This window comes from Spea bombifrons, chromosome 8 (genome assembly GCF_027358695.1).
Source record: "Spea bombifrons isolate aSpeBom1 chromosome 8, aSpeBom1.2.pri, whole genome shotgun sequence".
Classification (NCBI taxonomy): domain Eukaryota; kingdom Metazoa; phylum Chordata; class Amphibia; order Anura; family Pelobatidae; genus Spea; species Spea bombifrons.
In genome coordinates, this window is record NC_071094.1 from 3,391,110 (window position 1) to 3,640,291 (window position 249,182).

At 44.0% G+C, this 249,182-nt stretch overlaps 9 protein-coding genes across 14 annotated transcripts; 5 read left to right on the forward strand and 4 right to left on the reverse strand.

Annotated features, from left to right (window-relative positions):
* Positions 1-58,203: 58,203 nt before the first annotated feature.
* WDR5 (WD repeat domain 5) lies at positions 58,204-65,261 on the reverse strand. Of its 2 annotated transcripts, none has more exons than XM_053473535.1 (14): positions 65,124-65,261; positions 64,016-64,155; positions 63,650-63,758; positions 63,052-63,125; positions 62,685-62,774; positions 62,354-62,443; positions 61,509-61,592; positions 61,099-61,154; positions 60,650-60,696; positions 60,438-60,513; positions 59,798-59,831; positions 59,342-59,416; positions 58,884-58,971; positions 58,204-58,383 (listed from the first exon to the last, which is right to left on the reverse strand). In XM_053473535.1, the coding sequence occupies exons 2-14, from the start codon at positions 64,094-64,096 to the stop codon at positions 58,283-58,285; spliced, it is 1,005 nt and encodes a 334-aa protein (XP_053329510.1). In that variant the 5' UTR covers positions 64,097-64,155; positions 65,124-65,261; the 3' UTR covers positions 58,204-58,282. The 2 variants fall into 2 exon arrangements, with proteins under 2 accessions (XP_053329510.1, XP_053329509.1); XM_053473534.1 differs by having other exon boundaries at positions 64,016-64,158; positions 65,124-65,256.
* Positions 65,262-80,407: 15,146 nt separating this feature from the next.
* BRD3 (bromodomain containing 3) lies at positions 80,408-87,515 on the forward strand. Of its 2 annotated transcripts, none has more exons than XM_053473524.1 (12): positions 80,408-80,675; positions 81,103-81,240; positions 81,767-81,911; positions 82,339-82,455; positions 82,763-82,989; positions 83,106-83,480; positions 83,788-83,916; positions 84,106-84,297; positions 85,215-85,504; positions 85,704-86,002; positions 86,249-86,371; positions 86,726-87,515. In XM_053473524.1, the coding sequence occupies exons 1-12, from the start codon at positions 80,475-80,477 to the stop codon at positions 86,836-86,838; spliced, it is 2,349 nt and encodes a 782-aa protein (XP_053329499.1). In that variant the 5' UTR covers positions 80,408-80,474; the 3' UTR covers positions 86,839-87,515. The 2 variants fall into 2 exon arrangements, with proteins under 2 accessions (XP_053329499.1, XP_053329500.1); XM_053473525.1 differs by having other exon boundaries at positions 82,763-82,983.
* Positions 87,516-93,416: 5,901 nt separating this feature from the next.
* On the reverse strand, positions 93,417-93,887 carry LOC128503447 (putative uncharacterized protein BRD3OS). Its single transcript, XM_053473539.1, has one exon. It carries the CDS (start codon positions 93,794-93,796, stop codon positions 93,539-93,541), a length of 258 nt encoding a protein of 85 aa, XP_053329514.1. The 5' UTR covers positions 93,797-93,887; the 3' UTR covers positions 93,417-93,538.
* A 3,121-nt stretch (positions 93,888-97,008) lies between these two features.
* On the reverse strand, positions 97,009-97,355 carry LOC128503448 (putative uncharacterized protein BRD3OS). The gene has a single exon (XM_053473540.1). The coding sequence runs from the start codon at positions 97,264-97,266 to the stop codon at positions 97,009-97,011; it is 258 nt and encodes an 85-aa protein (XP_053329515.1). The 5' UTR covers positions 97,267-97,355.
* Positions 97,356-104,169: 6,814 nt separating this feature from the next.
* On the forward strand, positions 104,170-188,448 carry VAV2 (vav guanine nucleotide exchange factor 2). Of its 4 annotated transcripts, XM_053473520.1 has the most exons (29): positions 104,170-104,877; positions 120,350-120,466; positions 155,478-155,536; positions 159,781-159,849; positions 166,751-166,847; positions 169,441-169,455; positions 169,959-170,057; positions 171,382-171,450; positions 171,648-171,748; positions 177,616-177,715; positions 178,735-178,830; positions 179,769-179,837; positions 180,148-180,234; positions 180,651-180,736; positions 180,824-180,956; positions 182,194-182,303; positions 182,702-182,803; positions 183,359-183,447; positions 183,650-183,666; positions 183,864-183,885; positions 184,097-184,224; positions 184,315-184,389; positions 184,780-184,817; positions 185,441-185,557; positions 185,925-186,012; positions 186,150-186,273; positions 186,725-186,811; positions 187,608-187,762; positions 188,083-188,448. In XM_053473520.1, exons 1-29 carry the CDS (start codon positions 104,674-104,676, stop codon positions 188,128-188,130), a joined length of 2,601 nt encoding a protein of 866 aa, XP_053329495.1. In that variant the 5' UTR covers positions 104,170-104,673; the 3' UTR covers positions 188,131-188,448. The 4 variants fall into 4 exon arrangements, with proteins under 4 accessions (XP_053329495.1, XP_053329497.1, XP_053329496.1 ...); XM_053473522.1 differs by lacking the exon at positions 186,725-186,811; XM_053473521.1 differs by lacking the exon at positions 169,441-169,455.
* A 258-nt stretch (positions 188,449-188,706) lies between these two features.
* B3GALT9 (beta-1,3-galactosyltransferase 9) lies at positions 188,707-192,292 on the forward strand. The gene is made up of 3 exons (XM_053473267.1): positions 188,707-188,786; positions 189,388-189,556; positions 190,378-192,292. Exons 1-3 carry the CDS (start codon positions 188,707-188,709, stop codon positions 191,476-191,478), a joined length of 1,350 nt encoding a protein of 449 aa, XP_053329242.1. The 3' UTR covers positions 191,479-192,292.
* Positions 192,293-195,033: 2,741 nt separating this feature from the next.
* On the forward strand, positions 195,034-199,819 carry LOC128503227 (uncharacterized). The gene is made up of 8 exons (XM_053473268.1): positions 195,034-195,472; positions 195,995-196,199; positions 196,663-196,846; positions 197,241-197,617; positions 197,911-198,048; positions 198,300-198,469; positions 198,765-198,988; positions 199,207-199,819. Exons 1-8 carry the CDS (start codon positions 195,275-195,277, stop codon positions 199,775-199,777), a joined length of 2,067 nt encoding a protein of 688 aa, XP_053329243.1. The 5' UTR covers positions 195,034-195,274; the 3' UTR covers positions 199,778-199,819.
* Positions 199,820-200,191: 372 nt separating this feature from the next.
* Positions 200,192-205,540, reverse strand: LOC128503444 (26S proteasome non-ATPase regulatory subunit 5-like). Its single transcript, XM_053473536.1, has 9 exons — positions 205,399-205,540; positions 204,724-204,837; positions 204,276-204,404; positions 203,794-203,903; positions 203,302-203,444; positions 202,825-203,016; positions 202,522-202,631; positions 202,057-202,197; positions 200,192-200,659 (listed from the first exon to the last, which is right to left on the reverse strand). The coding sequence occupies exons 3-9, from the start codon at positions 204,312-204,314 to the stop codon at positions 200,402-200,404; spliced, it is 993 nt and encodes a 330-aa protein (XP_053329511.1). The 5' UTR covers positions 204,315-204,404; positions 204,724-204,837; positions 205,399-205,540; the 3' UTR covers positions 200,192-200,401.
* A 15,440-nt stretch (positions 205,541-220,980) lies between these two features.
* Positions 220,981-221,648, forward strand: LOC128503446 (vesicle-associated membrane protein 3-like). Its single transcript, XM_053473538.1, has one exon. It carries the CDS (start codon positions 221,018-221,020, stop codon positions 221,327-221,329), a length of 312 nt encoding a protein of 103 aa, XP_053329513.1. The 5' UTR covers positions 220,981-221,017; the 3' UTR covers positions 221,330-221,648.
* Positions 221,649-249,182: the final 27,534 nt, after the last annotated feature.

The following is a 249,182-nucleotide window of genomic DNA, read 5'->3' on the forward strand; positions in this document are numbered from 1 at the left end:
CTGGCAGGGGGATAAGATAAGTCAGCAGCACTCACTGCGAAGACACCGATCCGGATGGCCCTGAGCTGACACTAACACTCAGATCAGCAAAATCACTTGCACTCACTGGGATCACACTCAGATATATATAAATAAATACTGCCACCCACACTCACTGGGATCACACTCAGATATATATATATACTGCCACCCACACTCACTGGGATCACACTCATATATATATATATATATATATATACTGTCACCCACACTCACTGGGATCACACCCACTCAAGTATAGAAAACACATCCCACACTCTAGATACACAGGGAACACAACACTCACTGATAAATCAAAGGGACTCATAACTGGGTACCCCACTCAAGCACACACCACTCACAGGTATACAAGGAATATCTACCTATCACTCACATCTGAAGAGACCCACTTCTCGCCCCCACTCAATTAATAAAGAGCACCGAGCACTCACTCACATATAAAAACACACCACTCACCCTCTTAGATGATAAGAAACGCTCACTCAGATTAGGGAACCCTACAATTTACACTTGGGATCCTGCTCTCCTGTGGTGAAAGCTGATTGGTTCTCCCACCCACTGGACCAGCAACTGATCCTAATAGAAAACTGATCGTTTAGGTACAATTTGGCCCATCAAGCTAAAATGGGATGCAAGAACGCTTTTTATTTACTGAGAGGGTAGTAGATAAGTGGAACAGCCTCCCAGCAGAAGTGGCAGAGGGTAATACAGTGAGGGTATTAAACAGGCATGGGACAGACATACAGCTCCTGAATCTAACTGATTAAGGTTTGAGTCTTTACAGAAGGAGAAATGGGCGACTAAACGGGGGCCGGATGGGGGCCAATCTGCCGGCAGGTTCTATATTTCTATGTTAATAATTAATATCAAGCCAATATTTTCAATGGGAAAACAAGAAATGGAGTAATAGGTAATAGAGCGCATCTGGTTTAGCGAATCAGGCCCTGATTCCCGTGATAAACGGCGGCCCCCGGACCCCCCGCGGCACTAAATGAATGATGGAGAGAATTGAATATTTAAACGTGAAACAGATTTATTCTCTCCTAAACGATCGGAATACGGACGGACCGAAACAGAAAACCCACGGACCCCGTACGGCGCTTCACCTTCCGAATCAACGGGTTCTGGGGAGAAAAGAATGTGCATTGATTTTAACAGAAATCTGGGGTTTTTTAACAAAAAATAAAAATGTTTTAGGTTACAAACTTCATGCATGTTAGAAGCTGAAGGGGGAATTTGTCAGAAGGGGATGTTTTTCGCGGGCGCGTTATTAATCACCGCTAAAAAAAAACAGAAAAAAGGTGAACTTCATAAGTCTTTACATTTTTTATAAAGATTACTTATTTAATTTTGTGAAAAAGATGAATATTTGAGAGTTTGGTAAATGTGCCCCATGAAGTAACGCGAGGCTTCGTCGGCATCAAGACTGTACAAGGAAGAAAAATAATATAAAATGCGCTGGGGGTGGTTCAGGGTTTTTTTTTCTGGGTGGGGTTATAGTTTAGCCACACCCACATTCCTCACGCCGTTCTGGAAAAACATGGGTTAAAGTCCACCACTTTTTTATTCTTTATATCGGATTAAAAATACTTTTTCAAAAATCTCGCCCTGTGTTTTTTTTTACCCCAGTTGTAGTTTTTGCCCCAAAATATAAAGTTTTCAGGCAGCTGGATATCAGCCGTTTGTATGATTCTCGCTCTGTTATCTGATCCCCGATCTACTAAACCCCCCGACTCCTTATCATACTGCCTTAAGGGACAATAGAATGGCTCAGTCTTATTTACCTTGCAGGACTCTCTGACTAATGAAAGTCTATGGAGGAACGGACTTCATTAGCATCGCCATAAAGCATCAGCTCAGTGTGGTAGTCGGGATAATCTGTATAACTGTTTACAGCACAGCGGGCTATTACTTTATACAGCGCGGGGGGTTATATTACTGTATACAGTGCTGGGGGGTTATATTACTGTATACAGCGCTGGGGGTTATATTACTGTATACAGCGCTGGGGGTTATATTACTGTATACAGCGCTGGGGGTTATATTACTGTATACAGCGCTGGGGGGGTATATTACTGTATACAGCGCTGGGGGTTATATTACTGTATACAGCGCTGGGGGGTTATATTACTGTATACAGCACTGGGGGTTATATTACTGTATACAGCGCTGGGGGTTATATTACTGTATACAGCGCTGGGGGTTATTACTGTATACAGTGCTGGGGGGTTATATTACTGTATAAAGTGCTGGGGGTTATATTACTGTATACAGCGCTGGAGGGGGGGTTATTACTGTATACAGCGCTGGGGGTTATATTACTGTATACAGCGCTGGGGGTTATATTACTGTATACAGCGCTGGGGGTATATTACTGTATACAGTGCTGGGGGTTATATTACTGTATACAGCGCTGGGGGTTATATTACTGTATACAGCGCTGGGGGTTATATTACTGTATACAGCGCTGGGGGTTATATTACTGTATACAGCGCTGGGGGTTATATTACTGTATACAGCGCTGGGGGTTATATTACTGTATACAGTGCTGGGGGTTATATTACTGTATACAGCGCTGGGGGGTTATATTACTGTATACAGCACTGAGGGGTTATATTACTGTATACAGCGCTGGGGGGTTATATTACTGTATACAGCGCTGGGGGGTTATATTACTGTATACAGCGCTGGGGGGTTATATTACTGTATACAGTGCTGGGGTTATATTACTGTATACAGTGCTGGGGGTTATATTACTTTATACAGTGCTGGGGGGTTATATTACTGTATACAGCACGGGGGGGTTATATTACTGTATACAGCGCTGGGGGTTATATTACTGTATACAGCGCTTGGGGTATATTACTGTATACAGTGCTGGGGGTTATATTACTGTATACAGCGCTGGGGGTTATATTACTGTATACAGCGCTGGGGGGTATATTACTGTATACAGCGCTGGGGGGTTATATTACTGTATACAGCGCTGGGGGTTATATTACTGTATACAGCGCTGGGGGGTATATTACTGTATACAGCGCTGGGGGTTATATTACTGTATACAGCGCTGGGGGTTATATTACTGTATACAGCGCTGGGGGTTATATTACTGTATACAGCGCTGGGGGTTATATTACTGTATACAGCGCTGGGGGTGGTTACTGTATACAGTGCTGGGGGTTATTACTGTATACAGCGCTGGGGGTTATTACTGTATACAGTGCTGGGGGTTATATTACTGTATACAGCGCTGGGGGGTTATATTGCTGTATACAGTGCTGGGGGTTATATTACTGTATACAGCGCTGGGGGTTATATTACTGTATACAGCTCTGGGGGGTTATTACTGTATACAGCACTGGGGGTTATATTACTGTATACAGCGCTGGGGGGGATATTACTGTATACAGCGCTGGGGGTTATATTACTGTATACAGTGCTGGGGGTTACATTACTGTATACAGCACTGGGGGCTATTACTTTATACAGTGCTGAGGGTTACCCCTAACAGAGCAGAATATGGAGAAGACACCTCAAGGTGGTCTGGTTCTGAGAACCGGCCCAATTACCCCATGGTCGGGAGACTCAGGGGCCGACCCGGACAGTACCCAGGAATGGGCTCAACATCATTACCCGCACCCCCTACATTCGCAGATTAAAAGGAAGAGCCACCTAGTTTCGTCGTAGCCTCACGGAATGAATGTTTAATGGATCTTCTGCTCCAGTAGCCGTAGTTTCGAGGCCACCGCTCAGACGTGGCACCGCGAGGCGTGTTCTGTATAAATCCACGCGTTCTCCTGCGTATGTTTATGTATTTAGATGTATGTGTATGTGCTCGGGGACGTGTAGAAGACACAGAGGACCACGTATGGACCATTCCGGGGCAAACTGCTACGCATAGAGCCATCGGCGTGAAGATTCCACCGGTAGCCATGGAGACCGTTCTGGAATCCAGGTCTTTTGTGAATACGGCCCGTTATTCCGAACTCTTTTCTTAATTTCTGTAACGTTGTATATATATCTGCTCCAAAATGTTCCAAATGGCAACTTTGCAAGTCCACCAATCGACGGTGACCGTAATCAGAGCGGACGGCGTTATGTAAGAGTGAGAACGGCCAGACGGAGTCGCTCGGGGAGATTGTGAAACTCTTCTAATTCCTCCCGGTATGTAACGATGTCAGGCGGTCGAGTTCAGTGCGTGATTACTTCTGCATTTTAACATAATGGGGCTATTATTGTCCGTCTAAAGGAACGATCCGATTGGGAGAGAAGGAGATCTTTCCAACGCGGCTCGAGCTATTCAAGAAAATATTGCTTTTCATACTTAACTCTAATCAACATAATTGTGAAAAAGGCAGAAATGTTCCGAAAATAAAGCAAGTAGATTTGCTTACTCGTCATAATTATACTGGGGAACTGAATTTGGGCCTCAAGGAACCACCGATGACCACTAGATCTTCGGACCCTATGGTCTCCAGGTGGGGTGGAGTGTGGCTTGACCCATTAACCACCCTGTTCTGTCTAATTCCAGCACCCTTCCCCATCTCATGTTGGTCTAGACCCATTCATGTGGCCGATTTCCCCACCTTGGCTCATCTCCTTCCCAGCCCCCCCTCATCTTGGCTTCCATGACACACAATAGAACCTCATTTTAAGGGAAATATCCCCAAAACATTTACACTGACAATAAAAAAAAACCCAACAAGTTCTAGGTAGTTCCTAGAGTTCCGAAATAGTTTTTTTGGTCTAGAACCACCATCTCGTTGGCCTCGTGTGATACGGAAAGAACTTCGGTGGCCAGTGAGTGTATCTCGGAGCACCGAGGTATGAAGGATCTACAAGGCTTTCTCATTTTACGCATTCTGGTTTCAAGATTCCGCGGGTCCCGGAGAGAATATTAATGTCCCGGCTGGGCCCGACCGCGGACGGGTGGGGAAGCGGCGGGGTTAGGGCTTTCCGGCATCGAAAAGTACAAGCGTGGTGTGAAATACCGGAGTCTGCTGATCGTGACGTCGTGAAGCCGGATTCTTCAGAGAACTTTCAGAAATAAAGAGGTGAAAGACTACTAAAAGGGGGGGGGGGTTGGCTTATCGTGGAAAGATGTTTTCTATAAGGGTAATTGTTCCTGAAGGGGTAGTTTGGCCGTGAATGGAATGTGTCGCTTTATTAGCTGTTGGGAGAGGGGTGTAGGACGTAAGGAAACAGAAGCACGTAACGTTGGCAAGATCCCAAGCAGATGTGCCGATCGTTCAAAAAGGGGATCTTTAGAAGACACTGAAGACCAATATTCCACCTATAGAAACGTCTGGCTTTAGATAAAGGGTCTTCTGACCGGGGGGACAACCCCACCCGAGCGTCTTGCTTCCAGAGCTGGCCACCAGGGACACAGGTCTAGATGTGGGCAAGATGTTTTGGCCACGTTCTAAAAATGGTGCCATTCTCGTGGGGAAGCTTGAGAGACGGTGGAAAAGTCACGAGGTGTCCCCAGAAACTCTCGTTTGGCTCGGTACAGACCCACGTATGGAGGCCATTGTCGGAAACGGAGGAGGCATTTAAGTTGACTTGATTTAGCGCCAAGCCCTGCTGGTTGTAACCGTTCGGGGCATGTACGGTTGCCTCGCTGTGATCTAGACTGTTGGCAACTATGGAAGACTTTCAATGGGACGGAACTTCAGATAGCTGGAACGGCCACCTAGCAGAGGTGTCACTGATTAATAAATTACAAAAAGAGGCTTAAGTGGAGGGGTAATAATAAGTAGGCCAAGGTGTCGGATTATTCGTAGCTCAGGATCCTCGGCTCTCCCTGACGGAGGGGAGGATGGAGCGGCTTCTGCAGAAGCATTGTCCGTATCCAAGGCTGCGAGTCACTTCCAGCTCAATGCTTCGCCAAGACTTCTAGGTATAAACGTCTCCAGCCGCGACGGCAGCAGCGACGGGGCTCGGCGATCGGCAAAGAGGCCACGCCAGGGCCTGAAGCATCTCTGCGCGGCGTCTTAACCCACTACACGCCAGAGAGGCACAAAACCCACCCTGCTGCATGGTCTTCTGGAGCAGAGAGGGTCCCAAGGTGGGCGGTATCAGTAAAAATGTCCAAAAAATTAACGTTTCTAGATTCGGAGAGAGGGTCCACCTCCCCTTTTTTGCATATAATTAATATTTTAGTGGCAAACGAGTGAAAAATTGTGTAAGTGTTACATTAATCGTATCGACTCAGTAGCACGTGGGAACTTTGCCTCCGGCGCCCAACACATCAACGTAACGGAGAGATAAATTCAACTATTTTTTTTCTACACAAAACAAGAGAGACGAGTGTTTTCCCACTTTTAATCCCAGGAACCCCCCCAGGCACGAAGGCTACTGGCGCTTCCGCATCCTTAAAAAAATTATTTCATGTCAGCAGTCGCCGGTCGCCTAAACGCTGCATCCGCCGAGCATGTAGGCCCCGGAAAAACTACCTACGCACTGTAAGGAAATGCATAATTTGTTCCTTGTTTATGGCATCATCAAGCGGCACCGTATGCAAATATTCATAGTAATTTGCATACAGTAGACCGGAGCTGCTGGAAAAAGTTGGAGGGAAGTGAGGGTTGTCAATCATCAAAAGATGGTATCATGGATGGTGCACCATCTCACCAACATAGGGTAACCATTGACCCCTTTTATTCTCTCTTCACTTAAAAAGCTCACTTTAGAATGTATGAATCTGGTCATCTCTGGGTCTGTATTGAGTAGACCACATCTGTTAGGAAGCTACTAGAAGGATCTTCTTACCCAGATGTGATGTAAGTAAAGGAACCCTGAAGCTGATGGAGGTTCCTGTGCCGTTGTAAGGCCACAGAGGAACACCGGGTCCCCAATCATTGCCTTCTTCAGGGGCCACACTAACCTGATGGGACACATTTAGCCCCATCCTTTCCTCCTTGGTAAAACCCAGGGTGGACCGGATCTTCTCGGTTGCCATCAGAAGAGAGGAACCACTGAAGTCTTCAAGGGCATGTGGAAGCCAGAAGGTCAACCCACCAAAAACAATGGAGTCTTCAGGGACCAGATGGTCAAAAAAGTTTTTGGAGCATTCTATTTAAGAACAATGGCAGCTTCCAACTTATTTTTGCGTTGGTTTCCCCCAAAATATCTCTACGTTTATGACGACAACTTTACCAAATTTGCATAGATTTTTATTTCAATATTTGGTAAAAATGATACCTTAATTGACTAAGTTTTACGGTGTAATCGTTAATCCAATTTACGGCATCGATAATGGAGTCAAAGCAGTTATAGACAGCAGGAGAGGGGCGATCCCTGGCCCAAAGAGCTTACATTCTACCCCGATACATTTGGTTTTATTGTTGCCACACTTAACAGGCAGCAAACGGTATCAACGTTTTAACCTCAACAGTATTTGAAAACAACCTCCGGCGAGACGAGACGATCGCAGTTCGCGCCTTTCATCTATAGAGTGATCGGGCTGTGCCTGCCGGCCCCGCCATCGATTATTCACCGTGGGCAAGAATGGGGGGGGGCGTGTGATCCGCTCCAATTACACAGAACACGTCTTCTGCAAATTTGCTAATTCCCGCACGTTCCTGCGCTTCCCGTCCGAGGACGGATTTCGGATTTCAAAGTTCCGAAGGCAAAAAAAAAAAATAAAAAAAATAATAAAAAAAAATAAAAGCAGCCATCAAAAGGAATTTTTAAAATAACCCTCGAAGATTCTTATTTCTCGGTTGATGGGATAAAAAAAAAAAAAAAAAGACGCTAAAGGCCTGTGAATTCTGGGACTTATTGGAGGCGTCATTAACCTGTTCACTGCCAGAGCTTTGCGATGACTCGCAGCCCCAACAAAGTGAGTAGAATGCGACGTTTTTTAGACTTAACCCCAAAACCATAAACAGATTATGAAATTGTAGAAAAAGGCTATTTTCAAATGTATTATTTTTTAACATATACTCTATATTTCAAATTTTTTATTTTACCCCCCGGAACCCATTTCTTTTGAGTATGAAATCATGGAATTCATCGCACGTGGAGTGTAACGCTTTCAAAATGGTCAACCCACCTCGGCCCTTAAAGTGGGGACACGGTCTCTTCTTTGTCCTTCATGGGAGAAGAAGTCACAGGGACAAAAGGTCTTGGGTCAGAGACGGGTCAGCTAGGTGGTGTCATAGGGGACCAAAGGCAGGTCACCGTCCCATCTTTACACCAGACACTTGGCTTCACCCAGGGGGTCCAGCTAAGAGCACAGACCAGGCTGATATTTTAACAAAAAACCTTTTATCGATCAGTGTTCTCTTCTGACAGCGACAAATGAACCTCCCCGGCAGATAAAGCCTCCACGCAGGGGACTCATACAAAACAAGTCCTGTGCGTTTAAGCAAAGGCCAACGTATTGGGAAGGTCCAGTATTATCTTACGCTAAGTGACCATCCAAAGGGGTCACATGATACTCCCGGCGTAGACCCTAAACATACCGGCGGAATACATTGCTCAATGTAATCGCGTTTTGGTGGGGTTGACCAAAAAAAGTATTCTAAAAGAAATGACGTATTCTACTGTTTAGAGTTGATTGAACCCGACCATTGACCACAACCTGAACTCTTGAAGATAGGAGAACGTATGGATCCTCAACAAGAACTCTTGCAGACACCATAATCGACCGATCCACACTTTGGTTCTTGGACACCTAGGAATCACCTGACCTCGGCATGGAATCTTTTCAGTGGTCTACTCTTCTACACCTTAGAATCTTGTGTATCTGAACCATTGTATGGTACCTCGGGCTACGTTCTAAGATCTACCCAATCCCGCAGTCTCGTCTTAAGATACTACCAGACCACACGTTGGCCTCGGTCAGATCTCGGGGTTCACCGGTGGACACCAGTGGCAAAAAAGAACTGAAGATTAGACTTCACTGAAACATTTCCCAAGCTTGTAGAGTCTGAGATTCAACACCCAGAATTATTTCATTTTGCAGAATTTTGCCCGGATTCTGAAGCCATTGTTGTATATTTTTTATCAGATCGGCCCCCGTCTAGTCTGCCAGTTTCTCCTGCTGTAAAGACTCGAACCTTAATCAGTCGTCGGCCTCGTCTTAGATATGCATTCATTATCTTACGATATATTGATTTTTTATGTTTTTTTTTTTTATTTTACTTAAAAACCCTATTCCAGAAAGATGATGAAAAGTGCTTGAGATGTGAAGCCAAGGCTTAAATCCGTGCCGACCGTAAACACTTCAGACGAGAATGTTGAGAAGTCTCATTATTGGTTCTAACAGAAGCTCAAGAGATGATCACCAAGCCACGGAACCGCGGCGGGTTCTAGAACTCCCGATGTAACGTTCTCCTACGGACCCGTCCCTCTCGCCGTGTAACAATGATGCGTAGAAGATGCTAAACACCCAGAATGCTTCTTTTGTCGAAGAGTCATCTGTTCGCCGCGTATGAGAGAGCGCAGGGTGGCGGCTCTCAGCCTGGATATAAAAGGGGCAAGCGAGAGGGGGAAGTTTGAAAAATGATGCTGTCTCTTATTGTTCAGCTGCTCTTCCTGGGACAGACGCGTTGAATGGTGAATTCAGCCTCCTTCTCTGTGTTGCTATGCCGTAGAAAGCTGCTATCAAAAAGCAGGGGAGGAAAAAATGAACAGAACGGGCCACATGTGTTCCTTCCATGTCTCTTTCATGTTTTCCCTCCTCCTCCTCCTCTCTTAGACTAATTAGTTTGAGAGTCTATGGATTTGGTAAAACCGTCTCTCTCTTTCTTCTTCTCTCTCTCCTTTTTTATCCAGTTTGCTCGGATTTGGTAATTTGGGCAATTAGACATTTTTTGTCTTCTTTTTTTTTTTTATTATTTATTATATAAATCATTATATTTTGGAATCAACTCCCCATCGCTAAATAAAATCTAAATATTTCATATCTAATATTATTATTTTGTATTGTTTTTTTCTTTGATTATATGTTATTATCATTTTTTGGTTTATACAAATCCACCGTTATATTCGTTTAATATTTTATGCTATTTTCTGTGATTGTGTTCCATCTTTGAATGGTTTTACCCCAAAATCTGCATTCCTGGGAACTCTCGTTAGATGCGCTTTTAGGGGCTCAGGGTCCTCCGAATGGTTTATGGGTCCAATGGAAGGCGATGTTATTCCCTGCCTTCTCCCCATGCCCTGTTTCTTGGCCTCTAATGAAGTCCACGCCTCCATAGACTTTCATGACTCAGGGAGTCTGACTGGGTGATTAAGACTGAGCCATTCTATTTTTTTCCCACAGGCAGTATGATATGGAGTCGAGGTGTTTGTCCAGTAGATTGGGGCTCAGATAACAGAGCGAGAACTCGCACAAACGGCTGATATGCAGCTGCCTGAAGACATTATATTATGGGGCAAAAACTACAAATGGGGTAAAAAAGGAAAAAAGTGCAATATGTTTTTTGTGAACTCATTTTTAAAGGAATGCGAGGAATACAAAATTGTTTGGGGGTCCCCCAAAAGTCCTCTTTATTCAGACCCGGGGTAGTTACTTCTTTTATTATTATTATTATAACTATTGATAAAATTCTATATATAAATGTAAATGTTTAGGCGCAGCCTGAGCAGAGGCGGTATTTTTCAATAAAGTTCGTCATCTTATGTTTGCCGTCCTTATCTACCCCACCCTCCCCAATAAACCTCTCTCCGCTGTCAGTTACTGTTGTTGTAAAAGCAGAAACCGAGGCTTTATTTTATAAACCATTAAGAAAACTGCCCCGCTCCGGAATACAGCGACGCGAAGACGAGGGCAAAATATTTAAGAGAAACCTGGGAGAAGCCGAGGTCGGCGTCGCATCATAAAAGATCTGACCTTTTCATGAACACTTTCACTTTTCTAACCTTTTTTAAAATGCCTTTTTTTAATGTTCTTTACACTGTAATGTAAGGAAGTTTTACTTCACTGAGAGAGTGGAAGATAAGTGGAGCAGTCACCTAGCAGAAGTGGTAGAAGATAATACGATAATACAGTGATGGACACCTGTTAATGCATAGCTGGGAACTGTGTGGCTCCGGGTGGGCGGACCTGCGGAAATGAGTGGGCGGTCCCGCCGATGTCAGTGGGCGGTCCCCCTGACGTTGCAGGGAAAAAAAAGCCCTTGTTGTAGAGGAAGTGGGCGGGGAGTGGGGCGTGGTTCATCGCCACTCCCACGTACCAGACTTTCCCCCGCGGAGACCCGGAGGAACGATGCTTCACCGGAGCCTCCGGAAAGTTCCCTGATCCCTCCCTTAGGCCGCTGTTACTGGGGGGAATTGTTCCAGAAAAGCTTAAATAAAGATTTTGTTTTCTCCGCCGCTCGAGTTCCGATCGTCTTCGATTCGGGTTTCTGACGCTCGATTTTTTCTCTCGCTCGAGGTGGAGAATTTCTTGCCAGAAATATTCCCCGACAGCCAAGGAAAGCAGGACTCAGACGCCGCGCGTTTAATTGATACAAAGTAGGATTGTGCCGAGTGACTTTTTAAGTGTAACTCGATGACAGGAGTTGCATGCCTTCCGATGTCAGACAAAGTTCACCGAAAAAAACATGTGAAATGAGTTAAAATTTAACCCCGGCCATTGAAAGAGGCGGGGCCTGTGCCGGGTGCATTCTGGGTAATCTGTGTACGTGTTCCAACTTGGACACATTTTCTTCTAGGCGGCCCGCAGAGGCTTTAAAAGCCGGTCCTCGCTCGTGGCTGGCCTTGGGAGAGACAGCGATGGCCTCCGCTGGGGTGTAGTATTTGTGCTAAATTTGGCAGTGAAAGGGTGCGTCGCTTAGTAATTGCGTTCTATCCAAAAAAAATAATCTTTTTCGGTCTACTTTTTTTCCTTCTGTTACTTTATGGCGCAGACGGTATCCAGACTGCGGTAAAACGCTGTAGCCTGGGAATCCGCTTTACGGTTAAAACCACCCGATCGCTTTACAGAAACGATCAGCTTCCCAGCAGAGACACAGGAAAATGAAATCAGGATCACAGGATCACAGGATCGCAGGATCGCAGGATCACAGGATCGCATCCAGCTGAGCTCTACCTCTTGAAAAGCAGAACAGAAGTAGAGCTCGGCAGGATATAGTGGCAGAATCGGGACTGTGCCGTGCAAAACAGGACAGTTGGGGGGCATGCTTTCCTAATTGAATGCCAATATTGTGCTGACATGGCATATAAATAGCTTTCCAAATCTTTTTTGCCGGGAAACTTTAATTGTCATGCGACACAAAAGGCAAGCGCTGATAGGCTGTCGCCATAGAAATGGAAAGAAACTGTTTTCAACTAGAAATTGCAATTAAGGGGGGGGCATCGGAAATCTGATTGGTCGTGGATTCCGGTGATCGGAAATATTTAAGAATGGGATTTTATCCCGTTGGCTGCACAGAGTTCTAATTTAGAACCCTGACATTCATAGACAGCTGCGTCCAATCAGATTACATTTTAATAGATCGGGTCGCGCTATTATCATACGAGGGGGGGCGTCAGTGAAATGTAACAGTAACAATGGAACCGACAAGATACAATAACACAAACGTCTGCAGAAAGAGAAGACAGCTTGCAATCTATCAGATCCTTTCCAGGGAAAATAATACCAAGCTATCCAGAGAAGATAATTTTACGTTACGGAGAGGGGGGTAGATAAGCAGAACAGCCTCCCAGCAGAAGTGGTAGAGGGTAATACAGTGAGGGTATTAAACATGCATGGGATAGACATACGGCTCCTGAATCTAAGACGAGACCAACGACTGATTAAGGTTTGAGTCTTTACAGCAGGACAAGATGGGCCGGATAGGGCCGATCTGCTGTCGCGTTCTACGGTCCTATCTATAGGGATTGTTTGAGCTCCGCACAGACCGGGGGGTATTTCCAAGCTTTATGGGTACCTTGTGGGTCTCTAACATTACCAGGTGAGGCCAGCTGTGCTGGATCTCATTTCAGATGTCGCTGGCACTTAGAGATTAACCCTTTAGTGCGGAGTACGGAGAGCGTCTGCGGGCGCCCAGCAGAGGGATACGCGTCATCTTGCTGGCACGGTGCGGGTTAAGCGAAGTTTATTTTCACCATCAGGCTCGCACAAAAGCCTCATTCATGTGGATTTATGAGTCATCCTGGCTGGGTTTTCGGAATGTGCAGAAATGGGTGGAAATCAAGGTTTTTCAACAAGAAGAAAAAAAAAAATCAAAACACCGTAGGCTATAAGAGACACTCATCCAATAAATGACGGCGTTTTAATGGAGATGCAGACAGCACCGGGAGGGGGGTCCAGGAACAGAGACAGTTAACCCCTTCACTGCCAGGCGTGCCGATGTAGTCTACTGCAAGCTCAGAGACGGCCAGGTATAGACAAAGTAATCTTGTGGAATTCATAAGAGGTCTCTTGGTTGTTACCCCAATCAGGGTAACTGTCCGGATTCTAAGGGTTAAATAGTCAGAAGCTGTCTGCTTCATATTCTACTTTCATGATAAACGAGGACCCTGATCTGCGCTTTTCTCACCTCTTTATCATAATTGATATCCCTGCTTGAAGACAGGTGACTCAGTTGGTATCTTTACCTGCTGGCAAGTCAGGGAATCCATGACGTCATACCCCAACCGTAACAGTCCATTGCCAATGCCGCCTTATGGGGCGTTACTGGTCATGAGGCTTACCCTACCCAATCACCAGCCTCGGTTATACTTCTTAAAGGAAAAGGGAACTAATAATTATTTTACGGGACCAAAAAAAAACATTGTTGTCCAGCTGAAGACCCCACGTCTTCCATATACAGTTCGTAGCGTCTGTTCTTCCACCCCGTCCTCCCGAATGTTTGCCCGTCCAGACATTAACCATAGGATGGACACTTGTTATTATGTGAGATTTGCCCCACTGGCAAACAAAAGGTTAAATTATAATAGTCCTAGTGGATACTTGTGTATCAGCGTATGATGAGAGGGCTAGTAACTTTCCCCCAGTGACTAGTAACTCTATCTTCTGGTCAATATGTCCCCGGCCCTTATAGAAACACATATGTATGGAGATATAGTGGATTTTTTTTTTCTGCGATTTTATCTTTTTTTTTTGCTCAACCTCCTCAAATTTCACCCAATATTGTGAAATCCTCAGGCTGGTTTGTGTTTGAGAAGAAAGAAAAAAAAAAGGAGGGTTGAAAGTTCACCCTGTGACTTTCTAAAAAAAACACTTTTATGAGCTTTCTATCCCCAAAGTCTCCGCTTCACGTCTCCGGCAGTGTAATGTGATTTAAGGTTAGAATACCTTTTAGGAGAGCAGAAGCGTCCGGCATTCTCCGTGGATTAGGTTACAGAGAGCGGTGAAATGGAGAACGTTCCGTGGTGGAACCTCAACTCTGAATAACCTCGGTGATGGAACCCTCAACGGTATCCCAACGTACCTGGCTGACGGGCTCCTCGCTGACATTCGGATTAAGCTGGTGGGATGCTGAGCGATAAATCCGAGGTTAGATGGAGAGAAGAGGTGGGCAAGGGGTTGGTAGAGAACAAGATCTAGGACCAAGAAGGACTTGCAGGGTCTAGAACCCAACTATAAGTCTGGTCTTGGCTTCCGGCTCACACTGTCAAGCCTGACCAAGCCAAGCAATCAACTGGAGCCATCACCGCCCCATACCGATACCCCCACACACTAAATCCTGGGGTACAGAACTTTAGGAATCCTGTGGTTACCCTAAATTGGGGCAAAACGTATCAAGACCTATTAGGCCCCCGTCTAGCCACCCGTTTCTCCTGCTGTAAAGACTGAAACCTTAATCAGTCGTTGGTCTCGTCTTAGATTCAGGAGCCGTATGCCGATCCCATGCATGTTTAATACCCTCACTGTATTACCCTCTACCACTCCTGCTGGGAGCCCTTTCCACTTACCTACCGCCATCTTAAAGAAGTAAAACGTTCCGCCCGTGGCTATAGCTGTTTAGGCAAGAGTTAAAATAACAGAAAGAGAAACAAATTATGTAACTGGATCGTTTGTGAACATAATATTGTTTTCCCTCAAGGATTTACAGAAAAAAACCCAAATAAATAATAAGCACCAATTTGTTACTCAGGACTCTGAAGAGCAGCCATTTCTCGAGTCTCTCGGCTGCTGAAGTGGTTTGTTGATTGTTCATCATAAACAGTGTTTACCATGGAGATGCCGGCCGTCCCACCGATTGGCCTGGACTTAATTAGACTCTCATGCGTCTCATGTCTCGCTCTCTCCAGGAGAGCTAATGATGGGAGGCAGACGGGATTCGCTTCCAGATTTTTTTAACTCGATCCTGGTCTCTGCGGTCTGTAAAGTTCTGATTCCAATCGCCTCGCGCTTCGTGTCCACCTTTAGCAGAGAAGGATGTTGATGCGGCCAGAAAAGTTGTGTTGGCCATACCTGGCGAAACTCAGGAGACTCCGGGGGGAGAGCCACTTCTCTGGGTCTCCAGGTCGCCAATGGAGAACTTCAGGTTGCCAGAGCCGCTCCCCATTCCCCACGCATTTCCCAGTTAACCCGCTCTGGGTCTTGCGCACACCTCAGAACTTTAACGCTCCGGCTACCTAGAGCCTACCTTTGCGAGACATGGCCAGGACTACCGGCTGACGTCGCTGTCAGTTCTGGGCGTTCCCGCTAATGTCGCAGGAAACTCCCCATTGAAAGGGTTAAACCGGCGCTTCTCCCGGAGAGTTCCCCGGCATAGTCCCACACCGGAATCGCCCGCTGATGTCACCAGGACTTCCTGCCCGCGTTGCCGCAGAGGAGGCCTCCGGGAAGCCGAAGCCATAAAGTTCCCAGGAATGCATATGGCTCCAGAATCTAAAATCTGTATGGGGGTCTTTGGTCTGGTACGGTGCTAACTAAGAGTCATAGTCCCTGTAGCCCTGTTGGGTACATCAAGACACCTGCCCAAAGCCCATGTCTTGCAAAAAGCAAAGTTGCCAAAGGCCCAAATCTGCCCTAGTTGAACTTTTACTTTACTGTGAGGGTGGTAGATAAACGAAACAGCCTCCTAGCTGAAGTGGTAGAGGGTAATACAGCAAGGGGTATTAGACATGCATGGGATAGACATACGGCTCCTGAATCTAAGACGAGACCAACGACTGATTAAGGTTTGATTCTTTACAGCAGGAGAAACGGGCGAATGGGGGCCGATCTGCCGGTGGGTTCTGGTTTTTTGATGACTATTTGGGAAAAGAATAAATAGAAACAAGTGGTTTCAGCTCTCCAGTCTCTCCAAAAAGTTCTTCATTAAAGAGTCAGTGAGGTCCCCAAAACCAAACCTTGATGAATGGTATGATATATATATTATATATGATATTTATTATATTTATTATATAGAAGAGGTTTGTTGGGATGAGGGAAGGAAGCGATCTGCTGTCAGTCGGTGACATTTGGCGATGAGTGGAGATAAGGAGCGTCGGCACGATTCGACGAATTCCAACCTGTCTGCGCAAAGCGGCGAAAGAGGAATTACCGGCTTTTCGGGGAACATGGCGCCCTCTCTGAGCATCACCCCCAGCGCACGATATGTGTCCCTCGCAGGCAGAGACGCAGACGAGAACGTCTGGAATCAGATAAACAAAGTACTTCCATTACTGAGGAATCCGTAGGAGCAGCTCATTCACCGTCTGCCATATGCCTCGGTGATATCGGGGCTCCTGGTTCCTAAGCAACCTGCCTTAATGCATCATATTAAAAGATAGATCGTGAGAGAGAGACAGAGAGAGACCGAAAGAGACAGGGACAGAGAGAACAAGAGAGAGAGAGGGAGACAGAGAGAGACAGGGACAGAGAGAACAAGAGAGGGAGACAGAGAGAGAGCAAGAGACAGAGAGAAATAGAGAGACAGAGACACAGAAAGAGACAGGGGAAGAGAGAACACGAGAGAGGGAGACAGAGAGAGAGAGAGAGAGACAGACAGACAGAAAGAGACAGGGGCAGAGAGAACAAGAGAGAGAGAGAGACAGAGAGAGAACGAGAGCGAGAGGGAGACAGAGAGATATATATTTAGAGAAAGAGAGAGAGAGAAATAGAGAGAGAGAAAGAGAGAGGGTTTGTGGCCTGTTGGCAGCTATTTGTGTAACTGAGTGGGGCATGAAGCTTAAACTCCTCACAGCGGAACTTGGCCTGGGGCCTCCTCACTCCAAGAGTTAAAGGTCCGTACGAGTGACTCTACTGGTCGTTCGCACGGACCTTTAACTCCTGTATCAGGGTCTCCCCCAGCCGAGTTTTGGCACCAGGATTTTGAAAGTCTTTACGAGCGACTCTATTGGTCGCCAGCAGAGGGCTCGTCTGCGATCAACCAATGAAGTGCAGCGCAATATTTTTTGAAAATGTATCTTATACCAGTTATACGATACATTATAGCATTAAGGATTCTATGTAACAAAGTTTTCACCGATTCCAGGGCTGACGGAATTCATTTTACCTGAAAAACCAGCAAATGCGATAAAAAATTCTGGACCTGTACATCTTATTCACTATTATTTTAGCGACAAGATCTACATCCATGAAATAAAAGTCGCGATCCATGCTAATGAGCGTCTCAAGCTCGATATGTGCCCAGGAAGCGATTAAGCGATTCGGCGACAGATCTCCCTGTTTGCTTTGTTTTCCTTTTAAAACATTTTAAGAAGGGTTTAAAGAAAAAAATCGGGATTTAGCGATTACCTTGAAGGTACGTCCCCAAGGTGAGGTAGCGGTTACGTGTGCTAATTGGTATGTTGTTTTTTTTTTGTAGACGTGTTGACATACCGGCTCATGAGATTGATAACAACACGAAAAAAAAAAAAAAACACGCAGAAAGAAAACATGTTACGGTAAAAATACATTCTCTCCCCTCCCAACCTCCTTTAAGCAAACAGACGCCCGCCGCTCCCTTATATCTCACGGCGGGTACAGGAGAGATTACAGAAACGCGTGTGGCTCGGAGCGCATTCTGAGCCGAGATAACGATCGATTGTAACTCTTTAGGGTGTTTGTCGCACAGTAAAGGCCCTGCCCACGGAATTCATAGAATGCGGTATATCGACGACATCCCGAGCTGCTGAATTCGCCTTTTCTCCGAATTATCTGACTCTGCGGTCGAGCGGAGACCGGGGGGAGTTTATGACGCGGAGCAGCAGGAGAAGGAATGGCCACATATTGTGAGACGGGGTCACAATGGCTTCCTCTCCAGCCATCTTGCCCCTCTCTCCTTCATGCTTGTGGTCTTTGCATCACTGAGTCAAGCAGAGCACTGGGGTATGACATCATATCCTAGCGGTTTGTCTCTCTCAAGAGCACGAGGACAAAGGAGTCCCGCAAAAACCCCAGGCCCCACAGACCACAGTATAGGAAAACAGCCCAACAGGGGGGCAAACAGGAGTTGGAAGGTCCCATATATTTCAGCCCCCTATTTGCCATACATATGAATAGATGCACAGTGGTATGGTCCACATCCCAGGGGCTCATGTGGCTCTTGCCGAGGCGTCCTCCAGCCAGTGTAACAGAGTATGAGCCCTGGTGGCTATTTGTGGAATTACAAGTAAAATACTAAGCATTCCTCTAGTGGCCCTTCATTCCAATCCCGCAGCCAGGGGTCAATTACCTGCCGGACCCCCTTAAAACCTCTTCATGAGAATGACATTCCCCATCCTGTATCTTTTTTACCTGTGAAAGTACATGGGCAAAAATCCAGACAGCTGCCCCTATTGCCCCATGGGGGAGGGGGGAAAGAATATTTCATACCCCCTCAACATTTCAGGAGTCCAAATCAGGACATCTGTGTTAAGGTTTGTGGCAAGAGACGGGAGGGACGGGGCCGGCCCTGGACACCTGCCCACCTTGCAAGGCGGCCACATGGAAGTGGCAACAGAGGTCTGCACTGTAACGTCAACGACGTCCATTGATTTCACAGCTCCCTGGGACAGTGGGGCAGCTTCCCTAGGACTGTCCTGTGAAAACCGGGACTGTTGGGAGATATGGTGTTTAACAAGCTGAGCCCGGACAGGTAGCTCTATGTAGCATAAATGCCTCATAAATGTTACACAAGGATATTAACATCTTAGTTGCCCAAGAGAGTCAGCAGCAGGCGTTTCTTTCAGACTCAGGCTCTTCTAGGCCATTTAATCACAAGGTTGAGAGGCGTCCGTGACAAATAATCTAAACAAAAGCTGCCATTTTGCCCCGAGGGTAAGTAACCGATTGCCCTGAACGAGCCACTGACAGCCAAGGTGTCACAAAACGCGTAACAAAATATATCCCTTAACCCTACGAGCGTCGGAGCGTGCGACGTGCGTGTTATCATACACGCATGATAACACGCACACACTTACTAACACCTCACCCGGAAAACCAAGCGTTACGCGTCTGCTTCGTTTATTTCTAGTGGAACTAACGTGAGAGCGACTGCATGTTCCAAAACCGAGAAAACTGACACGGGAAACGCACCCGACAGGATTAACCCTCTCACTGCCAGCCTGTTCTGCGATGCGACACACCCACACACCCCCCCCCCCCGAGGTTCCTCAAACCGGCAAAAAAGACACAGTGATGAGGTCATCTTTAACATTAACAAAGTGCTGGCCAATCGCTGACGGCGGATTACCCCTAAGTGATTGCAAGCTCTTAGGAACAGAATGTGAGAAGTAGTAGATATAATAGATTGTTAGCTTTTTAGAACAGACCGGTGAGAGTTACGAAGGGTTACAAACTCTTTGGAGAGGGCTGTGGAACAGAGTGAATGATCTGAAACAGATTACAAGACCGTAGGTGAGGCTATGGGGTCTAAAAGAGATTGTAAGCTCTTTGGGCAGCTTGATTGGTTTGCAGACTCCTTATTCTAGGGTCACTAAGCCAAAGAGCTTGCAATCATTAGCCAGCAGGCAAAAGGACCAGTTTAGGACCTCCAAAACCGGTGAATAAAACCATGCTGGGGGGGCATGAGCCGCTAACCTCACCGGCAGAGGATTACATTTTACGTGGTCGAGTATCGATAGGGTAACTTCTTCTAAAGTAAAGATTTTTTTTTCTAAAAATCCCCTTTTTTGCCCCTTTCTCTGTTTATGTTTTGGATTCCGATCGATGCCTCCGATTCGTTTCTCCTCCGTCTGCTGCGATGCTTTGACTCAGGTCTTTTAAAGTTGCGTGACAAGAGCGCGCCGGGGGAATTGGGAAGAGGCTCAGCGCACAGACAGATGAGCAGCTTGCGATGACATCTGCGAGCGGAGGGAAGGGGGGAGCCGGACTCCGGGACTCCGGGAGAGCAGCGGGATGGAGAGCAGCGGCGTGAGTCATCTGCCCTCGTCTAATCTCTTCTGAAATTCTTACCAATTAACCCAGGGATCTTATTCTGTGCTAAAAAGCCTCACGTCGCTGTCAGCGCGGCTGCTCCTCACTCGTGTCGGGCCGCGAAGAGCATTCTAACCCGGAGGAGACGCCTGACCGCCAGGACGGGGTTACCGGTCCCATCCGCACGCATCAACGTATGCCGGGGGCATTTACCGCGAACATCGTATACGGGCGCCGTGTGTTTAATATACGATTACAAGACGTTACAAGAAGTGCTCCAAAATCACAAATGCAAAAATGGACATGCATCCTAAGTGCCCCAGTTGTCCCTTTTTGTGACCCCCCAATCCCTGATGCCCCTCTTTGCTCCCCTAATGCCCCTCTCTCTTCCTCTGATGCCCTCTTTTCTAGGAGGTCAGAATGTTTGCTGGGTATGAGGGTATCGCAGGGTTCTACAGCCCTAAAAGCCCCAAGCAGGGTAAATAAAACCCATTCTTCTTCTTCTAAATGCCCACTCAGTTACACCAATAGCTGCCAACAGGCCACAAAGCCCCACACCTAGTCATGCCTCTAAAAAAAACAAGAAAACGTTGCCCCTCTTGGGTCGTTTGAAAGGGTAGGACTTATCCACAGGGCTCGGGGATTTCACAGCACATCATTTAGTTGCCTCTCCCGTTTTTCTACAGTAACTCGGTGGGGATGTTTATGAATAGGTTATATTATTATTATTATTATTATTTTTATTATTATTATTATTATTATTATTATTTGTATTATTATTCTATTATTATTATTTGTATTATTATTATTATTATTATTATTATTTTTATTATTATTTTTATTATTATTATTAGTTTTATTTTTATTTTATTATTATTATTAGTTTTATTTTATTATTATTATTAGTTTTATTATTATATTATTATGATTATTTTTATTATTATTATTTTTATTTTATTATTATTATTAGTTTTATTATTATATTATTATTATTATTATTATTATTATTTTTATTACTATGGGGACCATTTGCTGAAGGCGCGACTTCTATCCACACATAAAGAAAGAGATCAAATCTTATTTCACGTTTCAAGATGTAAAGCCGCGTGGGATAGTAGGATAGCGGTCTTTTCCATTAAAATTATTCATCTTCCCTTTTAGAAAAAAGACATTTGCCATGAGACTCGGGACTCACTCGTGAAATTCAGGACTGTTGGAAGCTATTATAAATAACACACCCATGTCACGCTGTGGTTAAATTGCATCAGTGCTTCACAGTAAGTGTCAGTTCTGTGGTTGCCCGCTATATACCAACGCAATCATTCTCCTGCTAATTGTCACACGGGGATGACATCATCGGCTGATACGCATCACTTTGTTGCTCGCGTTCATGGATGTCTTCAGGAAGACACTGATGAAGTGTTTGATAATAAACACGCGCGGGAGGAAGGTTCTGGGCAGGCGCCTGCCGACTACTTGCTGACTGATTTCTACTTTACAGTTTGCCGGCAATTTTCCCAGGGAGCCTGAGGTCTAAATATCACAAGCCGGGGTGACGAGCCTCGCTCTGGAATTGTCCTTCCATGACGGTGAAGATCGATGCTCCGTTCATCAATGCGCTAAATGAGATCATAAGGCAATGGTGGTCATCTGATGCCCCATATGCCCCGGTTAGCCCACGTTGGCTTAATTTATGGTGCAAGCAGGTCCACAGTCACAGGTCCCTTTCTTCTTAGATGGTTAGGAGATCTTTCCGTAGGATGGCGGTCTACTTTATATCTCCTGTTCCACCAGCCTTGTCATGGACACCGGTGTCCTAGTAGAGACACTTTGCCTATTCCTGGGTGGGAGAGCCTGTTGTTACTCTTCAAGGGCCAAGTCTGACCCCAAGACCAACTGGGTGCTCATAAAACTGAAGGAAAGTCCAAAACCTGACGAGAGGACAACTAAGTCCTCACTTCTCCAGGTTCTGCTACAGTTACCAATACCCACCTCAACAGTAGGGGACTAAACTGAGCCAGAGCCAAGCTGGCCAAAGCGTCCAAGCGGCCCCACCACAGCCCAGCCGTACCTGCCACCAGCATCTCTCTCCATTGAACCACCCAAGCCATGGTGCAGAATATCTGCCGACAACTCCAGGAGAACACTTCAAAATAATAATTGCCGGGGCATAAAGGATCGCCGGTAGGGGCCCTACAAGCAAGCCTGGTCCCCCTAGGCACCTGCCACGTTTGATCCAGGTCAACGATAGCCCTGAGCTGCACAAAGTATATGGTGGGCTTCACATCAACAAGTTGAGCGCCCGTTCTTTAAAGCTACAATACAGGCTACGGGGGCGAAACAAGCATCTCCTTGGAACAAAAGGACACAAAAGGATGGAACGAGGTTTAAATTGGGAGTTTAGAGTCGATTTCGATTTGCCCTTCCTATAGCCCCGGTCTGACTCCATCACGATGATGATGGGTCTGGCTTCATACATCTACTCGTATCAGCCAATCGTTTGCGGATGAGCTAAGGACAGCTTCGCGTATGCACAATTACCATTCTTCTCAGCTCCACTTATCCAAACTGTTAAAAAGATTCAGGGCTCCTCGATGACAATTAGGCTTAAGGAGAGCCATAAATCTCAATAGATATCATCCACAGTCTTCCTCCCTGCTTGAGACATCAGATGTAATTTGATTGGCTGTAGAGCTTTATTCCCCCCCAGGGATTTACAGATAAAATGGTACTTTTTCCAAACACCAAGACTCCCGGCCGCCTCTCCTCGGAAAGGAGAAAGGAGGGGGGGGCGTCGGGGTAACCGGCGCATCTCTTTTAAGGCAAAACAATATCTCTTTGGTTGTTTTTAGTCTTTTAAATTAAGACGCATTAATATCATCCTTTAAGGGAGAAATTTAAGAAACAGAAGAATATTTGTTCGAGTTGAAATCTTTTTTAAATTTTTTTATTTTTTTTTGTTTTTTTTTACGCTGGTCATATGCCTTCTGACGTTTTTGGGTTTTTTTTCACTGATTTTAATTAAATTTCTTTTATTTAGTTCCTTGCATGTGATCTTCTTATGTCCCCAATAAGGAATGCTGAGAAAGTTGTGCGTCAAAATTTATAGTGAATTTAAAAAACATTAATTTATTAATTTTATATTTTTTTTTTATAAAAATAGAAATTTGCCGGCGGATCGGCCCCCATCCGGCCCCCGTTTCTCCAGCTGGAGAGACTCAAACCTTAATCAGTCGTTGGTCTCGTCTTAGATTCAGGAGCCGTATGTCTATCCCATGCATGTTTAAATCCCCTCATTGTATTACCCTCTACCACCTCTGCTGGGAGGCTGTTCCACTTATCTTTTAGCCACTTATATATTTTTATTTTTTATACTAATTTCACAATGTTTTTTTTTTACTTATACTTTTACAGTTTATGCCTTTGTGTGAAGTCGTATAAAAATATTTAGGGTGTTGGGATGGCTGTAAGTCAGTGATGCAAAGCATTATGGGAAAACATGTCATTCCTACTCTATGGATACATGGGGGGGATATGAATGAAAAAAAGGGATTCTCACTTTGAAAAAGTGGTCCTATCTCCATAGCAACCATAGAATGTTCTTGCTGATTGGACACTTCCATTGGTTGCTACGGTGATAGGAAGCGAATGATGATGTAGCACATCCAGGTCCCATTTCAGAGAGAATGGAACCTTGGAAACATTTAAAGTTCTTCTATGGAACTTTACTGGATCTTTGCTGCTGACGGGGAAACATCGAAAATTTGAATTTTTAATCGAAAATTTGAATTTTGTATAAAAAAATTTGAATTTTGTATAAAAAATTGGAATTTTGTATCAAAAATTTGAATTTTGAGGATTTTCTTGGACCGAAGCGTTTTTATATACAGTTAATCAGCGGCAATAACCCATTTTTTTAAGTTACATTTTTTTCCTTCATTCAGCTGCGTTTGTTACTTTTCTGGAAAGTTCCGCGGAAGGTTTTTGGGGGAGAAGCAGAAGCCGCGTTACAAACCGGCATTGCTTAGCAATATAGGCCAAGACATTTTTTTTCCCGTAGATTAAACGGCATGAGCTAATGAAGTAGGGTCCCCGACGTAACCGCGGGGCGCTGAAACGTACCGGGAAATAGGGCAACCGATAAAACTGCGAGGGCATTACCAGCGTGCGAATAGCCGGTGCCTTTACTTACACTCGCAGCGGGGCGGGAAGGAAGCCTCGGGGGCCGACAGGAACGGGGTTAATCCAATACGAGCTATCCTCAGACACGATGCTTGGAATAAAATTCAAATAAAGTTACTTTTGTACATTTTTTTTATAAAAGATTTGGATATACGACATTCTCAATAAATAGTATTTTATTTTTCGATACTTTGCAATGCAACTAAGTTACAAAGAAGAAAACAACAAAAGAGAGAGAGAGGAGAGAGAGAGAGAGAGGGGATCAGTGGCTGATATGTTATGGAAAGAAGTTTTACTTTACTGAGAGGGTGGTAGATAACTGGAACAGCCTCCCAGCAGAAGTGGTAGAGGGTAATACAGTGAGGGTATTAATCATGCATGGGATAGACATACGGCTCCTGAATCTAAGACGAGACCAACGACTGATTAAGGTTTGAGTCTTTACAGCAGGAGAAACGGGCAGACTAGACGGGGGCCGGATGGGGCCGATCATTGCCTGTGATTTGAGTTCTTGGAAGGGAAGATCCCAAACTCTTCTTACTAAAGGGTCTTCTCGTAGCTCATTGCATCCATGTGGCAGGGAAGCAGGACATGTTATGGTTTCCATGTCTGATGCCCCCGATCCCTGGTGCGGGGGGGGGATGTGGGGGCTCCAACGGGAGTGTATTGGCAGGGAATTGCATTAGAGACCCCAAGACTGACCCTCTTTAAGTGTCATTTCTATACTTTTGGGTATTTTCTAGCACTGACACCTAATACAGGGAGTTTCTTTTTCAGTCTTAGGTGTCAACCTATAAAACTTTCAGTAACCGAAGCCGTGCTGACCGCTGACCTTCTTGTGCGCTTGTTTTTCTTACCTTTCCAGGTGTGGTTTATTATTTTTTTTATCCCTTGAGTTTATTGGCCATAAATTTCGGGAGAAAAGTACAATCAGTTAAAGTTACTTTCCCTGACAGGCGCTTGCTTTGCTGATTTATTCTGCGGGTCGCCGGCACCGTCTTGTTCCGCACACTTTGGGATGAAAGGTCTGGTGGGACATTTAAGAGGGGAAATCAGGCAATCCGTCCAAACCATATTTTGAAGCCCGAGAGTGAAAACGAGTTCAAGGGGTGAGAAGTCAAAAGGTAAAGCCGGTGACCCCGCGGTGACTCCCAGCGGCCACAGAAAGGCAGCCGGTGCTTCCTTCCACCACGCGGTGCGCCCTCTCCACGCTTACACCACCTGGGGTGAAGCCCAAACTTTTTCATTGAAGTAAACATGATGCAAGCATACTTCCCAAGTGCCCTTGTTCAGATTGGCCAGTCCCTTTTTGTACCCCAAATCCCTGATGCCCCTCTTTCTTCCCGATTCCCTCTTTCCTCCCCTGATGCCCCTCTTTCCTCCCCTGATGCCCCTCTTTTCTGGGAGGTCAGAATGTTTGCTGGGTATGAGGGGATCGTAGGGTTCTACAGCCCTAAAAGCCCCGATAATGTGTATAGATTAATTATAAATGAAACGGGGTAACTAAAACCCATTACTCCTCCTAATGCCTCTATCAATAGGTCATAAAGTTGCATCAAAAAGTCCGGGTAAAGCCCTAGCCACGCCTCTAACCACACCCCAAAACCAAAAGTGCCCTAGAGAAGAGCAACATCAGGGGAGGAAAGAGGGGCAAATAGATTTGGTTCCAATAGAGGGACTTTCTCCGCTATGCAGCCACTGTTGGTGTGGATAAGCCAGCTCTCGTTTGATGGTATAGGGCTTTGCTCACCTGAGCGGCATTTAGAGGGTTAACTTTCCCAGCTGTTATTAGCGTGGGGCGTCCCGTCAGTATAAATCCTGACATTTATTTAAAAAAGTAATGTGTCTGCCTTTCTTTGCTCGCCGAGGCTTGCTGCCCGCGCGTCGTCACCCCAGCAGGAGCCTCTAATAAAACCGAGTAACCCGTGAGCGAATCTCAGCGCTGTCTGACCTCATTACCGCCCCCCCGCAGCCAGGAGAGGATCAATAAACGGATTATTACGGTCACTGCCTGTCATTGCCCGGCGCGTTTCAACAGTCACACAGCGCGGGAAGCAATAACGGACGAGACGGCGAGAAACTTCGAGACGTTGCCGCGGGAAGCTGCCACGCTTCAGCTTCCCTACCAGAAAAATGTAGCCCGCAGAAAAATTACATTAAGGAAAAAGATGGCCCTTACTTCTCTTTACTTCACCATATTCTCTTCACCCTATTCCCTCATCACTGCTCCTCCTCTACTCCGTAACCATTGGGAGCTTCTGCCTTCCTCCAGTTCTAGTCTACCTATTTCCGATGATGTCATCATCATTAACAGGAAGTCTGGCGAAAACTCTAGAGCACCCCAGGAGCCCATAGACCCTATCACCCCAAAAAACCTCCAAAACGCATCCATGACCTCACCGTTTCTCAAACGTTCTCCGCCTTTTCAATGTCTCTCAAGCAGAACCTCGTTGACCCTCGCCAATAAACGTTAAATCTGTAATCTGAAGGGAAAAAATATCAACTCGATATTTATTATTCTTGATTGTTTCCTTATGTACCGGGGCCCTTGATTACCCTAACGAGGACATTTATAAAACTATCACTTATTGTGTTGTTTGTGTTCTTACGTAAATTCCCGACCATGATAATAAGTGGAGAAAGAAGTGTGACCTCTCAGTCAGGACAGCTCGGTAACTACAGGAAACAATTAGTCCTCTAATCACCCCTAGAATGAGTCACTGTCTTCCATCAAAACCTGCCTGCAATTACGTCTGCCTTAAAGCGGGCGCAGCATAAACAATAATCTTTATATATATATATACATCTATACGCTACCATTCAAAGAGTTGGGGTCACCGAGCTGTTTTCATGGAAAACAAGGACATTTCTGTCTGTAACATAATTACAAAAGGCTTTCTAACCATCAATTATCCTTTTACACTTAAACTTGGATCAGCGAACACAACGTGCCATTGGAACACAGGAGTGATGGGAGTGATAAAGGGTCATTGGAACACAGGAGTGATGGGAGTGATAAAGGGCCGTTGGAACACAGGAGTGATGGGAGTGATAAAGGGCCATTGGAACACAGGAGTGATGGGAGTGATAAAGGGCCATTGGAACACAGGAGTGATGGGAGTGATAAAGGGCCATTGGGACACAGGAGTGATGGGAGTGATAAAGGGCCATTGGAACACAGGAGTGATGGGAGTGATAAAGGGCCATGGGAACACAGGAGTGATGGGAGTGATAAAGAGGGATGAGATTCCATTAAAAATCAGCCGTTTCCAGCTACAATAGTCATTTACAACATTAACCCCGTCTGCGTTGTCCATTATTAGACATTCTAAATGCCATCAGTAAAATGATTTTCAGCCGAAAGCAGGTTAGATTATATTAGCTAAATATATTCAGATCTTAGTAAACCACCCGAAATGGGTTTTATTTACCCCGTTTAATTTATAAAGCCGTTTCCTGCTGTTTCTATACACATTATCGGGGCTTTTAGGGCTGGAGAACCCTGCGATCCCCTCATACCCAGCAAACATTCTGACCTCCTAGAAAAGAGGGGCATCAGGGGAGGAAAGAGGGGGGATCAGGATTTGGGACCAAAGAGGGACTATCACAACGAAATTGGGTTTTCAATATTTTTTCAGTGTCAATGTTTTATTTTTGGTGAAAAGTCGATTGGGAAATGAGATTTCTGAGATATCCCTTACTGAATTGAATGGGGTATTTGTTATATAAGAGGCAGCACTCGTACGGTTAGGAAGGTTGCAGGAGATGATGTGTAATAGGAGGAGTGCTGCGTCGATATCATCAGGAAATCAATGGTTCTTTGATGATTAGCGCAAATCCCTCCGTGACACTCGCGTTCTTATCAGCGCTGATGAAGTGCTGAGTTGTGGCCGCGTCATTGGAGTGTCTGCTCAAAAACCTCGTTTTCTTCGGTTCCTGCATTTTGGAGACAGCCCCCCCTCATCTCCAGGGGGTATTTATGTTGTTTCTGTGCACTAATTAATTAATTACCCCGTTTTCTCTGCCAAGGAGGTCAGGATTCTGGATTGGAGCCACCCAGGGTGTAAATCAAAGAAGTCCATCTTTGTGACATCATAGACAAGTGCGATGTTGTAGATGATGTCATCACTCGTAGGTTCTGGGATAACTTCCAATAAAGGTTTCTCCGAGCGCGATGCGTAGCAGGAGAGGTCGTCTTTCCATCTGGAGGGCTTGGTGCGCATGCTGGAGAACGCGGACGATTCGAAATGACTTTCTGACGAGCTTCTCCATTACAAACCGCGGCGTAGAGTCACCGACGCTTTCAGTACTTTTTGAAGCTGTGACTCATTATTCCGAGAAGCTGATTCCGGATCAGATTGATGGATTAATGTGTTTGCTTGGAGCGGAAGGTGGGGTAACGAGATGGTCATACGGGAGAGGCTAATAATATAGCGTATATTACTCAAAGCTTGATGATGGCCATAAAACACTTCAAACAGCAGCGATAGGAACCCCGTAACAGGCGCAGAACTCCCTATAATAATTTGTGACGTCAGATCTCAGCCCGGAATAATCAATGAGCAGAGATAACGGGATTCTGTATGACGACAATCGATCCTTTCATTCCTCCGAACGCAGAAGTCCCACGTTTCCCTGTGTCCCCAAATCCCCGATGCCCCTCTTTCCTCCCCCGAAGCCCCTCTTTCCTCCCCCAATGCCCCTCTTTCCTCCCCCGATGCCCCTCTGTTACCCCTCATTTGTTATTAAATCCCGAGTACACGTTATTCATTTCCAGTGGTTCTGATGAAGCTGCTTGTGGCCACCTACTCCTTCTTGGAGACCCCCATACATGATTGACAGGAGAGACCCGTGAACCCAGGTTTCTCGCGACGTATGACTACGTTCCTGTACAGGGACAGGGGTCCCTTACACTTTCCTATACTTTGCCTCAATGGGCAACTGTAGCCCCCGTCCCAGCCCCCGACCTGCGCTGCCACCACGGCCTGCTCATTAGGGTCTCCAGCAGGAAATCGTGTGTTTGCCGATCCTAATTGCTGCTCATTACATCTTCTGACAAAAGGCAGACACAAACAACTAATCTCCGGCCCTGCCTGGAGCACCGTGTGAGCGGCCTGTGGCGTTTCCTCGACAAACCATTAACATAGAAGGCTTACCACACACACAATGCACCTTATCTCTGCTCCACACCCGCCGAAGACGTAGGGTAAACGCGGACGAGGCGCTGAAGTCCCAAATCAGAATGATGCGCTGACTCTTTCGTTTGTTGATACATTGTTTGTTGTTGAAGTAATTATTTTCCAGCACTCTCCCTGTTCCTTCTCTCCGATTGGCTGCGTATTTTCGTTATAACTGGTGTCGGAGAACTGTGTGGACCAGAGGGATGCCCAAAATGCCCTTTTGACATAATGAGTTCCATTACCAGGACTGGTGGAACTTATTGCCACGGAGAACCGTATGACGTGAAAGCCTTGATGTTCTTCTACTGGAGGCCACTCGTTCTATGATCATGTGCCTAGTTGTATAAAGGCTCCTCCATGCTTGCCCAGGGGCTTATTGCCCCTTTGCTGGTTTCCAGTGGGTTCCATGGACTCCTGGTCCATGCTTGCCATTGGCGTCATTGGCCTGTCGCTGAGTTCCAAGGGTTTCCGAGGGCTCCTAGATGTATAAAGGTTTATTCGTACTGACCACGGGGGTCATTGCCCTGCTGTTGAGTTTGGTTTGTTGGGTTTCGCGAAGGTTCTTGTCGCTGGGCTCATTGCCCTGTCGGTGGGTTCCAAGGGGTTCCGCGGACTATAAGGGCTCATGCATGCTTGGCACGGCGTCGTTGCCCTATTGCTGAGCTCTTAGGGGTTAAGTAGACACTTGGTGGCACATGTATCATTTTCATACTCTTCTCCATCAGGTCACTGCCTCTTGGTGTGAAGATATGACATCATACCCTGGTACATGGATCGCCCAACCTCAACACCGAACACGTTCTACAGCAGGAACCTCCTCTGTACCGTTACGCCTGCTGCCTGATGGAAATGACGCCATTACTGAACGCAAACTCCAAGACTACAGCCACTGGCCCCATAAAGGCCCAAATCACCCCTATTTACACCGGCTGCGGCACAGCAGAGGACACGCAGGGCTCACGATGACATCACCGCGCACCGAGGGGTCCCCGGAGTAATCCCTAATCTCTGTTTACACGTTAACTTGTTCTTCAGGGTGTGATCGCAATAAAAATGAGCATGAATCACTTTAATTCCACCCATAAACTCATCGCAGAAATCATGCGCTCCCACGCGTTTTGTTTTTTTTTTTACCGGTGTTTATGTTTTAAATATTTATTGGTATTTTTTTTTTCAAAACAAAATCCGATCACAAAGCACGATTCCGTGAAAATTTCACCAAGGAATTTAATTGGAATACAAAGTGTTCCAGCTTCTAATGAAATAGACGGGGGTGTGGTTAGAGGTGTGGCCAGGGGTGGAGCTAATTCATAATTATTAAATGATTATTATTAATATAGTAGTATTAAATAAATCATTGATTTACCCCATTTAGTTGAATGTTTGCTGGGGAGGAGCGGATCACCGTACACCATATAACTCTTCATAATACTACAGGAAAGCCTATTGTTCTGCTGCTACGGCAACAGAGCTTTTTATTCTATCAGCTCCTCTTATATTGTCATGTGACTAGAGCCTAGAATTAATGGTGCCGGATGAAAAGAAAAACGTCGCCATCCGACGCTGTCAAATGTGGTCTTTTTCCTATTTTTTCAGGGAATTCTTGATAAAAAGCAACTTAAAAGTTTTTTTAAAATTTTTTTAAAAAGTGTTTTCTTTTAATTTAATTAAAAGGTCTTTTAATGTGAGTAAAAGTTTTTATGTGATTAAAATGTCTTTTATTTAAATAAAATGGGATTTTTAGGTAAATAAAATGTTTTTTTTTTTTACGTGATTAAAATGTTTTTTTTTTATGTGAAGAGGAAAGAATAAGATGGCGGATTTGCTACTGTTTAGTTGCTAGAGGGTTAATGTTTTATTTGAGTGGAAACGTAACTCCAGGAGCCGGCCTTGTTTACTTCTTAGTGTCCGAAACACTTTGCTTCCCTTTCTTTTTTTCAGCCGGAAACATGGAATCTGGAAGGAAAGTAAACTTTCACGCTCAGACAGCTGACTCTCAGAGTCAACAACACACCCTCCTTAGAGATAAGCCCGGGGAGATACTCGGCGGAGCTCTATGTCGCCTGCTTTTACCCAATGCTAATAGATGGAGCGCCGCCGCGGTGTGCATTGAACGGGTTAATCCATCAGAAGTGGGCCCAGGCTTGAATGGGTTAAGGGCGACTTTTAAAGGGACGAGCATGAAAATGAATGGAGCGAGAGGGACGAGATGTTCCTGTCTGACGCTGTAAACAACTCGCTGTCAATATAAATTACGGACAAAGAAAGCGCTGGGACGGCGAGCGGCCGCGCTGCTGTCTCTTAGACCGTCCCCGGGTCTCTATTTCGGAGTCTAAATGCTTCGCTGCTCCTTTTATCCCTTTTTCTCCCATCTTTTGCTGCTTCCCCTCTCTCTCCGCAGCACTAAGCGTTCGAGCAGCGAGAGGCGAGGGCACGAAATATGTCCTTCTGCCTGTGACACCGCCGGCCGCCGGTATGCCGGGCTATTTTCGGCTTCGCTTTCCTGCTGGGAAAATAACATTTGGTTGCTGCGTGTTTTCATCTCTTAACTCCTTCCCTGCCGAAGCAAAGCGCCACTTCCCCCGTAATGACGCCAAGCAGTCCCTTTAACTCAACATCCTTTACTATCATCTCTGCGGTTCTTCTTACCCATGACGGGTAAATCCGAATGGTCCATCTGGTTCTCCATAGATCGGACCCATGTTTTTAGGTCTGAAATCTGGTTCCATACCTCCCAAGTGTCCCTGTCAAGGAGGCAAAGTCCCTTTTCACAGCCCAAACTCAGTCAGAGGCTTAGATGGAACGTAAGAATGTTTTACATTACTGTGAGGGTGGTAGATAAGTGGAACAGCCTCCCAGCAGAAGTGGTAGAGGCTTATACAGTGAGGTGATTTAAACATGCATGGGATAGGCATACGGCTCCTAAGACGAGACCCACGAACCTAAAGAACGTACCCCAGGGGGGAGCTAAACGGTAGCTATCCAGCTCTCAGCAACCCTCAGAAAGTACGTGAACAGCCAGATGCTGGCTTAGAGTCCTGGGAATTATAATTTGATCCCAGCTGGTGAGCTATCTACAGACTGTGGATACCTGATATGAATAATAATTGCCATTTAGAGCCCTATACTTACCTAGAGAATTAACCCCTTCAGGAACTAAAAAAAAATGTCTTCCTGGCTAGAGCAGCCCTGCCGTTTGGGAGTTACGGCCGCTGCATGAGGTTTAATCTATAAATAATCTATACATCTCTATACATATAAAAGCCTTGTCACCGTGGCAATTGTCAGTCAATTGTGCATGAGGGGTGAGGGCTGCTGGATTGTGTTGTGCGTGTTGGGTGAGGGCTGCTGGATTGTGTTGGGTGAGGGCTGCTGGATTGTGTTGTGCATTTGGGGTGAGGGCTGCTGGATTGTGTTGTGCGTGTTGGGTGAGGCCTGCTGGATAGTGTTGTGCGTGTTGGGTGAGGGCTGCTGGATTGTGTTGTGCGTGTTGGGTGAGGGCTGCTGGATTGTGTTGTGCGTGTTGGGTGAGGGCTGCTGGATTGTGTTGTGCGTGTTGGGTGAGGGCTGCTGGATTGTGTTGTGCGTGTTGGGTGAGGGCTGCTGGATTGTGTTGTGCGTGTTGGGTGAGGGCTGCTGGATTGTGTTGTGTGAAAGAATTAAAAAATAGAGGGAAGTGAGACAGAATGGAGAAAGAGAGAAGATAGAGAAGGTGAGAAAGAAAGGATGGAGAGAAAAAAAAGGGAGGAAGAAAAATATATGGACTGAGAAGAGAGGAAAGAAAGAAAAACAGCTGAACGCAACCTATAGATATTCTTATTCTGCTACAAATACTATAATGCGTATTTTCGGTGTCAGTCCTGCTGTACAGCGCTGCGTTATTACAATTATTTATTAATAAAGCGAGGAACAGATATCCCATTAAATAAATCGGGAGAAAATCATCCATCAACTCCCAACAAAACGGACAGCGACCCAGAGACGAGGTCTGCAAATACCTAATCGCCGTGACGTCAGGCGGCCATGGCGTGGGATTAACAGACGACCTCCAGCCGCCTTAACCGCATTATTTAGTTAGTGGAGCTGAAACGTTAACCGAGAGACATCAGGACATTCCTTACTCCGAAGAATAGTGTAGCGCCGTTTAGTAAGAATGGGCCAATATCCACCGTTTTATTGGAAATTGATCCGGACAATAAATTCATCAATAATTGTATATATTTAAGGGGGGGTGCATTTAAAGCCGGCGTATACGGTGCTGGGTGGCGGAGCATCTGTCTGCGGATGTGATCCCAACAGTAGGGGGGTGATCGGGGGTCTGGCGAATGAATGATTGGTACCCTGGGGAAGCTCCGGGGTAATCGGCATAACGTTACGGAGCAGCTAATAGAATGTGACACATTGCTACGGGAGACGCTGCCATAGCTCAATTAACTAATTATCTCTTAAGTCATTATCTCTCGGATGGGAAATAACAACAGAGTATGGATTCTTCTCTTTTTTTTTTTTTTTTTTTTCCTCCCCGTCTCTCTCTTTTTTTTTTCTAATTTATGGCCTTAATTTCGCTGCTGACATGTCTTGTGTCAGTTAAATTACACTGATTGTAATTTTTCCTTTTTTACGTGGTGGTCTGCTGTAAATCGGACAAAAAAATGCAACATTTGGGTGGGTTTTTTCATATTTTTTTCTCTCTGCGGTCTATATATATATATATATATATTAATAACAAATGCACTATTCACCATTGTGGCACTTAAGCAGTTAAAATTCCAAATTAAGGAGTAGAGCCGCTGGGCACGGAGCAAATGTGACATCTTTTAAGGGGAGGAAAGTGGGACACGGCGATTTGGGGTCCTAAGAGGGACTGGTCGGCCTAAACAGGGACACATGGGAGGTATGAACTGCATTTAGGAAAGGCTCTCGGACCAGCAGGTGTATTCACATCCAGGGAGCCTTCGATTTTCCGAATGTAGGCGGTGCTGGTGATGTCAGTGGGCGGTCCTGGTGATGTAAGTGGGCAGTCCTGGTGATGTAAGTGGGTGGTCCGGCTGACATTGGTGGGCGGTCCATTGAAAGTTGCGTGTTTACCCCGAGTCTCTGTGCGAAACCTGGACTTCCCGTGTATGGGGGTGGTCCCAGCCTGACCACGCCCACACCTCCATCTCCACCTCTTGCCACACCCCCAAACACAGATGCCCCAATTTGGACAGAAGAAATTCTGGGAATGTGTAAATAAACATATTTCACGTAGGTTGCATTACAATCCTAGCTGCTCCTCAAGGGGCCACTGGTGAAAGGATGACATCATTTATCAACTTTAATGGAAATTCCCAGACCTCCTGCCCAACATGTGGATATTTGGCTCCAGTGACTGACGTAAAATTGACAGGTTTGGGATTTCTAGTCCCATTCCTGAGATATTCAGCAATTGTATAAAAAATATATGTTTTCAGAGACAACTTGAAAAAAAAAGATATAAAGATTTTAAAAAAAATGAAAAAAAATATTCGGTTGAAGTCATCGGCGATTTGCCGAGAATTCACGGAATAATCAGAACAAACTTCCTTCTGTCTGCGAAATTTCCAGACGAAATAAGCATTAAACCCCTTTTAAAGCGACCGCCGCGCCTCCCCGCGCCTCGCCGGGTAACGGACGAGTCCCTGCCTCGCGCGTTATGAAAAAATGAAGGTTTAGAACCCCCCAGACTCTTCTAAAGCATAAAAACAGCGGGAGATCTGGGGAGGAATTTGCAGAAAGAGAGGAATAAAATCAGCGTTTTCTGCAACAGCAATAAATACTCACTTTTTATTATAATTGAGAAGAAGACGGGAAACTCGGAGAAATGATGAAATATAATAAAGTCGGGAGAAGTTCGAGACGCTCAGCTATGTTTATTTAATTAACCCGTGGTTCCATGTTTATGTTGACTTGGTGTGGCATACCTCCGAAGTGTCCCTGTTCAGTTTATCCAGTCCCTGTTTGGGCCACAAATCCCTGCTGTCCCTCTTTCCTCCCTTGATGCCCCTCTTTCCTCTCCTGCTGCCCCTCTTTCCTCCTCTGATCTCCCTCTTTCCTCCCTTGAGCTCAGAATGTTTGCTGGGTATGAGGGTATCGCAGGGTTCTACAGCAGGGTTCCCGAAAAATGAGTAAGAGCTCAGCAGGATAGAGTGGCAAAATCGAGACTGTCCCTCTTCAAAGCAGGACAGTCGGGAGGTATGTATAATGCATCATGCATTGCGTGTTCCTCCCAGGTGCGAGGGGGTTAACGTTCCCCCAGGATGACGGCCTGAATTTCATGCACAGCCTCCGTCCTGCTTGTAACTCACATGTTTACGGCCTCGGGAGGTCTGCATTAAAGGGAACCATTTCACCAATAAATGCCCCCCCCATCTGCCCCTCGGACCCCGCGAGGAGCCAGACTTTCGGGGTCAATAATATATAATAAATAATTTGTACACCTTATACCCGTTGGTAGCTTTATTCGGAGTAAATATGTCTTAATAAGGGGGGGGGGCTCTGCCCGCCGGAAAATGCACACAAAAAAAAATCCTCTCTAATGAATAGCACATGGTCAGGGGCCCCGACAGAACGAAAGCTTCATCCATCTGACGAGCCAATGAAAAAGTCAGAGAGCTGAACTAATGCTATCCTACATGAACACAGGGATTTATGGAGGCTCCCTCGCTACTTAACCCCTGACTGCCCGAGAGCAACATGGCTCTGCTGAGGAACATAGAACCTGCCGGCAGATCGGCCCCCGCCTGGTCTGCCCATCTCTCCTGCTGTAACGACTCAAACCTTAATCAGCCATTGGTCTCGTCTTAGATTCAGGAGCCGTATGTCTATCCCATGCGTGTTTAATACCCTCACTCTATTACCCTCTACCACTTCTGCTGGGAGGCTGTTCCAGCCCAGCTTCTGACCCTCTATTGTTTTGGTCTCTTGTTCTAACATTTTTCCTCCCTGTAAGTATTTGAAACCCCCCCCTTTAATTTAGCCCCCCCATCGCCTGCAGAGTGTTTCTATGGGTATATGAGCTTCTTCCGTAGGGTAATGCGCCACAAAATAAATCCCAAAAGTTTGGGTTTTTAAATAATTTTTCATTAATTCTGCTGAAAATTTTTTTATTCTTGTCTCATTAATCATTAAGAAACCCGACCGCTCGGTTTCTTGGAACCGCGTATCAGCGTTGAAAATAACCGGGCCGCTCGCGTCTCGCTATCGTGTAAACATACTCTGCCTAATTGGTGGAGCAGAGGAAAAAAAAAACACTATCTCTTCCCCAGTTCTGCGATTCCTCAACTTTTGTCTCGTCCGGAGGGCCGTACATCGTGGGATAAACATAAAAAAAAGGGATATTTTGGGAACGTTTGCAAAAAAATCCTGGTTGTTTATTTTTGTGTGGTGATAATGTAAGGGGTTAAAAATGTGAAAAGGATGCGTAAACCGCGGGGTTAATAACTTCTGTATTTAAAAGTAATAACCTGCGGCCTCCATGAGCGCTGAAAGTGTTAACGGGAAATGACTAGGGGGGCAATATATATATTTTATATATAGCTTCCCAAAAGCCCACACGCAACAGCGGCCGACACCTTAAAAACAAGGCCTTTTTTAAAAAAAATTTAAAAAAAAAAAATAAGACCTTTTTGTAAAAAATTAAAAAAAAATTTAATAATTTTTTCAAAAATTTCAAAATAAATTAGAAATTTTTTTTATGTTTTTTTTTTTTTTTTTTTTTTTTACATGAAAGGGTTTAAATAGAAAGCAGTGTTTGACACACAATGTCTTCCTGACCTCCGGGTGCCCTATCCATGAAATGCGGAGTTCACAGCCCCGGCCTTGAACCCTGTTTTGTGTTTCTAAGTGGCCTCTGGATTTCCTGGGGTCAGGCTGTCACGTCTCCATTAAAGAGGCATGCATAGGGATCATTTGCCAAAAATGACATCCTGGGAAAATCGTGATGAATTTATGAATTGGAGAGGTTTGGCGGCGGGGGTGGGGGGTTGGGGGGTTAGGGGGGCTTTATGGAAAATCTTGGGGCGGGGGGGGCGACTGCGTTGTGTGCGGGAAGAAAAACAACACACACACAAAAAAACTCCCCGCTGATTATGGGTCGGGTATGAAATCAAAGCGCTACTTAGCAACGGCGAAAGCATTCAGCCAATGAGACGCGGCGAAAAGAAAGGGACGTGATACCTTGTAACAAATAAGTGTTCTAATAAAGGAGGAGGAGGGGCTTATTTATTTATTTGTTATTTTATTCTACTTTTTAATTGTTTGACGGGAGCAGATCCTGAGAAGTTGCGCATCCATGACTTGGATAAGATTGTAAATCGGGACAGGATGCCTGTGAGGGTCAAAGTCGCCATCGAGCCCTTTCTCGCCAGGTTGGCAGCCTCGGTTCCTTATAGGTCCGCAGTAGATGGAAACCATTGGGGTTTCAGGGGTTATATGCCCAGTCTAGCAAGTATAGATCACCTCTGGCCGCGCATGTCACTGTCCGGCAGCCTAAGCTCCAGAGCCTAAGTTCTCGATCGTGCCAGGCAGGAATATAGCGAGGGTCCAATCAAAGTACCCTTTAAGAGCAGCATGCGGCATTAGAAGCATCATTTCCAGTACCATTGAATACCCAAACCTTTTTTCCAGAAATAATTCATTAATCAAGTAAAATGTTGCCGCATTCTTCATTATGCCGGGAACACTTAATTGTCATGTGACACAAAAAAACAGGCTGCCATCACGGAACCTAAAACAGTCTTCCTAAATGTCTCTGTGTTGTTTTTATGCGATTAAACCTTCAGAGGAAAGAATAAAATGACAGATTTGCTAGTTTTGTCTGAATGTGACAATTAAAAATACAAAAATAATAAAAATTACCCAATTTTTAATTTAACAAAAAAAAAATATTAAAATGAAGCCTCCGGAGCCTCCTTCAGAATCAAATGATTTGGTTTAACGCTAAATTATTAAATTTACTCAAGTCAGAAACAACAAACCATTATTATCAGATACTTGATGCTGCAACGCAACAGGAGTTAATTACCTTGGTAATCCATTAATATCCCATAATTTCTGTTTATCCGCAGCTGGTCTTGGCTTTCTACCAGCTCTTCGCTTGGCACCGGTTAATTAGCGCCGCGTTATTCTGTATCTTAAATAGCTTTAGTTTAATAAATTAAAAAAATGTAAAAAAAAAAAAAAAAAAACAAGAAAATTCTAGAGAATTCCCATCAGAGAAAAAAAACTGAAATAAAAATATTTTCTTTTAAAATTAAAAAGACGTATACAATTCTAAGTCCTACTTAGACCAGCTGCCAGGATCCTGATTACATGAATGGCATAAATATTTGTTTACCGTACAAACAAAAAAAAAACGTAAAAAAAAAAAAAAAATCTAGATAATTAAACCTTTTTTTTTTCTCTCCCACCGGAGAAAGAAAAAAAAAAAAAAGAAAAGAAAAAAAATCTCCCTTTTTTAAAAATAAAGATGTAGAAAATTAGGTCCTCCTTAGACCAGCTGCCAGGATCTCGATTACATGAATGGCATAAATATTTGTTTACCGTACAAAAAAATTAATATATAAAAAATATTAAAAAAAAAAATAAAAAAATAAAAGAATTCCAGAAAATTAAATCTTTTTTTTCTCTCTCTCCGGCCGGGTGGGATAAATATTTGTTTACCGTGCTAAAAAATAAAAAAAAAATAAAAAAAAAAATAAAAAAAAAAATTGAGACCTCCCAAACATCTCTCAAGGTTGCCAGGCAACCGCACGGAGAATATATCACTCGTAGGAATATACGCCACCGAGACATTAATATACATATTCATGCTACATCAGTCAGTATAAGAGGTTCGGATAAACTGCGCACGGTTAGAGATCGGAATGGATTCGCAGGGAAAAGCAGGGTCTGGCTCTCAATTTATTATTATTTTTTGGCATTGGAGATTAGGGAAAATTGCTCATAAACCATAAATATGTGTCTTTTTTAGAATCCGTTTCAATGTGCGGTTCCTAAGTACGTCGTAGAAAAATATTTATTCTGTAGCGAGGGCCGAGCGTAACCCGCGGCTCAATAGCTCGCGAGCGGACGTTAAATGCTTCCGTATAGGCGCCGTTTACGGGTTGAAATACCCATGTTTAGGCTTCTTGATGCATTAAAAAGCAATTTGTTCTCTGCTATGATATATAAATCGTCCGTTCATTGGCCACAAGGCTGATATATGGTTTTTTTTTACAAATTTGAAGCTTTTTGATAAAAAACACGGCTTTTGTATTTGATAAGCTTTTACCAGTGCTGACATTCTAAAACAGAATGTCGTATATTTGATACAGTTGCATGTACTTTCCACTTTTTTATCCTCATTCTGGGGTTGCCTTCTTTCTATCATTCTTTGAGCTTGTTTAACTCGTGTTTATTAATTTGTTATATTTTTTAAGTTGACTTATGGGGAGAAAAAACATTATTAATATATGACGGCCCCTGTCTACATTGACTGCTTGATCCCCGGGCTGGCGGGGCTCCATCCAACACCCAGGCTTTTACTCTGCTGGACCATCGAGGAGAACACGGGTGATCTGCTCCAGTTGAAGCACGTGTCTACAACCCGCTAGACCTTCAGGTACGGAGATCATGAGGAATGCAGATCAGGTCTGAGTGGACCTTTACCCCCGGCTACTCCAATAGTTACGACTGAGTAGAGGCCGTACAAACATCTTATGGGATCTGAATGCATGGCTTCTTCTTGGAGGTGTCCATGCTGGAAAGAATGTATATAAATGACTGTGTTGGACCATCAAGAAGAACATGAGTGATCATCTCCAATGGAAGCCCCCCACTAGAAATTCGGGTACAGAGATCATAGGGGGATAGAAGGGGTTTAAGGGCACCTTTACCCCCAGCTACTCTCATAGTTATGACTATGCAGAAGTCTCTTATAGGATATGAATTTATGGCTTCTACTTGGAGATGTTCCAACTGGAAAAGATATAGAAGTCACTCTCTTGGACCATCGAGGAGGAGACAAGTGATCAGCTCCAGAAGAAGCGCTTATCACGCCATGATCTACTAGACCTGCAGGTACAGAGATCAGAGGGGGTGTAAAGCAGGTTTAAGTTACTCAGTAGAGACGCCAGAAGTCTCTTATATGATATGAATTTATGGCTTCTACTTGGAGATGTTCCAACTGGAAAACAATATATAGAAGTCACGCTCTTGGACCATCAAGGTGGGGCACAAGTGACCAAGCTCTGGTAGAAGCGCTTATCACGCTCTGATCTACTAGGCCTGCGGGTACAGAGATCAGAGGGGGTGTAAAGCAGGTTTAAGTTACTCTGATCGCTATGACCGAGTGGAGACCATACAAGTCTCTTACGGCATACGAGTCATATGGCTTCTTCTTGGAGGTTTTCAAACTGGAAATAAATGTTGTATACATTTTATTATCACATAAACGGGTGTTTATGGAAGCGAATGAGGCAAAAGGAACATTTATGGTGGCGCCACTCAGCGGGAAGAGGCTGGAGCCAACGTCGTCGGATCCTCGCGAACATTTTCCACCGTGGGAGCTCATCCTGCTAGCTTCTCAAACGCTTTCATTTCACGCCGATCAATACGGATTGGCCCCGGAGGGACCGACACCTCGCCGGCTTCCGGAGGGTTCTCGCATTTAAATCACCCAACTTCAAAGAGGGTGGAATAATGCGAGATCCACTTGGTTTATTATGTACGGCGCAGGCAGCGCTTTGTTATCCGATTGTTTAAGTTTCAAAGAAAATAGGTCAGCGCATTCTGGAAGGGGTAGAAGAGGTTAACCCGCTCACTGCTGGTAAACAATTTAGGGATCCAGATTGCGTTATCGCCCGCAACGCCTTGTTATACGACCTGCTGTTGCTTCATAATATTAATGACTTCCTCCGTATGATAAATATATAAAGGATCTGTTGTTTATGTCAGAGGGATGGGGGTCTTCACATTGGGGCCCCTAAAAAATGGGGGGGGGGATAACAACTGGTGGGGAACGAGGGGGGCATCTGATGAACAGATTGTGGAAAATAAGAGATGAAAGAGATTAAAAGCGAAGCAAGAAGTCAGTAGGAGGGTCGAGGGTGCGCAGCAGGGATCTAACACAGGGAAGCGCATCTTTGGCGCTGATACTTTGTTATTTATATAGGAATTTTATTATTTATTATTTATTTTTATGTTTATGTTAGTAAAATAAATAGCTTTTAACATACAGGGAAATATGAGCTCAGTCTGAAGTATCAATTTGTCACATGGTGGCTTCGGTGAACCGGGTTTAAATGACTCTTAGCACACAGTAGCAGCGGAGTCGAGGAAGCGGAGGTCTGAGAATGGATGTTTGTGTGAATCAATCATGCGCGGAGATCCGTGGCCAGCGACGGTGGTGACCGTGGAGGTCTGCTTCACTGATAAATGGGTCTCCTCCTGTGGAGGCTGGTAAGCAGAGCACCGTCTCTACACACAGGGCCACTAAAACTAAACAGCGCGAGGGCGCTAGTCACCAGACCCAATGTTAAATCGGCATCAATAAACGCGTCGCACCTACCTAAAGACAACGTAGCTGCTTACTCAATCATGTCTTTGGCTGGATGGCATACCACCCAAGTGGCCCTGATTAGGTGGGAAAGTCCCTCTATTGGGACCCAGGTCGATCAAGCTTAAGAAATAGCATTAACGGTGTTTGTCAATAAAATTTTGGAAATAAATTGCATTTTTTCTTCTTGTAAATACCTCGCTCAGTCAGATAATAATCAACAGAAGAGGAAGATCGGGGATCCGGTTGACATTTTGGATCACCTGCCGCTGACTTCATACCAAGAGGGGAAGCGCAAGATACTTTCTCGGTTTCTAGATAATAAATAAATAATAATATAATAATAATAATAAAATACATTAATAAAACAATAATAGTAATATAATACATAAATAAGCAATAATAATAATAATATAATACGTAAATAAAACATAATAATAATTTTAAAAAATAATACATAAATAAACAACAATAATAATATAATACATAAATAAAACATAATAAAATTTAAAAAATAATACATAAATAAGCAATAATAATAATAATATAATACACAAATAAAACATAATAAAATGTAAAAAATAATACATAAATAAGCAATAATAATAATAATATAATACATAAATAAAACATAATAAAATGTAAAAAATAATACATAAATAAGCAATAATAATAATAATATAATACGTAAATAAAACATTATAATAATTTTAAAACATAATACATAAATAAACAACAATAATAATATAATACATAAATAAAACATAATAAAATTTAAAAAATAATACATAAATAATATAATACATAAAAAAACCATAGTAATAATAATAATTATAATAATAAAATAAATAGCTGTGAATAGATCACCTGCTGCCTGGAGTTGTCTCCCAGTATGATTTTGGAATATGGAATGGTTAATGGTTCAGTAATGTCAGAATAACATAAAATGTATACAAAAAACCCCATAATCCCGAAGCGCATTGCGTGAGAAGCGCTCGCTGCCTGACTCACGTGCGGAACACATGTAACGCTCTGCAGATAACAACGGTTTAGAACGCTCTGTACTTTCTAATGCGGGATGAAATGAATATCCCTGAGAGGTTCATAACCGCTGAAAGGGTTAATACATTATCCCAACCTGGAAAAGAACCAAAAGCATATGAAGCCTTTAACGGTAAACCGCGTCGTGCCCCGGAAAAACGCATCCCTCCCCGTATATATATATATATATATGCAGGCCTTGCTCTGGCTTCACACAGCTACAAAAGTAGATTGTAAGCTCTGTGGGTCAGAAGTGCATACAGCCTTTTTTAGAAGTGATTCGCATTGGGAAAGCTCTCTGTTGATGGGGATAAGATAAGGGCTGTTCCCGTTGGGCCGGCAGGAACGGCAGCCAGACCTGTTTATGTTTTTTTTGTCCCTTTTTTAACAGTAACCATCCACAAAACACGGCCCGGCTCCCCTGGAACCTCCCCAAGAGCGCTGCATTCCGTCTGCGCCGAGTAAAACTTTCCCTTTGGCAGAGCATGAATCGGACGCTGGGAAGGGGAGGGATAAAACAGTAGCCAAGTCAGCGAAAGCGGGGCCCTCAGGAGCTTCTCGTTCCAGCGACGGCCAAACTCTGATGTCTTCAAGAGATCGTTAACGGCATTAATGCGGGGATCACGGAAATTCTAGGGGCGTCCGCTCGGGCTGTTTTATTTTTAATGGGCTATAAGTCAGCATGTTCTCTCTAACCTTGGAACTGAGGCTTGAGAAGGGCCGGGGCGGTGATGACGAGGTGGCCCTGGCCCATTATGGCCAACGGTCGCCTGATGACATAACAGCAGCCGACGGCGTTATATGCCGGCTGCACTCTATGTTTCAGTGCTCACATAGAGCGTGGCCGGGTACAACAATCCGGGGGCCGCATACTGCGGCGCTCGGGTGAGTATGGGGTACTGTCAACCCGCGGCCCACCGAGCATTTGCCCGGGGGGGCCAGATGGCCAGCTAGGGTCTGTCCTTAAGTGTAGGAAAAAATTAAGGAAAAATACTTAAGGTGCTGCTGCCGAATTTAACCAATTCCGTCATTACCAGAAATGTTGAATGTCTGAACCCGCCCCACAAATAATTCTCTAATCGATTAAATTCTGGCTCATTTTATCATTTTTGGCTGGAAACACTTAATTGTCATGTGACACAAATGCAGGTGCTGATAGGATGCTGCCATAGTTTGTGGGGTTTTTGTGAAGTTTGTTTTGTTTTTATATTATTAAAACTCCAGCGGAAAGAATAAAAGCCATCAAATGAGGTTTATTTGCTAGAGAGTGAAATGAATGTTTGTCTGAGTGGAACAGCAGCTTTAGAATATGTGACTGCGATTAACCCCTTCCACAGCACAGCGTGTTATCTTACACAGCAAATGTTCTTATAGGTGAATGATATGATGTGATAATGCCTCTTGTTTTAACCCCTTAATGACAAAGCCCGTACATGTACGGGCTCAAAATGCATTGTTTTCAATGGGTTTAGGGACCGGCCATTGTCCTTAAGGGGTTAAAAATGCTGACTGCTTGGAATTTAGCTTTTGAACCCATTCCCTGCTGTTTCTATACACATTATCGGGGCTTTTAGGGCCGTAGAACCCTGCGATCCCCTCATACCCAGCAAACATTCTGACCTCCTAGAAAAGAGGGGCATCAGGGGAGGAAAGAGGGGAATCAGGGATTTGGGAACCAAAGAGGGACTGTATATATATATACAGGGATACTTGGAGGGAGTATTATCTACAATAAGGAGGCGTGTGTATTTAGAAACCATTGACCAACAAAGAGTTAAATAAAAAAATACTATCTAGAAACATGCACTCGCTCTATAGGAAATCAAGCATTAGAAGTATGAATGTATATATGTACCCTACCGCTTAAACGTTAAGGGCCATTCTGACACAGGAGTGATGGGAGTGATAAAGGGCCGTTGGAACACAGGAGTGATGGGAGTGATAAAGGGCCGTTGGAACACAGGAGTGATGGGAGTGATAAAGGGCCGTTGGAACACAGGAGTGATGGGAGTGATAAGGAGTGATGAGCACCTATGAAGAGATTCCATTAGAAATCAGCCGTTTCCAGCTACAATAGTCATTTACAACATTAACCCCGTCTGCGCTGGATTTCTGATCCATTTCATGTTATTTTAATGGGGAAAATGTGCTTTCATTTCTAAGTCACCCCAAACGTTTGAATGTTTGTGTGTGTGTGTGTGTAATGTGTGTAATGTGTGTAATGTGTGTATATATATATATACACCGGTATATATAAAATGATACTTTGTATTTACATTGTTTTTCCTGATTTCTCAAATTGTGACAATGTAACATTTGCCTTTTTATTTCACGTGTAAACTCACGGCCTCTGCATGCCAGGGACCTGAAAATCGCTAAAGCTGTTGATATAACCCTCCGATGTCTGGACCGGCACACAGCGCCACAACCTTGGAACCCAACTTATGGGCAAATAAAATCACACAAAAAAAATTGACTTGAAAGGTTGCTGAAAAACAGCCAGCCGTTTATACCCAGGAATGAAAGGCCGAATTGGGAGGGAAGACGTAGCTCCAGAATCCGGAGTGTTCTTTGCCATTATTCCTCCCCATCACCCCCTTCGCTTATTTTTCCTTAACCTTCACTTCTTAGGCGCCATTAATTTTTTTTCTTTGCAGAACAAAACAAAAAGGGTTCTGTATTTCCAGCGGCAGAACGGCTATAATAGTCAAACATGGATAAACACGAGGAGCCCGGACCTTCAGAATAGAGGAATAGAGCTTCATCTATCACCGAAAAGTGCTGTGGGGGATTACAAGTGTTATCCATTAATAGTCTGACAAGCTACCCCCGCATAATTGACCCCTCAGCATTGGAATCGCTCGACTCTTTGGAGTGAAAAGCGATTGACAGACAAATAATACTTATTGTTTTTTAATTGTTGCCTTAAGTCAGGATTTCTTTAACAGGAAAACGATGTTATTGTAGCCTAATCATACCTCCCAGGAGCCCACGTTTAAGAGCAACAGAATGTTTGCCGTGTATGAGGGGATCGCAGGGTTCCACAGCCCCAAAACCCCGGATAATGTGTATAAAACAGCAGGAAACGGCTTTATAAAACAATTTCTGGAACCATTTGCGGTCCGGAGTTCTGTAACTGCCCCCCTTCATCATTAGATTGCCATACGGGCCTACAAAGTGATTCAAATGTTGTAGGCAAAGTGGGGGAAGACTTTTTTGCTTGCACCGTATACTTCCTGCTCTTTGAGAAACAGCCTCACACTTAGGAAATGCCTCAGTGTAACGGCAAATATCTTCCCCCAGCTCCCCCAAACATGTTTTTCTTCAGATATCTAAAATCCTTTTAAACTCTGCAAGTCTTTTTATGAACTTTTGTGACTGTTACTACACGCTCTCGCTCAGAAGACAAACCTCTTTAACTCGATGATCATATTTTTTGGCAAGTCGTACCGTGTTTAAACTGAAGTGTTTAGACTGGGATTACAAGGCCTTTATGGATTGCATACCATTTCTGTTTTATCAGAATTTCCTCCGATGATGATGAGGTAATCACTTGCATATTATAGCTATGCTTTTTTATGTTATTTTTTTTTTTTGCGGTCTCATTAAATAAAGAATTGGCATCTCCCGATCGGTGGAATTATGGGAAATAAATTGGCATGAACTAAATTACTTTATATCTGTAACAGAGAACCTGTTTTAACCCTATTTTTTTGGTCTTTAAAACACGTTTCTATTTAAAATAAAAAATGGGGGATTTTAATTATTAAAAGGGTATTTTTTTATTTTATTTTATTAAAAAATAATGGGGGGGAAAAATATTTGTTCTCTAAATGTTTCCATTGTTGCGGTACAGAGCTCATTTCTGCCGCTGAGTTCTCTTCTAGAGAAGTTGGTCTCTCGTGACCGTCATGGGAACACTTTGTACCAAATATTGTGCCAGAAGAAAATCTCATAATTTAACTAAATTGTGGCTTTTTTGTATAAAGCACAAATAACGTTATGCTGGATCAAAAATATGTTCAGTTATAGACTGATTGAAAAGAGCTTTTTTTTTTTTGCAAAGCGGATTACAGAAGAAAAAAAAACTATACATTTTTTATTTTTTTTTTCCCCGTATTTAAAGGCTCCAACTTTATCGAATCGGTTTTAGCCCAGCAATGCTCTTAAAGCACGCGCTTTATATGTTTATTCTGGGAAAGTGAGAGGTAGGAATTCCCTCTCTGCATTCCGGCATAAATCAAATTCCTTGCATCACTCCAAAAAAAAAAAAAAAAACGTTTTTTTTGGTTTCTTCTTCAAGGTGCTAAGAGAATCCGGCAGGGGGGAAAATACTTAGGCCTGCCGTAGTAGACTGTTTGGAAAGTGCATTGGAGCCCAAACACGCAACCTCTTCGTGCCCTCAGGCTGAAGGAGCACTTTCAGGGCAAAGGTTAGAGAGTTCAAAGAGCTCTCGGGTCTGATTAGCAGCCAAAGGCCTCGTAAGTATTAGGAAAAATAAATGGACGTCGATGGCGGTTTAAGACGAAGCTACGCTGCCACCTAGTGGAAGGACATGGATACTACATGTAGAGCTGCACAGCATTACACACCCAACCAACACGCAGAAACATATTACATCACACATATTTATCTTTGGTGCGGCCCTAGGCCTAACCCAGGGCAGGGCCAGAACCATCAGCGCCATGGTCCTTAATGCTGCGTGCCGGGATATGACATCACGTGTCAGTGCTCCACCTCTTTAAAGATGTATGACGCAATGGAGGTTGTGGTGACTCAAGACGATCCAACGCAGTGTTAATGGGCCGGTTGAGGAGATCACTCAGTGATCTCCCTTTTAATTGGCCTATTAAACAGTGGCGTTACAGGGAGCCCGTTTGCCCAAAAGGGTGATTGGCACCCCCCCCCCAGATTTGCCACCCTAGATCTAGGGCAACTAAGCCACTGCATATTAACAATAATATTAACAGAAGTAATTCTATAATCAGGACAAACTGTGTCCCATATATATATATATATATATATATATATATATATATAAATATTTCAAGTCAGATTTGTCTCTTAAAGCACCTCTGATGTCTATATTTATTTATTTATTTATATGATTAAGTGTACAAATGATATAAATAAAATACTGATCATATTTAGTTTTTTTTTAAAAATATCCTTTTTTTGGATTGGGCTCCAAAATCTGGCCTGTTCCAGGGTAAAGTATTTGAAAGCTTCGATGACGATAAAGCTTCCATAACGAGATATAACCGAATGGAATGTCAGGTGTTATATTTAATAAAACGGGGGAAACATTTCCCATTTGCACACAGTGCTCTGAGCACAGAATTCTGAACAGGAAGTGGGGAGTGCAATGAAAAATATCTTCCCCCAGAGTGTAAAATTATACTGTATGCAAATAGGAAGAAATGAAGAAAAATGCTGTTTAGTTAGGACAACGAACACATACTTTTTCTTTAAGAAATGTTTATTTACTCTGTACGGATAAGCATTCCTCTGGACAATTGTACCCGCGGTTATTCTATGCGGGTCTTTATTTAACCGGCTTGCAGTGAACAAACAGGCTTCTCTTTCCAGCCATTGTGCATTTTGTGTGATTGTATGCGAAGCTTCTCAATAAACAGGTCCCCGGGATGTCCTGCTAGACAATAAGGCACTTGCTGTTTGCACGCAATCCGTCTGCTTGATGGAGCTGCGTCCCACCACACACACACACTCGGACCCCCCCCCACTCTCTGTCCTCGCAGTGAGTGAATTTAGTGAATGTTTGCCGAGCTCGTGATAAATGTGGTCTCTCCGTTTTCAATTTACAAACATTATGAGCAGATGGCTTCTGAGCACACGGGAAAGTTTCATTTACTAGCGGCTCGGAGATCTCCTCGTGCAAATATTTCCCAGTCAATGGATTAGAATGCCAGCTATTTTATAAAATCTCTCATTTAATCTTATTGCACACGATGTTCCTAAATCAGCTGCCCCTATTTCCTCTTCTGTTCCCCTCTTTCCTCCCCTGATGCCCCTCTTTCCTCCTCTGTTCCCTTCTTTCCTCCTCTGTTCCCCTCTTTCCTCCTCTGTTCCCCTCTTTCCTCCCCTGATGCCCCTCTTTCCTCCTCTGCTCCCCTCTTTCCTCCCCTGATGCCCCTCTTTCCTCCTCTGTTCCCTTCTTTCCTCTCCTGATGTCCCTCTTTCCTCCCCTGATGCCCCTCTTTCCTCCTCTTTGCCCCTCTTTCCTCTCCTGATGCCCCTCTTTCCTCCCCTGATGCCCAGGCATCAGGGATCTGGGGACCAAAGAGGGATTGTCCTTCCTACACGAGGGTCATTCGGGATACAATCGTATTATTAGTTGTATATTCTATAAGCACCCAGTGGCAGTCCCCGCTATTATGTTGTTTCCTCTGTTTTCTGCTTCCCTAACCAATGCAAATCATTTTATTTATCTGAAGGTTTCAAAGCGTTTATTCCAGTTTGGGCAAAATAAGGCAAAACTCCATTTGGTTTCGCGGTATTCCGATACATATATATATACGGCAGGGACACAGCGACGCTTCTTTGCAGTCAGGTGACCAAGTTCTTAAGTTATGCGTTGCTTTTTGGTAAAAGCATGAATAAAATTGCCTTTTATTGCTCATAATCATTAGAATGTTCCTTCTTGTATTGTAAGCGCTGCGTTAGAATTCCCGGTAAATCACACAAAATGGCTTTCCCTGGGGTCACTTCAACAAAAGGCGACCCGTTTCACGAGGCAATTACTTTAAAAGCGGTCATTTTGTTCGACCATCAAGTAAAAAGCCGCATATTATCCATACGGGGTCCGGCGGAGACATCGCAGCGAACGAGCAGCTCGGGGATTTCAGCTCCTGAGACACGAACTGCGCGGCTAAAACAGGAACGGGGAAAAAAAAACTTAAAAGAGGTTTTTCCACATCGGTAAAAACTGCACTTTCTAGTACGTGAGGTAAATAAACCTCAGCAGGTCTGTTACTTTATTCTTAATCACATAAAACAACACAGAAACTTTAAAGGGGGAGTCCCACTAAAAATAAATACAAACATTTCTCTCCTTGCGCAACCCTCTCAGCGCTGTATACAGTAATATAACCCCCAGCGCTGTATACAGTAATATAACCCCCCAGCGCTGTATACAGTAATATAACCCCCAGCGCTGTATACAGTAATATAACCCCCCAGCGCTGTATACAGTAATATGACCCCCCCAGCGCTGTATACAGTAATATAACCCCCAGCGCTGTATACAGTAATATAACCCCCCAGCGCTGTATACAGTAATATGACCCCCCCAGCGCTGTATACAGTAATATAACCCCCAGCGCTGTATACAGTAATATAACCCCAACGCTATATACAGTAATAACCCCCCCAGCGCTGTATACAGTAATATAACCCCCAGCGCTGTATACAGTAATATAACCCCCCAGCGCTGTATACAGTAATATAACCCCCCAGCGCTGTATACAGTAATATAACCCCCCAGCGCTGTATACAGTAATATAACCCCAACGCTGTATACAGTTATATAACCCCCAGCGCTGTATACAGTAATATAACCCCCAGCGCTGTATACAGTAATATAACCCCCCAGCACTGTATACAGTAATATAACCCTCAGCGCTGTATACAGTAATATAACCCCCCAGCGCTGTATACAGTAATATAACCCCCAGCGCTGTATACAGTAATATAACCCCCAGTGCTGTATACATTAATAACCCTCAGCGCTATATACAGTAATATAACCCCCCAGCGCTGTATACAGTAATATAACCCCCCAGCGCTGTATGCAGTAATATAACCCCCCAGCACTGTATACAGTAATATAACCCCCAGCGCTGTATACAGTAATATAACCCCCAGCACTGTATACAGTAATATAACCCCCAGCGCTGTATACAGTAATATAACCCCCCCAGCACTGTATACAGTAATATAACCCCCGCGCTGTATACAGTAATATAACCCCCCAGCGCTGTATACAGTAATATAACCCCCAGCGCTGTATACAGTAATATAACCCCCGCGCTGTATACAGTAATATAACCCCCGCGCTGTATACAGTAATGTCGGTCGGTGACAAAAACCTGGTTTAATCTCATTTTGTCCCAATAAACTCCCTTTATCTGCAGACCTGGAGTCGCCGTTGCTGTCAGTCATGTGATATTTTGGGTGATTTTCCCGGCTCAAACACCACACTGAGCCGATGCTTTATGGCAATGCTAATGAAATCTGTTCCCCCATAGACTTTCATTAGTCAGAGAGTCCAACTGGGTGAGTCATTCTGTTGTTCCCCACAGGCAGTATGATGAGGAGTCGGGGTGTTTAGTAGATCGGGGATCAGATAACAGAGCGAGAATCATACAAACGGCTGATATGCAGCTGCCTGAAAAAATTACATTACGGGGTAAAAACTACAACAAAGGTAAAAAAGAAAACAGAGCAATATTTTGGAAAACATATTTTTAATCTGATACGAGGAACAAAAAGTAACCAGTTTTCAGTTTCTATGGCAGCAGTCAGTGCCGACGCTACGGAATTTGATGGCGCTCTATGAAACAATAAATAACAATAATAATAATCTGACCGAATTGGGACATTTGTCATCTATGGAAGTCCTTAGGCTGTCACTCCTGCAAACCCTTATCTGTGAGGAACAGACCCAGCGTGACCCTGACGTCCTACTACGAATGGACGACGGTAAGTGCCACCATGTTCTAAACCAGATTAGTAAACAGGACACCATTACAAGAGACATCACAACGTGGCACGCAAAGTACCCCAACGGCACTCGGCTACATCAACGGAGAGATTCGCTGAGACCCTCGGGGGTGTGATGATGTAATCCGCCTCAAGGATCTTCTCTTCTGAGATGGGCCAAGTTGGCCTTTCCTACTGTTTTGATAACGTCGTTTCTTCAGCCAGTCCAACGCAATGATTGGAATTCCCCACAACGTATCATTCCATCGCTTATCACTGATCACGAATGATCGGAATTTATTAGGATTGTTACATTCGATTATCTTTTGCTTCCAGCCCGAATCGTCCTAAGCTGAGAAACAATGGAAGCTGCCGCATTCTCCTATGACATCAGCGGCAAACAAATGGAAATAACCCAACATTCCAGCGCCTCATACATGATTGAGGGACCCAATCCAAAGCATTAAATCTTATACGCCACAACAGAGAAATGAATGAAGATCAAATGAATGTTAAAAAACTGCCGAGAGGGGGGGTAATATTTAAAAAAAAAGCTATACAATAGAGAGTTTTCTGGAAAATTGCTTTGGAAAACCACATGTTTCAAAGAAGACAGGATGATTGGCTGAGAGTGACACGGAAAGCGGGGAATTAGTCATCCATGTTTCCGGTCGGATATCGACCCAGGGGGTTCAGACTTTTCACCCACAAAGTTCAACGTCTGCTTAACGGTGCAGAGTAGAGTTCCGAAGAGAGTTGGGTGGTTCTCAAAGGACGAACCCGTAGAAGATCCAGAAGAGGAAGACGCAGAGGTGAAGGAGTCCGTGGACGGTTTGCCGCGGGCTCTGGTTACACAGATCCCGGTCGCAGCAGTGTATCCTCACTCCCGGCAGCTCTTGTTGCTGGCAATGGCGAGACGTTGCGCAACCGCTGGTGAGGAGCACCCCCAGGACCACTGCAAGATTAGACATCACAATGACATGAAGGAACGGAGGAAGGCAGGTCAGATCATGGAGGTTCCTCAGAGCCCATACGATATACCGAAAAGCCAGAAACTATCATGGAAATCTATGCCGAGAGGCGAGGAACACCAAATACTCTATATGCACTCACCGCTTTCAGTTTTGATGCAGAATCTCTGTTTGAACCCGTTGTGCGTCTGGGAACAGGTGATGATCTCGGGGTTGGTGCAGCCCATATCGATATATTTTGATCCTGCAATTATGTTGCACCCGTAACACTGCAGACCCCAGGCTGAAAAAGAGAGGAGAAGAAGAAGAGGGACTGAAGAACCACATCCACAGAAAAAGCAAATTACCAGCTCTGGGGTCAAAAATAGTACATGCAATAAGGTCCCGTTATTTACCAACCAAAACCCATTTGACATAAAGATAGAACTGAAGATTCCAATTGTACGTTGGGTTAAAGAGGTCCTAAAATTCCACCAAGGCAAATCTCGACCATAGGGTTCAACCACCCATCGCCTTCCATGAAAATCAAGTTTTTGGTTGGTCATCGAAGAACGAATTCGATGAGTCCTCTTCTTCTACGTCTAAACTCCGACTCCAAGGGGGGTGGGGGGGATGGAATGAGAGGGACACATCCTAAAATCAAAATGTATTTACTTACCTACCCAGGAGAAGACGGCTACGGTCAGGGAAAGCAAGACCGTGAAGACAGGCAGAGGGGGTCCCATGGGCTTCGTTAACGGACGCCCTGTTGGTTTGTATCATAACATATTCCAGGTTCCGTCAACTAAAGACCGTCGTCCAGTGCTGAGCTTCTCATCATCTTCATTATTCAGCCAAATCTGGCTTTGCTTCAAGGTCACGTAAACCTTCTTAAAAAGACACGTGGATTATATCCATTGGACGCAAATAATCTTTAAAAAAAAATCTCGTTCCATCCTATTTTAGGTTAAATTTGCTTGCGCAGAAATATATTTCGGTTACGGAATATTAAACCCGTGAACAGAATGGGAGTTAAGCCTTTGCAGGAACATAAAGTTCTACCAAGATTCCGCCCGACGAATGTAATAATCCCGTCCAAACTGGGACACAACGAAGGAAAAAGGGAGACAAAAACACAAATACACAAATAAAAAGGAACGTCAAATAAAAACGTATCAGTGCGGAATCCAGCTGTGGCTACCGGCGCGCCCGGTAATAAGCCCTGCGCATGGCGCCGGATAGACCTCTAATGACGGTTTAAGGATCAGTCGTTTTATCTTCTGCTTTAGGGGATTAGAGAGGGTTTCATTTTAACTTGAAGTTTTTCATTAGTCGATGCTCATGGGTCTTGCTGTAAGGTTCTGTGCCCTGGAATAATCCCAACACAGTGTGCGTGCGCGTAGTATTTTTTTGTATCCCTCTTGCTATTTTGACCAGTCCCTCTCCCAAACCCCTCATGCCCCTCTTTCCTCCCTTGATTGCCCTCTTTCCTCCTGATGCCCCCTTTTCCTCCCCTGACGTCCCTCTTCTCTCCCCTGATGCCCCCTTTCATCCTTTGATTTCCCTCTTTCCTCCCCTGATGCCCCTCTTTCCTCCTGATGCCCCCTTTCCTCCCCTGACATCCCTCTTCTCTCCCCTGATGCCCCCTTTCATCCCTTGATTTCCCTCTTTCCTCCCCTGATGCCCCTCTTTCCTCCCCTGATGCCCCCTCTTTTCTAGGAGGTCAGAATGTTTGCTGGGTATGAGGGTATCGCAGGGTTCTACAGCCCTAAAAGCCCCGATAATGTGTATAGAAACAGCAGAAACGGCTTTATTAATTAAACCGGGTAAATAAACCCATTATTCTACTCATTAAATGCCCTGCTTAGTTACACCAATAGCTGCCAACAGGCTACAGTCACATAAAAAGTCTCAGTAAAGCCCCAGTTTTAACTGCACCTCCTAAAACAAAAGCGCCCCTCTTTGAAATGTTGAGACCAGCATTTCATAGATCAATACTTTTTTTTAAAGATTTTTATGCATTGGACAATACGGTATTTTTTTCCAGAACGCACCAGACCCTCTTTTTATTTTTTTTTATTGTCTTCCCTTATGACACGTCGCATAATTATTGCAAATATCGTGAGATGATCCATGTGGCAGGTCATTAAAAATATGTATAAAATTAGCTGAACTGCGTCAAAAATACGTGGTTTTTTTTAACGTTTTTTTTATTATTAGAAATAAATTTCCATAAATATAAAAATAGATTAAAATAATATGAAATAATCATATTTCTTTATAAACACCCCCACCTAATGAAACGCGTGGGGCATTATCTAATAATAAAAATAGCGGCAGTGATACTCATTACCCATCTAGATTCTCTCGCCGCTTCTATAACAAAATGCTGCTCAATAAGAAGATCTTCAGCTACAAATCCTCCTTAGGGTTCGGTGAACGCGGACTCTGTCTCTCTGTCTTCGGGGTTTAAGCCAATCTTTAATCCGCCGCGGTCTTCTTATCCCTGCAAAGATTTGCCGCTAATCCGTCTCGATCTGGATTCTCGCTGTGGGTAATCTCCGGCGGACGGGGCAGAAGACGGGCAGCGCCACCCTTGGTTTAACCCAATTCTCGGATGGTTCTCTGCCAGACCCCTTAAAGCATAGATGTGAATTGTCTGGGTTTTTACCCCAATCTCAGGGTGAATGGGCAGTTTATCTCGGTTTATACCCCAGTCGCAAAATCTGGGAACCAATGGGCAGATTATTAGGGATTGTACCCCAACCTCAGGGTTTTGGGATGAATGGGCAGATTCTCAGGGTCTTATTCCAGTCTTCGGGTGAACTGGCAGATTCTCTGGGGTCACGCGCCCTGGAGCTGACACCTTCAATTTCTCTAATTTGGTGCTTTCCCCCTGCTATATCACAGCTGGAATCCCTGCTTGAACACAGGTGACTTCATTCAGAATATCTTTACCTCCTGACAAGAAATGGGATACAGCTCATTAATATATATTGCACTAGACACTAGACCTACGCTGTATATATCGTTTGCGTGACTGTGTGGTACAACCAACTGACCACAAGAGGGCCCCCTACACACACGGCTGCCAACCACAAGATGGCCACTGGCTCACTTCCTTGCAGATGCCCTGGAGCCAGTCCCAAGATGGAGGATGCCATCCTTAGGTACTATCATTATTTGATTTATAAAGCACCATCATATTCCACGGCGCTGTACAATATCTGCAGGGGATGCGCTCGTGGCATTTATCTAGCGTTACGCTTGTTGATATCTCTGCGGCACCAAAGCTGCTGCAGCGCATCACTTTTAAATTAATTAATTGTATGTTTTGACCATAAATATTTAGTTCAGCAGGAGCCCCTATGCGCGCGGTTAGAAGTCACTTGTGTTGACTACACACAATGGGGGGGGGGGGGTTTAAACATATAGGAATGCAACAATGGGGGCAAATAAAACCTCATCCTTCCCGATTCCCAAAAATTAAATGTGAGACGGGGGGCACAAGCAGCGAAACGCATCAGGCGTCATTTCCTGGCGAGTCTCGCTGACGCTCTAATGCATTTTACAAACTCGCTATGCATTAAGTGCTGAGAAATCTCCAATTCAACCAATTTGGGAATATTTTTACTTAAAAGAGACTCATGTGGCTTTAGTTATAAGAGGTCCCAGAGCATCATAGGTTAAGGCCAAGCTGTCCCTTTAAATTATATTAATGTGCAGGGATGACAATTCCACTCGACCCTTAGTGCATTCAACCTATAGCTTTATTAATTCAAAACAGCATTTCCAATGAGTGCGACCTCCAGCAAAAGGCCAAATTAACGGGGAGGAATAATTTGTCTTAAACCAGCTCTAGGCAGCTGAACCTTGAAAAATCAGGATTATACATAGTTAAAAACAGATGGCTTTGAATCAGGATACACAAGATTAAGCCGTGGCTCATATCTGCATTTGTTGAAAGCTGATTGGAGAAACGGGGTCGGTGCTCTGGCTGGGGGTGATGTGATTTAATTTTTAACCGCCTTGTCCGTCCTACAGAGAAGCCAATTACCTGCAAATATACTGAACAGACTGGAATAGATGAGGGGGGCTACAGAAGGACTACAAAGAATGAGCTTTATCACCATGGCAACCACAAGATTGCTGCTCATTGGACCATCCCCCTAAATTTCAAATTTTGCACCAAAACGCGGGTTAAATCATAGCCGTTAGACCCAACGCATAAATCCCCGCACTTATTACATCTCGTTGTTCCGCAGAATGCCCAAAATAAGCTAAAAAAAAAAAAATATATACATATATATAAAAAATGAAGACTGACGCCATAAGCACAGAACACTTCGGATTTCAAATACAAAAATGATTTTTTTTTTGTTGGTTTTGTTTTTACAATGAAAACTTTACAATGGGCTGCAAACTTCACCATAAAACCCTCCAATGTACCCTCCCAAGAAAACAAAAGATCCAGAAATGTTAAGGCGGCACAAGGATAAAGCAAAGATACTTAAACCCGGGGTGTAGGAATCTCCCGCACTTCAGGGCCGAACCCCATAAGCAAGTCTCTGATGACCTTGGTAGGGTCAAAACAAAAATTAAAAAAAAAAAATTTGTGTTACTACGTTTAGCAAGAAAACATACACAACGCTACAACAGTACAACCTAAAAATGGATTGTGATTCCTCTCTGAATGCAGCAAAAAATATGGAGGGGGATAAAAAACAAAAAAAAAAAATAATCTTCGGCTGCATTCTTATTTGGTCACAACGTGCGTACAGAACGACCTCAAAGAAAGGAGAACTGCAAGGGACCTGAAGGATGTTGAGTGCTGCGGGTGTGAGGTTTGGGGCAATTATATAAAAATTTAAAAAAAAAGTGGGGAAAAAAAAATGTATACATATATAAAAAAAATTGCACTAATTAAAATTTAGATTAAATCATTACAAAACTGCGGAGCAAACCCAAAACATGAGGAACAGCCTAAAGAAAGACTGTCTTTGGAAGAAGAAAAAAAACTATTCCAAAAAAAAGACAAAAACAAAAGAAAACAAAAAAAAAAACAACTTTGGTTTGTTGTTGCAGTAAGAAACAGAATTTACCCGGGAAAAATATTGTAATATTCAAAAGGTAAAAAAACAACATGTTTCTGCTTTCTGAGCATCCTTATTTGTGCAGCCAAACTCGGTAGTGATTCGGTAAAAGTGGATTTAGATAAAAATTAACTCTCTCCTCCCCACAGTGCAAACAAAAAAAGGGGGCCCTTTAGGTTCTTGATGAATCTTTGCTTTTTTTGGGGATCTGCGTCTTGAACGGGGAATGTTCTCCTTGTGATACAGTCCGCAAACGCGGGTTACAACTTCTAGCAGTCGCTCTTCCACAGTTTAATGGTCTTGTCGTTTTCTAGTGCAGCCGAGGCGATGATGTTTTCCGTTGGGTGACAAGCAGTTGAAATGACGACATCTTGGAGGAAAAGTTTGAAAAATAAAAAAATAAAAAAAAAGACATAGGGTTAACAGTCAGACCTTTACATTAATACATGAAGCCATTGCATCTGATTTACATTGCATCTCACTTATTTTATGCAGAACATCCACCTTTTTTAATAATACATATATATTTATTACTAGTATTAGATTAAAAATACATTTTGCCCCATAATATGTTTTCAGCCATTTGTATGAGTTTTCGCTCTGTTATGTGATCCCCGATATAACTAGACAAACAACCCGACTCCTTATTATACTGCCTGTGGGAAACAATAGAATGACTGAGTCTTAATCACCCAGTCGGACCGACTAATAAGTCTACGGAGAAAGGGACTTGCCGTGAAGCATCAGATCGGTGTGGTGTTTCGGCAGGGAAAGTCTCCCAAAACACGACACGAGTGACAATGGCAGCCGGCAGATAAAGGGAGTTTATTGGGACGGAATCAGGTAAAGCCAGGTTGCGTCCCGTCTTACCTGTATGTCCCTGTAATTTTTGAACAACCTCTTTTGTTTGCAGATTCCAGATATAAACCAAGTTATCTTCCGACCCAGAAACAATCCACTAAAAAAACAAAAATAAATAAATTAAAAAAAACAAGAAATGTAATCAAATAGAACATGAATAGGCGACATCTTCTGGCTTTAAGAGGTAACCGCAGAACGGATTAATATAGCTGGAGGTCTTTACAAACTCCTTAGGTTTATAACTCTTGTTATCAGGGATAAGCATATACAAGGTTTTACTTCACTGGAGGACTGTAGATAAGTGGGACAGCCTTCCGGCAGAAGTGGTAGAGGGTAATACAGTGAGGGGATTTAAACATGCATGGGATAGACATACGGCTCCTGAATCTAAGGCGAGAAAAACAACTGATTGGGGCCGATCTTTTGGCAGACTCCGTGTTTTTCTCTTTCTTTCTAGTAATACCCACCTTGCCACCTGTTACAGAAAAGTTTGCGAATATGCAATATTTTTCATTCTTGTGACTCGTGTAGGTCTTCAGGCACTGGAAAACAGGGAAAAAAATATAAAAAATAAAGTCAGCGCAAGAAGCAACCGCATTACTGTCATCCAAGCAACACACCGCCCTTCTGCCGAAAACAATACAATCGGCGATCGCAATGATTATTATCTCAGGTTCTATTAAATTGGACTTTTATTCCGTGACAGATGCACTTTAACAGCTTGAAGCGACGCTCGGGACCGTTACCAAGCGCTTGCGTTACCCAGCAGATGCCGCTGCTTGAACCGTACGCGGTACAGCCGACAATTACCGTAACAGGCACTAATTACACAACGGTGACAGAGACAAAAACAGACATATGGAAAAGCAGGACGGCCCTATTCACAGAGACAATGTTTACAGGAAAACATAAGCCACACGTACCTTCCCTTTGCTGTAGTCCCATAATTTAAGTGTGCTACAGGGAAAAAGCAAACAAACTGTTAATTCTCAAGGTATACCGGACACCGGTTATAACAAAGTACATGCCGAGTATCTTGTTTAATTGTAGAAGGAATAGTCTTTACTACTTTACTTTACTACTTTACAGTCTGTAAATCGGACCTACGCCATGTCTCCGGCGGCATTTGTGCGCTTTTGGTAAAGTTTGGGGGGGGTTTTGTTCCCTTCTACAACATAAGTTTTTCAGGACTTTTTGAGAGGGGTCTCCTGATGCCCTTGCGCATGTTCAGCCACCCGTATACATTAGTCTTTAAAAAGAGGGGAAGTTGTATGTCTCAAATTCCTGATATTACTCTGGATTACGAGGGGTCTGTCCTATTTAGCTTCTCCTGCAAGAAGGGTCTTCTCCTGCACCTGGTCCTACTGGTTTCATTCAGCAGCCCACTTGGCTCAGAGGGTCTGCGCCCAAATACCTGGTTTCTGTAGTTTGGATGACTGTACGTGTCCAGAACAGAGCCCGCTCTCCCTATGGCCCTGACGGAGGCCCTGTGGACCAGTACAACTTCAAGCACCCAGAGGAGCAGCTCTAGCTCGCCATTAGCGCTGCTTCTCATGTACTTACTTGTCTAAAGTTGCCGCAAGGATGTATTTTCCATTTGGGGAGAACTTCACAAACGATACCGGCGGGTTATCATCATCTGCAAATAAATCAGGGAAGAGTCTGTTTGGACTTCAGCTCAACAAGGCTCAGCTTCATACAAACACGCAGGATCTCGCCAGGCGATGCCCAACGAGGAGACCATAACTGCCAGCGACCAAGAGATTACTACTTACCAATCAGTGTTTTCAGGCACTGACCCGACGCCGTGTCCCAGATTCGGCTAGAAAAAGAAAAAAAGATTATTTTTTTTTTTATTTAAATGCACAATTTTCAAACAAATGACCGCTTGTCTATTAATTGTGCTTCTCAAAGTGTAGCACAAATAAATAATCTGGTAAATGCTCTGAATTATAATGAGCACATATAATAATAAATGGCCAGTTTCTAATAGTAATCAGGCAGCAGAATTATGAAGCAATGCACTATGGGGGCTGTATTAGGAGGCTTTGTGTATTAGGGTGATGTATACCCCGTTACACATTCCACTGGATATTTTACGCTCATCTCTACACGTATGCGTGAACATTTCTTTATTATATATATATACATACACATACATACACAATCCATAACGCAAACCCCGTCTGAATAAAAGCGGATCCACGCAAAGCGCAGCACTCACCAGAGCCCGTCGTAACTACTGGACACAATAAGAGAACCGTCACGATTGAAATGCACCTGGAACGGGAGCAGCAGCGGAATAAACATAAAAGAATTGGCATACGCTGGTTACAAGCGATCGGCCCCCAGCGGAGGAAGGCGAGACCCGATAACCCGGCTCCGCGTTGCCGTCTGATACTGATCTACGATACTATAAAGCGCCGTCGTAAGTCAAAAACAAAGAGGTATGGATTTCATATCGAGAATACTACGTTTGAGTTCTAGCGTCGTATAACGGCTTAGATACCCAGATCTAACCGGCAGAGTATATCACCTTCTGATACATTTTATAATCTCCGCTAATCCCAGGACAATCTAAATATCAAGGAGGAAAAGAAAGAAAAGAAAAACAAAAAGAGCGCAGAAACGTACAGCTGAGACAGGGTCTGAATGGGCAGGCAGCGTCTTCAGGCATTTCCCGGTCTTCACATCCCATATCCGCACACTTTCATCAAACTGGAATAAAAAAAAAAAAAACAACCATTTCTACGAGCAGAACACAGACGCTTCGCAAAGAGAAAGAGCACACGGACGTTTATTTAGTAAACGTTAATTCAATCCACTGATTAATATAGATTTTTAAGGTTAATTTTCAACGTAGAATAAAAAGGAAATCATACAGAAAAGTAACTGATAACATAACTATACGTTTATCCGCTCCCCCTGAAGGGCTCTAGAACTCCTAAGGCTTCTGGGGCCAAAAGGTCCACATTAATTCACCCGAAAGCACCAGCCTGTAGCCAAGCGACCAGGAGAGTCCCTATATTCAAAAGGTCCAACAAAACTAAAGCCGACAGACTGAGATGACCCGATCCGCCAACTTCCTAGCATCTTAAAAGACATCGCGGCTGTTGCTAATACTATAGGGGGAAGAAAAAAATATCCGTTTATGGACTTGACCAGAAAAGAAAAAACAATGTTTCTGGTTAAAAAAATAAGTCCATCGCCCCCCGATTTACAGCATACGATAAAAGCCTCTTTCCCGTGCGCTCTGCTGTCTGCTAAATCCAAAGTCCCAAACACAACATTGCGCGTGGACTTTGTATTCACAGTGACAGCCGGAGCCAGTCAGCTGTTACATTAAAGGGAAAGCAACATTTTACAGAATAACCGACACCAGCTGCAGAGCCGCTACGCCGGGGGTCCCCAACCTGCTGGAGGAAAGACAAACAGATGTCCAACTAGCGGCTAAAAACGAAGCCGTAAACGGTACTTACCGATCCCGACACGATGAGATTGGACTGCGGGTTAAAGTTGCAGCAAAAGACGTAATTACTGTGTCCTTTCAGCGTCTTCAAACACTTTCCCTAGAAAGAGAGAACGGGTTACATGTGAAGCCCCCAAGAAACACCGTTTAACGGCCAATGTTTGTTAGAGACGTTATATTAAGGATGAAAAGTCTCAGAGAAGGTTATTTATGACCTCCTCAAACCCCAATGCTGGCTGGGGTCACAATCCCATCCCAAACCAACTCTCAACCACATTGAGCTCGTTTTCCTCCCGGTGCCAATGGCGTCCCCAGCTTAGTGAATAACGTATGAAACTTACAGAGCTGACGTCCCAGATTTTTAGAGTTTTGTCGTCAGACGCAGAAACGAGGAGGTTAGAATCAGAAGACCAGGCGACGTCCGATATACCCTAGGAAACAAACATCAGATTAGCGCAAACTCATCATCTTCACGTCGCATTCATATCGCTAGATTATTCTTATTAGTTTTGGGCACCGAGGTAGTTGGACCACTGCCTGCCTGCCACGTAGACGCCAGGGAGGAAGGTGGTAAGTGGGTCTTCGTAACATGAAGTAAAGCCTCCCTAGAGAAACTAGCACTTCACCACTAAAGGGTTACAGGGGATTAAGAAGCAGAGCCCAGCGGAGGTGTATACAGAGGCTGCACAATTAAACCCGTTTTCTTACCAGTTTGTGTCCAGATATCGTTTTCTCAAACTTGCCGTCGTACGCACCCCATATTTTGATTAACTTATCAGCAGCTAAAAAAAAGAAAAAAGGAAAAAAAAGAAAGCATTTAAAAACTTGGAAGGAAAGTCATCGAGCCGAAATGAGCAGTTTTGGGGCAAAGTTCAGAAAGTAGAGCTGTCGCCATGTATGCAGGAGGTGACATCTAAATACACTATTGTTTGGGGTCACCCAGCTGTTTTCATAGAAAACAATGACATTTCTGGCTGTAAACATAACTACAAAAAGTTTTTTAACCATTCATTAGCCTTTTAAACTTAAACTCGGATCAGTGAACACAACGTGCCATTGGAACCCAGGAGTGATGGGAGTGATGAGCGCCTATGAAGATATTCCATTAACAAAATCAGCCGTTTGCAGCTACAATAGTCATTTACATTAACCCCGCCTGCGCTGGATTTCTGATCCAGTTCATGTGATTTTAATGGACAAGATTTGCTTTTCTTTCATAAACAAGAACATTTCTAAGTGACCCCAAACTTTGGAGCGGCAGCGTGTAGGAGATCTATTTGTCAGAAGAAGAGAGGCTTATACTTACAAGAACTGGCGAGCCACTCTCCGTTTGGGCTGAATTTTACGGATGACACTGCCTTGGTGTGTCCCGCTAGTGTGAACTTTAGAGCATAGTTTGGTTTTACAGGTGCAGGCTGGAACAGAAAGGGTTAAAAACATGTCAGAGCTTCCAGCTGGCCAAAGAAATGTATACGTAGAGACGCGCTTACGCGGAGTTATATTTTGATATATGACATCCCCTCACATCCCAGCCCCCCACTCAAAACGATCACGCAGACTACGGAGCTCCATCGCGTCACCGGCCCGGCAGGGAGACCAGAGAACCGGCGCCATTGCGCTCCATTGCGCCCAACAGGGGAATCTACAATACAAAAGAGAGAGAGGAACAAACCTTGTTCTGATTTGTGGAGGATGACGGGGTGGACTGTGTTTTGGACGCTTCACCCTCTGGTTTCTTCTCCTCGGTTGCCATGGCAGGTTAACCGCGTGGAAGTCGAGTGATAACGCCGAAGTCCGCTCCTTTACTGCAGGCTGCTGCCGGGAAAGAAGCAGAAACCAACGTAAGGAACGCTGCAAGCCGTACAGAGGACATTTCTGAAGAAATGCACAAGAAGGCAATGGTGTCAGGGGCACTAGGTCCGCCCTCACATCACTGCCAGCCGCAGGGGCCGGAGGTCCCGCCGTCACATCACTGCCAGACGCAGGGGCCGGCGGTCCCGCCGTCACATCACTGCCAGACGCAGGGGCCGGCGGTCCCGCCGTCACATCACTGCCAGACGCAGGGGCCGACGGTCCCGCCCTCACATCACTGCCAGCCGCAGGGGCCGGCGGTCCCGCCATCACATCACTGCCAGCCGCAGGGGCCGGCGGCAGGTCCCGCCATCACATCACTGCCAGCCGCAGGGGCCGGCGGCAGGTCCCCGCCGCCACATCACTGCCAGCCGCAGGGGCCGGCGGTCGCGCCCTCACATCACTGCCAGCCGCAGGGCCGGCGGTCGCGCCCTCACATCACTGCCAGCCGCAGGGGCCGGCGGTCGCGCCCTCACATCACTGCCAGCCGCAGGGGCCGGCGGTCCCGCCGTCACATCACTGCCAGCCAACAGACTCACTGCCCTGTCACTAGATTGTAAGCTCTTGTGAGCAGGGGGCTCCTCACCTTTTGTCTCTGTAAGTCATCATTATGTTCATTATGTTATGAACTGCCTGCTATGTCCTGCTTACCCATCGTGCAGCGCTGTGGACTATAAAGGCGCTATGAAAATCAATAATAATAACAATAGCGGCCGACGGCCTCCTGTGTCATTAGCCCGCACACCCCTATACCAGCCGTGGCCACCAGGCCAATGTGAGCGGTACCCAGCAGCCTTCTCCCAGGCTACGTGTGAGTAGACAGAAGGCCTGTGAGACCGCGCGGCCATGGCCGGGATACCTCCCCGGCCTCTTGCTCCGTAACCTCCCGTCAAACCGGGCGGCTCTTTGCCTCAAGCGCCCGTGTTTACCTGTCCCGGTGTCGGTTTCTACGCCTCGTTGTCAGGTCACCCGCCGCCCGTTCATTGAATCCGCAGACACTAAGAAGGGAAGGAGGTGCGCGCCAGGCCGGGCACACAGCAGCCACTTCGCATGCGCAGCTACTCAACAGCGCGCCGAGGCCGGAACTCTGCGCATGCGTGAACATAGGACGCAGAACACACGTACTACGCATGCGTACGAAGAAAGCGTTAGAGAAGACGGGGGATAAAGAATGCGCATGCGTACTACCTGTTCATTGCCTTTCAAGTTGATTGACAAGGCTATTAGGGTTTTTTTTCTCCCAGGGGTCTCATATTTTGGCCATAATTACATTTTAGCTCTCCTTCAAGTAATAACACAGCGTCCTGTGTCTGACTGAACAGTCACGCCACAGGTTGAGTTTAAAGGGACACCAAGGACACAACATCAGCTGGCCCAGTTTAGAAGTAACTAGTTATAGGAAAGGTTATCGCATAAGAAGATGGCACCAATCATTATATTTTCATCTTAAAAGAGTTAAAATGCATGGGAAACCTCGAGATTATACATGATGATAGCTTCATTGCTTTAATAATCGATAATTAGGGGATCACACTGTGATCAGCAAGCAGGGCTGCATAGCCTTGCTTTGTAGATTGCAATAAGTACGATCAGCCAGCAGGAGAGAGCAATGGGTCCAGAAAGACCCTGTTGAGGCTCTCCTGTCCTCAGGTGAACTTCGGTGGATGTCAGCAGTGACACCTATGGCGTGATCAGGCATTATTTGAATGGTGGTGTAACGTTGCCAAAAAGCTTGATTTCTCGTGACACGGCAGGGAGATCACCCCGAGACTTAAGGGCAAACCCCGAAAGTAATGCCTTAGGTGTCAAAGAATACAAATTCTGGGCCACCAAAACTTTTAGCAGGATCCTGTGGCTATCCGGCCCCGTAGGATTAAGGTGCCCTTATTATATTCCCATATGTTTTATTTAATTCACCCTGCAACTCAATTCATTTTTTCGTCTTTTTTACTTCACCGTGAAGGGTCAACGTTGCCAGGTTCATGCAGCAAGAAGGGACAAGCTGGCCCTGTATAATGTGTAAATCAATGGTTGAAGAGTGTTGGACCTTCATGATGTATATTGAATCCAAGGGGGTTAAACCATTATACCGGTTTCCTGTATTCAGTAACGGGGGTTATGTGTAAAAAAAAAAAAAAAAGTGGTCTTAATACCATAACAACCAAAGGGATGTGATTGCTGATTGGGCTGTTCCGTTGGTTGCTATGGTGATAACTTCACTTTTCACACTGATGCATGATATACATAACCCTGTGGACCTCATATTACCCTGATATGATTACACTGGAGGCAATTGGGGCAAATACAAGAAAATGCTCCGGGGCTTTTCCTGAAGTTGTGGTATTATATAAAATGAACGTAAATATAAAACTGTTACACATATCGTAGAATTGTTGTGTAAACGCGCACAGAGAGACTCTTCCCACCGGCTACGCTCTCTGGCTTATAATCTAGAACGTTTTAGGTCTTAATTAGAACCTAATGCAGAACCGCTAGCTGAAACCGGGGCGTTCAGAACCGGCATGATTTATCCTTGGAGCGTTGCTCCAGATTTACTTCAACAAAAGAGGCAAAGTATAAGTGGAGTAGCCAGGAAGCGGAGGGGCGAAACGGACTCATGGGCCAAGTCGGACCACAGCGGGGCTCATGGGGCAATAAAGCGAGCTGAACCAGGTCCACGTAGGGTGATTGGGGCAATGGTGTGCAGATGGAAGCTCTCGTCCGCATTCGGGTGCTTTAGATGGCTGGTTTGTCCCTTTAAGGGATGACCTCGTGTCCTGCGTATCCCCACGTCTGTCGCTCGGTCCTCAGAGTCTGCACTGACCTCGAGTATGTAACGTTACCCGCTCTAACGCGGCTTACTCCAACGTTACCGACGCCATTCTTCAAACCGTTTCATTGGTAACATCACTGCGTACAATAAAGTTTGCAATTCAAAAATCTAGGTGGGGTTTCCTACTATTCGTTTATATACGGTACTATCCCATATATTTTACTATACTATATACCGTAATTGGTTCCTATTCTATAAACTGTATACGGTACTATACTATGTGTATATGTACCGTATATACTGTATATGGCACTATGCTATATACGGTAATATATATTGTATACGGCACTTTATTATATACTGTATATGGTACTATGCAATATACAGTACTATATATTGTATACAGCACTTTATTATATACTGTATATGGTACTATGCTATATACAGTACTATATATTGTATACAGCACTTTATTATATACTGTATATGGCACTATGCTATATACAGTACTATATATTGTATACAGCACTTTTTTATATACTGTATATGGTACTATGTTATATACAGTACTATATATTGTATACAGCACTTTATTATATACTGTCTATGGTACTATGCTATATACAGTATTATATAAGGCACGTTACTCAGGTAGAAAGGAGGGAAGCCATTTATGGAGGGAGGGGGTCCTGCGAGCCCCCCTCCACACTCCTTCCTCTGGGTGGTTTAAGCACCTCCACCCCAAGCCCTTGACGCAGACACGGCCACCCAGCCTGTCTGTGACCGGGTACGGAACACATCAGCCTAGCGGAAAGGTCACAATAAGCCACCGGCCGTATGATCGCCCCCCTCGGACTTGCTTCTCTCATTTTCCCGGCCACTCCATGAAAGAGAGGAGAGAGCGGGTGCTCCTGGGAACTGTAGTCCCTCCGGCTCAGAGCCTACCGTCTCCTCTAGCGTCAGCGCATCCTGATCTCGAACTACAGGTCCCAGCATTCCCCGCGACGGCGCGCATGCGCTACGGGCGTCTCGAACTCCTCTATTATGCTGCCTTGCTGAGGATAAAAAAGAACAGCAACTGGAGGGACCGTACGGCAAACGTTACGGGAGCCGCTGGGGGAAAAAGTAATATATTTACGGTTACTCTATCTATTCTCTTTTCGCTTTCCCTCTCACCGGGGTAATAAGGTGCAAGGGGGCCGTAGGGAAGGGTGAAAGCGGGTAAATGGGACCCCCCCTCTCCGCTCCCCGCATGGAAGTGGCCGCTCCAGTCTTTATGCGCCGCAACAATGTAACAAAGCCAGCTGGAGACTTAATACATTGGAGCCGTTTCCCCGCACACCGGCCGGGGCTGCGTGACTGGGGCGCCGGGGGCCTCTGTGGTGGTTGGCGGGGTAGGAGTCCTCTGTATCCCCCAGTAAGGCCTATGGCGGCCCTGAGGGGTGGGGAGTGAGTGCCTGTGCCCAGCACCTCTCCTGCCCCGGAGAGCAGCTCGGGGACAAGGGGGGGGGACGTTTTTTTTCCTGCCCGCCATCTTTTCAAGAGGGCGAAATAGTGGAGGGCGGATCGCTGGAGCCTCAGCCCGGGGCTGCAGCCTTTGAGGGGGATCAGGGGACACTGGAGCCCCCCATAGGCCTCCAACTCATTATCACCCACCCTGTCCCTTTAAATGCATTTATCTGCCCCACAGACAGTGCTGCTGGGGGGGTCTTCACACACAGGGGGGCTGTCACTGGGTGTGTTTTGTGTGTTTGAAGAAGTTGTGTTACTTGGAATGCACAAAGTTGCGCCTTTCATCAGACCAAAGGCTTTCTATTAAAATGCCATAATCCTATTCACTATACATCACCAAGGGCCGACCCCGGAGAGCTTGTGCTGCACGAGTCACTTCCCCGGCCCTCCATAAAGTGTAATTAAATCACAAGATCTCTTCCAAGTCTCCTTACCCATTGAAGCATACATTATACGGGGCCCACGGCTGCCATTGGTGTGGGGAGAATTGCTAGGGGTGGCCCTTCCTAATGCATAGTGACGAGATCGAGGTAAACCGCGGCTCTCCGTTTAGTGAATAGACCCCAGGGAGAAGGTGCTGGTTCCGCGTCAGCCCTGTCCCTGGGAAGCCCACGGTGTGTTTTGTGTGGATCTGCTTTCTCCGTCGCGTCTGTAAGGAGTTGTCGAGTTACTTGGAACGCACAAAGCTGGGGACTTAAGAGGTTTGGTATTAAAAAGGGGGATTTGTGACTCGGAGGTTGCGCATGTTTAACGGGGTAGGGAGTGTTTTATATCACGGAGATGAAAGGACCCTGGATTTATTGCTGCGCACTTTGTGATCACTTTAATTCGGTGTTTGCCGTGGGATCCATTATGTCCGTAATATTGCTAATTGTCAAAAAAAATGACTTTTTTCTCATTTTAATATTTAAATGATATATTTTTTAATTATTTTATTTATTTTGTGCGATGACACTTTGTATTACAATTTATTTATGTCGGCAGCGCAGGTGTTGTGTACGTCTCGGCGGGTTACTTTCTTCTTACGAGTTTCGATGTTTTTGTAACAAATATTTGCTTTATTTTGGCCGTTGGGTACGGAAGGCGATAATTGTGTAAACTGACTTTTTTTCTTTGCCTCGGGAATTGTGGTAAAACTGTAAGAAATAACATGTTTGTGTTTGTGTTACTCTGCGAGGTTACGTTTGATATCTTAGTGCAACATTGTAACATTTCTTGGGGTTCTAACTTGCATCGTTTTATATCTTTTTAGTAATGAAAAAATTGCAGTTTCCTTACTGTGACATCATATGTTATTCTATCTTCAGCGCAATACATTTATTTATATTATATATATATATATATTAATAATATATCCTTTAACTCCAATGCGCATGTTTTGGAATGATTATTTTATTCTTTATTAGACACCAACGTATACCGGAGCGCTGTACAATTTTCCAGGGGTGCATTAACTAAAATATTGATAAATAGAATCTGCCGGCAGATCGGCCCCCATCCGGCCCCCATCTAGTCGCCAGTTTCTCCTGCTGTAAAGACTCAAACCTTAATCAGTCGTTGGTCTCGTCTTAGATTTAGGAGCCGTATGCCCATCTCATGCATGTTTAATACCCTCGCTGTATTACCCTCTACCACTTCTGGCAGGCTGCTCCCCATATCTACCACCCTCTCAGTAAGGTAAAACTTCCTTTCATTCTATCTCAGCCTCTGGTGTTAGATTCGGGTCTCTTGTTATAAGTTTTTCCTCCTTTGAAATCTCTTTATGTATTGAAACATCTCTATCCCGTCTCTCTTCCCTCCAAGGCGGACATAATCAATATACCCGGTAACCTGTATAAAATCATTGGTTTGAGTCTTTGTAATATGTGTTAAATGTAAATAATAACGCATTGTTCTCTTTAAAGGTCTTATTGACTGCTTAGGGAGTCGATGCACAGATTGGGACAGGTTTTCTAAACTATGTTTAGATTCGCCTCGCTTCTTCTTCTACCCCCGGGATGGAATCTGTGCCTCCGTAGATTTAAACTGGCCGTGCGCGTTTTTCCTGCTTATTTCCGGGGGCCGGCTGTGGCGGGGCTTCTAAATACAGGGCGATATAAAAGCAGGTGTTCCCTCGGCAGCCGCTTTGTTCCCCTGTAGCGACCCTGCGGACCAGTGGCGATAATCCTCTGAAATTCACGTATATTAAATATATATTAATAATAATAATATTATGGCTCCATACAATGAATCAAGTGGCTCCTGTCATCTGTTAAACTACAACTCCTATTATCCCCAGACAGCTTTAGAATAATAGTTACTCCCCCCCCCGCTGTAGAATAGATTTAGTATATGTAAGATTAAAGGTTTTTTATTTTTATTTCTTTTTTTCAACGAGCTGTTGTTTTTAACCCTTCTGGGGCTCCCAGCCGCCGTATACGTAAAGATCTGTTATCCGGTACCCTGTGATTTTAATTCCCAGCCCGCCGCGTGTCTCCTGTATGAAATGGGCCATTATCCTCTTGTTTGCGCGTGTGAGACGCAGCGTACTCTGAATATACTTGTTGGGGGGGATACTCGTGCCCCCCCCTTGAGAGTGCGGGGGGGTTAGTATAATAGCCCCTTTGGGGGGCGCCGTGCTAGATTAGTTACATAATTTGCCTTCCGGGAGCGCGGTATTAATATGAAGACCTATCCCTCTAAGGGGGGATAAGATGGCGTGTTTTCCTCGCCGGTACCCAGGGGGTCTCTCCACACACCTTCTCCAGGAAACCTGACTCTCCTCCGTCTCCCCTGGTTAAGAAACGCTGAATTAAAACGGGTCCCTATTGCATCAAAGAGACGCAAACGCCATCTGCTATATATATATTATATTTATTTTTATATTTCTATATATATATATTTATTAGCATCGTAACTAGTGCATTCAAATTGGACTTTGATGCTCAGACTCACACTCATGCTGTATATATCTATATACCTTTATATATGAAACAATGGAATGTAAAGAGTGGTTCCGGTGTTATCACTATAGCAACCAACAGAGTTGGACCAATCAGCATGGCCGTTCTGTTGGTTTCAGTACCGATTTCTGGTTTTTTTAACACATAACCCCCCCACTTGTAGAACTTCTTTGCTCTGTTATGTGACGGGACCCGGTTGCTTTGTTAAAGGGGCGGCTGTACCCGTTACCCCTATTGCTTTTCTTGAGTTTGGGGAATTTTTACTTCTCAGCCGCTTTTTTTGAGAGAAAAAAACCCCAAAAGGTCACGGAAGCAGCGGGACTGTCCCAAGGTGTCTCGAGCGCGTCCCTCCAACTCCGCGGCGGAAAGACGGGGCTGGGTGCAAAACCTTTATTTACTGCATTCTTCCAATATGTGATACAAACAGAAGAAGTTTTATGTAATTGATTATTATTTATTAGGGGGAATGTTCATGAATTGTGGCTTTGTCTGCGATACTCGGAAATAAAGTGCTTACCCTAAAGGGTTATTTTGGGAAATGCCCCTCCACGCACAGACGTCTTGGCTGAGGGTGATGGGAGCAAGAGGGGGCTTGTGCTGCCACTTGTCGCGGTAAAATAGCATGACGCTGGAATGGATCTGGAAGCGATAACAGTTATTATTACGCATTAAGTAATACGGGTTAGTAGAACAATAATTAACGTTACCTTATTAACCTCCACGGTCTGTCCATCGCTGGTAATTGGCGGCAGATTGGACGCTTTAAACGGCCCGCTCGAGTCTTGTTCCTGCCGTGTAATCGCGTTGTTGGTGCGACTCGCCCCGGCTTTTACAGGCCTTATGTCCCCAGTGAGGACTGTCCCACTGATATTAGGACACTTGGCATGCATGTGTGTTGAGACGTGAGGGTCAGGTGGGTTTATTCACTCTGTGGCAGCAGCTGCAGGATAGTGGTAGTGAGAGTAGTCATCACACAGAGTATACGTGCCAACGTTTCTACCCAAATAGAATTTTTTGGGGCGATATCTCTACAATTGTAATAATTTATAATGATCCTTTAATGAGTTTCCTGTACTGGAGTTCTCTCCCCTACCCTTACAACCAGTCAGGGAGAGATAATGGGGAGGAATAATCATGCAGACCCTGAGAACGGGTCATTGAGGTGGCTGCTCCCATGGTATGAATGGGTTTCTAGTCTGCTCTAAATAGCGTTCCATCTCTGGCGTTTAGTGCTCTGTGTGCTGAGAATGCAAAATGTGCAATAGCTACAAACTCTCCCGCGACTTATGGTATAGACCGGTATATTGTCTGCAGAGACTAAAGAGGTTCTTTAGCAGCTTGGTATATATATATATATATTTGAGCCAACAAAAAAGCTGTCTAACTTTCCCTTTTTTAGGGTAAATGGCGACGGGGGGGGGGAGAAATATTTTGGGGCTCTGCGTAAAAAGGCCATCGCTCGCATCCTCTCTGTTTCCGTCGGACGGGCCCTTTAAATAAACTCGAAGTGAAAGCTGTCGGATGAATAAATAAATTGTGAAATGTGATGCCTGCGGCTCTTAACTGATTTAAAATGCAACATTCGCACCCAAACGACACGCGTGTTCAGCATAAGTGCCGGTTCCGGGGTTACCGTAGATGTGAAAAGTCTGGAGAGACTGTTATTCGCGTGGATCGCTCGGAGCAGAAGTCCTCCGTAAAAACACGAGAAGGTACCTGGGTCTGGGGGCCCTGCCTGGCTGCCCCTGGGTCTGGGGGCCCTGCCTGGCTGCCCCTGGGTCTGGTGACCCTGCCTGCCGTGTTTTAGATGCAGCCATGTGTGTCCGGAGCGGCCCTCTGCCATGGACCTGTTCGAATGTTTTAGCGCAGAGTAATGGGTGCTCCTGGATCGCAACAATGCTGGAAAGAGATACTTTGTGGCGAAACTCCTAAAGGATATTACAGCCCCGTATTATATGCTGCGATAATGGGGGGGATAAATGCTGGTTGTGACTGTTAGAGGGTTATCTTGTCTCCGATCCTGGGAGCCGCCGGTACCGCAGACAGAGACTCGGCGGCTCGGTGGGCTTCATACCCTCCCGTTTCCCTGTGTATGTTCCGGCCATTGTGGGAAATGCAGTCGTTATGGATACTGCCCGGTGATTCCAGGCGATGCCTGAAACAATAACCAGCAGTTTAATGAGTCGAGGGATACGATGACCCCGAACCCGTCTTCCGAGAAGTCTTTCCAGTAACGGACCAAAGGCTTTCCCCAGTGTAGGAGCCGTTACTGGTTGGGATCATCGGAAGCTGGAAGCTGGTCCTTTTCTTCTTCCTGCAGACTGAAGAATTGCCCTGGAGCCCCATGGGGCAAACGCGGGGCATCCCCAGGGGCTAATCAATACAACTGATGATGGACGTGCCTCTCAGTCTGTCTCGGGAATCTTGGTTTCAAAACCGTTACTTTTGGGTCCTTTGGGAATAACTTTTAGAAATACGAATTCTCGAGTGACGTGAATATGGTTCGAGGTATTGGTTGCCATCAAATCTCCAAAAACTAGTAGGCTTTTTGGTGGAAGATGTCTGACGGCAGTTAAATTTGGCAAAGTTTCCAAACCTGTTCCCGAAAATTGCTTTTATAAATATGTTAATACTTTGGTTAAAATCGGAAAATCTGGGGGGCGTGGCCGGCCGCGGGACAAGATGGTCGCATAGTTGTGTTGCTCTCCCTTCCTGTCCTACATTAGCTACGGTTTTGCACCTTAATCGGCTCTTTATTTTTCTCCTCGACTTGGGGAAAGTCCGCAGCATGCCTGGCGGAGCTCGGAGGTCCACAAAGAAAACGCCGATACCGGACATTTTCCACAGAAAACAGCCAACTGTTTCTAGCCCCGCTTCTTCTCCGCCTGCTCCATTGGGCCTACAAGTAGACATGGCGGCGGAATCGGCATGCTCCAAACAAGACATAGCTGATATCAAGAATCTGGTTCTCACAGTAAAGCAAGACCTCATGGATCAGATACGATCCGAGATGAAAGAATTGAAACGGGACATTTTAGACATCGGCCTACGCACCGACACCCTCGAGAGAGACCACGCCACGTTACACAAGACGCAGCAAGACATGCTGTCTGACATTGCGGCCTTACAACATGAATTGCACTCTCTACATGACGCGCAGGAAGATCTTGAGAATAGATCTCGCCGGGATAACATCCGAATTCGCGGTGTACCTGAATCTTTTCTGGACATTCCCGACGTACTGTCCCAGGTATTTCGCCAGCTGCTGCCAGACACTCCTCCGGAACAGATTTTGGTGGAGAGGGCACACAGGGCTTTACGGCCGAGACCTACCAACCGGGACAGACCGAGGGACATTATTGCAAAGCTCCGGGACTTTACTGTCAAGATGTCCCTGATGAAAGCGGCACGTTCCATCACTCCCAAACTGGACAACTCGGCTATACATCTATTTACAGACCTCTCGCCCAGGACCCTGCAGCGTCGCAGAGAGTTTAAGCCTCTCACTGATCATCTTAGGGCTCATGGAATTGCATATCGCTGGCGGTTTCCTTTTGCCCTACAAGCCTCCAGGGAGGATAGAAGCATCACCATCAAATCACTATCAGCTGCCGAAACCCTGCTGCAGGAACTTGACTTACCACCTTGCCCAGCTGGTCGCCAGAGACCCCAACGTTCGGCTTCTGCTGTGGATCCTGCGTCGTGGTCGGATGCCCCTACAAGACGGCGCTCCCGCTCGTCGTTCGCCATCACTGAGGAGACGGACTGATTTTTCTCGACACCTTGATACTCACCTGTTGTTTCCCGAGTTCATCTTTCCCTGAAGTCCCGTTTCTACGCATCCTCCGGCATTCCTGTACGCAGCAGGGACGAAGCCGATTCCTTTGGCTCGCGGCTTTCACGCATCGGGACAGCTAAGTCTTTCATGACATTCGTTATTGCTATTTTGCTTATGTTCCGAGTGTCCGTTTGTACCTTTTTTTTTTTTTTTTTTGTTTGTTTTATTATGACACATGTACGCCACTATTTGGGTCTTGTATAAGTGCATTTTGGGCGTGTTTTATGCTTTCGCCAAGCATGCTTACCTTATCTACGAGGAGCTCTCGTTGACAGACAGGGCTGGTTGGGTTGGCCGTTGATTTCCGTGGTCGGTGAGATCCCCCTGTTGACCGGTATGGTCATTCTATCACTTGACCGTCGCTTGGTTTTGCCTCTGCGCAGGACCTATAGACGTTCGGTGTCAAGTGGTAGCCTTCATATACATATGTATGTGTTTTGTTTTGCTCTTATGTTCTGTTCTTCTTCTTTTCCTTTCTCTTTTCTCTTTTCCTTTTTTCTCTTCCTCCTTTCCCCTCCCGTGTCCCCTTTCTCCTTGGAGATACCGGGTGCCGTTACTGCTACTATTGGGATTCCTGCTGATGGAGCACTTCGACTAGCGTTTCATACACCGCTGTGATGCCGTTACAAGTTAAGGTCATTTCACACAATGTACGAGGTCTCAACACTCCACACAAGAGGAGACTGGCGTTTCGTTATTATCAGCAACACCATTGCGACATAATTATGCTTCAGGAAACACATTTACGCAAATCCTTCATTCCTTCCTTCTGGCACAGATCCTTTAGGACACATTACCATTCTACGCACCCGAGACAGAAAAGGAACGGTGTTAGTATTTTTTTGAGATCTTCCCTGGGTTTTCAACTTCAGGAGACGTTGTCTGATAAGTGGGGAAGATACCTTCTGCTGTCAGGTACTCTCCAGAACCAACCCACGGTCCTTCTGAACGTCTACGCACCCTCCGTTGGTGATGAATCCTTCTACCATCGTCTGACAGATATTCTTATGCAGTATCGTACTCATCGTCTCATCGTCGGCGGGGATTTCAACGCGATCTGGGACATTTTCCTGGACAAGAAGGGATCTCAATCTACGTCGACCGCATCGCCCAATACGCGACATCTCAAAGATTTTGCCCGAACCACGGCGCTAGTGGATGTCTGGAGGCTACTGCACCCCAAAACACTTGATTATTCTTTTTTCTCTCATCCTCATGGCTCCTACTCCCGTATCGACTTCCTCCTCTTCAGCCAGAACCTCATCACAGCAGACATGTCTTCCGCGATTCATCCCATTACGTGGTCCGATCATGGGGCGGTGGAATGCTCCTTTCGGCTCCCGGACTCTACGTCTGCTGCCCGGAGTTGGAGACTGGATGAATTTCTGTTATCGGATCCATCTGTGCGGGGTGACATCCAGAGGGACCTGCAGGAGTACTTCCACTTCAATGAAACGCCTGGGGTTGACCCCCTATTAGTCTGGTCGGCTCACAAAGCCTTTATAAGGGGATCCTTCCTCAAACTGACTGCTCGCCGCAAGCGTCAGCGCCTCTTGGAGGAGAAGTCCCTCTCTGATAAGCTTTCTATCCTGGAAGCTCAGCACAAGCGTTCCCTGGATGACGGGACGCTACGAGACATCATACAGACGAGAGGAGAATTGAATTTATTACGTAGCAGAGCGGTTCTCCATTCGCTCAACCTTACGAAACAGCGATTTTTCGATAAGGCTAACAAGCCAAGCGCTATGCTGGCTCGACGTCTCCGCTCTCAGAGGAAATCGCAAAATATTGCCAAGATTGTTGACAGCCACCAGGTATCCTGGATAAACCCTGCTGATATAGCGGAGAGGTTCGCGGATTTCTACAAGTCGCTGTATGATGGGGCTAAGGCACCCCTTAACCATTCGGGAAATGACCACATTACCAACTTTTTGAGCTCGATACCTCTGCCCCATTTGGCTCCATCTCAAGTAGACTCTTTAAGTGCTCCCATCACTGATGACGAACTTAAACGGGCTATCTCTTCCATCAAACCGTCCAAGGCTCCGGGTCCGGATGGCTTACCTGGCACTTACTACAAAAAATTCTCATCGGTTCTGCACCCCAGACTTTTGACTCTCTATAACAAGTTTCTGGATGGCTCATCTATCCCCAAAGAGATGCTTGCGGCGAGGATCATAGTCATACACAAGGAGGGAAAGGATCCTGCGAACTGTGGGAGTTATCGTCCCATCTCCCTCATAAATGCTGACACGAAATTGTACGCCAAAATTTTAGCGTCTCGTTTAAGCTCAATCATCTCGACTATCATCCACCCGGATCAAGTCGGGTTCATTCCCCGCAGGGAAGCCCCTGACAACATCAGGAGAACTCTTGACCTCATTGAAGTGGCTACTACATCCTCTCAGCCGGCGATGCTTTTGGCGTTAGACGCCGAGAAGGCGTTCGACCGTGTTGATTGGACTTACATGTGGGAGGTGATGCGGTCTTTCGGCTTTGGGGGCAGATTTCTTAGAGGCGTCCAGGCGCTATATGACTCACCCTCGGCGACTATTGCACTTATGGGCCACGAATCGCCTCCTTTCAGTGTACTCAACGGCACCAGACAAGGTTGTCCGCTGTCGCCTCTCTTATTTGCCATCTGTCTCGAGCCGCTGGCGATAGCGGTCAGAACGGATCCAGATGTCTCGGGTGTGGTCGTGAATAGCCACCACTTCAAGCTCAGTCTGTTCGCGGATGATGTTTTGTTGACCATAACGAACCCTCTCATATCCATTCCCAAGCTATACTCCATCCTTCACACGTTTTCCGGCATCTCGGGATATAAAGTCAACAACTCTAAGTGTGAGGCTTTGAACATCAATCTGAGGAGTGAAGTGCAACAATCTATAGCGTCCAATTTTAACTTTACGTGGAAATCCTCATATCTCACATACCTGGGAGTACACATTACCAACTCTCTAGCGACACTGTATCAGGTGAACTACTTGCCGCTGTTGTCTACATTACGCAAGGAAATCATGCAGTGGTCTAAATTCTCCATTTCCTGGATGGGGAGACTATATGCGATCAAAATGAACATTCTCCCTAAACTTCTTTATTTGTTTCGAGCACTGCCCATTCCCATCCGCAAACCTGACCTGGACTCCTTTCAATCTTTTGTTTTTCGTTTTGTGTGGAACTTTAAACGGGCCAGAATTAACCGACACACAATGTTTATGCACAGATCCAAGGGAGGACTGAGTGCTCCGCATCTCTATTTGTATTATCTGGCTGCTCGCCTGTCGCAGTTGGAGGCCTGGTCCCTTCCGGACGGAACTCTGCCTTGGGTGGATATCGAGGGAGGCTTCACCGACTCAGGCCAGCTGCGTCACCTCCTGTGGATGGATACCTCGACATGGTCTTCAACCCGTCTTCTGACGTCGACGCGGGCCTCACTGGTCCTATGGCGTTCCTGTCGTCTTCGGTACTCCCTCGCGGGCGATCCTTCTTCTCTGACCCCCTTATTTTCTAATCCAGCGTTCCCAGCGGGTCTGGATGCTCGTGCTTTTCAGTGGTGGTCAGATAGGGGTCTGGTGAGGGCAGGCCTTTTGGTGCGCCAGCGGGGGATTGTGTCGTTTCAGCTGCTACGTGAGAGTCTGGACATACCTTCCTCGGAAATTTTTCACTACCTCCAAATTCGACACTTTCTGCTAGCCATGCTTGCGAACCGTACTCTAGCCGATTTGACATTGTTCGAGAAACGCTTCGTGTCACATCAACGTCTGAATTGTGCTATCTCTACGTACTATGGCCACCTGTTAACAATTCGTTATTCTGGACCACCGTCTTATAGACAGCGATGGCATTCTGATCTCAACCAACTTTTTCCAGTTGCCAGATGGGGAAAAGCGGCGTCCAACATCCATAAACTCACGGTCTGCACTGTGGTGAAGGAACGGCTATACAAAGTCGTGGCACATTGGTACCTTTCTCCCCTACGTCTCTCTCATATATTCCCGACCTCCATTGCGAATTGTTTCCGTGGATGTGGTGCCTCAGGATCTTATCTCCATGTATGGTGGACCTGCCCCCTCATCCAGCAGTTATGGCAAGACACGTTTCACAATCTTTCTCAAGCACTAGATGTACCCCTTCTAGGTTCTCCGGAGGTGGCCTTATTAGTTATGGACATGGAGGAGCCGAAATTGACGTCGGCCAACCACAAACTTATACACAGAATATGTGCTTCGACCAAGCTTGCTATTGCGAGAAGGTGGAAGGGCTCACCCCCCACTTCCAACGATATTCGATCGGCCATCTGGAATCTCATCATTATGGAACACATCACGGCAAAACTGCGTGACGAGTTGCACAAATTCTCGGCCATTTGGGATCCGTGGCTTCTCAAATTCCTTCCTGCTGTAGCTGGCTCCCCTTTGTTGTTCCTGTGATTACCGATTGTCCTTTGTTGCGGTGGTGTCTCCATTCCCCCTCTTCCTCATCTACCCTTTACTCCTCCCCTGCTCTCTCTTTTTCTCTTTCCTTACTCTTTTCTCTTTCTTCCCACAACAAAAATGGAAAAATTCATTTGTGTCACTTGGCATGTCATTTTTAATTTGTAGCTACTTTGTATGAGGAATGTTACAAGTCACGTTAACAGACGTTTGTACGCTTTTCCAGTGTTTCACGCTGTATTCTTAGCAGTTACATGACCTCTATGGAAGTGTTGTACTCTTGTATTCTTTCCACTTTACTGCGTGACTTACTGTCAATTTGTACTTTGCCTTTTTTATCCAGTGACAATAAAAACGTTTACAAAAAAAAAAAAAAAATCGGAAAATCTCTAATGAACCTCTTACAGGTATTATTTATTATAAATAATAATAAAAATATTATTGTGATAAATTATATATATATATATATATATATATGAGGATATGTTACCCAGCCGTATGAACCTGTTATAGGTATTATTTATTATTAATATATTATTAATCTTCAGTTATTAATGGATCGTTCTGTAGTTTGATAAAATGCAAACTGGATTTTGTCAAATATATCTCTGTTTTTACCAATTTTTTTTCCTGGAAGTTTTCTTTGTTTTTTTTTAAAAACTTATTTTTTGCAGGTTCTATGGTCGCTGCCTCTGAAATGGGATGTCGATCCCACCTGGGGGCCATAAAGACTGTGCTTCAGGACCGCCGCAAGCAGAAGTGATCTAGAGCCTGGCAAGATGTCTGCGGTGGCCCCGGCCGCGCAGGCTCCTCAGGGGCCTGTCAACCCACCACCTCCAGAAGTCTCCAACCCCAACAAACCCGGCAGGAAGACCAACCAGCTCCAGTACATGCAGAACGTGGTGGTGAAGACCCTCTGGAAACACCAGTTTGCATGGCCCTTCTACCAGCCCGTGGACTGCATTAAATTAAATCTACCTGTAAGTCCATAGAGTCCTCCGTAAACTTCCAAAAATACCATAAACACATTTGCTTAAATCAATTTATTTTATTTTAATAAATTTCAAATTTTATTTACACTTTTTCAAGATTTACTAAAATATATATTTATTTATTTATTTTTATATTTAATTTTTTAGTTCTTTTACACATTTTCACAATAAATAAGTCCCCAGAGCAAGACTATAATGGTCAATAATTAACCCTTTCCAACCAACTGAGCTTTTCTGAGCCGAGATTCCACCAGCCTCATGCAGCGAGGTTTCTTTAATTGCATTAAACGCGTCCGGTCCCCCAAACCGCGCGCACCGGTCACCGGTCGTCCAGCCCATTTCTAGTAAAACGTCTTTTATTATTATTATTATTATTTTAATATTTTGTTTTCTTCCTTTTGTGTGTTTCCGGCAGGACTACCACAAGATCATCAAGAATCCGATGGACATGGGGACGATAAAAAAGAGACTTGAGAATAACTACTATTGGAGCGCAAACGAGTGCATGCAGGATTTCAATACCATGTTTACAAACTGTTACATCTACAACAAGGTAAGAAATCCGCTTGCGGAGAGACGGCGGCCCCCACGCGAGGGGGACAGAGGTTCATTTTGACTTGAATGTTTATTGTTAGGAAGAAATAATCCCGATATGATCCTTATTTATTTGATATAGTGCCGTCATACTCCGCGGCGCCGTACAGCAGCGCCGTCTCGTCAGCCGTAGCCACGTAGTTTTAATTACAGCCGGCAGCCTCTTTATGTCCCGGCTGAACCCAGATGTTTTGAACATCTGGTCTCCGCGTTCTCACGGCCGGGCGCCACACCTGGCTCGTCTTTTAATAGACCGCAAAGTTCAGGACTTTGTAACGTGTCTGTAAAACGCCTTGTAAAATATCTGCTATAGTCTGCCCCGCCAGCGTCCCCGTTCACGGGATTAAGGGTCTCCCCATGATGCTGGGAACATACGTGTTTATACTCTTGGGGACGCCAGGTACGGCTCATCTTCCGGCTTATCCCAGGTTCTCGAGCGCTGGCCTCGGTTATGAGCTTCTGGCTAACCGGCTGCTCTTTATCAGTCCACAGATGACATCGTGTTAATGGCCCAAGCCTTGGAGAAGATCTTTCTGCAGAAAGTAGCCCAGATGCCTCAGGAAGAGGTTGAATTGTTACCCCCAGCTCCGAAAGGTAAAGGACGGAAGCCCACAACCCCGCAAAACCCAGGTAACTAGTCCTGACACAAAAAAGGCATGGGAGATGCCTATTAACTCGTAATACCCAATTACAAATACACAAGTGATGGATCCCAGAAAATAACTAAAAAAAACTTGGTTTGCTCAAACCTGCTTTGAAAACCATTTGCATTAATACTTTTCTGACCTCAAGGTGAATTCTTTAGCTAATTTTGTAAATTAAATACCAGATGTTTCCGTTTAGTTTGCTGTTTGAGCTTCTTGCCAGTAGGTGGCAGTATTTTATAAATATATTTATATATAAAATACTGCCACCTACTAAATATATATTTATTTATATAGGAACCTATTACAAAGCAGGCTTTCTCGTGCACAACTACCATGAGTCTGAAATCACTTGTTTATAAGAATAAAAACGCAGGCATTGAGCCTTCTCTTGTAACGCTTACTCTTTGTAGCTCCAGAACCAGAGGTCCAAATTGAAAAACCCCCCTCGCCGAAGCCCGCGGTGGTCGAGCGCATGGCGAGTAGACGAGCCGAACCAGCCGCTGAGCGTCGGCGGGAGCGTTTCAAAGGTTTGATGCTTTCAGCTGAATCTTCCGACCTCCGACCATAAGTCTTTCCCCTAAAATAAAACCTAATTTACCCCAAAGTAACTAAGTAACAGTTTCCTTTGTGCTTTATGCCTCCCGTAATTTTAGCAATATTTTATCTATTGTTTTTTTTTGTTTTTTTTTTAACCCATTACTTTTGTTTTTTTGTTGGGAACGGGAGCATTCCATTGGTCACAAAGTGCTGAGACTACCAAAAATTGTACAGGTGGTGTTTGTACAGAGTGCCCGGCGTTACTAATCATAATACTCAACCGACCTTCGTTTTCAGGTAGCACCCAGTCTTCAGCCGTCTCCACCATTAACCCCACGGTACAGCTCACCAACATCTCCCCCGTGGTATCCCAGACTCCCGTCATCGCTGCCACACCGGTGCCGACTATAACGTCAAACGCATCCCTGCCGCCTGCTGCCGCCGCCGCACCCCCAGCCCCTCCGAACGCTCCTGTTCCTGTTAATCAAGTTGTCCCTCCTGCCGCGCCAGTCGTCAAAGTAAGGGTAATGTTTTTAATTATAAAAAAAGTAGAAAAATTGAAAATTACATTTTTAAATCTTTTTCTTTTGTCGCAATGTTAAATTTATTTTTTTTTCGTTTTTTTTTACCCCTTCTTTAGCAACAAAAAGGAGTGAAGCGGAAAGCGGACACAACGACCCCCACGACTTCGGCCATCACTGCCAGCCGCAGCCAGTCACCCGTCACCCTTTCAGAGCCCAAGCAAGCCAAGGTGGCCAACAGAAGAGAGAGCGGTGGGCGACCGATCAAGCCGCCAAAGAAGGACTTGGAAGACGGCGAGGTGCCTCAGCACGCCGGGAAAAAGGGCAAACTGTCCGAGCACCTAAAGTACTGTGATACTATTCTGAAGGAGATGCTGTCGAAGAAACACGCCGCCTACGCCTGGCCCTTTTACAAACCTGTGGACGCCGAGGCTTTGGAGCTGCATGACTATCATGACATTATCAAGCATCCGATGGATCTCAGTACTGTTAAAGTATGTCCGCAGATCCTAATGGTCCTCTGCATGCTCCTCGTCCGATCGCTCCGTCTAGCAGAACAAAGCATGTATGGGTTTTGGGTTCTTTACAACAGGTGGTTTGGGGTTCGCCAACGCCAAGCAAGGAAGTATCGTTACTGAAGGTCTACTTTCGCATTGAAGTAACCTTAGACCTGTTTCTTTTTTTGTTTTTTTCATTGGAATTCAGTTATTAATGCCTTTTGTTCTAAATTCTTAACGGTTTTATTTCGACTATATAGCGTTTTTCTTTAAATTTATATATATTTTGTTTGATTCGTCACAGAAAAAAATGGACGTCCGAGAATACCAGGATGCGCAGGCTTTTGCAGCCGATATACGGTTAATGTTTTCAAACTGTTACAAGTACAATCCTCCCGACCACGAAGTTGTTGCAATGGCCAGAAAACTTCAGGTAATGAGTTGGTGTTTAAAGAAAAATTTAGTGTTCTAATTTTTTTTTTCAATGTTTAAAAGAAACTTATTAATGTGATTTATTTTTATATATATATATATATATATATATAATTTTTATTTTTTTATTTTATTTGAAGCATTTTTTTGGCTTTGATGGTTGTTAACCGTGTAGCATTCTGTCCAACAGGATGTCTTTGAAATGCGATTTGCTAAAATGCCGGACGAGCCCGTGGAGCCCCCCGCGCCTCCTCCCACCGCGGCCCCGGTGGTCAGTAAAAGCACAGAGAGCAGCCACACCAGCGAGGAAAGCTCCTCAGACTCGGACACGTCGGACTCCGAGGAAGAGCGAGCCACGCGGCTGGCCGAACTCCAGGAGCAGGTGAGAGAAGACACCGAGGTGATTTAAAGCAAAACTGCCCTTGTGAAATGTTATTTACCGTATAGAATTCTGTAACTGTAGAACTCTTATAATAATTCTCTTTTTCCGTTATATAAAACCATTTTTTTTTATCCTCTTAGGAGACGATAGATTTTTCTTGTTACTTGACACGTGGTTATGTTTGTTCCTAAAGGTGTTTTTTGGCAAGAAAAAAAAACCTGCGCAGACCTGAATGCCGTCGCACTATAATTGAGTAAATACCCCAGGAATTGCCTTTTAAATGCGCGGCAGACCCTGAGCTTTATGGGTTATGATGTCGGCCAACATGGTGTTATCTCTGATCCTGGTCAAAAAAAACAGCTCTTTTTTGTTTTGTGCTTATTGGCAACCCTTACGGTTGCCATCTCTTTGGGCAAATATACGGACAACGATGATTGCCCCTAAGCCGGAAGCAGCCTTTTGCTGTTGTTCTGCCCCTGTGTCGCTGTTTTATTGCCACTCGGTAAATATTTTATTGTCTTTTACTGCTGGGGACAATCGACGAAGAGCACCAAATATTATACTATGTTATTTGATTTTGATTTTGTTCTGCTAGCATATGATTTTTTTTGCAGGGGGTTATTTTGTGTTATAGTGCAAATCCCTTAAGATTATTTCCATAAGATTTGGTAAAAAAAAAAAAGTATTTTTTATTTTTTTTTAGTGGCCGCAGTATTGAGACAAAATATTTTTTCCAATGTAGCCAGGCGTGTTAAGATATGTCTTTGTGGTGTCCTTATCAACAGCAATTTTCACCACCAGTTTCGTTTTATTTGGTTATTTTGTGACGTTGCTTTCTCGGTGTCGGGGGGGGGGGTTGGATGGGGGTCGGTTGTACACACCGTGTCACTGAATGTCTTGGTCCCATTTTCCGACAGCTGAAAGCGGTACACGAGCAGCTGGCTGCCCTGTCCCAGGCTCCAGTGAACAAACCAAAGAAGAAGAAAGAGAAAAAGGAGAAAGAGAAAGAGAAAAAGAAAAAAGAGAAGGAAAAGGACAAAGAGAAAGAAAAGGAAAAGCACAAAACGAAACCCGAGGACGACAAAAAGACGAAGCCTGCTCAGGCGGCCAAACCCGTCCCACCCAAAAAAGCTCCTGCGAAGAAGGCAAACAGTACGACCGCATCCACCACGTCTACCACCGCCGCCGCCACGGCAGCTCCCAACAGGTGTGTGCTTGGGTCCAGATCATGCGTGTTGTAAGAGTCCTGTTGGCCATGGGCTTGGGTACAGTTGGTGTGGTTAGAGGAATATGGAGACCGTTAAACCCGTCCAAGGCCTTCAGTATGTTAAGTTTTGGTCCTAAGCCAAGATAGACAATCCTATTCGTGGATGAAAACAACGTTTTCTTGTTTTTCTTTCTTCCAGCAAGCCCCCTAAAAAGGGAGGAAAGCAGCCCCCAACAGCCCCCTACGATTCCGAAGAGGAAGAAGAGGGCTTGCCCATGACTTACGACGAAAAGAGGCAACTCAGCCTGGATATCAACCGGCTCCCGGGAGAGAAACTGGGTCGGGTGGTGCACATCATACAATCCCGGGAGCCTTCCCTAAGAGACTCCAATCCCGACGAGATTGAAATTGATTTTGAGACTTTAAAGCCCACCACGTTGCGAGAACTGGAACGATACGTCAAGTCGTGTTTACAAAAAAAGCAAAGAAAACCTTTTTGTAAGTTTTTGAAAACTTTGATGCTTTGGGGGTAAACCCCCCCCCCCCAATTATTTCGTACCAGTATGGAATCGTTCATATAACGTATTGTAAACTTCATTCATTTTTTTATAGTGTGTAAACTCCTTTTTCCTGATACAAAGTATCAAATGATTACTGCGAGGTGCCTGTGGTTTCCGTCAGGGTAGATATAGTTATAGTGAGATAGTTGTTAAGTTGCTGATCGCCGATCTTCCCTCCCCACAGCGTCGGGAAAGAAACAAGCTGTAAAGTCCAAGGAAGAGCTGGCTCAGGAAAAGAAAAAGGAGCTGGAAAAACGACTCCAGGACGTGAGCGGCCAGTTAAATAACAAGAAACCAACAAAAAAAGGTACCGTCCGCAAACTTGGGGCATTTAATAAAAAGTCATCTCCTTTACTATCGCTTCTGGCTGCACCTAGAACGTCTACCATTTGGTTTTCTCCCTGCAGTAGGCTTTTGAACGTATTTACGATGTAACATAACACCGTTTTGGGCTTAAGATTGTTCTTGGATTGTAAACTTATATAAATGTGTGTGTGTGTGTGTATATATATAATATATAATATATATATATATATATTATACACACATATATACACACACTTTCTCTATTATAAGACAACCAACCAAAATGAAATGATCTTAATGAAAGAAGAGGCCGGAATATATGACAGCTCTACAGCTCTCCCTGTTTCTGTTTCAGAAAAATCGAGCACGGCAGGCGGTCCGTCGCGGCTCAGCAGCAGCAGCAGCTCGTCGGAATCGGGCAGCAGCAGTTCCAGCGGCTCCAGTTCAGACAGCAGCGATTCGGAGTGAATTTTTACTTTTCTTTAAAAACGGACGGACGTTGTGCACACAAAACCAGTGATCCGGTCTGAGGCTTATTTAACACTTCGTCGGTGTGCCGTTTTAAATAACTTAAAAACAAAACAAAAAAAATACAAATTTTATCTCCACCATTTTTTTTATTTTTTTTTTTTATTTAGAAGAAGAAACAAAAAAAAAAAGATAATGGCTGAATTTTTCTGAATGGCAAACAGACGTCGGCAATAACCAGCAACGCTAAAGACGCTGTTGCCGTGATTGGATTTTATAAAGGTTTACATTGCATACACAGGAAAAAAAAAATATTTTACAATTTGTATTTATTTTAAACATTTTTTTCCCACTGTTTTTTTGGCCTGAAAGAAGTTTTAACTGAAGACATCGCTGGGTAACCCTCCAGCTGAAGTCTCCCTCGATTTTTAATTTTATCCCCGAATTACTAAAATGATCTTACGTGTACTTTCTCAGACGGACGATTTGCCTTGTAACTCTCATCCTTGCGGAACTGATTAGCGCTGTTACACGTTTACAGTTGTGTGCTTACTTTGTTGTTTTTTGGGGGGGTTTTCCCCTACGTTTCAGTGAAATATGGACAAACTGTGCACAGGACACTTGTAGGTAACAGCTACAACATAAAAATACTAATATAAGTTGCTGTTTGGGTGGAATTGTTCTCTTCCATGTTTTACTCATTTTCCCCCTAATTACCTCAAAACAAACCCTTAATTTTATAAATTTTTTTTTTTTTTTTTTTTTTTTTTTTTTCTTCCTCCCCTATTTTTATTTTATATATTTTTTTTTTTGACGGTCCAAATTAATTCCCCTGTTCCACATTCCTTCATTTTAGGGGCGCGAAACCATTTTGTTCTAGAATGGTATTTCTTTTTCAAAAGACGTGCAACGACAAAAAAAAAAAAAAAAAGCAAAACGTTTGAAAATACTGTAAATTGAGGAGATAGTGGAGTTTTTTTTATTTTTAATTAAAAAAAAAAAACAAATGTTGAAAATGTTACATAGTAACAGCGATGCGTTTTCTACAAAAATGGCCCTCTTAAGCTTTTAGTTATTAATGAAATTTGTTAATTTAAGTCCTCTTTAAACATAAACAGACCCAACCGGATTTTAGACATTTCCATAATTTTAGCTCATTTAAAGCGGGGGGGGGGATGGGTACTCTTTTTACGTTATGTTTCCAACATTCGATTATAACGATTTCTGATTTATTTGGAAAATATTACTTATATTCACTAAAAATATATATATATATATTGTTTTTCTTTCCTGTTACAGGCATCAGATGGTACATTTAACATCATACTGATTTCGGTGCTAATATTTGTGATAAACATAAAGCTTCTTTTGCTCATTCTAGCAAAATCTGGAAAATTCTCCAAAACGGCTTATGCTTGCTTTTTAGCTTTTTTTTTTTTTTTTTTTTGCTTTGTGTATTTAGATTTTTTTTATCTTTTTTTTTTTGCTGCCGGTCCTCATTTGGTTCTGTACAGTTTATAAGATTCTACCCCTCAAAAAAAAACTGCAGCAAACTTTATAAATATATAAATATTCATTTTATTCCTATTTTTTTTTTTGTATTTTGTCACAAATGTGTTGGTGGAACTCAAACTAGTTTACTAACAGGGATTTCCCGGTGTAACGTTTAATGTATCGAGGCAAAATGTATAGATTTTGTTGCATTTTATTGTATAATATGCAGAGGTTTTCTTTCTTGGTTGTTAAAACTTTTTTTTTTTTTCTTTCGTGTCTTTAGTATAAAAAGTACAACAGGCTTTGCCAGATTTAAAGGGATTTTGGGGAACATTTTTCTGACCATTATATATCATTTTAAATGTTTTTATCTCTTTTTTAGTACAATACTGTTGCTCTGTAGTGTTTGTCTTTGTAAGCCAGAGTTTTTAGTACAGCTTCGTTCAAAATTGGTTACAACATACAAATGAAAAAAATATATATTTTGTGGGTTTTTTTTTTGTTTTTTTTTAATCTGTCTCCTTTTAATTGCCAAGGTGTTAGAATCTGTTTTTATTATGCCTTTAATTGTGGCTAGGGACAAAAATAATAATGGTCATATTAAAATACAGTAAAAACACAGCTTTTCCGTATTATAAGTTCTATGTAAGCTTTGCCATGCTACGTACTAACTAAGCTATGAGAGCTGATACATCCCGGAGATACCTAAAACAAATCTTTTAACCCCTTAAGGACAATGGGCGGTTTCTAAACCCATTGAAAACAATGCTTTTTGAGTCCGTACATGTACGGGCTTTGTCATTAAGGGGTTAAGGAAGAAGAAGAGTTGTGTAAGCAATTCTTAATTTTTTTTCCCTAGGTTTTAAAGGAAATGTTTGAGCCGCTGCTTAGTGGTTCGTGTTAATAGCCCTTGATATAAACCCTAATTACAACTTCTAATGGTTAAAAACTGTTAAAATTGTTCCATGCAGGCTAAGGCCGCTGTAGTTTTGTATAGATGCTAGCTCGCGGGGTTGGATGATTCGGCCGTTTTCCCTATTAAGCCATTTTGCCTCGTCTTGTAAAGTGACAAATTGGGAGATTGTCGGTTTATTTAACTCTTGGCAAAGTATAATGGCAGCTCTTTGTGTTTCTGTGTGTTTATATATATATATATATATATATATATATATATATATATATATATATATTAATAATTATATATATTCAAAAGTTGGGGTCACTTAGAAATTTCCATTTTTTTTTATTAAAACCATATTTTGTCCATTAAAACATGAACATGAAATGGATCAGAAATCCAGCGCAGACGGGGTTAATGTAAATGACTATTGTAGCTGGAAACGGCTGTTTTTTAATGGAATCTCTTCATAGGCACTCATCACTCTTTATCACTCCCATCACTCCTGTGTTCCAATGGCACGTTGTGTTCGCTGATCCAAGTTTACTTTTAAAAGGCAATTGTTACAGCTAGAAATGTCCATTTTTACCATGAAAACAGCTGAGTGACCCCAAACTTTTGAGTAGTGTGTAAAATATGTGTGTGTATATATAATATAATATATATATATATATATATATATATATATATATATAATATTTAGTAATTTCACACACACCTTAGGTCTGTATAATTCATGGTCAAATCTTTTCTTAAGGCTGCAAGATGCATTTTTTGTGAACTCGTACCGCTTTGCCGAATATACAACAGAATTATGTAGCGTTTTTATAAATCCACACAAAGGGTCCTAGAGTGAATTCTGACGCCGGGACCCTTACTGATAAACCTTAGATCGTTACATAATTACAAACCACGGAAGAAAACACAAACGGAACAGGAAATCTACCCTGCAGAAAACTCAAAATATATAAATACAATTTCAAACAAAAAATCAAATAAAGTAACAGAATCAACCCCGTTACGGAAATATTTTCATACTACTTAAGGCTTTTAAGTTCGCTTCAATGCCTAAAGTGCTCATAGTCCATAACCAACTCTTTTACCAAAATCTTACAGATTTCAGTGGAAATGTCTATAATTTATATTCCTATATTAAAAAAAACACTTGCAGAAACCCAAACTAGTAATTTACATATATTTTTTTTAAAAAAGTTTTATAGATCGGCTTCCTTTGACTGTTAAGAAAACTTTCAGTTCTGCAGGGACTCCATAAAAATTTTTTTTCCATTTTTTTTTTTTTTTTTTTTTTTTTTTTACAAACAGTTCTGTAATTATTATTTTTTTGTACGCAGTTCTGTAATTATTATATTTTTTTTTTTTTTTTTTACTATACTGGTTTATCTTTTTATTTAAGAAATCGTGTATATGGCAGACAAATGGTGCAGTGGGCTTATTTTAGTATAAAATAGAATGGTTTGATATAAAAAATATATACAGTTGTAACCTGAAAGCTAGAACCGGCTGTAAATCTCTGTAGAATTGACATAGAGCAGTTTTATGCTGTGTATTTTGTGCACAATTCACTTCCACTATATTTTATTTTTTTATACATATATATCTAATTTTTGTTCTGTTGAAATTAAACCACAAAATTAGGTGGCTAAGAACTAAGAATTTTTTTTTAATTTTTTTTTTTTTTTTTTACTGCCAGTTAGGATTGTGGTTCAATCTGGGGGGAAAAAAATGGAATTATTGAAAATTTATCTTCTAGCCCCTATGTATTTTGTCATTTTTTAGATCTGCTCTAAATGCTTAACTTTATTTTTCAAAAAAAAACTTTTTTTTTTTGATGTGCATGCAAGTTTACTGTAACTTTTCCGAAGATTTTTAGTGCTGTTTATAGTATATTACTGTAAATGTCAGTTATTGAGAACAAGTCAATGTAAGTAGTTTTTAGCTTGTTTATTGCAATGCTGGCCTCAACACAACAATAAGAAATTGAAAAGAAAAAAAAAAAAAGTAGAACGTACTCCTTTGATGTTCTGGTAATTATCAGCCTTCCCGGGCATTTTGTTTTTTCATAATAAACTAAAAAAAAAAAAGAAGAAAAAAAGGCCGTCTTATGTTTTTCATTCACTTCCATTTTCTGGAGGCTAAAAATATGGTTACATCCCAAAAATAATTTAATCCCATGCACGTTTTTAGATGAATTTACACACAGAGAATATATTTAAAAATATATAAATATATATTAATAATTATTTGTACTATAATTGAGGAAATTTAGGATATAAATAAGTTGTGCAGCTTCTAAAATTGGCCAAAGTTGCATAAAATGCACCTTTTTATAGCGATAAAAATACATTTTTGAACAAATTGGGGTTAGGTTGGTTGAAAGGCAAAGAACAGTTGTGGAAAGCGGACCCGGGGTTCTCGAGATGCTAAACATACTAAGAAATCACAGACGTCTCTTTAAACAGCCGTTGAGATGTCTTATTGGTGAAAGTCCGAGATAGAACCCACTTAACCCATTAAAACTATTTCAGCCGTGAATGTTTTGCCTAAACTTCAAATGCTGCTTGTCCCATCCAAAAGATGCCCCCCCCCATGACTCCATTATGGTTTTGGGAGGAAAGAGTAATGGAAAGTTGCCACCAGCCATTCTAATCCACCTGGGCCACGGACACGTTGGTCCCGTTGGCGATCATCTTCGTAGATCTTAAATCCTTTTTTTTTTTTCTTTCTGGATAAAGTCAGGATCCGGATGCACTTGGTATTAGATGCACGTCCTTGTATAGAAGATACTTATAGGTTTGCACATCTTGTCTGAAGCGATGACGACTTGTGCAGAAAACCAACTCTTTCATCGTTGGCAAAGGTTTAACAGGCCATGGAGTGACAACCCAAACGTCTTCATAGTCATGCACCGTATTAACCCCTTATACATTAAAATATGCGATACCCCTTAGAATGGGGTCTCGACCATTTTGGTTGAATTTGAGCATCTATTTGTTAAAGTGAACTCGACCATCAAGGCGACTCAAATTCTCAACTGCCATCGAGCGCGGCAACCGTGAGTGTTTACTGGAATTCTACAAGCCGAGTGGATACTCGATACAGTAAATGGCTGGAAGAGACGCGTCGCCCCCGGACTCCCATTAACATCGATAGGGCTGCCGACCAAATGATATGGAAGTGAATCTCGACTGGAGACTTATGATGAACACCTTGAAAGAATTTTGACAGCTCCTTGGCGTCTCGCGAATGGGTGAGTTGTTGGAAGGTTTGGCGAAGCGTAGTTGCGTTACCTCCGTTATACCGGAATGAGCTCTTGTAGGATAATCGCAGGATATTTGACGTTCAGATCCGCTAGAAGTTCAGACTGAGTTACCTGGCAGTGATTTCAGTGATGGATGAACATTTTTTTTAACCTCTCCCTCCGTATCAAAAACACACATTTTTCCACTACTGTCCCTTTATTGAAACGGCAAGGAATACAGCAGCTTTATTACGGTCCCTTAGCAAACATACACGGTCATTAAACGGCTTAAAGTTTAACACTTTGTATACTGGGTGCTACACATTTCATATCAAAGTCTTGGCAGCTACCCTGAAACTTCAAGAACGTAGCCTTTAATGTACATTCGGCTCTGATCCTTAAATCATAAATTACTAAACAGCCAAGATCTCCCACGACGACTCAAAAACTGGGGTTCATCCCCGTACTGATCCAAAAAATACTGTTGTGGCAGACTTAGACTTAAACGCTGTTAATTACGTTTCTTTTTAAAAGAATTTAATTTTCCCATCACTGCGATGCCTGGATAATAAAAGGACTGCGGTGTGGGTCTGAGACACAAGAAGCTGAAATGTCCATGAAGGGTTTTGGCTGATCTCCTACAGATGCTCCTTTAGCCTTTAAAATATACTAAAATCCTAAATGTTGACCGCTAATTAACGGAACTTGGACCTGGTACGCCCCCCCCCTCTTTACTGATGGGATTGGGAGATAAATCAAGGCTGTGAATATATACTGTAAATAAAAGAATAAGAATAATAATACCACCACGGTGAAGTCTGGCTGGGTTTGTTTCTGTTTTGGTAAAGCAACCTGAAATCTACAATTTTGGCATTTGCAAGGGGAGGGGGGACCTCAGACAACACAAGACAATGACAATGCTTCTACCGTGCGGAAAAAACATAAGAGTAATGTAGCGTGTAATACTGTGACAATACATGTACCATAACATAAGTGCAACACAAACTTGGCGTGACCAAAAGTGCTTAAATATCTTCTAACACGGCAGATCACATTACAGAGCAGAATTTTGATTGTCCGGTGTCTCGTGAAACGCTCAGAGTGTTCTTGTCCCGGACTAATATGGCCTGGTTCCCGTACTGCGAATACCACGTGCTCTGGCTGCGGTTCAGATATGTACCCGGAGGAGCCGTCTCCAGCTTCTGCTGCTGTTGCTGCCATATAAGCAGAGAGGTGTCCCGGTACCTCAGTCTGGCGTACCCTTCGGACAAGGCTTTCTCCGCCAGCGGCACTCGCCCTCCGTTCATACCTTTTTTTTGTTTTGGGGGGCGATCTTCTAAACACTAATTGGTAATGTCTGCCTTCAAGGGCACGCTATGGCTTCACCACAGACAGGGGGTAAAGGTGGCATTATAAGAAAGTCTGGCAAGGGAACAGACAGATGTGACAGATGCGTCTTCTAACGTTCTCCCCGTAGAAACGATGTCACTGCGTTGACAGACCTCTGTTTTCTTATTTCTTCTGTTTGTTTCACGCCGACGGTTTTTGCATCTGAAAAAAGGCGAAATATATAAGTTTATTATTCTATGTTTTTAAAAAAAATGCTTTTCGTGAGCAAATCTGTCAGACTCCGCATGAGACGCTATTAATAGAATATAATAGAGGTGACCGTAGCCGGAGATCTGATCGTTTTCTGCTGCAGTATGAATGCGGCTGGGGTAGATCTACGCGTTATTTGCCCATCTGGTGCCCACATAGGATTATCTGGTGTCCCGTTTGGAACTGGGCGAGCTGGTATTAGAGCTCCAAGTCACCAAGAAAAAGCTCCTAGAAAAGGACAAATGGGGAGGAAAAGGGGACACAGTGATTCTGGACGCTTGGGAGGTATGCATTAAGAAGATGAGTGCCATAGAGATCGCTGGCCCTCAGTGCACCCAGGATGTGACTTACAGCCATGATCCCATTACAGAGCATTAGAGGGTAAATGGCTTGCTGGGAAAATGCAGCCAGGCGTGTACACTGCAGTGAATGGCCGCCCTCCTCTCCCGGCCTCGATACGGGGCTGTTTCAGCCTGAGGGCCCCTTTACTGGCCGCATATACTCACCTTCCTCTCACGCAGGGGCCACTCGCTGCACCCGAGCAGCCAGCGCCTCATCCGTGCATCGGCAGCGCTACTGCAGCCATGGTAACCCTTCCCTTCTGCAGGGAGTCCGCAGTCAGTCTTCCCCCCAGACACACGGCGGCGGAACCAAAGTTCCGCTCTGTCTGCTGCAGCGCTGAATGCCATCCCGGAATCAGTAATCCCAAAATAATATAAATCTATATTATTATCCTAAAATATTCTATTATATTTTATATTGCAAAATGATTAGCATTATAATGCTATTTTGTATTGTAAATTTATTATGATATATATATTAGAATGAATATTAAAATAGAAATCAATTACAGCAGGAAAGGGCTTTATAAATTAAACGGTGCAACCATTTAAGATGTTGATTTGTTTGGGGTTATATATGTGTTAAAAAAATCTATATATTTCTGAGGTGAATTTGTCGTTTTTACCATATAATCCTCAAAATAATGTTTCATTCGTCGCACCGAGTGCATTACGGGCATCTCTGCCCCAACAAGCAGCTAACGCTTTTCATTACTATGACCCGCAGGCATTGTTTCCATGGCGCAGTGAACGTCCCAAATTACATTTTTCTTGCGCCCACATTTTTAACGCTGTAGTTTGCTGAAACCCCAGAATAATTGTCGCCTATAAATGCAGCTTTGGGCTTCAGAAATAAACATAATAATCTTTTTTCCTCCGTCGCTTACATTAATGTGTGGTTACCATGGCTACCAAGTCTTCCAGACTAATTATTTCCTAAGGTGTTGCAGTCAGGCAAAAATGCTGGCTTTCTGCATTATTATTATTAGCTGTACAGCGAGACCACCATCTGAGGACGGGCAGCGCTTTATACAGTAACAACCCCCCCCCGTGCTGTATACAGTAATAACCACTCAGCACTGTCTACAGTAATATAACCCCCAGCGCTGTCTACAGTAATATAACCCCCCAGTGCTGTATACAGTAATATAACCCCCAGCGCTGTCTACAGTAATATAACCCCCCCAGCGCTGTCTACAGTAATAACCCCTTATACATTAAAATATGCGATACCCCTTAGAATGGGGTCTCGACCATTTTGGTTGAATTTGAGCATCTATTTGTTAAAGTGAACTCGACCATCAAGGCGACTCAAATTCTCAACTGCCATCGAGCGCGGCAACCGTGAGTGTTTACTGGAATTCTACAAGCCGAGTGGATACTCGATACAGTAAATGGCTGGAAGAGACGCGTCGCCCCCGGACTCCCATTAACATCGATAGGGCTGCCGACCAAATGATATGGAAGTGAATCTCGACTGGAGACTTATGATGAACACCTTGAAAGAATTTTGACAGCTCTTTGGCGTCTCGCGAATGGGTGAGTTGTTGGAAGGTTTGGCGAAGCGTAGTTGCGTTACCTCCGTTATACCGGAATGAGCTCTTGTAGGATAATCGCAGGATATTTGACGTTCAGATCCGCTAGAAGTTCAGACTGAGTTACCTGGCAGTGATTTCAGTGATGGATGAACATTTTTTTTAACCTCTCCCTCCGTATCAAAAACACACATTTTTCCACTACTGTCCCTTTATTGAAACGGCAAGGAATACAGCAGCTTTATTACGGTCCCTTAGCAAACATACACGGTCATTGAACGGCTTAAAGTTTAACACTTTGTATACTGGGTGCTACACATTTCATATCAAGGTGTTGGCAGCTACCCTGCAACTTCAAGAACGTAGCCTTTAATGTACATTCGGCTCTGATCCTTAAATCATAAATTACTAAACAGCCAAGATCTCCCACGACGACTCAAAAACTGGGGTTCATCCCCGTACTGATCCAAAAAATACTGTTGTGGCAGACTTAGACTTAAACGCTGTTAATTACGTTTCTTTTTAAAAGAATTTAATTTTCCCATCACTGCGATGCCTGGATAATAAAAGGACTGCGGTGTGGGTCTGAGACACAAGAAGCTGAAATGTCCATGAAGGGTTTTGGCTGATCTCCTACAGATGCTCCTTTAGCTTTTAAAATATACTAAAATCCTAAATGTTGACCGCTAATTAACGGAACTTGGACCTGGTACGCTCCCCCCCTCTTTACTGATGGGATTGGGAGATAAATCAAGGCTGTGAATATATACTGTAAATAAAAGAATAAGAATAATAATACCACCACGGTGAAGTCTGGCTGGGTTTGTTTCTGTTTTGGTAAAGCAACCTGAAATCTACAATTTTGGCATTTGCAAGGGGAGGGGGGACCTCAGACAACACAAGACAATGACAATGCTTCTACCGTGCGGAAAAAACATAAGAGTAATGTAGCGTGTAATACTGTGACAATACATGTACCATAACATAAGTGCAACACAAACTTGGGGTGACCAAAAGTGCTTAAATATCTTCTAACACGGCAGATCACATTACAGAGCAGCATTTTGATCGTCCGGTGTCTTGCGAAACGCTCAGAGTGTTCTTGTCCCGGATTAATATGGGCTGGTTCCCGTACTGCGAATACCACGTGCTCTGGCTGCGGTTCAGATATGTACCCGGAGGAGCCGTCTCCAGCTCCTTCTGCTGTTCCTGCCATATAAGCAGAGAGGTGTCCCGGTACCTCACTCTGGCGTACTCTTCGGACAAGGCTTTCTCCGCCAGCGGCACTCGCCCTCCGCTCATACCTTTTTTGTTTTGGGGGGCGATCTTCTAAACACTAATTAGTAATGTCTGCCTTCAAGGGCACACTTTGGCTTCACCACAGACAGGGGGTAAAGGTGGCATTATAAGAAAGTCTGGCAAGGGAACAGACAGATGTGACAGATGCGTCTTCTAACGTTCTCCCCGTGGAAACGATGTCACTGCGTTGAAATCTTAAGGTCGTTGCTGTTCATCTCCATGAAGGGGTCAGACCTCTGTTTTCTTATTTCTTCTGTTTGTTTCACGCCGACGGTTTTTGCATCTGAAAAAAAAGCGAAATATATAAGTTTATTATTCTATGTTTTAAAAAAAAATGCTTTTCGTGAGCAAAACTGTCAGACTCCGCATGAGACGCTATTAATAGAATATAATAGAGGTGACCGTAGCCGGAGATCTGATCGTTTTCTGCTGAAGTATGAATGCAGCTGGGGTAGATCTATGAATTATTTGCCCATCTGGTGCCCACATCGGATTATCTGGTGTCCTGTTTGGAACTGGGTGAGCTGGTATTAGAGCTCCAAGTCACCAAGAAAAAGCTCCTAGAAAAGGACAAATGGGGAGGAAAAGGGGACACAGTGATTCTGGACACTTGGGAGGTATGCATTAACCCCTTCGCGACCTTTGCCGGTTCAGGACCGTCATGACAAGAAGGTCACTAAATGACCTTTGACGGTCCTGAACCGTCAAAAAGTTAAATAAGCTTAGAAAGTGATCAATGATCACTTTCTTCGCTTAAACGGCCTTGCTGCAATGCCTCGATGTCGAGGCATTCAGCAAGGCCGAGATCGGCATCGGGGGCCATGTCTGGCCCCTCCCCGGGGCGTCAACAGCCGCCATACATTGTATGGCGGCGGACGCCCGTTTTAAAAGCGTTTAGGAGGCGATCAACGATCAACTTAAATGGTGTCGCTGGAATGCCTCGATCAGGAGGCATCCAGCGACACCAAACACTTACCTTTAGGTGGGCTGTGACCGCTCCGGAGAGCGGTCACAGCCGCAGCTGCCGGTGATCTTCGCCATCAAGTAAGATGGCGGCGGACCGGGAAATAAAACAATAGAGACGAAAAAGTTCGCTAGAGGGTCTCCAGACCCTCTAGAGAACTGGCTCCACTTGCTGGTTGAATACAGGTACTGCATTCAACCATGCAAGTCAATGGAGCCCAGCTTTCTAATCACTATGTGATTAGTAAAATATTCAAAAAAAAAAAAATGTGCTAACATTTAAAAATAATTATGCAGTGATGCCACTAGATGAACCATCCAGTACCAGCAAAATGTGTAAAAAAAAATATAAAAAAAGTATTAAAAAACTTGAGCAAGTGCTAAAATTTCTCAAAAATCTCAAAGAGTTAAAATAAAAGCACTTCAAATACCCAAGGGGTGTCGAATATATAAAAAAAATGGCTGATGGGGTAAATTGGAGTGGCCAAGCTCACAGATAGGGCATTGGTACAGACTGACCAAAATGGAGAAAAAAAAGCGCACTTCCCAAATGTGGCATTTTAAATCTGAAACAACCCGACAAACCCATGCATGTCGGGTATCACTGCACTCAGGAGATGTTCCTGAACACATATTGGGGGGTTGTTTGACAGTGACATATACCAGCACCTGTATATCTATAACTAAAGTACAATTTGTGTGAAAAAAATTACTATTACAAAGTTTGACAAAGTGTAGTTCTATAATTGGTGCATGGAAAGGGTTAAAATAACAGCATTCGGAATACCCTGGGGTGTCTAGTTTTCCAAAATATATGGTTTGAATGGGTTAAATTGAGTTAACCGGCTTCAAAGATGTTCCAAAGAGGAGATGGAGGCAGAATGACCAAATGACCACCTGAATTACGCATGCCCCAAAAGTAGCCTTTTAGCAGCCAAACAATCTGACAAACCCATGCATGTGGGGTATCGCTGTACTCAGGAGATGTTCCTGAACACACATTGGGGTGTTGTTTGATAGTGACATATACCAGAACCTGTATATCTATAACTAAAGTACAATTTGTGTGGAAAAAAAAAATAAAAAAAATTACTATTACAAAGTTTGACAAAGTGTAGTTGTATAATTGGTGCATGGAAAGGGTTAAAATAACAGCATTTGGAATACCCTGGGGTGTCTAGTTTTCAAAAATATATGGTTTGAATGGGTTAAATTGAGTTAACCGGCTTCAAAGATGTTCCAAAGAGGAGATGGAGGCAGAATGACCAGATTTGTTAAAAAAGATTTGGAAATCATAAAACGCTGCTTGTACTTATTGCCCTATAACGTACAAAAAACAGCAAAAAAACATAAAAACATTGGGTATCTCTAAACTCAGGACAAGTAGTAGAATCTATTTAGCTAGTTTTTTTACTTGCTTTTTTAGGAGAGTAAAAGATTTTTCAAATAAAAGTCATAAAATGTGTTTTTTTTCAATTTTTCACCATGTTTTTTTTATTTTTTTTATAGTAAATAAGATGATACGATCAAAATAATGGTATCTGAAGAAAGCCCATCTTGTCCTGAAAAAAACAATATATAACTTATGCGGGTACACTAAATGGGTGAGGAGAAAATTACACCTGAACACAAGCACCACAAAAGTGTCAAAACAGCCTCGGTCCCACAGGGTAGAAAACGAAAAATGAGCCCGGTCCTTAAGGGGTTAAGAAGATGACTGCCATAGAGATCGCTGGCCCTCAGTGCACCCAGGATGTGACTTACAGCCATGATCCCATTACAGAGCATTAGAGGGTAAATGGCTTGCTGGGAAAATGCAGCCAGGCGTGTACACTGCGGTGAATGGCCGCCCTGTTTCAGCCTGAGGGCCCCTTTACTGGCCGTATATACTCAACTTCCCCTCACCCAGGGGCCACCCGCCGCACCCGAGCAGCCAGCGCCTCATTCGTGCATCGGCACCGCTACTGCAACCATGGTAACGCTTCCCTTCTGCAGGGAGTCCGCAGTCAGTCTTCCCCCCGGACACACGGCGGCGGAACCAAAGTTCCGCTCTGTCTGCCGCAGCTGTGAATGCCAGCTTGGAATCAGTAATCCCAAAATAATATAAATCTATATTATTATCCTATAATATTCTATTATATTTTATATTGCAAAATTATTAGCATTGTAATGATATTTTGTATTGTAAATTTATTATGATATATATATATATTAGAATGAATATTAAAATAGAAATCAATTACAGCAGGAAAGGGCTTTATAAATTAAACGGTGCAACCATTTAAGATGTTGATTTGTTTGGGGTTATATATGTGTTAAAAAAATCTATATATTTCTGAATATTTCTGAGGTGAATTTGTCGTTTTTACCATATAATCCTCAAAATAATGTTTCATTCGTCGCACTGAGTAACGAGCATCTCTGTCCCAACAAGCAGCTGACGCTTTTCATTGCTATGACCCGCAGGCATTGTTTCCATGGCGCAGTGAACGTCCCAAATTTCATTTTTCTTGCACCCACATTTTTAACGCTGTAGTTTGCTGAAACCCCAGAATAATTGTCGACTATAAATGCAGCTTTGGGCTTCAGAAATAAACATACTAATCTTCTTTCCTCCGTCACTTACATTAATGTGTGGTTACCATGGCTACCAAGTCTTCCAGACTAATTATTTCCTGAGGTGTTGCAGTCAGGCAAAAATGCTGGCTTTCTGCATTATTATTATTATTAGCTGTACAGCGAGACCACCATCTGGGGACGGGCAGCGCTGTATACAGTAACAACCCCCCCCCCCTGTGCTGTATACAGTAATAACCCCCCAGCGCTGTATACAGTAACAACCCCCCCCGTGCTGTATACAGTAATATAACCCCCCAGTGCTGTATACAGTAATATAACCCCCAGCGCTGTATACAGTAATATAACCCCCCAGCGCTGTATACAGTAATATAACCCCCAGCGCTGTATACAGTAATATAACCCCCAGCGCTGTATACAGTAATATAACCCCCCAGCGCTGTATACAGTAATAACCCCCCGCGCTGTATACAGTAATATAACCCCCAGCGCTGTATACAGTAATATAACCCCCAGCGCTGTATACTGTAATATAACCCCCAGCGCTGTATACTGTAATATAACCCCCCAGCACCGTATACAGTAATATACCCCCCAGTGCTGTATACAGTAATAACCTCCAGTGCTGTATACAGTAATATAACCCCCAGCGCTGTATACAGTAATATAACCCCCAGCGCTGTATACAGTAATATAACCCCCCAGCGCTGTATACAGTAATAACCCCCCGCGCTGTATACAGTAATATAACCCCCAGCGCTGTATACAGTAATATAACCCCCAGCGCTGTATACAGTAATATAACCCCCAGCGCTGTATACAATTGTTGGCGCTATATAAATAAGATAATGTTAATAATAATATTTTCCAAAAATGCAACATTATTATGAAATTAAACGACTCTTCCAAAAAGTACTCCATCTCACCACTAGGTGGCATCAAATATGCAATAAAGCTGCCAGGCGTAACCAAAGCATCCCTAAGTACAATTGACAGTGTACCTGGCGCTGTACACGAGCCCACAATACATATCTTTCTTGCTGTAAGAAAGAACCCAACACGCAAACCGAACCAAAAAATGTTTAATATTCATTGAGTGTTATAGTATGATGCATGTATTTTATCTAATTTTGTGTTTCTTGGTGTAGGCAGAATAATTTTTTTATTAATTAATACAAAAAAGCCCCCCCCACCTTGCAAACCGTCGAAAACACACAGTTCATTCTCATGCATTTAAAAAGCTTGCGAGGTGTAATTATTATTATTATTATTATTATTATTATTATCTTTTTATTTATATGCTGCATCAATAATAGTATATTTTGATTAAATTACCTTTTTTTTATATGTGTTACATTGTAGTCTGTTTCTCAAGTGATATAGATATCCCATTGTACAGCACTACGGAATACGATGGCGCTATATAAATGAATGATAATGTATATATCGTATAGCTGATCCTTTCTTGGACCTTCATTAGGATGCGCTCCGTTCTTTCCCCCGCATTCCGCCGGCGTGTAACATTACATCGGACGCCGTGTTTTCATTAGAACGTCATTAGTTTGCAAATTAACCCGACCGGCGACTCGTTAAATGGAATCGCTCAGCGCTTCGCGTGATAATAATGTAACCGCCGATGATTCACCCGTCCGTGAAGTAAGGAGAGCGAGCGTGTTACACGCGTGTTACGGGGCTAGCGCTCAGGGCTGGGAGTCTCACTGATGGCTTCCGGCAGCGACCCTCGCCAGATTGCCCCAATTGGATGATCGTGACGCGCATGCGTGTGAAATGACCCCAAAATGTAGTTTCATTGAACCCCAAACCTGGATCCCCCGGAACAGAATGAATTCTCGCATTCATTCGCAGCAGACATTGCGACTAATTCCATGCATCCGTGTATTCTGCGGGTAATACATGCGATCGCTGCGCCGTCCCTTTAAATCTTCTGTGTCCTTTTGCAAACGGATGGGGGGGGTTCTGCAGAGTGCCCCCATATGCATTTGCTCTTTTGACTGCCCCCTACCTATTCTGCATGCAGGAGAAGTAGCCAATCAGCGATAGGGCGTGTTCAACCGCAGAGGAGGAGAGCAGCTGCAGCTGCAGCTGCAGCAACAGGGCTGCATCTTCTTTGTCTTCTATTCATTTTTGTTTTGAAGAATGCATATTACAGGGTTAGGGTTTCTCAATGAGTTCTTTAACGTGCATTCTTCTTATATAGCGGGGGTCTCAGGAACATTAAACTGCCCCTTTAACTGCCCCGTTGCCATGACACCCTTTGACATGCTAACTCGTTTCGCATGCAGTTTGTGGCGGGTTCCCGGCTCCCGCCGCCTTCCTCTTTTTCACGCTTTCGAAATAATTTTGATTTTGCCCAAAAGCTCCAGTTCTAAACTTGGCTTCCCCCCGTCTGCGGATCGTCTTTCCAAATTCTCTCCCACACATCCCCGAGATTTCAGCCTCTCCTCCCTTCCTGTCTTTCCACCCACCATCACTCCCAGACCCGAGCCGGATCCCTCCGTTGGGCCTCATCGTTCCGCAATTTACTATCCCAAAAATAAAAAGAATTATTTTTTTGTGTAATATTATAACGTATTGCTTTGTATAGCGCCATCCTATTCCGTAACGCTGTACAACGGGTAAACAGAATGTGACAAGTAGTGCATCACATCTGGACTCAAAGAAATAAAAGGTGAGGAGGGCCCTGGTCAAAAGAGCTTACAATCTAGATATGAACGTATTAATGGGGTTTATTTACCCCGTTTAATTGATAAAGCCGTTTCCTGCTGTTTCTATACACATTATCGGGGCTTTTAGGGCCGTAGAACCCTGCGATCCCCTCATACCCAGCAAACATTCGGACCTCCTACAAAAGAGGGGCATCAGGGGAGGAGAGAGGGGATTTGGGGACGAAGGAGGGACTGTCCTTCCAAAACAGGGACACTTGGGATGGATACATATATAATAATGTGTTTGTTGTGGTTATTTATGAATAAGGTCAGATTTATGAATAAGGTCAGTATTTGGGGTCAGCAAAGAGGTTGTGCAGCAGCTGGACACTGACTGACACGTGTGTGAGTCCAGGGGCCACATGTGGCATTGTGTCTGTGACTCTGCAGACAGCAGGATCCGAGACCACGCCTCATTTCCCACCGCCGCCCCGCCCCTCTCCAGGACCCAGCCCCTGGTGCGCGCCCACCCCTTGTCTATGGGAGCCGTGCACGCGCAGTGAATCAGAGCCCAGCTCAGGCTGTGGGATTCCGGCAGAGAGCGCAGGAAAGAAAGGGAAAGGGGAGGAAGAGGAGCCCGTGGGGAGGAAAAAGAGCAGCGAGGCACCCCCGGCTGTGACCCCTTCACCCTGCAGACCCCGGGTCTGAGCATGCACAGGACCCCTTTGTTGCATATTAACTCCGGACAATGCATGCTGAGGAGGAAAGCTGCCTGCTGAGCACATTGGGGTCTGTCTGCTAAAACCCGGGTAACGTTCTCAGGGATTGCGAGGACCCCCCCCTCAGCGAGGGATCAGCAGAGGACCCCCCCCCTCAGCGAGAGATCAGCAGAGGACCCCCCCCTCAGCGAGAGATCGGCAGAGGATCCCCCAGGGAGACCCTGTAAAGAGGGTAGATCCACACGTTTGCTTGCTCTGCACAGACACCCCGCAGGAGTGGGAGATCCATCCACATTGTCCACAGGAAGGGAAAAAAACACTCGTGGAGGGAAGTGAGATGGACTATCCTACAGAATAAATGGAAACAAAACAGCTGCTTCTGCTCTGATTCCATGCCTGGAGTGTGATCTGACTCCCAGCAGAGGTGGTCCTGCGTATTTCTCTTTTCTCTCTTCTTCTAGCTCCTTGCTCTTGGACTGCCAGGCATGGAGGAGTGGAGGCAGTGCGGAAGGTGGCTGATTGACTGCAGAGTTCTGCCACCAGACCACAGGGTGGTGTGGCCCTCAGCGGTGGTTTTTGACCTGGCGCAGGCTCTGAGAGATGGGGTGTTACTGTGCCAGCTCCTGCATAACCTGTCCCCTGGATCTATCGACCTCAAGGACATCAATTTCAGGCCACAGATGTCACAGGTAAAGCGACAATATATACATATATATGTGTGTGTGCGCGAGAATGAGTATGAGTGTGAGTGTGCGAGAATGAGTATGCGTGTGTGCATGTGAGTATGAGTGTGTGTGGGTTCATCGTTAGTAGGGTCCATCACCTGCAGGGTCCTTTATACAAATTACACGCATGTGTCATACATGATTCATTTATGTTGATGTATTGGAATTCTAATACCTACGCTTTAATTCCCCTAATTGCGCTCATCGCTCCACGGCCAGTCCCTCCACGGCTGTGTCTTTTCTTTTTTTTTTTTTTTTACGTTGCCACATGGCTAGTGCCAGCCATGCTCTCTCCTGACGAGGGCCGTCTGTACGAAGATCTCTCTCCCTGGTACTGATCTCTAAATCCGTGCCGCACTGCAGGGCTCTCAAACTTCTCCTGGCTCGTTATTCCGGGGCCAGGTGAGCTGCGTTTGGTCATTTCCGAGGTATCCTCATCACATGGGGTTAATTCCTTAGTCTACGCTGGAATGTATTTTATTGAGACCCAGAAAACAGGCACAGTGGATCCCCCGATGAGTGGGAGAGTTGGGGTCCCGGCCTCCCCTTTCGGGTCCCGGCCTCCCCTTCTTGAAGACTCCAGGGGTCCCTTTCTTCGGAGAGGGACAGAGGAGATCCGGCCGTCCTGCAGGCCTTTTGGCCAGGGAGATGAAGAGCGAGTCATATACCCCTTTGCGGGGTCACCCAACCTCTTTGCGGGGTCACATAGCCCTTTGTGAGGTCACATAATCTTTTGCGGGGTCACACTGCCCTTTTGCGGGGTCTCACTACCCTTTTGCGGGGTCACACAGCCCTATTTGGGGTCTGTGCCCCTGGAAGGCGAAGTCCGGTGCCCCATTGTGGCCCTCAACGCGGGGGCTTTGGCACCGACCCTTAGGCTGGGTGTTTAAAGAATCTATAAAATTGTTTTCGTTCCGTCATAATATTTTACCAATATTTACCAAAACACTTAGAGGTTTGTATTCGTTTCCCGTCACTATGTGATTGTTGCAACAATGTTACTCATACAGGGTGCAGGGCTCTTTTGATACAGTTTCCTTCCACCTTTTGCAGAATCTCCCACAATGCTCTGGGCAGCTAATTAGGAACTGGGGAAAAAAAAAAGATCCATTACTTAAGTGACCTATGACCCCGGGGGGACCTAAGCCCCTCAGCCTGGCCATATGGCCGGGTCGTTGCGTCCGTACATGTTTATGGCAGACGATGGACTCTGTTATAATTATTCAATTATTTTAAGAACTAGAATCATTTTGACATCATCAGTGAATATCCAAATGAAATGGTCCAAAATCTCAAGTTTTTGTCCAAATGTGACGCCCTCCCACCTTATTTAATCATAAATAATAATGTATTTTTAGCCTATATATTGCGATATCCCCCCCCCCGCTGTGCTATTGGTTGAAAGAGGTTTACGGATCCCAGCGTGAGTCGTCCAAAAAACTCTCAGATTCAAAGAAATCGTAATTTACGCCCCCCCCCACAAAAAATGTCATTTGTAGAATACATTTTTTTTTTTTATAATAAAGTAGTCTTTGTTTGAGATGAGCGCCGTAGATTATTCCAAGCCGTTGCTGGGGTTGGTTGGTTCGGTGGGGCGTTTGATGTGGAAGGGGTTAATTCTAGGGGCAGAATGTCAGCCCTCGCTGTCGGATTGCCCCGCGTGGCAGATGCCGCTGACTGCATTGTGCAGTATAACGCAGCCTCGTTGCCGGGTCTTCGGGGAATTATATGCTATAAGGGAAACATATGGAACGCCTAGCACTGGGACGGCAGTTACATTAACCCTTCCTGGGCTGGAGTAGCACGCAAAGCGTGCTGATGATCCAAATCTTCCTGGCGCGTAAAGAGTTAAGCGTGGAGCCTGTTATAATAGTAATTAGCATCATAATTTTCCGGTGATTTATGAGGTGAGCCGATTGGGTGTTTAGTGGTTCCTCGTGGGAGGGTTTGGCTGTGAGTGGCGCCAGGGGAAGGCGTCGGACGCAAATCCGTGTCTTGCGATTGGTCGGCAGCTTCCTGCCCCTTCGATCCTTTCCTTCGGTTATCAGATAGCCTCTTCCTAGATATGTTGGGTCCAGGACTTTAGGCTCCTCTAAGGTCTTCATTCCTTTAATTGTTTAATTAAAATATTCACGGAATAACGAAATGCGTGTAAAGTTCCAATTTTTAACCCAAAATCAAATGATCCCGTAGATTCTACATACGTGGCACATAACACGCGTGTACATACTAACCCCTCTATGATTGATGGAGACGTATAACCCGAATGGGAAAGGTGAGCCCGCTTGGGACTTCGCTGTCTGGTTATTGGACGACGGGCTGATCCTTAAACCCCATTGGCTGCGTCATTTGGACATTGGTATTCCAATCCAGACCCTTATTGTTGTAAACCTCGCTGAATAATAACCTCTCGTTTCCTAGAGGGGCAGATCACGTGATGTCAATACATTAGATGTAATGTAAGGAAGTTTTATTTTACTGAGAGGGTGGGAGATACATGGAGCAGCCTCCCAGCACAGGTGGTAGAGGTTAATACAGTGAGGGGATTAAACATGCATGGGATAGACATACGGCTCCTGAATCTAAGACGAGACCAACGACTGATTAAGGTTTGAGTCTTTACAGCAGGAGAAACGGACTGATTTAGATGGGGGGCCGGATGGGGCCGATCTGCTGGCAGACTCTAGGTTTTTAATATGTCAGATTATTTCTAGAGGAGAGGGAGGCGGAAGAACCCAAGTTCCTCTTGAAGGACGGCAACGAAAGCTGATGCCGGGGAATCTGTTTCTCTTCAAGTGGCACAGAAAAGGTTAAATCATGAATAATTGCGATTTATAGTAATGGTTATTATTAATAATCATTTATTTTAATAGCGCCAACAATTCCCGCAGCGCTTCTTACAGTCCCTACATTCAAAGGGTCTGACAGAACTGAGGGAGTAAGATGAGCCGATACATTAGCTACAGATGGCCCGGCACGTGAGCTGACAATCTATAGGTGTTTGTTATTTGCTCTTGGAATGCAGGGGATTTTGTTCTCTTTTGGGTGGATTGAAGTGTTTTTTGAAGGCACTGCAGCACCGCGTGGCATTATGATGTAATAATGCTGTTGTGTTTACATTGGGTATTGCACCAATATGCGTCTCATCCGTTACAGGATCACCGGGGGGCTATTACAGCAGCCAGACCCCCGGAACCCGCTGATTTACCCCTTTTCAGTGTGTTGGGGTATAAATATACTGATTTGGGGCTTTTTTATACCCAAAACCTATAGCTGGCGGATGCCCCCCCCCCTATTTTCTACCTTTGCTGTCCCTTCTCTTAGAGATAGTAAATGTTATTGATAAATACTTCTTTTTCTATGACATCACATCTGTTGGTGACATCATTTCAACTGAAGAAGAGACCACAGAGGTCCTGGAAGTCTATGCAACTTTATATCTTTTCTTTTGTTTGTGTTGGCCCAATAAAAAGACTCGTTGGTGACATCACTAACATTTGCGGGATAGCGGCGTGTTTTTTGCGTTGTACAGCGCTGCAGAATATGACGCCGCTATATAAATCAATAAAATATTTATCAGGACGGGGCTGTCCAACTTCCGATGTCGTCATCCTCCAAACAGTCTTGGATGATGCCCGATGAAGCTGGATGTTTTAGTCCTGCGACAGCTGGGGGTTGATGTTGGGCAGATCTAAAGAATGTAAACTCCATGTTTGTACTTTACAGAGAGGGTGGTAGTGAAGTGGAACAGCCTCCCAGCAGAGGTGGTAGAGGGTAATAAACATGCATGGGATAGACATACGGCTCCTGAATCTAAGACGAGACCAACGACTGATTAAGGTTTGAGTCTTTACAGCGGGAGAAACGGGGAGACTAGACGGGGGCCGGATGGGGCCGATCTGCCGCTGGGTTCTCTTTTTCTTTATAACTCAATAATGTGATCTTAATCCTCCCGTGTTTATTTTATGGGAAGTCCTTGATGATAAAAGGCAATAACCATGGAGACGGGGCAAGGTCACCGAGCACGACGATCCCCAACCCCCCCCCCGCAAACCACAGCAGTTCTAACTATTATTATTATTATTATTATTTATTGATTAAGCCCCAACATATTCCGTAGCGCTGTACAATGTAAAGCTTAATGTGGGTGCTTAACAAATACATAACCCAGGGCCCCGGTGCTGCCATCCGGCCTCATGGCACTTCCATGCAACGTTCCCGGCAGCAATGGCGGGCTCCTGGGGGCCGCTCGTGATACATTAATAAATGATATGGGCGGAGACCTGAAGGAGTAACGAGGGGCCGCAGAATATGAAAGCTACGAGTAGAATGAACAGAGCGGGCGGCATCTGCTGGGCTTTCGCTCGTGGACCAGGAAGGACGCTTTTCCCTTTTGCGTCCTTCTCTCCGATTCTGGGCAGAGGGGACCCTCGATTAGAGCGATGGGGGGGAAACGTTGTCCCCGTGGTGCGCAGAGATGGGGAACGGAAGAAGTTGCCGTGGAAGAGAATATTGATTAGGTTTGCCACATGCTGCCGCCTCGCGGGTTGGCCGGTTAGGGTCCGTCCGCGAGAGGACACGGTGTGCTCTGAGGAGCTTTGAGCTCTCGCCGGTGCCAGCCCTCTCCGTGTCTATTGAGACATTCTGTGAATGAAGCTGATTGTCCCTGCGTGTTCCCGGCGAGAGGTCCGCGCCGCGCTTCGCCTGCCGGTTTAATGAAGAACGCTATTGTCCGATATCAAAGCCGCTACTTGGGAAATCCCGCTGAGGTTTTTTCCTCTCCTCGTCGCACGAAAAAAAAAAAGCAAATCTTTCCAAGAGAGAAATCAAAGGGGTCCGCTTGGCGGGGATCTGGACGCAGGACCCCGCTGTCCGTCATTCAGAGATGTTCTGCAGAACAAGCGGCTCTTGTGTCCGGGCCGGTTGGCCGTTATCTCCACCGTCCGTAATATAAAAAAAACAAGGCGGCTGATACTGTGCCTTTCAGTGTAGGGTATTCTGGCCTAGGACCACTAGTCCTTGGGGGCCGTAGCCCCTCTGCCGCATAACACCCTATTGGTTGATCAGGCTCTGTGTAGGGTCACTAGTCAACCGGCCCGTTAACACTATGGAGGGCTCCTGCCGGTTCGGCACAGCTCTTTGTAGAGTCCTTAGAAGTTGGAGCACCCGGGTGTGACTTCATATCCCAACGTTACTCAGTAAGGATGGCGGTGGAGGTGGGGGGGTGGCGTGTGGCGGTGTCCTGGCTTGGGCTGAGGGGTGTCCCAAAAATCAATCCTCCGCAACCAACCGGGCCTTTGGGAGGCGGAAAAGGGAGAGAACTTCAGGACAGGAAGCTGATTGGATAATGCTGGCTCTGCCACGGGCTGCCACCGGTCTAATAGTCCCTTTAAACCAAATATCTCTAAAAGAACTATTAAAGAAAAGGAAACGTATGATAATGAGACGGATGGCTGAATCTAGAAAGGCGATCCTGATATAATTGCCCCTTGTTAGAGTTTGATACCCTTTCCGGCGGGGTAATTGGGAGTCTCCGTTGTGAGGGTGGCATCTGCCACCCGAAAGAGGCTTATGAGTAATGGTGGTATTAATGGGAACTGAGTTTTCATTTCCCCCGGTAGGGATTTACGTGCGGATTGGTGCGCGGCTACACCGAAGAAACCGTATGGAGTGAGTTTAACCCTCTAAACTCTGGAATCTTATTAAGCGGACTCCGCTCGGCGTGACTATAACCGTGTGATCCGCCAAAGGGTTAAAGGTTTCCGTAATCCCTCACCTGCGGGTTTTAATTTCTGCAGATTTTGTTCTGATCTCGGCTTTATATTAAATCCGATTGAGAAGAAACACGAGATCTCCAAATTACCCTCATGATGAAATAAATCCCCCGGGACGGGGCATTTTACGATCGGAATCGGAGATCGTCAAAAATACGCACTAAGACAGCGTGTGATTTATGTGGCAGAATACCTTATTTTGAGGGCGTTTAACCCTTTTATGGGCTCGTGATGCGCCTGCTAGGAACGATTTAAAAGTGTATCATGTTACCACTAAGCTTCTAACGGCTTCTGCGAGACGGCATTTAATCTTCGTGATACCCCATAAAGTTTGAACCGTGGCCAGATACCCAGGTTTTTTCCCAAAAACACATAATGCTTTTAAAATATTAAAGTTCTGTAGGATATTTCCATAAGTTTATTTAAATACATATATTCTTCTTTTATTACTATGTAAGTAATTTCATATTTCCAGCGTCCTTAAGTGTCAGATGACTTCTCGTTCCTCTGGGGCGGTCTTTTGATAATAAAGTAGGTTGTTTAGGCCCCTCCTACCCCCTGGTACTGCCCATCTAACCCGACTCCACCTCTTCCATAATAAATATGTGGGGCAGAGTTGCAATCAGAGCGGTACAATCAGTACACAGCTTGTAAAGAACAATAGCTATCATTGGCTGTTGTGAACATGGGGCAGGACAGCGTGAGGAGCATATGGTAGGATGAGCAAGGGGGCCCTGCCTTTAGGCTTGTATTGGGCCCCATGACTTCCGATGGCGGCCATGTTTGAAGGATTCCATCTGTGTCCATGGCTCCTGAAAAACTTACTATGGCTGTCGCTTATCTCCAACACTCCAACAGTTTCCCGTTTCAGTTCCACAATATTTGTGATAGATTTAGAGCAGAGGATGATGGGACTTGTAGTTGCATGAGCTGGAAATGTGCAAAGCCTTCCTACTCCTTGGGCATATAAGACTTGCCTACAGCGCATGAGACTGGTGCCGCCATTGACATTCCCGCCGGGCATTTAATACAATGAACTCCATGATTAATAGGGTCTCGGGAACATTGTCCCCGCAGGCAGCGTCTCTCTTTTTTCTGTACAGAAACCCAATTATTCCAGAATTATTGTCATTTTTCTGAGTGAAGGGAGCGGAGAGAATGATGGATCTCATGGAGTTTCCTTCACGCGTTTCGGCAAAGGTAGATCAAGTGATCAAAATGTTCAGGTTTGAATTTCTCTTACTGCGAAAATCTACGCGGAGGAAAGAGGGGCATCAGGGGAGGAAAGAAGGAAACGGGAAGAAAGAAGGACATCAGGGGATGAAAGAGGGGCATTGGAGGAGGAGAAAAAGTTATATTTAAATCTTGACCATACTTGGTATCATCCAGGCTTCACCGTTGATGTGGGTGGGCGGTCCCACTGATGTGGGTGGGCGGTGCAGCTGATGTTGCGGAAAAGTGGTGGGCGTGGAGTGGGCGTGTCTCAGTGCTGTTTCTCGGTGATGACCCGGAGAAGCCGGGAGTCGCAGCGCTGCTCCCGCGAGCCGGAGCGTTTCCAGATACGATCACGACGGATAATCTTGGCGATGGAGGGAATTCCGTTAAATTCAGGCCGTTACGTTTTATCGTTTTGTCCGCGTTTTCTCAATATTTCACATCCGGATTACCGCGGCATTCCCTCCCCTCTATCGCTAGTTTTTAATGGCTTTATGAAGTGGAATACAATACAAAGTGGTGATTAACCTTGTTAGCGGTGAGCCGTCTAACGTCTTCCTCTTCCTCACCCACACCTTCTTAATTTTCCTGTTTAAGGTGGAATTTCATTAAAATAAAAGCATAAAATAAATAAATAAAAAATAATAATAAATAATATTCCCAATGAGAATGATAGACAACCTGAATTTTACCGGAATTTTTATTGAATTCCTAGTGCTTCTGTGCAATTCCTGAACTTCATTTTGTTGTAGATAAATTTGTCCGCCCGACTACCGCAAAGGCAGCTGTTTTATTTTTTTTGTGGGTTTTTTTACATTTTTTTTTATTTTTTGCACGGATAGTTCAAATATGCCGTCGAAAAGACCAAAACCGAACATAGAACATTTTGTGTGAAGAGCGTTTCAGGCCAGGCTGGTAGCAGCTGTCACATCTGATCAGGACTTAGCCTGGAGGTTCGCACATAGACGTAGAAATAGTGGAAGGCAGGGGGTTTGCGCATGTTCCTGGCTTAAGGTGATGGCACCGCCGGTAATTTGTTACATCAGAACAGCTGCAATTTCAAATCACATCTATATTTATTTAAAAATAATCATATTAAAAAAAAAAAAAGAATAATCTGTGGAAAAACTTGTGCCAGAATCCTTTCACTTTTAGCTCTATTCCTTCACTATTTTTTTATTGAAAAAAAAAATATTTTTATTTAACACCCAATCAAAAAAAATAAATAAATGCATTGGCATTGGCGCTGGGGGGTTATATTACTGTATACAGCGCTGGGGGTTATATTACTGTATACAGCGCTGGGGGGGTTATATTACTGTATACAGCGCTGGGGGTTATATTACTGTATACAGCGCTGGGGGTTATATTACTGTATACAGCGCTGGGGGTTATATTACTGTATACAGTGCTGGGGGTTATATTACTGTATACAGCGCTGGGGGTTATATTACTGTATACAGAGCTGGGGTAGTTATTACTGTATACAGCGCTGGGGGTTATATTACTGTATACAGCGCTGGGGGGTTATATTACTGTATACATTGCTGGGGGGGTATATTACTGTATACAGCGCTGGGGGTTATATTACTGTATACAGCGCTGGGGGTTATATTACTGTATACAGCGCTGGGGGTTATATTACTGTATACAGCGCTGGGGGTTATTACTGTATACAGTGCTGGGGGTTATATTACTGTATACAGCGCTGGGGGTTATATTACTGTATACAGCGCTGGGGGTTATTACTGTATACAGTGCTGGGGGTTATATTACTGTATACAGCGCTGGGGGTTATATTACTGTATACAGCGCTGGGGGTTATTACTGTATACAGTGCTGGGGGTTATATTACTGTATACAGTGCTGGGGGTTATATTACTGTATACAGCACTGGGGGGTTATATTACTGTATACAGCACTGGGGGGTTATATTACTGTATACAGCGCTGGGGGGTATATTACTGTATACAGCGCTGGGGGTTATATTACTGTATACAGCACTGGGGGGTTATATTACTGTATACAGCGCTGGGGGGTTATATTACTGTATACAGCGCCGGGGGTTATTTCCTTCGTGTTATAGAGAAGTAACATACTCCGGAACGAGTCTGGCCCCGTGTAGCGCCGCGTTATGTAACGGATGAAGGCCGGTTCAGAAGCTTACGCTAATCTGGATTTTTAATCAACCATCATAAGCATCAAAGTGACTTTTCAGGTTGAGTACAGGACAGGCTTAACCGGTTATCGCTCTGGCAGCGCCGTTATTTGTTTTATTGTAATGATATTTTCTCTGCTCGGGTCTTTCTTGGTGTAATCGTCGTGTAAATTAACACAGAGTTAAAGTTGGCCAAAATTAAAACCAGAAGACAAGAGCGTGCTCGTTAAAAAGCCGTATTATATATAATATATCACATGCCGGGGTAAAGGGGGTATCATTTCATTGTTCCGGTTTCCACCTGCAGGGATTGGATCCTTTCGGGACGTCACCCCCCCGAGGACCTTTTGGATATTAGATTAGGATGATTTGATGAATTGCTTTTGTCCCCGACCCGAGCCTTTCATCTTTCATTGCCAAACCGATTATGTCTCGCCACGACCAATACTGCGCCGAGGAATCCTTTTTCTGTACTGCCCCTGACACCTCTGCTGGGAAGCTGTTCCTTACATAAGGGTTAAATTCCAATATTGGGCTCCTAAAGCAGGTTTCCCTTTAATCCTCATCCTCGGTAACGCCGGCTCAAACCGCGCGTTCGTCTTCCACGCCCCGTGTAAATGGAGAAAGTTAATGTGTACGCTCTGCCGAGGAAAATGAGTTTATCCCCGGATAACTCGTCTCCGCGGAGCAGATGCGATGATTGTCTGATAATCTCGTTTTGTGCGCTGCCTCTTTGGCGTTGCCACCAACCCCCGGCTTTTCACGAAACCGCTTTACTGAAATAACAGATCGTTGAAAAGCCATAAAGCTTGGATTGATTGGCAAGTGAAGAATAATGCTGCTTCCTCGCAGTAAATGGACGAAGGTCATGCTGTGAAGAAGTAGAGAAGAAGAAACATTGCTTTAGAATAGGGTGTCCTGTTTATGGGGCGAAGCATCGACGCAGAAAGAGATGAAGTGACTGTTTCAGGTCTCGGTATCTTATTAGGGTTTTAGGATATCAGAAACATTTAATCATCTCAAGACAATAACTTTTACTTATTTTTATTTTTAAAATTGATTTTGTGGCCCATCTGCTAAAAAAAGTTACTTTGAGAGACCACGGTTGAAGGACAACTGATGGTGGCCATGAGAATTTGGTTGTGAAGGACCATATAAGTATGGTTTGTACATCGGTTCATCGTAATCCAGGCTGCTACATGTTGGATGAGCGTGCACTAAGTGTATCATCAGTAGATCTTGTGGTTTTCCTTGATGCGGACCATCCATGTTCTTGGTGTCTTCAGGATGAGGATAGAGGAACATTAAGGTGGCTTCAGGACCTGTTGAGTTGACGTGAACCCCTTGGGATGACTCTGCGCATATCTTTAATAATACATGTTTTGTCCTGATATGATTAAAAATTCCATTTAAGAATATTGTGATGGAACCTACAATTTTCAGTAGGAGTTAGAGCTTTTAAAGCTACTAATAGGCAGCTGTTGGGTTTTGGGCTTTGGCAGAATGTCCATCGTGCTTTATTTCATGCTTGCTTTTAACCATCTACTTCGCCTACCCCTTCCGAAGACACTCGATTGATTTTTTTTTTTAGCGTAGGCGAGACCTCGGTCTGTTTTATATTTTGTTGGGTTTTTTTTATTGAATGGTTCCGGGAAAGTTGGAGACAGTTAACCGACATCTGCTTCTGGTTTCTGTTGGGAGTTCCACCTTGATGGTTCCTTCATTGAATCCAAGTATTAATTCAGGACATGGAATAGACTTTCGTCTCTGTTTACGCGCCAATTACGGTGTTCGTGTTTTGCTCGATGCCAAAAGAGTTTAGGAAGAATAATGTCCAAAGTATGTTATTTTGTCGTGTTATGTTGATGTCCTTCCTTTGTATAGGAAAACGGGCGATTTAAAATGCTTTATACCCCATCTGTCAAAAGCATGTTTCATGTCCTACCAACTACATCACGGTCTGTCCCGAGATCTACGGAAAATAAATTCATTGTCCTGTTAGAAACATTCTTTCCCTGAACAGACAGCCGGTTACGCTTTATGACGGCTGTTGATGTGGGGGAGGAGCACCAGGGTATGATGTCATATCCCGGCGCTTGGCACCAAGGAAGGTAGTGCAGGGGGGGGCTATGCTGGGTCAGGCCTGGGACATCACCGAAGATCATTGCGCCGCTGATAAGCATATAGATTCTCACTTGTTTATGCGTAGCATTGGACCGTTTCTCCCGGGCGTTACGTTTTCTTTATACGAGGTCAACAGCCCTTCTGTACCGTTGGGTTTCTCAGTGTTCTTTGTTGAGTTCCCGTGCTTGTAGAGTATCCTGGTAACCTGCTTCCGTGATGGAACCTCCAGGGAGAACTTCAAAGGCTTTCGGTGGGAAGGAGGGTGACGGGAAGAATGATTTGTAGTAGACGTGTAAGCCTTGGCACTTGGCCAACGTCCATGGATCACGGCCAGGTCTCGTGTGTGTGGGCTTTTCAGGAAAGGCCCTTCCACTGATAGAAAGAGGATGCTTTGGGACAAAACAAGCCAGGCTGCTTCTTTTTACTTTCCATTGTAAACATTCTGCAAAAGTCTCTGGAATTCGGTTGGTTTGTCTGCTCTTTTAACATTAAATTTATGTCCCGGTGTGAGTGCGAAAACCGGTCAAAGGGTGAAAGTAGAGCGAAGAGAGAATCTCTTATGAAGATGTTGGTGGTATTTTAATCATTAATGACATTGATAGTGAAGCTTCCATTCTTTTTGGCCACAGGTCAAAGGGCAGAAGCTTTCCTGAATCAGAGTATTGAATGTTTCTGCATTAGAATGACAGATCTATTCTTTTAGAATGTTGAGTGTTTTCCATTAGAACCTTGAATGTTTTCTTTCAGAATGTTGAGTTTTTTAGAGTGGAATGTAGAATAACGTCTCTTTTTAAAATGTGCATGTTTTAGATTTGAATGTAGACTTTGTCCTTTAAGAATGCTTCATATTAGAATTTAAAATGTGCTCTCGTAGTACGCTGCTTGTTTTTCGATTAGAATGTGGTGTGTGATTTGAGAATGTTGATCTTTGGATCTGAGACCTGTACACTTAATGCTTCTCGCTCAGCCCTTTAATAAACAGCTTAAACAGTTTTATTAAACAAACATATTATAAAGCAGTGTTTCTTCTTGTGTCGATGAAGCGCATATGATGTGAGGGGTTCAGATGGCTTGCTTCAGACGGGAGAATAAGGCGTCTCGCTGGAGCTGACTGTACTGGCTAACAGTCTGTGGGTCTAGCTGCTCAGAGTACCGGCTGACTGTGTGCTGGATGAATTGTTCACAGTACCGGTTGACTCCGAATTGGCTGAGTTACTCACAGCACCGACTGACTCTTTGTTGGTCGAGCTGCTCAAAGTACCGGTTGACTCTATATATTGGCCAAGCCGCTCAAAGTACCGGCTCACTCATTGTTGGCCGAGTTCCTCACAGCCCTGACTGACTCTTTGTTGGCCGAGCTGCTCACGGTACTGGCTGACTCTTTGTTGGCCGAGCTGCTCACAGTACCGGCTGACTCTTTGTTGACTGAGCTGCTTACAGTACCGGCTGACTCTTTGTTGGCCGAGCTGCTCACAGTACCGGCTGACTCTTTGTTGACCGAGCTGCTTACAGTACCGGCTGATTCTTTGTTGGCCTTGCTGCTCACAGTACCGGCTGACTCTTTGTTGACCGAGCTGCTTACAGTACCGTCTGACTTTGTTGACCGAGCTGCTTACAGTATCGGCTGACTCTTTGTTGGCCGAGCTGCTCACGGTACCGGCTGACTCTTTGTTGGCCTAGCTGCTCACGGTACTGGCTGACTCTTTGTTGGCCGAGCTGCTCACGGTACCGGCTGACTCTTTGTTGGCCTAGCTGCTCACGGTACTGGCTGACTCTTTGTTGGCCGAGCTGCTCACGGTACCGGCTGACTCTTTGTTGGCCGAGCTGCTCGCAGTACCGGCTGACTCTTTGTTGGCCGAGCTGCTTGCAGTACCGGCTGTTTCTTTGTTGGCCGAGCTGCTTGCAGTACCGGCTGACTCTTTGTTGGCCGATTATTTTCATTGTTTCCATCCACTCCTTTTGCAACGATCCCTAACCCGTAACGCCAAATGCTTGTAGTTTTTCTGTTTTTCAATCACAAGTAGGGTTTTTTTCTAAGAATTTTTACATATTTTTGGAACTTTGAATTTTAGCAGACTCTTCCTGCATGGCCGGTCCTGTTTCTTGAAGGTACTTTTTGAGAGGGGACGCTTCGCTCCGCAGGACACGCGGCAAACTTGTAAACATCTCTATGAATCCCGCTCACCCTGATTTCAGCCGATAACACGAATCAGGAGTGACAGGTGCCTTATAGCGAAATATTTTACCCGTCTAGTGAGATTTTTAAGAGTTTTTTCTTCGTTTTTAGAGTACATGAGGCATGAGTTTATAGAGTGAACATAACTGGTTTTGTTATCTAACTGGTTTTGTTGTTGTGCGCATGTATTTGGTTATATGCAGAGACACAGAGCTCTTAAAGAAACATGGTATCGGGTGGATAAAGTGATATATCCAGTGTCTCGTTAGGTTTGAGGTCATATATAGATTATATGTGTAATGTAAGATAGATTTGCTTTACTGAAAGGGTGGTAGATAAGCGGAACAGCCTCCCAGCGGAAGTGGTAAAGGGCAATACATTGAGATTTAAACATGCATGGGATAGGCATATGGCTCCTAAATCTTACACAAGACCAACCACTATGAGTCTTTAAAGGCTTTATGGCCTCTTTATGAAACAAAACACCAAAGACATCTCTAATGATTTTATCATACCCCCCTCCCCCGTACCGTATACGCTATAAGGAGCGCCTCTCTTATAATGGGTGGCGAAGCGCCCCCGCTGAGTCATCAAACGCGTCTTCCTGCCCCTCTCTTGCCGGGTATTAGTGCCGACAGCCACGGCCTGCTTGCTGCCTCCGCTTCCCAGGAGAAGATTTGAAGTTACCTGCTGGTCGCTCCAGACGTTGAATAATTCATTGCGCGGCTGAAATGTTCCCGAGCTCGCTGGGCAGGCGGCCCCTTCCTCGGTTGCCAAATGCGCTCCCCGCGTGGCCAGACGTTACAGCTCATTATATTATTTTGCCGATTCGAGTCATTTCAGTTACGTTTCCTCTGCGGAGAACAGCGTTTAATATGCGATTTCTGATGTTCTGCAAAGCTGTCCGGGTGGCGTTAAATCTTCTAAATTCCATTTTATCTTAAATTTGTTTTCATTTATTGTTGGAAGGTTTTGTAAATGGAGAGTATCAGAGCCAGAGGTTTAGGAGCAGAAGAAATGATTAGAACTATTGGTTCCAGAGAGAATGGATTCTGCGTCATCCTTGTTTTGGAGGACCAGTCCCTTGATGCCCCTCGTTCCTCCCTTGATGCCCCTCGTTCCTCCCTTGATGCCCCTTTTTTCTAGGAGCCCAGAATGTGTGCTGGGTATGAGGGTATCACAGGGTTCTACAGTGCCCCTCTTTGGTCCTTTGGAATGTTTATATCATGAAGCTGGGGTAGTTTGTCAAGGTCCCTGGTGAGACCAGCTCTAGATGGTTCAGCATCACAATATTGAGGGGCACAAGATCCTCTCTTGCAAAGACCTATTATCCAAGCACTGGGTGATGTGATCGATAGTCCAGTTACCCCTTAGGTTCTTGGAAAGACGAGGACACTGGATTTGGGAGGTTGGCTGGGCCCCCGGTCCACGGCCGGACTGGCGATCACATTGTGGCCCTGGCACTTTAGGTACCAGTTCGATATGCCCTTCCACACGCTATGTTCTTATCCTCATGTAGTGTGCGGCTGGGCATATCCGCACACAGATCAGGTAAATATGGGGTACTGATGGCCAACAGTCCTTGCCAACAGTCCATTGCCCCTTCCGCCCTTGTCGAGAAACTTAGACTTCTTTGGAGAAAGATGACCTCCATTGCAGTCGGTCTTGTCTAGTTTCTTGAACCATGAAATTTCCTTACTGGCCCCTAACATACAGTATGGGGGTTATATATGGAATGCGGTTATACCCCGGCCTTCTTCCTAACATACTATATGGGATCCTACATAAAGCTGGCTCTATAAACATCTTATGATGTAATGAGTAGTCGGTAATCTAATCGTTTGGGCTTATTTTTTATATTGTTCTCCACAAGCTCCGAAGAGATGTCCTCCTTTCCCACGAATACATTATTAACGTTCTAGAATTCCGTGAGATCCTGTAAATGCTGAACTTAGTAAATTAACTTCTTTCTCTTCTTTTTAATTCCAGTTTTTATGCCTGAAGAACATCAGAACGTTCTTAAAGGTTTGCCACGATAAGTTCGCGCTGAGGAACTGTGACCTCTTCGACCCCTTCGACCTGTTCGATGTCCGAGATTTTGGGAAGGTAAGAACTCGTATCTCAGGTTTCTTTTCATGGCTACCGTGCACTTAGTTTAACCACTTAAATTCTGGAGGCTTTTCACCTGCCTTAAAGTGAGGTTCTCTTCCACCTGTTTCCTCAATGCCTTGGGGTATTTAAATGAAGACATATGCTCCTTCAAAAAGGAGGAAATATCACAGGAACTTACTATTAGGAGCCCTGCTTAGAGTGAACTACATGGATCATTAACTTAGAGCAATGAAAATAACGATAATGTAAAACGCGTCGGGTGGAAAAAAAACAGCTTGAGGAAATGGTCTTCTGAAAGAGTCCTGTTTTCTGACCGAGGTCGGGGGAGGTTGGGTTTGAATAGATACAAGACTTTCGGGTTACCCCTCTCCTGTAAGGGCATAGGGAACCCCCCCGTAAGAATTTGGGCTTATTGGACTTATGAAGCCATCACCCCTAACGATATGAATGTAGGAAGTATATACTCCAGAACCTTGACCTCGGCATTATAAAAGCAGTAAGAGGAGTTTATCTCCTCTTAATCAGAAAAAGATAAAACACGGCATATTTATTTCATCTAGTTAATTTATTTTATTTATTTATGTTTCCATCTATATTTTGCGTTCAGCGGGACCACCAAACCATATCAGATTCAATCATATTAGTTAAAGCGGTGAACCCCGTCTCGAAGGGCTACGAACACAATTAAAAATTAATAAGGCTCAGAATTCTATACATAATAAATTGAGCTAAAACAAGGAAGATTTTTTTATCGAATTATCCCGAATTGTACCTTTTTGGTACATCCTCACAGTCGCATTATGATACGACATACGGACCGGGAGAAGAAAAAAACAACCAACCCAATAATATCTTGTACTTTCCTGCGTCGTGGCTCTTCAACCTGCGCAGACGGCACCTTCTCTGACAGCTGCTTTTGGTCCGATGAGCAGAGCGCGGATGAACAATAAAAAATACACTTTTCTACGCATTGCTAGCTTACTAACACTAAATGTATTTTTAACTCGATGCGATGTGCCGAAGCTTTTCCGTTGGCTTTGTTCTTTCGGGTTTGCATCATGGCCGTTCCTGGAAGGGTTTCTGCCCTAGGAAGATTCCGGAAGCTTCTCGGGTTCTAGAATTTCTCTGGAAGCGGCTCGTATTATAAAATTCTGCCCTTGTTTTGTAACTCTGGAGGTGTCGCTCCCCACTGTAGATAATACATTATAATTCCGGCGGTCCTACGTTGAAGGTGCTTGACGAGGTCCTAATGATGCCACCATTCCTGTGCCAGATGTCAATCATTTCACACCAGCCCCAGGGGGGAAAAAAATGTATGAAAAAAGGTTGGTTAGGGAAAAAAATCCATTATTTCGAGCATACACGAGGATTCGTTCTGTGCTGGCCCAATGGAATACAGTCTTAAGGTGGATCTCGAAGGTTGGTGGCAGAACGGCCCGTTGGCCAACGTGTTCTCCCATGAATGACTGCCATAGATTGTGACGCATGTTACCAATGACACCATAAACGTAATCTATGGTGTATGTAATACCGTAATAACAATTTAACATTTTAAGTGCCAGCAGCGCTTATGCTGAAAGCGCTTATACTCAGGTCCAACAATCATTCTTCTGTTACGAGTCAAACAAACCCAACAAGGAGGGTCCAAACAATGTTAGAATTGTGTCTTCAGAGTAGGAATTCTGTATATAAACGGAATGTTTACAAAGTAATATTTCTAAATAATATATATATTTATACCTATACCATGCGCTGCATATTTGGGGTCCGAGAGAAGATTAGGGGTTCAGATAAAGCGTTAGACATGCGCCGCTCCTCTGCTCTTCTAGGAGCAATAAAGCAACCCTCCAGTCTGCGTAAAATCCTCTTTAATTCTGTCTTTAAAGGTGCAAGAAGGGAATTATTAACTAAGTCGTTGTGTTTAAAGAGGTGTCTTGGGTAGGAGCGGTTTTACAATCTCTTAAGACGCAATGTGTGCCCCCCGTGCGTCGGACGCCCTGCCGCTGTGTGCATATCCGAGCGGGGAGGACATTAGCATGGATCTATCTGCGTTCCATGCATTATTCATCTCCACTCTTTGTAGGAAATAATAAACTCTTCTGAGAGTCGGCATCTGCCAGTTAATCGGGGGGTCCCGTGGACGGGCTGCGCCGCGGTAACTGGAATAGATTACGGGAATGATCATCATAAGGGCCGACTGTGTACTCGGCGCTGATCCTGCTGGGTCAATAAACCCAGCTGGTGATAAGTCAGGCTTCCGACAACAGCTTTCAAGAATATTTAAAGTACCGGCTGATGAACGGGAACGCGTGTTATCCGTTAATCGTGACGACTGTATGTAGTGATTCAACCCAAACGGCTCTAATACCGGCCCTCGTGGACACCTTGACTTGCCATTATTTAAAGATACGCATGATTGAGCCACCTGCATTCAAGCAGGGATATCAACCATAACATAGTGGGGGCAAAAGCACCAACTGGGAGTCTTATATATGATCACAACAAATAAATATTTACTCATACGGGTACAACAGGAGCGGAGGGCCGTGCCCATGAGCTTACGATCTAGCTTTACGACATACAAAACCCCTGGCTTAATGTGAGTCCAATAAATAATTAATAACATTTGATTATTTCGCACTGATATAGTATGGGATTTTAGACGCGTTACAGAGAAGATCAGAGTTCTGTGTAGTGATAATCTTTCAATTATCTGTTCATTTTTCTGGAGAGAGGGAAAAAAAGAGAAATGAAAAAAATAATAATCATGGAAAATGTGTTTTTTTGCGCATTTACACTAAAACCTTTTCTTCGTTGCGCTTGTTCTGTTTTCTCCCTGTAATCTTAATAAAATCCTGCTATCAGTTGCTATAGGAACGGTGTTTCTTACAGTAATATATTATAGTGTCGCTCGGCATCACCGCACCGCCTCTGTTCATGAATTTATATATTTAAAGGGACACTACGGCCCTTTATCACTCCCATCACTCCTGTGCTCCAATGGCCCTTTATCACTCCCATCACTCCTGTGCTCCAGTGGCCCTTTATCACTCCCATCACTCCTGTGTTCCAATGGCTCTTTATCACTCCCATCACTCCTGTGTTCCAATGGCTCTTTATCACTCCCATCACTCCTGTGCTCCAATGGCCCTTTATCACTCCCATCACTCCTGTGCTCCAATGGCCCTTTATCACTCCCATCACTCCTGTGTTCCAATGGCCCTTTATCACTCCCATCACTCCTGTGTTCCAGTGGCCCTTTATCACTCCCATCACTCCTGTGTTCCAGTGGCCCTTTATCACTCCCATCACTCCTGTGTTCCAGTGGCCCTTTATCACTCCCATCACTCCTGTGTTCCGATGGCCCTTTATCACTCCCATCACTCCTGTGTTCCAATGGCCCTTTATCACTCCCATCACTCCTGTGTTCCAATGGCTCTTTATCACTCCCATCACTCCTGTGTTCCAGTGGCCCTTTATCACTCCCATCACTCCTGTGTTCCGATGGCCCTTTATCACTCCCATCACTCCTGTGTTCCAATGGCCCTTTATCACTCCCATCACTCCTGTGTTCCAATGGCTCTTTATCACTCCCATCACTCCTGTGTTCCAGTGGCCCTTTATCACTCCCATCACTCCTGTGTTCCAGTGGCCCTTTATCACTCCCATCACTCCTGTGTTCCAATGGCCCTTTATCACTCCCATCACTCCTGTGTTCCAATGGCCCTTTATCACTCCCATCACTCCTGTGTTCCAATGGCCCTTTATCACTCCCATCACTCCTGTGTTCCAATGGCCCTTTACCACTCCCATCACTCCCGTGTTCCAATGGCACGTTGTGTTCGCTGATCCGAGTTTAAGTTTAAAAGGATAATTGATGGTTAGAAACCCTTTTGTAATTATGTTACAGCCAGAAATGTCCTTGTTTTCCATGAAAACAGCTGAGTGACCCCAAACTACTGAACAGTAATGTGTGTCTGTCACTGTCTGTGTGTGTGTCTGTGTGTGTGTTTGCGTGTTTGGAAGGTATGCCCTTTGTACACTAGTTTGCTGTTGTTATCGTAGTCGTACTTTGTATCGTGGAATGTTCGCTGCGAGCGTCCTTTACATTTCTGTCCCGCAAGGTGAATTTCTTGTAACATTTTTTTTTCCGCTAAACCCTTTGCCGGGCGTAGTTGGCGAATCGCAGTGTTGCTGACGCCAGAAGAACCATCTTGAGATAATTTTATTTTTTCTATTCTTCTTTCCTTGTTCTGGATTCCATCCCAAGTGAGAAATAAATCTGATGTGACGTTCATCTGAATTAATTCTGCAAATCAGTCTAAGGGGAAGTTGTTTAAATTATCTTAAAAAAAAAAAAAAAAAAAAAAAAGATGTCTTAATTAATCAAGTTTTACACTGTCCAATCCGGTCTTCTGGTTTTTTGGGGGGGGGGGAAGGTAAAATTAACAATAAAATTATATCTGATGCCGATTTACTGCGATTGGGAAGTTATTCGCCCGTTTTAATTAACTTGTGTTAGACGGTTGGCGGTCTGCTGCCTGATAGCTCACCAGATGTCTTATCCCAGCACGGGGTGCATCTGACCTCTGACCCCCGGCTCCTTGAGACGGGAACCCAGTTGCTTTGATCTTCCAGCACAAGTCGCCGGTTCTCTTGGACACCTGTTACAGATCATCAATTACCGGCCGAGATGTTTAATTACCTGAGCTTTAGTCGGGCAGTCAGGCATCGGGTAGTTTAATGGCGCATAGAAAGTCTACATTTCAGCCGCCGTCTCCTTTGATGCGTTAGATTCCCGCATGGCTGACCCGACGGTGATTTTTAAGATTAACGTATGATTAAGGATGTAGCTGCTGGAGATTAAAGGTCCCGTAAATCTTCCGTGGTTGGTTATGATATTCAAACCATAGAAGAAGCTGCTGGGAGATCTCAGGAACCTAACGAAGAACCTCTCAAGTGTCCCCTGATGCCCCTCGTTCCTCCTCTGATTCCCCTCTCTCCTTCCCTGATGCCCCTCTTTTCTAGGAGGTCAGAATGTTTGCTGGGTATGAGGGGATCGCAGGGTTCTACAGCCCTAAAAGCCCAGATAATGTGTATAGAAACAGCAGGGAAGGGCTTTATACACTAAACGGGGTAAATAAAACCCATTGTTCTTCTAAATGCCCCGCTCAGTTACATCAATAGCTGCCAACAGGCCAGAAAGTCACATCAAAAATAAACCCTGAAACAAGTGTTGGCTGGCGGCTTGAAATGTTGGCAGGTAGACATGGGCGTTTATCGTCGGAATATTGTCCTTATTCCTCCTCGTTAAGGAACAACATTGATGTCTCCGCTTCATCTCAAAGTCGACTTGACGGATCTGTGTCCCCCGGTGACTGTAATCAGCACGCAGCTAATTAGTCATGTCGATGCCCGCTATAATTTACAACAGACGGCAACCCCTGGTTAGGGAGCGGATAACGGCATCATAGATCATATCGTATGAAAATACAAGTGGGGGAGAGAACACGAAGCTAGAATTCGCGCTTAAAGGTTGTGATGGAATGGCTTCCGCGGTTAAAATGTTGCAGGTTGGGTCATTTGGAAATGCGTCCGTGACAAATATCGACCTCGCGCTCCGTCTCGTAGGCGAACTTTATCCTAATCCGTCATTTTTCCTGTTCCAGAAAACGAGATTTGATTAAAGGGTTTGGAGTGGGGTGGCGTTCGCCGCCGCCGCGAACCCCGCAGGCAAAGTGTTGCTGAGACGTATCCGTTCTCCACTCCAACACCTAAAGATCAGAGGGTAATAGTCTGGGAGTTCCAGCTCTCTGTCGTGATAACGTATGATGCCACCAGACAGCAGACTGCGAGAAATGAGGAGGAAGCTCGCAACATCTTGAGTCTGGAATAGGGGATTTCCCTGAAGAAGTTAGGAGCTGGAAACCAGATGACCTTCTACTGATCTTCTACCCCTGGCCAAAAGAAAGGAACATATGCTTGTATCTTGACGTTGGCTGGGGTGAGAAGGTCGTTTTAAGCTTTATGTTATTTTTCTTTCAACTGCTTGAGATTTAACTTTACCGTGAGGGTGGTAGATAAGTGGAACAGCCTCCCAGCAGAAGTCGTAGAGGCTAGAATCCTGTTGGATCTCCGTAGCTGGTCTAAACAAAGGACGCGGTATTATGGAGGTGATGCCGTGTCGGTGAAGCTCCATGTCTACTGCTTCTAGAACTCAAAAGCGTTCTGGACCACTTTCCATCATGTCCATCCTTGGACGCAGTGTTCTAGAACACTCCAGAATGAAGACGGCCGGCTCCGATATTAAGAGCAGTTTGTTTCTGGATGGGTCTGTCTCTTCCTTCTCTGTTTTTGTGTCTCCATCCATCTCCTGCCGTCTTCCTGTTTTTCCTAAGCATATTTTTTTCCATAGTCCGGTTACAGAAGGACGGTCACTCGGAGGTCTGTTTATTAACCGGCTGAAGGAGGGATTCCAGTGTTAAATCAGATGACTCTTCCCCTCTGATGTGCGTTCCAGGTCGGATCTGCTGTTCTGTCTAGATGACAAGCCTTCTAAATCTCTTAACACTCTTTGTTCCAACGTATTCGTGTTTTTTTCTGTTAGGAACTAAACTCATCTGTAGAAGGAACCGTTTCCAGATGACGTATCTTTGATGCAGCTGTTAGTGGTCATCAGATCTGCTCTAGAATCACTCAGACCACCTAATGGTGGACTTCTTTTTCTTGACCCACCAGTCTAGTCTAGCGTTGTTGTCCATGCGAAGGAAAAAAAAATCCCCGTGACGTTTTTGGTGTTTTCCTCATACCAAACAAACCTTTTAAGTTCTCTGAACTGGGTTCACCTTAGATGTCTCTGTAACACGAGGCCGAACACCAGGAAGGAGGAAATAAGAAAATGTTAAATCCAGAAGCGTTCTGCGTCGGACAAAAGGTCGCCTGGGAACCCTTATCTCAGGAGCCTTTCAGTGACGGGGGATCTCTGGAAAGTTTCCGTTTGTGTCTGATGTTTTGTATCTGGACTTTGCATAGGTATCTAGACGAGGAAGCTCTCCGGTTCCTTTGGGGAGACCCCTCTGCCCTCCGCCCTCCGCCCGGCCCTCGTGTTTGCTCAGTGAGAAAAATGGCTCTCCTGCCAAACACTCTTTCCTACCTCTCTCTCTCTCTGCCTTTATCTTAAAGAGATATCACAGCCATCATGTACATTTCAATGCGTGTTATAGCTGCGTGGCCCCTTTTCATGTTCTAAATACCTGGGGGGGCCATCTGCAGAACACCCCCCTTATGTATTTGCCCCCTATGCCCCCCCCAGCTGTTTTCCATGCGGGCGAGGGTCTGTTCAATGAAGGCATATTAAAATAAGTTCTAGGTTCCTTCATACGCATTCACTTAACCTGCCCCCCCCCCAAAAAAAGAAAGAAATGATGCCTTAAGGAAAAGCTGCAGCACTAGCAGCCAATCAGTGGCCGGAAACCCATCCCATTGAGATGTATGGGAGCGATCTCCACACATGCCCATTGGGGGGGGTCTCCATACCTGGGAACCTTCTAAACCAGCGGACCCTGAAATATTTGAAATATTAACCCTTTAATAGTCCATTGTGAAGATTCTGTGCAGTGATTAAATGTTACTTAAAAGTTAAAACGCTATGTAAAGACTCGTTAAATCGAGTCACCTGCGTTCAAGCAGCGATATCAATAACATAATAACATAATGGGAGCAAAAATCATGACAGCTCCCAGGTAGGGTTATCTCATTAGACCCCCCCGCAGTCTTTGTGGAGTCAGTGCTGGAGCCGACTGGCAAGCTGTATATTTGGGGACTGGTCTGTCCCTTTTAAAGAATCAGATCACATTAGGGATGAAGGCAGAGACTCCTGCCGGCTTTTTTAAATATGAATGAACTGCTTTAGGTAATTGAAGTGCAGGAGAACATGCGCGGCCGCTCTGACAGCTAACTTCTGCCGCTGCTACAGAAAATTAGCATTCTGGTCCTCCTGAAAGCAAGAACCCGATTCTCCGTCAGACGAGACACGACGGGGCCGCGTTTAACGCCAGACCCGATTATATGGCTTACTAAGTACCCCGTCCGCCAGCGGAATAACCCGATTTCTGCCCGGACCTTCCTGTCTCCTCCGCACCTGAAGCAAAGCACGTAATACTTTTATGATCTCAACAATCCCCCACCTCCGAGTGTCGGGTATTGTGTAATTTAAAATAAAATAATATTAATAATAATAATAAAAATATAATTATAATAATGCAAAATTAATATATATTTCTAAAAATTCTGAAGCCATTTAAGCTCATGCAGGAGAAATCGTGAGCCCGTCCCAGCTCCTTCATGCGTTAAATCCGGGGGTATAAAAGCTCCGTCATCCTCATCAATGATCGACCAAAACATTGTAGTCGGAATAAAATGAAAGATAAATAAAACGGCTTCAAACATCATTCAGAGTAATTATTCCTCCAATCTCGCTCCACACGCGGCCAATTACCCGCCAGCAGGTAGCGTCACCGCGCTAAGGAGGAAATCAAAGACATTAGCATGAGTTGTAGGTATGAAAAATCAGGTTGGGTGGCAGAAAAAAAAAAGATGAATTAAGTTTTGGGCTTTTTTTTTTTGTATTATCACGCTATTTGCAATTTCTTATTTTTCAACCCATTTTTCTCCGTTCGCTCTGCGTGAAGAATTGTGATGGATAAAAAACTTGATATTACATTCAGTATTAAAAAATAATCTTAGTAAATACTAAAGACTAGTGTTATGAGGTGACAAAGAATACCATAAAGAACTCAACGTTTTGATGGCACAGATAATAAAACTGACGATAGAATTCTGATCCGTTTAAAGAGGAGTCCCATATGCTGCATACATAATATCCCCCCCAGCGCTGTATACAGTAATATAACCCCCCCAGCGCTGTATACAGTAATATAACCCCCCCAGCCCTATATACAGTAATATAACCCCCAGCGCTGCATACATAATATAACCCCCCAGCACTGTTTACAGTAATATAACCCCCCAGCGCTGTATACAGTAATATAACCCCCAGCGCTGTATACAGTAATATAACCCCCAGCGCTGCATACATAATATAACCCCCCAGCACTGTATACAGTAATATAACCCCAGCGCTGTATACAGTAATATAACCCCCAGCGCTGTATACAGTAATATAACCCCCCAGCGCTGTATACAGTAATATAACCCCCCAGCGCTGTATACAGTAATATAACCCCCAGCGCTGTATACAGTAATATAACCCCCCCAGCGCTGTATACAGTAATATAACCCCCAGCGCTGTATACAGTAATAACCCCCCAGCGCTGTATACAGTAATATAACCCCCAGCGCTGTATACAGTAATATAACCCCCCAGCGCTGTATACAGTAATATAACCCCCCAGCGCTGTATACAGTAATATAACCCCCAGTGCTGTATACAGTAATATAACCCCCCAGCGCTGTATACAGTAATATAACCCCCAGCGCTGTATACAGTAATAACCCCCAGCGCTGTATACAGTAATATAACCCCCAGTGCTGTATACAGTAATATAACCCCCAGCGCTGTATACAGTAATATAACCCCCAGTGCTGTATACAGTAATATAACCCCCCAGCGCTGTATACAGTAATATAACCCCCAGCGCTGTATACAGTAATATAACCCCCAGTGCTGTATACAGTAATATACCCCCCCAGCGCTGTATACAGTAATATAACCTCCCAGCGCTGTATACAGTAATATAACCCCCAGCGCTGTATACAGTAATATAACCCCCAGCGCTGTATACAGTAATATAACCCCCAGCGCTGTATACAGTAATATAACCCTCCAGCGCTGTATACAGTAATATAACCCCCAGCGCTGTATACAGTAATATAACCCCCCAGCGCTGTATACAGTAATATAACCCCCAGCGCTGTATACAGTAATATAACCCCCAGCGCTGTATACAGTAATAACCCCCCAGCGCTGTATACAGTAATAACCCCCAGAGCTGTCAACTGTCAAGTCTATAGGTTTTTTTAATTTTTTTTACTAAAAACTCAGACTTGGAAGTTGATTATATATATATATATATGTTAGAAGTAGGCAAGGCGGGTATCCGAGCTTCATTATTCCAGTCTTATTTGATATTCCCGAGCGTCGGCGCACAGAAATTCTCATTACCATTACAATGCAGAACGTTAATTATATGGGAGACGGAGTCGCCCGCTCGCCGCCTACGGGCGATGAAATGTTTCTGTAATATACCGTTACGGTTACACCGCAATAAAACACGTTATTATCATCCCTTTTATCCAGGAGATAGGACGTCGCTCGAAATGATAGCTTTTCCGACTTGTTACAATGGCGCGTCTGAGTGACGGCTACATTATAGGTTTCTCGCACCCGAGATACCCCCCCCCGTTTAATAACACAGATAACATATATGTAATAATATATATTATTATAAGAAAATAATAAAGCCAGCCTTTCAGCCTCCGGGCTTTCAGAGGATTTATTAATTCCGGAGCTCTGAGCGCAGACTTGACTTCTGGACTTTTCAGTAGTATTACTCCCTGTAGTATTAATGCCCCCCCCCTTAGATATCCCTTTCCTTACTGGGAGGTGTAATTCCCAAATCGCCATTGAAGAAATTTATAGATTTCTGCTATTTAGCCTTTTTTGTTTTTACAATTTTATGATGCATTTAGAGAGTGTGTGCGTGTGTGCGCGTGTGTCTGCGTGTGTGCGTGCGCATGTGTTTGTGTTACCATAATACCCCATTATATAATTAAATTGCACGGTGAGACAAGGCGGCTGTCTCTGAGAGCGCCTAATCGTGTAATCTAATAGACACTCACATAATATCCTCTCCCTTTCGTTTCCGCCGTTATATATAGCGAGTAATAGAGGCTCATTGAAGCCCCCCCACCCCTTAACCCAGCGAGTGCTGGATCAGTAAGAAAATGAATTTGAAATGCAAGAGACAACCCCTTTGGGGTATTAATGGCTCTGCTTTATCGCTGATGCCGGTATTGGGAGGAGGGGTTAGTACCGTAGGCCATGAGAATTGTTTAAGTGAAGTTCTCTCCCTTCACCTAATGCCACCGTTAGCGAACCAATCAGTAACTCTCAGCAACACCAGTGGAGGGATCACTTAATGGGGAGGAATAATCATGCAGATCCCGGGAAGTGGCGGGCTTGTGAGGCGTGTGTGTTGATCTGTAAATGCCATTACTTAGGTTTATTCGGAGTATGACGTAGGGTTTGGAAGTGACGGATCCGTCTTAATGCGCGTTAAATATTTAACGTGTTGTAAATAGAGTCCTCTGTTCGACGCGCTCTCTGTATTGTGTTGTAAGACAGCCTGAGCCGCGGTCCCGCGGGACACGTTACGATCGAGGCACCATTCACACGCGTGTGCATCCAGCCCCTCATTCATACATGCGCTCTCCGCTTGGTTATCAGACACAGAGGAAAGCCATTAACGCGTCGATATTACCTCTGATCATGTGACACGCGTTAAGGGATTGGGGGCAGGTTTGGGAATGCTCGGAGGAAATCTGCGGCTTCATTTATAGGAAGAGGGTAATATCACGGGGGCTTGAGGGTGATTTACCCCTACTGGGATTTCAGTCCAAGACATCGTATTATTCCACTTGTGGGTCTACATACCTCCCCTGATGCCCCTCTTTCCTCTCCTGATGCCCCTCTTTCCTCTCCTGATGCCCCTCTTTCCTCTCCTGATGCCCCTCTTTCCTCCGCTGATGCCCCTCTTTCCTCCGCTGATGTCCCTCTTTCCTCCCCTGATGTCCTTCTTTCCTCCCCTGATGCCCCCTCTTTTCTAGGAGGTCAGAATGTTTGCTGGGTATGAGGGTATCGCAGGGTTCTACGGCCCTAAAAGCCCCGATAATGTGTATAGAATCAGCAGAGAGCGGCTTTATAAACTAAACGGGGTAAATAAACCCCATTATTCTTCTTCTAAATACCCCACTGCGTTACACCAATAGCTGCCAACAGGTGACAGTCACACAAAGTCTGGGTAAAGCCCCGCCTCCAGCCCCCCTCTAACCACACCCCCTAAAGCGAAAGTGCCCCTCTTTGGTCATTTAACGTTTTATTTATTGATAATTTAACTCCGTACTTCCCAAGTGCCCCGTTTTAGGTATCGTCCCACAAAGCTGCTCTGTTGGGCGCGGGGTAACGGCGACGGTCACATAAGGCTTTGTCTCGCGCGGAAGGAATGAATAATATTTAGTCGGCGGACGTCTCCGGCCTCTCGGCAGAAGCGCTCCGTCTGGGATTTATCGGTACCAGAAACGCTCCGAGATGCGCTTCACCCGCTCCTCGCTCTCCGAGAGACAGATGGCCTCTTCCTTGTGTAGAGAGCTGGGGGCGTTTAGACGAACTCCGCGTTGGCTTCACCATTTCGTCTCGCTCTTTATTTCCTTGACTCAGAGAATCTGCCGGCAGACCGGCCCCATTCGGCCCCCATCTAGTCGCCCTCCTTGAAACCCTAATCGGTTGTTGGTCTTGTCATGAATAGCTTCGCAGCAGACAGGGCTATGTGTTATCAAGAACTAGATTGTAAGCTCCTTTGAAGCACCACCGTTTGGGTGGGAGATTAATAGGGGTTAATATCGCCCCCCCCTCCCATTTTATTATATGCTCTTAATAATCCTATTAGCCGTTCTATCTGTATTAATTAATAGGCGGTTGTTTGTAATCACCCCCCCCCCAGTAGCTCCTACCCCCGCCCCCTGTGCTCCTGGCACCCGTATAGACCCCGCTGCACTGATAATATCTCTTTTCACTTTGCAAACAATCCAATGAATGGCGGCTTTGTTGGACGCTTTTACATTCATTCCAGAATTCCAAAGAATTTTAACCTTTTCATTATATAAAAAGAATATAAAAAATCCTTAAAATGTATATATTGTTTTAAATAAATATGGAATTATAACACCCCCCCCCCGTGTATTGTGTCGGGACCCCCTAAATCTCAAAACTATGTGTGCAATTGTTTACCCCTTTTTTCCGCCTCCGTGTCTGTCAGTGAAGGGGTTACTGCTAATTATCCCCCTCTAGCTGTCCCTCCTATATACCCCCTTTGGCCTAAGCCCATGCGCTCACACCCCAGCGAGCCAAGTGTGGGAGAGGATTGGTCTTTCGGGCCGGACTCGCTAGAGGCGATGTTAGAAAGCCCCCCGATACACTGTTGTCATTCATCGCGACCACCAGCTTCTCATCAATGCCCCTTCTGTTCATAGGAGCCCGTCTGACATTTGCCCCCTCGGCTACAAACCCCCCCCTTCTGCCTGTGTCTTCACCCATGCTGGGGCACTTAAGGCAGCTGCAACTCTTAGTGAAAAGCATCCTACCGCTCTAAATCAATGCGTGTGATCTGTGTCTTTATCGCGCATGATGAGCCGACCGCCAGGTGTGTGCGTTAATCTCCGGGACACGCGGGTAGCGCAGCGGTCCGGAATAGCTGTCTCTATTACATGCTCCGCGGTCTCCCCCTCTGCCTTCTTCCTCCCCAGTTTCTGCCCGCGTCCCGTGCATTATTCACTACATGGTTTTTCATCCATCCTCCCCAAGTAAGTCCTTCCCGCAGACTGTCGCGTTGACAGCCGGTGAATCCCGGTGACCTTGCCCAAGGTCGTTATTATTAGTAGGGCATCCTCCATCATAGAACTCGTCATAAAGAGTGACATCGTAAATGCCCCGTGGGGGGTATCTGCTCGTTCCAGTGGGCTCCCTGTCTCCTTGGTGTGACCCGTTGCGTGGATTTACGGTTGCGCCAACTGATGCTTTTTTGGGGGCCAAATTCCAGATCTTCCAGACATATTCTGCCCCCCCCCCCATGGCTGGCTCTCGGCTCTTAGGGGCCCCGTCTTTAACACAGGTAGTAAAAGAATCAATGACCATAAATTTGGAGTATTTGAGATATTTCCCTTTAAAGTATCTACACCACCTCTTCTATAATTCTCCTCCAATGAGGGGCACCTACAGCTACTTCCGGGAGGCAGCTCCCTTTATCTACCACCCTTATACTCTGTCTGATCTTAAATTGATTGTGAGATATTACAACAAAAATAATTAAAGACTTGAAAAAAAAAATTTTTTCGTATGATATTTTTGTCCCGTAAAGAAGCGAATCAATGCCCGTAGGTCGTAGCGATCGGTTTCTACGTTCAAATCCAGATCGATAGTATTGATCTCGGATACATGCGCTGCGTGGTGACCCCTGACATCAGCAATTTGTGAATCCAAATCAATAGCCCTTTCGGGTGATCAGTAAAGTGTATGTACCCTAATCAGACGGATGAGGTACGGAGAGAGGGAGAGGAGATGGGAAAAGAGAGAGGGAGAAGGGGAGATGGGAGACGAGAGAGGGAGAGGGAGAGGAGATGGGAGACGAGAGAGAGGGGATGGGAGAGAGACAAATGTTACAACAAGAGGCCATAATCACACACTAGAGGGTCAGAGCCTTAGATGTAATGAAAGGAAGTTTTACTTTACTGAGAGGGTGGTGGATAAGTGGAACAGCCTCCCAGCAGAAGTGGTAGAGGGTAATACAGTGAGGGTATTAAACATGCATGGGATAGACATACGGCTCCTGAATCTAAGACGACTGAGGTTTGAGTCTTTACAGCAGGAGAAACGGGCGACTAGACGGGGGCCGGATGGGGGCCGATCTGCCATCAGGTTTTGTTTCTATGTATATGTTGTTAGAGCTCTATGTGCACGGCGCAGAGCACCTCTCACTCTGCAGATAATGTCAGCGCTGCAGACCCGTAAGAAGCCCTCGGTGTAACACAAAGAGACAGATGTTACAAGCGATCCACTCTGCGCGAGTCTGGTTGGGAGACGCCGTGTGACAGATAACGCCCTCGGGTCATACTTGGCTTGAAAGCGAGAAACAGGGCGACAAACACCGACTTCATAGATGTTCGAAGTGGGGAAATCTCACCGTAAGGAATTCTGTAGACTTAAAAACCAAAATAATATGCAATGTTCCTTTCTGTGTTCCAAAGACTGCGGCCTCACCGAGCCCAGCAGCCGCAGAGCATCTACGCCAACAACGCACCTGCCGCTTTATTACAGGGCGGCGGATGCAGGAACCCGCGAGATTCCGCCGATGTAGACTCGATGGCGCTCCGGGCCTTGGTGCATTCTAACTGCAACATTCTAGAACGCAAAACATTGTGGACTGTTGAGCTACTCTAGACTCTGTGACCCTAAGAACCTGTCCATTTACCCCAAACGTCTGAGGTTGGCCTTCAAAGCTTCTCTTTCAAATCTTTTTATAGTCACCATTCTTGTTCCCCCCCCCCCTGACTTATTATTCAAGAACTTAATTAACTGTCTGAAGCAGAAGGTCCTCGTGTAGCAAAGGGCTCCCTCGGCATGTTAACCAACCTCTGCCTTAATGAACTCCTGGAGGGTGAGGACGTTCCTGCAGTTCATGGAGGCCGAGCCTGTCCCTTTTCCGCTTCTAACCCCATGTCGCTTCTAGAAAACAAAGCAGGTTTTGATCTAAAACGAGACGGGTTTAGTAATCCCCATGGAATACTGTACCCCCTCCTCCCCGGCATTGAAGGGCTTCATCTTTTGTCTCCACCCGCGCTTCTTTTGGGGCAAACGGCAGCAATAAATCAGCTTTTATGCCCGAGATAGACCGTGGAAGTCGGTTCATGTGTCATTGTTACTGCCCGAGCTCATTAAGCAAATAGAAAGAATATCTCATCTGGACGCAATATAAAGCAGACGGTTGGCAGAAAGGCCTGCATGAATAATTTGATTAGGTTCTATTAAAAATGATAAGGTTTGGGTTACGTGAGGCAGGGGATGCTCCAGCGAGCACGCTCGGCTTGCGCAATGGTCATCGCTTTCGGTGAATGGAGATCGCTCTTAACATATGTCCGCGGTCCAGCCCAGATGGTTGGGTTTATAGAAGAAGCAAAGGAAGTATGGAGGGTATTAACCAAGCAGCTCCTGATGCGTGTCGATTCAGTGGACAATCATATTGTCCTTTTTCTCTATTTGTCACGTTGAATGTTGAGACGCGTCTTATCCTCCTTCTACGCAAGAGGAAACTGTAGAAACATCTAGAAAAGCATTCTAGATCAGCTGAGCCGAGGACTTCTCAGAATATTAACCTCTCACTAAGGTTCTGTGTGTCCTTTGAGTCTTCCTGAGCTTACTCTAAGAGTTCATCAAAAAGCTCTTTGGAAGTGGTGTATACAAATCATGAAATAATAATAAAATCGGGGGTTCCACAAAATCACTGTGAGATACGGACTTTGTGTTTGGGTCAATCCCCGAGACTCTGGCCAAACGTGGATCAGGATTGAGACTTGGGGCTTTCTGTACACGTGGACCGGTGGGGTCTGGTTTAGCAGAAGAAGAGACATTTGTTCCTGGTAGGAACCTTCAGACTCCCTTACGCGACCACCAGTGGTAGGAACCTTCATAGTGCCTTACAGGACCACCATTGAACCATAATGTCTGAGATTCTTTTTGTTTTGCTTTGTTTCTTAAGATGAACGTCTCACTTCTGGTTTACGTCTTCCTATATATAATCCCATGAAGTGTTTTGACTACCTGATTGACATTCTGTAAATAAAATTGTATCAAACAATGGATGCTAATTGGCCTTCTCCAGATCCTGTAGGAGTTTTTGTAAGAAGAGAATAGAATATGGAACCTTTTGAAGATCCACAGCATTCCGTATCATCCTTAGTGACTTTGAAGGTCTAATTCCAGGTTAACCAACTGGGTAATTTTAGGGTTAGAGTTGAAGGACCTTAGTGTCTATCTCTCTATCCCAGCTAGAGATTCTTGTGTCCGTCTTATGGTATGGGTCGTCAGTGAGACCGCTCTTTGGCCGTTGCTGAATTCATTGGGCGTTTTCAGAAATCTGCCCAAGAAAAGGAAAGAAGGGCAGTTTAAGAGTTAATTGTTTAGGGAAGGGTTAATGGAAAGGCATGTTTTTGAGCTTTATCTCAAAAAAAAATGTTACGTCCATAAGAAATACCCCAAGCATGTCCCTACACCTAGTGCGTGGGGGAAGGGAGCACATCTCTTTTCAAGTAACCACACTGGTTCTATTGGTTTTCCGCAGACCGTCCATGCAGACATGCGCAACTTCAGGTTGAGACACCACGAAGGATGAGGATAAAGTCCTACTTGTTATGATTGATGCTTCCTCTTTTCCAGAGTTGGTCACGGAAATAGATGGACCTTTACGTTTATCTCTTTGCCCTCCCCGCTTCTGCTTTTTCTTTCGATGATCATATATTTTAGTTTTTTAGTAATTTGTCGCCTGACGCATAATCTCAGCTTCCCTCTGAGCGGAGGAACTTTTGGTTTCCATTTTTTAATGACTTCCTCTTAGTTGGCAGAGATTACTTAGCAGCTTCGACACAAACAATACGTTGTGGGTTATTCATTCTATTAGACAAGAACTTGTGTCATGACAAATCACCATACCTGGGAACTCTCCGGGTTTTTGCCCCCAAGTCTCAGGGTCTTTGACCCAATCACGCGCTGAAGGGGTAGAATCCTTCCTATTCTACCCCGCTGGGATCATATATAAGACACCCAGGGTCTGATTATGCCACGTGGCCGGGCTTTTCATGTTTAACCCCCAACATTTCAGAGGAACCAGGAAAGGGCTGCACCGCATCCCACCACAAAAGATTTTAAGGGACGTTAAGGCTTAAATATTTCCCAAAATTTAAAAAAAACGCACCAAAAATGTCTCCCTTCTCCAAAAACATAACTCAGAGGAGATCTTTCTAAAATAATACAGCTTCTTTCATGACTATTGTAGAAACAGAAGTAGGGTTAGATGTCTCCTAGGGTCTTCTAGTAGAATTAACATGGTGGTTGGTCACCATGGTGATGGATGTAGACAGGGCTATTGGAGATCTACTCCAACACGGCGTTGATAAGGTTAATTTAGTTATTCTGTCTGTTTGATCCCAAAATGACTTATTAGAAGTTGAAATATCCTACAGCATGTGCTGTGTAAAGCATGGCGTCCCAGCAAGAGGCGCATCAATAGCTAATGCGAAGCCCGCGGGAGCTCCCTGTCATCCACAGCCAGTCGTGCTAATTGATACGAAAGGGAGAAGCGGTGATTTAACTGTGGAGCGGCTGGCGGGGAAAAAAAACTGCGGATACCGGCATGCCCGAGGGCCAGAGAGGGACACTTTTACTTTAGGCATGAATTGGATGGGGCCTTAATGAGACCTTAGCCCGTTGTACAGCGCTACGGAATATGATGGCGCTATATAAAACAATCGATCTAGAAGAAGAATAATGGGGTTTTATTTCCCCCGTTTAATTTATAAAGCCGTTCCCTGCTGTTTCTATACACATTATCGGGGCTTTTAGGGCTGTAGAACCCTGCGATCCCCTCATACCCAGCAAACACTCTGACCTCCTAGAAAAGAGGGGAATCAGGGGAGGAAAGAGGGGCACCGGGGGGTTGAGGGGCATCAGGGCTTTGGGAACTGTTGCCATAGAAACTATTACAAATCCCGTCCTCTGCTGTTTGGGTGGCACGGTTTCTGTACAAATGAATTGCGTTGGTTTACAGTTGCGGTGGGTAATAATTAGCGCCGGTTCCGACAATCCTCCGGCAGTCTGTGTCCCGTTTCGTAAACAACTTGTTGCTCTCCAAATTCTAAGGAGAGCCATATATCTAATGAAGTGACAATCGGTTCTGGGATATAAATGGCTTCCGTCGCTAAGCGAAGACACTTAATGCATAGATGTAGGTTTAATAGGTAAGGTGCAAGATGTCCTTCTTCAGGCTTAATGGAAGATGTCCTTCTTCAGGTTTAATGGAAGATGTCCTTCTTCAGGTTTAATGGAAGATGTCCTTCTTCAGGTTTAATGGAAGATGTCCTTCTTCAGGCCCTGTTTAGGTTGGCGTTAAAAGCCACGTCGGGTTGGCTGCAGAAGAGAGACCGGACGCTGGACCGTTATTGAGCTCTCAACCAAACCAAAGTAGAATCGTGCACTGAAAGCTAATATTTTCATGGAAATAAAACCTGCTCGTTTCACGCCGTCTTTATAGGATATTTATATGCGTAAACATGACCGGAGGCAAGATCGTTAAAATGCACGGTCACGGTGTTCCTGTTTCAAAGACTCATGATACCCGGGGATAGGCAAAGTACAAGGACACCGGTGTCCCCGGCAGGGTTTGCGAAGGGCCATAGAACATCGGTAAATTGTCCACCACAGACCCCGGTAAATGTCCACCACAGACCCGGGTAAATTGTCCACCACAGACCCGGGTAAATTGTCCACCACAGACCCCGGTAAATGTCCACCATGAGCAATGTCGGTGTAACCGATATAATCAGAGGTCATTCTGGTCTTCTCCGTATGCTGTCTTGGTCTATGTCTGTATAGAGCGGTGGCTCTGGGGTCTTTTCGTAAAGACGAATCGGAGCTGATAAGACCAACCCAATCAAGCTGGCTGAAACGTTGTCGCTTTCGCTAAATTCACCTCAACTACAGGTCGAGTTTTTTGTGCGGGGATTTGTGTGGTCAAAACACAAACTCTGCACCAAAATAAATGATGATTAGTTATTTGTTTTGTTTTGAAGTCCATTTGTCTCCAAGAGTTCTATCACCAAGGTTCTTCGCTTTTAGGGCTGTAGAACCCTGCGATACCCTCATACCCAGCAACCATTCTGACCTCCTAGAAAAGAGGGGCATCAGGGGAGGAGAGAGGGAGATATCAGGGGTTTGGGGTTCCAAGAGGGACTGGCACTCCCATAACAGGGGACACTTAGGATGTATACATATTCTTTATGTTTATGTAGTAAGCTTACATTTTAGCACAGGGGTCACGCTAGGTGCCCTATTTTTTCGCCCCTCTTTCCCTCTCCAGCAGACCCCCTTCTCTGTATCCAGTTTGTTTCTCCGCTGCTGTGGATGCAAATTCACTGACTTCACGGCCGGGGGCTTTGGCTGATTCAGTGCCTCCTGGCTACGAGCGACTGCGGTCTCTGGTCCGCCACCTCATTACTCGGAAAAACACGGGGGCTTTGTCTGCGCGGAATAAATTAATGAGATTGCCAGCGCGGCCCATTCATTACCGCCTCGTATGCACATAGCGGACCCTGCTGGCGCTTCCGGGGGGGGGGGGGCTAAAAGGTCTCATTCAACTCCCCCCGATCTGTATTATAACTGCAGCACTGTACCCGATATACACAATCCCAGAGATAATTGTAAACGAGCTGTCTGAAATCATTCAGTGGAACTTCATCCTTAATGGAGTCGGCAGAACGGCCCCATCCGGCCCCTGTCTAGTCGCCCGTTTCTCCCGCTGTAAAGACTCAAACCTTAATCAGTCGTTGGTCTCGTCTTAGATTCAGGAGCCGTATGTCTATCCCATGCATGTTTAATCCCCTCGCTGTGTTACCCTCTACCACTTCTGCTGGGAGTCCCTTCCACTTATCCACCACCCTCTCTGTAAAGTAAATCTTCCTTACATTACATTTTCTTTATCATTGGTGAAGCTTCCGTGTTATTTTTTGTAAGTATGTGGTTATTGACTGTGTAATTGCTTTATATTTGTGTGTTTAGCGCCGCTATCTCTTAACACATGGCTCTTATCTTGTTGCGTTCTCCGTAACGTTGGGAAGGATCTGTTATATGCAGTCGAGTATTATTAATTCAGCGCTTGTGAGTGACGGGGCTTCGGATGTGTCCAGCAAACCCCAGCGGGATCCCAATCTTCCTTTGGGGAGAAAATCAGCAGGAGAGATTTTTTCCCGGTTGTGATACGGAGTCCCTTTTGTAGTCTCTGCTTCAGCCGCAGCTTCGTAGAATCGAGGTCTAACCTGGCGTGACTTCGTAAAATGACGCGTTCTGCGATCTTTGTTCCGCCGTATAAAGGACGCATTGCCTTTAAAACGAAAAGGACTCTCCAGAGTCCTCGGCGGCCTCCTGAACAATAAACGCGTATTAAAGCATTTCATGGTGACTTAGATATGCATTCATTAAAACTGCAAAAAATAATAATCTCTTAGCTTTAGGAGAAGCTGCAGCTCCAGAGCTGCAACAGAACACCTCCTCCATAGGCCGATATATTACTGTATACAGTGCTGGGGGGTTATATTACTGTATACAGCGCTGGGGAGGTTATATTAATGTATACAGCGCTGGGGGATATATTACTGTATACAGCGCTGGGGGTTATATTACTGTATACAGCGCTGGGGGTTATATTACTGTATACAGTGCTGGGGGTTATATTACTCTATACAGCGCTGGGGGATATATTACTGTATACAGCGCTGGGGGTTATATTACTGTATACAGCGCTGGGGGGTATATTACTGTATACAGTGCTGGGGGTTATATTACTGTATACAGTGCTGGGGGTTATATTACTGTATACAGCGCTGGGGGGTTATATTACTGTATACAGTGCTGGGGGTTATATTACTGTATACAGTGCTGGGGGGTTATATTACTTTATACAGCGCGTGGGGTTATATTACTGTATACAGTGCTGGGGGTTATATTACTGTATACAGCGCTGGGGTTATATTACTGTATACAGCGCTGGGGTTATATTACTGTATACAGCGCTGGGGGGGTTATATTACTGTATACAGCGCTGGGGAGGTATATTACTGTATACAGCGCTGGGGGTTATATTACTGTATACAGCGCTGGGGGTTATATTATTGTATACAGCGCTGGGGGTTATATTACTGTATACAGTGCTGGGGGGTTATATTACTGTATACAGCGCTGGGGAGGTTATATTAATGTATACAGCGCTGGGGGATATATTACTGTATACAGCGCTGGGGGTTATATTACTGTATACAGCACTGGGGGTTATATTACTGTATACAGCGCTGGGGGTTATATTACTGTATACAGCGCTGGGGGTTATATTACTGTATACAGTGCTGGGGGGGTTATATTACTGTATACAGTGCTGGGGGTTATATTACTGTATACAGCGCTGGGGGTTATAGTACTGTATACAGCGCTGGGGGTTATATTACTGTATACAGTGCTGGGGGGGTTATATTACTGTATACAGCGCTGGGGGTTATATTACTGTATACAGTGCTGGGGGTTATATTACTGTATACAGCGCTGGGGGGTTATATTACTGTATACAGTGCTGGGGGTTATATTACTGTATACAGTGCTGGGGGGTTATATTACTGTATACAGCGCGTGGGGTTATATTACTGTATACAGCGCGTGGGGTTATATTACTGTATACAGCGCTGGGGTTATATTACTGTATACAGCGCTGGGGGTTATATTACTGTATACAGCGCTGGGGGTTATATTACTGTATACAGTGCTGGGGGGGTTATATTACTGTATACAGTGCTGGGGGTTATATTACTGTATACAGCGTTGGGGGTTATATTACTGTATACAGTGCTGGGGGTTATATTACTGTATACAGCGCTGGGGGTTATATTACTGTATACAGCGCTGGGGGTTATATTACTGTATACAGCGCTGGGGGTTATATTACTGTATACAGTGCTGGGGGGTTATATTACTGTATACAGTGCTGGGGGTTATATTACTGTATACAGCGCTGGGGTTATATTACTGTATACAGCGCTGGGGTTATATTACTGTATACAGCGCTGGGGGGTTATATTACTGTATACAGCGCTGGGGAGGTATATTACTGTATACAGCGCTGGGGGTTATATTACTGTATACAGCGCTGGGGGTTATATTACTGTATACAGTGCTGGGGGGGGTTATATTACTGTATACAGTGCTGGGGGTTATATTACTGTATACAGCGTTGGGGGTTATATTACTGTATACAGCGCTGGGGGTTATATTACTGTATACAGCGCTGGGGGCTATATTACTGTATACAGCGCTGGGGGTTATATTACTGTATACAGCGCTGGGGTTATATTACTGTATACAGCGCCGGGGGTTATATTACTGTATACAGCGCTGGGGGGTTATATTACTGTATACAGCGCTGGGGGGTTATATTACTGTATACAGTGCTGGGGGTTATATTACTGTATACAGTGCTGGGGGTTATATTACTGTATACAGCGCTGGGGGTTATATTACTGTATACAGCGCTGGGGGTTATATTACTGTATACAGCGCTGGGGGTTATATTACTGTATACAGCGCTGGGGTTATATTACTGTATACAGCGCTGGGGGTTATATTACTGTATACAGCGCTGGGGAGGTATATTACTGTATACAGCGCTGGGGGTTATATTACTGTATACAGCGCTGGGGGTTATATTACTGTATACAGCGCGGGGGGTTATATTACTGTATACAGTGCTGGGGGTTATATTACTGTATACAGCGTTGGGGGTTATATTACTGTATACAGCGCTGGGGGGGTTATATTACTGTATACAGCGCTGGGGGTTATATTACTGTATACAGCGCTGGGGGTTATATTACTGTATACAGTGCTGGGGGTTATATTACATGGAATAAGGGGTAATATTAAATGTATACAGGTGTTGGTATTTGCCCCATGTGCCGCAGTAACACGTTTGTCTCGGAATGGTTCCTAAATACCCGCAGGCACCCTTTGTAGCGGAGCAGGAACTCAGAAATCCGGGGTAATTGCAGGTGGGTTTTGGGATAAAAGCGTTCCTTTACATTCTGCATGCGCAGCGCCGGACACACGACCCGCCGGCCAGGCTTGGGGAATAATAGCGTCTCTGTCTCCCGTTAAGCGTTGTCGGCACGCGTGTAAAGTTCCTGACCTCCGACCCCACCGCGTCTACCATAAAAATCTCACGCTGGTATTTGTTCCGTTTTTTTTCTGTACAGAAATGTTTTTTTTATTATTATTGTTGTTTGATACGTTGAACCTCAGCTCGCACTCAGTATCCCAGCTATAGGTCTGAGGTGAACTCAACTCACTGTCTGCAGCGGCCGTAAAGAACAGGTAATCGCGCGATTTTATAACTAGTGGAAAAATATTTATTATTTAAAATTAGCGCAACTATAAGAATATATTTTATTGAAGGAGGGCGTGTAAATTCTCCAATTGTTTTTTTGGTTTTTTTTTTGAGATTTGATTGACAGGCTAGCTCTGCCGAAGCGTTATCGCGCACCGCGAGCTGAGTACCCCGCGTGACTGTTTGTTTGTGCAGGGAAGATGCGTCTTCCTACGTTGATGGATTTGTCCTTGACCGACTGCTGTCCTTCCAGTAATGCCTAAGGCAACATTAAAAAAAAAACAAAAAACAACAATAAAACGACAAAATTGGAATTGTTGATAGAACCTTGGCTTATAGATAGGGGGGGGTGCGATAGAAATATTTAACAAAGGAGGAGAAATGTTATAGGACAAGAGACCAGAATCTGAACCTAGAGGGTCGGAGGCTGAGATGGAATGGAAGGAAGTTTGACTTTACTGAGAGGGTGGTAGATAAGTGGCGCAGCCTCCCAGCAGAGGTGGTAGCGGGTAATACAGTGAGGGTATTAAACATGCATGGGATAGACATACGGCTCCTGAATCTAAGACGAGACCAACGACTGATTAAGGTTTGAGTCTTTACAGCGGGAGAAACGTGCGACTAGACGGGGGGCCGAATGGGGCGAAACCCTGAGAGCTCCCAGTTAAGGTTATCTCAGCGGCTCGACAATACAGACGTCTCCAGCAACGATAAGACGGGCATTCGACCAAATGGACACTGGTTGAATTTCAGTTGGCTTTTAGCCCCAAAGTCACATGGTGAGAAAACCAGGTAGGTATTTTGTGACACCGGAGATCTCTTCTGGACCTTTGGGTCTCCTTCATGCCTCGGTCTTCGTAGCCAGTCTTGGTTACTCCTTCATCCTTGGGTCCGGAGCGTTCTGGTAAGTTCTGTGTTCAGCCAGTGGAATGGGAAGTGAAATCCAAGCTGATCGAGGTTATTTCTGGATATCCCTTTCCTGTATTTTAAGGTCCTGGCTGGGGCCGGTGGCTGCATTTTCTTCTCGCTCAGAGATCAAAATCAACATTATTTTTGGCGGTGGTCTTAGGCTCCCTTGTTTGTCCCTCTTCTGCTGTGTGAGCCGTTATTCTGTGTTGGGGACTTGCAGATGAGATAATTAGGTAATTTCTTCGCCCGTTTTCTTTTAACCTCTTTGGCGTGTGGAACCTTCACGTTTGTGGATGGTCTCTCTACAGCTACGTTGTCTCCGAGTAACAATTTACTAGCCTGTGATTACTTAATGACGGGGCTACCGACCACGAACCAATCGTAGAGGTTGACGTCCCTCAGCTTCTGGAATTTGGAACGTTTATTCATTTTATTCTGGAGACAACTGGGTTTGACTAAAGGAGAAACTGCCCCAACCCATGGCCACCAGTACCTCCAGCTCCATCCTCTAACCTATCCATCCTAACTCACCCGTGATGTCTAGAGTGAAGACATTGGAGATAGCAAGGTGAGGTCCAGCAATGGCGTCATCTGGAGCTTCTCAGATGGAGATAGTTTGAGCACCGGATGGAAAACGTATTCTTTTTATCTGTTGGTTCGGCGTTCCGAGCCCAGGAGACGGGCAGAGAAAAAGGGGGTGGAAAAAAATGGCTGAAAACGAGCCGGTACTTTAACATTTCTGATACGATCTAAACCCAAAGCTGAAGAAGATGTCTTGGCCGCGATAACGCAAGCTGAATCCCTTAATACTTGCGTCATCTGCTGAAACTGTTCTTACAGAGTGCTTCTGAGTCATAATCTCGGACTGACCTGATATTTTAATGCCACGGAGCTGGGCCGACGGTTCTGATGCCAACCCTTTCCATTCCGGAGCAAAACCCGGACAATTCTGTCGCATAATGATTTGGCAGAAAAGTCTCAAGTTCTCAAACTGATCCAAATGTGGTCCATGGCAACCAGTCAAATGGTCCAATCAGCAGAAACAAGCCATTGGTTCCCATGGCGACAAGGACATTTAATGACATGTGATACATAACTCACTTTGTATCTGGATTCTGTGACGGAATAAATATAGACTTAAAATTCTTAAATTAGAAGTTTCACAAATAGACATGAAAAAAAAATACATTCTTTCCTATAAACACGTTATTTTTATACATTTATTCTGGCAGTTTTTTTAAATGGACAGTTCAACCGGGATAAAAAAATGACATTAAACATAACCTAAATCACAGAAGTTTCGTGCTGACCTTTTTAAACAATTTTAGGATATTCTCAGAAAATAATAGCTTTTTTTTTTTAAACAATTCTAGGATATTTTAAGCCAACAAATGTCGGTCTGTCCCATGCTTTCAGAGTCATTATGCTCAAAACATTTTTATCTCGAGTCCTGCGCCAGTTACAGCTATTGGAAGAACCCAATGAGAACTTGCCGGGGGGGTGGGGGTGTTCATTGGTGTAATTAAAAAAATGACATATATATATGTATGGAGAAATGATTTAAAGGGGGCAGGTTTAATATGCGTTACATGGTATCCGGTGTTATTATGGGGGGCGCCGATACCCTCTTAGTGATTATAGGGTTAATAACGTTACATGACTCTAGCATGACCAACCCATGGCTGATGGTTGGCCGCAGTTGGGATATGAAATCGGGCAGCGTCTGGTAAAAACAGATGGCGGCGCGGACGCTGGCATTTTCCTAAATGTCGCGGGTGAGCCGGCGCGCTCTTATATCGGTGCGAGGGGCCGCGGACCCCCTCGGAACGCCCGTTCCGGAGAGCGAAGGGTCCCGGCAGCGGCATCGCGCCTCGTATTGATTTTCTTTCTGTAGGGAGATAGAGCAGCCGAGTTAATCTCGCGGCGGGGCTTTAATGCACTCATGAGATCATAAGAGGCTGCGTAAGCGGCAGCCGAGGCCCCGAGTGGGTTTAGGTCTATACAAATACAAATGGAAAGACTCGGCTATAATTATCTGCCGCTCAGTAGAGATGGTCTGCGAGGGGAAAGCGCCGGCCGTACGCTTTACAATAGAGACGCTTGAAACTATTATAGGGGGTCCGTTGCCATCGCAGTGTTAAGCGTTACTAAACTGATTAATCGAAACTACCTAGAGTTTTTTTTTAGCTTGCCAATCAGAATAATTGTTTTGGACATTTTTTACCTTAAAAATGACCTTTCTGGAAGCGGAGATCGGCGTTATCTAATCAGGTTATGGTCCTGAAGTTCTCACCCTTCTTCTGTCCTTCTAAAGGCAGCCTGAACCAATCAGCAACGATTAGCAACTTAAAAGTAAGGGAGAGATAAATTAACGGGGAGGAATAATCATGCAGACCCTAAGAACAGAAAGTTGAGGTGCTCATGGAATCGCTTTATGGGTTAAAGGTCCAATAATAAGCCCTGTAAAATAATTCAAAGGTGATAAAATAAAGCGTTCTTACAGCTTCCTTAACCACATAAACAATACAGTATATATGCAGCTTCTGGGTTGCTATAGAAACATAGAATTTGTCGTCAGATCGGCCCTATCTAGTCGCTCGTTTCTCCTTAATCAGTTGTTGGTCTCGTCTTAGATTCAGGAGCCGTATGACTATCCATGCATGTTTAATACCCTCTACCACCTCCGCTGGGAGGCTGTTCCACTTATCTGATGTGGCAGAGCAGCTAAAGGACATGGATACCCTTCTAACGTGGTCCAAATTGGTAGCTCCAGCCAGGAAAGCGTTAAATTCACTCCGTTCCCTCCCTAAATGGCAAGGCGTGCATGGTAACATCGCAGCGTGCCCCCCCCCAGACAATTAGGGGTTTGTTTCACGTAATGAAAATCCAGAATGTGCCAGCGGCCGGTTACAGGGAATCAGCGGATAATTACAGAGAGTATGGGGAGGAAAAAAAAATGCGAGCACGGAGGGGAATGGTTTGGGAATGATGTCATCCTGGGAATAGTGATTATTCCCGGTCTCGGATCTGGGGATTGTCGTCGTGTTTCAGGCTATTCTTTGTGGTAATGCTGAACACGTATATTATTTCATAATTATTGCCCTTTTGTGGGGGTATTCAATAATTTGGACCCCCCCCTCCTCCTCGAGGGGCCACAAACAGGCCAAAGTTTCAGGATATCCCAGCTTGACCAGGGGTATTGGGACTTTGTGGCCTGTTGGTAGCTATTGGTGTAACTGAGTGGGGCATTTAGAAGAATAATGGGGCTTTTATTTACCCCGTTTAATTTATAAAGCCGTTTCCTGCTGTTTCTATACACATTATCGGGGCTTCTGTCTATAATCCCCCCCCGTGTCCGGCTTCCCCATAACCAAGTATTCATTACCAACGCATTTCGCGTTACTTATGTTTTCTGTAAGGTCACTGGAAAAAAAGCTGCTTACCTATGCTGGTTGCTGGAATAAAACTCTCAGTACTCTCTGCCAATTGGCCTCGTATACTCATCAGCCCAGTAAATTACCCCTGGTGTATCTGCCCCCCTCGTTCCCCGTTTTCTCCTGACGTCATCCCAGTTAGACAGATGGGAATCGTCACCAAAAGGATATTTTCATCTGCTTCCCGTTACCCTAGCAGCTCCGGCATTACACATTCATGGCAGGCAATCTGTAATTACCTAGAAAATGGCTCTTTTTTCTTCTTTTTCCTTTAAACCAAAAAAAGAAGAAAAGAAAATCAATGACTTTTTAAGTAATTCTGCCTGGATTACTGTAGTTAAGAGTGAAAAAGTATCATTTTGCCCTCCGTGTCTTTAATTACACGGCCCCCGTATATATTGTCTTTCTTTTGGGGTTCTTTTGTATAAATTTGTGACATGTTAATTATTAAAAGCTAAACCTTATTATTTGTCAAAATCAGAATTTTTTTTTTTTTTTTTTGTTCCCGTCTGCTGGGGGAAGTATATTCCTTTTGCACACTTTACTTCCTGTTGTACAACTTCCTATTAAGATAGTGTTCGGGGATTGTAAGCGCGTACGGAAATGCCTTCCCCTATTTCCTGAGAAACAACAAAAGTATCTTTTTAATTCTAAATATATAATTTATATTTGGAATCTGTACAAAATATTATATTATTATTTTGCCTATTTTTTGAAAAATTCTAGAAACATAGAAAAATAGAATCTGCCGGCATATCGGCCCCATTCGGCCCCCGTCTAGTCGCCCGTTTCTCCTGCTGTAAAGACTCAAACCTTAATCAGTCGTTGGTCTCGTCTTAGATTCAGGAGCCGTATGTCTATCCCATGCATGTTTAATGCCCTCACTGTATTACCCTCTACCACTTCTGCTGGGTGGATGTTCTATTTATCTACCACCCTCCCAGTTCGGGAGAAGGGGGCGTTGCCAGCAATTCACAAAATGGCGGGCTCCTTATTAGTAGAAAAAGCAGCAATAATTGCTTAATTTGGAAATATCTTCTAAATTACATTATTTTATTCTTCTTAACTGCAAATTCTCCTTTAATATATAATTTAATCAGATTAATTGGAAATAGTCCAATCCATTAATAAATTGTAATATATTGGCTTTAGATCAGAAATACATTTATCGTATTTTTAATGTAAGAAGAACGAAATGTAACGACTGATCGCGACCTTGCTGGTCTATTAAGGAACTCCGTGTTCCCATTCCCCCGATTTTATATCCTTTAAGAGCCAAACCATTTATTCAACTGGCTTCCGATCAAAAAAAAATCCAGCCAAGCGCATTACACTCGGGTTTAGGGAAATGAGAAAAGTAACCGCGGTTTATATCATTTAAAATGATATAATTTTGCTCCTTTTGAGCCCATTTCTGAACTTGTGCTGTAGAATTTGCAATGTTTTCCTGATTTATGAAGATCTAAGGATGGATCCAAGAATAAATCAAACGGTTCTGTTCAGCAAAGCCACTTTGGGCTGGCCCAGCAACACCCGCTGACGAACTACAATTCCCATCATCCTCTGCCCTAATGACATCACTCAACCTCTGATCCCTCCACGCTGAATACTCGGCCTCCAGGGCCGACTATTAAATTTTTTTTGGTATTTATCTACCAAATGAAGCAATATTATTTATATTTATATTATAATATAAATATTTTTTAAAATATTTTTATTTTACACAAAAAAAACACCAGATAATATATATTAAGTTATAAAATGACATAATATAAAAAAAATGTTTTAAGTAGATTTAAATGATTTCATTTTCCCTTTTTTACCTGCAGTTCCGTATCTTACCACTAGTCCTCAACTTGGTTTCTCATAATTTGATCATAATTTTGATGACTTCCTCCGTATTAATGAATGATATGTCGTGGAAATTATAAAATAAAAATAAATATATATATATATTCACATCAGAAATGGAAAATTAAGAATAATATTAACCGAATCCATTGGGATTTCCCCTTTGAAATGTCCGTTTTCTTATCTAATTTTGGCGCTAAATACGAACGGACTTTCGACGTATTTTCCCGTATAAATTAATAATCGCCGTTTTATGAGATATGGCGGCATCGGCCAAATGCGAGAGATCTGAGGATCATACGGTACGTTTTTAGTTATTATTCCTGGCGCGCCGTCTGAGACATCTTTGTAGTTTATGAGAATAATGAAATAATTGGTATTTCGGATCATCAGAGGCTGTAGAAATGTTATTGTGGCCTCTGTTAATTGGGGTGCGGGTGCTTCTCGAATATGCAAGGGGGGGTCCCGCTTAATCACGATGCAAATTATCTGTATTCCATATTATTTCTATATTCCAAATTAATTTTATTTTTATTATTATTGTTAATATTTGTAAAATTTCAAACATTTATTTAGGTCGCGTTTCTGGAGTCTTGCCCATACCCTTATTAAAGCATTTGTGAATTTATGCTCTTTCCTATAAAACAGGTTTTACAAAAAATGGTCCAAAAATAATTTTTTTTGAGCAAAAAAAAAAAAATTGCCGATTTTCCGTCGTATTCCTCTCCTTTTAATAACATCGCTGCGACCTGCACTGACACGTCGTGTTCTCTGTTAGTAATGCCGGGCTTAGCTCCATCATGTCTTACAAGTTCGTGGCCTCAGCGAAAGGTCTTCTTGAGATGATCAAAATCGTTGGGTTTGGGGGTCCTGCTGTGCTGCGCTCGGCACGGTCGGGGGTCGCTGTCCTCATGCGCGGAAGGTTTTCAGGCTAATGAAGTATTGATGTCTGGTGGAATTCTCGGGGTTAAGCGTCTTTGTACGTATTAAAGGTTCCCGCATGCAGAAGGTCCCCGTCTAAAGGTCCCCCGCTTGCTTCTTCGAACCTGCAGAGACTTTCTGAAATCGATATACATATTGGACGCATCCTCTTCCCCCGCTGCCAAAAAACTCTAATCTGCTTTCACTCCATGTTGGCTTTAAACGTCTTCGCTGCCGGTGGAAACGCAGCTGGGGAGATGGCGGCCGAATTTTATATAATCCTATTTATGTCTAAGCGCAGCCGGAGAAGAGTCAGGGACGTGCTGATAGATTTTCTCGTTACGACATAAAGACTCAAACCTTAATCAGTCGTTGGTCTCGTCTTAGATTCAGGAGCCGTATGTCTATCCCATGCATGTTTAATCCCCTCACTGTATTACCCTCTACCACTTCTGCTGGGAGGCTGTTCCACTTATCTACCACCCTCGCAGTAATGTAAAAGCTGCTGCTCTGTTGAGACATCATTTTGCTGGTTAAAGTACAGCACTTTAAACCCTCCTGTCTCTGTATAACGGGTAAAGGGTATGTGACTGTCTGAGAATCTCGTTTAATTGTAGGGGGGGGGGGATATAATGAGTCTATAATTCGTCGCTTGGCCAGATGTCACATAGCAGCGCTCTCATCTGGAAATACATCAGGAGCGATCATAAAGGCTTTAACACCGTTACCAGGCGATAAATAATCACTCGCTTAGGGCTCCTCTGTAACAGAACCAGGTTTTAATACACATTACACACAAGTCGGGACGTGAACAAAATACTTCCAAATTCTGTCTTTATTCTTTAACCTTTTCAGTGTCGCTGCTGGTTACTCAGCTCTCTGATACAATGTAACACGTATATTTTTTGGGGGGGAAAAAATACATGGTTCCAGCTATTAAATATTTCCATATGTTGTATGAGCCCTTCCTAACTTAAGATTTCCCCCGATCACAGCTGAAACCGCGGGCTTTCATTATAGAATTGGGTTATCGCTGATAATAACCCCCCCTTTACACAGTTCCAGGCAGGTATCCTTTTCAGAAAGACTAAATGGGCCAATTGGTTCTTTCCTCCATCCAACCATCCATCCGCCCCCATCTATCCAACCATCCATCCGTCCATCTATTCGTCCATCCATCCATCCGCCCATCTATCCAACCATCCATCCATCCGCCCATCCATCCATACGTCCATCCATCCAACCATCCATCCGCCCATCAATCCAACCATCCATCCGCCCGCCCATCTATCCAACCATCCATCCATCCATCTGCCCATCTATCCACCCATCTGCCCATCTATCCACCAATCTGCCCATCTATCTGCCCATCTATCCAACCATCCATCCGCCCATCTATCCAACCATCCACCCATCCGCCCATCTATCCAACCATCCATATCATGCCTCCATTCTATGCATTCAGCTCCTCTATCCACCCATGCGCCCAGCCCTCCTATCGCTTCTGTCCAAACTTGCGATCGTTTCCCCGGCCGTCCATCCCAGCCACCCGTCATATCACCCACACTTGCATCCATCCACCCCATCCATCTATTTAAAAAGGCCGACATAAGGACCTCATTTGAAACTGTATCGCTGCTGGCAACGCTCTCCTCTTCTGTGTCTTCAAGAGAAAAATCCCACAGGGGGTTGACCCGAGTAATAACGTACTCATGTATAATGGATATCCGCTCTGCCCCAGAGGATGTTCACCCTTCTGGCCTTGAAAGTATCAGTCTTCCAAGACACCCAGCTAAGAACAAACTTTGATGTGATCTCCTTTCTTTGTAATAAACGTCCCGTCATCAAGGAATTTATTTCAGTTGCGGAAACGAGGGCTTTGAAATCCTTGAGTGGTGACTTAATCAGGCGCAGCAGATGGACGGGACGGGAGTCTCTGTTTATTTTCTAACTGTGTTACGTTCGTTTCTTAACACTGTTGTCCCAGCTAATGTTACAACTTGGCTCGCTTGCAAAACGACTGTAAAGAAAAACCCTTGCGTTATCTGTACGGGTCGTACATCAGAGCCGTTTGCCTCCATGCCAATTCCAAGCCAAGGGTGTAGCAGAGGTACCAAGAAATAATAATAATAATAAAAAAAGCTACCCACAGTTCTTGTGATTTTTGTACACACCTAGTTAAGGGCGAGACGGTGTAGTACCTCCTGAAACAACGAGAGCTGTAGACTACGGAGGTCCAAGAGTTTGGAACCAATACTGAACTGAAAAGGGGACCTGTCTGTAGCTTATAACTAAGAGGTCTTGGTCTTGATCCAGGTGGATAAAATGTTGCCCAACTTGAATTGGACTTGATAAAATCCCGACACATTTCAACCAATCAGAACTCTTTAAATGTAGTCCCATCTTGGAGCTCCAAGTGAAATTGATGTTCCTTCTGGGTTTTTATGTACTTAGCAGCTGGAAACACAATTTCAGCGATATCTCGGGGGTTTAGTAGACCAACACGCTTTATGAATATGGCTATCCTAACAAATCTTGGTCTTCTTTGCTTCCCATGTCCACTCATGACCTCCTTTGTTGGTCAACTGGACCTTTCCCACCTCTCTAGTAATATCGTAAAACCTTTAGTTCAATGACCAAGGTGTCCAATGTTTGATTGTAGATATTTAATCATTGTTGATCTGTTAGTAGGTTAGAGAAGAAGAAGGTCAGACCACTGTTGGGTCTTTAGTAGGAGCCTCTGTTTTACTTGCAGAATGATTTATTTTGAACGTCCGTCTAAGCCGTCTGGTATATGATTTTTTTTCTTGCCTTTGCGAATCTATCTGCTTTTTCTGCTGTTAATTAGACGCCGGGTTGCGGTGAGGGCTTTCACGTTTTGTAGGATATAATTATCAATTCCGTTCATCCGTGGCTTCGTAATCTGCCCCATGTGAAACAGGAAAAAAACAGCGGGGAGCCTGGCTTCGTCAATAAAACAGGGCATGCAGACTGTCGTTCAGGGCCTTGCGGGTCTCTGTAGAACAGAAATATACGCTGATATCAAGGTGAACGTACTCATTACCGCAAGTTTCAAGGATGTTCTGACTTCATTTTCTTTGGCTTGTTTTAAATGGTGTTCCTGGGTTTAAGTGATAATTGCTTTGTGAAAGTAAAGACGCGGGAAGTGTTGATGCACAGAGGCTCGTTACCAACGCGCTACCACGCAAGAAATACAGGGGAACCAAGGACACGTGTAATTAACGCTCCTTGATATTGGTGATGTATATAAGGCGGATTCTTAGGCTTTAATTAAGAGCTGTTAATGAACTAGAAATCCAGGCTTGGACCACCATCAGGTAAAGCGGCCAAATGCCCGGGGGTCCAGTGCTCAATGGCGCCCCTCCGTGTATCTGCATCGCCATTAGCGGGGCTGATACCATCCTTTAGTGTATGGCTGCCAGCTGGATCCATGTGTACGTTTTCTGCAACTGTTCTGCTGCCCCACTGCCCCTTTTGCCATCGTCGCGGTGGTTGTGGGCAGGTTGGGGAGATCCTCTCCCCAGGGAGCCGAAAAGTTGGAGGTCTGTGTCGTGACCCTCTAAAGCTGAGCGCCACATGGTAGCCACATACCCCAACACAGGTGCCCCAATTATGACACCTGAAATGTTGGAGGGTATGCAAAGGTGTAGGAGCGTATATGGCTGCGTATATCCATAGGGTTACTGAGGACCATTTAAGGTTAAAGGTCATCAGAAGAAGGAGCCCATTGGTGCCGGCTGCTATAGAGAGAAGTGAATCGGGCCAGAGGTAATATAAATACTGTCAGGGTGGACGCCTCGCAGTAGGAAGAATATTAACTTTAAGAGATTAGTGAAAGTATATGTGTTATCCGGCTTCTTATCTTCTGTCTCCTGCTGTGTCTTCCAGGTGATATCGGCACTTTCCAAGGTTTCCTACCACGTCATAGCACAAGCCAAAGGAATAAGGTAAGCGATCCGTTTAATTTTAGGATGTTTTATGGATGGGCACGGCAGCAGGGAATGGGTGTCGTTGGGGCAGATTTACACATTTTACCAGCATCCCCCTAAAACGTAATACAGAAGAAAATGCATTTTCCAGGAGAGTCACGATAATCAGGCCTATGTCTCAGCTGTCGCACTAACAACCAGAGCACAGCGCTCAAATCAAGCACCGCGCAGCCTGGAAATGGAGGAGATGGGCCATGGGGGGGGGCAGAACACCCCATGACATCACAAGATCTCCCTATATTCGGGGGGCTGGGTTGCGGGTGACACTAGGACGTCTCCTAAATGGGGGGTTGAAAGAAGCAAATGCAGAATCCCCCCCATGCGTTTGCAATAGGGACCACATGACAATTTTAAGGGGACCACAACGTGCGTATGACGCCTGCAGTGTCCCTTTAAATCCTAAACTAACGGTTTTATTTCATGTTTAGTTATCTTCAAGGACTAAATCCGTTTCTCTGTTACATTTCGCGTGGCGTCCCATCATCTAACAGACCACACCTCGTTGTTTATACATATTTCACAATCCGACCTTAATAATCGGCTCGGGACTTCACCCCCCCCCCTCGTTCCTGACTCCGTCTGTCTGCGTTCGGGGAGGAAGACTTCCCAGCTGTTATATTTATTATACACGGGGATTGCTTAATGTAATTTATTTCTGAACTACTGAAGTTATTTTATTGGAAGTGCGGCCGTCGTTTACATCGCTTACCCCGCCGAGAAGCATCTCAAAAGTATTAAAAAGCCAATGTCTCGTAAGAGCCGGTTAATCATCATTATTCTTGTAGATGCAATATATATATATTTTATACTTGGAACCCTTTTGCCACCAGTTGCCACATACGCACGCACTGGTATTTCGCTGTACGAAGGGTGTTGCTTTGCAGTAACTGTGGCCGTGAACGCCTCGGGGGAGAGAATATACGGAGGAAGCCGCCAGATTTCAAATTGTTCCGGTTCACTGAGAGTCCAGGAGTATTTCCAAAAGGACATCCAAAAAATTACAGACATTGCAAATATAAGGCGGCGCATGAGTACATAATGCAAACTAGAGTATAGTTCAACCACCAAAAATGACTGTTTATTCACTAAACCATACCCTGTCTTTGTTTAGTCTGTCCAGTCCCTCTCTCACACCCGATTCCCCTCTTTCCTTCCCTGATTCCCCTCTTTACTTCCCTTGATTCCCCTCTTTCCTCCCCTGATCCCCCTCTTTTCTCCCCTGATGCCCCTCTTTCCTCCCCTGATGCCCCTCTTTCCCTCCCCCTCTTTTCTAGGAGGTCAGAATGTTTTCTGGGTATGAGGGGATCGCAGGGTTCTACGGCCCTAAAAGCCCCGATAATGTGTATATAAACAGCAGCTTTATAAATTAAAACCCATTATTCTTCTTGTTAACGTCTTATCTAACGGATACGAGTCTAAAATGCAGGTTTTGGGAAATATGACAGATCCACTTAAAAATGAATGAGCCGTATTTTAAGAACGCATGTTTTTGGCATTCTGAGGAATGTAAAATGGTTGTTTTTGGATTCCTGATCCATGTCCCATACTTAGTGTTATGCAGAATGATATAATATTCAGTAACTTTGTTCCGCTTTGTTCCCTCTTCTCCATTGTATCTCTGTGTTTTTCGCACTTGTCTATCACTCTCGATTCCCACTCTTTACACGTTGTCCACTATCTTCAATTTTCCGCGCGCCCTCTCTTCGCCCTCCCCCTCTTCACCCCCCCTCTCTTAGCGCCTCTCCGCCGACTGTCACATTAGGGACGACACCTGCAATCGTCACATTTCATATCGTCGCCCCGGGTTCCCGCTGCTGACCTAATTAACTATTCTATACAAATCCCGGTCGGTACGTGCACCAGGCTAGGGGGCACCGGGGCAAATGAGCAGATTCTCAGGGTCTGGAGCCGCCTCCTTCATATTATCCTCTGAGCATCCTGATTGGTGCTTTTCTCCCTGCTATAAACTAAAATCCCTGCTTGAATACAGGTGACTCTCTTCAGAATACCTTTACTTCCTGATAAGCCGTGGTTTCCCTAAAGTCCATTATTAGAACCATTGGGCTATTGGGCTGCCACCATTAGCGATGGCCAATTAAAGGGTTAACATTCGTAAATCCTCAGGGATAGGATACCTCCTAAATTTTTTTTAGACCTGCATTGGTGGCTGCAGACCGAACGTAGGATTAGATTATACCATTTGGAAAAAGGTGACCTTTACTTCTCGTCAAATGGCGCCCCAGGGTTGGGTAGCATTGGTTGATGCGCTGTTTGGGAGGCCGCCCAACGATCTTGCGAGGTTCGGGAGCTAAGGCTGTCCAAAAAAATTATTATTAAAAGACGACATCGGAAGGAATCTACGATCCCGGCCATGTTTTGGTGCTTGTCAAGTTAATGCCTCCTTGTCCTGGACTGCGTGCCGTAAGGTGACATCTAAACCTGTGCTGCCTACCCAATGTCACGCACTCGCGCACCCTCGCCTACTGCCCAATGTAACCGCGGCGGACACGATTTTTATTCTTTATTTAATATATCAAAAGAATATTACCGGTCGCCGGGCATTCAGAATGCCACCAGAATCCAAATAACCCTTTAGATTGTGATTATTTGGGGAGTATAGTTGAAGCGATAAAGAATTTTCCCAAGGACGAGTAGAGGTCGTCAACCACCTCCATGGCAGGTTGGGGCAGAAAACTTTCATCCATCTCGAAACTTTGCGGAAAGTAGCATTTCGTGTTTCGGCCGATGAGTTTCCGCTCTTTGTCTCGTCTTTCGTTATCGCCAGCTTGGGTAAATGGGCAGATTCTCAGGGTTTTTACCCCAATCTCAAAGTCTTGAAGGTGAAGGGGCAGATTCTCAGGTCTGGAGCCGACTTCTTCACATTCTCCTCTGATTTAATGATTTCTGAGCATCATGATTGGTGCTTTTCTACCTGCTCTGTCACAACAGCTGGAGTCCCTGCTTGAATACAGGTGACTTCATTCAGAATATCTTTACCTCCTGGCAAGTCATGGCTGACGATCGAAGCCCCCCCCCAGTGTTGGATCTGTAAGAACGAAGGAATCCATAAATAAAAAGCCACGCCAAATAAAATCATTTGTGTTGAGGGCGAGGACTCCAACTCAGCTTTTGCATCCAAAATGTAATTTTTGCAGCCAGAGGTTTTGAATGATGAATACGAGCTCCCTCCTACGCAGGCACGTGGCTCCATGGCTAGCGGAGACCCATCCAGCTCATTTATTTCCAGGCATGTAGAAGCCCCTTAAAAACTACGCTCCAAAAAAGAAAAAATCAGGGTGGGAACGTCAGAAAACTCCATGAATTCTTTTGTCCTGAGAGCAAACAAACCCAACCCCGTGTGGCTTGGCTGGGATTTCCAAAGTCCGCTCCTGAATCAGCTTTTGGACGTTATCCACGGCCGGGGTTATTAGCATAACCTCCCGGACACCGCCATCTGCACCAGCAACACACCCCCCGCGTAGGGAGTTACGTGGACAGGTGCCACGTCGGAGCATCTCTTACATGGAGAGAAAAGAAAAGTCATGGAATCATTGATAATATTCAATATTCAAAATATATGGTCCATGCTACTAACGCACTGCAGATCTTATCCTTTATCACTCCCATCACTCCTGTGTTCCAATGGCCCTTTATCACTCCCATCACTCCTGTGTTCCAATGGCCCTTTATCACTCCCATCACTCCTGTGTTCCAATGGCCTTTTATCACTCCCATCACTCCTGTGTTCCAATGGCCCTTTATCACTCCCATCACTCCTGTGTCCCAATGGCCCTTTATCACTCCCATCACTCCTGTGTCCCAATGGCCCTTTATCACTCCCATCACTCCTGTGTTCCAATGGCCCTTTATCACTCCCATCACTCCTGTGTTCCAATGGCCCTTTATCACTCCCATCACTCCTGTGTTCCAATGGCCCTTTATCACTCCCATCACTCCTGTGTTCCAATGGCACGTTGTGTTCATTGATCCAAGTTGAAGTTTAAAAGGATAATTGATGGTTAGAAACCCTTTTTGTAATTATGTTACAGCCAGAAATGTCCTTGTTGTTCATGAAACCAGCTGAGTGACCCCAAACTTTTGACCGGTTGCGTGTGTTTAGTAAATATACCGTAACAATATCATATGGCAAATCCCTTTGTGTAATAAATGAATTAACCCCGTAGTCTCTTTTTATCCCGCAGACCCTTCCCATCGGAGGACACCGGGGAAAATGACGACGACATATACCGCAGCCTGGAAGAGCTCGCAGAGTGAGTTTTAAACACAGCTCCGAACGTCCCTTTAGTCCCCCGTTACGTTAAACTGTTTTTTTTATTTTATTTTATTTTAAATGAGGGTATTTTTTATCATTATTATTGATTTTGAGCAGTAGTCTGTGCTGGTGAGAGGTTCGAGAGGAGGCGGCTTTTCTGCAGACATTTTGACTCCAGTTACTATATTTTTAATCTTATATTGCGGAATTCTTTAGCTCTCGGTCCCTTTCAGATGGTAGATAATCGTCTTGAGGGTGTTCATCAGGGATAGACGGGTCTCTCCAAATTCAAGCAGAGAGTAATTCGATCCGCCGACCAGCCGAATGTCTGTACCCCGTGTTTGTTTCTTGGCCGTTTCGTGGGATGCGTGGACCAAAGGAGACGATGATCGTTGCCATTAATAAGCACCGGAAGGGAAGCAGTCACAGGGTGAACAGGACACCGTTACATACTTACAAAGTGTCCCTGTTTAGTCTGACCAGTCCCAAATCCCCGAGTCCATTATTCCTCCCCTGTTTTCTAGAACATCAGGCTTGAAGCTGTTTTTCAGCAATGCGTCTTTTTTCTGTTCCTGTTAAGCGTCTCGGAATCCCATCTTGGGAGAGAAACAAGAGAGCGATTAAGTCGGATTGTCATTAATAACTGTGTCTGGATATTATTACCCGGGAGAAATCCCACTGAGGTCCTTCTCGTCGCCCCCGGTGGGAGTTTGAGTGGGACTGACGCGGCGCGGAATCAACATTTATTCATCATGGGCTTTTTATCCTCCGCAGATGGATTTAGAGAAAGGAAAATAAATCTCGCTTAGAAAAGACGTATATTTTTTTCCTCCCCTTCCAGCCGCCCGGCCGCCGTGAGCGTGTAAAGACGCTTTATATGAGTGATGGGCTGGATTCGCGCGGGGGGGGGGCGGGTAAAACGCTCTATTTTATGCCCGACAGACACCTAAGTGCTGAATATAAATTAAGGGGATTTTTTATTTTTTTAGTATTATGTCTTCATCAAAGGTAGTATTTTAACCCCCGGCGAACCAGGAGAGCAGATTTCCAAAGGCTGGGTGGATATAGAAACATAGAACCTGCCGGCAGATCGGCCCCATTCGGCCCCCGTCTAGTCTGCTCGTTTCTCTCGCTGTAAAGACTCCAACCTTAATCAGTCGTTGGTCTTCTCTTGCCCTCCTAGCCTCTCAGGATCTGGTGCTAATAATAGAGAGGCCTTCAGCGGCTAGTTAGGCCTAAAGAGAGAGACGTCGGCGGCCAACCTGTAATAAACGGCTCCCTCCGTGTTCAATCGGCCCCATCAAGCACCTTATTGGATATGTTTTGTGGTCTTATTTCCATAGCAACCAACGAAAATGGTCAGTTGGACCATTCCAGTGGTAGCCATGGTGATAAGATCTCTTTTTGTCCCATGTTGTCCAGAAGACCACATACTTGAAATTTGACCGCGAGGCAATAGCGAGCCACGTGCTAGTAGCCTAATTGTGGATTATCAGGGCTTGTGTGCCAGGCGGCATTAATGGACGGCGGTTAGCAGTAAAAGGAAGGCTGCTGTTGGTGTAATTCCATTATTCAAATATTGATTCAGAGCCTAAGTATGTTTTACCCCGAGGGCAACAAGGTCCACAGCTTGTGACCCGCCTGAGGCTGAATGTAGCGTACGGCTGAGCGCTTTCACATGCGCGAGGCGGGGGGCCGCTGAGACCTGTGCGACGGGCCGCAGCGTGAACGGAAGAAAAATATCATATTGCAAGCCTTCGTGTTTAACTCTTTCCTTGCCTCGGGGGTCAGTTCAGCATCCCTACTCTGTGTTGGGGGGGCAAGGGGGTATCGGTTTCAGTGCCAGGGGCGTATGATGATAACATGAGGCTCAATGGACTTGGATAGCTAAACATAGAGAAAACACTTATTTTTTAACTTTATTTTCACTAATTGTGGACATTAACCTTATAAATAATTATAATGTAATTATGACATCATACGCCCTCCTCTATTAAGTTGCCGATTGGTTCAGGCAGCCTTTATAATGGTTGAGAGCGAAGAAAGTGGAAGAACCTTGTTAATTTTGGTTCTGCCACAGGCTGCCACCAATCGTAGCATCTCTGAGCTCTTAAGCTGGTGATTGATATATAACTAGACATGGTTCAAGGCTGTTTTGTGCCACGAGCATGCTTCCCAACTGTCCCGGGGCATTGCGCCCATGCACGGTAGCGCCACACTCTACCTCCCGAGCTCTACTGGCCTCCACAGTTTCTTCAGAAGCCCCAGCCGCCTGTCAGATTGCAGTAACGTTCCCACCACCTAATCCCATACTCTTGGCCATCTTTATCATGGCGCAACTTGAGTTATTCTTGGTCAAAGCTCCCAATATGGAGCGAATCAGCATGAACATTCCATGGTTGCCATAGAAACTGCTCCGCATTTAGACGCTTTCCCCCGGAAACATATTCCCTGCCAGATCTCCAGAACGAGCGAGGGTGGGGGGAAAAAAGGCTCTCTTTGGAAAGGTAGAAGAGTCTGACCCTTCCTACAACCAACCTCTAAGTAAAGATGGTCGCTCTTTTCCCAGAACCGATGACTGGAAAAAGTAGTCATGGCGGTCGCAGAGAAATGAGTTCACAGGACGTCGCATCCACCTGGAGGACCTCCGAGGTCCTTGGAAACGTCTCAGAAACGTGTTTGGACTTTATTAATAACCAAGAGACGGACTCGACCAATCGCTGCCTCATTAAAGAGCGCCTTTTAATGAATGTAAACTCTACTTTTGGCCCGGGTTTGCGATCTGCTGATAATACATGTAGCTTTATGCAGGGACAGGACTCTGACCGTCCGCAGAAGGCCCCCGGGACGGAGTTGATGGATGCTCTGTATCCACTTGCCTTGCATTAGCCGGCCAGATGGCTGCCTGGGAAGAGCCTCCTTCAATTAGAAACACAGGGAGGTTAACAGATGGAGGAGACCGGAGGAGGAATGAGACAGGTCTACAAACCCGCCATCATTCACTTTAATGTATTTGATCATCTGACAGGAGCTGAAGGGGGCCGCGAATCATACGCAGGACGCTTCTTATATTACGTTACGGAAAATGAGACCTCAACAGGGATATTACAATCTCCGACTCTCGAAAAACAGATCTTTTTTGGAATGAAATTGTGAATTTCAGCCTGAATATTCCCAAAAATCATTCATGATTATTACTGGAGCAAAACCCCCCAGCACTGTATACAGTAATATAACCCCCAGCACTGTATACAGTAATATAACCCCCAGCCCTGTATACAGTAAGTTAACCCCAGCGCTGTATACAGTAATATAACCCCCAGCGCTGCATAAAGTAATATAGCCCCCAGCGCTGCATAAAGTAATATAACCCCCAGCACTGTATACAGTAATATAACCCCCAGCACTGTATACAGTAATATAACCCCCAGTGCTGTATACAGTAATATAACCCCCCGTGCTGTATACAGTAATATAACCCTCCAGCGCTGTATACAGTAATATAACCCCCAGCGCTGTATACAGTAATATAACCCCCAGCGCTGTATACAGTAATATAACCCCCAGCGCTGTATACAGTAATATAACCCCCAGTGCTGTATACAGTAATATAACCCCCCGTGCTGTATACAGTAATATAACCCCCCGTGCTGTATACAGTAATATAACCCCCAGTGCTGTATACAGTAATATAACCCCCAGCGCTGTATACAGTAATATAACCCCCAGCGCTGTATACAGTAATATAACCCCCAGCGCTGCATAAAGTAATATAGCCCCCAGCGCTGTATACAGTAATATAACCCCCAGCACTGTATACAGTAATATAACCCCCAGAGCTGTATACAGTAATATAACCCCCAGCACTGTATACAGTAATATAACCCCCAGCGCTGCATAAAGTAATATAACCCCCCAGTGCTGTATACAGTAATATAACCCCCCAGTGCTGTATACAGTAATATAACCCCCCAGTGCTGTATACAGTAATATAACCCCCCAGCGCTGTATACAGTAATATAACCCCCAGCGCTGTATACAGTAATATAACCTCCAGTGCTGTATACAGTAATATAACCCCCAGTGCTGTATACAGTAATATAACCCCCCAGCACTGTATACAGTAATATAACCCCCCAGCGCTGTATACAGTAATATAACCCCCCCCAGCGCTGTATACAGTAATATAACCCCCAGCGCTGTATACAGTAATATAACCCCAGCGCTGTATACAGTAATATAACCCCCAGCGCTGTATACAGTAATATAACCCCCAGCGCTGTATACAGTAATATAACCCCCCAGCGCTGTATACAGTAATATAACCCCCCAGCGCTGTATACAGTAATACAACCCCCCAGCGCTGTATACAGTAATATAACCCCCAGCGCTGTATACAGTAATATAACCCCCAGCACTGTATACAGTAATATAACCCCCCAGCACTGTATACAGTAATATAACCCCCAGCGCTGTATACAGTAATATAACCCCCAGTGCTGTATACAGTAATATAACCCCCAGCGCTGTATACAGTAATATAACCCCCCCAGCGCTGTATACAGTAATATAACCCCCCCCAGCGCTGTATACAGTAATATAACCCCCAGCGCTGTATACAGTAATATAACCCCAGCACTGTATACAGTAATATAACCCCCAGCGCTGTATACAGTAATATAACCCCCCAGCACTGTATACAGTAATATAACCCCCCAGCACTGTATCCAGTAAAAAAAATGGTGGGACTTCCCCTTTCAATAAGTTGCGAACGCTGTGATTTTAGCAGATTTGAGTATCCGCGGTGGAGCCGGTGAAAGAGACATTTGAGGTTTGTGACCTTGCTATCTCTGCTTTTCGTCGCCTCTCCGGGAAGTCACTTTGTGAAGTCCCTGGGCAGAATGTCAGCTTTTTTTTTTTAGTACCAATTTAATGATCATTTTGCATCAGGGCCGAGCTAGAGAATGGGCCGGTGGCCAAAATAACACGTCGGGGAGCCTGTCACTTTTCATATTTCATTAAAAGGTGTTCTCGCTCCGGGCTGGTAAACGGATATCTTTTTTTTTTCTAGCTGCATTAACTTTTCCTCATCGGAAAATATTCTATAATGCACAACAAATTATATTAATTCCTGAGTATTTCACACATTTTGCCGGCAGGTCGGCCCCCATCCGGCCCCCGCTCGTGCTGTAAAGACTCAAACCTTAATCAGTCGTTGGTCTCGTCTTAGATTCAGGAGCCGTATGTCTATCCCATGCATGTTTAATCCCCTCGCTGTATTACCCTCTACCACTTCTGCTGGGAGGCTGTTCCACTTACCTAAAACTCCTTCCATTCCACATAGGCCTCTGACCCTCTGGTTTTAGATAATACATTTTCTCTGGCTGCCCCGGGTCTTGCCAATACGCACCTACACGCAGCCGTCACGAGATGTTGAGATTTCAAACAATGGTCACCGATCGTAAAATGGATCAAAATAAACCTCCCGCCCGCTATAAAATAAAGCGATAAAAGTGAAATTACCCGGTTTATATAATGTTACGGCCGGATTGCTGTCTCTTTTAACGGCGCTCACGTAGAGGGAAAAGATTGATGGCTTTTGTCCGAATGCCCCATCCCGTTCCTTTGCTCCGCGCGAATACCTTCTGGCCGTCAGATGTCCTCCTAGTCTTCCGATGCCAATCTTCTTCGGGGTTTTCGCGCTGCTGGCAGATGCCGCGGCAACGGGTCAGGATAACAGCAGATTGCGACTTGCCCCGGTTCATTGTCGGGGGGGTGGGGGGAACGTCTTCGTAGAGAGAGCGGGGATTCTTTTGACAGCCATGTCTGTGTTTTTCTGAACTCTGACTTCCTTCCGAGGCAGAAGGACGGATCGGCTCCGGGGCGGCATCTGCAAGCAGCTCCGGGCGTCCCAAAACCGCCTAATCCCCCCCCCCAAAAAAGAGAAGAAAATATTATCTGGCATGGAGGTTCTGCTTAAAATCACTCAAGACTGGCAGGGGATGGAGGAGGGGAGGATATCCCTCCTTTAAGATGTATCTCCTTTTCTTATTTATTTTTTCGGTGAGGTGGAAGGTAAAATGTTTAGGTTGAGTCTGGAGTGCAAGTAGAGACGGGCGAAGGTAAAGTATTCTGTAGGGCAGTTTGAGACGTCAGAGGTTTTAGGTGGGCCAGGGTTATCTGACACCCAGGCGGTGATCATTCTTGGTGTAATTATGGTCTAACTCAAGATGAAAGTTACTAAACTTGGAGATGCTCCTTAAGTTTATTTGAAGGCCTTTGGTTTGACCAAAGTTTTTGGACGTGGTGAGGACTGGGTGGCAGTTAAGTCCAAATCTCTGAGCTCTCCGGCACCCAGTGTTACCCCAGAAAGAGTTTTGAGGTACAAATTTGTTCAAGACATTCCAATTTTAGGCTAACTATATTGTTAGGCTGAAGACTCCATCTTCTCTTGGGCCATATATATCTATCACCATATCCGTTTTCTGCATTCGGATAGAATTTCTCAGGACTTCCCGGGTCTGCTTTGGTCTCTCGCCCAAAGTCTTTAAACAGTCACTGCTAGATTTACAAACTCCTAGTGGTACCTCAGTAGCTAATCATCGTCTATGAAATAGGCCGTCGTGCCCATTAACCTTGTAAATAGGTTTTGACAGCCGATAATAAAGCAATTTGCCCGTTTAGTCTGCCGGGAATTCTCTAAAGAGCAGAATCTTCGTTCGTGATATAATTTGATGTGTCTGTCCTGGACGTTCTGCAACTCTCCTTTCGTTTTACCCTCCACCACATCGGCTGGAAGTCCCTTCCGTCCATGACTTTGTCCGATATTGAATGACAATTTGGTGGAGAGGTTCTTTGTCTTTGATCGATCATAAATGATATTTATTTTTCTCTTTTAGCGAGCATGACTTGGGAGAGAACGATACCTACGACGTCCCTTGTGAAGAAGATGACATTTACGAAGACATCATCAAAGTGGAAAATCAACAGCCGATGGTAATTACTTACAGGGCACGGGAGAGCACAGAAAGCTCCGAATCAATCAGAAACAACAGAATTCCGAGCTCATGCTTTATATCCTATTTACAAGATGTTTCCTCCAGCTTTCCCCTGTGTAGACGTATCTCAGCGGGATCGCCCCGTGCAGGAACCGGTTAGAAAGCTCTACCAGAAATGGGCAAAGGAAGCACGCTTTTATGGATAGTTGAATAATAAAGATGGTGCCTCCAAATGTTACCAATGTATCTTGGTCATAAGTTGGTTGTATTGATTTGGCCTGGCTGTAGGCCAAAGTATAGATGTATTTTCTTAAACTGGCCAAGTGTTTGTTGGAACAGGCATTCCTGTGGTCTAGAAGACAATCGCAAGGCTTCTACGTCTAGGTCCACAAGCTACACCAGTGATGGCTAAACGTTGGTCCTCCAGATACTGATGTCTATGGTCCTTAAGACTTATAGCCAGCCATGGAGTATCTCGGGAACTGAAGTCCACACCAGCTGAAGAGCCAACTGTTTGTCATAACTGCCCAAAACCATATGATTTGTTTTCATTTGGTCAGCCATTTTGGGGTAATAGAGATCGCTCTTCAGGGTTGCCCCAAAACAGACATCTAACTGTCCCAGTGGGATTTCTCCTATACTTGATACAATGGAGCCATGTTTGCAATGAGCTGCAATCTTTAAATGAACCCTGGAAGCCAATGGACCATTCTTGAAGACTGGTCCAAATGTAAAACTTTGCCCCAAAAACCTTTCTGGTTAAATATAACGCATGAGTTCTTCAGATAAAAGGATACTTTGTCCCAAGTCAAACATCGATGCCCCGATCTCTTCCTCTTCCTATTAAATATTTATATCGGGTTTCAGAACCTCTGCCCTTATAACGAGTTCCGCGTCAACGCTACGGAAGTTCCACATTCCAAATATCTCAAAAATAATAAGATTGTTTTAAGAATCTTTAACGCAACGTATAGATTTTTTATGCAGCGTTAACCAGCGTTTAGGTGATATGTCCTTTAATTCAGCTTGCGATGCAGACACAGCCTTAAAGCGACGGTTCTGCTTGCGCCTGAATTGCCCCTTGTCCATATCCCCCTAGCATATCACATATAGAATGCGCGGTTTGTCCACATCACGCACGCTCTTTTTTTTTTATTCCGGACCCCTTTGGCAGACGCTTACGCCTGCAATCATCTGGAAGCAGAAGTGCTTGTTGCTTGGACGGGTTCCACATCGCTAGGAGCCCACGGAGAAACTGCAAAGGGCAAATGTTAAAAGAGGAAGATCGGAAAGCGGCTTTCCGCGCGGGGAAACGGGCTTTATTTTGTAGTTTTAATCATTTTGGTCAGATCTTTCTGCGCTCTTGTCATATTTTAGCCCCTGGCTGCTCAGACTTTGACTCCTTCATTATGCTTTTCTTTACTCTTTTCCACTTTAAGCTTTGCCGCTGACGGGCACCGAGGATAATGTGTAATGCTTCCAAATTCTGGACCGGTCCTTTTATATAAACCCCCCAACAACCTTAACCTTTTCTGTTTGGCGGAGGTGTCTCAATGGAATCCTATGCAATAATGGATGTATTGACCTTAAAGTTAATATTTAACTGATTATTTTGATATTTTAACATCCATGGCTGGACTGTCGAGGCGGCCCTGGCACTCTCGGCCACCAGCCCACAGGGCATTTGCCTGTTACCATCATTAACAGTATCTAATAAATATATATATTTATTTATATAAAGGATTTTTGTGTTTATATGTATAGACGCACACGCTACCGATCAAAAGCTTGGGGTCACTCATGGAAAATAAGGACATTTCTGGCTGTAACATAATTACAAAAGGGTTTCTAACCATCAATTATCCTTTTAAACTTGGATCAGCGAACACAACGTGCCATTGGGACACAGGAGTGATGGGAGTGATAAAGGGCCATTGGAACACAGGAGTGATGGGAGTGATAAAGGGCCATTGGAACACAGGAGTGATGGGAGTGATAAAGGGCCATTGGAACACAGGAGTGATGGGAGTGATAAAGGGCCATTGGAACACAGGAGTGATGGGAGTGATAAAGGGCCATTGGAACACAGGAGTGATGGGAGTGATAAAGGGCCTTGGAACACAGGAGTGATGGGAGTGATAAAGGGCCATTGGAACACAGGAGTGATGGGAGTGATAAAGGGCCATTGGAACACAGGAGTGATGGGAGTGATAAAGGGCCATTGGGACACAGGAGTGATGGGAGTGATAAAGGGCCATTGGAACACAGGAGTGATGGGAGTGATAAAGGGCCATTGGAAAACAGGAGTGATGGGAGTGATAAAGAGTGATGAGTGACTATGAAGAGATTCCATTAAAAATCAGCCTTTTCCACCTACAATAGTCATTTACAGCATTAACCCCGTCTGCGCTGGATTTCTGATCCATTTCATGTTACTTTAATGGAGAAAGTCGTTTTTTTCTTTCCCAAAACAAGAACCTTTTTGTAAGTGACCCCAAACTTTTGAACAGCAGTGTGTATATATATTTAAATGTTAATGTAAAAGTATTTTCATCCCAGTAATCTATTTGATTTATTTCCCAATGCCTCAGATAAGGTACATGCAGGTAAGGATGATTTTAACTGCAATGGATATGATGTCATTGTATCCCTGTCCCCTGATTGGAGGTTTTCCCACCAATAACCATCGTTCATAGGCATTACGCTATATGAAATTTGATGATACAATAGATGATGCATGTATCGCATGGTTCATCTTAACGGTGTTTTTATTATCCTTGTAATTCTGAATATTCCATCATAGATGGACCGTTTTGTCTTCGAAATGATTCAGGTGTAATATTTAATTCCAGGGATATATTCAGACCTGTAAGAAAATCGCTATGCGAGAATTGATTGAAATACTAGCTTTAAAATGATAACTGTAGCCATTATTACGAGAAGAAGGCAGGTTGGCCCGATGTGGGCTACAGAGGACGCAAGTCGGTGGCATGGTCCAAACCCACTCCATCGAGTGAACAGGGAGTGAAATCACTTTGACTTGGAACATTTGTTGGGAGGAATGACGTGTTTTCTGCGATGCTAAAGCAGCTGTTTTTCCTCCTCTTAGAAAATGGGCATGACTGAACACGACAAAAGGAATTGCTGCCTGCTGGAAATCTACGAGACGGAGGAACGTTACTACAGGACTCTAGAAGACATCAAGACGGTGAGTTCCGGACTCCATCAAAGCTCATTTCTCTTTATCTGGATGTTTCCTGCGTACGATTATTTATCCCGTATTGGAAATAACGTTTTTTCTGTCCATCGATTCTCGTGCAAGTGTCCGTGTTTAGTTCGGCCTTTGTACCCCAAATGCCTGCGCACCCTCTTTCCTCCCCCGATGCCCCTCTTTTCTAGGAGGTCAGAATGTTTGCTGGGTATGAGGGGATCGCAGGGTTCTACAGCCCTAAAAGCCCCGATAATGTGTATAGAAACAGCAGGTGCGTCAATGAATAAAATCAGCTCAAAAGAATCCTTCATTACATTAATAGCCAGCAATAGGGCAAAAAGTCACATTAAAAGGCCCACCCCCATATACATACGGCTCCTGAATCTAAGACGAGACCAACGACTGATTAAGGGTTAAGCAGGAGAAACGGGGCCGAATCGGTCTGATGTGCCCATAAATTCTACATTTCTTTGCAGTTTCGTATTAATGGTAACAATGTTGTCAGATCAGGAGCTTTTCTTACCGCGCACGTTATGTCGGCTTGTGAGTGGCAGTCCGGCCAAAGGACGCCGCAGTAGGACTTCGCTCCGTCGTCTCTCATATAGCTGGAGGCTGGGAATTAGGATATCGGTGCCAGCTCCATACGCCGAGGTCGCACGGGGACCCATGGAGGTCAATGGATGACACATTGATCTGTGTGTTTAACCGGGACGCCCCCTTCATCTCAGTGAATAGAGTCCCTGGGAGATAAACACGCCAGGCTGGGAGAGTCATCTCGGAAACATGGAGTGAACTAATTATATCCTGGCCCATTAGCTCAGAACAGAAGGCTCCCTCCACTTAAATATATCTGTTAAGTGGCGTTAATCATCTAAATTGTCCCCAACACGCGCCCCCCCCCCCAAGTAGTAGAGGACGATCGTCTGCCCGAATAAATAAAATGGAAAGTGTATATAAAATATATTTAAAAAAAAAAAAAATTGTTTTAAATATTTCCTCCTCCTCTACGTTCTTTAACGCTAATCATATGTCCGGTTCCATCTTCCTCCCTTATGGAAACATCATGTGATCCGCCTCGTGGCAGAGCTTCTACAAAGCTTTTCCATAGAGATCCAAATTCAAGAAGATAAATATAATTATAAAGTCTATCGAGGGGGATTTATTCATTAAAACGCAGTATTTCGGTAGGAGAAGATTAGTAGATGTTCTACACGGGCTTAAAGAGATCTGAACACGACCAATCTGTGGATTAATGGTAAAGGATTTCGATGCCGAGGTCCCCTTCATTCATCGGGTTTTGTCCTTTTTTCTTTTATTTCAGAACTACGTGATCCCTTTAAAGCCTTTGCTGAGTCCTCAGGAAATGGCCGTCGTCTTCATTAATTTGGAGGTGAGCATATCGAAGAGATGGAGACATTTACGACCCCCGTGAAACGCGTTATACGTACACGACCGTTCAAAAGTTTTCCTTGTTTTTGAAAGAAGAGCCCCTTTTCCCCCATTAAAATAACATGAAATGGGTCGGAAATCCAGCACAGACGGGGTTAATGCGTGAATTGTCTTCTGTTCTGTTTCAATGCTCTCTAGGAACTCATTAAAGTCCATTTCAATTTCTTGAGGACCATTGAGCTCTCAATCAAGACTGGTGGCAGCACCATCGGGCAGGTCTTCCTGGATTACAAGGAAAGGTGAGGGAAACCCCAAACATTTTTATGTTTCAGATGCTTTGCTGTTGTTTTAACGAACAGTCTGATAGTAGCTGTGGACCATTCTGTCCCATTTCTGACCCCATTAACCACCCAATCCCAAAGGAAAGGGTGCAGATCTGTCCTTCGCCTAATTTGATGAGGACGTTGAAAATGGTCTAATTTATTACGCATCGTGATGTTATAAATGGGAAGAGTTCCAAATAAATGCCTGGAAAATATGTTTAAATCTACTATAAAGAATGGGAACAAGGGTTACCTCTGGTTCCTCGGGATTTGGCTGCGGTTCCAATCATCCCTAGGCAGTCGCATACTTGCTGAGGGCTTATCAACAATTGACCTTTGTGGCCAGAAAGTCCTAGAACTCAAAGTAGTTGATCTGTGGATGATTTATACCAAAGAATTTAAGGTAGCGTTGAAGTGGTGAGGTTGGTCTGAGTCATTCCATAGTTATGTGGTTTTTAAGGTGAATAATCTATGTCTAGACAATGTTCTTTATGTCAGATACCCAAACGTAGACACAAAAGAAACAACAGAAAGAATGAATTTGGTTAAACAGCAGCAGATAATATATATATATTTTTTTATAATGTAGCGCGATGTAAAGTATTTGTTGGATAGTCGTTCCTGATAACTTTAGGGCCTGTCCTATGGCCAAAAATCAGAAGGGAATGGACGAGTAGGGCATCCAGAAGCATCAGACGTTGTGCATGGCCATTGATCTTGGGATAACAACATTGAGTTGACTTGTCAAAGACATTCAAGTTGTCATTAGGGTCAAGTACCATGAGCATCCTCTTCGTGGTCTCAAACACCCAAAAAATGGCCCGTCTTCAAACAGGAGGAAGGAGGGACTGGCGGTAGATGCATAAGACAAGGACAGGTGGCTTCTTCTGCCCTATCCTGCGTAAGCCCCTGTAACTACCAAAGAAAATCGCGAGAGCGTCATGAAACATAAAGGAAACGTAAGACCCTGGTCATCGGCCGCCATCAGGTCTTCCGGAATACAGATTTGGATTTTCAATAAGCTCAGAAGGTGTTGCGTGGGGACAGACAGAGCGGGGAAGGGGAGTCAAGAGGAAGAAAACGGGGTTAGGAGACCCTATACGAGGGTGTGGAGAACCACCTTTGAGAAGAAGTAGTAGTAGTTCGGGTCCCGTTTTGCCCAGTTTTAGGCATTTCTCCGACTGAGCTGTAGTTGGTACGATTCCTCCATAACCGATACCACCGCCAGCGTGTTAACAGATTCTCAAGCAAAGGTGCCAGCCGGAAGCATAATCAGATCAAGTTGTTTGCCGCGTTCATTAGACATTCCGGAAAACACAGACTTCATCCCCGCAATTCTTCCTCCCGATGTGGAAACCCACTCGTACGTCTGTCGGTGATTTAAATATTTTATTCCTCCGCCGTGGTTACAACCTTTTTTTTTTTGCCTTTTTTTCCTTTTATGCTTAAAAGATTTAAAATGCCACCGTCAAGTCGAATCTCGCGTGGCTCTTGGAGCTGCCGGCTTACCTGAGGTCTTTTTTTTGGAAATGTCACCTGCGATTTCTTTCCAGCAGCGATCCCGGCAGAAACCAAGCAGAAGTTTTTAAGCGCGCAGTCACGCTCCCTTACCGCACGCGGCGCCCGGCTGACATTACCCTCGGCCGTCACAATCGCTTCCCGACGCGCCGGTTACGGGGCGCGCCCCACGCTGCGTAGCTCTGGTAGATCATATAAAAAAACGCGCCTAAAATTAATCTCTGTATCAAATTAGCTCGTCATTTCCGACAAGAACACGGGGAGAATTTATGGATCCATGAAACCCAAATTAGCTTCATTATCTGCCCTGCTCCGGTGTGTGGAGCCTGACCCGTAATGCCCCGGGGGGGGATAATTGGGCTTCGTTAGCGCCATGTGTTTCTTGTTCAGGCAAACGAGGTATAATGAAGCCGGAATACGCAGCGGGTCACATTTATTAATCCCGCCGCGTACGACGAATGCTAATTTGCCGTGCTTTGTACCGGCATCGAACAAAAACTCAAATACGGCGGACAAGGCGACCTCGACGTGACCCCGTAGGATTGATTCGAGTGCCGTTAGCCGAGTATGATTCCCGCAAAGGGGAGGACAAAAAAAAAAAAAGAAACTGGTGTGTAAACAGACAGATATTCAGCAAAGAACCACAGAAAGTGACAGATATCCCGCAAGAATGTGTCGCGCCTGTCCCCGGAAGCCTTCTAGGTCTTTTTACGGTTAAACTTCATCGGCCTTCCCGAGAGGTCGCTGGGGATTTGCTGTCACAACATGTAGCCTGCGATCAGAAAGTGAAGTGCACTTAGCTGTAAACAATGAAAAAAATCCCTTTTCTACACCAAAATAAATATGAGAACGGTTGTTAAAAAATGTAATTTAATTTTTTTAATGTGTTATGAAGAAAATATCTGATAGGCTATGTGACGAATAAAATGCATACATTAGGAACAATAAACTTTAAATGGTTTCTGGAAAGGAAAAGTTAAATTTGCGGTCTTTATTTGTAAGAAGTTGCTTTCTGGCACCCTAAGGGTTACTGCCCCCCCCCCCGCAGGGACGTAGGACGTAGCTACAGACAGGCTTTGTTAAGATCGCCATCTAGTGGCCCCTGGTGATCCATGCGCTCAGCTTGGACAGTTGGCTTCATTAATGTTTCATATTTTTTCACTGTCAGTCTTGTTTAATTTATGATCGTGTTTAGGTCGTTGTTATTTTTGCTTCCTACATTACTCTAATGCCTCTGTATAGTGCACAGGCCACGCTAAACGGAATTAACGGGGCAATAGAACGGAAGAGGCTAACCATGCAAATCATACATTAATAATAATATAAGAATAATAATAAATATGTATTTTTAATATTATTATTTTAATAAAAATTGTAAATTTAGGAAAGAAAACATATCTGCTTTTGTTAAATAGAAATTATATATATTTTGTGTATTCTGCTTGTTAGCAACCTAAAGCTGTAGTTTCGTAATTTGGCCAAAAAAAAAACAAATGTAAAGAGAATAAGGAACCTTGATGTGTTTTTGCAGCATTTCAAAGCGTTTCCAGTAAAGGAAGGACAGCTCATGGCAGGCAAATGTAATTTACTGAGAGGGTGGTAGATAAGTAGAACTGCCTCCTAGTAGAAGTGGTAGAGGGTTATACAGCGAGGGTATTAAACATGCATGGGATAGACATACGGCTCCTGAATCTAAGACGAGACCAACGACTGATTAAGGTTTGAATCTTTACAGCAGGAGAAACGGGCAGACTAGACGGGGGCCGGATGGGGCCGATCTGCTGGCAGGTTCTATGAAAATGGGATGGGCCAAACCTGTAGCCACACCCCCAGCCACAGCCCCTAAAACAAGCCCCTCTATAGCCATTTAAATGGGGGGAGGTGTGACCTATGGTTTTGGCGCATGGCCCTCCTCCTGATTATCTGCGATGCGCTCCATGTGGCCGCGTTCTCGCGGATGTATACGGGATCGCTGTTAAAATATATTTACCATCAGAGGAAATCGAGCCGGAAGCGTTTTTGCGTCTATAAAACCAAACCGCCTTCGTTGCCAATTTATCTTTAATTATCTCCAATATCCTCCGACAGCTTTGTAATTGGCTGCTTTGTTTCTGCGCAGAAAATGTCTTTTTAGCACGCCAGTAATAACCCTATTCATTATAATTACATGAATATTTTATTAACGTGTTCTTGCGCGCGGACGCTTTACGCTTAGAACGCCCTCGTTTCCATTATTAAATCAGCCTGGTTTCAGCTGCAGTAATCGGAATTATTACGCCATGATGGATCTAAATGAATTTGGCTGCACAACGTTCATGTTCTTGTTGCATACATTTGATTCCTAAATATCTTGATTAATTATAAAAAAAATGTATTATGCCTATTGGGATATCACTCCAATGTGACTTTTATTGAAGTTCTGTTTTTTTATATATTTAATATATTAAGTTCTGTGTTTTATGTATTTCATTACTATATAAAGTTCTGTTTTTTTATATATTTAATATATTAAGTTCTGTTTTTTTATATATTTCATTAATATATTAAGTTCTGCTTTTTATATATTTTATTAATAAATTAAGTTCTGCTTTTATATATTTAATATATTAAGTTTTGATTTTTAGATATTTCATTAATATATTAAAATATTTTCATATATTAAAAATAGCACCTAAATTGGCCAGGAATTTACATTGCAGAATAGCCTATAGAACCCCACTTGGCCAAGGTCATCGTAGACATATAGCACTGTATGTTTTTCTACCTGCCATCGCAAAAACAAAGAAACATGGTAGAAAGTACCTTTTCCCCAAAGTCCTGTGAGAACACGATCCCCATACAGCCAAAATATACATTTTTTTACTCTTCCGTTCTACAAGTCGAGCTCTTTCGGCTGACGCTGGTTGGTGGGATTCATTGTCTATCTATCTACTGAAATGTCCACCTGGCCAAGCGAAGAAGCCGCGGTTGACTTCTACTAACAAAGGACGCAGGACTCTGGAAAGTTCTGAAGATTCCAATATAATGCTTGTGAACAATGGTTTAGCGGAGTGAAGAACATCGACGGAAAAAAGTTCACATTCATGAAGATCTTTGTCCTTCTTTCATATAAAAATGGAACGGATTCCTCAAGAGACAATTTATGAATGGAAATATCCTAATTTACTTACTTAGCTGCCAAGGAAGACCAAAAGCATGCTTTGTTTTTTCTTATAAGTCCTCCAAATTAGACTTCATGTCAAGTGGTGGTTTATGAGCGGTTGTAGTGAACTTTTGGAAGAAGTCCTTGAAGAACACGAAGAACAATCCAATAAAACAAGACTTTTTTGACGATTTCTGGACAAGATATAGTGTCCTTCAATGAGGTCACGGAACCAACTCGTAAAGAGCGGGAATGGCGCATTCACAACTCTGTGGGATGGGTAGAAGCCTCGGTCGGCAACAGACAGGCGTAGATGATCGTAGAAGATTCTTTAGAAAGTTCTTGTTCAGTAGAACGGTCGAGATCATTAACTTCACTCTGAGTTTTGGTCGTCTTCCCGGTTTATTCTTTTGTGGTTTGGAAGATGAACGCTCGGTTTACTGATTTTATTTAATTTTTTGGGTTTTTTTTGTTATAAAGACCCTTGGTAACGGTTTTATGAGCTTGGCCGGGAGCCTTGAGATGTTTCCAGCTTCCTCGGACCTGATAAGCAGTGTTTGGAGGTGGGAGGAAATTATTTGGCAGATCCTTCTGATAGGACTCTCAGGGGGTCATCATTTACACCCCCCCCCCCCCGCCTGGTCTCTGTGTGGGCTGACGCAGCATTTCGGTAACCCCTTGAGCTGTTAACCCTAAAAGTGCCAAACGGAAGGGGTTTTTTCTTTCTGCTCTCTGTAAACATTGCAGAAATGTTTTTGTTTTGCTTTATATAGTATATATTTTTGGAGCTAGGAAATGTAAAAAAAAAATATACTGATATAAAACTTTTGGTATTAAATATAACTATTTATGTTAAGGTTTACAGGACGCAAAGCCAAGTTTTTATTTTCCAACATGTTATCGTCCATTGAACCGGAACATATTGTTAAGAAATGCTGCGTTTAACCTTTTTCTTAATAAATTGAAAACACCATTTAGAAAATACTTTTTTTTTCTCTCTCCCCCCTCTCTCTCTCTCCCCCCCTCTCTCTCTCCCCCCTCTCTCTCTCTCTCCCCCCCTCTCTCTCCCCCCCTCTCTCTCTCTTCCCCCCCTCTCTCCCCCCCCCTCTCTCCCCCCCCTCTCTCTCTCTCCCCCCTCTCTCTCTCTCCCCCCTCTCTCTCTCTCCCCCCCCCCTCTCTCCAGGCTGCTTATTTACGGCGAGTATTGCAGTCATATTGAATATTCGCAGAAGACGCTGGATCACCTCATGGCCACCCGCGAGGACTTGAGGCTGAAGGTGGAGGTGAGCGTCGGGCTAGACCCGAGCAACGCCTCGGTTATCGGTTTCCGAATGAATATCCTAAAATTTAAATATACCAATCAACCTCATTTAAGCTTTTTATGGCTATTCTCAGCCAAGTTATGCCAAGTTTCCTGGTTTTCTTATTTGTAGGAGACCTCAGCGGTCGGTGGGATTCAATGAGAAGCCTCGTAGAATGAGCGCTGTTACCAAAATTCCACAATTGCCAATAGAATCCATTAATTTGCTCTACGCGGTATCCAAGCAGGGGGTCTGACGTTAAAGGGACCCTCTGAGTTTAATTTTGCTTGGTATTCTAAAAATTGGCTCTTTACTATGTCATCGGTCCGTTTTCGCCGTATCTTGACTTAGCGTAGGCAGGACATAAAATATTTACTGTCTTCTCTTAAAAGTTGAACGCTTGAGAGCAGCAAGACTCACGCCAAGGTCAAGAGCGCCGTTCTTCTCTCTTTCCTAATCGGAGAAAAAACATAAATCACATCTTGGTTTGATTTAGTAAAATAGCTGAATTCGGACAGATCTGAAGACTTAAAGGGAAAGATCTTGTTTGGATGACGTGGAAATGTACGGCGGGTATTAAAAGTCTAGACAAAGAACAAGGTGTCGTAAGCAGTTGGCTCTGTGCCTTGGATGATATCATTATTTGGCCCCATATGCAAATTAAATGGTTCCTTGATCAGATTTGCATACCAGGCTGCACAGTGAAGGGTGGAAAACCATAAGAAATTGGGATATATATATATATATATTATAAAGTATTACTTATTCTATTATTTTCTATAGCATAGTTATAGATATTTATTAGATATATATTATTAGACATATTTATCGATATAATAATTCTCACTCTTTTTTTTAGGTCTGTATAAATATTGCTATTCCCACTAAATATATTTTTTTTTTTTGGGGGGGGGGGTTTGTTGAAAATGTGCTTAGAATATTTTACCGGACATATCAAAAAGCCGTGTCGAGAATTAAAGTGTTCCCCGCTTTATTCCCAGGAATGCTCGTTGAAGGTTCAAGATGGAAAATTCAAATTGCAGGATTTGATGGTGATTCCGATGCAGAGGGTCCTGAAGTATCACCTGCTCCTTAAAGTAAGCGCAGCGGGGGGAAAAGCCTAATTTTGAGTTCTAAAAGTGCAGTCGTCATGGCAACCCACGCTTTAAAATCCTTCTATGTATAGTGCATTTACAGCAAAACAATAATAAATAGGAATAATAACCAATAGCAGATTCTCGATCACGATGAGGTTTAAATAATGTGGGCAAAATAAAAAAACAATGAATGCTAGGTGCTGGCAGTCATTGCTTTCTTATTCTCACCACAGCCTCACTTTATGGCAGACCGTTACATCACAGTGGTTGCACTTTACTGCAGCTTAAGACAAGAAAGAGAGGAAAAGTATGATTTCACCCATAAAAAACAATGAAACCGGAAACATTAAGGATACAACCTTAGGGTCTGAGTCCTGCACCAGTTACAAAGCAAGTTACTATTTACTGAGCACTAGCCCTTACTAGTTACATTATGAGAAGCTAATTCTTGAGCCGTGTTTTGATCAAAGGGTTAAGTAATTGCAGATGCTTTATTAGATGTCTTAAAATCCTGAAAACGGCTTAAAAAATGCTAAAATAAAAAAGAGATGGTAGTTGCGTAATCCCGCCGGGAAGCGAGACGCACCATCTAAGCAGCGATTAACTGTGATTCCGTGATTATCGTGGCCTCCGAGGAACCAACTCCCATAATCCTCTGCCGGCCCGGCTGCTGCTTTCTGCAGGTAGACGATTGAATCCTGCTGTGACCGGCTTGTAGGTACAAAAGGCTACAAGCCCGGGGAGAGTTGAAGCAGCGCGTGGCTGGCGGCTGCGGGATCGTAGCCTGCTCGATACGTGTAATTGTGTTTTCCAGCTGAAAATAATGATTTTGGGTTTATCTGCCGGATGAGCTGTTTTGTGCCGGTCCCGGCGGACGCTGCAGATTACCGCCAGGCTCCGCGGCTCGCGTGATTCTCCGTAACTTGTCTTTGTTTCAGGAACTCCTGAGCCATTCGGCGGACTGCCCCGAGAGACACACGCTGAAGGAAGCCCTGGAAGCCATGCAGGTATAAGAGCCGTACCCGGCAGCTTTCACGGACCCCGCTGGCTTCATAAGGAGCCGCGAGACGAGTATTTTAATTGCCCCAAAGATTCATTCATTCGCACTCGCCAAATTGTGTAACTATGTGTGAGCCATAATGAATCAATCCGGGGTCAGACCTTGAATAGCGGGTATTAAGACGATGGAATTCTTATTGGTTGCCAAACTTGGATAGAACTGCAGAATTCTCCCTGATAGGATGTCCCTTTAAAAATGTCCAAAAAAAAAAAAAAACGCCTTTCTGTTTTAACCAAAATGTTTGTTTTAACCCCCAGGACTTGGCTCTCTACATAAATGAAGTCAAAAGGGACAAGGAAACGTTGAAGAAAATCAGCGAGTTCCAGAACTCTATAGACAATTTGGTGAGTTGATGTCATACTGGGAACCCCCAAATTATGAATTTTTTTACCCAAAAATCCTATGAGTGATTTTTTACTATTATGTAATAAGGCATCACTATGTGACTATGCTCAAAATGCATTGTTTTCCATAGGGACCGCCCATTGTCCTTAAGGGGTTAATCCAGGGATACAGGGGGGGGGTGATGCATTCATAAAAAAAATCACTTGCCTGGGTAGCTGTGGGCGTGGCTTACAGAGACAAAATGGCTCCCTACGTGCTGTTTTTCCAAACAAGAAAAATTGTTCAAAGAAATATTGTTTTCCTTTGATATTTAGAAAATATTTTTAAACAGTTTTGTTTTTCTTTCTAATATTTATTGTTTGTTTTTCTCTCACACAAATACATTTTCTGCTTCGTTTTTTTTTTCTTCTGTTAGCAAGTAAAACTGGAAGAATTCGGACGGCCGAAGATAGACGGGGAACTGAAGGTCCGTTCTGCGGTTAATCAGGCCAAGCAGGACAGGTAAGCGGAGTGTTTTGGGGGGTTTTTATTGGGGGGGGGTTGGTAACATTGATGATTGGCAATGACGATTCTCCATTCCATGCGCAGGTATCTGTTTCTTTTCGACAAAGTCGTGATTGTCTGTAAAAGAAAGGGCTACAGTTATGAGCTGAAGGAAATTATCGAGCTGCTTTACCATAAAGTGAGCAACGACCCCATGAACAACAAAGATATCAAGAAGGTGAGAATCCCATCGGTGCCGTTCGCCGTTACCACACTGGGTCCATTATGTGTTCCTTCCATCAACATATCATTGTCATTTACCTAAAGCTCTCAACTGCGACGGTCTGTCTTCTAAAATGCATTTGCATAATAACTAGCAGATGTCTGGATGAGCGAAATTGTGGTGCTTAGCATTAACATTTTGCTGGCTCCTCCCCATTGTGATGTCATCGTGTGTCCCAATATGCAAATTGTCTTCTAAATTAGCGAGACTGTCCTGTGAAAGCCCTGCCTGGAGCTTTTCAAGGAAATTCAAATGCTTTTGAAGAAGACATTGAACGAATCTTTTATTACCAGATAATTGACTTTTTTCCTGTCGGCTGGAATCCATGCCGTACGAACCTGAAATCTTTATAAATATATGTTTTTTTAACAATTCCTTTGCACTTTTCTTCTCTTTACGCCCCCAGTCGCATGGCAAAATGGTAAGAGCAATTCAGCTTTTTTATTGTAAAATTATATCGTGTTCCCGGTGCATTGTGGGATCTGGCTCTGTCCAATCAGTGGACCGCTGCGTGACCCCTTTATATTTTCATGTGGTCCATAGATGGGGGGGGATTCTGCAGAAGCCCCCCAAATACATTTGCCCCTCTCCCCAACTAAATGCCCCACAGCCGAATGTATCTCCAGCCACGTGCCATTCTCCCCCCGAGTTGGCTCTGCTGAACACTTCGGCCGGGGGGCTTGTTAAGACCCCATTGCGCAAGTTCTCCCATTTATTTTAATGGATGCCTTTTCCTGCCGCTGATTGACAGTTTCAAGCAGCCAATCCCTGGCCAGAAATCCTGTGTCTTTATTTTTTTCTCTTCAATCTACTATAAAAATAAATCCAGATAAATGCCCTTTTTTTAATATAAGAACATTGCAACCCGTCACGCTCCATGCGCCTTCGAATGTTCTTTTGGCCTCTGATTAATAAAGATTGCTTAGTTTGAATATTGCTTTTGAAATGAAGCCGGAAAAAAAAAGGCAGCCTCCCATAACGCGCCCCGTGATATAACCCGGGGTCAGGGTCTGCCCGTAATCTGAATTGGTAAAAATAGGTAAATAAATGACTTTTATGCGTTGGGTATTGGACTTTTTCAAAGACGGAAGAATTGGCTCCATTTTTAAAAACTTTATTCCTCTTCGTTGCGTGAACGTGAAAGGCCCCTCAATATGTTTCTGTTAAGGCCGCGCATGTGCTCTCTCCTCAGTGGTCGTACGGATTCTTTTTGGTTCATTTACAAGGGAAGCAGGGGTTCCAGTTCTTCTGCAAGACGGACGACATGAAGCGGAAGTGGATGGAGCAGTTTGAAATGGCAATGTATGGAACGTGTGCATATCTTCGTATTAGATCAGTGAAGTCTGCCCCTCGACGTCCGTGTTCCAAATTAGAATATGGGGCAGCCAATGGGAGATAAGCAGGGTGGCGTTCCTGCCGCTCGTTGGCCGGACGCGGTTAAGCTATTTCAATGGCTTCCTTCTTTGAAAGCCATCCATGAATGCCATGACTGGTCAGGAGGTAAAGATATTATGAATGAGGCCACCTGCGTTCAAGCAGGAATTTCAGATGGGATATAACGGGGAGAAAAGCACCAATGAGGATGCTCAGATATCATTAAATCAGAAGAGGATATAGTGGGCTCCAGAACCTGGGAATCTGCCCTTTGATCCAGGGACCCTAAGATTGGGTTAAACCGCGTTCTCTGCCTCTCTTATCAGGTCAAACATTAAACCCGACAAAGCCAACGCAAATCACCACACCTTCCAGATGTACACGTTTGACAAAGCCACGAGCTGCAGAGCATGCAAGATGTTCCTCAGGTATGAAGCTTCATCTAAAGCGCGTTCTTCTTCCTTCTCCTTCCACCCCATACCCCGTCCATGCATTTAGATATTTAACACCTCCTGATCCAAGCTGTAGGCGCTTCTCTAGTGAAGTGCGGTTATCGACCATGATGAGGTCGCTGTACCATGATTCAGGCCGCACTCCTTACCAGATATATGATGGACCCCTGAGATAAACTAACTGGTGGAAAGGTTCTAGATTGTAGACGTTCATATCGTGCAAGCCAATGGTTTTACCAAACCAAACCAGATGTTCCAGATCTATCCACCACCGAGAACGCGCTCTGTATTGGTAGACGTTCCTGTTACATGACGGCTTCTGATTGGCTGATAATAAAACTTGAGGCCCCAATCTTTGCTGTTAGGACAATGTTTTAACGTCTGTTTAATAAGCGTCTTATCAGGGGGTCTCACCGAGGGGAAGGGGGGTTAAAGATGTCCTCTTCTGCCTGTTGGGCTCCTGTCTTGGAATTAAGCGATGGGGTTCCTTCAGTTGGGTTTATTTCTGGTTGTCCTTACGTTTTGTCACAGGGGGACATTTTATCAGGGATACTGCTGTACAAAGTGCGGAGTCGGCGTTCACAAGGAGTGCCTTGAGACCATTCATCCATGCAAAATCGGTACGTCGGTGGATGCCGTTAAACCGGGTCATAATAACTTAGCGCTGAAGTATACGATGGAGGCGCCTCTGTCATATTTTATCAGATGTGGAGGTCAAAGTGGTGTCTCGTTATAACGCGGGATGACATCACGAGCGCCTAGCGATGGAAACCGCTGCTGGGAAAGCCCTTCTTAATTGCCTTCCTGTCTTTTCCATTTCAGGGGCAGCAGAAGATCCGGTAAGATTCTTCTTCTTTTGGTTGAAGAGGCTTAAAGTCAGAATTCTGACGATTTATTCACATTCCATGTGTCCGATTCACGATGAATTTAAATATCATCTCATTTACTCCTCCGGGATTCTGTTATTGAATCCTTTTTTTCCTTTGGCTTCCAAGTTTATCGCTTCTTTTTAACGTAGTTTTTTTTTGTGTTTTAGGATCCACTCATCACAATATCAGGTATGTTCTTTTTTCCCCCCACAAAAATATAATCGGTATTAACTCTCCCACGCAAACAAATAATTATGTGGGTTGGCCCTTCTTACACCCTGAACGTCTGGGAAACCAACAGGCGACTAACTTGCCGGTGGTCATTGAACGCACAGCGACCTAACCGCTAAACTGGGTCAAAGACATCAGGGCGACCAATCACATCTTCTCTTTCTCCCAGGGCCCAAAATGGTGGCAGTACAGAATTACCTCGGAAACCCAGCCCCTCCGGGGAAACCCGTATTGACTTTCCAAACCGGAGAAGAGATCGAGCTACTCCGAGGCGACCCCGATTCTCAGTGGTGGGAGGTAGGAACAGATCCCGTTTGTACTTGGAGGAGGGTTTCTCTCGTGACGCACGGGTTGACGGCCATTATCTGCCTCTCTCTCTCCCCCCAGGGGCGGCTGCTGCTCACTAAGAAGTCTGGCTATTTCCTCAGCTCGTCGGTGAAGCCGTCTCCGGTGGAGAGCAGGGTAGGCTATCACCTCTCCAAGCTGATTTTTGGTTACACCTATTTGCCACTCAGCTACCACTCTTACTACTCACAGCCAGGTGGTGAATATAGTGTCACAAATTGACTCAAATCCAGAAATGAAGCTCACTGGAGCCTTCAACACAACTTCTATGTAACATTTACTAAGCCGGGAAACGTTCTAGATATCAAATCCATAATCGGCTGCCTTTGGATAGGTTCGTAGATCCCGTATTTCCCTCGGCTGAGAGTAATAAGCGTTGTTTACGTGTATAACGTGTATATAAGTATAAAGATCCTGCGCTGTACGGGATAATGTTTTGTGTGACTCTTCCACTTTAATTCATTTTTCTCGTATCTCACTTTTAAGATGATTTTGTTTTTTCCGCAGCCTGTGAACCGGTCGATGGATTACAGTAAATGCCCGTGGTACGGACTCTCTTTATTCTTTAGCATATTTCACGACTTCCGGGAATATTCACTCAATTTGACGATTTTCAGATATTTGGGTGTAAGCCTGACCAATCCACCAACATGCGTAGTTGTTTCATTTCGTTGTATATGGCCACTTTTTCAATTAAATTGGTTGATAACTAGACTTGGTACAAATGTCTGAAAATGAGGAGTGACCCCCAAAGAGATAAACAACAACAACAAAGCAGAGAGCTCAGACTTATTCTCCTCTATTCTCCACTTCCATGCCTCCTCTACTCGTCTTGCCTCTTCTTGTCCTTCTTTATTGGTCCACTTCTCCCGCTATCTGCTACGTTAACCTGGCCTCCTGGAGCGCTTCCACTAAAGAGTGGAGCCTCTGTCCACACCCCCACCCCCGATTGGAGGAATTAGGGAGAGGCTGTCCTGTGAGGTGTGTCATGGCTCCGCCCTTTTGCGGAAATACTCAGAGAGACCAAAATAACGCAGAGCGGAGTACTTCCGCAAAAGGGCGGAGCCTCTCCAACATTCCTCCAATCGGGGGAGAGGGTGTGTACCAAGGCCTCTGAAGATCTTTAACATCCCATCGGTGTATTCACTAACACGAGACTTCATTCTAGGTTCGCTGGGAATGTGGAACGGCCCCAAGCCGACAACCTCCTCAAAGCCCACGTCAGCGGCACGTACCTGATCCGTGAGAGGCCGGCTGAGGCCGAACGCTTCGCCATCAGCATCAAGTACGTGCGCGGGGCTCAAGAACCGACCGTTTAGCGGGGTTACCTGTGACATTAAAAGGACCACTAAAACTTTTTTCATTGTACATAATATTTTATGAACTTAGATAAAGAAGCGGATAATAACCCAGAATAAATAACACGGGAAAGTCCTGGCCCTCACGTTGGCCAACAATTCCACCTGGAATCACGCATGATTCTAAATAACATTAATTTTAATATCGTTTTACCCCCGTCATATAAAAGAGACTGTAATATGTTTTGAGGGGTTGTTTTTCTGTCCAGGACATGAAATGTTACATAGTGTAAAAATGATGTCATAGTGATTGTGTCCCCCCCCCCAGAATTATTTTAACGCGTTTCTCCGCAGATTCAATGACGAAGTCAAACATATAAAGGTCGTGGAGAAAGATAACTGGATACACATCACAGAAGCCAAGAAGTTTGAAAGCCTCTTGGTAGGTTTCATTGGCACGTAGATGCTATGAGTCGAGAGGGTGGGTCATACCATTAAGAAGACAAATCTGGGGTATAACGTTGAGATGATGAGAAATCCATGCGATGACGGGCTGTCTTTGCGCCGTTGCCCCCGCAGGAGCTGGTGGAGTATTACCAGACGCACTCGTTGAAGGAAAGTTTCAAACTACTGGACACCACGTTAAAATACCCCTTCAAACAGCGAAGTGGCCCCAGCTCTCGTACGGCCCCGAGATCCCCAGGTAAGATCAGCTCCCCGTCTTTACCGAGACACGCCGGGTTCCACCGTGCGGACAATTGGAGGCTCGTCTCCTAGGAACGGCTTATCGTACGACTACTTATGCCCATAGTCCAAGGCCACATAATGTGAATGTAATATGTTATGATCACGTAGAATCAAGTAAAGAATCTTATTAATCTCACATTTATTTATTTTTTCATTATCCACCCCAAAAAATCCCCAAATTTTATTCCCTACAGTCTCAATTTGCCTATAATCGTCCATGGTTCAGCTATAGCTTACTTTGCTTTTGGTGACGGGTCGTCCTCTCCTTCCTTGGTTAAGCTACAATGGGATTTTTTTGGGCTTTTATCTCGATTTGGTTGCATTGCGTTGCTTGAAAATGTTTTATTTTCTTCTTTTTTCTCTGTTCTTCTTCTACCTTTATGTTTTTTTTTCTGACCTCTTTGCAGCCTCCTGCGCTTCCTACAACTTTTCTTTTCTCAGTCCTCAGGGCCTCAACTTCCCATGTCCGAATCCACCCACTCCATTCTGGTCAGGTACTGCCACCTTTCTGCCTTCGTACACGTAGGATACAGTGCCCCCATGTGGTCATGTTCGGGCACTGCATGCGGCATGCCACATTTGGTTGCTGCTTCCCAGTACTTTCTTTAAAAAAAAACAAAAAAAAACTTTTGCTTATTAATATTAATATTTTAACGCCAGTTTGAGAAACTAGGTAAGAATTAGATGACTTATTGGCCAGTGGGCAGATATATAAATTAACGTTTTTATTTTGCCAGTGAATAGGCTCATACCATGAATACTCAGATTTTATCGTTTTCCTCCATTTTCCTTTTTTATGTTTTCAGCATCTGTCTGATTTTCTGTTCCTGATAATTTTCCCCAAACTCTTCCGCTTCCTTCTGCTCTTATTGTGTTAAACATATCATTTCAACCATATATTCCTGCATTTTGTGGCAGAATAGCGGCTGACGCCTCGGTGGGCAGCGTCGATACCGAGATACCCCGTTCTCTATCGAACCCCATTCCACTTTACATCATGTTCATATTATTAATACATTTTATTCATACTTGGTGGGTAAAGAGAATGAATAGGCAGCCCATCTTCAAGCTTGACTGCTTGTTGATCACTGGTATCTAAGACACTATAACCAGTTGGGTTTCGGAATAGCCCTGCTTAATTACAGGTGAATCCTTAGCTCAGTAATGTGTAGCTCTACCTGTGTTCAGGCAGTGAGCTCCTAAAAATATTAGCTGGATCTGTGAATCCTTAACATTCCAGCTGATTAACACTCAGTCGATGTTTCATTATTCCTCGTCTTCTCCTCTTAGTCTTCACGCCGCGTCCGATAGGAACCGCCGTCGCCAGGTACAATTTCGCAGCTCGAGACATGCGGGAGCTGTCGTTACGGGAAGGGGACGTTGTTAGAATCTACAGCCGGATAGGAGGAGACCAAGGATGGTGGAAAGGAGAAACAAATGGAAGAGTGAGTAGAAGGAGTTAGATGGACAACCCAGAGGAAGCTCAACGTGACGAGTTCAACCTGAAATGAATTCCTAAAAGTAAAAGGCTTTGTAGGACATATCTGACCCGGGCCAGGCCGGCTCATCTAACTAGAACATACGTGTCCTCCATTTATATAGCTCAATCCTGACGCCTTGGTAGAGGAGTAGAATCTTATGCTAAGCAGATATTGAGGCCATGGACAACAGTCTATCTTTGGTGGAATGGTCAGGCGTCGATCGCTCTTTCAATGTATTTAAAGCATAAAAGGTTTCCAGGGTAACGCGTTTGTCCTTTCTACAGATCGGTTGGTTTCCTTCAACCTACGTGGAAGAGGAAGGAGTCCAATGAGTTCTCCGACGCCAGATCCGGTCCTGCCTCCTTCCGGGCGACATGTTTCTTTGCACAAAAGACTCTGGGACTTTTCCCCTTGTTCCTTGAAACGCTCCAGCATTCCAACCCACGAATCGGTGCAGATCAACAAACTCTCTTCCCTTCTTCAATCCCACTGCTGTCCTGGGTTTGACTGGTCTTCCTCGTTGGTATTAATTGTATATAAGATTTATAATTCTGACGTATGGCAATCGAAATTTAAGAGGAAATTTATGTGGAATGTTGGCTTCACGTATTTTAAAAAAAAAAAAGAATTAAATTCTTTCCAGCCCTGGCCATCTCTTGTATCTTATTTTCTCCAGTATATTCCAGTTCCATCCCAATACGGTCTGCGGTGTATCTGGGACTGTTGATCTGTCGGTCTGCAGGCACGTCCTCGGGTTCCAGGCGTTCGCTACAAACCTGCAGAGCTATGGAAAAGGGCATCAAAGGGATCTTTCTGGCTCTGATACCCCTTAACGGCTTCTGAATTTCCAGAGATCTTATAGATAACGGTCCTTATCGACTTCTTGTCATAGCAGGCGTTAGACCAAGATGCCTTCTTTATACCGCATCTTTTTCGCATCTGGTAGAGTCTTCACTCCCAACCAGCTGCCCCCTTCCTCGTCAGACTGGTGGGCTGCTGTATTGCCATGGATGGTCCTAGTAGCTTCCTCAGACACATTTGTTAGAGTAGATGAGACAAAGATTTGCCCTCTGTCCCTCGCTGGGGCAGATTCAAGGGTGGTAAGTATCTTCTTCTTCTTGGTCAAAAAACCAAATATACCCGGCTGCTGTGTTTACTATTACTGTCTATTTTGTTGCCAATGTAACCTTTAAACGAGGAATACGGATTACAGAGTCCAATTACAGACTGTGACCCTTCGATATGATGTTTAATTACAGAGGTTTTTGCAAAGTTTTAATTTACTCAGAAGGTGGTAGATAAGTGGAACAGCATCCCAGCAGAGGTGGTAGAGGGTAATACAGTGAGGGGATTTAAACACGCATGGGATAGACATATGGCTCCTGAATCTAAGACGAGACCAATGACTGATTAAGGTTTGAGTCTTTACAGATTAGATTGGGCCGAATGGGGCCGATCTGCCGGCAGATACTTTGTTTCTATAGAGTGTAGTTGCTTCTCCCTTTATATTCCGGGGGGTTGGGCTGCGCTCTCATCTCGAGCGCGTTTCTCTATTACCTTTCCCCCCCGGCTCGGTCTCCTATTTCCAGCGCTCGGCTCAGGTGCGTCGGAAAGCCGGATCAGGTTGACAGCAAAGTAACTTTACCTGGAAGGCGCACGGTGAAAACAGCCGGCGGGTTCCGGACAAATTCTTATTCCTTTAAACCCCGTCGTAAAACCAGGGGCACAGAACCGAGCGGGTTCCTCGATACTATGCAGGTAAGCGTTCTCTTATTATTACTTCTTATTAGTACTGATCTGGTCTTCCATTATCTGGGGTTACCATGGAAACATCCATAGCCAAAAATCTTATCCCAATGTTTTGCAAGAATCCATTACGTTCCCATTTACTATAAGATGTTTTTATGGGGGTTTTAGGTCCCTAAATAAATGTTTACATGTTAGATTCAGACTGACGCAGATAAGTGGGACGACCTCCCAGCGGAAATGGTAGAGATGAGGTCTCCATACGGTTAGGGGATTAAAACCTGCATGGGATAGACATACGGCTCCTGAATCTGAGGCCAGACCAACGACTAACGCATTGAAATGCCAAATATATATATATATCTAATGAGAAGACGCAGCACTCCTTCCCTAAACGTTACAGCCGCGCCGTGAGAGCACAAAGGGACTCTGGTCATCAATTATCAATTATTGCAGAAACGCTGTAAATTTACTGAAACAAAGAAATAGATTTAGGTCCCAGAGACGCTAATCTTGCTGTGTCCTGTTTACGCATTGTACAGCGCTGCGGAATACGATGGTGCTATATCAAATAATAATTATGATGTAAACACCAATTTATTCAGTGCTGAGGCGGAGGCAAGTCGTTTATTTACTGGGTTCTAAACAAGATGTAACTGGGCACAAGTGCAATATTAGGACCCCGATGCGGTGGGGCCCTAGGCGGTTACCTTAGGTGCGATGAGTGGGCCAAAATTCTTCCACGGCGAAGGTGGTTAAACCCCCCAGTTAGGGATCCAAAGATGGGGGGGTACCTGCAAGAGCCGAAATTCTTATTTTGTCTTTTCTTGTAGGTAACGTTCTGCCGGCTGCGCACGCGCCAGTGGTGCTTCATCGTCTTCAATGTTCTGCTCTTCCACGCCCTGCTGTTCGGAGCAGACTTCATCGAGGAATACTTCCTCCAGGCTGCGCCTTTCTCCTACACGGACGCCAAGTTCATGGAGATCCGAGAGCGGGCCAGAAACCTGGACGCGCGTCTCATGAATGGCAACGTTTCCGAGTCGTATCTGATCAGCGGACCCGACCTCTGCTCCGGCAGAGATGTTTTCTTGCTCTCCGTCGTCTTCAGCGACCCAGAAAACAAGACGAGGAGGGACGTTATCCGGCGTACTTGGGGTAACGTAACGGCCTTCAAAGGTCGGGTCGTTCTCACGATCTTTGCTTTGGGAAGGCCAGTCTCGGAATTCACCCAATCGGAAGTCACGAACGAGTCAAGAATCCACCGAGATATAGTGGAAGGACGTTTCCTGGACGCCTATCGGAACGAAACGCTGAAGATGATCATGGTGATGAAATGGGCAGTTACTTTCTGCCCCAACGTGAGATTCATCCTCAAAACCGACCAAAGTATGTTTGTTAACATCAACAGCTTGGCTGACCATCTTCTCGGCTTAGACACGAATTCTGAAGACCTCTACACGGGACGAGTAGTCCATCAAAGCGTTCCTGACCGAAACCCCGGTAGTCTAAATTTTATCCCGTGGTCATCCTATCCAGAAGCCTATTACCCGGATTACTGCGGCGGGTCTGCTATGGTCGTGTCCCAGGACGTAGCTCGGAAGGTCTACCTGGTGTCCAAGGAAGTCCCCACGTCTGTTCCATCTGATGCCTTCATAGGCATTTGTGCTGAGAAAGCGGGGGTTCTGCCTGTCCACAGCGCGCGGTTCTCCGGCTCGAGGCACATCAGATATAACCGCTGCTGTTACGAGTTTATCTTCTCGTCTTTGGTTGAGAAAGACGAGGAACTCTCTTTAGCCTGGAAAGACATGACCGCGGGAGAGGAATGTACCATTATGAAAACGTACTATGGCCTTGTGTCCTGCAAAGTCTGGGCTTACATAGACAAGTTTAGTTATTTCAATAAGGATGAAACGAAGCACATGTTGTCCTTTTAATTCCTTTCCCTGTAGGATGAAACTTTGTATCCTCCTGAGTGGCGTAGAAGTCAATGAAGGAGGACACGGAACACGTGTGAACCCGCCCCCCCCCCGAGACGTAAAACCAGATGCTTTTTACATATTTAATCCTACGTTGCTATAAGGTTTCTCTAAGTAATAGTGCATACGGCACTAGAAATGCTTATTGTAACATATAATATTTATCATAAAGGGTGAATTTAAAAAAGGCAATTAAAAAAATATATATATATATATTTATCCTGTATGTAAAAATAAAAGTGTGTTTTATTATAGTATTTTATTTCTTGGCTGCCATTTTTGTTCTAGGGGGAATTGTGTGAAAGGCTGCGGGTAACGGTTGGGGGGAAATAGAGCGATACCTTAAAGACCACCGGCTTCCGTGGGAAGGTGATCGGGCGTTAATGCGGAAATGGGCCGGTAAGGAAGCTTCCGTATTGCATGCTAAAAATCCATAAAGATGTAAAAAAAAAAAAAGACTGTAAATCTGAAAATATGTATTTTATGGCTATTTAACCCGCAGCTTTTTACCGTCCCTTTAATTCCCGTCTATGGCGAGAGGTAATTTTGCTAAACACGCAGAGCTAAGCGCTTTTGGCTTCTAACTTCTGTATTCAGGGAATTTGTTCTTATTTATGAAGCCCGGGGCGGTGTTTCGCTCAGACGAACGAACAAATGTGCAGCGGCGTTTTCTCACAATGACTAATTAATATGACGGAGACCTCGCGGGACAGGATCATGAACGCGATAACAAAACGCAAGATTACATTCCACAATTTTATGTCAAATATGAATTATGCAGGCATGGCAATTTTCTTATTTTACAGGAATTTCATTATATATATATATATATATATATTTAATATATAATATATGATATATATAATATATGATATATAATATTATATATATAGATCGGATGCGTATATATATATATATATATATATATATATATAATATAATATTATATATATATCATATTATATATATATATATATATAATATTATATATATAATATATTGCAACAAAAGACTGGATGAGAATCATGGGTGTTAAAAAGTGGAAGTTCCACTAAAGAATATATTGTAGACCATGTGGATGGGGTTTTTTTTTTCTTTCTAAATCTTTTTCCTAAATATTATATTTTTTTGTTACTTTAAATGTTACTTTAGCTGCCAATAATCCCCAAAATAATATTTAAAATATTGTTATAAAGGCGTATAAAAAAAAAAAAAAAAAAGGAAAATCATATTTCTGGAAATTTAAAGAAAATATAAATCTAATTGAAACCTATAATAATAATATACGTGCATACAATTTCTAATAGGCCACCTCCTCATTGTACAGCGCTGTGGAATATGATGGCGCTATGTAAATCAATAAATAATAAAGTTAAAGGAGACCCGGCTATCCAGGGCTTCCCTGTTTTGGAAGAGTTACCAAAACCTCCGCCTGGAGGCCACGAGCCTAAGAATTAATAAATTAAGACAGATTATATGGTTCTTTTCTTCCATTGCTAACTATGTATCTATAGCATTATGACAAATGGCGGGCCACTTGTTGGCTGCCTTTGGGAAGGACCTCCGTCTCCTGACATGGAGCCCCCCGAGCATCAACGTGCCAGCTAGTAAAGGAGTAAAGAATAGATGGGATGCATATAAAATGGTAAGGATGAGGATACAGGCTGTATAAAGGCGCGGCGATGGGGGACAGGGGTACGAGGATAAGGAACCGGGTAGAAGAAACTATGGCTATAGTCTATGGAAAGCAGGCGGACTCATGGCTATCTCCTTATTTATTTTTTTCCCTTCGATCACATCTGTTCCCCCCCTATAATTAAATGTCTGATTTACAAAATGAAGAAAAAGTTGGTAAGGTAATAGAGGCTATGGGGAGAAAAAGGGCTGTCAGAGAGAACAGGGGGGAAAGAGACGGGTAAAAAGAGATGGGGGGGCTGGAAATAACTAGAGGGGTAGGCAAGGGTTACAAAAATAATGTAACTAGATAAGAAATGGAAACGTAGAAGACAATATCATATAATCCCAGGAAGGAAGACCTCGGATGTCTGGTTACATTGTCTTTATGGACGGTTTTGAGGAGCACCAGTGGTCCCCGGAAGACGACGTTAGAAAAGCATTGCATGATTACATAGCGATGCTTCGCTTTACAGCGATGTATGTTGGGGATCTAGCGAAGCGGAGAACGGAGGAGAACAATGTATAGGAATTGAAGCAGAAAAGCTCACCGCATCTCGTGTCATTAAACTGGATCTTAGCAACCGCTGAATGTCTTGCCCCTTGACTTGGCTCAGTTATGAGTGGAGGAGAATCGGATAGACGGAGGAAGGAGAGACGATGAAACGCGTTCTACAGTCAAATCCCCGTCTCCTCGAGGATAGTCGGCGTAACGTAAGTAACGTGGGGGTCCTTCCCATTTAATGCTATATTGACTTATTTTATGCTATGTTATTATTTAAAATATTCAAGCAGATGGGCTATGGGGGGGGGGTACGGGGTCTATGCTTCACGCATGCGAAACTGTGCGCTCTGCAGCAATTCAAGGGTTAACCTCTTTTTGGAGGAGCAAGAAATGAGGCGGGAGTCGAAAGAATGAAACCGAGAGACGGGCGTTAAAAATAAATGGGAAAGACGAGGGAGTCTCAGAAAATAAGGGGTTAATTCTGATGTATTTTAAAATCCCATCGCATTTTTTTGTCATCTCTTATCTCTCGAAATGTTTGTAACGAGCGATGGTTAAATGGGGGATTGGAAACTCATATTAATACTTTGGTTCTGAAGACTGGGGGCTTTTCCTGTCCATGAAATAATTTGTGTGCGGAGAAGGACCCCAGACTCAGCCGGTGGGATCAGAAGTAGATGTCCTTAAACCAATACTAATGCCTAAAGTCCATCACTAAGAACATATAAGAACCTTCGGACCTCAGGGACTTATCTTGGCCTCTCCGACAGAATTTTATCGATGGAAGCCTCTGATTTCCTGACGGAATCTTATGGTCTCCTCGAGAATTCTGGTTCCGTAGACGGTTAACTGTTTAGTAGACCTCTCGTTATAGAAGGTTACGCGTTGGCTCGTGCAAGGTGTCCGATTAAGCCATTGTTCACACTCCAGACACATGAATATGTCGGACTGAGCTGGTAGCCTCATCTATAATGTATCGAGCCCATTAGCGTCTTCTATGCCCGGCTTTCGGCAGCAGGTTGTATCCAGTATCTCGCTACATATTGAATTTCCCAGACGCACGGAAAGGCCAACAGGTCTCTGCCCCAAGAAACACATATAATCTTATTATGTGATTTGTTTCGTAGACAGAGACCTTCTATAGAATCAATTTACAATCTATAGAATCAATGTATAATGTATAGAATCAATTTACAATCTATAGAATCAATATACAGTCTATAGAATCAATGTATAATCTATAGAATCAATTTACAATCTATAGAATCAATGTATAATCTATAGAATCAATTTACAATCTATAGAATCAATGTATAATCTATAGAATCAATTTACAATCTATAGAATCAATGTATAATCTATAGAATCAATATACAGTCTATAGAATCAATGTATAATCTATAGGATCGATTTATAGTCTATAGGATAAATAGAATTTATAAGAGGCTCTAACAGAAAAAAACAGCTTTAAAACCTCATATAAGGAATATCCTCCGCACCTTTGCATGCGTTTAGCTGCGCTGCTTTGACTTTCAGGCGTTCGCATGGTGGGCTCATCTGAACAAGGAAGAGAAGATGGCCGTAGCTCACCTACCGTGCGTCTCCCTGAAATGCACATCGATGGTGATGGACACGGTGAACTTTAGCATTGACTATTTGTCAGCCTTCATCCCCAACGCGTTTAAAAGTTCCTACACGAGCACGGTCTCGGAAGGTCTTCTAGAATTAAAAGCTCCGACGAAAAAGACGGCGTCCTCCAACTCTGAAGATCAGGTAACGAGAGCTTGTTACATAGTAAATAGTCGAGGTTCTCAAAATCCAAACCCAGACAAGTAAAACGCGCGGGGTACTGACTTTACGATTGTGAGTCCGGGAAAATATACATTAAGCAAATAAACCTTACCAGATCTGTCACCGTAATTCTCACCTCTAAAAGGTTTAAACACATAACTTTTATAAAGTTTAAGATTTTATTGCACCGACCTATCAGAGTCTGCATTTGTGTCACGTGACAATTAAGCGTTCCCTAAAGATAATATGAATGAAGCAAAAGCTTACGCAATTAAATAATCCTCTATTGTAAGGGTCAGTTGTCCTAGGAATGTTAGGTTTCTAAAGATAAATTTAGTGATAAACTGTTAAATTTGCTGAATAGGTGGAACAGCAGTTTTAGAAGACGCTAACAGTCGTTTGGAAATGAATGCAAAGTTTTGATTTATGAAACAGAATCCATGCAGAATTCCGATAGCTATCGCCTCTCTCATGCTGCTTCTTTCTGGTCCCGTCTAATTTTAGACTTCGCAATCCAACTGCAAAGCGGACAGAAAGAGGTCTCAGGGGGTCTGCAGACGCTCAGACGTACATCTCACCATGCAGTACGTGGGAATGGGCTTATCCGGGACCCGCGAGATGATCAAACCAAGAGACGAGGTGGGGATGTTCCAGCAGATCTGCGGAGGAGAGAATATCTGTGTGTATAAGGGCTACCTGAGCCCAGGAGGTAAGTTATCAAGACATTTCGGCTTAACGTTCCGGACGCTCTTAGCATGCGAGGTTGAGTGGAAGATCCCTGACTCGTGAATGGATCCATTGAATGTCTCTGGCAAGATACTTAGTCGCCATTCTCTTCTTACTAATGGCTCTTCGCTTGGATACTCTGGAGAGATCTCAATTGAATGTCACGTGTCGGTCATCCCAGATGATGTCCTTGTCTTGCATTTTGAGACCAAGCGCTTCCCGGTCAAGATAAACAATGACCATGATCTAGCCTTCAATGCCTATCCTCACATCACTTAAATAATTATGGTAATTATGATACGAATTAAGCAATAAGGTCCTCCTGCCATGAGTCTTATTGATGGACGTAGCTCCGTCCTTCTAACGCATATCAAGGGCTCATTGGACATTGCTAAAGGAACGTTATAATTCCATATAATTCTGTTACATTGTTTCCAAAATTGCAGAGACTTTCCAGTTTGTGTCCAGACGTCATTTTGGTTTCCCGTTCAGCGCCAGCGTATACGTTAATGGACTGATAGCCGCTCGGATGAGCTCGTGTTGTGAATACAGATACCACGAAGGCTTTCAGCAGGGGAAACGGGGCTGCTTCCGGATTATCCAGCTCAGAGGAGGGAAGCCGTGCTACAGGTACGATTTACGGGGATAACGCAGCAGCCTTTTCTCGCCCTACAAACATTATAACCCTTTATTCTACAGAACCCACAGGGGTCTTCATGTATGGCCAACACGTCCTAGTCCCATTCAAACGAATGTAAATAAGCCATTCTATGTCATGTAGAGGCTCTCGTCTCCATGTATTAAAATGGTTTCAGGTTCTCTGAACCTGAGGATGGGTTTTGCAGACCTCAGTACTGAGCATCTCCCTCCTCTAGGTCTTTAGAGGTCATTAAAGGGACAGCAAAGGTCAGGATAGGCTTTAAAAAAAATGGAGATCTAGGACATGGGCCAACACCAAGACTCTCTCGCAGATAAATGTCTTTGTGAAGCAGTAGAACGTAACTTCTGTCTGTGTATCCTCTAGGTGTATAGATCTCCTCAATCAGAAACATTTTCGAATAAAATCAGAAAAGGATCAGATAAAAAGCAAAACATGCGAGGAGTCTGCCAGCAGAAAAGACAACGGTACGTACACGGCCCTCGAGAAGAACCTCGAGACTCCAGATATGGATGCTGATTCGTACCCTGAAACGAAGAGGCAGGAGACGGGGATAAAGCCCGGGACTCTGGGAAGATTACCACCCATGCCAAAGGGGCAACAGGTATCTTCAACCAAATGGAGAAGGCGGCTAAAGAAGAAACGGCCACCAAAGGAACAGTCCGACTCGGAACAGGAGAATTTACGCCTTAAGGATGAAAGAGGACGTCGGAAACCTAAATCAAATCAACCAGATATGGGAGGTAAGGTGGGAAGAGAGCCTGAAGCATCGTGGTTTCAACTTTCTTTCATTAATTGCAATTAAATAGTCTAGTGGCACAAATACAAAAGTGAAAAACAAATGTGTGGTCAAAAATTCAATGATACCTTAGAGAAGACTTTATGGTATTTTTAGGTAGGTTGAGGACACACAATAGACCACAAATGGTGTATCTGTCCACGCTCGCCACAACGGTGACCAAAACTGGTCGCAATACGGCTAATATCATAACATTTACAAAAGTCCCTGTTTCTTAAATGTGAGTCTGGTTTTCAGATGATCCTCCGAGGAACTCAGCAGTAGCTACCAGTTATTCCACTAAACTGATGGCTGCTTTGGCCAAAGAGACCCCCTTGTGTTCTGAAGTGGAACTGAGTGATTCCAGTGACAGCAGCGGAAGCCGAAGCGTTGCAGGTGAGTTTACACGATGCATATTCCCCGTACGTTGTATGAAAATGGGATACATAAGGAGATAAAAAAACATTTAGTGATAATGCAATTTCACCCATACGGTTGCCGTGGAATTAAAGTAGCACACGTATTGCCTACATGACCCAGACCGTGTCAACAACACGAACAATGGGCCCAATTTAAGGACTTTTTTTTTTTTTTGTATGCAAAAATATACTTTCATGTATGCTGTTTTCTTAATAAACACGTTTTAGAAACCTACGATCCTCCTGGTGATGTAGATGAAGCACACAATGCAATGCCAATGGTTGACCTCCAGGAGGCAGCACAGACTCAGAACGGAGAGGAGAGCGAAACCGAATTGCAAATTCCTGAGACTGGTTCGGGGAAAGCCGAGGAAGATGGGAATGCTCTTCTTAGCCAGGTACATATCTATTATTCTTGTATATAGATATATCTACAAACAGCGGGTCACGAAAAGATCTTCTGTGTCAGAGATTCAAGTCAAAGGTTCCAAAATGAAACAGCGTGTTGGCGTTTGCGGTGGCAGCGCGAGACCTGCGCGACAGAGGAACCCCGTGCGGTGTCTCTGCGCTTCCTGGGATCTGTTAAATGTTGTACGAATAGATACCGTAATATCTATCATGGCCCCCGTGGCAAAGGGCCAGTGTTAGACAGGGCAAACACTCTGTTTTGATCGTTCTCTCTCGTCTCTGCAGATCACAGACCTGATCTCTGTGCTTCATGAGTGCGACGAGGTGGACGAGTTGGTCCTTAGGAATACCGGTATGACAGACGCCCTGCTGAAAAGTCTCGTTACGGCTATAGAAACCAGCAGGTCCCAGGTGGAGAAGATAAACCTTAATTTGAACGAGATTGGGCCAGCTGGCGCGGAAACGATTGTCCACCTTCTGGAGGAGAAACCTTGTGTCAAAAGTCTCCTGTAAGTTATTGCTACGTATTTGTTTCCACCACAACCTATCTATCTATCTATCTATCTATCTATAAATATATATATATATATATATATATATAATCCAAAAAACGTTACTTCATAAATCATAGCAAAAGCTGTAATTGGCAAACATCCCTAATGGAATACCTCAGCAATTATCTTTAAGTATTTTAAGGTGACCTAAAACCTCGTTTTTACCGTTTTAGATTATACGGGAACCAGCTAGGAATCGATGGGATAAAATTACTTATGCGCGGCCTATCAGAGCTACACGTGTCTACCCGGGGAATGGAGAAACCATCTTCCGATATATCTCGAGTAAGACCGCTTGCGATTTCTGAACTGGACATAGGAGGCAACCAGATAGGTGCACAAGGTCTTCTGTCTGTTGCATCTTTTCTTCGGCTTAACCCACCTCTTAAGTACCTGGGCCTGGCGCAAAGCAACGTCAACAGCTTGGATGCATGGAAAGAACTATTTGGGGCGTTAATTGTCAATTCCAATCTAACCCACGTGCTTCTGGATGAAAACTCTCTGGGTGATGGAGGCGTCTATGCCCTAGCGGAGGCGCTACGGTTCAACAGAAGCTTGCTCATGGTTGACCTCGACAGCAACGACATAGGAGAAGCAGGCGGAGAGGCTCTTGTGCGAAGCTTGACGACCGATCACGGCAGCGCCGTTAAACACATAAGCCTGGATGACAACCTTATGAGCGAAGAGACTGTAGACAAAATACAGACGCTACTGAAACATAAAGACAATCACTATATTGGATGAGGTGCTGCCTAATCAAAGGGCAACCATCTCCTACTGTTATTAAACTCATGTATTAAAACTTTCGTAGCCTCTGTGTTAATGTTAGAAGCTGCAGTGCTTATGTCTGTATGTCTGTATGTCTCGCGTACGTCTGTCCTCCGTCGGATTTGGCACAAGGTGATTTTAACCCCTTAGTGACAAAGCCCGTACATGTACGGGCTCAAAATGCATTGTTTTCAATGGGTTTTGGGACCGCCCATTGTCCTTAAGGGGTTAAGGCTGGTAAGAGAAGACTCGACGAGGACGTCATCACAGACCAGCCCGTTAAGGAACACACTTCTGTATTTATACACAATTTTGTGTCGGGTTGCTCTAATTAAAAAGTATCCCTTAAAATGATATATTAAAACAATAGAGGAAACTGTCCACCCGGGCTCTAATAAAGCAGTGTATTTCCTACAAACATTACAGGCACATGGAAAGCACTGCCAACATCACATCTAATAAGGTACTTGCTTTAAGCGATTCAAATAAGTGCTTTTTTTGGCTGGTCCGATTTCCAGTTCCTTAATCTGACTCGTGTCCCACCGGAGCTTGGTTGGAGAGCACCAACGAGAAATGTCCGTCAAAGTTCAGAATAACAGCCTATTCTGCTCCTTCCACAGCCACGGTCAAGACGGCTTTGACGTAGTAAGGGCCTTCTCTGAGGTAGGCGCGGAGCCTCAGGTAATGCTGATTGCCAAATATTTCAGCGATCGTTGGGGAGCTCACAAGTGCTTTCACCAGCACGAATTTGGCATCCTTGGATTCCTTGTCCGGGTCTACGGTTCGATCTACAATGTATTCTAGAAATCCGGGGCTTTCGATCATCAGCTTCTGGGCCCAAGGTTGATTTGCAATAGCCTAAGATGGGAGAGAGCAGAAAAGTTAGGATCAGTTAACATGTTCAAGAAAATGTTAAAACCCCTAACGCGTTCCACACGGATCACAGCATGGACATGAGTTAGGTGTCTCCTGTCTGGTCGTCTTAAAATGAGTCTTGACCGAGGTAGCGCCAATGCGTCGCCCTCTTTTACCCCCCTTCCCAAATAAATACACAAACACAAAGTAAACAATATAATGCTTTATTATAGTCAACTTATGGAAAAATAAGGTCACGGTGCAGTCCGCTTTACGCCTTCCACACCGTGACACAGATATAAATAACTTTATTAATAGAAAATAAACTTTATTATGTAAACACCATATAATAATATAGCGATGCACGTGCCGCACCACCCGACTTACTTACGACACGTGCAAGACTTAAAACTAACAATTGTAAACCAAATGTACAGGTTACACATCGTAACCCTAAATTGTAAACAACGACTGAAACTACCGAACCGGCTGGCACAGGCGTAAAACCGTAAAACCGTAGAGACCACCGGCGTCCCCTGCACGGCAGCCATTGTCACTGCTAGGATTCACCAAGGCACAAGCCCAGGGAGTGTCCTGCACTTAGGCCGAGGGCCTGTGCACCACGGGTAAAACCACACCTAAGGTGGTTAACCCTTGCTCTATGCCAGCTTGATAACCAACCGCCAAGGAACAGACAATTAAAAGAAAGAGAGGGGTGGGAGGGAGGGAAAGCTTTTCAGGTCAATTGAAAAAGTGACCTAAATGGGGTGGGCTCCCATATATATAGTGACCCCCACCCCTAAGCACAGTAGGATGATTCACTCCTATCATAGTCAGCCCAGGGCCGTCAATCAACATAAACTGACAGCCCCCTGAGCTGACTCAGCAGAATTTCAGATAAACAGGAAAACGGGAGGGGGGAGAGGGCTGCCTGTCGTCCCCTCAGTCATGCGCCCTTCTTGCTCCATACTCTCGCCTGGGGCTTTCTTGAACGATTTACTTCGAAATCACCCCAATAGTCTACCTTTCAATAGAATGATTGGGTTTGGAAAATGGTAGCAGAGGAATATATAAAGTCATCAAAATGGTTTCAGTGCAAGACGCCATACATTTTAGAAAGTGGAACTAGGTTTGCTTAGAGGCTACCGCCACTGTTGAATTTTAAGGAAATCAATAAAAACATTTAAATTGTGAGATAACTTATTTTATACAGATACATAGATGACAAGAAAAGAACTAATTGGCCCATCTAGTCTACCATTTTTTTTCTTATTAATTCGAATTAATTTATTAATTAGAATAGGTGTATGCACGTTGCAAGTCGTCTTATACTCCTTTGAATTTGCATTAATCTAAATATTAAATTAGTAAATCCTTCTCTCCTCGTTAGTGGCACTCACCGTGAAGACCTTGAGTCCGCCGCAGTGCAGCTCAGGGAAGGGCTGGCAGACGATGCCCCTGAACAGATCAATGGGTTGGTTTGATAGGGACCTGAACCAGGATTCAGCCATAGCTAACAGATCTTCTGTATGTAGATCGGTCTATAGAAGAAATGCAAAAGGAATAAAAAGGTTGCTTCTGTACGTCTGCATTTAAACTAAATGAACTTATTCCACCAAACATAACCCAGGTTTCCCCAAACAAGTTACTCCGCAAGTTTCAACCATATCAAGTACCCAAGGCGTCCAGGTGAACCTAAATGGGCTGTAAACAAGCTAGCGATGGTTTCCTTCACTTCCATCGCCTATATAAGCTTTTAGTGCATTGTCCATTTAATTTGGGTAATGAAAATCTGTATCACCACGCGAGAGGGCTGAGCTAATTTTACCCAATACTCAAAAATAGCTTCTTCCAGGCAGACTTACTGGCAGGAACATGAGAGCCGCGATTGCGTCCAAACATCTCACTCGGAGTTCAGTAGGGGCATTTTTTGCATGGTGCCCAGTCCTATTGAAGACGCTCTGAAATTTGCTTCCTAGAGGGGAGAGGTCATAAAATACACTGTAAAATCGTCACCTCCCCTGAGGGGCTGTTCATCCTACTTCTCGAGATAGGAAACAGGATTATGGTAAGACCACCCAGACCTACACAGCGGTATTAAGGGGTGGTTATTTAGACCAGCGCCACTTATTTCCTATAAGATATCCGATAAGAGTAAACAAGTTCACCTGTCTTATGTAGCACTTGCTTTCCTTCTATGTTAGAACCCAAAACTCCGAGTGTGTCCACGGCCACTCCTATCATGGTAGTCTCGTGGCCCTCCGCCATACTGAAGACCTTCTCAAGGAATGCTGGGTAGTGTTCACAGATCTGCTGTGGGCTGTCCATGATGGCAAGGTTCCCAAAGAACTTTATCAATCCTATCGATCGAAACAGAAAATTAGAGTCTCATACAAGATGCCTCAAACCGTGCGCGGCCCCCCTGCCTCAAACTGTCTAGGGCCCAAGTATCCAATAGCTGAAATAGAGGCAGAAACTAAAAGGGTTTAATTGATGTCCTTTTTATGGACGCAAAACAAAGTGGCACAAAAATACCTAAACTGCATAAAAGCTATTTTTTTATTTATTTATTTTACTCTATTTTTTTTAAAACCCAGGGCTTCACACTATATACTCTACAGGTTATCACTGAGAACGGCCGGCACCTGGCAAATAGAATCCAGAGAAAGGATCGGCGTCTGCTCCCACGATCATGTTGGAGATTTTGTCGATGACGCCCTGCTGAGACAGATATTTGCGGCCGTGCGAGGTGCTGGCTAAGGAAGTCACCATCTCCGTGCAGGTCACTCTAGAGAAGATAATAGAGAGATCGGAATTAACACAGCTAGGCCACGGTCTAGAACAGACTGCAATTCTGAGATGATGGACAAGCTAGTTTAATAATTAATTCTATAAAAAGTAATAAAAATTCATAGGCTACAATTTTATATATAATGGGTAATTAATATCTCCAGTGCCCTCCCTTCCCCGCTTCATTTAAAAAAATTATCTACTTTCATATACATCACTGCTTCTCAGCACTGGGGTTTATTACAATATGTGAATAAACATAATTAATATACGTAAAACTTTTATATTCAAGTATAAACCAACATAATTTGGCACAATTAAAACCTTATATTCTTTTATTGGTTTACCTGACAAGGACATCATCCCCTGTGAGCTCCTGCAGTAATCGCGGCACCAGACCGCTGTTTGCGCAGCACTTCAAAGACTCCTCGGACACAGAAGCGATCTCTACAACCAGCTGAAGAAAATAATCATGTTAATAATGTAAAGCGAACACACATGTAAGAGCCAAAGCAAAATATTAGGACGCACAAACGCAAACAAAATATTATTGGGAAAAAGTGAAATAAAAAAATAGATAACTTGATTTTGAATTTCTCAACATTTTAGGTGTCCGTGTTGGGATTCCTGTGTTGAGGTGGGTGGCAAGAGGCAAGGAGGGGCAGCTATGGAAGTGGCCACTTGCCCACTGTACCTGTAGCGTCATGAGGAGGACACGTGGGACCCACAATGGAGGTCTGCGATACAACAGCAGAGCCTCCATTTATTTTTGACCTCCCTGGGCCGGGGTTTAGGGAGATCAGAAGATTAGAAACGGGAATCTACGAACCTCATAAACTCTATACCGCACCACGTCACTGATCGCCATGACGTTTTTAACGTCTGTCAGCAAATTGCTTCAGAAAAGCACGTCGAGGCCGGATATCGTCTGAGAGATTTTTGATAGGGATTTAATCGCCTAGAAAGGCAAAAAACGCAGTTCAGTCAAACATACGTAAAATATTACACATTTTTGCTGGAAAATCTAGTTTTTCGACAATAAAGGGCTATATTAAATTTATATCGCATATTAAAAAAGCGCATTATTTGTTTTTAGATAATACCCATTGATTTGGAACGGCTTCAACGTAATAAAAATATGGGAGATAAACGAAATTAGGTCGAACGCCTCCATTCTCTTAACATTACACGGTTTTCTATTTAATTTACAAAAATCATTTTATAAAATAAAAAGGACCGATGATAGCAGAGAGAAGAAATACAAAAACAACACAGACCTCCTTGGCTACCGATATTTTATCTCCTCCGATGCACAGGATAATTTGTTTCAGGAGATCAAGGTTGGTGATTATTTCTGTCATCGCCTGCGGACACTCCACGATCCTTCCAACCTGAAATGTAAAAGTATGTGACCGAGCGGGGCAGATTAACTAAACGGCGACCGATATTTATCCTTTTAATTCTGCAAACAGTGAAATAGCTCTCACGTCATAATTTACAGTGTTAATTCGACCCAAATTATTAGTAATACTATATTTCTAATACTATAAGAAGCGCGAATCCCGAGAATTATACATAAAGTGCTAATAGTCTTCTTTACATTTTTTTATTCTTTTAAATTTCAAATTCCACATTTTTTAATTAGAATTCTTTTAAAGAAGCCAAAAGCATGTGCAGAAACAAGAAATTTAAAATTAAATTACATTTTTAGAACACGGTACTTTGTTTTTGATGGTTGCGTCTATCGTAAGATATCAGGATATTCCTTACGGTACAGATTTTGTGGAATCACTGATTTGCCACTCCCCCCACACCCCTCCCAAAATATATGAACCTTTTTGCACTAGGTTTCTCCAGCCAATCAGATCAGTCTCCTAGACGTCCTGGAACACAATAATTTCCAGAAAATAATAAAGAATTCCGTATTATGCCCATTTTGCTTGTTTACTTACTTGCGCTATAGTGAGGAGTTTCACGGAATCATCGGGGTGATAGAGTCCTCTCTGAAGTTCTTCTTTATAATTTCGGGCAACCTGAAGCGGTTCGAGGGCCTGTAGAAATCTTTCCAGTATGGCAACGCACATGGCAACCTGTTCTCTGCGAACACATAAATCACCAGTGAGTACAGGCAGTTATTTCAAAGAGATCAGAGCATGAAAAGAGGAAATTAACCGCCGTCCGTACCGCTTTCTGAGGATGCAGATTCCTCGACTTTTGGATTTCCGCTAATATTATCAAAAGCAGAGAAAAGCAGAGTGTGCCCTGAACTCAAGAACTCAATCACTTTTAGACTCATTACCTTTGCTCCTATAGACCACCATATTTTTACTGGTATTCAGTGTATTTCTGCTGGCAGCTTCACCTACCCATTTTATTTATTCCTATCCTCATGTTGCAGTCATGCTGGCACCAGGGCTCTTGCTAATCTAGGTAAATCATGACCCTGTATGTCTCCGCTTATTAAACTGCTTGCATGACGTCGCTGATATGGGGGGGGTAGGTGCTTCCTACAGCCCCGTGACCTTGTTTGCTCTTATGGGTCGCCATCTTCATGGATGGCGATGGGTGCCCGGGGCTATGGTGCTCTGGCGTAAAAGCAGGGGCACCAACACCAGAAATCTCACTATCCCGACCCACGCATGTCATCGAAAGTCAATGCACCGGGTTACGATCAGTTAACCCCTGTGGAACGGGTGACCTACACATAGACCGGCTGATCACGGCAGGGGGAGACTTGTTCAACTAAAAGATGAGACATTAAAGCTACGTTACTAGTTATGGGGGGCCACAGGCCTGGCCGGGGCATAGTAACACCCTCTAAAGGTGCTGTTCCACTTTGACAAGACATGAGGTTTTAGAGGTTAGAGGCTGTGTGAGGTCACACTTATTTTGTTCTGGCCTACTACAAGGCAAGACCCTCATTATATAACTATCCCTCTAGATTGTCAGCTCACGAGCCGAGCCCTCTTCACCTAATGTATCAGGTCGTCTTAATCTGTCAGTTCTAGTTTTGTCAGACCCTTTGAATGTAGGGACTGTAAGAAGCGCTGTGGGAATCATTGGTGTTATATAAAGAAAAGATAACAATTATTATAGCTTGATGGGTAAGATCGTGGTGTTTTCTTTTTTACTCCAGTTGTAGTTTTTGCCCCATAATATAATGTTTTCAGGCAGCTGCATATCAGCCGTTTGTATGAGTTCTTGCTCTGTTATCTACTACACAAACACCCGACTCCTTATCATACTGCCTGCGGGAAACAATAGAATGGCTCAGTCTTATCCACCCAGTCGGACTCTCTGACTAATGAAAGTCTATGGAGGATCGGACTTCATTAGCATTGCCATAAAGCATCAGCTCAGTGTGGGGTCTGAGCTGGGAAAGTCACCCAAAATATCACATGACTGACAGCAACGGCGGCTCCAGGTCTGCAGACAAAGGGAGTTTATTGGAACAAAATTATGTAAAACCAGGTTTTTGGTTAATGACGACCCTTCAATGAAATCTGAGCGTTTTTATATTTAAAATCCTGCTTCCATACAAAGTGACCCAATTCTGGAACTTTTTCCCCATCAGAACAAGTGTTTTGTTATAATAATATAATAATATTATATATATATAATAATATAATGGACAAGTTGCTAAAAGGAACCTTGGTGATGATCCATTAAAGAGTTAAGGTTTTAAGGACTTTTCCAATCCTTTAACCAACCAAATCTCTTCCAATTCTGAAAATATATGCGATTAAAGGGGAAAGACCCCTTAAAATTTTAATGAAATCTACCTGTATTTTTTGACTGCATTCAATTATTTTAATATTTAATTGTGATATCCAATAAAATCATTGACTTTTTATAATGACATTGACTTTGCTTAATACCTTTTAATGAAAAAAATATGTGAAAAACGGTAATTTATACAGATATAAGAGCGTTTCAGGGGACAATTGGGGTAAAAAAAAATATATATATCGTTTTTGGGGACAGAAGTCTCTATCAAGATGGTGTTTCCCTGAAACATAGACACCCGATCACTCTACTCTAATAATAATTAATTTCATTAATCATTTAATAAATATTAATAATTTATAAGCAGATTGGATGACGGGGAAGGGTGAGAATTCATATCTAACAGCTTTTTTAAATTTCATTTTAAAATTTCGATTTAAAATTCATCAATGAAAAAGAGGAGAAAAGCTCAGAAAAGCTGCATTTCAGTCCAGGACCGCGGTGACCTCCGCTCTTCGTGTTCACTTTTGGTTTTAGCACCCAATAAACTGAATTTCAAGTTGTAAGCAGCAGAGGGAGGGTTGGGAACAAGCAGCGGGCACGGAGGAGAGGTGAAGGAGCTGATGACGGCTCTGGAACCTTCTCAAAACACTCCACGGACCTCTTCCCACCTCCGTCTGAAGCTGCCGAGGCCACCAGCTCGAGACCATGGGCTTCTGGTCCCAGATATGCCAGATACCAAGTTCCAGCTGGCCTCGTCCAAGCTGGAGCACAGTTCTGCTGGTGAGTTTTTGGACGGGGAGAGAAGAGAGGGGATGGGAGAGAGACGGGGAGAGAAGAGAGAGGATGGGAGAGAGACGGGGAGAGAAGAGAGAGGATGGGAGAGAGACGGGGAGAGAAGAGAGAGGATGGGAGAGAGACGGGGAGAGAAGAGAGAGGATGGGAGAGAAGAGAGGGGATGGGAGAGAGACGGGGAGAGAAGAGAGGGGATGGGAGAGAGACGGGGAGGGAAGAGTGAGAGGTGATGGGAGAGAAGAGAGATTGGGGAGTGTGGGAGAGACATTTCAATATATAAAGGGATTTAATAGGACAGGAGGGAAGTTTATTTCAAAGGAGAGGAAAAAAGAGACCGGAATCTAACGCTAGAGAGTCAGAGGCTGAGATGCAATGGAAGTTTTACTTTGCTGAGAGGGGTGGTGGATAGGTGGCACAGCCTCCAAGTAGAAATGGTTAAGATTGATACAGTGAATGAAATAAGATAGACCATGACAAGTAGTTAATGGAAGATGAAACATACCAATGTATATGGGTTGTGTGTGGATGTATGTTGTATACATGTTATGGTACATATGGTATATTATATAGTATATACCCAATGATATCCCTAACGAGCTGAACGCACTGTTGGCACTTAAAATAAGCTATAAGAGTAAGGGGTATGCTTCTGGATTATTAATAAATACATGGAATTCTGGGAACTGTTTAACCCTCGGAATATCCGTCTTTGCGTTTCAGGTGATGATTGGCTCCTGTTTAATGTATCCGGTAATAAGGAGCCTTTATTTCGGGATTCACTCCTCATTCACTGGCAGTTACATTCCCGGCTCCCATTCACTCGCTTTCATCAACTGTCCTAATGAAGAAATTGCAAAAGATATTGCCAGGTAGTAATGGGTAGTGGTTGATATGACGACACTTTATTACAAATAAAAATAGGATATTATCTCCAGAAAAATGTTATTCCCTAAAAAAATTGTTGTGTCTCTTTGTAAAACTTCGCTGATAGCCTCCACACCTTTATCGCGAGGAATCACGCTGTATAAAGAGGAGACATCGATTGTCGCCCAAAGGTAATTAGATGTCCATTTTATGTCTTTTAAAATGTTCCAAATGTGTTTTGTGCATACGAAGGGGCAAGTGGGACATATTTTTGTAAGAAATAATCCACATACTGCGAGGTGTTACTGGTTAGTGAATTAATTCCACTTATAATGGGCCTACCGGGTGCATTTGCTAAACTTTTGCGGATCTTTGGCAAAAAATAAAAGACTGTCCACACTGCCTCCCAGATATCCCTTATACCCCCAGATATGCCTTATACCCCCAGATATGCCACTCTCCCTCCCCAGATATGCCTTATATCCCCTATGTACCTTATACCCCCTGATATGGCACCCTGCCCTCCCCAGATATGCCTTATATCCCCAGATATACCCCTCTGCCCCCTAGATATGCCTTATACCCCCTATATGCCATAATGCCCTCTGATATGCCTTATACCCTAGATATGCCACTCTGCCCCCCCCCAAATATGCCACTCTGCCCCCCTGATTTGCCTTATATCGCCTATAAGCCTTATACCCCCCTGATATGCCTCTGTGCGCTCTCATATGCCTTATGACTTATACCCCCTATATGCCACTCTGCCTTATACCCCTTATATGCCATAGTGCCCTTTGCTATGCCTTATACCCAAAATATGTAACTCTGCCCCTAATATGCCTTATACCCCTATATGTCACTGTGCCCTCTGATATGCCACTGTGCCCCCTGATATACCTTATAACCCCCAGATATGCCACTCTACTCTCCCAAATATGCCTTATGCCCCCCAGATATGCCACTGTGCCTCCCCGAAAATACCCTCAGTGCTCCATACTCCGTGGTGTCTAGCAGGGCAGCTTGTAAACGCTTGTGCGATGGACGTAGATAAACCTCTGCTGCTGGCCGGCACATCGCACAAACGCCCACCAGCTGCCAGAGAGGGGCATACAGGTCCCCTGCAGTGCTTATTGGTCGTTCGAACAGACTTTTAACTGTTGGAGCAGGGAGACCAGTGGCCTCTGTTGGCCAAGTTGCATCAAGTTAACCCCTGACGGCGAGCCAACGGATTTCCTCTCCCGTTATCTACACAGCATTGCAGGGGTTAACAGGAGTGGAAATCACTAGGATCGCCATCAGGAGTTAAAAAGGCCGTGCGAGTGAGTGAGCCTATTGGCTCTTCCCGCCCACTGACTTGCTGATGGGTGAATAGATAGATAGATAGATGTAATACCCAATAACTGAAAAAGAGAAAAATAGTTTAAGAAAAACATGAACATTGCTCTGGTCCTAGAGCCTAAAAAAGCTGTCTTTAGGGGTTAAATTAATAGTGTTGTATTAGAATAGTACATGATAAGTGTTGAAGGCAATGAAGAAAAATTATTTTGAAAGTTTAGCGATTTAATGTTTCATCCCAGATTACCCTCAATCCAATACCATGGATTGGAACAATTAGTACAAATTAGCACCACCACAATACTTTTACTCAGTGTTGTATACTGTTGCTTTAAGAAAGGACACTCTGGACTGTTTGTGGGGAACTCTATGGTCAGTGGCCATTTTAAGTTTGTGGTCCATTAACAGTTTTAATGTTATGTTTTCTGAGCTGAATAAAGAACTGCTCTGTGTAACTTCTATGAAGTAGTGCTGGCTCCTGCTCTCCATGTTATAAATCACACACTGTGAACTAGATGGTATCAATTTACAACAAAAAATTTAAAAAAAATATATTGCTCTATAGAAGGTCGACAGGGTGACCTGGTGAGACACGAGCCCGTTGACTTTAATCATTGCCGTAGGGTTGTGATATAGGGCTCTAACGAGATCAGGGTAAGAGGGATTCGTTTATGAGTAGAAAGATTGATATAAGGGGGATATAAGGTGACAGCCTTAAGGCAAGAATTTTGGCTAGTAACTTAATATCTGAGTTAAGTAAAGAAATAGGGCGGTAGCTGCCGCATACATCAGAAGGTTTGTTTGGTTTCAAAATTAAGGAAATATGGGCCGAGTTGGACTGGTAAGAGCCGGAGCAAACAACGGTATCGGAGCAGTAAACAGTATAATAACAAAAAACAAACACACATACTCTCATTAAAATAATAAGAGCTGGATACCGTGGCATCAACAAGTGAGCATTATGACCAAGAAAATGGACATAGACCGCAAAACAGAGACCAGTGGAGCTCTGAGTGGTAGGCTCAGGGGGGGGGGTCTGCAGTAGCAAGACGAGCACATGTGTTAGTGTATATGAAGTGTCAGTAAAGTAAAAGAAAAACAAAAAAAGGGGGTATGCTCGAGATTGGGATCAAAAAGTTAAGTAATGTGAGAATGTAGGGAGTGATGTGCACCCCGAGGGAGGCTTTCTGTGTAAAGGGTGTGTAGTAGAAGGGCCACAACAGCCCAAGGGGGGATGTGTAGCAGTGTGTATGTATACATGGGCAGGTAAAAGTAGGTAACAGTGCGTGCAAGAAGTATCACATCGAGAGTATTATTAATGTGTTGGGGGAGGTGCAATAAGGTTTTGGTAGCAGTATAAACTGCTTTGTGTGCCCACTATGTAGGAGGTGAGAGTAGGTTCTCACCCTATTGAGAGTGTGCCTTGACGTGGCGGGTGAGCTTAATTATGCTTTGGCCAATTCATATAACCAAAACCTCTCATTTATATTATGTTTATATATTTGTTGCCAACTTTATTGTTGATCCATGATGTGTCAGTTTATTCCTTCCCTCATCCTGATGTGATTTTAAACTTGACTGTCATCCAAGATTATCCTTCTTCGGAGTGAAGTCGTCCCCCCCCCACGCGCATCAATGAGCCTTGGCCGCCCACAACCCCTTTACTGGTTCACTGCTTTTCCTTCCTTGGACCACTTTTGATAGGTACTGACCACCGCAGACCGGGAACCCCCCACAAGAGCTGCAGTTCTGGAGATGCTCTGACCCAGCCATGATATCAAGGTCAGGCTGTGTGATTTAATAAAAAGATCAGATTGTGTATTCTTATACAGAGAACATGCCGTGTTATACAGAGGTCAGGATGTGTTATACAGAGTTTATGTTACTGTACTTCTACAAAGGTCAAGCTGGATGGGGTTGCATATTTGTCAGGCTGAGATATACAGAATTCAGGCTCTGTTTTCATTGATCGCCTCCTTAACTCTTTTAAAGCGGGCGTCCGCCACCATAAAGTGTATGGCGGGCGTTGATTCCCCGGCGATGGGCCAGAAGTGGCCCCTGATGCCGATCTCGGTGTTGCTGTTATACAGAGGTGACACTGTTATACAGACATCAGACTATGTGTTGTTATACAGAGCTAAGATTGTCTGTAATATAGAGGTCATATTATCTTTTGTTATACAGAGGAAAGGCTATGCGCTGTTTTAGACAGTTCTGTGAATAAAGAATTTGTTCTATTTCTGCTTATTCGTCACATTTAAATGTTGTAGATCATCCAGAAAATTTGAATAAAAGACAACGTGAGTAAACACAAAATGCATGCTTCGACTGATCATTTCATTTATTGAAGGTAAACAGTTAATCAAAACCTATATCACACACGTGAACAAGCAATTAACCCCCCTAAATCTAATAGCTGGTTGTTAATGGGAATCATTGTTCAACAAGCCTGCACAAACTCTAGGTTTCTGGCTTCACAATACCCCCAGTGAAGAAAGGGTAAATATGTCATTAAACATTCTATGGGTCGCAGAAACAAAATGAGCACATCTCTGACACTTCTTCTTTTCCTTTTACTTGGCGCTGATAATGCCGGCGGTTCATGTAGGCAGAGATATTGAAAAAAAGGAAAACAATGATGAGATCAGATGGCAGACCTTTCATTTGTCTTATTATTTTTTAGATCGTTTTACATGGACAACCAGATTTCCCCTTAAAATTTTAATGAAATCTACCTGTATTTTTTGACTGCATTCAATTATTTTAATATTTAATTGTGATATCCAATAAAATCATTGACTTTTTATAATGACATTGACTTTGCTTAATACCTTTTAATGAAAAAAATATGTGAAAAACGGTAATTTATACAGATATAAGAGCGTTTCAGGGGACAATTGGGGTAAAAAAAAATATATATATCGTTTTTGGGGACAGAAGTCTCTATCAAGATGGTGTTTCCCTGAAACATAGACACCCGATCACTCTACTCTAATAATAATTAATTTCATTAATCATTTAATAAATATTAATAATTTATAAGCAGATTGGATGACGGGGAAGGGTGAGAATTCATATCTAACAGCTTTTTTAAATTTCATTTTAAAATTTCGATTTAAAATTCATCAATGAAAAAGAGGAGAAAAGCTCAGAAAAGCTGCATTTCAGTCCAGGACCGCGGTGACCTCCGCTCTTCGTGTTCACTTTTGGTTTTAGCACCCAATAAACTGAATTTCAAGTTGTAAGCAGCAGAGGGAGGGTTGGGAACAAGCAGCGGGCACGGAGGAGAGGTGAAGGAGCTGATGACGGCTCTGGAACCTTCTCAAAACACTCCACGGACCTCTTCCCACCTCCGTCTGAAGCTGCCGAGGCCACCAGCTCGAGACCATGGGCTTCTGGTCCCAGATATGCCAGATACCAAGTTCCAGCTGGCCTCGTCCAAGCTGGAGCACAGTTCTGCTGGTGAGTTTTTGGACGGGGAGAGAAGAGAGGGGATGGGAGAGAGACGGGGAGAGAAGAGAGAGGATGGGAGAGAGACGGGGAGAGAAGAGAGAGGATGGGAGAGAGACGGGGAGAGAAGAGAGAGGATGGGAGAGAGACGGGGAGAGAAGAGAGAGGATGGGAGAGAAGAGAGGGGATGGGAGAGAGACGGGGAGAGAAGAGAGGGGATGGGAGAGAGACGGGGAGGGAAGAGTGAGAGGTGATGGGAGAGAAGAGAGATTGGGGAGTGTGGGAGAGACATTTCAATATATAAAGGGATTTAATAGGACAGGAGGGAAGTTTATTTCAAAGGAGAGGAAAAAAGAGACCGGAATCTAACGCTAGAGAGTCAGAGGCTGAGATGCAATGGAAGTTTTACTTTGCTGAGAGGGGTGGTGGATAGGTGGCACAGCCTCCAAGTAGAAATGGTTAAGATTGATACAGTGAATGAAATAAGATAGACCATGACAAGTAGTTAATGGAAGATGAAACATACCAATGTATATGGGTTGTGTGTGGATGTATGTTGTATACATGTTATGGTACATATGGTATATTATATAGTATATACCCAATGATATCCCTAACGAGCTGAACGCACTGTTGGCACTTAAAATAAGCTATAAGAGTAAGGGGTATGCTTCTGGATTATTAATAAATACATGGAATTCTGGGAACTGTTTAACCCTCGGAATATCCGTCTTTGCGTTTCAGGTGATGATTGGCTCCTGTTTAATGTATCCGGTAATAAGGAGCCTTTATTTCGGGATTCACTCCTCATTCACTGGCAGTTACATTCCCGGCTCCCATTCACTCGCTTTCATCAACTGTCCTAATGAAGAAATTGCAAAAGATATTGCCAGGTAGTAATGGGTAGTGGTTGATATGACGACACTTTATTACAAATAAAAATAGGATATTATCTCCAGAAAAATGTTATTCCCTAAAAAAATTGTTGTGTCTCTTTGTAAAACTTCGCTGATAGCCTCCACACCTTTATCGCGAGGAATCACGCTGTATAAAGAGGAGACATCGATTGTCGCCCAAAGGTAATTAGATGTCCATTTTATGTCTTTTAAAATGTTCCAAATGTGTTTTGTGCATACGAAGGGGCAAGTGGGACATATTTTTGTAAGAAATAATCCACATACTGCGAGGTGTTACTGGTTAGTGAATTAATTCCACTTATAATGGGCCTACCGGGTGCATTTGCTAAACTTTTGCGGATCTTTGGCAAAAAATAAAAGACTGTCCACACTGCCTCCCAGATATCCCTTATACCCCCAGATATGCCTTATACCCCCAGATATGCCACTCTCCCTCCCCAGATATGCCTTATATCCCCTATGTACCTTATACCCCCTGATATGGCACCCTGCCCTCCCCAGATATGCCTTATATCCCCAGATATACCCCTCTGCCCCCTAGATATGCCTTATACCCCCTATATGCCATAATGCCCTCTGATATGCCTTATACCCTAGATATGCCACTCTGCCCCCCCCCAAATATGCCACTCTGCCCCCCTGATTTGCCTTATATCGCCTATAAGCCTTATACCCCCCTGATATGCCTCTGTGCGCTCTCATATGCCTTATGACTTATACCCCCTATATGCCACTCTGCCTTATACCCCTTATATGCCATAGTGCCCTTTGCTATGCCTTATACCCAAAATATGTAACTCTGCCCCTAATATGCCTTATACCCCTATATGTCACTGTGCCCTCTGATATGCCACTGTGCCCCCTGATATACCTTATAACCCCCAGATATGCCACTCTACTCTCCCAAATATGCCTTATGCCCCCCAGATATGCCACTGTGCCTCCCCGAAAATACCCTCAGTGCTCCATACTCCGTGGTGTCTAGCAGGGCAGCTTGTAAACGCTTGTGCGATGGACGTAGATAAACCTCTGCTGCTGGCCGGCACATCGCACAAACGCCCACCAGCTGCCAGAGAGGGGCATACAGGTCCCCTGCAGTGCTTATTGGTCGTTCGAACAGACTTTTAACTGTTGGAGCAGGGAGACCAGTGGCCTCTGTTGGCCAAGTTGCATCAAGTTAACCCCTGACGGCGAGCCAACGGATTTCCTCTCCCGTTATCTACACAGCATTGCAGGGGTTAACAGGAGTGGAAATCACTAGGATCGCCATCAGGAGTTAAAAAGGCCGTGCGAGTGAGTGAGTCTATTGGCTCTTCCCGCCCACTGACTTGCTGATGGGTGAATAGATAGATAGATAGATGTAATACCCAATAACTGAAAAAGAGAAAAATAGTTTAAGAAAAACATGAACATTGCTCTGGTCCTAGAGCCTAAAAAAGCTGTCTTTAGGGGTTAAATTAATAGTGTTGTATTAGAATAGTACATGATAAGTGTTGAAGGCAATGAAGAAAAATTATTTTGAAAGTTTAGCGATTTAATGTTTCATCCCAGATTACCCTCAATCCAATACCATGGATTGGAACAATTAGTACAAATTAGCACCACCACAATACTTTTACTCAGTGTTGTATACTGTTGCTTTAAGAAAGGACACTCTGGACTGTTTGTGGGGAACTCTATGGTCAGTGGCCATTTTAAGTTTGTGGTCCATTAACAGTTTTAATGTTATGTTTTCTGAGCTGAATAAAGAACTGCTCTGTGTAACTTCTATGAAGTAGTGCTGGCTCCTGCTCTCCATGTTATAAATCACACACTGTGAACTAGATGGTATCAATTTACAACAAAAAATGTAAAAAAAATATATTGCTCTATAGAAGGTCGACAGGGTGACCTGGTGAGACACGAGCCCGTTGACTTTAATCATTGCCGTAGGGTTGTGATATAGGGCTCTAACGAGATCAGGGTAAGAGGGATTCGTTTATGAGTAGAAAGATTGATATAAGGGGGATATAAGGTGACAGCCTTAAGGCAAGAATTTTGGCTAGTAACTTAATATCTGAGTTAAGTAAAGAAATAGGGCGGTAGCTGCCGCATACATCAGAAGGTTTGTTTGGTTTCAAAATTAAGGAAATATGGGCCGAGTTGGACTGGTAAGAGCCGGAGCAAACAACGGTATCGGAGCAGTAAACAGTATAATAACAAAAAACAAACACACATACTCTCATTAAAATAATAAGAGCTGGATACCGTGGCATCAACAAGTGAGCATTATGACCAAGAAAATGGACATAGACCGCAAAACAGAGACCAGTGGAGCTCTGAGTGGTAGGCTCAGGGGGGGGGTCTGCAGTAGCAAGACGAGCACATGTGTTAGTGTATATGAAGTGTCAGTAAAGTAAAAGAAAAACAAAAAAAAGGGGGTATGCTCGAGATTGGGATCAAAAAGTTAAGTAATGTGAGAATGTAGGGAGTGATGTGCACCCCGAGGGAGGCTTTCTGTGTAAAGGGTGTGTAGTAGAAGGGCCACAACAGCCCAAGGGGGGATGTGTAGCAGTGTGTATGTATACATGGGCAGGTAAAAGTAGGTAACAGTGCGTGCAAGAAGTATCACATCGAGAGTATTATTAATGTGTTGGGGGAGGTGCAATAAGGTTTTGGTAGCAGTATAAACTGCTTTGTGTGTCCACTATGTAGGAGGTGAGAGTAGGTTCTCACCCTATTGAGAGTGTGCCTTGACGTGGCGGGTGAGCTTAATTATGCTTTGGCCAATTCATATAACCAAAACCTCTCATTTATATTATGTTTATATATTTGTTGCCAACTTTATTGTTGATCCATGATGTGTCAGTTTATTCCTTCCCTCATCCTGATGTGATTTTAAACTTGACTGTCATCCAAGATTATCCTTCTTCGGAGTGAAGTCGTCCCCCCCCCACGCGCATCAATGAGCCTTGGCCGCCCACAACCCCTTTACTGGTTCACTGCTTTTCCTTCCTTGGACCACTTTTGATAGGTACTGACCACCGCAGACCGGGAACCCCCCACAAGAGCTGCAGTTCTGGAGATGCTCTGACCCAGCCATGATATCAAGGTCAGGCTGTGTGATTTAATAAAAAGATCAGATTGTGTATTCTTATACAGAGAACATGCCGTGTTATACAGAGGTCAGGATGTGTTATACAGAGTTTATGTTACTGTACTTCTACAAAGGTCAAGCTGGATGGGGTTGCATATTTGTCAGGCTGAGATATACAGAATTCAGGCTCTGTTTTCATTGATCGCCTCCTTAACTCTTTTAAAGCGGGCGTCCGCCACCATAAAGTGTATGGCGGGCGTTGATTCCCCGGCGATGGGCCAGAAGTGGCCCCTGATGCCGATCTCGGTGTTGCTGTTATACAGAGGTGACACTGTTATACAGACATCAGACTATGTGTTGTTATACAGAGCTAAGATTGTCTGTAATATAGAGGTCATATTATCTTTTGTTATACAGAGGAAAGGCTATGCGCTGTTTTAGACAGTTCTGTGAATAAAGAATTTGTTCTATTTCTGCTTATTCGTCACATTTAAATGTTGTAGATCATCCAGAAAATTTGAATAAAAGACAACGTGAGTAAACACAAAATGCATGCTTCGACTGATCATTTCATTTATTGAAGGTAAACAGTTAATCAAAACCTATATCACACACGTGAACAAGCAATTAACCCCCCTAAATCTAATAGCTGGTTGTTAATGGGAATCATTGTTCAACAAGCCTGCACAAACTCTAGGTTTCTGGCTTCACAATACCCCCAGTGAAGAAAGGGTAAATATGTCATTAAACATTCTATGGGTCGCAGAAACAAAATGAGCACATCTCTGACACTTCTTCTTTTCCTTTTACTTGGCGCTGATAATGCCGGCGGTTCATGTAGGCAGAGATATTGAAAAAAAGGAAAACAATGATGAGATCAGATGGCAGACCTTTCATTTGTCTTATTATTTTTTAGATCGTTTTACATGGACAACCAGATTTCCCTTTTAACAGGAAAAATCCCAAACCCATCGTCACCGCTAAGACATTAAACTCTTTCTACCCTTATCTTATCAGAAGGATACAAAACAAACCGAGGACACAGAACGCAATAGAGAAGGATAGAATGTGTCCGTGAGCCAGAGCCACATACAACCCGGTAACTCCTGCTGATGAAGTAACCCCTAAAAGTTCCAATCCGATGTGTAGTGAAGGAAATATTTTACCTAGACAGGAATAAGAAGTCACTCGTTAAATAGGGCGATTAAGGAAATGGTACAATCAAGTTATACGTTTTAGCACTTGGACTTGCAAGACAATTTAAAAGAACAGAAACATTCAAAAAGAACAGAAAAATTCAAATCTTCTTAATGTAGCATAAAAAATCACAATAATCATCTGATTATATTTGCATTAGTGTATATGTGTAAGTTTACACTGTATGTGTTTTTTTTGTGTAGATGTCTGTGTTAGCATGAGTGTGTAGATTTGTGTCTGAGAGTGTCCGTTTGGTGGTTCCAAAGTCGGCAGGGGGCAATTGCCCCCCCCCTGCACACCTGTAGCGACGCCACTGTCTCTGGTGTTGCCGGCATTGCAGGTAATGATAAAGTATAAGAACTGTTTGATAAACTTACGGAATGTCGTCCCCGGAAGTTGTTTGGAAACCACCGAAATGATCGTCGGGATCGGCATTAGTGAAAACATCATCATTACTTGAGCTGGAAAAAAACACAATTGTTTCATTTATACTTTATTTAAATTTATCAGTATGTCCAAAGACAAGAGAAAAGGGTCTCTGTTCGCCCCATTTCATTTTCCATAAACCAGCGGTGCTGCTTCGGGGTCATCGGTGCTAGTAAGGAAGCAATCAAGGCTTCGGGAGTAAATTGAAGGAAGAAGAAAAAGGGAATACATGAAAATGAAATTGAATACAAGCATTGGGGTAATTAACACTATCTTTTGGGGGAATTGGAGTTATTAAACTCCCTAAACAATACGTCTCTATGTAATATGGGAAAGACTTAGGAGGTCACCCTTATCATTAAATCACCCATAACTAACTATACTATAACTAACTATACAAAAACTTAATAGAATAACACTTAATTTTTAATCTAACTATTAAAATTGGATTGTAATAAATGTTCTATATATACTCGAAACAAAAATAATGTACAAGAAACAAATTGTGTAGCAGGTGATGCTACAGCCGGCAGCGATGACTCCTTGGTAAAAGTCTGGTAAACTGTTGAGTCTATATTCCGTTTTTAAACGTGCCGACGATACCTGCCAGTTCATACACCGTATGAATCAGAGTTAGCTGGAGAGACCTGCTGCTGTCCGAGGAGCCATGTGCCACCCACCCAGGTTATAACACCGGACCAGAATATGGAGAACCAGACGCTCAGGCCATTCAAAATGGCGGCGCCATACATCACCTCTATTGGCCAGTTCCAAACTTTGACGAACAGCAGGAGTATTGATGAGATGAGGCTTCCTACCAATGGGACACAGATTGGGATTTTCCTGTTGATGGTCTCAATAATTTGTGCCAGGATGCACAGGAAACAGCTGCCAACTGTAACCAATCTGTAAACAACAACGAAATTCGATTTGCTTTCCGTGGAGTTGTTAGACAAGATATTTTGGTCATTGTAGTCAGCAGCAATTTGAAGCCCAATGTCATAGAAAGAGCTGGCTACTTTAGTTAAAGCAACCACCGGCTCAATCCTGGTTCTTAAATTCATCATTATTTGTAAATTTCACCAGTGGCAAAAAATACAATTGTGATCGTTTGGAAACAATGCTAAAGTCACTTTGAAAAAGTCAGCAAAGCCAAATATGTCCACTCGTCTCGAGAAACAAAGTGAAAATGAACCTCAGTGTTGTGCTGGGCTCTTTGCGTCATCAGTGTCTTTGTGACATCATAGACAAAACCACTTTGTGACATCATAGACAACAACATTCCATGAGCAGCAGAGGTGGAGATAGTAGAAGATGCAAGGTTTCACTAGTTATAGATTAATGCAGTTTTAATATAAATCATGTCAAAATCATTGATTAATTGATTCTTTTTTTATGACAAAGTTTAGTTATAGGCTATGGAAGAAGCTGTACCTCGTAGATTTTATTTTAAATGAATTTTAATGAATTTTAGGAATCCAAATAAGGCTTAGTGCTCGAATAGACTGGGTTATCCTCTGTTTGGTGGGTCTAAATGTATCAACACAAATACATAAAAATACTCAATTTCCGCAATCAATGACATCACATGTCCTGAGGTTATCATGCGATTATCGTTTCTCACGTATCCATCACACAGTCACATTGTGACAGAAATCAGAGACAACACCATATCTCCAAGACAAGCCATGTATATTGTAGTTTTTTTGATAATCTTCTTAAATCAAAAACTAGAAATACATCGCTGATCGCTCGGTGTGAATTCCGTGTCCGCCTGAAATCATGTCGTCTGCTGAGCCCGCTGCCGGAGGTGATGCCTCCTCAAGTAACCGGCGTCTACAACAGACGCAGGCGCAAGTCGATGAGGTGGTTGATATCATGAGAGTAAATGTGGATAAGGTCCTGGAGAGAGATCAGAAGCTGTCTGAGCTGGATGACCGAGCAGACGCCCTCCAAGCCGGTGCCTCTCAGTTTGAGACCAGTGCAGCTAAGCTGAAGCGGAAATACTGGTGGAAGAACTGCAAGATGTGGGCAATACTCATAGCTGTTATTGTGATAATAATCATCATCATTATTGTGGCGGGTGTTTCGTGAATGCTTGACGACTCGCAAATCCCGACTGAAAGCGTGCCTAGTCCACAGTTCTCTATATCAAATCTGCTGTATTAAAGGGTATATATTCTGGCCATATAGCCAACTGATTTTTTTTTTTTTTTAAAGTTCAGAATTAATGTTTGTTTCATTTAGAGTTAAGTGCCTTTTACTGAAAAACAGAACACTCCGTATTTTAAATGCTAGCGAGAGCACCAGCAGCGCCATGCACTGTGCCTTAAAGGAGCGGAGCGCGTGATACTTTCGTTCCAGCCTTTGCTTCTGTCCTCCACAGCTTCCAATGTACATTTTAATGAGCTAAGTGCATCTGAAGGGTAATTATTTTCTGAATTGTATAAAGCAAAACCAAAAAAGAGAGAGATTTATCCTTGAATACAACTTCCAGGTTGCCAAAGGACAAGGGAGTATATCATATTGTGAATATTGTCCTGAATTAGAAGATTGAACGTGTATTGGGTTGGGGTCAGATTAATGTTCCCTTGCTTCCTCAAGCAGTCAGTGCAGCAAATAATGTGCCTTATTCACTAAGCCACCAGACCCGCAGCCTTGGCTTTAGACCTTTTAAACTGCAGAATCGCTTCTGGCGGAGGTAAATATGTAAAAATATGGAATATGTAGCTTTCCTGCTTTTTAATGTGACCGCGGGTTGGTGTGGCTTGGTCATCATGGTAATAATGATGAAGGGATCAAAAGCGTTCTGTTCAGCTCACCTCAATGATAAAGCCTGCACCGCATAGGGCAGGGTGGCATGAAGGTGGGGGGACTGAGGTAGTAAATTAAATAGGAGAAACGGTTAAGCAAGTTTAAAAAAAAAAAAATATGGTTATATAACTTAAAAATGTTATTGCGCTTGCGCTAGCGCTTGCCGCCTTTTTAGGTGTCTCGTGCCGGCTAAGGGAAGGTCTCGCGCTGCGCTGGGATAGGTTGCGCTGGCCTCGCGCTGCGCTAAAGGGCGGGAATATTAAGTATATAAGGGAGTCCCTGAGGTGTTTCTGTTACTTACCTGACGTGACGCCTAGCCGATACTGCACTGTCCTTGAGACTGGTGAGCAGTGGCGAAGCGTTGCGTTGAAAATGGATGAGCTGATGAAGATTCTTCAAGTCCGGGTAGCTGAGAAAGGCGAAGAGTGGCTGCGAGGATATCTTCTTGCTGCGTCATCTTCCGAAGATCTTCAAGTTGATCCTTGCTGTGCCGGAGAAGACGAGGAGACTGCGGAGGTGGAGCCGGAGGCGGTTTATATACCGGTGAATTTACCGCTAGAGGGCGCTTCATCTCGGCGAGCGGCATCAGGTGACCGGGTCTCTGTCGCGTCTGATAGACGTGTCAAACCCGGAAGAAGATCGCAGGATGCCGGGCAGAAGAAGAAAAGACCCGCTTCTCGGGTGAAGAATCCTTCATTAAAGAAGGCTAAGGTGCTGCATGATCCGGATGAGGGATGCAGCCATCATTTTAATTCAAGGGGCAGGCAGCTGACGCAGGCTGATACAAAATCGGCTCAGCTGCCTGTTGAAGAAAGAAGAGAGCAGGCATCTGAGGTCAGAGCTGATTCAGCTAAGGGTGAGTGTGCCAGTTTAGCTGTCAATACTCTGAATGATGCTGTGTTTGCTTTAGTGGATGTTTTAAAGAAGGTACAGGAAACTAGTCCAGCTCAGGTCTGGGTCTCTGATAATAGTAAAGCTTTACGTGCTAATGTGGTTAATGAGTCATGTATGAAGGAGGTGATGTCCTGTGAGGTCTCACCCCTTGGTTTTCATTTAAATAAAACAGTTAAGGAAAAGATATGGAACAACGAATATTTAGATATATTGTCACTGCTACCGGCTTCCAAAAAATTTCTTCTTAAACATGACAAAGATGATGAAAGACGTAGACCGGTTGTCCGGTCTTTTAATAACTGGTTACAATCTTTTTGTATACTAGCTAGTGTATATTGTGAGAAACACAGTGAGAGTTGTACGGGCCTTTTCCAGCATTTGGATACTGTGCTGGAGGCATATAAAATCTTTGGTGGTCTCGCTTGGTTTTATTATGATGAGACCTTTAGACAGAAATTGTCAGTACATAAAAATCTAAAGTGGGGAATGAAGGATGTGGGATCGTGGGTCAGCATTATGTTACCCCAGAAGCATAGTAGTACTCTCAGACCTATTGGTAATACACCTATGCAGCCTAGACAGAAAGGTGTTTGTTGGGCATTCAACGAAAACCAGTGTAAATGGCCCAACACTTGTAAGTTTAAGCATGAGTGTACGGTTTGTGCTGGAAATCATCCTGCTTTTCGTTGCTTTCGGAAGAACTTGCAGAATACCGGGAAAGATATGTCTAAAAGCAGTGACGCCAGTGAAGCTAGCAAGTCTGCTTCCATTTTTAAAACGGTACCCAAACAGGCAGATGGCTGAGCTATTACGAAATGGTTTTTTGGATGGTTTTAGGATTCCTATTTATGATAGGAAAGGTTGTGTTTGGGTTGACAATTTAAAATCAGTGCAAGTTAATGGAGAGGTGGCACAAGCTAAGATTGAGAAAGAATTGGCGTTGGGGAGGATAGCGGGACCTTTTAGGGAACCGCCATTTGAATGTTTTCGATTGTCCCCATTGGGTTTGGTGCCTAAAAAGGAGCCTGGATCATTTCGTTTGATCCATCATTTGTCTTTCCCTTTTGGGGGTTCTTTGAATGATGAAATTGAAAAAGATGAATTTTCAGTACATTATTCATCGTTTGATGACGCCCTTAAGTGGGTGAGAGCTTTGGGTAAAGACGCATTGCTGGCTAAAGTAGATATTGAGGCGGCTTTTCGACTTTTGCCCATTCATCCGGAGTGTTTTCCGTCATTAGGATTTCAATTTAGGAATTTATTTTATTTTGATAAGTGTTTGCCAATGGGCTGTTCAGTTTCATGTTTTTATTTTGAAGCATTTTCTTCTTTTTTAGAGTGGGTGTTGAGGGATGTTTCAGGTTTGGTGTCTGTTGTTCATTATTTAGATGGAGTACCATTGGCTAAGGACAAAACCGTTTTCCCTACTAATCAGTTGCAGTTTTTAGGCATAGTCATAGATACCCATAACATGTGTTTTAAGTTGCCAGAGGATAAGATTGTTAAATTACGGTTATTTATTAAGACAGCTTTAGGTTATAATAAGTTAAAGGTTAAGGAGTTTCAGTCCCTGTTGGGGATGCTTAATTTTGCAGCAAGAGTTATGCCGATGGGCAGGGTTTTTTCTAGGAATATGGCTCGGTCAATAGCAGGAATGAAGATACCGTATCATAGGGTTCGACTAACTAAGCAAATTAAAGAAGATTTGAGAGTGTGGGATCTATTTTTGAGTGATTTTAACGGGTCATCTATTTGGCAGGAGGAGTTTATTGATAGCCATTCTATGGAGTTTTTTACTGATGCTGCTGGAGCAACGGGTTTTGGTATATTTTGGAAAGGGAAATGGGCTTCTGCGGCATGGCCTAATTCATGGTTGAAGGCGGGATGGGTTAAAAAAAAAATGTGGTTGCATTTGAGTTGTGGTATAAGGATTGGGTCAATAAGAGAATTTTGCTTAACTGCGATAATATGGGAGTGGTGTGGGTGATTAACACATTAAATGCCAAATCTATTCCGGTGATAAATTTGTTGCGCCGTTTAGTTTTTATATGTTTAAAAGGCAATATTTGGCTTAAAGCCAAACATATTCCCGGAAGCAAGAATATTTTGGCTGATGCTTTGTCCCGCTTTAATTTTAAGCTTTTCAGATCATTGGCTCCGGATGCGGACAAAGAAGGGACGGTAGTCCCAGAATGCGTGTGGGAGTTAACTTCGCCCAGCTGAGGGAGCTATTTTCAAAATCTGTGTCTAAAAGTACTTGGGAATTTTATTCTAAGGCTTGGAAGGCTTGGAATGTGTTTGTTCAAGAAAAATGTTTCGATATGTTTGATGGTAGTATTAACTGTACGTTAGCGTTTGTTATTAGTTTGATAGATAAAGGTTTGGCTAGGACAAGTATTGATAGGTATTTAGTTGGGATTGCATTCTTCTTTAAATTGGCAGGGAAACAGCATTCTTTCAAGGATTTTTTGGTGCGGCAGGTGCTGAAAGGTTATCACAATGGGTTAAGAATTCCAGATGATAGGAAACCTCTTTCATCAGTTGTTTTAAGAAGTTTAATAGGGGTTTTAGATAAAGTTTGTTGGGATGATTTTGAATGTTTATTGTTTAAAACAGCATTTGTTGTTGCCTTTTTCGGAGCTTTTCGAGTGAGTGAATTAGTGGCAAAAAACAAGAAAGGTGGTTCTGGTTTGCAAGTTAATGATGTTTATTGTAACCAGGTTTTGAGATTGTTTATTAGATCTTCAAAGACAGATAGGGATAAAAAAGGTTGTTGGGTAATGCTGAATAGGTTAAATGGTTCAGATATTTGTCCGGTTTTGGCAGCTGAAAAGTTTAATGCGGTTCGTCCTGGGGTTACAGGAAATTGGTTGGTCCATCGATCCGGCTTACCTGTTACTAGATTTCAGTTTCAAAGGGTTTTGAGTTTAGGTTTAAATGAGTTAGGTTTGAGTGACAAAAGATATACTACACATTCATTTCGTATTGGTGCTGCTACAGAGGCAGCGTTATTGGGGCTTGATGAATCTGTAATAAAAAGATTGGGTAGATGGAGTTCTGAACGTTTTAAAATATATATTAGGCCACATCTGTTGTAAGAATGTTCTGTTTATATGTTGGGTTTATTGTAACTTTTTTGCAGGTCATCGGAAGTTCATAGTATGGATTGTCGGCCATTCTTTTGTTTTTTGGTCACAGAGAAGAGCGGCCCTACGGAATTATGGTGAAAATTTAGGTTTTGATAAGGATGTTATAGCTATTCATTGGGTGGGCATAAGGGGTTTAAGGGTGGATCAATTAAAGGATTGTTTAGAGGAATGTGTCTCTCGCTTGCCGTGGCCTAATGCCATTATTATTCATTGCGGGGGTAATGATTTAGGTAAAATGAAATCGTTAGAGTTGATTATTTTTTGTAAGGAGTTAATTTTATGTTTAAAAGGATGTTTTAATAATGTTTTATTTATATGGTCGGAAATCATTCCTCGCCTTATGTGGCTGCAGCAGCCAGTTTTTAGGGCACTGGAAAGAGTTAGGAGGAAGTTTAACAGGGCCATGGAAAAATTTATGATTTTAGAGGGAGGGTTTTCTTTTAGGCATAGAGAGTTGGAAGGTGGGAGTTTTGGTTTGTACAGACAGGATGGGATTCATCTGTCTGATATTGGATGCGATATTTTTAATGTTGATGTTCAGTGCATGGTTGAACGGGCCGTGGTGTGGTGGGAAAGGGCCTCAAATGGTTTTTTATAATAATAAAAAAAAAAAAAAAAAAAACCATTTGAGGCGGTTGGGGTGAATTGATGATGTTAGTTTGTCCAGCTGGCTTATAGGGCGGTTGGCAAGGTGATATGTTTAAGATGTGCTCTGGGGCTTATGCCAAGAGTTAAGTTGTTTGGTTATCAGTTATAAGTATAAGTTATGAGTGAAATATTTGTATGTCTTGGTAAACTAAATAAAAGCACACGGCCTGTTTCATCCAAATTGCTTGTTGCGTTTTTATTATTAGGTTTTAAGTTATAAGTTATGGTTTGTGTGTATTGTGTGTTAGCATGTCCCCCTACAACTTCATGCCTTTATCAGAATATCCTTAGACTCGACCGGTCAGACTAACGTGACTTGTGCCTTAACAGAGGGAATTTTCCCAGTGATCCGGTATGCTGTACACGGTCACACCTTGGCCTTTGGTATTAGAAGCCACAGAAATAAAACGGAGAAGTCAGAGGTGGCTAAAGAACCATGTAAACTATGCCACGAAATACAAATTGCTTTATTTCATTTATACCAAAATAAGTCAGGGTTTCATTAACAGAAACACTTAGCGACTTTCACAGTAACAATATATACCGTTTAGCCTTTTGTCTGTGTGCATAATGTAATTGATTTAATTATTATTAAACAGTTTCTCGATACAATTTTCCATTTCTAATTGCAGTCCCTCCATCTGTTCTCGGGTTTTATTCCGGGTTCATTGGGATTTCCCCAATATTCACAGATTTAGATCTTAGAATTGTAGTTAAAATAGCAACTCTAACCCCCCAATGCATAAAAAGGGCAATGCAGAGCAATAAAACAAATGGAAATGTAAATTAAAAGGACAGTATCTAGCATTTTCCCCTAATGTATACAGGTTTGGCCCTAGTGGGGCGCTGTTGTGCCGGGGTAATTACAAAGACTTATCTATAAAGCCTGAATTGTCCTAGTCTATAATACCCCTTGTGAACCAATACTATAGACTTTTTAATTTCTATTATTTATATGGCATTAATTTAGTGGAGCCCACAAGGTCGCCTGTAGGTCGTTTTCTTTTTAACACCCCATAATGCACATTATTTGTAATAAATGAACATGTTAACATGCCACATGGGCAGCTTGTATATTCTGTACATTAATGATTAGGTTTATATTGGCCCTTTCACATGCCGCTGAATAAGTTAAAGGGACGCCAACACTTTAGTGAGTGTTTAAAAAAAAAAATCAGTAGCTTTAATTATTTTAGCCGCCCCTAAGTACCTTTCCATGCCTGATCTGGTACAGGTTAATGTACATGTCGTTATGGAATGAAAAGGTTAATGTACATGTCATTATGGAATGTGTTTCTGACACCCGGAAGACACTTCCTAATCTCCCTACGCCAAAGCTAGGTTCAAATTGGTGCACCGAAAACTTGTGTTCATAGAGGTATACTCTTTCTGCTTTTATTATTCCTCCCCACATCCAAAAAATGGGAAAAGATAAAACTGTTACATGAAATAGCTCCATGTTGCTGTTTATGTAGTATTCACTTGTTATTGAATTAGTTTATTTTCTATCATCAATGTAACCTTCCAAAGATAACTTGCTAGACAGCAAAAAAATGAATTGTAAAATATTGTATTAATATTCATTAATTTAGTGGTTTTGTGATGTCATATATTTACCAAATCGATATTGCTGCCGAAAGTGCCTTTCAGACATTTTTTTTGTGTGAAATAGAATAAACCCGGGCTTCTTGCCGCAGCTGTAAACCAGCGAACACTGGAGATGCACGTTATTAAAGGTATATAGTCATGCAGGTTCATCGGAAACGAATATAAACATTTTAGCCCCTTACTTGCCTGTGAGCTGGGCAGCCCTTGCTTCCTATGTGTTTCTCATCTCTTAGGCAATGAAAGGGTTACTGTTTCCGATCGTACGCCTGGGTGCAAGGAGCATTATATCACAAATCTTGCTTTTCAGACCCATCGTGAATTCCAGGAATCGGTTTGATGTTCAGGCAACGCGTGGATAACATGCTGAACTTTATACGCGTTTATAAGCTTATCAGCCTTGTTGGGAATACTGAAATATTTAACCTTTTGTGTACCGGAGAGATGAGCGCCGCATTGCCTTTCCCTCCTGACATTAAAAAAAGGTTTCTGGCCCTTTCACGGCTGGTTTTATAATGCTTTCTACAGACATGAAATAATTTGTTTGTTCCTTTTGGTAAACCTGTGTTTATAAACCAAGGTGGGTTTTGTAAACAGTTGTGTACAAACACTATATTGTAACGTAATAAAATATTTCTGCAGTTTAAAAAAAAAAAAAAAAAAAAAAAACTAGAAATACAAAAAAAAATAATAATCTACATCTCAAAAAAAATCATTATTACCAGACGGATGTTGCGCCCACTCACCTCTATGCTTTGAGAGGCTTCCATCCCTTATCAGCGGGGATTTCCTTTCGCCTTGATCACACGAAAAGGTACTCAAGCAACGTCTCAGATCGACCACTCAAGCAGATATTGGAAACGGCTGAGTACTTTCGCCTTCTTCGGCAGCTTCCATAACCTTTTTGTGGTTCACAGACTGGCCCACTGATGTTTCTCCACTTGGGCCTTTAAGTATCCCTCGTTTGACTCTCTCCCTTTTTTTTTGTTTCTTTCTGTTGTTACGCTACCACCTCGTATATGCCTCATATATGTTTTTATTTTTGCTTTATATTACTCTCGATGTGATACTTCTTGCACGCACTGTTACCTACTTTTACCTGCCCATGTATACATACACACTGCTACACATCCCCCCTTGGGCTGTTGTGGCCCTTCTACTACACACCCTTTACACAGAAAGTCTCCCTCGGGGTGCACATCACTCCCTACATTCTCACATTACTTAACTTTTTGATCCCAATCTCGAGCATACCCCCTTTTTTTGTTTTTCTTTTACTTTACTGACACTTCATATACACTAACACATGTGCTCGTCTTGCTACTGCAGACCCCCCCCTGAGCCTACCACTCAGAGCTCCACTGGTCTCTGTTTTGCGGTCTATGTCCATTTTCTTGGTCATAATGCTCACTTGTTGATGCCACGGTATCCAGCTCTTATTATTTTAATGAGAGTATGTGTGTTTGTTTTTTGTTATTATACTGTTTACTGCTCCGATACCGTTGTTTGCTCCGGCTCTTACCAGTCCAACTCGGCCCATATTTCCTTAATTTTGAAACCAAACAAACCTTCTGATGTATGCGGCAGCTACCGCCCTATTTCTTTACTTAACTCAGATATTAAGTTACTAGCCAAAATTCTTGCCTTAAGGCTGTCACCTTATATCCCCCTTATATCAATCTTTCTACTCATAAACGAATCCCTCTTACCCTGATCTCGTTAGAGCCCTATATCACAACCCTACGGCAATGATTAAAGTCAACGGGCTCGTGTCTCACCAGGTCACCCTGTCGAATGTCACTAGACAAGCCTGCCCGCTTTCGCCTCTCCTTTTCATGCTGGGGATGGAGCCCTTGGCAAATGCTATCCATGCTAACGCCTCTATTACAGGCATCTTATAGCTGGGGTCAAACATAAATTGGCGATTTACGCTGATGATATGCTATGTATTAATTCCAACCCACTGGACTCCCTCTCCCACATGCTGCATGAGTTACAAACCATTGGTACACTTTCCAACTATAAGATAAATCTTTCTAAATCTGAATTACTATGCTGTAACGTCCATGCAGAGGTGTTGGCGGACATAACCCATAAATTCCCGTTTAGGGTTTGCGACCAAGCCATCACATACCTGGGTCTGCGAATTCCAATGGACCTCTCCCTTCTCTATACATTGAATTTTGCCCCCTTACTTGCTACTATATCTGCTGACCTACGGAGATGGGACTATACCCATGTTTCATGGTTCGGTTGGGTGGCCGTAATTAAAATGAACATTCTCCCCAGATTTTTATACCTGTTCCAGACCCTACCCATTTTTAGCCCTCGCTCATTCAAGAAATGTCATCGGCTATTTAGATCTTATGTTTGGTGCTCTAAATCTCCTAGATTATCCCACGCAGACTTAATTAGACCTAAACTCAAGGGTGGACTGTGGTTACCGGATCTGGAAAAATATTGGCAGGCGGCCCACATCCGTAAAGTTACGAAATGATCTATTTTGGTCCCCAAGCAATGGTTGGAAAATGAGGGGTCGTTTGTACGCGTTCCTCTACGTTGCTTTCCTTGGTTTTCTGACTCCAAGAAACACTTCACCACTAAGATTTTGCACACTGTTTCCTCTACGTTAAGGGTCTTTGGGAGGATTGTGAGGAAAGGTGTATTGACCTCCAGCCTGTGCCCCCTCTATCCGATTGTTCCCAATCCTAATTTCCCCCTCAGTATGACTGTTCACCGATCCCCACTGAAGCCCTTGCTTCCGTGAAGGATGGTCCCCTTTCACTCCATGTTTGTGGGCGACAACCTTGTGTCGGCCGAGACCTTTTATGGCAAGCAGTCCTTGACTTCTGCCGAACTGCTTTTCTATTTACAAACTCAACATTTTATAACATCAATTCCCAGAACTCCCCTCCTATTTCGACCATTATCCAATTTTGAATCTCTATGCTCCTCCAGCTCAGAGACTCCGCATTTACTTTCAGTCCTATATGCTCTCCTACTGGAATCTGCCTCCAGGTCAAAACCCTATTTCATGAGCATGTGGGAGGGGGTCTCTCTATTTCACCGTCCCCCAGGACTGGGATAAAGTTTTGTTTGCTATCCATAGGGGCTCCATCTCCAGTAGAATCCAGGAGTGCTCATACAAACTCTTATCGAGGTGGTACAAAACACCAGTAGATCTCCATAGGTTCTTTCCCTCGGCCCCTGATGTCTGTTGGAGATGCGAGACGGACAGGGGGACTTTATACCACATTTGGTGTCAGTGTCTGGTGATTAAATCTTTTTGGCAGGCAGTTTTGAGGGTGGTGGAGTGGGTAGGTGGCATGGACTTGTCATGCAAGCCGGAGGCGGTTTTATTACACCTTAATTCTCTCCAGCAACAGGATTATAAGCAATCACTCACGATCCACCTTTTAAATGCTGCCAAAGGTGTAAAATAACTTTTATCGAACAAATGGAGGAGATGGTGTGGACGTCCAGGGGGGAAGGGATACCAACATACTAGGAGATGGTTCTGGTGGCACGAATTTGTCTCCTCTGCGGATTTTCGGCTCATCCTGGGCCCGCACCTCCCAGCTACCTTCCCACATCCTCCTGGTGACTGTCCTGACACAACACTTTTGAGACTGGTAGGGATGACTGACAGTACACATTTTGGGTCTCTGTTTTTTCTTTTATTGATATGTTTTCTTTACCATGTATGGCTTTCTTTTTTATATACATTGTATCAGCAAGGTAATTCTGCCATATGGCTTTCCACTTTATACACTACCGATTTGGCATTTCACTGCTTCACTATATTGGCACCCGCCTGGAGCAACCACTTGAGGAGCTCTTTGCTTATTTTTTTTTCGTTTATGTTGTTTATTTTTGGCTCCGTTTGTTCTGTATGATCGAATCCTGCCGCCACATTACACATGTTCACTTTTGCACTACTCTCTGATTATTACCGCTGCGCTGGGCTTGCCAGGTGGCGCTTTTCTTTATCATACGCTCTTGGAGCTTCATGTAACAATATCTGGTTCCACATTTCTGTAAAATCTAGATGTCTTTATTGTTTACTTTCCGTATTAGACTGCCTGTATATACCCTATGTGTATTGTTTTACTGGCGGTTTTTCTGCAGGATCTACCATGTGGATTTTCTGTTTCTGTACCTTCCGCTTTCTTAATGTGCGTTGGCCAGCACACTACCAACCGACGTCTGGTCTTTATGCATGTATATTGTTCATGATCTCTGTATTTTACGCTGCTCATTATTTTTAATCACCGTTTGGTGTTTTTAATTCTAGAAACAGTTGGGTTTTTAAAATATATATATATATTTTTGTCTGCCTTCAAGACAAGGCACTGTTGGGATCTGAAATGGCTTTCCGTGTGACTCCGAGTTTATGGAATGCTAGCAACATATTCAATTTTAACTTTACAAACCATCTCCATGGAAAAATTACTTTCCATTTACACATGTACCTCTTTTTCCAATTACAAAACTATAATATTGTAGTTTTTAGATAATGTTCTTAAATTAAAAACCAGAAATGCGTAAGAAAAACAAAACAAAACAAAAATGTAATCTTTTTTTTTTGATCGTTATTTTTAATCACCCTTTTGCGTTTTTAATTCTAGAAAAAGCTTTTTTATTATTTATTTTTGTCTATGTCTCCAAGACAAGCCACTGTTGGGATCTGGAATGGCTTTCCGTGTGACTCCAGGTTCCCGAATTTATGGAATGCTAGCAACCTATTCAATTTTGACTTAACAAACCATCTCCATGGAAAAATGACTTTCCATTTACACACGTACCTCTTTTTCCATTAACAAAACTTTTTTATTATTATTATTTATTTTTGTCTACGTCTTACGGACTCTTAGCTGATCAAGAAATATATAGTCACAGGCTTGCCTATGGCCATTATCAACCATAAGTGAACTCTGCAGTAACTGTACTCTGTGGGATTGTTCAGGAGATTGTTATACAAAATGTGAACCATATCGCTCAGATTGTATAGACTCGGAATATGTATGCCATCCACATGCAGAGCAGCCCTGCAGGCAGGCCCTGTGTGAACAATTTTTGAACATGGTATCTTAATTTATTTTGTATGCTGTTACGGAGGAAGTAGTTGCAGTGAGTACCAGCTCACCCGACGAATACAATCCTGTATTATAGTGTTTCAGAAGCATAAGACTGGGTGCCTAAAACTGCATTCGCAGCGTGATGCTATGTGTGAACATAACAACCTTTTATATATCTTTCAGATATCGTAGTTCATTGTGATATAAGAAAGCAACAAATATTTACAACTAAGAAGTGCCACATTTTATAACGTCGCCAATTTTCATATTTTTTTTTTTTTTAAGTGATTGTTGCATTGCAGAAAAATCTTCTTCCATTTTTTTTTATATGCTGGAGTCCCCTGTATACATAACCCCTGTAATATACATGAAAAGCTACAGGGCTCCTCTAAGTCTGTTGTAGCAGAGTTCAGTCTCTAAGTTTAGCTAACAGCCCAGGACCTTCTATAGAGCAATATATTTTTTTTAAATTTTTTGTTGTAAATTGATACCATCTAGTTCACAGTGTGTGATTTATAACATGGAGAGCAGGAGCCAGCACTACTTCATAGAAGTTACACAGAGCAGTTCTTTATTCAGCTCAGAAAACATAACATTAAAACTGTTAATGGACCACAAACTTAAAATGGCCACTGACCATAGAGTTCCCCACAAACAGTCCAGAGTGTCCTTTCTTAAAGCAACAGTATACAACACTGAGTAAAAGTATTGTGGTGGTGCTAATTTGTACTAATTGTTCCAATCCATGGTATTGGATTGAGGGTAATCTGGGATGAAACATTAAATCGCTAAACTTTCAAAATAATTTTTCTTCATTGCCTTCAACACTTATCATGTACTATTCTAATACAACACTATTAATTTAACCCCTAAAGACAGCTTTTTTAGGCTCTAGGACCGGAGCAATGTTCATGTTTTTCTTAAACTATTTTTCTCTTTTTCAGTTATTGGGTATTACATCTATCTATCTATCTATCTATCTATCTATCTATCTATCTATTCACCCATCAGCAAGTCAGTGGGCGGGAAGAGCCAATAGGCTCACTCACTCGCACGGCCTTTTTAACTCCTGATGGCGATCCTACTGATTTCCACTCCTGTTAACCCCTGCAATGCTGTGTAGATAACGGGAGAGGAAATCCGTTGGCTCGCCGTCAGGGGTTAACTTGATGCAACTTGGCCAACAGAGGCCACTGGTCTCCCTGCTCCAACAGTTAAAAGTCTGTTCGAACGACCAATAAGCACTGCAGGGGACCTGTATGCCCCTCTCTGGCAGCTGGTGGGCGTTTGTGCGATGTGCCGGCCAGCAGCAGAGGTTTATCTACGTCCATCGCACAAGCGTTTACAAGCTGCCCTGCTAGACACCACGGAGTATGGAGCACTGAGGGTATTTTCGGGGAGGCACAGTGGCATATCTGGGGGGCATAAGGCATATTTGGGAGAGTAGAGTGGCATATCTGGGGGTTATAAGGTATATCAGGGGGCACAGTGGCATATCAGAGGGCACAGTGACATATAGGGGTATAAGGCATATTAGGGGCAGAGTTACATATTTTGGGTATAAGGCATAGCAAAGGGCACTATGGCATATAAGGGGTATAAGGCAGAGTGGCATATAGGGGGTATAAGTCATAAGGCATATGAGAGCGCACAGAGGCATATCAGGGGGGTATAAGGCTTATAGGCGATATAAGGCAAATCAGGGGGGCAGAGTGGCATATTTGGGGGGGGGCAGAGTGGCATATCTAGGGTATAAGGCATATCAGAGGGCATTATGGCATATAGGGGGTATAAGGCATATCTAGGGGGCAGAGGGGTATATCTGGGGATATAAGGCATATCTGGGGAGGGCAGGGTGCCATATCAGGGGGTATAAGGTACATAGGGGATATAAGGCATATCTGGGGAGGGAGAGTGGCATATCTGGGGGTATAAGGCATATCTGGGGGTATAAGGGATATCTGGGAGGCAGTGTGGACAGTCTTTTATTTTTTGCCAAAGATCCGCAAAAGTTTAGCAAATGCACCCGGTAGGCCCATTATAAGTGGAATTAATTCACTAACCAGTAACACCTCGCAGTATGTGGATTATTTCTTACAAAAATATGTCCCACTTGCCCCTTCGTATGCACAAAACACATTTGGAACATTTTAAAAGACATAAAATGGACATCTAATTACCTTTGGGCGACAATCGATGTCTCCTCTTTATACAGCGTGATTCCTCGCGATAAAGGTGTGGAGGCTATCAGCGAAGTTTTACAAAGAGACACAACAATTTTTTTAGGGAATAACATTTTTCTGGAGATAATATCCTATTTTTATTTGTAATAAAGTGTCGTCATATCAACCACTACCCATTACTACCTGGCAATATCTTTTGCAATTTCTTCATTAGGACAGTTGATGAAAGCGAGTGAATGGGAGCCGGGAATGTAACTGCCAGTGAATGAGGAGTGAATCCCGAAATAAAGGCTCCTTATTACCGGATACATTAAACAGGAGCCAATCATCACCTGAAACGCAAAGACGGATATTCCGAGGGTTAAACAGTTCCCAGAATTCCATGTATTTATTAATAATCCAGAAGCATACCCCTTACTCTTATAGCTTATTTTAAGTGCCAACAGTGCGTTCAGCTCGTTAGGGATATCATTGGGTATATACTATATAATATACCATATGTACCATAACATGTATACAGCATACATCCACACACAACCCATATACATTGGTATGTTTCATCTTCCATTAACTACTTGTCGTGGTCTATCTTATTTCATTCACTGTATCAATCTTAACCATTTCTACTTGGTGGCTGTGCCACCTATCCACCACCCCTCTCAGCAAAGTAAAACTTCCATTGCATCTCAGCCTCTGACTCTCTAGCGTTAGATTCCGGTCTCTTTTTTCCTCTCCTTTGAAATAAACTTCCCTCCTGTCCTATTAAATCCCTTTATATATTGAAATGTCTCTCCCACACTCCCCAATCTCTCTTCTCTCCCATCACCTCTCACTCTTCCCTCCCCGTCTCTCTCCCATCCCCTCTCTTCTCTCCCCGTCTCTCTCCCATCCCCTCTCTTCTCTCCCATCCTCTCTCTTCTCTCCCCGTCTCTCTCCCATCCTCTCTCTTCTCTCCCCGTCTCTCTCCCATCCTCTCTCTTCTCTCCCCGTCTCTCTCCCATCCTCTCTCTTCTCTCCCCGTCTCTCTCCCATCCCCTCTCTTCTCTCCCCGTCCAAAAACTCACCAGCAGAACTGTGCTCCAGCTTGGACGAGGCCAGCTGGAACTTGGTATCTGGCATATCTGGGACCAGAAGCCCATGGTCTCGAGCTGGTGGCCTCGGCAGCTTCAGACGGAGGTGGGAAGAGGTCCGTGGAGTGTTTTGAGAAGGTTCCAGAGCCGTCATCAGCTCCTTCACCTCTCCTCCGTGCCCGCTGCTTGTTCCCAACCCTCCCTCTGCTGCTTACAACTTGAAATTCAGTTTATTGGGTGCTAAAACCAAAAGTGAACACGAAGAGCGGAGGTCACCGCGGTCCTGGACTGAAATGCAGCTTTTCTGAGCTTTTCTCCTCTTTTTCATTGATGAATTTTAAATCGAAATTTTAAAATGAAATTTAAAAAAGCTGTTAGATATGAATTCTCACCCTTCCCCCGTCATCCAATCTGCTTATAAATTATTAATATTTATTAAATGATTAATGAAATTAATTATTATTAGAGTAGAGTGATCGGGTGTCTATGTTTCAGGGAAACACCATCTTGATAGAGACTTCTGTCCCCAAAAACGATATATATATTTTTTTTTACCCCAATTGTCCCCTGAAACGCTCTTATATCTGTATAAATTACCGTTTTTCACGTATTTTTTTCATTAAAAGGTATTAAGCAAAGTCAATGTCATTATAAAAAGTCAATGATTTTATTGGATATCACAATTAAATATTAAAATAATTGAATGCAGTCAAAAAATACAGGTAGATTTCATTAAAATTTTAAGGGGTCTTTCCCCTTTAATCGCATATATTTTCAGAATTGGAAGAGATTTGGTTGGTTAAAGGATTGGAAAGGTCCTTAAAACCTTAACTCTTTAATGGATCATCACCAAGGTTCCTTTTAGCAACTTGTCCATTATATTATTATATATATATAATATTATTATATTATTATAACAAAACACTTGTTCTGATGGGGAAAAAGTTCCAGAATTGGGTCACTTTGTATGGAAGCAGGATTTTAAATATAAAAAAGCTCAGATTTCATTGAAGGGTCGTCATTAACCAAAAACCTGTTTTTACATAATTTTGTTCCAATAAACTCCCTTTGTCTGCAGACCTGGAGCCGCCGTTGCTGTCAGTCATGTGATATTTTGGGTGACTTTCCCAGCTCAGACCCCACACTGAGCTGATGCTTTATGGCAATGCTAATGAAGTCCGATCCTCCATAGACTTTCATTAGTCAGAGAGTCCGACTGGGTGGATAAGACTGAGCCATTCTATTGTTTCCCACAGGCAGTATGATAAGGAGTCGGGTGTTTGTCTAGTAGATAACAGAGCAAGAACTCATACAAACGGCTGATATGCAGCTGCCTGAAAACATTATATTATGGGGCAAAAACTACAACTGGGGTAAAAAAGAAAACACCACGATCTTACCCATCAAGCTATAATAATTGTTATCTTTTCTTTATATAACACCAATGATTCCCACAGCGCTTCTTACAGTCCCTACATTCAAAGGGTCTGACAAAACTAGAACTGACAGATTAAGACGACCTGATACATTAGGTGAAGAGGGCTCGGCTCGTGAGCTGACAATCTAGAGGGATAGTTATATAATGAGGGTCTTCCCTTGTAGTAGGCCAGAACAAAATAAGTGTGACCTCACACAGCCTCTAACCTCTAAAACCTCACCGGCTGCTCCTTCTGAGTGCGGAAAAAGTCACCTCCACCTGATACGGCCATATATTATTTAAACGTCTCGATCACCGCGTTGGGATCGCCCAACATCACCTCATATCCTGACTGTACTAAGAAACAGAACGCTCCGAACAGCAGGTCATGTAAAGGGGGGGATTAGGGTTACTGGATGTAGTGGGTATATGGTATGGCTATACATCAGAGGTTTAAGGGCTGCATTATAATAGAGCAGGGCTGAAAACCTCTCCTAAAATCTCCTTATAACCTAAAACTAGAGGGTCAGAGGGTTAGATGTAACGTAAAGAAGGTTAACTTTACTGAGAGGATGGTAGATACGTGGAAGAGCTTCCCAGCAGAAGTGGTAGAGGGTAATACAGTGAGGGGATTTAAACATGCATGGGACAGACGAGACCAACGTCTGATTAATGGGAGTTGACGGGGTCGAGGGGGTCTTCCAGGTCCTTAGGTTAATATTTTCGGTGTACGAATTGGGACACCTAGGTTGGGGGTGTGGCAAGAGACAGAGAGGGGTGGGGCTGGGCTCATAAATCTGCATAACCAGGGGCATGCATCCACCTAACCTGAGAAGCCTCCTGTCGGGACTGTTGGGAGGTATGGGCACACACTGTTTCCATGGTAATTGCACCACATTTAGCAATCACCATGGGAACTAACTTACTACGGAATCGAAATTCAAAATCCACAAGCTTGGAACGCAATCATTGGGGGAATTTAACCCTGTCTTTTCCCCCCTTTTCCTCCATTCATTCTGTAGTTGATACATAACAAGCGCTTTAAGGCTCTCCCTGTTTTTTTTTTCTTTGCTCCAGATTTGTTTTGGCCGCAGACACCAATGTTCAGGCAGGACGTTCGCTCTCAGCGTGAAAAGACTCATTCATCCGGCTGCGGTCACATACTGGAGCCGATTCATTTATTAGCTTTTCCGCCGCCTGTTTCCTCGCTCAGTATGAAAGATGCACACAGTTATATTTATCGCCATACCTGGGAGAGTCTGCCCCGGAGTCTCAGGGTTTTTGCCCCAGTCTCAGGGTCTCGGGGCAGATTCTCCGGGCCACGCAGCCTAGAGCGGACTCCTTCCTATTCTCCCTCCGCTGGGATCATATATAATACTCCCAGTTGGTTCTTTTGCTCCCAGTCTGTTATGGTTGATATCCCTGCTCGAATGCAGGTGACCCAATTAAATGTATCTTTAATAATGACAAGTCAAGGTGTCCATGAGGGCCGGTTTTAGAGTTACAGAAGCTTTCAGGGGCTCAGAGGTCTCTTCTTCCGATGGGAAATCCCTCTACATTATTTACTATGTTGGCCCAATCAAAAGCATTTAATCTTCAATTTAAAATCTTATATTTGCTTTTACCAACCCGGCTATATGCGATTACCTTGTGTATGAAAGAATAACATTATTATTACTAATGTTTTTTATTATTATCATTATTATTATTGTTGTTGTTATTATTACAACCATTTATTATCATATAACGCTTTCACTGCTCAAGGCATCATGGGAGTTGTAGCCCTCTGTTCTGTTTCTGTGAGAATTCTCCACGTAACCACAACCTTCAACTTGGCTACGGCGGGTGATTTTTTTTTAATTTATTGTTTTCCACGTATTATTTGCAGTTTATTCCCGGTGCATTTGTGGTGTTTTACCATTTCCAGACTGAGAGTAACCCGCGTTGCTAAGGCGGTCTCGTCTTTACCATAGTAACATTACGCAAGTCTCGCGAGAGTCTCATCCCTTCCAAGATGGCGGCGTCCATAGAGCAATTGGTGGCTTCTTTGTCTGGGCTGGAAGAGCCCTTAGAGGCTTTGCAGACCTAAAAAACAGCGGCCCTGGCTCTGCCCCTGAGCACCCTGAGGGAGAGGGTCCCGGAGCTCCGCCTGGGGGCCATTTTCTCCCTTTTGAACATTAATGACAGGTGGGAAACACCATAATATACCCCAGTGGATGGTGCATTATGGGGCAGTTCATGTATTGCTAATTACCATAATTAAATGTATTGTATTATTTTGGAAATTATATTTTATTAAGAAATCCATGTGTGACGTATATTGTAGGCTAACATGTATTTTTAGTAAGCTGCGCTTACTTTAACACTTTCACTGCTGAACGCCAAAACCTTTCACTAAAAACCATTATTTAATCACCTTTTTTCCGCCTCATTCACATCTTTCTTTATTTTTTGGGCTGTGAACACTTAATTATAATGTGACACAAAAGCAGACACTGATAGGCTGTTGCCATGGAGATGACCCTAAACAAAAGTTTACTAAACAGTGCAATTCATGTCTTGTCAAAGTGGAACAGCACCTTTAGAGGGTGTTACTATGCCCCGGCCAGGCCTGTGGCCCCCCATAACTAGTAACGTAGCTTTAATGTCTCATCTTTTAGTTGAAAAAGTCTCCCCCCTGCCGTGATCAGCCGGTCTATGTGTAGGTCACCCGTTCCACAGGGGTTAACTGATCGTAACCCGGTGCATTGACTTTCGATGACAGGCGTGGGTCGGGATAGTGAGATTTCTGGTGTTGGTGCCCCTGCTTTCACGCCAGAGCACCATAGCCCCGGGCACCCATCGCCATCCATGAAGATGGCGACCCATAAGAGCAAACAAGGTCACGGGGCTGTAGGAAGCACCTACCCCCCCCCCATATCAGCGATGTCATGCAAGCAGTTTAATAAGTGGAGACATACAGGGTCATGATTTACCTAGATTAGCAAGAGCCCTGGTGCCAGCATGACTGCAACATGAGGATAGGAATAAATAAAATGGGTAGGTGAAGCTGCCAGCAGAAATACACTGAATACCAGTAAAAATATGGTGGTCTATAGGAGCAAAGGTAATGAGTCCAAAAGTGATTGAGTTCTTGAGTTCAGGGCACACTCTGCTTTTCTCTGCTTTTGATAATATTACCGGAAATCCAAAAGTCGAGGAATCTGCATCCTCAGAAAGCGGTACGGACGGCGGTTAATTTCCTCTTTTCATGCTCTGATCTCTTTGAAATAACTGCCTGTACTCACTGGTGATTTATGTGTTCACAGAGAACAGGTTGCCATGTGCGTTGCCATACTGGAAAGATTTCTACAGGCCCTCGAACCGCTTCAGGTTGCCCGAAATTATAAAGAAGAACTTCAGAGAGGACTCTATCACCCCGATGATTCCGTGAAACTCCTCACTATAGCGCAAGTAAGTAAACAAGCAAAATGGGCATAATACGGAATTCTTTATTATTTTCTGGAAATTATTGTGTTCCAGGACGTCTAGGAGACTGATCTGATTGGCTGGAGAAACCTAGTGCAAAAAGGTTCATATATTTTGGGAGGGGTGTGGGGGGAGTGGCAAATCAGTGATTCCACAAAAATGTAAAACCAGAATACCCGGCAAAATGCCAAAAACAGGGGAGGGATGGGTGGGAAAATTTTTCTGAAAATGGTTGCCACTATAGGCCACGACCCTTCCTTATATACCCCCCTAGGGAGGGTAATTAACTAATTACCCCCTCCCCCTCTGGCCCTGCACCTGTCACCAGATAGCTCAGCTTTTCAGCGGCAAAATTTTAGCTTAGTCATGCCTTAACCCTTTAAACAGGCTTGACCAAGGGTACCTCGTCCGCACACATTCATGTGGCCCCTTTGTCCAATTCTTTCCCTCCGGGGCTGTTCTTTAGGTAGTCTTGTCCTTGGGTTATGCTGCACACAGGATGTGACGCCTTGATGCCCTGTTCCGTGACTGCCCCTGGATGCAGATGCGCGCACACAGAGCCGGCCTTAGGTGTTCTGGCGCCCTGTGCGGACTACTCGTCTGGCGCCCCCCCATCCCAAAAAAAGAAAGGAATCAAAACTTGTAACAAAACCCCAATCACTATATACTACGCCAAACATTGATGTGGTGTAGGCCTACCACTTCATTGTCTGGCTTAGTAGTAGGGATGCACCGAAACGAATTCTGGACTGAAACCAAAAGTGCAGCATTTACCTGGCCGAAACCGAATATGACCCCCCCCCACACCATAACACATAACAAAACAATTAAATAACAATATTTATATATATATATATATATATGATTAACAGCAATCACATTCTTATCATGCCCGCAGATTCCAGGATGTACTCGTAGACTACTTGGCATGATAGGAGTATGATTGCCCTATGTACCCCGTCTCACTCCATTCTCCCTATCTACCCCCTCCTAACTATCTACCCTCTCCCTCTTTGAAGTTCACTTACCTTTCAGAAGTCCTGCGGTGAGGGTGCAAGGCCTCTGCCTCCCAGCTCTGCCACTGTATGGAACAGTATAGAGTGATGGGAGTTATGATGTACTTTAGAGCATAATTATATAATGAAAAATATATTGGAAATGGTACAGCATAACACCCACCACTCTCACACACTTACCAATCCACACATATACACCAATCCACATATATATACCAATCCACACACACACACCAATCCACTCCACACACATACACCAATCCACACACATACACCAATCCACACACATACACCAATCCACACATATACACCAATCCACATATATATACCAATCCACACACACATATACCAATCCACACACACATATACCAATCCACACACATACACCAATCCACACATTTATACCAATCCACACACATACACTAATCCACACACATACACCAATCCACACATTTATACCAATCCACACACATACACTAATCCACACACATACACCAATCCACACATATACACCAATCCACTCCACACATATACACCAATCCACACATATACACCAATCCACACACATACACTAATCCACACACATACACCAATCCACACATATACACCAATCCACTCCACACATATACACCAATCCACACATATTCACCAATCCACACATATTCACCAATCCACACATATACACCAATCCACACATATACACCAATCCACTCCACACATATACACCAATCCACATATATACACCAATCCACTCCACACATATACACCAATCCACACATATACACCAATCCACACATATATACCAATCCACACATATACACCAATCCACACATATACACCAATCCACACGCATACCAATCCACACGCATACCACTCCACACGCATACCACTCCACACATATATACCAATCCACACATATATACCAATCCACACATATACACCAATCCACACGCATACCAATCCACACGCATACCACTCCACACATATACACCAATCCACACATATATACCAATCCACACGCATACCAATCCACACATATACACCAATCCACACATATACACCAATCCACACATATATACCAATCCACACATATACACCAATCCACACATATATACCAATCCACACATATACACCAATCCACTCCACACATATACACCAATCCACACATATACACCAATCCACTCCACACATATACACCAATCCACACATATATACCAAACCACACATATATACTAATCCACACATATGCACCAATCCACTCTCACTGTCACTCCATGCTTTCCTACCTTTCCTCTTTCAGTTTCTTTGCCTCCTCTTCGCTCTTCTTCTTAGTTCTTCTGTCTTCTCTTCTTCCGGGTCAGAGGGCACGGAGACCGGTCGCTTCAGTGCTGTGCGTCGGGATCTGACAGCAAACCCCGGCGCACAGCAGCTGTTGCCGCGGGGATCACAAGGGAGCGGTATCGGAGGTCTGTTAAAGACCTCCGATACCGCTCCCTTGCGAGCCTGCTCCTCCAGCGGCGGACATTACTGTCCGTCTCTGGAGGGGTGCCGGGTGCCCCCATACTGGCGGCAGCGGACCCCGCGGCGGCAGGGGCGTCGGACCGTGCTGCGGCAGTGGTGTCGGACCGCGCTGCGGCGGCGGCGCCCCCTGGAGTGTGGCGCCCTGTGCGGTCGCACAGGTCGCACACCCCAAAGGCCGGCCCTGGATACAGGCTGTATGAAGGAGCAGCGATGGGGGACAGGGGTACGAGGATAAGGAACCGGGTAGAAAAAACTATGGCTATATTCTATGGAAAGCAGGCGGACTCATGGCTATCATGAGCCTAATGAGTCCTTGCATTAGTCCATATCTCCTTATTTCTTTTTTTCCCTTCGATCACGTCTGTTCCCCCCCTATAATTGAATGTCTGATTTACAAAATGAAGAAAAAGTTGGTAAGGTAAGAGGCTATGGGGAGAAAAAGGGCTGTCAGAGAGAACAGGGGGGAAAGAGATGGGTAAAAAGAGATGGGGGGGGTCTGGAAATAACTAGAGGGGTAGGCAAGGGTTACAAAAATAATGTAACTAGATAAGAAATGGAAACGTAGAAGACAATATCATATAATCCCAGGAAGGAAGACCTCGGATGTCTGGTTACATTGTCTTTATGGACGGTTTTGAGGAGCACCAGTGGTCCCCGGAAGACGACGTTAGAAAAGCATTGCATGATTACATAGCGATGCTTCGCTTTACAGCGATGTATGTTGGGGATCTAGCGAAGCGGAGAACGGAGGAGAACAATGTATAGGAATTCAAGCAGAAAAGCTCACCGCATCTCGTGTCATTAAACTGGATCTTAGCAACCGCTGAATGTCTTGCCCCTTGACTTGGCTCAGTTATGAGTGGAGGAGAATCGGATAGACGGAGGAAGGAGAGACGATGAAACGCGTTCTACAGTCAAATCCCCGTCTCCTCGAGGATAGTCGGTGTAACGTAAGTAACGTGGGGGTCCTTCTCATTTAATGCTATATTGACTTATTTTATGCTATGTTGTTATTCAAGCAGATGGGCTATGGGGGGTACGGGGTCTATGCTTCACGCATGTGAAACTGCGCGGTCTGCAGCAATTCAAGGGTTAACCTCTTTTTGTAGGAGCAAGAAATGAGGAGGGAGTCGAAAGAATGAAACCGAGACGGGCGTTAAAAATAAATGGGAAAGACGAGGGAGTCTCAGAAAATAAGGGGTTAATTCTGATGTATTTTAAAAACCCATCCCATTTTTTTGTCATATCTTATCTCTCGAAATGTTTGTAACGAGCGATGGTTAAATGGGGGATTGGAAACTCATATTAATACTTTGGTTCTGAAGACTGGGGGCTTTTCCTGTCCATGAAATAATTTGTGTGCGGAGAAGGACCCCGGACTCAGCCGGTGGGATCAGAAGTAGATGTTAAACCAATACTAATGCCTAAAGTCCATCACTAAGAACATATAAGAACCTTCGGACCTCAGGGACTTATCTTGGCCTCTCCGACAGAATTTTATCGATGGAAGCCTCTGATTTCCTGATGGAATCTTATGGTCTCCTCGAGAATTCTGGTTCCGTAGACGGTTAACTGTTTAGTAGACCTCTCGTTATAGAAGGTTACGCGTTGGCTCGTGCAAGGTGTCCGATTAAGCCATTGTTCACACTCCAGACACATGAATATGTCGGACTGAGCTGGTAGCCTCATCTATAATGTATCGAGCCCATTAGCGTCTTCTATGCCCGGCTTTCGGCAGCAGGTTGTATCCAGTATCTCGCTACATATTGAATTTCCCAGACGCACGGAAAGGCCAACAGGTCTCTGCCCCAAGAAACACACATAATCTTATTATGTGATTTGTTTCGTAGACAGAGACCTTCTATAGAATCAATGTATAATCTATAGAATCAATATACAGTCTATAGAATCAATGTATAATCTATAGAATCAATTTACAATCTATAGAATCAATGTATAATCTATAGAATCAATGTATAATCTATAGAATCAATATACAGTCTATAGAATCAATATACAGTCTATAGAATCAATGTATAATCTATAGGATTGATTTATAGTCTATAGGATAAATAGAATTTATAAGAGGCTCTAACAGAAAAAAACAGCTTTAAAACCTCATATAAGGAATATCCTCCACACCGTTGTATGCGCTTAGCTGCGCTGCTTTGACTTTCAGGCGTTCGCATGGTGGGCTCATCTGAACAAGGAAGAGAAGATGGCCGTAGCTCACCTACCGTGCGTCTCCCTGAAATGCACATCGATGGTCATGGACACGGTGAACTTTAGCATTGACTATTTGTCAGCCTTCATCCCCAACGCGTTTAAAAGTTCCTACACGAGCACGGTCTCGGAAGGCCTTCTAGAATTAAAACCCCCGACGAAAAAGACGGCGTCCTCCGACTCTGAAGATCAGGTAACCAGAGCTTCTTACAGAGTAAATAGTCGAGGTTCTCAAAATCCAAACCCAGACAAGTAAAACGCGCGGGGTACTGACTTTACGATTGTGAGCCGGGAAAATGTACATTAAGCAAATAAACCTTACCAGATCTGTCACCTTAATTCTCGTGTCAAGGTTTAAACACATAAATGAAGTTTTTTAAGATTTTATTGCAGCGACCTATCAGTCTGCATTTGTGTCACATGACAAGCGTTCCCTAAAGAAAATATGAATGAAGCAAAAGCTTACGCAATTAAATAATCCTCTATGGTAAGGGTCAGCGGTCCTAGGAACGGTGTTTCTAAAGATAAATTTAGTGATAAACTGTTAAATTTGCTGAATAGGTGGAACAGCAGTTTTAGAAGACGCTAATTTCATTTGGAAACGAATGCAAAGTTTTGATTCATGAAACAGAATCCATGCAGAATGAATCGCCTCTCTCATGCTGCTTCTTTCTGGGTCCGTCTAATTTTAGACTTCGCGATCCAACTGCAAAGCGGACAGAAAGAGGTCTCAGGGGGTCTGCAGACGCTCAGACGTACATCTCACCATGCAGTACGTGGGAATGGGCTTATCCGGGACCTGCGAGATGATCAAACCAAGAGACGAGGTGGGGATGTTCCAGCAGATCTGCGGAGGAGAGAATATCTGTGTGTATAAGGGCTACCTGAGCCCAGGAGGTAAGTTATCAAGACATTACGGCTTAACGTTCTGGGCGCTCTTAGCATGCGAGGTTGAGTGGAAGATCCCTGACTCGTGAATGGATCCATTGAATGTCTCTGGCAAGATACTTAGTCGCCATTCTCTCCTTACTAATGGCTCTTCGTTTGGATACTCTGGAGAGATCTCAGTTGAATGTCACGTGTCGGTCATCCCAGATGATGTCCTTGTCTTGCATTTTGAGACCAAGCGCTTCCCGGTCAAGATAAACAATGACCATGATCTAGCCTTCAATGCCTATCCTCACATCACTTAAATAATTATGGTATTTATGATACGAATTAAGCAATAAGGTCCTCCTGCCATGAGTCTTATTGATGTACGTAGCTCCGTCCTTCTAACGCATATCAAGGGCTCATTGGACATTGCTAAAGAAACGTTATAATTCCATATAATTCTGTTACATTGTTTCCAAAATTGCAGAGACTTTCCAGTTTGTGTCCAGACGTCATTTTGGTTTCCCGTTCAGCGCCAGCGTATACGTTAATGGACTGATAGCCGCTCGGATGAGCTCGTGTTGTGAATACAGATACCACGAAGGCTTTCAGCAGGGGAAACGGGGCTGCTTCCGGATTATCCAGCTCAGAGGAGGGAAGCCGTGCTACAGGTACGACTTACGGGGATAACACAGCAGACAGTCAAACGAATGTAAATAAGCCATTCTATGTCATGTAGATTCTCTCGTCACCATGTATTAAAATGGTTTCAGGTTCTTGAACCTGAGGATGGGTTTTGAAGACCTCAGTACCGAGCATCTCCCTCCTCTAGGTCTTTTAAGGTCATTAAAGGGACAGCAAAGGTCAGGATAGGCTAGGCTTAAAAAAATGGAGATCTAGGACATGGGCCAACACCAAGACTCTCTCGCAGATAAATGTCTTTGTGAAGCAGTAGAACGTAACTTCTGTCTGTGTATCCTCTAGGTGCATAGATCTCCTCAATCAGAAACAGTTTCGAATAAAAAGCGAAACACGCGAGGAGTCTGCCAGCAGAAAAGACAACGGTACGTACACGGCCCTCGAGACTCCAGATATGGATGCTGATTCGTACCCTGAAACGAAGAGGCAGGAGACGGGGATAAAGCCTGGGACTCTGGCAAGATTACCAGCCAAGCCAAAGGGACAACAGGTATCTTCAACCAAATGGAGAAGGCGGCTAAAGAAGAAACGGCCACCAAAGGAACAGTCCGACTCGGAACAGGAGAATTTACGTCTTAAGGATGACAGAGGACGTCGGAAACCTAAATCAAATCAACCAGATATGGGAGGTAAGGTGGGAAGAGAGCCTGAAGCATCGTGGTTTCAACTTTCTTCCATTAATTGCAATTAAATAGTCTAGTGGCACAAATACAAAAGTGAAAAACAAATGTGTGGTCAAAAATCCAATGATACCATAGAGAAGACTCTATGGTATTTTTAGGTAGGTTGAGGACACACAATAGACCACAAATGGTGTATCTGTCCACGCTCGCCACAACGGTGGCCAAAACTGGTCGCAATCCGGCTAATATCATAACATTTACAAAAGTCCCTGTTTCTTAAATGTGAGTCTGGTTTTCAGATGATCCTCCGAGGAACTCAGCAGTAGCTACCAGTTATTCCACTAAACTGATGGCTGCTTTGGCCAAAGAGACCCCCTCGTGTTCTGAAGTGGAACTGAGTGATTCCAGCGACAGCAGCGGAAGCCGAAGCGTTGCAGGTGAGTTTACACGATGCATAGTCCCCGTACATTGTATGAAAATGGGATACATAAGGAGATAAAAAAACATTTAGTGATAATGCAATTCCACCCATACGGTTGCCGTGGAATTAAAGTAGCACACGTATTGCCTACATGACCCAGACCGTGTCAACAACACGAACAATGGGCCCAATTTAAGGACTTTTTTTTTTTTTGTATGCAAAAATATACTTTCATGTATGCTGTT

Coding starts and splice junctions, on each gene's coding strand:
- LOC128503448 (XM_053473540.1), bottom strand. CDS start 97,266: ATGAGCGGAGGGCGAGTGCCGCTGGCGGAGAAAGCCTTGTCCGAAGAG.
- LOC128503227 (XM_053473268.1), top strand. CDS start 195,275: ATGGCCGTAGCTCACCTACCGTGCGTCTCCCTGAAATGCACATCGATG. Junction 198,470..198,764: donor GGAATGCTCTTCTTAGCCAG/GTACATATCTAT, acceptor TCGTCTCTGCAG/ATCACAGACCTGATCTCTGT. Junction 198,989..199,206: donor CCTTGTGTCAAAAGTCTCCT/GTAAGTTATTGC, acceptor TTACCGTTTTAG/ATTATACGGGAACCAGCTAG.
- BRD3 (XM_053473524.1), top strand. CDS start 80,475: ATGTCTGCGGTGGCCCCGGCCGCGCAGGCTCCTCAGGGGCCTGTCAAC. Junction 80,676..81,102: donor GCATTAAATTAAATCTACCT/GTAAGTCCATAG, acceptor TGTTTCCGGCAG/GACTACCACAAGATCATCAA. Junction 82,456..82,762: donor TCGGCGGGAGCGTTTCAAAG/GTTTGATGCTTT, acceptor CTTCGTTTTCAG/GTAGCACCCAGTCTTCAGCC.
- LOC128503447 (XM_053473539.1), bottom strand. CDS start 93,796: ATGAACGGAGGGCGAGTGCCGCTGGCGGAGAAAGCCTTGTCCGAAGGG.
- LOC128503444 (XM_053473536.1), bottom strand. CDS start 204,314: ATGGCGATCAGTGACGTGGTGCGGTATAGAGTTTATGAG. Junction 203,445..203,793: donor GGGGATGATGTCCTTGTCAG/GTAAACCAATAA, acceptor TATCTTCTCTAG/AGTGACCTGCACGGAGATGG. Junction 202,198..202,521: donor CGGCTCTCATGTTCCTGCCA/GTAAGTCTGCCT, acceptor TTTCTTCTATAG/ACCGATCTACATACAGAAGA.
- LOC128503446 (XM_053473538.1), top strand. CDS start 221,018: ATGTCGTCTGCTGAGCCCGCTGCCGGAGGTGATGCCTCCTCAAGTAAC.
- VAV2 (XM_053473520.1), top strand. CDS start 104,674: ATGGAGGAGTGGAGGCAGTGCGGAAGGTGGCTGATTGACTGCAGAGTT. Junction 104,878..120,349: donor TCAGGCCACAGATGTCACAG/GTAAAGCGACAA, acceptor TTTTAATTCCAG/TTTTTATGCCTGAAGAACAT. Junction 120,467..155,477: donor ATGTCCGAGATTTTGGGAAG/GTAAGAACTCGT, acceptor TGTGTCTTCCAG/GTGATATCGGCACTTTCCAA.
- B3GALT9 (XM_053473267.1), top strand. CDS start 188,707: ATGCCTTCTTTATACCGCATCTTTTTCGCATCTGGTAGAGTCTTCACT. Junction 188,787..189,387: donor CCCCCTTCCTCGTCAGACTG/GTGGGCTGCTGT, acceptor TCCTATTTCCAG/CGCTCGGCTCAGGTGCGTCG. Junction 189,557..190,377: donor GGTTCCTCGATACTATGCAG/GTAAGCGTTCTC, acceptor CTTTTCTTGTAG/GTAACGTTCTGCCGGCTGCG.
- WDR5 (XM_053473535.1), bottom strand. CDS start 64,096: ATGGCAACCGAGGAGAAGAAACCAGAGGGTGAAGCGTCCAAAACACAG. Junction 59,832..60,437: donor CTTGCGGCAACTTTAGACAA/GTAAGTACATGA, acceptor TTTTCCCTGTAG/CACACTTAAATTATGGGACT. Junction 59,417..59,797: donor GGGACTACAGCAAAGGGAAG/GTACGTGTGGCT, acceptor CCTGTTTTCCAG/TGCCTGAAGACCTACACGAG.